The sequence below is a fragment of the Canis lupus genome, chromosome 28 (genome assembly GCF_011100685.1).
Source record: "Canis lupus familiaris isolate Mischka breed German Shepherd chromosome 28, alternate assembly UU_Cfam_GSD_1.0, whole genome shotgun sequence".
In the NCBI taxonomy this organism is placed as follows: domain Eukaryota; kingdom Metazoa; phylum Chordata; class Mammalia; order Carnivora; family Canidae; genus Canis; species Canis lupus.
The window spans coordinates 28,926,721-29,215,078 of NC_049249.1; the positions used below are offsets into that span (position 1 = coordinate 28,926,721).

Genomic DNA, 288,358 nt, shown 5'->3' on the forward strand with positions numbered 1-288,358 from the left:
GCGGGAGAGGAAGAACCAGGCTCCCTCCCCACTGAGCAGGGAGACTGACATGGGGCTCAGTCTCAGGACCCTGGGATTATGACCTGAGCTAAGGCAGATGCTTAACACCTGAGCCACCCAGGAGCCCCTCAGCCGGCCTTTCTATGCCCAATGTGCCACGCAGGTGCACGAGCCCTGCAGAGCAGCTGCCGACCTTGCCGCAAGGACGTTGCACAGGTGCAAGGGACCTCCGCCCTCTTCCGAAGGGTGGCTCCCAAGCAAGTGCTTCATACGGATTTGCCGGCTATGACTGCCCTTCCCGGGGTCGTATTGTGGGCCAGCTCTATTCTTCCCCGTACTTGGGGTGAACACGGCTCTTACTTCCCAGGAGATGGGGAGCCCGAAATGGCATGATGCTCACCAAGGGCTTGGAACGGCACCTCGATTGTGGTAAGCCTCCAGATGTTAGCCTCCACTACTGCTGTGATGGTGAAGATGGTGATGGGGGGAGGAGGACAAGGATGAGGACGACCGCTCAACTGAGTTGTTCGAGGGCAAAACCCGAAGTGCTCACGTGGACGGAGCCAGAGCCTCGGATCAGGGCTTGGGGTCCTCCCAATCCGGCTGCAGAGGTGCTGTCATCCTTTGCTCCTGGAGGACCTTGGAGAGCCCCGTGCACACAGAGGGACGAAGCAGCTCATGTCGCATCTGTCCCCACCAGGAGTACAGCTCTCCCCATACTTGTCCCCACATTGGTCGGTTCCATCTCATTTCCTCACTTAAGCTGGCGACCAGATCCTCACCGCCCGCCCCCCGCCCCCCGTCCCAGCTTTGGGGGGGGGGGCCCTAACCCTCCACTGACCAGGAGCTAATAAAGGTAAAAGGTGTTAATCTCCTCAAGAATGTTATTTTCTCATAGAGGAATGGGAACAATGTCCAAGTTCCACAGAGTGCATCTCTATAGGTAGAATTTCAGTAGATACTTCTTAACTATTTTTATAGAGAAATTTTAACTTTCTACATTTACGGTCCATTCCTTGCCAAGGACTGGATGAGGCTTACTATAGGACACATTCAACAGAACTTTTAAAACTTTTCTCTAGCGCCATCCCCAGAGAAAAGGGTAAGAACTTACTGTGGCTGGGGGTGGTGGCAGGGGGTAGGGGGAAGGGCGTCGCTTCTCCCTAACCAGGTCAACGGGGTTGGTGGGGCTAGGCACCCCACTGAACCCCAACCTTCCCAGTAAATGGGACAAACTCTTTGGGGAGCAGACCTACTCCCTCAATTCCTGAACACATAGCCATTGTCTCCCGGCAGAGGTGGCGCAGAGAGTTTTAATAAGGCATGAGGCAGAGTGAAATCGATAGCTTGCACCTCCAACTTTAGGCTCTAGCAGTGCTCAGTGTCAGCAGATGGTGCTGGAGAAACAAGATTCCCCTATAATCGTCGGTTTGCTGAGCACACAAGAGCGGTGGACCCACACGGGCAGCTGGTGTCGATGGGAGGCCCGGGGTCCTACCTGGAGCAGAGTGAGCACAGCAAATTCCTCCCTGGAGAGAGAGAGAGAGAGAGAGAGAGAGAGAGAGAGAGTGTGTGTGTGTGTGTGTGCCCCACACTCCTCTTCAAGGGTGTTCTTTCTGCGATTCAAGCAAGAACGGATTTCAGTTCTGAAAGTGCCCTGTGCCCTCACTCTGAGCTGGGCCGCGGCCCCGGGTGCAAGCCACGGTGGCCACAGCAGTGCTGTCCTCTCCCCCGCAGACATCCAGGACAAAGAAGAGACACAACTTAGGAAGGTGAGATGCCTTTTAAAAATTCGACAAAATCTTAGAGGGTTTATTTCCTTTATCTCTAGACCTACATCCATTAACCCACAGTCGAAGACAATCAGTGCCACTGTTTGGGAAGGCAGCTCAAATGGGTCGAAACTGCCATTGTATAGCCAGGAAAGATAGAGACACAACACAGATTTTCCTTTTTTTTTTTTTTTTTTTTTTTTTTAATGCCCGTTTCCAGGGAACCAGTTCCTGCTGAATGCAGCCTGATAGAAATTCAAGATAAAACTCTCATGGATTCGGCTGAACCATAAAGTGCCACTTAACAGACACAATTTGCACAGTCTATGAACAGCTCCGATTCGCTGAACTTCTTTTTTTAGCTGTTCTAAACTCCATCTCATCAAACCAGTATCTTTTAACTATACAGAGCAGCATTTAAAATGATAAATTTCAGGGAGGAGGGAAGAGAGAAGGCGTTTCAGGAATAACTGGGACCAGACCACAGCCGGGCTGATGTCTGACTCTCTCGTGAAGAATCCAAACCCTGAGCCGTGACTTATTCTGGGCCTGTCTGATCCTCTGCGTTTTCCTAGGACCTCTCGCTACTTTGATACACTTGAGGATTTCCCAGTTTCTCTTCCAGGCCTCACTGTGAATACCCACCTTCCTCCAACAGTGGCCATCTCTTTGAACACTTATAACACACATGCACTTTACTTTCTGGCTCTTCTTGTGTGTTGTTGTCTATCACAAAAAAAAAAAAAAAAAGAGAGAGAGAGAGAGATTTGTCTTTCAGGCGTTGTGTTCTTATCTTCTGTTGCTTAAACAATCCTCTTCTGTATTGTGGAGAAAAACCCAAAGCTGTCAGCTTTACTGGTCTCAGCTCTCTAGTAAACTCACCTCCCCCCGCCCTACTCCCATCTGCTTATAATTTAATGCTCTGTATGTTTTAATCATTTCATTAGGCATGTCTTTATTTTGAAATGCAACTAATTCTTCAGTTCAAACAAACAGCCTGTAACTCTAAAATGAGACCGTTCTTTTCTTTTGGTTACAGGCTGGCTAAGAAGCAATATCACACCTAGTTTGAGGGGGTTTGAAAGAATTCAGATGCTCATTTTTTTTTTTTAAATCATTGCTTCTTAAAAGTGGAAGGGATCTTAGAGATTCCTGGATTACCTCCACAGGTGTGGAGCTAACTTTTAAAGGGGTCTTCTCACGTCCTCCCAAACACTTTGCGATAAAGCCAGTGTTATTATTAAAGCCCATCAGCAAACAGACTAAAAAAAAAGAAAGGAAAAAAAAAACTGCCGTGAAGTATCTTGTTCCTATACTTGGTGACTACGGAAGCAAAAGAGAAAACGGACCCCGCTGCACAGCTTGTCTATTTTATTACTTTATTTTCTTTACAGGAGTTTACGGCTTATTAGGGCAAGGGGGATTGTGTTTTTGCTGTAAGGGGAAAGAGAATTTACAAAGTGCCTCGGATGGTTTCCTGATACTTATAATCGATTTCTGGTAATAAAACGTTCTCTCGGTATTTTTTTTTTAGAAGCACAAGTAACATCTTGCATACAACAGACATTTAATAAATGCACGTGGAAGCATTGGTAGATAAACAGGTAGGCTACACGCTGACATTTCACATTTGTGTCTTAATTCAGCGGGAAGTGCCAGCCTTTATTAAGGTTGATGCATAGCAAATGCAACAGAACACTTCCCAGTATGTTCTCTTCCAGTGAGGATTTCTTCTACTTGCAAAGCATAAATCAGAACCATTTAAATTTCTCTGTAAAGGGCGAAGTGGTCGTAATAATCTCCTAGTGAAGTTGTCTTGGAGGAATGGTTTTCGGACAGGTTTGCTAAGTTATTGACAGATGGGCAGCCCGAGTGTGGCTGATACAAACGGGTGTCATCCGCCATCTAGTGGCGACACATGAAACTGTGCTCGTTCCATTGGCACAGGACTTGGGAGCAAGCCTGTCGGCTCTAAATTGCACCGCCTGTCGCGCCGCCAGTGTACATCTGTCCATCCTCAAGGCTTTCAACTGAGAGGGAACACCGAAGAGGGCATGCCACATTATGTCCCCAAACCTCTGTGTCCTGAGGAACAGCTAAGAAGTACCTGGTCGGGGAAACTGCTTCTTTCTGGATCCTGATAAGCCAAACTGGAAAGCAACTGGAGAAAACTTTGCCTGCGACACATGTGGTTTCTAAAGCAAGGTAAGGAGCAGGAGATTCCCGGCTACATTTTCCCCACAGGAACTTTCCCTGTGTACAGAGATCCAGGATCCGACCGTGACCTCCACGACTTGCTTAGCGCTTCGGATTTGCACAGGGGGGAGATTCTGTGGCAGGTGTCTGACGGCATCCAGCCTTTGGTGCTCATTCATAAGACAGCCTAATTCTTACACGTGTGCATAATGGTGAGGCTTTGCCCCAGGTTGCAATGTCGCATTTCACAATTACCAACAATCTGATAGTCAACTTTCTAATTGAGGGCTACTGTAGTGAAAGAATCAAGAAATCCAAAATTAGTGATGGAAAGGAAGTGTCTCCAGGTTTGCAGCGTCAAGCAGTCCAAAACGGAGTGAACACTTTGAGTCCTTCTTCCAGGGTATCCACTTTAAAGGTCCCCAAGACAAGTCAGAATGAGGCAGTAAGTCATTGAAGTGTAAATTCCACCCCCCCAAAAAAAAATCATTAAATAAGCAGTGTATAGATACAATGGAATGTCTGGAAGAACATTTGCTATTTGAGAGTAAACAACTCAAATTAAGATGGATTGTTTAGGAATCTCCCAGACCAAGGAATTTTGCTTCGTTCTAGTTTTCTACAGTAGTGCGTTTACACTGCTTGGAAAATGCGGCTTTCAAAGTAATGTGAACTGCTTTTTAAGACCATCAAATAAGAAATGATTTTAGCATATTAGTTCCAAAATTGAAAATCCTACAAGCTCATTTCCCCTTCGCGTTAAAATCCATTTCCATTATAAATACATGCTTTTGGAATACGGTGCTCAGCCTAGAAGGTATTTTTGCATTTGCCTTTTGAACCATCATCCTGATCCCTACATTGTGATAAAGCTTAAGCTACATCTCAAACGTTTATTTTTCCCCTTCTTTGTTAAAGGGCTATTTATTCTAAGGGAAACAGTGATCAATTTAAGGTATCTATCATCTATTTTTAGAAAAGGCTGTGAACAAGTAGCAACATGAAGGACCTGATTATTATACAGATGAAGTCACCAATCAAAAAATTCTGCAATTTTTCATCAATTCAGTGCACTATCCTTAATTTAAAAAAAAAATCCATTGTCTGGAAGCTAGATGTACTAGAAAAAATACTGATATGTAAACACAAATCATATCTTTGGGCTTAGGTCTCTCTCGTTGCCTACATATTTAGATATCTACAAAGAATTTTCCCCCCGAAACCTGTTTTCCTTAATCTTAAATGTTCAAAGTCATTGCATTTTCTGGAATATCTACCCATTAACCAACATTATCACTTAAAAGCAAATCAGACGGATTTTTGGCTGTGTTGTGCCTCCCTAAAATCCTAACTGTATCACGAGGGAGCAGAAAAATAAAATTTGCAAAATTCCAGCCTTTGGTGTGTTGCCGGCTTCCCTGTTTTCCATCGAGACTCCTGTGTTTGTGCCACAGCTCAGCCAAGGGCTGATGCACACAATTTTCCTCACCCGCCAACAGTACACCTCTAAGTATACCTGAGAATAAAAATAAATAAGAATTTGAAAATTCTCTACCCGTGGCGAGGTAGGAGCCGGCGGGTAAAGCATCTGGCATTGCCATGATGTCCTGAGCAGTCCAGTGAGAATCATACTGTTCTTTAAAATACCTGACTCTCAAAACAAACAAACAAACAAACAAACAAACAAACAAACAAAAAACTCTCCCATCCACTTTATGGAGCTGTTGCTGGGATAGACGGAGACGATTTCAGGAAGGTGCAGGGCTCAGTGCGATGCATCATTTTGCACGGTCTGGCTGGAGGGTGTAGCACAAAGTAAAATTAAGACCTCCTCTTCCATTGTGAAGCGCAGTTGGGCTCTTTGATCTCGAAGTCCTCGGGTAATTGGAAGACTCTGCACAGCGTGTGCAACCGGGGCCTGAGCAGCCCGTGTGCCCAAAGCCAGGGGCACCGTTTACCCCCGGCCACATGCAGCTCGTAGTCAGGGTTCGGCCTGGACGCGGGCATTGATTCAGAGCCCAGAACACCAACAAGGTGGAGATTTTAAACAGGAGAACTGCTGTTTGTCAGCAGGTACACAGAAGTAAACAGAAACCATCGAGGTCTGGGCACATGCCACATTCCAGAAGCCTCTCCCCCGAGAGTGGTACTTTCCTGACCCAACTTCACCACCACAGGCTTGGTTTTCACGCTGTATTTCCATGAAATCCACCTGCCCATCCTAGGTCACCACGCGCTCTTCCTCCTCCAGCCCGTCGGGCCCGATGGGTGGTTGCCACACCTTGTCCTCAGCAAATAATTACCGGGAACCTGCCTGGCGCCAGACATGCAGCTGCCCGGAAGCTCTGTGGCGAATGTCAGCGATATGCTTCTGTGCTCAACAAGCAACCTGACCAACCGTCCCGATGTGCCCAGCCCCAAGGGGGCTTCTGGGACTTGGTGCTAAATTTAGGCATGAAAACTGGTACAGTCCCTGGCAAAGGGAGTCGAGTTGGTCCCTTTATAACGAGCCTAGCATCTACCATCCTCTACAGCCTCCTGTCTTCGTAGAAAGAAATTTATGTCCCTGTCCACAAAGGAGGGTCCTCCACGCATATTTTCATGGGCAAGACCTAGACGCTTCACATTTTGGGGCTAGGCAGGACTGTAGCTGCTTTCCAAACCAAACGCTTCCTTTCTTAGATAACCACAGAGTGGATCTAGTCTGGGACCCTCTTTAAGAAAAATAGACATAATGATGAATACAAAATATAGTGCCGTGTGGGAGAAAACGTGCAAGACAAGGAGGCCAAAGCTTCAGATTCCTTAGCTCCACGGTCAGTCTGCCTTTTCATGGGATAATAGTCATCAGTGATTAACATCTGTCAACTCATTTAATCCCCACAGTCAGGCTATGGGGAAGGTGGGATCATTATTCTCATTTTACAGATCAGAAAACTGAGGTCCAAGGAGGTTGGGTAACCCGCCTGAGGTCACCCAGCAAGATCCTCCGCTCAACTTCCTTCTGAATGGCAGTTGGGTGGCACCGGGTGGGGGCAAACGACTCCACCCCCCACTGGAGCAAAACTTGCCAAACAGAATCACCTGGCTTAATCCAACAAACTCAACTGACTTAAAAACTAAATCCTTAAGATAACAAGCTAGTCAAATTTGTGGACTCCAAGAGGTTCTGGGTGGCAGGAAGCCCGGGAGAAGCCTGAGTGCATCTGTGGCTCCCAGAGAAGGGCTGTATCCTGCAACCGTCACACGTTTCTCTAGCTCATGATGGGAAGTGTGCTCCGTGCCTTGCCGCACACGACCATTGTACCTGGAAGTCTACCGTCCCCTGCTAACGGAAGCCGGTGACCCAAGTCTGTTGGCAAGTCTGTGAGAAGCTGCTTTCTTGCCTTGGCATTTGGCAGGACCCTTCTCCCACTTTTTCCCCTCTCTCCGCCAGACATGCTGGTGGGCATCCCTTGGTCCATAGCCCTGTAAGGGATCCTCTGAGCAAGAGCACTGGACAGAGGATTGGGAGTGTGTACTTTGGGGCGCCTGGGTGGCTCAGTCAGTTAAGCATCTGCCTTCAGCTCAGGTCATGATCCCAGGGTGCTGGGATCGAGCCCTGCGTTGGGCTCCCTGCTCAGCGGGGAGCCTGCTTCCTCCTCTCCCTCTGCCTCTGCCCCTGCTCATGTTCTCGCTCTCAAATAAATAAATAAATAAAATCTTTAAAAAAAAAAAAAAAAAGGAAGAGTGTGTACTTTGCCACCAAACTCTCCGGCTTGGAGTCTTGGTTCTGTGACCTTGGGTGAGTCTCTCCAATGTCCTTGTGCCTCAGTTTCCCCATCTGTAAAAGAAGGGAGATAGATAACAGTATCTCTCTGGGTTGCTATGGGGACTAAGTAAATGAACATGTGGTCAATGCTTAGAAAGGACCTGGTGCGCATTAAGACTGTGTCAACTCTATCATCACCGAATTATTATTATTACTGGCAAGTGGGCACTTCTGTGCAGAAGTCCCAACCAGGATGGTCCAAGATGACAGGTGGAGCATTTGAACGGCCACTTCCATTTCGAGGCAGCAGCGAGCTGTCTGGAAAGTCTCCATCCCCCGGCTGTCTCACAAGCGGGTTGGGGTCTGTCTGTCTGCCCAGGACCCACGCTTAGCCCAGAAATGGTGCGCTAAATAGCACCTGGTAGGCGTCACATCAATGGCTCATTAAGGTGGCATTACCCCTAATGGGCTGGGAAGCAGGACTCTCGTTTCCCCACCGTGGGTTTGCACGAGCTGCACCCACGTCTCCCCAACCCTGGCTTCGCACCTTGGGGTGAGCGGTGGGCGGGGGGCCCTTGGGAGAGGCCAGCCGGGTGCGGGGCCAGAAGTGACGCAACCTCCAAATCTGCTTATTGTCCCTGACAAATAATAATATAATAAAGCCAGAAATGCGCGTGTACCAATCAGTCACAGGTGCTGATAATAGCTCACCTAATTACTTCATTATTTTTTGCCACTCCACCGAGCCGTTTGTATTTACAGTCCTGTATATGGTTCTATTACTACCACTTATTGTGACGATTCCAGCAATTCTGAGGAGTCTCGGAGGGCCTGGACAAGTAGGATCTTGTTTTTCTTGATTTCCCCGGAGGGGGTTGGGGGAGCTGAGGGGAGGGCGGGCGAGGGGAGGGCGGGAGGGGGTGGGAGGAACGCATCCAGCCCGCATCGACCTACAATTGCTCATCTAAGATGAGTGATAAACGATGGGTGATTTTTGAAACACTAGAATTTTAAAACAAAACAAACATCTCCTATCCTACGCGTTTCAGGGCCGGCGTGGTGAGGAAGGGAAGGAGACCAGATTGAACGACGCTGGGCCCACACCCACGTCGGCAAGATGCCTGGACCCCAGCCCCACATCATTAGGTCAGAAGTCGAGGGGAAGTGGTCCCCGTGGGGACCTGTTGTCCTAATGAATACCAGGCCACAAATGAAAGAAGTTGGTTTGGAAAAACATTGTGAATTTTAGTCCCTCAAGCATCAGTCAATCTGCTGGAAGTCCGGGCTGCTTGTTTATAGCTTGTTAAGATGTTGATTGTTTACAAATTGCATTTTGCCTTTGAAAAAGTGAGCACCTCTCAGCGGCTTCTTGTCACTCATCCGTTGCTGGGGTGCTTCCTGCCAGGGATAAAGGCGGCCTGCGGTGGATCTAATTGGGATAGCTCTCCACTCTGGGACCCCTCCGCTCCTCCAGGCCCTCTCTCCCTTCCTCCTACGTTTCCAAATCATTCTCTCTCTCTTTTTTTTTTTTTTTTTAATTCATGAGAGACACAGGGAGGGAGGCAGAGACACAGGCAGAGGGAGAAGCAGGTTCCCTGTGGGGAGCCTGATGCAGGGCTCCATCCCAGGACCCTGGGATCACGACCTGAGATGAAGGCAGATGCTCAACCACTGAGTCACCCAGGCGTCCCTACAAATCATTCTTAAGCCCAGGCCCCAGGCCCTGGGTTCTGTACAACCTTCTATTTTCTCTTTATTCGCAGATACCTGGAGGAGTGAATGCTGGGATGGCCTGGTCTCCCCCACAGGGCTGCACTTCCTTGCAAAGAGGCTTCAAGGGCCTAATGTACACATGTGGGCTCATCTGCAAGGTCAGAAGCCTACAGCAAGCAAGAGAAGAAAAGCATACCCCTGCTACCTTCACTGGGTAAAGAAAAGTGACCAAGCCCTAGACTAGGGCAGGGCCTGCATCCTAATTCCCTCCTTTCATGAGACTCAGAGGGGAGGCGACAGCTCCAAAGCCCCACAGTGGCTGGAGGCAGCCGGAGCAGAGTCCAGGGCTGCTGACGTCCTCTGTGCAAAATGCCTCACGGGAGCTGCCTTTCTGCACCTTCGCTCCCCGTCTAAGCACCTTCATTCACTTGTTCATTCAGCAGATGATGGGCAGCTGGTCCACGGCACACCAGCCCTGGTATTTTAGAAAACCAGAGGCCCGTGGGCACAGCCTTCAGCTCTTTGAAAGACCCACTGGAGAGACCGAAGCATCTGGGGATTGTCACCACACTCAGTGGTTAGCAGCTCAAGTTCTTTCTTTCTTTTTTTTTTTTTTAAGATTTTATTTATTTATTCATGAGAGACACAGAGAGAGAGAGAGAGGCAGAGACACAGGTAGAGAGAGAAGCAGGCTCCATGCAGGGAGCCCAGTGTGGGACTTGATCCCCGGTCTCCAGGATCACACCCTGGGCAGAAGGCGGCGCTAAACCGCTGAGCCACACGGGCTGCCCCCAAGTTTCTTCTTAAGACACTTTTCCCTGTGTGGTCTCTGTGAGCCCACGTCCCCTCCTCAGTGACTCGCATGGCTATGTCATCCGAAGCTGGTCAGTTGGATTCTGCTATAGGAGGTTGGGGCAGGGGTGGGGGAAGCACACTGATCTCCTGTAAACTACCCTGCTGGATAATGTGGGTGCACGTGCTGACCTGTCACTTTGCAGTCCTGCTGCAGCCTGGCCTGAGTGCTTTCTGTCTATACAGGGCCTTGGGGACAGTGGTCACTTCTCACACAGGAGCTTGGGTTGGGCTAGATGCTGGGAGGACAATAAAGACGCAACAGATCTTCATTACAGTGGCCCTAGGCCCAGGGTGAAGGCGGATCCCAGGCAGAGCTTGGGTGATTTGCAGCCAGGACTGTGTTCAGGGGACAACCCCTCAGGAAACAGTGAGAACTGATAAGAGGCATCGCTCCTCACCCTCCCCCCAGGTCCACACTGCACCTCTCCCACCTGTGCCTAGCCTTCCCCAGGCTCCGCTCTGGGAAGTGTGGAGAGTGTGGCAGTGACAGTGGCCCAGCAACAGGTGAGGAGTCCACCCCCAGGGCTCTCCTGGTGCCCTGAGCTGTGACCTACAGTGATAGCACAAGCTTACCTAGAGGGCACGACTTGTCACTGTGCCTAGACATTCAAATCATGTTACAGAAACTCAGAGAAAAAAGCATAAGACAAGCAGTCTATGTTTTGGGGGGCTGCTGTAACAAATCATCACAAACTGGGGCAGGGGGTATTGAAACAACAGAAATTTATTCTCTCCCAGTTCCAGAGACTGAAAGTCGAAAATCAACATGTCAGCAGGTCCATGCTCCCTTTGAATGCTCTACGTGAGGATCCTCCCTTGCCCATTCCCAGCTTCTGGTGGTTTGTGGCAATCCTTAGAGTTCCTTGCTTTCGAGACACATCACTCTAATCTCTGCCTCTGTTGTCACATGGAGTTATGGGCTGTGTTATGTCCCCACCAAAACTCACATGTTGAAGCCCTATCCCCTAGGACCTCAAAATGTGATTATACTTGGAGATAGGAGCCTGTCAAAAGGCAATCAGGTAAAAATGGGGCCATGATCCAATATGCCTGGAGAAAGGAGATTAGGACCCCAAGACACCAGGCAAAGACAACCATATGAGAGCATGGCAAGAAGGTAGCCAAGACAAGAGGCCTAAGAAGCTAAATCTGCCAACATCTTGACCTTGAACTTTCAGCTTCCAGAAATGTGAGAAAACAAATTTTTGTTGTTTCAGCCTGCAGGCCACGACATTTTGCTATGGCAGGCCTGGAGGGCTAATAGATGTGCTTTATCCCCATGCGTCTCTCAGCACCCCTTCTTATAAGGACACTTGTTACACTGGGTCCACCCTACTCCTATATGACCTCATCTTAACTAACGACCTTTGTATTAACACTACTTCCAAATAAGGTCAGAGTCTTAGGTTCCTGGAAGAATATGAACACTATTCAATATGGTACACTTTGCCTAAAAGAGTAGCTCACTTTAACCCACTTTCCATAGCGAGTGTTTTTTTCATGGGCCACCATCTTCTCTTCCTCCTGGACAGAAGTCAAGGGCAATGTACATACCATGAGAGTGGTTTTGCAAAAGACATGAGGCTAGTAAGAACAGCCCATGCTGGGGACCCCCCAGTCTGAGAAGTAAAGTCTGGTAGCTCTATATGTTCCATCAGCCCACACCTTACTCACCTGCTGGGATGGCCCATGCTGCTTTCTCCAGCTCTGTCCATCAGAAAGCCAAGGGGCAGCTTTAGGGACCCTAGAACTTATTGTTAGCTCTACCCATGATCTGTCACCAGATCCCAATTTTTCCTGAGCCATTTGCCAGGAAATGGAAAGTGAGACATGAAGTTGAGGGACTGGTTTGATCCCTTCTCAAAGATGGTGGAGTTGGGGAGGTGGGAGTTGCTTAGGGGTCTCTAGTTCCTATTTATTAGAAGGAATGTGATTTTGGTGGTTGGGTCTTAACCCCACAGTGGAATCCCCTGGAGATCTTTAACAAATACTGATTCCTGGATTACCCCAGAGATGTTGATTGAATTGGTCTGGGACAGGCCTGGGCATTGAGATATTTTAAAGGTCCCTAGGTAATTTTAATGTGCAGCCCTGGCTGGGAAGCATCTGCTTAATGTGTCCAGGATCCTGAGTTACCAAGTAAATGGCATCAAGGTGAACTTTATTTAGATCATGCCCTCCAACTCCCTGACAGAGGAGACCAGGAAACTGACCCCCGGTTGCCTAAGCAGAGGACGGACGCATGGAGCCATGATGAAAACCCAGGGTGGCTGGGGCTCCCATCAGCTACTGGCTTCTCCCAAAGTTTTCATTTCCTCGCTGCAAATTAACATATTTAATGATTTCGGTTCCTCCTGCTGATGTACCTTTTAATGAGATCTGCAGGCTTTTATTGACCTGGTATTCCTGACCCAGATACCTTTTCTCATCTACATTTGAATATGCGCATCAAACTCCTCATTGCTTTGGTGCCTAATCTAATTGGCTTCACGTGGAGAAAAGCCACACAACACTGCCCCAGCCAGCCTTCCTCATGGGCTGTCACCAGTCACCAGGAGGCCCAGGTGAGAACTCAGGCCTGATTTCCAGCGAACTGTCCTCCACTCCACGGCCATCCGTGAAAAGCCCACGTTCTCCCCGACGACCTCCAGTGGCGATCTGCCTACAAGTCATGGGCTCAGCTTGCTAACGTTGACAGCCATCAGATGCCTCATTGCTCCCATCAGCCTTTTCAACTTGGCTCATTCACCTTTACAGACTGAAGAGCCATCATTTGCGTTCATAATGCTCATAACCTGTTGCTTCACGTCCTTTGTGTTGGCTTAATACTGGAGAGCAGGAAAATGGGAAGAATGATTGAACAGATGGTTGTGCAGTTCACTGGGGATGAGGAAGGCAAGGGTCAGCTTTGTTGAAATTAGGAACTAAAAGAAGCCTTTGTGTTGCCTAAGGAAGACCTCGATAATAAAACAATTTTGCAAACTGTGTTTTTTCTTATATTTATTATGGCTTCCTTATTTTTTTTTTTTTTTGGAACCTTTCAGACTGTCTTCTTGTTGTTCCTTTTAAACCAGCATCTTCAGCTCTGTCTCTGACTCTTTGTCTCCTCTCTCCAGGAAGCACACGTATTCCTTGAAGAATCCTGACTTTTACAAGGTAAGTTTTCCTGTGAATGATTTTCATACAATTTATTGCCATGTCCTGAAGGATGAGAAAAGACGGTGCTTTTGCTTTAGTGCTCTAAGGAATTTCAGGGAGATCCTTAGTTGCAAATCACCCACTTAAAATAATGAAAGCACGACCTAAGTGTTTACTCGCTGGGGGTACAACACTCTTCTGCTTGCTGGAAAGCCTGGGGCACCCGGGGTGCTGGGACCTGCCTGCTGGGATAGGAGGAGTTAATTAAATTACCTTGTATTTAGTGTTAATTTTGTCCTGGGCTTGTTAGATAATAGACAACAAGCCTGGACTTGACTGGAAGCATGAGCCTGGGCCTGAACAGAGTCTCCTGGGCTGTCCTATTGTCAGATTAATTGAGTTGACATCTTGGTTGCGATTAGTTACAAATGTGGTTCCAATATTATTTCAACAGGTGTCAACTTGGGGGCTGTGGTCAAAGTCACACCACCTGCTGAAGGAGGACGTGGCAGTTTCGCCACAAGGGGGCTGGCGTGGCTGTGCCTCGTCCAGCTGGGGGAGAGGAAGGGAAACTTGAAGATGTTTCTGAAGAACCATCACTTGCAAGAGAATTTGAGACTTAACTAGATGAAAATGTCAATTTGGCGCTCACTGGCTCTGCATTCAGCTTGCGGCAGGGAAGTCTTTGGGTGATAGAGGAAAGTACTGACGATCTCCCTGTGGTAGGAGTGAACACTTTGGATTACTGATTACAGTTTGCATCAGGAAGTGGGTTGTGAAAAATCCTAATTAGCGTGAAATTATATTTCCCCATAGTGTTGCGGTTCCTGACCCATACAGACCTATAGGGCTGTAATTCTCGAGGTAAGGAAAGCGTTTGGATGGTCCAGGCCTTCCAATTGCCAACCCCCGGACTCGAATGGTATTTTGTACCCTCACTCCCAAGCTCAGAGAGGTACTTCTCATTCAAATGAGAAAGCATCATCTCTCCAATGTAAAAGACTCTCGAGGTTATTTCCCCTTGTTTGAGACAACTAAACACAAGGCGTGACCTAATGAAAGTACAGTTGACTCTTAGATAATGTGGTGTTTGGGGGCACTGACCCTGCCATCCACACAGTCGAAAATCCACGTATATAGCTTTAGCTTCCCCAAAGACGTAACTACCATGGCCAACTGTTGACTGAAGGCTTTACAAATAACATAAATAGTAACATGTATTTTGTGTCTGTATTTTATACTGTAGTCTTACAATAAAGTAAACCAAGGGAAAGAAAACATTATGAAGTCCTAAGGAACAGAAAATACATGGACAGGACTATACTGTATTTATACAAAAAAACCCAAATCCACACATACGTGGACCTGCCTGGTCCTCTGCCCACACACCTCTGCCTATGGAAGGGGGATCCCCAGGAATGACAGTGCACGGGCCACACCACATGGAGGCCACCGTGTTCTAGAAGAATGGGCCATTTGAAGCTGTTATGATGTTACAAACAATGCCAGCTCCTGTGAGAAAGAGAAGGGTGAGCCTCTGCCCTTTGGAAATTCAATGTGAACTTACCATTTTCACATACTGTTTGGTATAGTTTCCACATGGAAATTGTCCAGGAGGTAATGTGCTATGCAAAGGTCTCTGCATCACTGCAAATCAAAGCATGTTTTCGATTTCCTGATAAGCCTCGGACAAGATTAACACAACATATGAGGAGGTGGTTTAGCTCTTCCTGACAGATCAAACAGATCCATGGTGACAATAGGGCTGTCACAGAATGCCCTGGTAGAGATAAGTCTTGAATCGTCGACCAGAGATCCACAGACAGCTGTACGCCTAAGAGCCCGTGGGTCATGCAAGTGACCTCAAAGCCAAGTTGCATTCTCTGTCCAGCCTCAGAGGAAAAGCCTTGAGCACAAGTAGCCAGGCTGTCAGTACAAAAGATGAGGAGTGGGCATTCTGGCTGAGGCCCTAAGCAAGGCGCCAGAAGGCCCAGTGCCCTGACCACAGCCTCCCACCTGCCCTGAGTTTCTGCAACAGCCTGCTGCAGCCACCACAAGCCCAGAGCAGCTGGCAGCAGGTGACGGGGAGGGGTTACGGAAGGGGTGTGTGTGTGGCTGTGGTGAGTAAATCACCATCCAATACCCCCCCACCCCTACCCCCACACGGATGTCTCAGCAATCAGTCTGCCAATGAGCAAACAATGATGGTGGAACACCTGGCTTTGCTATAGCCTTACATACCTGCCATAAGCACTCTGGACACTCGGAATCACATGTTGGGTGGAGGGTGGATAACCAGCTGAAAATGTATCTATTCATCATAGTAAGACAAGGGGAGAGTCAGGACATGGTCCCTAACATTTGGAAGAGCTAAACTGGGGCCCAGGTCTTCAGAAACAAAATGCCATTATATACAAGACTGAAGGGTGACAGGTGGCCCCATTAGGAAAGAATTCACCAAGCTTCATTTTTGATAATTACCTGGAGACTGAAATATAATGATCCCATTTATTCCATCACCAAGAGTTGTCACAGTCTTGTAAGAATGAGCCTCCACCCTTTGGAAATTCAACATGAACTTAGCATTTTCACATACTGTTTGGTATAGTTTCCACATGTTAATTGTCCAGTAAGTAACTTCCTGAACAAAGATCCTTTCCCTCCCAAGCATTGAAGCTGGTGTCAGGTCTCTGAAAAAGTACAAATCAAAGCATGTTTTCTATTACCTGATAAGCCTAGGACAAAATTAACATAAAATACGATGAGGTTTTTAACTTTTCTTATCTCACAGATTGAATAAATCTAGAACAAAAATAGAATCATCACCAAATGGTCTGGTAGAGAAAAATCTTGAAGTAATAATATATGTTTGCTGGCTAATGAGTATAGACCTTTGGAGTTACTATCATCTCATACATAATATGTGTATTATTTATATATATGTAATTACATATTCAGGCTATAAATATGATATTCATATATACACTCTATACATATACAATAAAATATTAGAATTCTATTTTTAAATATCCTGAAGTCAGGTTTTTATAAATAAATTATTTTCTGGCTTTTTATCATTTATAAAATGTATTTGTTTGGGTAAGATTTTAACTCTTGTAATTTGATATTTCATTGTATGCCATCGAATCCCCAGCCCATTTGGAATTAATGGGAAGACAAATGAGCGAGTGAATGAACGAGCGAGCTTGGGTGCTTAGGTGCCACCCACTGCTGATTACTCTCCTGGGAGTGGACAGACTCAGTTTCGTGGAGCCTCTTGCAGAGAGTCGGGTTCACACATCACTTCCTTCCATCTCTGCATTCTAGATTGATATGTAGACATTTTCCAAGAACAAAATACGTCTTAGAGAAAGCAGTATTTGAAAAGTATTTAATGATATTCCCTGAAGTTACTTGGCCAAATACAACTGAATCTTTATAACGCAAAGAGAAAACAAAATTATTTACTCATTCAGTATTTATTAGCCTGGAAACAAGGACACGGTACCTACACACAACGAAGGGCTGATGTTTGTTCTGTCAAGGTACCTGCTCGTGCGTCTTCAGAAGATGAGAAGAGGAGGCTCACAGTTTCCCCGCTGCTGTTGGCTCTTCGCAGTGCAATTTCTTATGTTTTAGGGAGCAATTAATTCTAATAATTGATGTTGGTACAGCATGGATCTGAAATGATTTGTGAAAGAGTTTTCTGTCTCAGCACAGGCATCTCTAAGAGTATCCTCGCCCATTGCTGTCAAATCCTGTGGAATGCCAGACACAAAGGAGAACAAAGGGCAAGCAGAGATGGGGGCGGGAGTGCCATGTCTGAGCTCAGGCCTGGGGACAGTACATGCTAAGCCTGAGCCACACCAGCCTCACTCACAATCTAGAGCAAGTCACACAGGGGACAGCCCCAAGATGGAATTTTTAGGTACAGGCCATGAGACCACAGAGCCTGAAATGGGGCCTCTCGGGGTGAGAATCTATGGTCATGTGGTTCTACCCAAGCCAACAGAGTGTCCATGTACCCAGACACCAACCCCATTGGATATTGCTCCACTGCTCCTGGGGATTTTGAATGCTTTAGAATTTTCTTTTTTTTCTTTTAATATTTTATTTATTTATTCACAAGACACACACAGAGAGAGAGAGAGAGAGAGAGAGAGAGAGAGAAGCAGAGGGAGAAGCAGGATCCATGCAGGGAACCCGATGTAGGACTCAATCCCAAGACCCCAGGATCACACCCTGAGCTGAAGGCAGACGGTCAACTGCTGAGCCACCCAGGCGTCCCTAGAATTTTCTTTTCAAAAGGCAAAGACCTCTATATATGGATAGGCTTTGAGCTGCTACACTTTGTTTAGGAAGTAAGACCCAACTAAGATTAATTGATTAATTAGGATTAATAATGGGGCATGGGGCAAGGGAGCAGGGGGAGGAGGATGCAAAGGCAGCTGAGAGGGAAGGACACGGGAACCACTGTTTACTGAACACCTACTGTGTGCCAGGCACTGTACTAGACCCTTCATACATTTATTGTTCTAATTGCCCACAAGAACATTGTAAGATGGATACAGTTATCCCTGTTTATAAGTTTATAAGGAAATCCAGGCTTCAAGAGGGTAACTTGCTGTCATTCCTGTCTCTGGAAGTGGCAGCGCAGGCCTCCCCACCCGACAGTACCTGACACAGTGTAGTTTCTTCCACTCTGCCATGAGGATGCTCCCAAGACACACTTCACATTCCCACCTGTGATCCTACCTGGGCCCCCTTCCCCCTCCCAGGCTACCTTGAAGGAGCCAGGACTGGGAGCAGGGAGGTAGTTGACAGGCTCTAAGGAAGCTGACCCCAGGGGAAAACTAGGTGCCTCATTTCTTCCCCCACAGCTCTGTCCACCTTTCCCAAACAACTCCATGTTAGATACAATGTAAATACAAATAGTGCTAGGGTTTGCCAAGCAAGCACAAGCTCCAAGCAAGAGCTCTAGGATCACCTTCTAGCCCCATTGCCAACTCTAAACCCTCTCTTATGGAAAACTTGGAGACTTCCTCGATTTACAAAATTATGTGTTAATGTCTCTTAGGCTAAATGCACCCTGAGAATAAGACTTGGATCTGCTCAAGTCTGTGTTGCATGTGAGACGCCACGCTCCATGGCTGATGGATAATCATCTCCCAATAAATATTGAGGAAATGGGTAAAGGAAGACAAATCTGTCATTCTTCAGCTTTAAGCCAAAAAAAGCCTATGGATTTCCAGGACCCTCCCCGGTAGATCCCCCCCCCCCGCCCCCCAAGGAAAGAAAATCCTTGCCCATTTCTGATAACTTCTGATAACATTCTGATAACTTCTGGAACATTCTGTACTCACCTGAGCCAAGCAAGACCTCCTTAGGACACCAACTAACTGCCAGAGTACAGCAGGTTTAACGTCTTCCCCACTCCCACCCCCCATAAAAAAGGAGACAAGCACAGGCCCAAAGATATAATAGCAAAAGTGTGCCTGTTGACTGGGCTGCTGTTTCTAGGAGCATGGTGAGAGCATTTCCCTTGCTTTCAAGAAAGGTCTGGGTAAAGGAGCTGCAAGAAGCCCCAAAGGCCTAAGACTAAAAGGGGGCCGCCCATAATTCATGGCTTATCTGAGTAAGAACTGTCTCGGACAGACGGAAGTCATTAGCTGAGCAGGCCCGGCTGGGAGGAGTCGCTAAGGTACCTGGCACAGCAAGTCCGGAAGGGGCAGGCGGCAGCCCGGGCAGCCCCTAAATCTCTACAAGAAAATTACCAGGGCAGAAAAACCAGCACATTCAGGGCCGTGCTTCCCTCCCACCTCCCAGGAGCAACATGTGCCCTTTAAAAAAAAAAAGTGGCACAGATAAAAATCACATCCATTTACTGCACTGTCTTTTCCATAGTTGTAAAAGAAAGGCCTTTATCATCTCCTGAATTAGATCTGTGATTTTTTTGAATGACATGTATAATAATTAGACTGTGAAGATGTACCGTTAATCCATTTAAAGGTGTAAAGACGTCCATTTAATGAACATTATAGTCACATTAGACTTGGAAACATCCAACTCTTTTGTTGAATAAAAAGAAGTTCAATGAGATTAACTTCTCTTAGTTGGTTTTAAAGAATAATCAAACATGTCTCCCTCTGATAGTGTACTGTGCCTTTCGCATGGATTCTGCATACCAATGTCTGCCGGCCCAGAAGGGTAAGAATAGGGCCGCCGGACCTCACATTTCAGTTAAATAATTACAAATTAAAGAGGATCACTCCTACTTTCTATACTCCCTCTAAAGTGATAAGAGGCTGAACTCCTTGAACCCGTAATTATGGAACAGAAATGTTAATCTTCGGGTTTGGCATTCTCTCCTGCTGCATTAAATGTATTTCTTAACTATTATCAAGTTTACTACTTGACACGTAGATATTTCTACTGCGAGACCTGTGAGTACTTGATCCTATCAGGTTTTGACTGCGAATAGGGTAATGGATTCTGTTTTCAAATCTCATGCTGTTTCATATCTCCGGATGAGGCTGTCCATGATGCATGCTTAACTGGGGGGAGTGGATGGGAGTTCTCTGCTCTGATTCAGAGTGGATCCGAATCCAGACGTCCTAGCTAACTTTGAGGGGGCGGGTATTTAAGAGAGTCAGACTTTAAAAATAAATAAATAAATATAAATAAATGAATGAATGAATGAATGAATGAATAAATATAAAATAAATAAATAAATAAATAAATAAATAAATAAATAAATAAATAAATAAATAAGCGAGCCAGACTTTAAAGCAGAAAGGGACAAGTTGGGAATAATCCCAAGTTCGAAGAAAAAGAAGATGCTTTTTTAAAAAAAAAAAAAAAAAAAAAAAAGATGCTAAACCCCAGTTGGGAGCCTGGCTGTATCCTTTCTGCAGAGAGTTCTCATTGCGAGCCCAGGGTTTATCCAGAAGATGGGGTTGGTCAGATTGAATCTATGAATTAGCCTCTTCTCTCTCAGGCTCCTGACTTACTACCCTCTTTTTAGCTCAGGACTATTTTAACCTTATGCATTTGCTCTGTGTCTCGTCTACGGTTGTTAAGAATTTAAAAACAAGCAAACGCACGATGGAGCTGCGCAACGTTCTGCATTAGATTTCGGAAGGCCAAGGGTATAGATTTCCTCTTATGAAGGAACAAGAAAGCTTCGGTAGGAAGAAAGGGCAAGCGTGCGAAGAGCTGGTTTAAATGTGAAATTAGAGAGTTGGCTTGGGAAGAGCACGTCAGCTGCATCCTGTCCCCGAGCTTTGTGCCTAATGCCTCCTGCTAACCAGTGACAGTGATGGATGGCTGCGGAGATTGTCTAAGCCAAACTGCTAACCAGCACTGTGTCTGATCTTTTTGTAGTTTAGGAAACAAAGCTGATAAGATCAAGAGGCAACATAATCCTGGCTAATGTAGTGTGATCTGTCTTGTATGGCGTAATTGGGCATGATGCAGACATCATACCTTAAACCGGCCACGATATTTGTAGGGCTGAGAAAGCAAAGCTTACTGGAGTTTCAAAGAAGAGTGGCTTAAAATAATAATAATGCGATGGGCCTTCCAGAGGCCGTGGCTGTGTCTACTCCCGCCCAGCGGAGACTCACGCAGAAATCCAACCTGGAGACAGGAGGCCGGCATCTGCATTTGCACCTTTCCCTTCTGGTTTGCTTGGTACGTTGGTAGTCCTCAGCGATGAACGTCCAAGAGGGATGAAAGACGGAGAAGTTGTCTCGGAAGGTCACCATTGGATCGATGCCTGGCACCAGCCCTTCCAACAGGACCCAGGGGAATAATGCCTCAGGCCCTCCAACGCCCCTGGAAAGGACGGAGAAGAACATTACATTTTCTTAGGTGTTGCCATCACTTCTCTTTATCCTGAGGTTCCATCCTCAGTGGGTCTGACCCCTTCTGGGTAAGACCGGAGGGCAAGATGTTCAGCCTCCAAGTGAGCTCACCTGGCAAAGGCAGAGGACAACGTGGGGTATACAGTTCTGGAACCGATTGCCCGAGTGTAAACGATGACACGTTCCTTTGCGGGGCCCCATCTGGCTTTACCGTGTTGTTTTAACTGATTTTGAGGTCTAGGTAGCCCTAGGATATTCGTCAGCAATGAAGCTTGCTAATACCACCAAAGTTCAGAGCTATGCAGTAAGTGCTTTATTCAGTCTGAAGTTTAAAATTACACTTCAGTGAGGAATATCTGCAAGATCTTCCGAAGAAGAAGAAGAAGAAGACGACGACGACGAAGAAGAAGAAGCAGCAGCAGCATACAGGGTAGTATCTAATCATATGCAGAAAAATGTCAAAATAGTCTTACTGAAGACAGCTCCTAAGCAACGTGTCCCTTTCCCCCTTTCACGGAAAGGATCATTTAAATGTGAATACATTTTGGAGGGGTTAAGTTATTAGATCTTGTTCAGACTGCACAAATAATAAAACTCCTTGGGTCCGGTTCGGAGCTGCTCTGGACGGTCCCCGACAGGATAATAATGTTATGAAAATTAAGCAAATGCAGAGAGTAAAAATAGTTTGTCAATATGCTGCCCCAAGCTTGCCCAGAGGTAATTATCATTGCTTATAAATACATGTTGGAGGTTTGCTTGAATACGTTTTTGTGAAAAAGAGAAAAGTTATTATCTTGAAAGGAACTAAGTAGCGCCTAGAAATCGCGATCATGGTCTGGAGTGAACTAATCACTTTATCCTCATCCCTGAACACATTTATCCACCTCCTAATTCTTCACCTAATTAGAGGGAAATGCAGAGCTGTCCTGGTCAGGGAGGTAGGGATTAGGGTTAAGAAAACACTTGTATTTGGAACCCCCTACCTCCCCTGGTCAGTGTGAAAGATTCTCAAAGAATCTCCCAGCCTAGCTAATCCATGACCCTCAGCAGGGAGGAAGTGTTAACAATTTAGTTTAAAACTCACACTCTCAGACAAATGCATCAAAAACGGCTTTTCTCCTTTGATTTGTAGGTATTAGTTGTTTTTCCAGGCCCCATTAAGGACTCTTCATCCTGTAGGCAAGGGGCATTAAGCCCTAGCAAGTTAGAGTTGTTCCCAGCTCTGTGTTATTCAAAGGCAATTTACACTAATTATTCGAGTCCACAGAGCTACCCACATTAGCGGAATGAACCATCTCAGCAGGTAAAAGTACTTTTGAAATGTTAATTTATTACTAAGGTATAAAAATATCCTTGAATTAAAGTAAAAAAAAAATAATAGCCATTTTAAAGGATGAGACTGAGACATTCTATACCCCCACCTTTTTTCTTTTTTTTTTATTTTCACCAACTCCTTCGTAATTACTTGTCTTTTACAAACTGAAGTTGTCAAGGCAAATGGCAACGCATTCTCTGACATTATGGTTAATACAATGCTCTTGCCTCCTTCGGTGCATTTTTCTATACCGTTTTCCAAGGGAAGCCAAATGAATCCCTTGGCCCCGGCCGCATTCAGAAGCAGTGATGTGATTTTATGCCTCACAAAATCTGCTCATGGGTGTTGGTTGCTGTTTCTCAGTCATTGACGTTTTCAATAGTCCCTTTTATATTCCACTGCTTGTTCCAGAACAGCCTCTCTGGTCTGGAAGAAGAAGCAAGTCAGCATCAAACAATTCCTCCGGGAGCATTGTGAATCCACTCTACAAGGATGGACTCGTGAATGAGCCCAGGGCTCCCAGTCTTCATCTTCCAGGATATCCTAGGCACGAACACATCCTACCACAGTCAGAGGCTCTGGCTCGCCTTCTGGCTCAGTCTCTCTCCCCTTCCCATGTGAGTGGGTGAGAAAAGGGGTCGGTGGAAGGAGGCTCTGAGGTTACACTCTGCCTAATTCGGAGAGACCATGTGGGAGAAAAGATCTGGATGCGCGGCTCTCCCCATCACAGGAAGCGCCAACAGCGACCCCTCCTGGTGACCCAGAGGAGTCACAAGGTGCAGCGTTGTCCTGGAGGTTGACTTTTGCTTCATTCTTCCTTCATTCTGCAAGTATTCACACACAAAAGTCTGAGAAGCAATCTCTGCCCTCGGGCTACTGGGAGGACAAGAAGGGTGATGAACTTGAGAAGCTGTTAATAGAGATTTGAGGAGCCGATGGTAGGGCCCGAGGTCCCACAAACACAGGAAACAGCTTACAAAGTAAAATAAAGACTCACTAAGCAGAAGGAAAGAGAATCCAAAATTGAGAGCAGGCCTTGAGGGACACAAGGACACAGCACACTGAGACCCGAAAGGTAGATGGGAAAATGGATGGAAAGTAGTAGGCAAGGGCCCCACTTGGTTGTCCTGGCAAATGTGATGCATCTTCTCATAGACCAGAGGTCTCCAGACTTTTTTGGTCATGTATCTTCATCCCTAAAAAAGAATTTGATCATCCCCAAGATATGTATATTTATGATTATGCACATGTACTGATTTCAATCCATTATAATAAGTACTAGTAATGCTTATTTTATCTCTTTGATCAAAACATGTTAATCTAATATTTTCTTCCCTCATCCTGAGGGATCGTTGATGGTATAAAATGCCCCAAAGTTGATGGGCCCATGGAAACCCAAGGTCTGCCCCCCGCCCAGGGATCCTCTTGTCCAACTCAGTAAGGCATATGTGCATCCACTTCCTAATGCAACTGGAGGCCTGATCACTTGCCAAGAGTTCTGACCTAACTAGGTCAGAAGGAGGTGAAGTGCAATTATAGCTGGAGCCTGTACAACCAGTGGATGGACAAATGGGCCCTTAGCATCCCACAGGGGAAACCTAGCCCTGCCCCTCCTAGCATCTTCACCCTCCGGTCTTGGAGTCAATACATTTATGACCCATAAATCAGCACACCCAAGAGCATGTAGATCCTGGAGTCTAGAACACAGCCAGAAACACATGAGAGCCCCCATAGGTCAAATCTAACATAAAATCATAACAAAAATAAATTTCAGCATAAATTTAAAAATATATAGGCCACCATGTTGCTGGAAACTAATTTGTGGATTTGAATCATCTGTTAAGTGCAGTTTTGCATAGATTCTTGACAAATCTCTTCACTATGCACATGTATGCACACTTTACTACCCAAGCAGTTCTAGAGTGATTAGGAACCCATATTGGATGCCCTCAAGATACATGATAGAGCAGCTACTGCCAGAAGCCATGAATCGTGAAAACTCTGTTTGCAAAACTTTGCCCCATGACTAGGATTCATACTCAGGTCACTGAAAATAGCTTACTCCTTTAGATTCTAGAAATACCTAACAGAGTCAGGATGTTTCATGCTGTCACATCCATCCATCCATCCATCAATCCATCCATCCACCCAACAAATGTTTATTGGTATTGAACACCTATGCTGTGTCAGGCATTCACATACAGTATTTATAGTGATAATTGGAAGGGATGCACATCACCTAGTGTGTAAATATTACTAGCCAGACAGCAGTAGGAGACAGGAGCATCTAAAATGATTGTACAGAAGGACTGGACTTCAGATGGAAATCTCATTCCCAATGCTCATTCCCAGTGCTCTCTTCACATCAGGTATTCAAAAGTGACTTTTTAAATCCAATGATCACACTATGTCCATATCTATTTGGAGAATGTGTTTACAAATAATCTTATTTATTTGGAAATGATAATAACTCAGATGCTATCTGAACAAGCTCTACCTTTTTTTTTTTCCAAGAAATGTGTTCTATTTTATAGATAGTGTAACTGAAGAGCATATAAATAAGGAGGTAAGGTTTAAGGAGAATGTTGAAATGCTTAGAGAACAAATTGCTTCCAATAGTTTCATAACACACCTTTGCCTCCAAATAATGGATATGAAATCACAAACCAAATGATTTAATCGTGTGCCCTAAGGACCTTTGGAGACACAGCCCAGCTTTAATTACCGAACATCCATGGAAGTAAGAATAGTACATTCCCATAAAAAATTTCTATGGTTCAAAGTATTCGCTAGTTAATCTGGCTGCCCCTTCACCACCACCATCATTTAGTTTGAATTAATGAGGATAGATTCACTAATGAAAGCCAAGAATTTTCTTCATTCTGATGAGACAATACAGTCATGGGGAGTAGCTCTGTAAAATAATTTCCATGGCATATGCTGAGAAGCTGGAAGTTATAAGGGTGACAGTGCCTGGCTCAAGGCTTATGATCAGAAGGGGTGAAATGGAGTTAGAACTGGGAGGTTTTTACTTTAAAAAGCATAAAGAAGCAGCACTTTTTTTTTCCAGATTGAAAGACATATTGAAAAATGTACCATGAAATTAAAGCCCTGAAAATCTTTAAGCAATCTTTCGTTATCTTTGGACCAGTGCAAAAATCGAAGCCTTGCATATGCAACAATCAACATATATGTGTACAAAATACAATGCTTGTTGAGAAAGGTTGTATTTATAGCATGCATTTTATATATGTAATACATATATGGATATCTTTAAAATGGCTTCAAGAGGTAACCACATAGGATTTCTATGAAACTATATAAACTGGGTTTTCTGGCTGTTGTGTCTTGAAACTTCATTCATATAGAGAGGCAAAAAAAAAAAAAAAAGAGAGAGGCAGCACAATTCTGTCAAAAAACCACTAGGCTTGAAGTTTGGAGGCTCAGGCCCCCCAGACTCAGCTCCATCACTAACCACTAAGGCGACTACAGGCAAATCACTTAGCCTGGCTGGAAAATAAAGGTTTGATTGGCTTGGCCTCCAAGGGCTTTGTCAGCAGTAAAATTGTCAAACTCCATATAGGAAGCATTTGATACAGCCATCAGAGAGGAAAGCTGTGTAGGAAAGCAAGCATTTCCGAAAATAGACATACAAAGGGTTCTTTTTTAATTATTTAAAGACAGAAAAACATAGTTTTGTTACAAGTACATAGACCCACACATAAATACACACAGGCCTATAAAGTGTGCATTTCGTGGGACCCAGCAGTGTTTTCCCCAGTTGAATAAAATGTGGCTTTGCAGGCATTCAGATCACATTGCATTTGTGCATCCTGTACAAGGCTGTTGGCTCTAGACAGCCCTTAATTCTAATTAATCCAAGTCTAGCTGAAGCTGTGGGTGGAGGAAGAAAGACTAGAAATGAAGAAAGAAAATGAGACGTCAGCACGAATGCCTATCACATTGTGAATATCTATTCATCTGCATAGTATTAATGATAGCGAATATGCAAACAGATGTTTCTCTCATTAAATTGTATATGCAAATACTACTGGTAGGAGTGGTAATGTTGTCTCGGGGTTGAGAGATCGTTGAGGGTAATTAAAGGTTAATCCAGTTTTCAGTTCACAGACTATTCGACAAGAGTGGTTGTAAAGAAAAATTGTCACTTAACCTTCAATTCATTACCAATGGCACATGGATTTTCTACTAAAATAACATAAACATATGCGCTAATCATCACTCCCTCCCTCCACCACCTCTGCAGTGGCTGATCACCAGCAACCACGAGCAAAGACTTGTGAGTTGAGCAAAGTTGAGTGTTGCTACGTGAGGCATTAATAAGAAAAATTATAGTTCCTCTAAAAGTGTTTAGAACCCAACTAGAGTCATGATCTCTAATTTTTAACTAAAAAAAAATCTGAAGCACTTACATCATTACCTCTTGAATAGAATTAAAAACATTGTTTAAAGATACTGAATGTGAGGCATGTGGGCTGCAATGGGCTGACCAGTCTTGCCGTATCTCCCTCTTTTTCTTACTGGGTGAATTGAAAAGGACAAATGGTTTATAACTTTTTTTGGTCTTTGACAGAAATGCTTAACCTGCCAGCTGAGGTATTTTCACTTCCTGTTTTGAGGAGGGGGAGGGTGGAATTCAGTAATTAAGGTCAGAGAGTTCCAAATCGACAGATCTGTGAGAAGAAATGCAAGGTTAGTATAAACCTTGTATCTGCGGGCAGAGTTGTAGAAAAGCAGAGGGAGAAGAGGTTTCCCTGTGGAATAATAAAGAGGATTTATTTCCTGATCAATAGTTACAAAGGGCTTGCCTTTGGTTTAGTGAGAATCAGGGTTCTGGAAGGGTAATCTCCTCTCCCCTTTACTTTTTAGTCCTTAATTCTGCAAGAAGTGCCGAGCTATTCACTTATCGGCATAAAGACCCACGCAAAGCTAGCAAGCCGAGTACCTGAGGTCTCCATGCTCCTGAAAATTAAAAGGGTGCCTTCTGCCCTGAGTGGTTGAGATGCCAATCAAAATGAAATCAAAAGTTGCATGGGCAGACAGATCCCTAACATTTAATCCTTATTATGCATTGAGGATTTTTAGTTAAACCCAAATTTAATTTTAGTTCTTATGCCACCAGAAAAACCAAAGCTCCTTTCAAAGTTGCAGTCCTCCATTAAATCTAAATCAAATTTTGTATATAACACAAAAAGGTCTTTTTTGGGGTTCAACTTCCTCATAAGACACAGTGCTTGTTTAAGATAATAAAAATTACCCTGTAAAAGAGTGTATTTCTCAACAAAATAGGCAATGTTTAATTTGCTCAAAGCATCTTCTTAGTAAAGGTTTAACAACACTTGCTAATTGGCAAACCCAAAATAGAAGGTAGCCACCATGATTCCAAAGGGAGGAGGGGGAGACCTACAATCCAGTTTTGATTATTTGTTTGGGTCTGCACAACACCAAACAATTTAAATTCTTTCCCCTCACTACTTCATTTTTTTAAGATTTTATTTTTAAGGAATCTCTACACCCAATGTGGGGTTCAAACTCACAATACTGAGATCAAGAGTCACAGGCTCTACTGACTGAGCCAGCCAGGTGCTCTGCTCTTTAATTTATGGATTTTTTTTTCTTCTCACTTTTTTTTCCCCATCTTTGCAAAACTCTGGTAGATCTGCTAGGTTGAGAGCAGCAGAAGGGACCTGACTGAAATCTCTTCTGGGCTGACTGGATCTTAGTAGGAAGTCAGAGCTTAAGGTGAAAGGGCAAACAGCCATGGCTCCCCTTGAGTGATTAGTACACAATGCATGCATTTCCCCCTGGGTGAGTACTAAAAGGGCTGCCCTCTCTCAGCTAATTCTGGGTAACATTTGGAGATATCCAGCCGTACTCTCAGGAGACTCTTTTGAAATAGCATAGCCCCATGCTTCGCTATTTGTTAAGTAATTGAAAGATAATGGCAATTATTACATATTGAGAAGAAGCCAAATTCCCCTAGCACCAACCAGCCCCCACTAATAGTGATGTTAAGGTTGAATCTGGGGAGCTAGACTTTGGTTAGAAAACTGCCACCAGGGCCAGATGGTTTATTTTGCTAAGTACAATGGAAACACACATACCCTAATATGGAGGCTTTTGACTCTGAGTGAATCCTGGCCCCTCTCCCCCAATGCCCTGAAATACAAGGGCTGCCTTGGGTTGATTTAGGTCATGTCAATGACCTGAACCTCCTTCTGACTCATTCTCACTGACCATCTCAGCTTAGCTTTGGCCCTGGCTTGATAGGGTACGGTAAGTCTACTACGTCTGGAGCTCAGTTGGACAGAATCATGAGGACAAGCAAGGGTGCTAGAACAGCCCAAAAGGGGAGGTGAGCTGGGCTATCTTGTATGGCAAGGGACAGTATGAACAGTGGCCACTCTGCCTTCAGGAAAGCCACTCGACTGCTCTGAACTTCAATACCTTCTTTTGCAAGATAGGAAAATAATAGTACTGACCCACAAAACAGTTGAGATGATTCAGTATCATAAATGCATGATGTGCTAAGCACCCAATACCGAGCAAGCTAATGTGATGGTGATAACTGAGATTAACAATATCAACCCGAAACAGTGGTATTCTAGGCCCCCTGGGAATATATCCACTCAGAGAATGTCTCCAGGTGCCCCTAATGTGGTCACTGCTTTATCTCTGTGGAATAGGGTTGGGTTTCCATCCACTCAGAGAAATTAGCTGAATACTTCATCAGGTTTTAGGGGCACCCCAAACATCTCTTTTAACAGCTTCCTACAGTGCTTAACCCAGTCTCCCTTGGGTCACTGAGTTGCATGAAGAAATTAGCCTCTGCAAGTAAGTCAGATCCGTAGATGGAATCATGGGATGTCACCTTCAAGCCAATATTGAGGTGGGCTCTGGGCAGTTCGTAATAATGCAGCAAGTGTTGTGTATACCCCAAACCCAACTAACTTTGTAACTCTTGAGTATAATGCCGAAGTCCTGGGTGCCCAAATCTACATCCAAATGTTCCTCATGAGCTTTGAGTTGGCGTACCACTACTACACTTCTCTAAATCCTCAAAGTCCTCATATATAAAATGGCAATTTTAGTTCCTTGCGTCAAGGATTGACATATGGGTTGACAACAAAAAGGAAACACTTTGTCAAGTGTCAAATAGTATCAGAAATAGAGGAGATTGAGTGTTTGCATACACGTCTCATCCTGGTGTCCAGCGCCATAATTGGAACACTGTGCCCACATCACACCACTATTCTTAACCCTAATGGTTTGTTAATTTAACTCATTAGGGGCTCTTAGCACTTGAAAGGTGTTTAAAAACACAAACCAACAATTAGTCTTTGGGGACCAAAGAATAATGCAAGCATAATGTATCACTTTTCCTGGCTCAACAAACACCATTTTGATGTGCTAATGGCCCCTAGTGAAGGCAGTAATTTTCAGTTAAATAAAAGCAAGCCACCAGTCCAAATGCAAACTCACCACAAAGACGCAATCTGCCCTTCTCTGTGAGTCAGCCAAGAATAAACATTAACCCAGTACCATTTATAAATGAATAACATAAAAATAAATGTGTAATATAAAATGTACTGTCAACAACTATGTATAATGCAAAGTGGAGAGGTTAAAAAGCCCAGATCCAAGAACTAGAAGAAAAGGATTGGAGTCCAGCCTCTGACACCTGTTCGCTCTGAGAACTCAGAAAATGTCACTGTTATGCGTGTAACAACTACAACAAATCCTACTCTCATTGATCCTCCAGTTTGTTATCCATAAAATGGGAACAATATTTCTTGCTGCCAACCTCACAGTATGGTGAGAAATAGAGTTTCATATGAGTAAATTATAAAGCATTACTTAAAATTTGAAGGCTTTTGGGTGGCTGGGTTGGTTGAGCGTCCAACCCTTGATTTCGGCTCAGGTCACAATCTCAGGGTAGAGAGAAGGAGTCCTCTCCACACCTCCCCCATGTCAGGCTCCATGCTCAGTGGGGAATTGCTTGTCCCTCTCCTTCCCTGTCTCCCTCCCCCACTCTCCCTCTGTCCCTCCCCCACTCCCACTCGCTGGCATGCACTCTCTTTCTCTCTCTCTCAAAAATAAATAAAATAGGGCAACCCAGGTGGCTCAGCGGTTTAGCGCCGCCTTCAGCCCAGGGCATGATCCTGGAGACCTGGGATCAAGTCCCATGTCAGGCTTCCTGCATGGAGCCTGCTTCTCCCTCTGCCTGTGTCTCTGCCTCTCTCTGTGTGTGTCTCTCATGAATAAATAAAATCTTAAATAAATAAATAAAATAAAATAAAATATCTTTTAAAAAAAATTGAAGGTCTTTGATTCCTATATGAGAGTGATTACACAGATTGACCCTCCCTCTATGACTGTCAAGGTGGATATGTGATCTCAAAGAATAGTGAATTGAATCCAGAGATGTGTGAAGTGGGCCCTGTATACATTTTTTTAAATATTTTATTTATTTATTCATAGAGACCGAGAGAGAGAGAGAGAGAGAGAGAGAGAGAGAGGCAGAGACACAGCGTGGAGCTCATCCCAGGGCTCCAGGATCATGACCTGAGCCAAAGGCAGACACTTAACCGACTGAGCCACCCAGGTGCCCCTACACAATTTTTTCAACTGTGGGAAAATATACGTAACAATTACCATGTTGGCCATTTTAAAGTATAGAATTGAGTGGCACTCAATACATTCACAATGTAGCGCAACTATTGCCACTGTCTAATTCCAGAACATTTTCATCCATCCAAAAGGAAAGCCCCTACCCACTAAGTAGTCACTTCCCACTCACTTCTCTAGCCTCTGGAAACCTCTAATCTCCTTTCTGTCTCTATAGTTTCACCTATTCTGTACATCTTATATTCATGGAATCATACAATGTGTGACCTTTTGTGTCTGATGTCTTTCACTTAACATAATGTTTTCAAGTTTCATCCCTATTCTAGTGTGTGTCTGTACTCTTTATATATAATATTAAGCCTAATATTCTCTAAGCTGTATAATCAAAATGCACAGCTAATAAAAATAATAATCTACCACTTATTGAGCACTTACTACGTGCCAAGCACTGAGTACTTTAGATACTTGATCTCACATATTCCTTTTCTGATTGGCAGTATTAACTCCATTTTACAGATGAGAAAGCTAAGATGCAGAAAGGTTAAGTAACTTGTCCAAGGTCACACAGCAACAGAGTGGCTAGGAATCAAACCTGGGTTCCAGAGCTCCTTTCAACCATCATATTTGGTATTTGCACAGCCCAAGAGGGCCAGACCACAAAGAATGTGTGTATGCCCAGGCAGCCAGCCAGTTGTGGGGACCCCCGTGAGCTCTGAGAAAGCCCACAAAGGGAGGCTTCAAACAGAAGCTTGGATCACCTCTCGGTCTTGCAAACTCCATCCTGCTGACACCAACAACCAGCTGAGAGCCCAAATGGGGCACAAACACCCCCAGGGATGGTCCCTGGCACTGTCAGGCCCCATCCCATCAACCCATATTTGTCCTCTCCCTGAACTAGGCATGGCAGAGAGTAGCCATTGGGCAACTGAAGTGCTCTGGTCCTATTGCCAGTGGTCCCTGGAGGTCCAGGCTAGGCAGAGTTTCTAGCATCTTAGTCCTGGAAAAGTGTCCTGTCTTTGGCTAAACATCTCATCAGCTTCCTCTCACAGGCTGTCCAAACACAAACACTAAAAACCTAAAGACTAGAGAACTGGGCCTAACAATGTACTTGAAGAAATCCGTAATGCCCAACAGTCAGGGGAGCCCTGCAGACAAGTGGGGACTCAGCCAACGTTCATCAGACTCACAGAACAAGAAAAAATTAACATGGAGCATTTAGCAGCAGGTGAAGATCTGCAGATATCTCCCTTTTCAGAGTCCAGTACTAGATGCAGAGGACAGAGAGCTCATCTTCAGCCATCAGCTCACTATTCTTTGAGCTACCCAACTTAAGCTGGTTTAAATGAAATTGACAGAAATACAGTATCAAGTGTATACGATTAGCAAGAACAGAACCTCAATTTGAATCCAGGCCCCACTGCTAAGTAAATGCAGTGAGACCAGGGGTAGAGCATTTCCATTCTTGATGTCCCACCTTCAGAACGCTCTTGACAAAGGGACTGGTGACTATACATAGTGCCAATCTTCCACAACTGGAAGAGCCAAGCTTCCAGAAGGATATTCTGTTCAGGCGCCTCGCAGGTGAATTTCTCAATTTGCTGTTGGGGCGAGGAGGGATGCAAGGGCACAGCAGTCCTCCATCACTTGCTGATGAGGTTCTCAATCTCTGGGAGACCCAGTTGGTTTATCCATGAAAAAGAATCAGAATCATAACTCCTCCCACCCAGCATGGCAGGGAAGATTGGGTGCCAGAAAGTAGCACCCAGTGTGGGGTGTGAGGCAGGAAAATATCAGTTTTCCTTCCATCTTGTAGATTGAAAAAGAAAAAAAAATCCTGGTGTTATTTTATTCAGTCTGGTCAAGTGATTTAAAGAACTGACCATCCCCCTCCCCCCCAAAAAACCAAGACAAAGCAAATTATATACCATGAGCACCAATTTCTGTACTAGGAGCAGAGGGAGGGTGATTGGCTCAAAGTATAGTCAAAAAGAAGGGAGAAAGGTGTTCTAGTTTCAGTGACATTTCAATAAGTAAATCATCTGCTTTAAGTGGGGGGAAAAAAAACAAAAGACCTCAGTGGATAGTGGTTAGCCAATGTGATTATAGCTTACCTCCAAGGCTTCTTTGTGACTAAGAGCATAGTTGATTTAAGGGGATTAGTTTATGAGAAACTAATGTCCTAATTCTGTGGGCATTCAGCGAAAATGAAATACTAAACTTTAAATCATGACCTGTAATTATCTTCCACCTCATAGATTGATCTGTGAGTTGCAAGAGAGACACAGACTTCATTTCATTAGGGTTGCAGTAAAGCTGGGAGTCCTACACACATTAGATCCCATTCTCCTTTCCATGAAGACTTCAGGAAGTCAGGAGAAGCTGGAGGGAAGAAGATTTGTAGTAAAACCATCTGGGTTTGAAACTCAGCCCCAGTACTGACTTAATGTCTGGGTGACCCGAGTAAATCATTTACTGCTCTGTTTCTTCATTTGTAAAATGAGGGTAAGAGTAATACCTCCCACAGTTCTTTTAGGGCTCCAATGAGGGAAGGGATGTCCAAGTTCTGAGCTTCAAGTGGTGACCACCCTGAGGAATTTCGAGCCCACTCTCTGTCTTGGGGCCCAGAGCACTCTGGTAGGTGCTGCTGGGGGGTGAGAGGGGCGGTTAGGGGGAGAGCTGGCAAAAAAATGGAACTTTGCACAGTTTTTCAATTGTCCAAAAAATATATATATTCCCTGAGGCATTGTTCTCTGGAAACAGGTACGTGTGTGCTTGTGTGTGTGTGTGTTCTAAAGTGGATGAAATTTGTCAACAAAAATCTTTACTAAAAATGGAACTTTTGCACATCTAATTGCAGAATTTTGCAAAACAAAACAGAAGATATCTTGCCTGCCTCCAGGCATATCCGAGGGGATTAATTTGTCACTCTTCAAAAACAACTCTTTGGAGGGATACCCTCTTTGATTCTCTATTCTCACATTAATTAGTGGGAGAAGGAACACGGAAGGAGCACACTCGGTAGAGGAGAACTGATGAGAAATAAATCTGCCACCCCTCTCCAGAGGGAGCCCCGGGGAGGGGAGGGCTCACAGTGCCCACTGGGAGCACCACTCAGGCCTACAGTTACCAGCCTCCCAACCTCCAGGAGGACCATAGGGAAGATTGGTTAATAAGAATGTTTCTTTAAAGCCTAAACCCCAATAACAAATGCTTTTGAGAGTAAAACAGAGACATACTTGATTTGTTCCTTGTACAAAGGAAGAAGTTGACTGTATTTGGGAACCAGATGCCAAATCAGACACACCGGAATTTAAGATCATCGCAGAGATGCTCCATGGAATACTATTTGTGCTTTGGTAATTGCCTGATGGGTTTGTCCTGATCAAAACCTTGATCCCAAGGTGTTTGTTTCAGATACGTAGGAGTTTACGTGATGGCTTTTAAATGGAATTTCTTTTAAGTAAAGTTTAGGTTTACTCCTGTCATTGTGTTGCTCAAAAACAATGATTTTCTTTTAAAACATTTAAACATGTTCATCGATTTTCATCTTACAAAAAAAAAAAAAGTAATATCCAATTAATAGTATGCGTTTTGCTGGCTGGAGAGCGCATTTCTGTCCCTAAATTGGGTATAATTTTGCAAGCGGACTTGGGGAAGGCTGAGTGTAGATGGTGGACATCCCAGCGTCCCCCACTTTTTCCGGGGGCCCCTACCACGTAGCTCCAGAAGCAGTGTCCATTGCCTGCTTATTTAAGATAATTACAACATGTGTTTCTTCCCTGCTGGCTCTGTTGAGGCAGAAAATACTTCATCATTTACTTCAGTCATGAGAATAAAGCAAAAAATCTGGAACATAAACACCATTTTTTCTTCGCATTCAAAGGCCGGGCTCAGGGTGAGTTTGTGAATAATAAACCAAAGTTGGCAATCAAGCTAATAAGTATGAAGTTGCCGGGGAGAGAAGTCCTGCAGGGGCCTGGAGCTGAGGGGGTGCCCGGGGCTTTTGTCCTCTTGTTGGTAAATAACAGCCCTTTATTTACATACAGTTGTTTCGGTTTCAAAAGATATTCAAAGCCCGGGTAGTTTCTGCAGTTGATTTGCATGGAGAGGGATATATCTGTGAATTTTTAAAGAGATTTTGCCCTGGAGAGTTGTAGGCCAGCGGGCAGGCCGAGGTTGCCAGGGGGGAAGGAGGCGCGCATGATTAGCAGGCGGGCCAGGCTGTGAACAGGCACTTGCTTGCTGAACGCAGAATTACCCCAGTGGGTGTGCAAGGAGGTCCCAGGGCCAGGCGCCTTTTGGGTCAAGAAGAGAACTTGGACTTGTATTTCCTCTCAACTAGGGAAAGCATCTGATGCAGAGAATCTCCACTGAAACTCTCCAGACTTGCAACATTTTTCCATTTGAAGCTTGTAGCCATAAAAACCTCTGGTAATGAGTTCCCTGCCCCCTACAGAAGTCCTGCATCCAATTTGTACGCCATCATGGTGAAATGGTTTACAAGACTGAGAGCAAAAACTCTAAAGGAATGCCCCGGAGAAGGAATGAAGTGCTATCGTTGAGATCTTTATTTATGGGAAGAGAAAGAGCTAAAACATTACCTCAGAACACAAGATTACAGCATCAGGCGGATGGAAGGTAAATCTATTCTAGCGGTGAAACATCAGAAACCCATAATCCTTTCTCAAAGCCCTTTTGTTATTTTAATGTCCTACAAATTATGCCTCTTTTTTTTTTTTTAAGAAGAGAAACACTTAGATTTGAGAGGTTTCTTTTGCTCCAGTACAAGTAATTTCACTGGTTAAAAAAGTTTTAATTTTCTGAACCCAGTCTTTACTGTGCTGGCCAAGCCTATGCACAAGGCTAAGATAATTTTTAGCTTCAATAGAATTGGGTACAGTGACCACCAAGATCGGCTTCAAGTTGCTATAGCAACGATAGTCCTAAAAAGGACTTTAGTTACGCCAGGCATTTGGGGTTGCTAATCTGAAACTTTTGCCATTATAGTTTTTTTTTTTTTAAGTGGATGAGTGTGGACGAGTAAATTGCCATACTTACTATATTGTCTTTGCTCCTGATGTCAGTAATACTGTAGGGAGCCTACTTACATATCTTCTAAAGGACTTCTAAAGAATAGGAAGAAATAGGGAAATCCAGAAGAAAATTGGGCACCTGGCAGAAAGAAAGAAAAGAAAGAAAGGAAATAGAAAGAAAGGAAATAGAAAGAAAGAGAGAAAGAAAGAAAGAAAGAAAGAAAGAAAGAAAGAAAGAAAGAAAGAAAGAAAGAAAGAAGAAAGAAAGAAGAAAAGCTGTTTCTAAAAAAAAAAAAAAAAAAAAAAAAAGCTGTTTCTCTGCAGAAGCTCTTCCATGGGAGGTCCTCAGGGGAAGTCCAGGAGAGAGGAGGCTGAGTAGAAGACTGTGGTTTCTGTGCGCCCACCCCGGCTTGCTGTGTGATGTGAGGACCAGCGAGCGGGTCAGGTCCTGTAACCAGGACCGGAAGTGATGCATCCACTGACACCTTACAAGGTAGCAGGTGACGAGGGTGAAAGCGTGCAACAAGGGCCCTATTTTCAAAATATATGAACTACAGTTTGACTTTTCCTTGATAACTCAGAGTTGGAGGTCAACCAGCAGACATATATTGGGTGCCTACTACTGCTCAGGTCACGAGCTCTGTCTGGGAAGAAAGCAAACACCCTTGCACCCATGCAAGTTATATTCCAGAGATGGAGTCAAACAAAAGACATAATAAATGAAAGACAGATGGCATATAGGTGATAGGTAGATGGATGATAGAGATAGATAGATAGATAGATAGATAGATAGATAGATAGATATAAAGAGATGACAAATATTATGTCCAAAGGTGGTTAAGTGCTACAAAAAAAAAAAAAAAAAAAAAGGAGGAAACATTCCAAGAGCTGGGATGGGACATAATTGAGGACAGGTGGCTAGGGTGGGCCTCACTGAAGTTCAGAACATTTGAGCAAAGGCCTGAAGCAGATGAGGAATCAGGCCAGCAGAGGTCTGGGGAAGAGCATTCCAGGCAGAGGGGACAAGCAAATAAATACAAAGCCCCCAACTCAGGAGGTCATTATGAATATTGGTTATTCATTACTATATTCTACAAAACAACAAACTGAAGGGTCCGTGAAGTTTGTAGGATTTACACTCCTCTACTAAGTGACCTCACACTTCTACACACAGATGCTTTATTTTCTTCTCTTCCCTCCAAGTCAGCCCCTTTTCTTCATCAAGGCAGTCTTGTTCCAGAAATCGCCCTGCTCCCTTCTCATCTGTTAGCTCTGGAGTTGTGTCTTTTGAGAAAACAGTTTACCCAACCCACTGGACTTGGGTCTAAAGAAGGCTGAGGGTCTGGACCATGAGGAATCCCAATCCTTTCATACACTGTGTTACTTGCCTTTTCTCAGCTGTGAATCTCTTCACATCAGGTCCACGTGGTATCCCATCCCAGGTCTTTCGTACCCAGCTAGGCCCTGGCACATTGTGCAGCAGGATCGGTAGATGTCCTACAAATGCATGAGTCAACTATGATATCTATGATATCTCTTTTGTCCCAACACACGTCCCCTTCTTCATGGTTCTCATGGCTTGCAGAAGCCAGATAAGTGAGGGTTGAGGGGTGAAGGCTAGTGTGCACATTCAGGGCTGTGTTTTCCACCAGGGCGTTTCTAAATCCATGACCTCATTTGCATCCTAACAACAACCCTCTGAGGTCCATAGAGAAAATGCTGTTAGCCTCAATGTATAGAGGGATTGGCAGATAGAAGGAGGCGAAATGACTCACAGTACAGCAGACCCCTAGATCTCGCAGTCCTGATTCCAAATTCCCATGTGGCCTGGGGCTCCCTCCAGAACAGATGATGACAGCTGAATCAGCCAAGGTTTGAAAATAACTTGAGAAGCATTTGAAGCAGAGGACAAGCTTTGGTGGCAGAGTCACTGTCAACATATAAATTACATGAATTAGCTCCGGAATTAACCTGGTAGGTGCGGGGTGTGTGAAAATGTGCCTAGAAATGAGTGTAGAGGGCCAGCTGAGTCCTGAGGAGGGGGTCCTGAGTGCTGGTCTCAGTCACAGCCGTTCCCTGAGCCTCCATCTCCTCCTTCTTGGTAGTGAGAAGGAGCATTGTCCTAAACCCACTTTCTCCAAGTGCAAAACGCAAGCAAGGCGGCATCTGCACCCAGAAGGAACACAGCATGCTCCTGGGCCAAGTCCACTGAGTATGACTCCCCTTTCTCTTCTCTTGTCATCCCCCAACTCTGGCACTGGGGGCTCAGGACTTAGAGGCAGCAGTATCTGGCTAACATTTAGTAACACTGTTTTTACGGAATTTATTTTTATATTTCCTTTCTATTTTTATGGTATAGAATGCTGATTTTTCATCTCTCGTTGAGTATCAAGATTTTATTCAAGATACACGTATTAAAAAAAAAAAGATACACGTATTTAAGTAAACCCAGTGAATTATTAGAAGAAAAAAGTTAAGTCACTAGTGTTAGAGGTGGGACACACATATTGCAAAGATCCCAAAGGTGGTTGAGGAGTAAATTAGGGACAGCCTGAGCCAGGTGGCCTCAAGGAGCCTCCCCACCCCACCCGGCTTTGAAAATCAGTGGAGAATTGTAGTTACGAACACAGGCTGTAGAGGCAGACTGCTTGGGATTGCAGGCCTGGTTTTCCACTTACACCTGGATAAATCTGGGCTGTCCCTTAATCTCTATGACTCACTTTCCTCATCTGTAAAATAGGAATAATAGCACACCTACCTCAAAAGATTGCTACATATTGCACTTAGAAGAGTGCCTGGCTCCATGTAGATGTTGTGTTTCCCGTTATCACCACTTGATCAGACCTCACACACCAAAAGCTTTTGGAAGAGAGAGGTGGGCTCCTGTGACCATGCTCATACTGAGTGGTTTACCGGAGCCCACTTGCTCATACATACCATTTCCTCCCCCTGAACACATAATCCCAGTGCCCCTCCTTCTCTCTCCCTCTCTCTTCTGGTTGGAAAGTGAGTGAGGCCTTCCATAAATAAAGAAGGTGGAGGAAAGTTCATCTGGCTCCACCCTCTCCCCCACACAGAATGGTATAAAGGTGCCCAGGTGGTATTTGTCTTCTCATCGTTTATCTGAGCCCCTACAAGAGTCATCTGTGAGCCACATGTTAAATCATCTCCTGAGCCAAAGAGAAAAAAAGGAAAGAGGAAATATGAAGTTAGAGCAGCAAAAATAGCAGTGCGTCCATTCACTGTCATCTCCAGGTTGTCTCTGTAGCTACCTCCCTCCTGCAAGTCACACTGGACCCTCTCTGTGACAAACCCTGTTGGTTTCCCCTGCAAAGATTGGCAGCACAGCATCTTTTGAGACACCAAAACCTGATAGGGGGCTCCAGGGGTGAGAGATGGCCTGACTTTGCAGGTGGCCTCTTGCAGAACTTCAGCTGTCAACAAATGGTGTACCCCAGCCCAGGTCTGCTTTGAGGGCCACAAGCACAGTTGTTGGGACATCCAGTTGCTTTCTTGTGGTGTAAGTTAACATTCGCCAAGGGTCAAATGTACAAGCAGGGCCGTTCTGAGCAGGTTGCATTTTCACTTATCATTTATGGACCAGCACTCATCAAACAGAGGTATTTGAGATGCCCCCCACCTGCTTGCACTCCCTGGGAGCGAAGAGTGGAGAGCAGATAATTGGATAACTGTTAATAGATCAACTTAGAAAGTCTGCCTAAAGGGAAATGGTTATTGTATTCTTTTTCCAAAGATGTCCTGGTAGCTTGATTGCTGTAGATGCACACCATCAGAAGGCATCCTGAGCTGTTGCTGTGCATAATGAGAAGCAGGTGCCCCTCTCACTGACACCACGCGTAGAGACGGTCACAGTGCAGACCATTGTCGTTCCACCGGAGCAGGAACTTCTGGATTCTTGAGTTGCTATTCTTAGCACAGCTGCAAACAAGCAACCCCAATTTCCCTGGCTCCCTCTTATCCTTGATGTTTCCTTTTCAACTCCCACAAAACAATAGCAAACCAAGCCGTAGTGGCTGAATTTAGTATGACCAAGGGATAGGACAGTGAAGTGCTTCTGAGCGTGGCTTCTGAAGCCAGACTGTGTGAGTTTCAAGCCTGGGTTTTCTACATACTGAGAAATTGACATTTCAAACATGACTTAAACTCTTAGTTGAAGAGTTTCCTCATCTATAAAATGAGGATAATAGTACCTACCTCAAGGGTTGTTGGGAAGATTATGAACTAATTCATGAAAAGCACAGTTCAACAGTGTCCACAACCTAACAAGTTCAAGAATAAATGTTAGCTACTATTGTTTACTGGAAGAAGTCTTTCAGTGGGCAAGAATCTCATTCTAAGATGGCCCCCAATGATTTTAGTCTCTGGCAATCACATTCTTGAAAGTTCCTTCCGCATTGAATAGGGCTGACAGTGTGACCAACATGACATTGAGGAAATGGGAGAGCATGACCTCTGAGGGTAGGTCATAAAAGTCACTGCACCTTGCACCTTGTCCAAAAGCCACCATCTAAAGGCTGGAGGATCACTTCCAAGGGGGCTTATTCACATGGTTGGCAAACCAGTGCTGACTATTTAGAGGAGGTCTCAGGTCCACTCCCCACATAGGCTTCTCCATAGGGCTGCGTGAGTGTCCTCACAACAAGGCAACTGACAAGTGAACCAGAGTAAGTGACTCAAGAGACTGCATATTGTTAATAATGTTGTCTCATCTTACATTTAATTTCTTATTCTCAGAAGTTCATATTTTCTTAAGGGGTTTTTTTTGAGATTTTATTTATTTATTTGGCAGAGAGACAGCACAAGCAGGTGGAGCAGCAGACAGAGGGAGAGGGAGAAGCAGACTCCCCACTGAGCAGGGAGCCTCATGCAGGGCTCCATCCCAGGACCCCCAGGATCATAACCTGAGCTGAGAGCAGATGCCCAACCAACTGAGCCACATAGGTGTCCCTCCTTGCTTTCTGATAAAAACTTTCTTACATAGCTTGTGGGAGGTTGGTATCAATTAGCTCCACTGCATAACAAACTACCCAAATCTCAGTGGCTTAAAATATCAAAGATTTATTATTGCTCACATCTGTGCTTCTGCCAGGATTTAGCAGACCTAGGGTGGGCTCAGCCAAGGGCTCTGCTTCAGACATCTTGGCAGCTCTCACTGCTGGTCTTTTTTGTTGGTTGGGGCATCTCCCCTCCATATGTCTCTCATTCTCCTTTGACCTCCTCCTTTGGCCTCTTATGCCTAATGTGGGCATATTTTTCTTACGGTGATAGTAGATGTATCAAATTGACAAGTGGAAACATGAGCTTAGGATCAGAGTTGGCATGCTGTCATTTCACCTATATATTGTTAACCAAAAAATAATGTGGCCAAGCCCAAATTCAAAGAACATGAAATGATATTCTTCCATTCTGCATGGAGATTGAGGAAGAACTACAAACTCACTGGGAAAGGATGAATACAGGAGGCATAAAGAATTGAGGCCAGGAATGCCCCACAGTGGTTCAAAAACAAACAAGAAATCCCTTGACTTGGAGTCTACCTTTAAAGATTCAAGGGAAAGGACTGCAAAGAGATGGTCTGAGAGGAGGAAGGGCATGGAGAAGGAAAGGTGCACAACCTGAATGTAAAGCAGCCCAGCCCAGCTCCACCCATCTCTCTACTTGCTCAAGGCTGTCTCCAACTGGCCCAGAAATGGCTCAAGTCTTCAATTATCAGAGGATCTCATGGAGCCAGCCCAGCTTCAAGGTCCTGATTCTTGCTCTCTCTTGCAGTCTTGCAAGGAAAACCCAAACGGGGTTGATGACTTCCAAGCTAGTCCAACGAGGCCAGTTAGACCCTTCAGTGCGCAAGCAGATCACCTCTTACACAAATGAGCCTGGAAGCTTCATTGTTTTTCATTGCAAGTACATGCTCGCCAACTGGTACGCATGAGCAGTTCCCCAATGGGCTTCATTATGACAATGAGCAGAACTTTCTGTACAGAATAAAAAATAGTTTCCCCAAAGGACAGAGCCCAGACTACATTTAGTATTCCAAGGAATTGGTCTTCACTCCCCATTGTCCCAGAGAATGACATTTGCCGTCTGCAATGCACACTTGATGCAACTTTGTGTTCTACTCGCTCAGGGAAGCATGGAGGTTTCCTGATAGAAGGAATATTAGAGTTTATCTAGTCTGAGGTCGGCGAACCTTTCAGTAAAGGGCCAGATAGTACATATTTTAGGTCTTGTGAGCCATACAGTCTCTGTGGCAACTGCTTCACTCTGCTGTTGTAGTATGAATGCAGATACAGACAACACATGAGCATATGAGCATGGCGTGCTCCAACAAGACTTTCTTTACAGAAGCAGCTGGTGGGTCCAATTTGGTTCACAGGCCACTCATCATTGGCTGACCTCTGATCTAATCTAATCCCACCTTTTGCATAAGTGGAAACTGAGACCTTGGGCTCCTTTTCCTGCCATCACTAAATCTTACATCTGACTGTGGCAATGTCTTTTGGTACTGTGCTTCTTTGGAGGGCTGTCCTCGGCTGGGATGCACCAGTGTGAATGTGCTGAGTGGTTAGCACCCATGTCTCTCTGCATGTTAAACGTTAAATATAATCTTTGCTTTTTCTTTGTTTTAAATTCAAGACTTCTACAAGACTTAGAGCTCCTTGAGGTTAGAGCTCTTGAGTCAACCATCTTGTAACCCAAGTGACTTTCAAGCTCAGCCTCTGATGCATCAAAAGAGCATGACTTGAATGAATGAGACTGAGAAATTAGAAGGGACTTGATTAAGGTCACATAGTCTAATAAACAGCTGCACAGGGACCAGATCCAGGTCATGACATTGTAATCTCTCCATGTCAATATAGTGTTAACTGCGGGGTTAAATAGAAGGCTAAGGGGTTGGAGAATCATAGGAATGCTGGTTAAGCCAGCAAATACCTACCAAAAGCCCTGAAAGTTGGAAGGCCTATGCATAATGCTGCAAGGGCCTGCCTTTAAGGAGGTTGTAGTCCACAGGGAGATAACACATGAAAGTAGCTCTAAGCCACGTGCTTATCTCCACCCACTGGGTAGATTCAGGAAGAATATGGTCTTTTTTTTCTACCTCTCCCTGGCTTTACTCTCCACTCCATGTATAATTATACACACACACACATGCACAGTTAGATTGTCACTGAAGAGTCTAGTGTCTTGACCAGGTTTCTTGACCCCTTCCCAATTCTGGGGTTTCTGCGTCTTCCTTAAATTGTATACATATGTGTGCTTTTTTTTTTTTTTTTTAAAGAGGTTCTATAGTTATTTTTCAGATTATTACAAGAATCCATCATGCACAAAACCTTAACCATAGGTAAGGTGACTTATGATACATGTCCTAGATTTATTGTACTGGTGTAGCTGAGGTCTGTTTTAACCCCATTGTGATAAGCAAAAAACTGCATATATCTTATAAGGTGGGGGTTGGGAAGAAGCCCTTCCTCTTACAGTGTTTTCCATTCACTGCCAGCTGACTGCACTTATTTTTCATCACTCTTGGGTGTTCAGACTCAGATTTGCAAACCCCTAGTCAACTTCAGTCATAAGGGTTGCAGATTCCTGCAAAGTGGTAGAGAAAGCATGAACATGGAATCCAAGTAGCCTGTGGTCTGATCCTGGCTCTCTGCTCCCAGTGGGTCCCCTTCTTAACATCTCAGCATCTCAGTTCACCTCTCTAAAATGGGAATGAAAATACCTACCTTGGGGATCCTGGGTGGCTCGGCGGTTGGACCCAGGGCATGATTCTGGAGTCCCGGGATCGAGTCCCACAGCAGGCTACCTGCATGGAGCCTGCTTCTCCCTCTGCCTGTGTCTCTGTGCACCTCTCTCCCCCTGCACCGTGTCTCTCATGAATAAATAAAATCTTAAGAAAAAAACCTACCTTGCAGACTTGTTGTGAACATTAAATAAATTATATATTTCAAGCATCTAGAACAGTACATGGTAGGTGCTTAGCCACCTGGAACATAGTAGCCACTTAGCAAATATTCCTATTCTCTCTCTCTCCCCTCTGTTCCTTTTTCTATATGTGGCATCTGGAATGAACAGTTTGTAATATGTTCCCAAGGTTTTCTTTTCTTTCTTTCTTTTTTTTTTTAAACTCAAGATTAATAAAAGGAAAGAGTTGGTTGACAGCACGTCCGTCCACATCTCCTTCCTTTTCTGGCCTTTGGAGAAAGCAAGAAGCAACTGCAGAAAAAAATTGCAGAATAAATTGCAGGGGAAAGAACTAATGTTTTATCAGTTAACTTTATAAGAGGTTTGGCAATTTCAACAAGACTTCTTTTGTTTTGTTTTGTTTTGTTTTGTTTTAAACTAATGTGTTAAAACATATTCAAAGGCACAAAATTTGTCTCAGGCAATTAGCTTGGAAGATTTCTTTAATTCATTGCTCAAACCATCTCAGAAATTTCTCTTTTGGAAGTGTCTTCAATGTCAGCCCAGGAGTTAGGCATGACCATTAACAGGCATGCTTCACACTCACCTGTGCAGGCTTGGATGGCACAGTAATTTCTGCAGTCTTTTAACACACACCTACTGAGCACTATCACCTTGCCCAGAACCAGGAGCTGGAGCTATAGTCATGAACAGCACAGAGGTGCAGTGTCATCCCCACAAAGTTTGTAGTCTGGGGAGGAGACAGACAAAGGTAAGGAATCACAGCAGAATATGCTCAGGCTTACGATGGGGACTCTACAGGACTGTGTGGGTCACAGGACAGGGGAACCCAGTCAGGACATACAGTCAGGAAGCCTTCTGGAGGGAGGGACATCTAATGAGTCCTGGAGGATGAGTAGGGAGCTAAGTCCCCTATGATTCCTTAGGCCTTCTCACTGAGGAGAGTAAAGAGACATTCAGCTGGCAACTGGATTATTATCTGAGCTCAGAAGAGTGAGGTCTGGGTGGAAGGTAGTGAGATGAGCATCAGAAGCATGTAATAAATTAGGAAATTTTCCCCATGTAAGAAGACTTTCCTAAAGGAGACTCACACCCTGGCCCTCCCCTAACCCGGATCAGATGCCTTTGTATGTCTGGAAGCCAGGCTTGCTCTCTCAAAGGTTGGTGGTCAGGCTCATGGCCCAGAAAGCTGCAGCTGGTCCCCAGGGGACCTGAACGGGCTCTCTCTCCCCAGGTCCACCAGTGTCCAGGAGGTGTACCACAGATCTTCGTGACTAGGGGACAGAACCAATCTGCAGGGCACATGCCCCTGCCACTCTGGAGGCCCCATAGCCTAAAAACCCAGGGAGCTCCAGTAAAAGGATTATCATTTCTGTGTCAGGCTATACTTCCCAAAGCAGCAGGGCCTTGACACTGTGTTGTCTCCTGGATCATGCACTAGCAAACCCCGCGATGGTGCAAGTACAAATAGTTCAAGAAACCTGAGTGGAGGAAGTACATTCTCTGACTATAATCATAGGCACAGAGCACAGCCAGATCTGACCATGTTCTAGAAGCCCTTTCAATCCTCAGATCCTTTTCTTGTTCCTCCACCTGAAACATCCTTTGAAGAACTTTCATCTCGGTGGGGGGTGAGGGGTGGAAGTGGGGGGAGCAGTGGAGGTGCGGAGGGTTCTGGACCACTCCTGGCCTTCGGAAACAGAAATATTAACCTCCACCAGCCGCTGTACCAGGAAGCAGGACGCCCACACCCACATGGAAACAATCAAAGGCTGTCGGTGTCTCTTTCCTGCGGGTCAGTCCTAAGAGACACAGAACCCAAATGAGGACCTAGGAAAAATGACTGCCCTGGCACAGAAGGGAGAGGGAATGCTTTGCTGGACCGTTTCTAGAAAATAGACGGGAAATCTAAGAAGTATAGATTTTTAAAAATCCGTCTAAAACCAAAATAGGACTCTTCCTGCAGTTTATTTTTTAACAAGAGGAGTTGGAGTTCCGCCGTTGACCATACTTTTGGAATCTTGCTTTTTTTTTTTTTTTTTCCCCAAGTTAGACATCAGCCCATGTTGGTGAAAACACTGGGATACCCTGGGACAGGGAGAGGGAGGGGCACAAAGTCATTTGGAGTGCCACCCTGATAGGAAAGCCCTAATTCCAGGTCAGTCTTTGATAGGATCCCAGCTTCGCTTTTGCATTCCACTTTGTCCTTCACAAAAGTGACCCCTGTGCCCTTAGGAATGACCCCTCGGCTACCTGACTAAAGCTGCTTCTCCAAAAGGAGGAATCGGGCAATCTCTGACCCCACAGCCTGCCAAGTGCAGCGGCTGCCCACCTAGGGGCTCAGGCCCTCCCTCAAAGTCCATGTAATGAGAACAAGGGCCATAGGCTCTGGACCTCAGAAGAGAAATGTCAACAGAGGCACTGCAAACAGCACTCATGAGAGAAAGCACTGTGGGCCCGTCTCTCTCCACCAAGCACTCTCTGAAACTTCAAGTATTTTTTTTCTAGAGTATCCAGGTGCATCCATTAGAAAACCCAGCCTGCAGAGTCCCAAACATGCGAGGATTCCAGGCTGGAAGGAAATCATTGGAATAACTGTGCAAGGAATTCATCAAGGACCCGCCTCCTTTGTCTTCCTGCTCTTAGGTCCTGTGGGCCTCAGACCCACCATCGCTGTCACAAGATGGCCATGGCCCTTCCTGCATTTGGTCAAGGATAAAGGAGGCTAAGGATGAAGGGCTAAGGGCCAACACCTTCTCCACAGGACATTTGCTTCCCAACATTCTACTTTGAAAATAAATTTAAAAAAAAAAAAAAAAAGAAAATAAATTTTTAACATATGGCAAAGTTGAAAGTATATTACAGGAGGAGTTTGTCTACCCAATGCCTAGATTCTATCATTAACTTTTTCCCATATTTGCCTTATCATGTAGCTAGCCAGCTAGCCAGCTCTCTGTCCGCCCATCAATTCAGTGTTGATTTTTGAGGCATTTCAAAGTAAATTGCAGACATTGGTACACTTCCTCCCAAATACTTTAGCATCTTCATGAGGTTTTGTCATGCCTATTCATTGGCCAGAAATGTATCAAATGGTCACACTGCTGCAAGGCAGGCTGGGAGATTATATATTTTAAATTGTCTCTGCATCCTGAATAAAATTAGGATTACATAAGTAAGAAAGACATGACAGCAGATTTGGGATAGGCAGCCAGCAGTGTCTGCACATAAGGAACAGCTCTTTATAAAGTTTGGCTTCCCAGGAATCTTTACCACTCTTGCCTGAAAATATGCCCAGAGCCAAGCGCTGATGTGGAAGATCATGACGGGGAGCTTTTAGGGCAGATCCCATAACGATCCAATCAATGGCTTAACCTCTGGCACATTTCATAGCTGATCCCTTTGGAGACACATAGAGACCAAGAAATTACCCCTTTCTCCTTTTGCTGGCTGTTGACATGTTTCTCAATCTTACTCTCAAAAAGTTCACTGGAAGACCAGGAGGTCCATATTCATGAATATTTACAGTCATCACATTTATCTGATGGCCATACTTCCAGAAACTCAGCCACCCAAGAGGTAGGATAAATCAGAGTAGAATCACGTATTTCTATTTTCTGAAAATACATTGTGAGGGAAGAGTAAGTCCTTTGGTGAGCACTGGGGCTTGGGTTTTGGTATCTATTCTGCAGCTAACCAGCAAGCCATCATCAATTCATGTCTTCCGGAACCTTCTTTCCTTCACATGCGACATAATGTACGTGCGCTGACAAACAGCTCTCGTAGATGAGCCGTTCTCTATATTGTGCCTGGGATGATTTTATTGCAACCACATGATCTCGATCTTTAAGAATTTGATGTCTATGCAGCTGAACAAAACCCATTTCTTTACTCTGCAGGCCATACATTGGTAATTATGAGTAACATAAGGCAGTAACTAGGCACAGCACTGTAAGAAATGACAGCCTAATGGTGAAAGGAAATAAAAGTACAAAAGTATCGCCGTATGGGCTCATTTAGCAAAGGGGTGAAAACTCCACACACGGCTGCCCCATGGACATCCCTGCACTACAACACAAATCTATAAATGATGATTATAGTGATTACCCTGACCCATTACAATGTCTCAATTATGTTCAGTTAAATCTGGTTAAGAAGGTAGAGGCATTTGTAACTCATTCTGGAAATATTGTCATAAAATGTGTAATGTTTTCAATGCTAACTGCACTTAAGTTACCTGGATACTTCACTTACATGTTTTGTTTCACTTCCCAATGATGTAAGATAAACCACATTCTGCTGACACCTACACATACGTTACAAATGCACTCACATGTTGACTCAACAGGTAGGGTGGCACTTCTGTGGGAAGAATCGTGAGTTCATGAGAAGTACAAAAGAGTGGTGGAAAATCAAAGGAAGGACAGACAGCCAATTTGAATTTCAGGGAAGCAACAGCCCTTCTTCCACACCTGTAATGGCTGCAGAGCATCAGATGGACAGTGATAGGGAAGACTTTCCTAGAAGAATAAGGGGAAGGTCCAAGGGTCCAGGAACATGAAAGATCCTTCCAGAGGGCAGTAGGTTTTGGTGTGGCTAGAGGAAAGTGCCAAGCAGTGGGTTATCAGTGATATTGAAAGATATTTGGATGTTATTGGCAATAAAGAGTTTTGGATTACCTGTAGACTGAGACATCATTGAAGGTATATTATCAGAACAGTGCCTTTGGAAGAATGTTCTGGGCACAATATGTGGGCTGTATGGGCATAAAGAAAGACTAGAGATGGTGGCTCAGTAGGAGATTGAATCAGTTCAGTGATAAATTCACAGAAAGAGTCCATGCAAGGGTTCAAGACATGTCCATGAATTCTCATTGTAGCTTTTATCACAATTGCCCTAAACTGGAAACAACCAAACATCCTTAGGCAGAATGGATTAACAAGGTGTGGTATATCCACACAATGGAATACTACTTGGTAATATAAAGGAACGAACTATTGCTAAAGGCAAGTATGAATGTCAAAAGCATTATGCCGAGTGAAAGAAGCCAGAGCCCTCCACCAAAAGAGTATGATTCCATTTATATAATATTATAGTAAATGCAAACTAATCTACAGTATGAAAAGCAAATTAGTGGTTCTCTGGGATGCTAGGGTGGGGTGGCAAATAGGGCTCAAAAAGTATTTTAGGGGTGATGGAAATGTTTCATATCTTAATTGTTGTAGAGATTTTATAGGTATATGCTTCTGTTAAAACCAATGAATTGCACATTTTTCTTCTTTTTCTAATTCGATTTAATTTAATTTTTTAGAGAGAGAGCATGAGCATCATGGTGGGGGGAAGAGGAAGAGGAGGAGAGAGAGAATCTTAAGCAGATGCCATGCTTAGTGCAGAGCTCGATCTCACTACCCTGAGATCATGACCTGAGGCAAAATCAAGAGTCCAACACTTAACCAACTGAGCTACCCAGGTGCCCCAAATCACACATTTTAAATAGGAACAGTTTACTATGCATATATCACATTGTAGTAAGGTTAATTTTAAAAACCAAGAAGGATTTCTGGGGTGCCTTCCTTTGGCTCAGGTCATGATTTTCAGGTCCTGGGATCAGGTCCCGCATCAGGCTTTCTGCTTAGCAGGGAGGCTGCTTCTCCCTCCGCCTCTGTGCTCTCTTGCGCGCTCTCTCTCTCAAATAATACATTTTTTTTTAAATCTTTAAAAACTAAGAAGGACTTCTAGACAAAGATGCAGATGGAACTAATCTACTTTTATCCTTTTGACCAAATAATAGTAAAATCACTTTGAAAAAAAGGCATATTTACAAGAACAGCAAAATGAAAAAGGAGTCATTAGCAACAAAATTAATAACAACTGAAAAGGATGGAGTAAACCATAAACCTGAGATGACTGAATCCTAAGGGGCCAGTGGGGAAAGCCAAGACAAACTCACTGCACAAAGGGTAAGGAATTATGATGGTCCCAGTTACCTCTCCGGATGTGAAAGTGAAGGAAGTTTTAATAAATGAGGACCAACTGAAAATATGCTTATAGGCATTCAGCTTTTACACTGATAGCCTTCCCACCCTCTCTCTGAAGAAGACTGAATGTCTTGGCACTGAGAGATATTAGACATGGTTGAGGGAGGGGGAAAACATAGCAAAACCAGGGCTATAAGAGGATGTAGACATGCTGGAAGTCGAGATCCCTGCCCATTTGCTCATTTACGTCCCAGAATGCTTATAGCCTAGACTTCAACTTCCAAGGAGAGAACAGAGTCTTTGGAAAATCTGAAAGGAAAGACCTAAAATATTGTCATCAAATTGCAGCTCAGTGAGGCCATCTTACCACAGATAAGGCCATGGTGTTTGAACCCTCCTCATACTCTCAGTGCTTTAAGTAAGCATATCATCCCTCCACTCTGAAATATAACTAGACAACCAAGGAAACAATGCAAAGCACAGAAAGCAAAACAAACATAAAAAAGTAACAGACATATACCATTAGAAGCTGGCCTCTGGGAGATAAAATATTGTAACCATCAAACAAGAACAGAGTAGTAAAAAGGGGAAAATTCTGGGGATTATAAAAAAGGCTCTAAAAATTTAAAAATAGCAAAAATGAAAACTTGGGAAGATGAAATTGAAAATATTACCTGAAAAAAAGATTTTTAAAAAAACTACAGGGATTCTAGAAAGATGAGTGAATTTTCTTGTAAAAAAAAAAAAAGTGGGGGGAGTAAAGCAATACAATATTTCAAGAACATTTCCATAATTGACAAATATTAGTTTATGTATTAAAAGGGTCCATTAAGTACTCAGGACCATAAATGACAAAGACCTTGCAAAGGCACATCAATATGAGCTTCCAGAACACAGGAGACAGATAGAAGAGATTATAAACATCCAGAGAGAATTTTTTATTTTTTTTATTTTATTTTTTTAAAGATTTATTTATTTATTCGTGATAGACAGAGAGAGAGAGAGAGAGAGAGAGGCAGAGACACAAGCAGAGGGAGAAGCAGGCTCCATGCCAGGAGCCTGACGCGAGACTTGATCCCAGGACTCCAGGATCACGCCCTGGGCCAAAGGCAGGTGCCAAACCGCTGAGCCACCCAGGGATCCCCAGAGAGAATTTTTTAAAAAGAAAGAAAAAAAGATCACATGCATAAAAATCAGAACTCATGACATCTTCAGATTTTTCAATGGCAACATGGGAAGTTAGAAAATAATGAGACAAGACCTTCAAACCTCAGAAGGAATATTATTAATTCCAACCTAGAATTCCAAATCCAGCCTATTTATCAATGACAGGATAGAATAAGGCATTTTCAATCAGGCAAGCTCTCTAAAAATCATTATCTCCTCTGTACTCTTTCTCAAGAATGTCTGGAAGTTGTGTTCCAACATAACAAGAGATTAAGAAAGAAGATCTGGGATACAGGTAATAGCAGTTCAGCACAGGAGGAAGGAAAAAAATGCTAGAATGATGATGTAGGGAGATCCCAGAATGATATCTTTGGTCTGCAATTAATAGTTGCTTTTCCTATTAGGGGCTAATAACCCAAGTAGCATCTCTTGTGCATTAAAAGATTTAAACACACCGACACACACACCGAAAAAGACCAAAAACCCTAACCATAAGGCAGAGTTTTCAAACATTCTTTTTGTGTGTGAAAGAATTACCCAAGGGCTTATTAAAAAGGCAAATTGTGTTGCCCCCATTCTAAGAGATTCTGTTTGGGCTCTAGAATGGGACCCCATGGAAAATGCATTTTGATCAGTTATTTCAGGTGATTCCCTACAGGTGGCTCATGGACCACATCTGCAAAACATTAGTCTAAACAAGAGTACTAATAGCTGAGTAAATATAATCTCAGCTGTCATATTTATGACCTGCCAGCATTTACTTTTTTTCAAATTGATATACCTCACATAAGTAAAAAGCACCACTTAAAAGTGTACAGTTTAGTGGATTTTAATAAATTCACAGTGTTGTATGACCATCATCACTACCTAATTCCATAACATTATCATCATCCCCAAAAGAAACCCTGTTACTCCACAACCTCCATCCCACCCTCCTCTCCACTTCACAAGTGCTAATCCACTTTTTGTCTTTATGAATTTACCTGTTCTGGGCATTTCATACCAATGGAATCACACAGTATGTGGTCTTTTGTATCTAGTCTTTTTCATTTAACATAATCTTTTCAAGGTTCATGCATGTTGTGTGTATTACTATTTTGTTCCCTTTTATGAATGAATAATATTTCATTGTATGGTTGTATCACATTTTGATGATCAATTCATTTGTTGATGGGACATTTGGGTTGTTTCCAACTTTTAGCCATTATGAATAATGTTGTGATGAACATTCATGTACAAATTATTGTGTGAACACCTGTCTTCAGTTCTCTTGGGTATATACCTAGGGATAGAGTCGCAGGGTCATATGCCAGCTTCCTATTTAACTTTTTGGTGAAGCTACAAAACTGTCTTCTATGGTGGCTATACCACTTATGTTCCCCTCAGAAATGTATAAGGGTTCCAATATCTTCACATATTCACCAACACCTATTTTCTTTCTTACTTACTTTTTTTTTTATTACAGTTATCCTAGTGGGTATGAATTTGGGATTAGAGATTTGATTTTCCCTAATCCCTTGCTGGGATTTGCTCTTGCTCACACAATTCTCATTCCTTTCCTCTCAATTTTTGTCTGTCTCATATGTGAATTGTCAGATCATATAGCTATTACACATTATGAACTTCCTAGATGCCCTTTATTTCCAATTCTACAAATTGCTAGTATAAGAATACTCACCACCAGTCCTTATGTCAATGTCTCTCCAGTCTGAAGTTTCTTCTTTCCTAGATTCCTTAGGAAGAGCTCATAGGAACAATATTCCCTGAGTTTCTGCATGACCACTTAGTTCATTCATGACCTTTATACTTGAAGATCAGTTTTGGTGGATTAAAATCCTTGGCTCACATTTTCTTAAGTATCTTAAATATGTTCCTCTGTTATCTCATTTGCTTATGACCTAAAGCGTTGCCTGAAAAAGTCTGATGATACCGAATTTTCCTTCCCTTTAAGTCACAGACTCTTTTGCTAAAGAGTCCCAAAGTAGTTTTGTTTTTCTTTTCTTTTTTTTTTTTTTTTAGTTTTGTTTTTCTTTAAAGAGATTTTACAGCAATTTGTAAATTGGAAGAGGTACAACAGAACATCAGTGAATACTCACCTCACCACCAAGAACCTGAAAATAGGTTAGTTTCAGAGGATTAAATTACAACTCTGTACTTAAAAGATTGGAACAAAGTCACTTCAGAAAGACCTTGACCACAGAAACCTGGTGGAAGCTATTGACATAGCAAAAGGAAGATAGTGCCCATCAGAAGAGTGGTGGGTGGATAGTAGAGGCCAGCTGTAGAAGGATGTCATCATGGCTAAAGATGGCAGGTTGTGATTTTGGCTTCCTGTGTCATTTTCTTACAAGAGACTCTGTTAACTGATGAATGCAAGAGCCCAGTTCCCTGGATAGTTTTGTTTCTCGATCTGAATTAGTAAATTCACATCTGGTTTATATAAAGCAGACTCATAACTTTAAGCAACATGAATCAACTTCCCTACCTAGGAATACTTCTAAGACTTTGGCAAGGCCAGATAACTGGATCTGCACAGTGACAGCCAGACCAGGACCCTGGAGACTTACCCACAGTCTGGCCTTGCAGGAAAACTCTTGGTGGCCTGAGCAGTCTTGGGGTAGCCTCAGCCTGCAGCATCATGCACTGCAGACCTTGCCTGGGCAGCAGCACAAGTCTGTACAATCAGAGGAGTGTAGGCTCCTTCTGGGTATGATTCTGTGCCAAACAGTTGCTGAGAGCTTTGACTCTCCAGGCAAACAGCAGAGATGCTCTGTGAAATGGGCTGGCTGCTGGCAGCTTCCATCATTTACCATTTCCAGGAACCCCTTAAATATTGATCTTCAATGCCAAATTCTCAGGCTTCAAGATGTACTTTTTGCAATTTAAAATCTGGGTGGCAATTCTTTTAAAATTGATCAAAAAACGCTTTATCCTTTCCTAACAAAACACTATTTAATGAGACACTTATGACAATGGGCCAATTTCAAAGTTCTAATAAACAAAAAAATGAAGGGGATTTGTGTTTAGACATTTTCAATAGCAATGACTTTTTGATTAAAAACTGAAATTGGAAAAAAAAATTGAAACTGGAGAAAAAGCCCTGCTCTACTGAAACGGCTCTATATCCATAAGCTGGGTGGTTTACAGAGGTGACCAAATTGATAGTTACTACATTTGCTATTAAGAATTTGCTAATTTTGCTAATGAACAGTCAGCTGAAGTATGCTTATAAAATAACCACCTCGGAGTTTCTTCAAGTAAATACTTTTAAATAATTGATGATACAGTGTATGATAACTAAATTGAAATAAACAAATAAATAAATGGTGATAAAGAAAAAAAAACATATAAATGATGGTGATGGGGTGGTTTTCCAGCATGGGGTCTCACTGAGTTCTCTTTTATGTTTTCGTGCAGTATCACATGCCTTCTTGACACCAAAGGTTTGTGAACTATCATCCTCCTGGAGTGCAAGGGGGAGGCGATGGGAAGCTTACTCATTCTGAGATTTGAAGGGCAAGTTCTTTGGATGGCCAGTGATCAAGTTGTTACATGATCATTTTCTTACCCAGTGCAGTCACTTCCAGAACCATTAATTCATTCATTCATTAATTTATTGTTCCAGAATCCCTGCAGTAGGGGGTCATAAAATAAGAACCCCAAATAAAACCTCTTCAGCCACAGAGGAAAACGCAGGCTATAATTAAATGACGCAGCTAAGAGTAGGTGGCAGGTGTGCAGAACGGCAGGCCACCAGCAATGTCCCCAGAGGCTGAGAACATGGTGGAGTGCACTGCTGCAGGGAGCAGGGGCAGGGAGGTCCAGATGTCAGCCCACTGCAGCCAGCAGTCCCTGTGACCTCAGAGCCCAGACACTGAGTAGGCCTGACAGGTGTTCGTGATTACAGAAGTCCTTATGTCTCTATCCCACTGCACAGTTGGGCCTGACTTACTCTATTCCTGTCCCTCTAGGATCATCTCAGACTTCACCCCTCCTGACTTTCTCTCCTCCACCCACAACCCTCTCTCAGTAAATGAGCATAGCAGAACTGTTCCCTCTGGGGAGTGTATGCTTCCATGCTCTCTTATGATTATAATATTTATGTCTCTTTTTCTGGCCCCCTCTCCCTTTAGAGCGTAGCTCTACTCTCATGTCCTCAGGGAAGCCTACCTGGTCCTCCTTGATCAGGTCATATTCCCTTATCAGATTTCTTCTAGAATTTCAAACTCCTTTATACCACTTACCCATTTATACTTTTTATCTAGTTAGATGACTCTACCCTAGGTCACCTAGGTTTTCTCCTGTACTATCTTCTAGGAATTTTATAGTTTTGAATTTTACATTTAAATCAAGATCCACTTTGAGATAATTTTTGTGAAGGTATAAGATCTGTGCCTAGATTCACTTTTCTTTTCTTGTGGAAATCCAGTTATTCCAGCACCACTTGTTGAAGAAACTACCCTTGCTCCATTGTATTGCTTTTGGTTCCTGTGTCAAAGATCAGTTGACTATATTTATATGGGTCTATTTCTGGGCTCTCTATTCTGTTTCATTGATCTATTTCTTCTTTCACCAGTCCCACACAGTCTTGATGACTGTAGCTTTATAGTTAAGTCTTGAAGTCAAGTAGTGTAAGTTCTCTTTGTTCTTCTCCTTCAATATCATGTTGGCTATTCTGGGTTTTTTGCTTCTCTACATAAGCTTTAAAGTCAGTGTGTCAATATCCATAAATAAGTTGCTAGGATTATACAATGTCTGGCATATACTGGCACATAATAGTGAATTCATGTTGAGTGAAGAAATGAATGAATGAGTTTATTTTCATTTTGTTGAGTCTAGACACCAAATTCCTCTGATTCATTTTCCTCCTTCTCCTAATCACTACTCGTATCTACCTACTTTCTATCCCCACCCAACCACAGAGCTTAAATACACATCTCATGTAAATGTCTCCTGTCAGTTGTTATTTTTGAGCTAATAACCTGAACATGGATGTGCCTGTTGGTTGTATGGGAATTCAAGTTATATTTATGATTCTGCTGTCAGCCGCCCTTATTTGCACTGGTTGGGCCCTCTTCAGTACTGTACCTCCTAGACCTATCAGAAGATGGGGAAGCTTAAAAATTCCATGAGGCTGCAGGACTTGCACAGATCTTTTCTCTTGTCACCAGATGTCACATCTCATCAAGACCATGGCCATTGTGTCAATACAGCACTAGCCAAGCTTTGGGCTTTGGCTTTACCATTTACCATGGCTTGGTCTTGGCAAGTTCTAGAATGTCTCTGCATTTAAACTTCCATATGTGTAAGATAAGGATAGTAGTTTCTATTTCACAGAGTTATACAATTAAATGATAATGCATATGCAGTGCTTAGCACCATGTCAAGATATGGTGGCTATATCTCAGCACATGTGAACATATGCACCGACAGCTGTCAAGTCGGGGCCCCACAGTTTGCAGGCATCACATTACTGGGCCATCTTTGTCTAAAGGTATCAATTAATCCACAGGCCAGGTATGGATATGGAGTTCCTTCCTCTTAAAGGATCCTGAGCTATATTGTGTGTGTGTGTGTGTGTGTGTGTGTGTATTCATTTATTCATATATTTATACATTCTTGCTATTCAGGTGACATTGCCTTTGGAACACCAGTGGCAGCCTGGAGGAAGAGAAGATGTCTGAAAGGGGCAACCTGAAACAGTGTTTCTCTACTCCAGAGGAACAATATTAGTAGCAGAGGTGATGGTAATAGCAACAGTTAAATAATAATCATAACGGAAACTGCCATTTACCAATATGCACCATATTGTTTGGTTCTCATAGCAGCTCTGATGAAGTGGATGTATTACTACCTTCACTTATAAAGAACACAGGAAAGTTGCCCAGGGACAACTGGTGAACAGAACCAGGCTTGGAACCTACTTGTTCACATATTTCATCCTCCTAGGCCATACACCTCCTCCCATCTACTTTTTCTTGGATATTGGTGGGAGTAAGAGAGCTAACTTTATATGTGTGGCTGTAAGTGTTTGAGGTCAGTCCATGGAATCAACCCATCTTCTTTTCCTGAATCCTTTCCCAGACCCATCCTTTGAGGCAGACAGTCAACCCATTGGCACTTAAAAACACGTTTGTGCATGGTGCGTGACAGGCTAGCAGTAACTCTTTCCTAATCCTTATTTTACACTTTTTTGCTGGGTACCTCCTCATCCTCTTGTGAAAGTCATAAATGTAGCTCTAAAACTTGAATGCAAATGGGTTTTGAGTGAAGACTCTTGTTTTTTCTTCCAGGTACTTTTCATTTTATGTCCTAGAAAGTGTCCCTTACATAAACAGGTGTTATTTCCATGTGTCTATGCTTAGGGACTGGGAATAATAGGATTTTAGCTCTCTGCAAAGCTGATCAGAGGCAGAACTTCATTTCATCCTCTCTGATAATCATTCTTTGCTGATAGACTTGCTTTAGGATAGGAACTAGCTTGGGGTAGGTCATAGCAGAGCACTAAGATTGTTCAAACTGGATCAATATAAAAATTTCTGGGCTTATGTTTTCATTATGTCTCCAGTGTTATTATTTCTGGCATCAGGAAACATGAGGTCAAATGGTGAAATTTTGTGGGGGGAAGAGGTTTCAGTCAACTCACTATCTTTAACATCCCACCCAAGAGTGATATAACCTTTGCAAAGCCTTCACCTCAAATGCATTTTTATTGTTAGGTCACACTGGTAATTCCCTGTTGCATTACCTTTCCTGTTTAAAAAATAAATTAAAACAATCTAAGAAGGCAGATAATGTTTAATGGAAAAGGGCAGCAATGGGCTAATGGTTGCCTAGCAACCACTAGACATTGTTTTGCTGCTTCACTCTAGAGAAGCCAAAATGGCGGCTATAATCCTTCAATAGCCCCCTGGACAGTGTATATGTGTGTGACAGTTCCCTCTGGGCCCAAATCATTTTCTTGTCTTGGGCAGCAGATCATTCCATTTTAGCTTCCAAAAGGGGAAAACTCAGTGCCTAATTCTTAAATACACTAATGCCTACACTTTCATCTTCTCAGAAAATCTATGGCTGAACTTTTCAGGTTCTTCCTTTGGGCAGTTCTACTTAAGTGTCTTCATATATTCCCCATTTCCCCTTTTGAGTTCCCCTGTCAATCAATTATCAACCCTGGTTAAGTATTTTTCTGAGGTCAAGCAAGGCGCTTGATATGATTTAGTTTTAGAAAGTCTTCTCTTGCCTTATCCTCCTTTCTGCTTCCACAAGGGTCTTGACTGCTCAGTTCCCTAGAGCCATGAGAAGCTTGATAAATCTTTGACCATTGAGTTTTCTCACAACTAGAAAATGGATGGGGAGGAGAACTATGACTATAGAAAGTATGTTTAGAATTTTCAGGATTATAAGTATGATCAGTGAGACTGAATTACTTATTTTTATAAATAACATTTCCAATTAGCTTATCTCAAAAAACCACAAGTCTATTGTAAGGAACCCAAAATACCCAATCTGCTTTAACTCTTTGCTACCCCTAAATCTTAAGTAGATTGGAAATAGGTCTTGTGTGGCCTTGGAGAGAGAGAGGAAAAGCTACCGTGTTGTAGACTGTCCATGAAAGCTTGCTGATTTGATAGACAGGATGTGATTTTGTACCCAGCTTAGTGGGCTGGATACCCTAGAACAGGAGTGTTTAAGCAGGATCCTTTAGGTGGAAAGAGTTTAAGAGGGCTGTGAACCACTAGAATCAGGTCAAAATGCAGTGTGTATGTTTATACATGTATCCTTTCAGATATGATGTCTGTAGCCTCCAGAAGGTTAAAAACCAGTGGTAGAGAAGATGAGGAAATGAGGCTTTGTCAAAGATTTTTTGGTTTCAAATACAGTAATGACACATTAAAGCAGAAATGTTTCCAAAAAAGAGACAAGAGAAAGTAAAAATTTGTTAACTGGTTGGTAGGGACTTTTCTCATGAATTCAATCAACAAATATTTATTGAGTACCTACTATGTACCTGACAGTGTGAAAGGTCCTAGGGATATAGTCATGAAAAGGGCACTTAAATCATGGTGTTGAGGCCTAGGGGACTGAATAACATTAGTGGAACATATATATTTTATGAACATTAATATAGTTTTCACAAATCATCATATAAACTTTAAATTATTATGATACTAAACCTCAAATTAGGTCTTAACTGAGAGCCTTTTGACTCTAAGGCCAGTTCTTTATCCAGCTCACCTATTGGAACTCAGCTGTGGGGAAGTCTTTGGACAGAATCCAGGGATATACTGAGTTGACATTTAGGTAGTTCCACATAAAACAGCTTCTACCTGCATTATAGTACAGGATTGGGTCTTATTTCCCTAAAGATCCAGGGAGAGAATAGAAAATGCTCTGACTATATTCTATCTACAAAATTAATACAGTAATAACAGCTAACGGTAACTGAGTGTTTACTGCATGCCAGGTCTTCTGCTAAATTCTTTGCATGCAGGGATGTTAATGTTCACAACTTGACAGGGTAAGCATTATTATTAATACCACTTTCCAAATAAGACACTGAGACTTAGTTCCCAATGCTACTCAGAGTCTGGAGCCTAGATTCAAACCCAACCTTGACTGTCTTTCATGTCAACTTTAAGTAAATACTTAACCTCTTCGGGTCACTGGGAGACTATCTGGGTCACTGGGAAACCAGTTACATTTGTTTCTTCCAGAATAATCAGCACACCACGGGGAGTAATAACAGTGATACTAACACACACTTATATAAACACTTAACACTGTATCATCAAGAACTGAGAAGGAGCTGAGACTTCACCAGACTTCAAGTTAGCAAGTGAGCCTGCCTCTGTTTCCTGACTGCTGGTGGAAGACATCAGATTCAGAGACAAAGGGAGTTTTTTTCTGAGGAGCAGCAAGCCATTGTCCTGACATTGTTTGTGCCAATTCCTACAGTGTAATACTGAGAGAGGGCCAGAAGCCACCTGCTTACTGCATGGCTCTCATTAAAGGAGAGGAACTCGGAGCTTAGGGAACTGAATCTTTTGTAATGGGAGTTAAGCATGGCTGCCTGAGCTCCAGAGGGAGACATTGCTTTATTATACTGGACAGTAAACATGGCGGCTCTTCGCCCCAGAGGGAGGCACTATCTCAGCCTTCCAAGGTTGTTTATATACAAGCATTCTTGCAAAAATAGGTTGGAATAAAGGGTAGTTACTGCTTGCTTGCTTGCAAGATGCGCAGAAATGTGAGAGACCCCGGAGAACTGTCTCCCCATAAGGATATGATGTGCTGCGTGTCAGATCTCAGCACTTTCATTATTTGTTAATCTTTAATCCCCACAGCCCGATCAGATAGGTACTATTATGATCTCCCATTTTACAGGAGAAACCAAGAAGCAGAGAGATTAAGTAATGAGGTTCTACGATTCTTAGTGGCAGAGCCAGAATTTGAATCTGGGTTTCTCCAGAGTCCAGTGTGTAACCACTTCACTGTGAACATTTGTGGGTCTGAGCAACACCCTCACTGGACCCTCTTTTCTCCATAGCTTCTCATCATTACAGAGTTCAGTGGTTTTCAAACTTGAGTGTGCACCAGTTAGTTATCTGGAGGGTTTGTTATAACAGTTTCTGGCTTGGTTCTGGCCTGGAACTTGACAACTTGCAATTTCTGTATTTCCCAGGTGGTCCTGGTCCAGCACCCCACTCTGGGGACCACTGTGATGCAATAGAATTAACTTATTATCTGTCTTCCCCACTAGGAGATCCAGGAAGTTCAGGATTTGTCTCCCCTGCCCTCCTCCCAATGCCATATCCTCAGAGCTTACAATAGTGGTTGGCATATCCCAAGCCCTCAATACATATTTACTGAATCAGCAAAGAAAATTAGGGAAAATCCATTTCTTCCAGGTTGTTACATGTCCTTAACTTTGGAGAATGCTCTAGTGCCACCAGCCCTGAGTGGTCCTTCCTGCTACGAGGCTAGAGATAAAGGAACCAGGACACTGAATCCTGACGGAAGGCAGCTTGTTCCTGATGGAGATGCCCAATTTACACAGCTTCTGACCTCAAGAATTGCTGGAGCCACTTCTGGTAATTTGTGGATTTCATAAAAATGCCTTCCAAGGTGCAGAGAAACATCTGAGGACTTTAATTAAGCCCTCCACCATGGGGAATGGAACTTTTATGTACAGGGACTTTGGATTTTCTTTTTCTTTTTTATTTTTGAGCACTGTTGGCAAGGACACAAGTACCAAACAAGGATTCCAATTGAGTTCTTTGACACAGAACCTTTTTTTCCAGTATTTTTTTTTTTTTTCAAATTAAAGTGGTGAGCCAGCCAGTTGGGGGATATGACCATTTATATTAATGGAATTAGACTCAGTATTTATACTACATGGTAACCTCCCTCCCTTTGGTTTGTGATTAGACATATGCAAGTTTCAATGGGTTGTTTTCCTTTCTCATTCCAGCCTGGAGCAAAGAGGTGCTCCTACTCCAAGACAAAGATTCTTCAGTGTTAGTATGCATTAATCGCAGAGAACTTGCAGAATCCCAGGCCCTGCCCCCGCAAGGGGGGGGGGGACTGTAATTTACTGTTTAACAAGTGATTTTTCTGCTTGCAGGTGATGCATGGCTCACACTGTGACAATCACTGGAATGGGGAGAAAAAGCAAAGGCCTGGCCTGGGTCTAATCCTGACCCTTAATGCTAAATGTATGGCTTTAGAGTTCTCTCTTAGAGCTCCTGGCAGCCCAGTTTCCTTGTCTATAAAACAGGTATAATGTGTGTTTGGCTTCCACGAACATCATATGGAAAGAGAGATGAGAACATGTTAGCTTCTCAACCTGCTAGACTTTTCTAATATATGAAGAATTAAGGTATTTGTTTAAGGCAGGAGCATAGACAATACTGAATTCTCAGAGTTTTAAAAAATATTCAGTAGAACAGTTCCTTGGAACAGTAGTTCCAAGGTTTCTCTTCTCAGTCAGTCATGAATATTTAATAAGAACATCAAGACAAGATTTCAAATGGCTTAACTGGAAGGGCCAGGTATGTATATATTCACCCATCCACCCACCTACTCATCCATCTATCCACCCATTCAACCATCCTTTCATCCGCATAAAATGTTGGCCTGAAATCCTATGCCCAGCTAGCTGCATGAGGATCACCTGAGAGCTTTAAAACAAAACAAAAGTTCCAAACGATGTAATCATTTGGTAGGTCTTTCTTGGACTCAGAAACTTACATAATACAGGGGTTCTAATAATGTGATTTCCAAGCCTTGGAGGGAGATGTCAAGGAAAAATTGGGAATATGAGAATTTAAGGTGAGCCTCAAATAAAGGATGGGTTCTGCTAGATGGGGATAGGAAAAGTTCAGCATGAATACAAGATGGGGAATGCACACAGGCTCTTCCCAAATTTTCCAGAGCAAGAGAGCTGTTAGTCTAAAATGTTACCATTTCACAGATACTGTACAGTTAGATTTGTATTTCTCGGGATGTTGCAACTAAATATGTGGATTGTTAATAAATGGTTAGGTGACCAAAAAAACATATTTTTAATAAAAGAAAATTGGTAAGTGTTCTGATAAATACCAGCAAAAGTTTACTGACTTCAAGCCCTCGGTGTGCTAATGATGTGTAGAGGGGCAAGAGCATGCAATATTTCTATATTTGACCACAGAAATGTTTTCCTGAATGGGTCAAGGTTCCATGAAAATAAGTTCCAGGTATATATATATTCACCCATCCTTGCACCTACCCATCCATCCATCCACCCACCCATCCATCCTTTCATCCACAAAAAAATGTTGGCCTGGTTTTAATTTCTACTCCTTTTCCACTGTCCAAATCCTTGTACAGCACTTGCTATAAGCACAGTTGTAGGTTGACCATGAGTTTTTTAAATCTTTAAACAGCTCACTAGTTTTCAAACTATCTCAGAGACGGATTATTAAAGTTAAAGGGTTTATTAATTTATTCTTGGAATCAATACTGCCAACACTTAGGATTCCAAATCCAGCAGGCTTCCACGTAGCACCGTAGTCGGTCATATCAATTCACATTTACTCATGACACCAGGCAAGGTGTAGATTATTTACATTCTTCTAGCTTCGAGTCCATCACCTCACACTGTTTGGATAGACCTGGGCCCAAGAACCATGACCAGGATTGTCTGTGCCTGTACTTGCACATGTATTCATACTCCCATGATCTCCCCTTTCCTGGGTTAGTGTACCTATCTCCAGCTGCTATTTAGGCTACTACCAGGTCCCCCTTTTCAGAGGGTGAGGACTGCTCACCAGAGCTAGACCACCTTGCCCAGGGAAGTAATGCCCCTCTGCCCCAGGGGCAGCCCATAGCCCCTGACTGACCCAGATGAGGGCAGATTTGCTCTTTTGTTGCAAGGGGTGGGGTGGGGGGTCACAGATTCAAGGCTCTACTGACTGTTTCCCTTCCACATCAGCTTCACTCCCTCTCTTACAGGTTTTTCCAGAAGCACACACTTTTAAAAATAAATTCCACAAGGCACAGGAGATAACCTTTCTAGGAAACTGGAGCAAAGTCACCATCCATTGTGATCATGCTTTGATCCTCAATTTGGCCAAGATCCTCAGGGCCCTCTGATGCGGTCTCTAAGGGCTGTCCACCCAGTTATCTTGCCTAGTGGGTCAGCAGCATCCACAGGTAGCTTGACACAGTGAGATTCCACGACCTACATCACTAAAAATGACTTAGTACAAAATGTCAGATTTGGCATGACTAAATGGGACTAAGTTGCTAAATACAACCTGTATTTGCGGCTCTCTGACTCCCTTCCACACTCCACATCACCATCCAGAGGCACGCAGCCCTCCCTGCGCCCCTCCTACCCCATGCTGTCACCGCATCTTGTTACATCTGCTGCCTGAACACCTCCAGGATTACTGCTCTCAATTCCCAAGCCCTGGTTTAGGTTCTTTTCATTTCTTTCCCTTTGTTTCTTCCTACTGAAACAACCTAACCAGCCTCTCGTTTTGCCTTCCAACCCACCATTCCTAATATGTGAGTTTGCACATTTCTTAATATGTGTCAATGTCCCCTCAACTCCCTACAGTCAGTCTAAACTTCCTAGAGTCTCACCAGCTGTGCAACTGGGTTCCAGGCACCCTCTCCAGTGTCGTCACTCAGCTGTTTGATCTCCCAACTCCCATACTACCTTGTTGCTAAACTCCTTGCTGGGCCCTCAGTGTTCCTCCCACTTGGGATCCTTGTGCTTCAACTGCACCTCCCGGCTAAAGTCCCAATTACCCTTTATGACTTATACTAAACATCATCTCTGCCATGAAGCCTTGACTGACTTTCCACAGGTGGCAACGACATTTTCATTCGAGCCCTCACTGAGCATATAATTCTATGTCAGCACTTACACATTGCACTAGATCCTAGGGAGCTCTACCAACATTACCTGGTAATTGAGTGGCTATTTTGATCAGCTCTGTCAACACATCCAAGTAAAAATGCCTACATCACATCACAAAGAGCAGTTGGTGCTATTCAACATTGTACTTCAGCAGAACTTAGCTACTTCTCCAAGTCAAGGTCATATATGACTGAGGCAAAGTGGCAGACACTGCTAGGTATTAACTAAAATTTATTTCCTCTTCTTCTTCTTGGGAAACAGCCAGTCTACACTTCACAGCCTCCCTTGTGGTTAGGTGTGTTCTAGCCAGGACAAAGTGAGAAGTAACGTGTTTCACTTCCAGGCGGGGCCCCAAACTTCCCATAAATGGCCTCCTATGCTCTTTTCCCTTCCAGTTCACCTCGGGGTGACACCAGGGTTACTAGGGAAAGAAGGTGAGAGAGTGGTCATCGGCCTGGGTCTCTGAGTGACTATATGGAGCAGAGGCCCTGCAGACAAAACTTCCTCCTTTGCCCTATGAACAAGAAACAATCTTTATTGTGCTGAGTCATCATATTTTGGGGGCCTATTTGTTGCAGTGGTTAATGTTGCCCTAACAGGAGCAGACACTATGACACAGCCATTCCAACAGAGGACACGTTGAGATGGTCTGACAAAAACATAACGCTTAAAATGACCAAATATTGTGCAAAAACAGTTGCATTCATTTCTGAATGGGACCCCATCAGTGACCCTCCCTCACCTCTGTAGCAAGTCTGGAAAATAAAGAGGAAGTCAGAGTGCCAACCCCACCAACTGTGAGTTGCACACGTGTGGATCAGTCACTAAAGCTAGTGAGACTGTAGCTAGCTGCCCAGCTAGGAAATTCCATCCTAGAAAGAAGTTATACCCACCCATGTGGGTATAAGCATAAGTTAACAAAAGTATACTTTAAGTAAAAGTTATTTATTGCATGTATATGATTCCTTTGTATTTGGCAAAGAAAAAGTCACCGATTTTCTAGTATCCCACCTAAAAATCAAGTCGTCCAAAAGATGGGTTACGTAATTTCCCATCAGACGGTGCTTACTCATCTGTGCAACCACAAGAGTTAGCATACTATCTGATATACGGTAGGTGCTCAGTAAATGTTTCTCAGATGTTAGGTAGGGAGGAATTCACAGCAATCCAAGGCTTCATTGTTTCACTACTCCTTGTGACATTCTTAATTACTTCTTCTAGTATCACCACATTACAAATGAAAACTTTTGATTCTGGGCAGTCATAATTATATACTATCCATCAAACAATAAAATGTTTATAGCTGAGGCACATTCAGCCTGAAGATGAAGTGATATATTAACTTCTTGATCAAATGCCAGAACTTAGAGATGAATATGAAACAGACATCAATAATTACAGCTTGTACTGTAGCCACTGGTTTCTAAACCTTTAAGTTCAATGAACAAGTAATAACTGGACAGACACACCCTTCAGAAATTAGAGGTGGGAAAAGATTACCTCATTCCATACCTGTCACACAGCAGGCCCCCTGCAGCAATTCAACAAGAGGCAGTCCAACGGCCCCAGAGGAAGTAAAGGCCGGGGCTTCTAGAACAATGCCAGGGAGTAGGCACAACTGGAAACCTGGCACAGGGGCCAAGGCTTCTCTTGGGTACTACCCAATTCTCTCCTTCCATTCCCTTTTATTCTGTGCCTCCTAAAGAAACCTGTCTGGATATAAAAGGCAGGTACCCAAATTCAATGTTTTAAAAATGCCATCTCACTAGGAACATTTTTATGCCTTTTCTACTTAAATCTAAAAAGAGGTTACTAATACTAATAAAAATATAAGTACCTTCAGCTAATTCTTGATTTTACAAGCACATCTAAAAACACAGCATACTAAAAAAAATAAAAAAATAAAAAGACAGCATACTGCATGATATTTAACATAGTCACCCCCCCCCCCCAAAAAAAAAAAAAAACCCACAGAGTCACCCCACTCCCAAGAGCCTGTAGTTGTATTCCGGGGATCAAGATCACAAAAGCCAGTGTGGCGGGAAGCTACTCTGATGGCACCAGTCTGAAGAAATTCTAGGAAAATGAACACTTATCTCTGTAATACTCACAAGTGGGCAGAAGGAGATACTGCTGAAGAAGCAACACACTTCATTTTAACACAACAGCACAATGGTTTAGAGGTTTCTTCATGGCCATCTTGATCGGCTACATGCCACCATGTTCTTAGCCAGTCATAAATCCCTTCACCATTACGTCCCAGGCTGATGACAGCTCCAACATTGAAGAGTGTGTAAGTGTGTGTGTGTGTGTGTGTGTGTGTTTCTTTCAAGGTGAGCAGTGTTCAAAGGGGATGAAATAAAGACTACAGAAGGCAGTTCTGCTCATTTTATCAAAATCTATAGAGAACATCCCAACCTCAAAATGGAAAATGGGGTCTTATTGTCTCAGTATGCTATAGAGATCATGAATAGATATACGCTGATAAAATAATCTTTTGATAGTTCACTGAAATTTACTCTAACATATATTCCACTTGCTAGCAGAAAGTCTCTCACTAATTTAAATCTGAAAACCTAGAAAGATGCTCTGATTATTTCATAATAAAAACTAATTCCTTGAAATTCATTGCCCTGGGTTTCTAATGCCTTAGACTTTCAAAATACTTGTAGATCCATTACCATGTTAAAAGGCACTGATGCCACAAATAGCAATCTACATTTGGTTTTGGAAAAAGATTTCCGTGTACATATTTTGTCCAAATATTACTATTTGTTTCATGAAAGTCAGGACTAAGACTTTAGTAGAGTGTAAATTTTAAGCCAATGAATAAACAGTTGGCTTGAAAAAATATTAAATTGACATGCAAAGCATTTGTTGCTCTGCCAGATACTAAAAATAAAAGCAACTTCTGCCAACATGGAAAAACTTGAATTGTTTTACTTGGTTCTGAATTTGACTACTGGGTTTCACACTAAGTTAATTTTCCAAAATGAGGTCTGACATAACATTACCTTGTCTCCCCAAAACCTTATCTCATAAAAAAACACACCCAACTGGCATCTTACAAAATATCAACCTCATAATTGTTTTAGTGTCGCAGGACATAACGTTTCTAAAAAAGTGGTATCTTGTCCTAACAAATAGAAATTTGGACATTTTGGGGGCACCTGTGTGGCTTGATGGTTGAGCATCTGTCTTAGGCTCAGGTCGTGATCCTGGAGTCCTGGGATGGAGTCCTGACTCAGGCTCCCCACAGAGAGCCTGTTTCTGCCTTTGCCTATGTCTCTGTTTCTCTCTCTGTGTCTCTCATGAATAAATAAAATCTTTAAAAAAAAAAAAAAAAAGAAATTTGGACATTTTGAAAATTAACCTTCAAATGTAAGAATTAAATTCAAACTTGTCATAGAGTAAACAATAAATGAGGTTATTAAAATACCTGAAAAGAGAATATTTTAGACCAAAGGTATCAGGGAAATCAGTAGATTTTAAATACAAGGTTCTAGGCTGCTACTCAAAGTTCAGATAACATTTTATTCCCATTGTTGGCCTACCCCTCCTTTAGCTGTGTCTCTAAAAAAAAATAAGTGTGCTTAAAATATGGAGTTTGAGATTTATGATCAGTTGCAGAAACCTGTTTAACTACTGATTTACAGTTTTGGCCAAGGTATTTAACTCTGTCATCAGAACTAATTATAGCAAACCTGAGATTATATATTCAAACTCTCCTTTTGGTGAAAGAAATAGAATGTTCTGCTGAAAATGAGAAACATCCTGAGGGCTCCCAACAAGAACGCTACCAACCTTACTTCTCAGAACCAGCACAATAAAGCTCAAAATTACTGTTCCTTAGTAAGTTGTTTTAGCCTGAAGTACTGAAACAGTAAATCACAGTTACATTAATGCCACACCGATGGCCTGAAACGTATTAATCTCAGTTAACAATAACTGACATTATATCCCTTGTCTAATTCAGGCATTCAAGCAGTAGTAAATGCACACGCTGAAGCTTCAGGAACTGAAGTTATTACTGATCCAAAAAGAATCCGCATTTTGCTGTGAACAGATGGAGAAGACAAATGACTACACTTTTTGGGCAACATGGGTGCTCTAAGAATAATGTTCCCATTTTATTGCTTTACTGAGCAAAATGTCTACTTCAAATTAAAGCTGGTAAAATAAAACTGGTCCCGACGACATGCCAGCAGGGTTCATCATAGACAACCAGTCCTCTCCTCTCCTCCAATCCCTCCCTTCCCCCTCCCCGCCCACTATACCATATTTTAGGACTTTTCACAACCCAGGCTCCCCAAAAATGAAGACTTATGAGATGCAGCCCACTCATCAAATGAGGCCGCTGCTACATTCGGTTCTACTGTAATGCCTTCTACTGGGTTAAAATGCTCCTGTCTGCAGGAGAGCCCCAAGGACAGCAGCCTTACCACCAGCACTGGCCAGGCTGTAGAAGGGCTTCTATGGCTGGGGCTGGACTTTGGCTCATAGGCTCTTAAGTCAGCCTTTCAAGAGGCCACTCTGGCAAGGCCTCAGCATGAGCAGAGAGGGGAAACATGCCTGCAGGGGTCACTAAGTGCTCTAAGGAAGCGGATATAGGAAAAGAAAAATGAGACAGAGCTTGCAGGGAAATGCCCGCCCATGGGCCCAGTGCGTAAGAACATCTACACTATTCACCTGTGCCATAATAACATATTTAATGTCTCAGGCAGAAGCACTGAACTGCACAGTGGATATTTCCCCCATGATGGATTTTTTTTTTTAGGGAAAAGATTCCTATATTGTACATCTGTATTCCCCTATTAAGAGTCTGAAATGTAATGTTGTAGGTAAACTCGACAGGGGATATTAAATAATAAAATACAAGATTTTCCAGTATTTGGTCTGGACACTTTTTCAGGATGAATTCTATAAGAAGATACATAATCTCTTAAAATCTTGCTTTTTCTATATTAGCTCTTCTCACCTAAGTAGAAGCAAGATATGATTTTTGTCCTCTTAAATCATAACTAGTTATTTCCTTACTCCAGAACACAGGAAAAACATTAAATAGGCTACCACAAATTCGTAAAATTTTGTTACTATTTTAAATCTAAAAATAAAATAATAATAAAACAATAATCATAACTAATTTTCTAATGATCCTGAATTTATGTTATCAACACAGAGAAAGTTAATACCAGCCAGCAAGAAAACCTCTGACGAAGACTGAGGAAGGGAGGTGAACTGATGAAAGCAGGGATAAGCAGCTCTTTACCTTTACTAAGTACTTGGCAGGGAGCTGTCAAAATAAACACCCAGTCTTTTTTGCCAGTTTCTTATATGATTGCTCAAAGCTCCTTCTAGTTAGGACTATGAAACACATATCTAGTGAAAACTATTTCCCATGGCACCAATCTACCTCATCTTCATTAATTCATTCCATCTTTAAAGAAGCAATAGGGAGGAGTGCCTGGGTGGCTCAGTCAGTTAAGCATCAGACTCCTGATTTCCACTCAGGTCATGATCTCAGGGTCCTGGGATCAAGCTCCATATCAGGCTCCGTGCTCAGCACCCAGAGTGCTTGGGATCTCTCTCCCTCTGCCCTTCTCCCAGCTCGTGCTCTCTCTCTCAAATAAAGAAAATCTTAAAAAAAAAAAAAAAAAGTAATGGGAAAGAGGAGTAAAAACAAACTGTGTTCTTGGAAGGTTCTAAGTTGTATCTTCTGGAGTTGTAACTGTCTAGTACAATTATACCATCTTCTCTTCTAAGAACCATCTCATAATTTAAGAAATGACATGGCTGAGAGAGTTTTTTAGGAAGACATTTCCAGGCAGAGCTGAATTTAAATCATCATCCAAATACTACATTCTGACCTTTTTAAAATTTTAACATTTTATCTGAAGGTATACAAAATTTAGTCAATTGCTGTCATTATTTGACTGTGAAATATCAACTCTATTGCCTCCAATAAAGAATAATTACTTTTATAACATTAAGATAATTAAAGTCATTTGTAAAGACAGTATCAATTGAGACTTCATTGCACTACTAATCTATTATAAACAAATGCCAATCTTAAAACATAATTCCAGAGTGAGTGCAGTTCCACTGGGTACAGAGAAGAACGAACAAGGAACTCCCTGGCTATGCTACACCAAATGGATGAAAAGTAAAACTGATTTTATACTAGAGGGCTAAATAAATAAATAAATAATTTTCCCCCAGTACGTATGCTTAGATTTCTCATACAAATAACAGATCACTCCATCTTATTCACTTCAATAGAAGGAACTCTTTAGAAAAAGACTGACAAGATTTAATAACCAACTCCCAAATTTTATACTTATTTTTCCAGCTTCTATTAGTTTCCTGATATAGTTAACATTATCAGCAAATTGAGCAGTTGAAGACTCAGGTAAAAACCCAAGTCAAGACTCAAATGTCTTGAGGAATTCTGGCAAGTTACATATATCCCATGTTGCTCTTGGTTTCCCATCTCTTCTTTGCTTCAAACCTAAAATAAAGAACATAAAAAGCTCAATTTATTTCTAAATACTTTCCTAGACATGCTAACTAAGTGACACAGTAAAATAAACTTCAAACATTTTCACATACTCCATCGATGACAAAATAAGTATCAAAAAGGTTGAAGAGGGACACCTGGGTGGCTCAGCAGTTTAGCGCCTGCCTTTGGCCCAGGGCATCGCGGGATCGAGCCCCATATCAGGCTCTCTGCATGGAATCTGCTTTTCTCTGCCTATGTCTCTGTTTCTTTCTCTCTGCATCTCTCGTGAATAAATAAAATCTTAAAAAAAAAAAAAAGGATGAAGAAATGCCTCCATATTTATAATCTGATAAACACGCAGCAGAGATACAAAAAATAAAATCAGTAACAATCAGACACCAACTGGATTCATATGATGTATCCCAGGATTTCTGTAATTCCTATCAAGTTACTAGAATTATTAGTAAAAATCTTAAACAAACTTACCCCCATGCAAGTTTTTTCTTTTTTCGAGCAACCTGCGAATTTTCAGCATCCTTTTTGGCTTTTACAAAGTTGTGGCAGGCAACTGCTTTGGCAATTTTAACACCAAGCTAAGAGTTACAAAGGAGAAAAACAAACAGTGAAAAAGAAATATTCTAGCTCATACAAGAATTATAGTAATATAAATACTTGAGAACTTGTGGATAAGAAAGCCATATCTACAAATTAGGAATTCTTATGCTCAGGCCCCCTTGAAGAAGCAAAGTGAACAAAAGTACCGATGTGGCCCATATTTCCCTCTATACCCTGGCTGTCCCAGTCTCCTGGATGGAAATCCTTCCCAAACCGAGGGCCCTCGAGGGTCCACAAGGATATGATGCAGATCTTCAAGCTATTCCAGCATTTCAGTAGGCCAAACAGGAATTCAGCCCTGATAAGGCTGCGCACACTGACAGAGACATCAAGTTTCCTTGCTCTGGGCTAGAATTACAGCAAGTCAGTATGGTCACATCAGTTATCTCGTGCTGATCAGAGGCTCTGATTGACAGTCATAGATGTGATTAATAAAACATGGGAAAGCTAATTACTGCTTCATAAACGCACTTTGTGTGATGGGCAATAGCTTTTAGTTCATGGATAGGACACAGATATAGGGGTGCTAAGAGGTGAGAAGGCTGGGTACAAGGACTACAGTACCTGTGCTGCCTCTGTGGGCCCCTCGTTCTTGCTCAGTTTGACACCCATCTGCCCCAGTCCTGTAAGATTCAATTCAAACAAGCCTTCTTCTTATCCCACTGCCCACTGAAGTCTTCTCTAAGTCAACCTAAACAGTTTTTGTTCTGTCCTCCAGCCCTTCAGTCTCTATGCCATAACTACAGTTACCATACCCCGCTCTGCATAGGTCTGGCTGCTCAGCAAACATCTCCAGGACAAGTGTGGTGATCTTCTAGTTTTAGTGGCTCTGATTTTAAAAATGTCTGCCCACATGGATAGCTCAAAAATATCTGTTAAGAACCCAAGTTCAGCAACAAAGGCTAAAAATCTCCTTCTGGTGTTTCTTTCCTTTTCTATCCCTGAACTCACCCTAATGCATGTTAGGGGACAACAGACGTGGAAGAGAAGAAAGAACCTGGAAGCCACTGTCAAGTCAATGTGTTAGAGCCCGAGTGTTTTAGGGATCTGCTGGCCAACAGCAAGGCATCGTGGGCAGGTTAAGAGCACATGCATGAGAAGCCAACTTAGGAAAGTGAGGTTTGATATGCTTGACATTTCTTTCAGCTTATTTTGGAGAACAGTTTCCTCTAGGATAAAACAAACCAGTAGGAATCAAGCACTGCTTGGGGTTCATGAACAACAGGACACACTGATTTCATTTTCCAGTTCAAATGAGAATAGACATCAAGAATGGAAGTAACTCGGGCAGCCCCGGTGGCCCAGTGGTTTAGCACCGCCTTTGGCCCGGGGTGTGATCCTGGAGACCCAGGATCAAGTTCCGCATCAGGCTCCTTGCACGGAGCCTGCTTCTTCTCCCTCTGCCTCTCTCTTTCTCTCTGTCATGAATAAATAAAATCTTTAAAAAAAAAAAAAAAAAAAAAAAAGAATGGAAGTAGCTCAACAATCAAACCAGAGTGCTGAACTGGTCAACACCAATTGAAAAGCCACAGATGAAAGGATCAGTTGTGACTTAGGAGCCCACCTGAGAAAGCAGACTAACCTCAGAGTCTCAAAATTCAAACCAATACAACCAGCACCACTGCCACCTTCATTATCTTTTTTCATAGGACAATATTCACTCAACAAATATCATGAGGGCATAAAGGTATTGTCTGGCGAGGTATTGTTCTAGAAGCTAGAAGTACAGCACTGACCAAACTGAGTTTCACAGTGGGGGCTAGGCAAAAGGAGTTGCTAGTTACACTGGCTGTCTATCCATTTCAATACTGGCTTCCTTCCCTTGGTCATCCTTTTGTTTCCAGTTCTTCATCATAGAAAAGTTCAGATACGGCGACTAAGAAAAGGCTAAGAATCAAAGAGCTAGAGCATCACACCATCTAAGGAGAAAATGCAACTGCAAAGATGCTGTGGCTAATTTATTATTAAGATGGATTCCACTGAGGGATGCCTGGGTAGCTCAGTGGTTGAGCTTCTGCCTTTGGCTCAGGTTGTGATCCCAGGGTCCTGGGATCAAGTCCCACATTGGGCTCCCTGCAGGAAGTCTGCTTCTCTCTCTGTCTACATCTCTGCCTCTGTCTCTGTGTCTTTCATGAATAAATAAATAAAATCTTAAAAAAAATGGATTCCACTGAAAAATTATCCATTTGTCATAAACATCAAAATCAGGTTGGGCACCTGTCAGGTTAGGCTAGCCAAAACTGTACCTCTCATACAAATCCCCAAATCCCACTGGCTGAACTTTTATATTTTGTTTCACTTCTAGTCAGCTATGGGCTCTCCTCCATCTTGTGGCACCAGCATTTCAACGTCTGACTTTAAAGTTTGCTGCGGCAGAGGAAAAGAAGGTTGGAGGGTCTCACACGGGCTCTTAAATGCTTTCGTCCAGAGGTGACACATATTGTTTCTGCCCATAGTTCTCTGTCACAACTATTCACACAATTCTGCCTAAAGCAAGGTGGCTGGGATCATGGGGTGTTGTGGGCTCCCAGAGGAGCAATGAATACACCTAAGAAACTGTCTACTGTCATAAAACACAGCTTGCTACCTGAGTTAGGATGTATGCCATGTCTCTCCACATTCATGTAGAATATTTAGTATCCTCTCTGCCCCTCACCCCCCACAAGGTAAAATGTAGAACTCTGTGTTTTTCTGTTTAACTATATTCCTATGTATTATGTATCAAATGCAAATTTGATATATGATATAGTTTTGCCAAGTCTACCTCCCGACAAAAGTCCCATTTGGCTAGTTTATCTTATATTTAAATTGAGCCTATACTTGGAGGATAAAACAAAAATGGTCTAAACCATATCTGCCATGTACCATTAAGCATGTGAAAAAATTATTTTCTAAAACTGTTGTAAATCAAGATGTAGCTTATATTTTTAACTTATTGAAATTTCCCAACATGGGTTTTCTGGATTGGGGGATGAGTAAACCAAAGAGTATCTCAATGTGCTTGATTTAAATGTGGAGCTCATCAACATGGTCACAGACCCTAAGAAAGTAAAAGCTTTTTGTTTTCTGGCAACATCAAGGCCAAGCTAGCACAGTCAGCATCACAGTAAGGATTCAGAGCATACATTCCATAAGACATAGTATAAATTTGTTAAAAATAATTCATTAAAACATGTAAAACACATATTTACACAAGAGGGCTCTACCATTTCTGTGGACTAAGTAAATATAACAAATGGCTGGGTATATAGGTAATACTTTCAAACAGACCTGTTCATGTAAAAGGTATATTTTCCAACTGTATTTTTCTTGGGTTAGGTTAAATGGAATGTTCTTCAACTGATAAACATTCAACAAGCCTGGTCTATGTATTTTATAGAAAGAATCTTTTGGCTTGTAATGATGATGAAAAGTCATATCAATTTTGTGTCCTTCACATGCTTAAAATGTGTTTCACTTATTCCTGTGGAGAAAGAAAAAAAGAACAGAAATATTTGGCAATATGAAAGGATAATAAGATCTTCTATGGAAGAGACAGTTGAGAAGAAACTCATTTTCCCAGGCAAAGATGACTAACCCGAGTTCCCAAAGATAAAAGAATATCGTGCTATGTTTCAGTATTATAAGTAATATAGGCCAACAAGAATCCCCCTTTTACTTCTGTAAAAAAGAAAAATGTATCTTCATGCCCAAAGTAAACATCACAAAAGCTTGGTCAACGGTTTTCATATTAAAAAAAAAAAATGTTTCAGGTCATCAGATAACTATAGCAACACAATGTGGAGAGAAAATTTTTAAAATGAATAAAAATATATACAGAATTTCTTGTATGTGTAGCCAAAGTATCAGCATTTTCCATATAGAACATCCAATATTTTGCTGCATTTTAATTAAGGTGTCTAAACATTATCACAAAGAACTGCAAATTGGTCAGAGCAAGCGGTAAGGAAAATTAAGCTCTAAAGGCTTTTTATCACCATATTTCAGGAACCAAGGGTGTAAAATGTTCTAATTTGGGATATATTAAAAGCCATAAAAGGTCTTTCAAAAAGATTAATGGTACTTTGCTTGGATTTAAGATAAGGGCTTTAGCTGGTTGGAAAAGCAGGGCCCTGGCTGGACCCTTGGGGCATTCATCTTTACAGCCACTTGGAAGATTTGTAAAAGCGTCTGCATAACCTCAAGCAAATGCACGGCGACATTTTTTAAATTCCTTTCAATTTTACAGGTTTAGCATGTGTAAATCATATTGGGCTGTAAAATAGATATAATGGCACATCTTGTAACATAGTAGAGATTTTTAAAAGACAAACTTTCAAAATAAAGTTGGTTTTTTTTCTTGCTAAACCTGTGCCAATTCTAAAGTTTGCTGATAATCATTTGAAGCATCTGATTCAAACAGCTTAATCTAGCATAACTGTAAACTTCTTATCCATTTCATAAAATATTTTACTCATCTCAAAATTACTAGCTTGTAACAGATTTATGAAGTTTTCTTCCCTTTTGAACACTTTCAAGGCACTTATTTAAAAATACCAATTATCATACTTTAACTTTTTATGGAATAATAGGTCTCTATGAAAAATATTTATGCCATTCTCTTTTGTTCTTTAATTAAATGAAAACAGATGTTTTCTGAAGTAAAGCGGAACCATTACTGGAGTACTTAAAGTGTTAAGGTCTTTAATTTTTATATCAGTTTGGTCGACAATTCCTGATTGTCTTTACTCAAGCTCAACATTAATGTCAAGCAAGTTACCTAGGAGACGAAAGAGATCAAAGAGACAAAAACCCCTCCAATGTCTGATTAATCAAGCCTGCAAACAGCTTATTTCTTTTAGCCTGCATGCAAGTATGAAAATGAGATTCTGGGAGCCGAACATTGTGCAGATTTGTTCATTCTTATCAGAACAAAGCCAGCGGCAGCTTATTTCATGGATCATTGGCACTGTCATCACTGCTACACAGAACGGGTGACAGCTCCTCATTTTGAGGCTTGAACAAAATTAGCAAAAAGTCGGCACAAATTAGCCTCTCATCTTTTTGGTAATATGACATTATTCATTTACTTTTTATCCAATTTTTAATTTTTTCCTTGTCAGCTATCCCTTTCTAGTGTCTCTTGCATAGCATCATAAAATGCCTTCGTAAAAACAAGCAAAGAAATAGCCAAAGTTGAAATAACATGGAAAGTTCAAAAAGCAAATAAGAAAAAGCTCTTCCAATGACTGATGATGCTTTGTGTTTTTTGTAACTTTCAAAACTCTGCACTAATATTAATAGCTCAGAATATCTCGCAGTTAAGGAGTTTTATGAAATTAGTTGTGTATTTCAATAAAGAATATGATGTGGCTAATCTGTTTTACTCGATCTAGAATGTAATGTGGTAATATGCTATAGTGAATTTGGGGTGTCTGCACCTGAGACTGGTACCCCTCCTTGGTCATACCTGAGATGCCAAAGCTATGAGGACTACAAACAAGCTATACTCCATCCAGTCATTTAAACTCTGAGCTTACATCGTCATTTTCTGTTATAGGAAATAGCCTAATTTCATTGTCATCTTAAAATGTGCACAAACGTTTACACATTTGTGTGCTATATATATCTATGTGCGTGCAAAATTGTAGAAACACCTATTATTTATTTTTGTACCTCAACTGCCTATCAGTTAAAGCCAAGTAGTTTTTACTTCAAAATATAACCCAACAAATCTCGTTTTAGAAACCTGTCATGATATATTTATATACCCATATCATATATATCATGTGTATATACACATATATATACTTACATATGATTTCACCCTGTAATTTATAAAAATAATATGTATTTGGTCCATGAGGTGTAAGAAGATATACTTTGATTCCTATACTCAACTTTGATTTCACAGTGAAATAGTTTATATAACACCTGTTTTAATGATGACTATTAAGGCTTCAAATTATATGTAGATTATAGTAATCCAGAGGAGGGCGAAAAGATGTTATACTGTTGAAATTACTCCTGGATATAGACATTTATATTCAAGCAACTTATCCCATTCATAAGGGAAAAAAAGCATTAAAAAATTAACCATAAGCTGTTAGATGCTTTACACAGTCCCCATAAGAAAGACAGTTTTTTTTTAAAGAACTGTAGTACTGTTTTCAGCAATTTCTTTATCTCTGTTCTTCTAAGTAAGAAAGCTTATTAACAAGCTTTGAACTTAAAATCACATTTACAATAATGTGCCATCAACAGTTTTATAAGCTAATTAGAAAAAGATTAATTAATGACTGGCTGCTAATAAAATGGCAATCATGAAGAAAGAAACCAAGGGTGCTAAGCTTCAACTACCACCAATTAAGAGCTAATTACAAACAAATTATATATGTGTTTTGCTGTGGGCTTTAATTTACTAAAATGGTTTTAATTAAAAGAGAAAACATGCTGATTAATTGAACTGCAGAAAAAATCTACAGTATAAACTGTGCTTTGTCTGTCTCTTTAATTAGACTTGTAACATCTGAAATCTTTTCTTAAGGTTTGTTAAAAGCACAGATAAACATAATTAAAAGAGAGTATAAGGAACACCATTCTAGGTGATCATCCAATCATACCACAAAGGTTAAAAGAAGACATCCTCAATGCAAGGAGATCTAAGTAGGCACACCTAAAAACCTGAGAAAGAAACCCATCATTCAGCCCCATTTTTAGTTTTCTCATATTAACATGGTCCAACTTCAAGGCTATACACAATTTTGTATGGGATCCACTCCACGTAAAGGAATTCACATAGCTAAACCTTCCCTTACCTGGATAGGCACAGCTTCTTTCCCACACACTCTGATCACTGTTCATCTACATGAAATTACTGAAATTACCTCTAACAACTCAGAAGAACAAGGCTTCAAAGAGTTAAAATCACCATTTAAAAGCCCCCCGGGACTACGCTCAGACTACACAATGATACACAGAAGAACATTTAAATTAAAAAACCACTGAGAAATGACCAAAGTTAATGAAAGTAAGTCAGTTCTAGATGATCCTTAGCAGATACACACAGCTCCCCACAGCAGAGAAGGCCCAACTTCCCCAGGTGGCTGAGCACACTGCTGCCAGCAGAAGGCTGCGCAGTGACGGCTTCTCTCTCTCCCCAGTGTCCTAGATTCCTTTCTGCTGCCAATCAGTGAAATATACCACAAAGAAAATGGTTCTAAACTCTCCTGTCTTAACTGGAAAGAGAAAAAACAACAACGACGACAATAACAACGAAACCACAAAGAAAAAATAAGGGACAGCAGGCAGAGCAGTAACATTTCAAGGAGAAACATAAAATATATTTTGTGGGCATTAGATGACTTTGTATGAAATAATGTATTCTTTACCTACACCTCCTGGTACTAGCAACAAAAATAATATCCTTTCTGTAAAAATGAAATGCTGAAATGGATATTTAAAGTCTCTCTCTCTAATATATATATATATATAATATTCCATGCATTTTACTTTGTTTACCCAATCTTCAGTGGCAAGAGATCACGATAATTAAGAAAACAGAAAGAATCTGCCATCCTTAGAGTCACACATTCCAATGATAAATTCTTACAATAGGTAATTGGAATATACATTCAGCTTCATATCTGAATGAACTGTTTTACCTTTGGAAACATAGTTGTTAAAATATTTCTACTGAAAAAAAAGCAAACACGAAAATGAAAAAATAATTTTGCTCTCTGGATTAAAGACCCAAAGAGCTCAGAATGACAAAATTTGCTTCATTGTAATATGTCTTTAAATTCAGTTTTCTTTTTGGGGGGGGGCGGGAAGACACGAAATGCAAACAGATTAGAGCTTTTGAAAATAGCACTAACAAAAAGTAACTTCAAACTTACCAAGTTTGACAGAATCTGTATTTCAAAAATTTAAACAAATATATCAAGTCTGAACCCTACACATGATAACATTCCAGGTACTTTGACAGGTACATCTGCCAAAATTGTATTATCTGGGGGGAAGAGGAGGGTGATTCAAACTCTTACCCCATTACGACAACACTGCATGTACATCAACATAAAACTAAAACTGAGAATGAAAAGAGCAAATTGTAGTCGGTGTCCTCTCAGAGAAACTAAAGCCTAACAACGAAGTGCACTGGAGAAATTCTGAATGCTAGAGAGAGTGTGGGAGTACTCGCGGCATCTTTGAGAAAGGACCCTGTCTTAAATATGCACATAGAATGCAGCAACTACCTCCTCCAACATATATATATGCCCCTCTTCAATGACGACGCCTTCAGACTTTTTAGAAAATCACTCTAGAACTAGAGCTTAGTCTACAAATTAATCATCTCTCCAAATTAGAGAGCATTTTATTTAACTAGGAAAGAACACCATCAATTCAACCATTAGTTTTTTAAAAAGGCCATTCTCACCTTTGTTATTTAAGTATTAACAAACTATATATTTCAACAATATTAACTTCACCCGTTTTGGAATCCAAAAATTTAAATCGTCTTACTTAATTCATAAAATTCAAATTTAACTCTCAGTTTAATTCATACTGCCAATGTCATGAATGCTCTTTCTAGGTTACACAAAATAATTATCATGTTACAACATGAAGTACTGCTGTTTACAAAGAATTAAGTTTAGCTGGTGCTGCCAAAGACAGCACAAAGTTCAAACAAAATGCACAGGCAGCCTCTCTTCATTTCTACTCTGACACTGTTCAGTTATAACTGAAATCAACTGGAGCAATGTATCGAGTTAATGTGACTAGATGTGACTCACTCCATGGCAAGAAACTCACTGCTGCCAAACCAAGAGGGTTTTATTTATCTACAGGAGGCTAATGTGAAGATGCCTAGAGAAAAATTCTTTCCAAAATGTGACATTAAGCCTACGTGCTGCCTACTTATTAATTAAATCTAGGCTTTAGCACTTAATTTTAAAACGCTTCTACTGATTTCTATGAATCGGTATAACCTGGATTGTAAAAAAAAATAATGTGTCAGAAAAGACCAGTACCAAAGGATGGAATTTTTAAGGATCACTATCAATGAACAGAATATACTTCCAATTTAGGTCTAAGGTTAACAAGCCACAAATATGCTCAAATACTTTGTGTATGGGAAAATGGTATTTTTTTAAAAACAACTTTTTAAAAAATTAGAACAGTTTCATCAATATGACACAAACCCAAATATATTTTTCCCCTGCATCTCTCCTCCAAGACTGTTAATGACAAAGAAGTATTTAATCAACAGGAGGGACAGTCCCAAGGCAACTACGTTACTACACAGCAAAACCAAAGATGTTAGCACAATCAAGGTTTCAAACCTGTGAATTTGAGCCGTCCCCTAAAACCAGAAAATACATATCCTTGATGTGATCGTTAATTTAAGTGAATGTGATTCTGGAAAAATATGCATTTGTTATGCTACAATGATAGTGCATGAACAAACAGTATACTGTTGTTTTTGTTTCTGTTTTTTGAGAAACTGTTTTCATGGCCCATTCGCAGGCATGGTTCTACTTTTGGCTTCATTTTTTTCAATACTGATGCTGCCCTATTGGTTTCACAGGCTTATAAATGTTAAACATCAAAAATTAGTTTCACTTATTATGGTTGGAAAAGGCTTTAAGAACTCTGGGATCTGTGCCTCTGAGCAAAGGCTTTATCAGCAGGTCCCAGTCTCTGCTTCTTGAAAAAAGAAAACGGAACTGATTAAAAACCAATATACCTGACTTCCAAAAGGACACCTACCATGCACGTATACAGTTAATTCATAAAGGGTTTCTGCCCCAAACTCACAATCACTTACTTTTCAAAATCCCATCTCTCATATCTGTGGTAACTGGTACCAAGGGAATAAATATGAAAAATTAAATCTCAAACTGAACTATTTATTCAAGAATTCTATCTAGATTACTTTATTCTTCATGGATGTTTAATGACCATCAGTATCTTTCCAAAGTCTGTGTCTGAACTGCAAACACTGTCCAGATGTTTTGCCATTTATGCAAGGAAAAGAATAGAATTTTATTTTTTCTTTTAATCAGTATTCTTTAACCTCACACTAAATAAATTTAACTTGTTTTACTAGAAGCAGGCATTATATTTGTATGGAAGTAAAAAAGAAAAAAAAAACTTGAGAAAAATGCTTACTATCCTTACAAATGATGAAAATATCCTATATTTCTGAAGCAATCTCATTTATCATAAATGTAACAGGAAATAACAAGCTTAAAATGGAAAATACCTAGTCAGTGCTATGTGATTCACATTTCTACCAAAGCAGTGTAACAAAACAAAACGCAAAAAAAGAAACCTAATATCCTCAAAGATAACACACATCTCGGAGGCTGGTAAGGCATACAGTCCTGTACATTCTGACACGCAGCTTCAAATGGCAGAGGAAGGAAGGCTCACCAGTGATCCCTGACAAAGCAGGTAAGGTGGGAGTTAACATGCAACTGCTGGTGAGCACAGGGCCACGGTGACCCCATCTCCTCCCAGTGCATCATTTAAAAAAACTATATCCAATTTTTCAATTGTCCAGGTTTTACAGAGAGATTTAACAGATACATAAAAGATTATATATAACTCAATATCTCACTTAAGACAAATTTTAGGTCTGGTTTGCCAGGTAAAGATGAAAAATACAATTAAGTAACATTTTAAAAATCCAGTTTGGCAACCACCATGATTAATAACTGTCCTAAACAGGAAAAGAATTAGCAGTGGATGCTAAAACCAATGGGTAAAGTATAATGACAGACAGAATATTTACACAGTCTCAAATTATCACCCATCTTGCCACGAGATACTTATTAATTACATATGGGGAAAGAGTAATGTAATAATAATGTGGAGAAACCCAGGGACACTGCCTTACCAAAACTTCAAAGCAGTATCATCAATAAATGGGACAAGCAGATACCAAGTGCCTCCTAGTATCTTGCGTTGAGACAGACACAGCATCATTTATGTGATATTCCTGCCAAAAGTGCATGAGGAAACAATAGATAAACCAAAACTGAAGGATATCCTACAAAATAATTGGACTCCTCAAAAATGCTAATGTCCTAATAAATAAAGACAGACTGAGGAACTTTCCAGAATGAAGAAGAATAAAGAGACATAACAACAAAATGCAATGTCCTAGACCAGGAAGAAGAAACCATTTTTTCTGCTATAAAAGAAATCAGTGAGACATTTGGCAAATCTAAATGAAGTATATAAATCAGGATGAATGGTAAAGCAAATGTTAAATGTTAACAGCTTGGGTATCTAGGTGAAAGTGAACAGAAAATCTTTTCACAAGCTTTGCAACTTTCTGAAAGTCAAATTATTACAAAATTAAACTTTTTTTTAAACTCAAATACATTCAACTTTTAATATTTCAGCACTATTAACTTTACCTAGAAAAAACACAGAGCCTGCAATAAAGTAAATGCTTCTCTCTGAATTCCCCCTTAAGATGGGGGTGCTAATCAACAGAAAAAGACAAAAAGAAAAACAACCAGCCATGGTTGGGTCATGTGGAGCCCACATTCTAAAGCTGCAGACTAGGCCTTGCATTATTTTTTCTTCTGGTAATAAGCCAAGATCCGAAAAAAGTAACTGACCTGGGGCCGCTCGCTGAGTCACACTCACCTTGTTATTTGGTAGACATCACAAAATACCTAACTCTCAGGTCTTCCAAGAGGAAGACTGGACAAGCAATGACACGGGGACACCAGTTTGTTGAATCCTATGATCCCTGAGAGAGAGGTAATGACAAGTCTACAGTGTTTCTAAGAACAATCAGGAAGCCATACCCTAAGGCCTCACTGGATTTTATTATGTTTCTTTCCTTAGCTTTAGTATAACTATACAGGCATTTCAGAGATCAGCCACATGCTGATGGTACAGCATTTGCTGGAGAGCAAACAGTCCTAAATACCCACAATTTTTAAAGAGATTCAAGAGACACCATCTCAAACATGTGGCACAACATGGACCAAAGTGGTGTATTTAAGGACCAGTTCTCCAAAAGGGTTGCTTCTGACCCAAATGAGGTGGATATTCAGAGAAAGCTGCCAAAGGCTTCCATACCTGCCTATTTAGATGTGACCAAGACTTAGCGATTGATTGGTGTTGCTGCCCTGCGAGCCTTTGAGTCTCTGAAAGCCCACTTATGCCTTCAGCCACTACCTCCATCATACATCCTACTGTGCCTACCCCTCATCATCCTTGCAGCCAGATCCACTTTTATCCATGGGACTCTCTTCCAGCCCTGAAGCATATCCCTCCCCACCCTTCTCTGACATTTCAAGGTCAACTCTCCAAAATTTGGAGAGGAGATATACTACTGATATAATCCACTATTTTGTATATACTTGCAGGCTACCCAAGAATCTTAACCACTACGTCTAACAACAATTCTACGGAAAAGTAAGTTCCAGATGCCAAAATAGTAACAACAAACATTAAGTGCTCTATTATGGGACAGAATCTTAGAGATGGTCTTTAACACAAAGCTGATTTGCAGAGATAAGTGCCAGGTACACACACCAAGCTGAAGAAGCCACTATAATAACTGCCAACTGACACTTAAATCTTATCAAGGTTGTGGTACCATTCAACACACTATCAAATTCATCTTATTAAAATATAATAGGGGTGCTTGGGTGGTGCAGTCTATTGCAGTCGGTTAAGCATCCAACTTGGTTTCAGCTCAGGGCCATAAGATCAAGCCCTGCATTGGGCTCTGCACTTAGAGCAGAGTCTGCTTGAGATTCTCTTTCCCTCTCCATCTCCCTCTGCCTCTGCCCTTCCTCACCCTGTGCCTGTGTGTGCTCATGCTCTCTAAAATAAATCTTTAAAAGAAATGTAATACTTAAAAAAATAAAATAAAATAAAATAAAAATAAAAGAAATGTAATACTTGAATCTTTGTTTGAAAACAGAGTGATAAAATGCTATTGTATCTAATAAATGTTATAATCAATAAAATCAAAACATGACTACCAAAAAAGAGAGCAAATGTCAAAGCACAAGAAATAAAAGCTGGGAAGGGAAGAATGAATCTTATGAGAAAAAAAGTAAACAATTTTTTTAAAATGTCACTTTTTGAAAGGCCCCCTAACTGCCATTTATACTGCTGCTTGCTTGTGTCTCAAACTCAAGCTCCAAGCTTCATAATTTCCTATATAGTAGCCATTTAATAAATAAGCACACATATGTAGACATGTCACAAACATAAATATTAACTACGACAATTGATCTTAATGGTTTACGGGGAAAAAGAGAACTTCTGAATCCCAAAGCCTCACTTCTGGATTTGTTTATTTCCCTACATAAAAACATATACCTTACAAGATACTTATGGCCAGCATCCAAAAATGGGAAACAGACCAACAAACAGCAATAAATAGTGGATTTTTTGCCATTGGCAGCAGAAGAGTGAAATGGTGCTTCCAGAGAAGGATTTACTGAAATAGTTAAGTTCATCACTAGCCTCATTTGTTTAGAACAAATGCTCACCTGTAGGTGAGTTAAGAAAGAACAGGGTACATGGACAGCAACTTGCACAGACAACCAATGATGCTCTCCATGCAATTAAACCTCTGGGAGTCTAGTTTAAGAGTAAGGTGAAAAAGGTAGGGATACAGTAAAAGGAAAGCTATGGTAGAACTTTTTCCCTAAAAAAGACAAAAAAGAATCACAAAACCCATTAACAACACCACAACATATGCCCATTTGAGGTCTTTACTCAATGTGCAACTTTGCCTACTGACACCCAGCAGCAATTGGAGAAAAGGTGCAAGTCACAATCTTCTGGAAGCCTTGTGTACTTGAAAAAAGAATATTCAATGTCTCTACTGGTTTTATATTCTAGACTATAGGTTTTAAAAAGCTGAAAATTTTTTAGGACTGAAAGTTTAAAATATGCAGGAAAAAAGCATTTGGGGAGGTGAGGGCAAGGAAAACCTTGAGATATGACACTGGAACACACAGCTGCCCTCAGGGAGAGTTAAACAGAATTAAAGATGCAAATGGAAAAAGAAAGCTAGTCTTTTAATCATAACAGGCAAAAACCCCTCTGAACCAGGTGAAATCTAGGGTTGAATATCAATCATGAATTATTTCTACCATAAGTTTTAGACCAGAATAATTTAAAAACATTGAAGACAAAAATAGAACCCAGCCCTTCAAAATAAATGGCAGTATAAGACGAAAGAAAATGGACAGAAAGGAAAATCTAAGATTAAATATTTGAGGGGCGCCTGGGTGGCTCAGTCGGTTAAGCATCCGACTCTTGATCTCAGCTCAGGTCTTGATCTCAGGATGAGGTTCAAACCCCACACTGGGCTCCACAGTGGGCATGGAGCCTACTTAAAAAACAAACAAAAAAAGCTAAGATCAAGTATTTGCATACTAAACTTACTTGTGGTCACAAAAAGAATGTACATTCATTTTAGAAAATCTGGAAATACTACAGTTGACTCACCTCTCGAGTAGCTAGCTGGTTGCTGAGTTCCTCAGCCTTCTCGATGTTCCATTCTTCCACAGCCTGGTCTATGCTCTTTTCAAGGCCCGACTAGAAAGCAAAGAAACCTAAAACTTAAAGGCAGGAAAGAAAGGCAAACAATTGCTGGCAAAAACTATGTCACAGGGCTATACCGAGCATGTTACTTAGACCACTGAATTTTCATGGTGACCCCTGTGGTAGTTGGTACCATTCCTATTTACTGATGAGAAGGCCATGCAGAGATACCAAATGGCTTAATCAAGGTTAGGTAACTTCCTGAACTAAGAAAAAGGAGATGCCAATCCAGACTTCTGTGACTTCAAGGACTACACTTCCCCTTAATTACAATATAATGTTAATGATAACAATAGTTAAAATGATGGCAAGCTTATTATGTAGTGGATTCCAGCTTAGTATTATAACAAAGCTCATTTATCCTCCCAACAATTTCACAAAATACTACTATCCTGTTTTTGAACATGAGGAAACCGAGGCCTCAGACTCACTAACATGGCCAAGGTCCAGAGTCTGCAAGTGGTAAGGCTGTCACATGAATCTGGGTCTGCCCAGAGCCTGTACTCACACCACCCTCCCCTGCTCCTTCCTGTAGCTGAAGCCCTCCTTCAACAGCCCTCCAGCGTCTGACTATGGGTATTCAGGTAGATATTAAATATGGGAGGAATGTTACATAAGAGAATGATTTTATTTTCCTATGAAAATGTTTTTCTTTATTAGCTGAAGATGCTTCAGGAAATCATAATTAAAATTTTCATAAGGCTACCAAACAGATGAGGTAGGATTCATCATACATTTATGGAAAGATGCTTGGACTTATATAACTGAATTTAGCTTGTGGAAATAGTTTTAAAATGTTTAAATGGTCTAATATATATTGCTTCTCACAAGAAAATTTTGCCCTAACAATGGCTTAGCCAGTTTGTCCTCCACATTTTCAGTTCCCAATTTCTCCCTCACCTAGTAAAAGGGACCCCGGGAATGCCTCTGCCTGTCAGTGTACTGCTTAATTATACCCATCAACTAAGAGAAATTTTGTTCCTGTATAGCCTCTGTTGAAACAAGACTTAAAAATGTCTATACACATGGGTACCTGGGTGGCTCAGTGGGTTAAGTGTCTGCCTTTGGCTCAGGTCATGATCTTGGGGTCCTGGGATTGAGTCCCAAGACAGGCTCTCTGCTCAGTGGGGAGCCTGCTTCTCCCTCTGCCCCTCCTCCGTTTTTTTTTTCTCTATCCCCCGCACAATGGAATACTAGTCAGCCATCAAAAAGAATGAAATCTTGCCATTTGCAATGTTGTGGATGGAGTCAGAGTGCATTATGCTAAGCGAAATAAGTTGGAGAAAGAAGAATACCATATGATTTGACTCCTACGTGGAATTTAAGAAACAAAACACGTAAGAGGCACCTGGATGGCTCAGTCAGTTGAGGGTCTGACTTTTGATTTCGGCTCAGGTCATATCTTGGGGTCTTGGGGTTGTAAAACCGAACCCTATGTCAGGCTCCATGCTGGGTGCAAAGTCTACTTGGGATTCTCTCTCTCCTTCTCCCTGTCCCCTTTCCCCCCACATCACACACACACATGCTCTTTCTCTAAAGTAAATAAATCTTAAAAGAAACAAAACACGAATATATAAGGAGGGGGAATAAAAGAGAAGGAAACAAACCATAAACTCTTAATGATAGAGAAAAACTGAGGGTTCAGGGAGGCTGATGGGTGGGGGAGGGGCAAAATGGGTGATGGATCTGAAGGAGGGCACATGTTAATGATGAGCACTGGATGTTATATGTAAGTGATGAATCACCAAATTCTACTCCTGAAACCAATATTACCCTGTATGCTAACTAACTAGAATTTAAATAAAAATTTGAAAACAAAAAAAGTGGCCATACATAATCTGCCTAAAAACACGGAACACAGACAGGCAAGGTTATCACTAGTGTCCCTGTTGAATGAAGATCATCCCTTCTCACAATCTCTCACCCCATCTAAGGATTTGATAGGATGACATGCTTATCATCCTTGCTCCCAACTATAGCCTGAGACCATCATTCAATAGGCCTTAGTCTCTGATCCCAGGCCATGTGGCTCTCTGTCCTTTTCCCATTCTGGTCCTATGATTACCGATCAGTCTCCAGAAATTCTTTTCTGTATTTCTGAAGAACTCTTCTCCTCGTGATCCAACAAACACTCTGGACTCACTTTTCCAACATCCTTCATCCTCAGGGACCTCTAATGCCCATCCCAGGATCCATACTCAAGGTCTGTGACACACCAAGTGTGGTGTGTGCACCTGCTCAGGTCTGTGAATATTGCCAGTCCACGACCTGAGCGTGTGCCAGAATGCAAATCAACTACATGACTATACAGCTTGGACTTTTGGTTTTAGGGGAGAAGGGGGAGGGGAGGAAGAAAAGACTTTCTCAAACAAGGAAGTAGTACACTGAGTTATATTCAGACACAAGCTCTGTATGTCTTAGAAGACCAATACTTTGAAAAGGCTCACTCTGGGCCATGCAACAGACATCACCTGAAAGCTCCAGTTCCAAAGCTTTACAGTCTGGAATTCTTTCTGAACTCAATATTCTGTCCTTTCACTAGTCTCAAGTCTTCATAGCCAGTGAACCTGCCTTGTCTTCATTTGAAACCCTACCCTGGCACCACCATATTTATTCTCCCAGTCCTTCAGGCCCTTCTTGGATTCTCCTGCCCTCTCTCTCTCTGGCCTGCCATCCATGATTAACCTTTTCAAACTCTAAGCCAGGAGTTCTCAAAGTATATGTCTGGACCAGCAGCATCAGCACTACCTGGGAACTTGTTAGAAATCTAAATACTCTGAATCAGAAACTGGGATCAGGACCCAGGAATTCATTGATACTTATCAGGCCAAAGTTTAAGAACCAATGACCTGGGATGCCTGCATGGCTCAGTGGTTGAGTGTTTCCTTTCAGCTCAGGTGATGATCTCAGGGTCCTGGGATCAAGTTCTGGAGCAGGCTCCCCACAGGTTCCCTCTGCCTCTGTCTCTGCCCCTTCCTCTCTCTCTCTCTCTCTCTCATGCATAAAAAAAAGAAAAAAAAAAGAATCAATGACCTAAGCAATATGTACAATTTCCTCCCACATTTACCTTGTTTCGGCTCTTTCCAACCACCTATTTCTACTACTTGAACATCTAGGTGTCCCAGCTGTGTCAGAGAAAACCAAGTAACTCAATTCACTGGCTTGTAGTAAAAGACGATCTTCAAATTCAACTGAGTGGGCTCTAACTTCTACCCTTGAAAGTTCCCACATTCCTCTAAGAAGTTGTTACTTTTCTACTTTTTCAAATGCCCTCAACCCTACCTCCATCCTTTTCAGATTATAACTCTACCTTCTAATTCATGAGAGGCTGAGGCAGAGTCGGAGGGGAAGAGAAGAACCAAAGAAGGGACATTCTATGTCCCTTCTACAACCTTCCTCTCATCCAACCTCACAAGGTGTTATCTTCACTCACCCTGTCCCTCTGTCCCTACTGCCTCCAAGAAAGAATCATCTCTTTCCAAAACTAACCATACTACCTGTGCTCATCCTAATCCTATCTGCTTACATGTCACCCAGAAGCCTGCTCTTTAAATTTTCTCCTCTTGGGGTGTCTAGGTGGCTCAGTTGGTTTAGCATCTAACTCGGGATTTCAGTTCAGGTTGTGATCTCACAGTCATAAGATGGACCCCCAAGTCGCACTCCAAACTCAGTGAGGAGTCTGATGAATATTCTCTCTCCCTCTTCTCTGTACTCTCTCTCACTTTCTCTCAAATAAATAAGTAAATCTTTAAAAATAAATAAATAAAAATAATTTTCTCCTCCCCCTCTCTTTTTCATTCTTCTCACCCTACAAACATGTCTGTCTTTCCCATTCTGGACCAGGGACTGGATGAGATGACATAGCTTGCTTCTTAGGTTGGTACTTCGTTTCTCTCTTGTAGGTCAGTGTACTGAGAGGCCTGTGTCATCCCCCACTGCATTCTCTATTCCTTTTGTCTTCACCCTTCTCTGAAACTCAACAATCACAAATAACACCATTTGTCCTCCTCCTACCTGATCATCTATTATGTCAACTACATCCTCATTCTTAAAACTACCTCCCCAAATATAGAACTTAAATCTCCTTGGAGGTCCTTGATCTCCTTTTCTTGAATTATAACTCTAATGATGACAGTCCTCAAGGCTCTGTGATTAGACCCCTTTTCTTCTGACTTTTCCCTCTTCTCCAGTAATGTACTCAGTCCTAGGACTTCAATTACTTCTTATAAGCTGTTTCATATATCTTTAAAAATTTAAAACATCTGATCTCTCAGCTATACCAAGATCTATATCTCCAGCCACTTGCTAGTTATCTTTATATTGAAGCCTTGGAAAGGCAGGGTCTCCAACTTTTTGTTATGCCTACAAACAAGCTCATCCCTTGCTGCCCTGCTTCCCCTTCAGAGCTGCCCACCCACTCAGTCACCCTGGACGGGAATCCTCAGTGGTCTTCAATGCCTCCAATCCTGTGCTCTTATTTTTAACTTTTTGGTAGGGTATCTCATGTCTCTTTTCTGGGCTTCTTAGAGGCCTCATCAACTCCTGTTTGGAAGTTGACAACCTCCTCCAAACTAGTCTTCTACCTTTTTAAAGTAGAGACACCATGTCATTAGACACCTTGAATTGCAACTGAAATCCCTCTACAATAGGTTCCCACAATGCTTTCTCAGCCCCATCTTGGGCAATACTGTGCTTCCAATCTCTGGTCACATTTACCAATCTCTTAATGTCCTCGGTGCCTCTGATATATTTCTACCAGAAAAATCTTAGCCCCCCTTGTATGTCCCATGTCAATGTTACCTTCTCTACCTCTACAGGTTCACTCACCAATACATCCACTGACCCGGCTTCACTCTGCCCTGTGCCTAGTACCTAACTGCCTTCCACAATGCTTTCTCCAAGCTGTACTATCACTGCACTCCATGACTCTCTTGAGCACTTGTGGGTCTGTCTTCCCTGCTGGGTTCCAGGCTCACTAAGGGCAAACATGTATGGTCACTGGCTTGGTGTGTCCTACCCCCTAGCCTGTTCTTCTCACACAAGAGGCTCTCAGCCTACATTACTGAGTTAATGGTCACAGTGCAGTAATCCATGGGTGTATTAATACTGAAAAGATCCCACTCAAATGAGGAACACTTATTACAAAGCCATTGCTTTGACAAGTTCCCAAGAGAATTCCACAACAGTAATGTTGGATTAATAGCAGCCCTATGGTTAAACAAGAGTCATATTTTATTATGCTTACTGATGTATAAATCTTTCCCACTGCTAGAATATGCATTTCTTGAGGGCATGAAGAATATCTTCTCCCTCTTGGACTCCCAGTGCTTAGCACAGTCCCTGCCTCTGGACTTTGTATTTATTATTCACTTTTACAATAGAAATGAGGTATTTTATTTAAGAAAAGCTAATACAGTGGCCTAGTGGGCCCTCCTTCCAGCACAGGATATTAGGTATCTCCTCAAATATATATGAAAATAAAATACAGCAAACTTCAATTTTTCCTGCACCACAAATTCTGGGGAAGCAGTTACCCAAATCCAGACTTAATCTGTCCCAGCCTTTCATTTCAGTAGCCTGGTCACTAATGGCATCCGTTCTTGGGACAGTCTGTCTTACTCCACATAACAGCTCTGTATGTTTCCCTCCAATTATGTAGGCTTCCTAAGATTAGTTAGACCTGGGTGCTATACTTCTTTACTCCAGGACCTACAGTAATCGCAGATCAGTGCATAATCCATTCTGTTTTTTAGCACCAATACCCTGAATAAACCAGTGGTCTGCTTATCAAGTCATTTTGTTGTATCAACTTGCTAACTTTTCTTGGTTATCATGGAGTCAGCATTCACAGTTAATGTCACAAAGGTAGAAAACAAGAATATTCCCCTCTCCCAGAAACTTATATGAACTGCTGAGCTTCTAAGTATAATTTTCACTTAAAAATAAGTCAGCTAAAATTACAAGTCTCTCTCTTTATCATTAACTAATTCCTATTACCCCAGCCATTCAGAGCACTAGCATAATATAGCAGAAAAAGCACTGGAACAGAAGTCAAGAGAGGTGGTCACGGCTCTGGGTAAATGAGATTTCCTTAAAGAGAGAGCAAAGCCTCGGTTTCCTTCAAGAAAAGATGATGGGCTTGATAACCAAAATTCTCTCCTAGAAATAAAATTCCACTCCCATGTTCAACTATGTTTTTAGCTCTTTTAAAACTTTTTTTTTTAATTCAACAAAATTTCACTGGATACAACTGTTTCCTTTTTCTCTCTTTTCTTTTTCCTTCTTTTTTTTAATGATTTATTTATGTAAAATAAAACAGCTCCTTCTGACTCTGAAAAATTTCTGGTTCCACATGCACCCCCAAATTTTCTGCTTCTATAAGAAGATATTAACATTCTAAATACATTCAAAATGCTAACATTAGTTAAAAAAAAAAAAATCCTAAGGTAAAACATTCCCATCTTCTTAAGACCGTAAGTTAGTAACAATTTACAAAGAACATGGCTGGTAAGGTCAGACCCAGGGATTCAAATTCCACCTCCTCTACTTACTGAACAAGAAACTCTGGGTGATTCTTAGACCTCTACAGGTTATAATTACCTTACCTCCAAAAAGAAGGTAATACCACATCCTCTGCAAGCTTATGGTAAGGGTCAAAGAAAATATATGTATAATACTGAGCAAAACTCTAGAATATAAAGTCATTTGATAAATAAGCTGTTCATAATATATTATCTAAGTATTAGGATACCATTAAAACCAAAAGGCCTAGCTCCATATGGCTACAGACCTCATCATAACGTACCAAAGCCTCAGCCCCAAGTGTAAGACCCAAGAATTCAACTTTGAGTCAGTAAGTAGTCTCATGAAGATTTGAGTAGTAAGTCTTTTAAAAAAGTCTTAAGTTAGACCCAAGCATACCTCTGTTGGTATTATCTCTAATGTCTCTCATAGCACAGAAAAACTGATGATACTCTGCAGGGCCTCGGTGTGCTTCTAAGGTGCCTTTTGTCAGGAATCAGAATTTAGCTTAAGATAAATATACCTCAACAAATTAAGAGTCAAACAAATTTAGAGACGGCAATTTGGCCACAGGTGGAAAAACATCCAAGGCTGGTATCTAACAGGTTCCCACGAGGCCATAAGTAACCTCTAATTAAAGTTTTGCTGCAGACGTCAAGAAGACAACTATCAATGAAACGTATGGGTACTAAGGTTTAACAAGAAAAACCAATTAGCCACATGTGCATATGGAGGATCTCTTTTAACATGTGATTAAAGCTCCTTTAGTCAAACTGTAGAATATAGTTCTATAGAAATTTTGCTACTAGGGACACCTGGGTGGCTCAGTGGTTGAGCGTCTGCCTTTGGCTCAGGGCGTGATCCCAGTCCGGGGATTGAGTCCCACATCAGGCTGCTTCTCTCTCTGCCTATGTCTCTGCCTCTCTCTCTCTCTGTGTCTCTCATGAATAAATAAAATCTTTTAAAAAAAAATTTGCTACTAAATTCTTAGACAATTTGTCCAATTCTTAAAGCTTAATACAAATGAACTATTCACTAAAGTTTGCTGTGCTCTAATTAGACCTAAATATCAAAGGAAAAAAAAATTAGGTAATCTCTCCATGAATGAGAGAAAATAAACTACTAAGAATTAGGGATGTCAACTTTATGTATAAATCATACCTACTTAAATTATTTGAATCACCACCTGGGGATAAAAAGCTAATGCTTTGCAATTGTGTAACTGACACCAGGGGAATGGCTATGGTACCACTACAACTCTCCCCTCCACCACCACCATTTCTGCCCTGTCCAGACCACTACTCTACATCTCTCCCCACCACCCCCCCCACCCCCACCACCCCTTGCCCCAGCAGGCAACCTTTTATCTCATCTGCGTATTAGAGTTCCAAGTAAGATTCTGGTTGGAAAAAAGCATTCTGGTAAAAAAAAAATAAAATAAATTTGAAAAAAGCTACACTATACAATTAAAAGTTTCTTCTCAAAAACAACTAAAAAATTTATCAAAGACATTGTACACTTACTCTTAAAATTATTAAAATTTAACTCTAATTTTTCATGCCCAAAAGTATCCATTAAGTATATATAAAACTTCAGTAATGATTGTTGACTAATCAAAATGATTCAACTAATACTTGAGACATTTATAACAAAATTAATGAATAAAATTTGTTCTAAAGAAATTCCTACATAGATTGAAAATAATTATGTTACGATTACAGAATTATTAATAAGCCCTAAAACTACTGCCAGAGACACAATTATAGCTGTAATTAATACAAAGAACACTTTAAAACAGCTTTGGATACTAAGAAAATTACATTTAAAAAAAATCCTCTCTTCATTGTCAGGAAAGCAGGTGACAGCAGTGTTGTAAATGCACATAGTCAGCTGAGCAATAGTTTTAGCTTGACAGTGTTCAAAAAAAAAAAAAAAAAAAAGGAAGCAAGCAAGCAAAAAAAGAAAGAAAACACTGGGGGTGTGGGGACACCCCCACAATAGACACAAGATTAAGGAGTTTTGTTTTACCACTCTTAAGGACAGAGTGAATACAGAAGAAAAGGGCTCTCTCAGATATGGTAACGGATCAGCCTCTGCTCTAGAGAAATAATAGACTAGAAATCCATGTTAGTTTTGTCCAAACTGCATCACAGATTTTCATGATCCTCTCTAGATTTCTTGAGCAGTAGCTATTATCGGCTGGACTTACATCTATTCTTAGCTTTTATCTTGGTGCCTCCACTGTGGACATTCTTTAATGTCTATTTACTCTGTAGATTCATAGTAGATTTTAGCATGACAGCAAAAAGGGTGCATGTAAAACAGTGAAACAGCGATCCCAAACCAAAGGGAGAGTGCAAACCTGCTGGCATGCACTCATAGTGAACTACTAAGAGAATACGAGATAGTTTGGCCTCACTAAATCCTTCTTTTACTTTTATGCTTGCATTTATTTATAGAATATTAAGTGCCGGCAAAATCCTGGGCAGAGGCAAGCCTGGCCAGCACCAGTTTCCTTGTTTAGAAAAATGCCATAACTTTCTTAGTCAGATGTCATTCCCACAGAGGAATGTCTACTGTTAAGAAAATCCAAACTCATAAAATAGATTGAGTGATCACAAAAGGATTTATAGAGGACTTCCCTTAAACAGAAACCTTGTTTTTAAAATGACATTTGACTTAAATTTCTTTTCCTAGAGTACATCTAACGTATAATGTGAAACAGAATATTGATTCATAAAAATGAGTTGTTTAAAAGATTGTGCACAAGTAATCCTAACCTTTATTAAGGTTACTCTATACAAATCTCAAATTTTAGACAATGAATAACAGCAGTATCTGGCCAGTATCAAGAAGGTACAATTTCATATATGTAGGGTAACAATAAAATTCTAATATGGAGAGACTGTAAAATTTCAAATTTTTTACTGTTTAGAATGGTTAGCAACTTTACTTAGAAATCGTTTAGATACTCTGAAGTCAACAGTTCTGAGAAGACATAACAGAAACTATAAATAATGGAAGATCAAAGACCACCTAATTCATGAGTAAAACTTTTTCAAAAATTCATATAAGAACCAATATTTAACCATCCCTTCCCTCAAAAACAACCATGTAGTCAGCAGTGGGGACTAATAGCAGGTTGGCCAGAGATCGGCCCACTGCCATCAGCCACAACCCTCCACCTCATGCTTTTAGAGTAGGCTTATGTAGTCTAGAGCATCCTTCTCACAAGCGCCCTCTTCCCAGCACCAGAATCATAGGGGCCAAGAGCAGAGCATCTGCACGTTACAGTGCTGACCAGCCTTTGGGCAGTGAAGCAAAGGAACTGAGAATGGTGTCATAAAGCCTGGGTTTTAGTTTCAACTGAATGTAGGCATTTCTGCACCTGCTTCACACTTGTAAAAAAAGAGATTGCTCAGTAGTAGCAATGAGAGTGGCAGAAAGTGATCCTGGTTGGGGTGCCTGAGTGGTTCAGTCGGTTAGGTGTCTGACTCTGGATTTTGACTCAGGTCACAATTTCAGGGTCCTGGGATCAAGCCCGACATCAAGCTCCTCACTCAGTGGGGAATCTGCTTGAGATTCTCTCCCTCTCCCTCTGCCCCTACCCTCATGTGCACATGCTCTCTCTCTCTCAAATAAATAAATAAATCTTAAAAAAAAGAAAAAGTGATGCTGGTTCTAATTCCTCAGTGCTCTAGGAACTAAATGACAACAATTCTTGGCAAAACCGGAATCAAAAGGTTCACATGCAAAAATTCTACTCTGTCAATTCCATTTTTTTTTTTTAATTTTTATTTATTTATGATAGTCACAGAGAGAGAGAGGCAGAGACATAGGCAGAGGGAGAAGGAGGCTCCATGCACCGAGAGCCCGACGTGGGATTAGATCCCGGGTCTCCAGGATCGTGCCCTGGGCCAAAGGCAGGCGCCAAACCGCTGTGCCACCCAGGGATCCCTCTCTGTCAGTTCCTTAATGCACATGCAACACCACCCAATGATGGGTTTAATATCTGAGGTTTATTTCACAAGAAATATCGATTAGTCAGCTAATGGTCTCTATGTACATGCAGTAGTCTACAGAAATGATCTGTGAAGGAGGAATCTGTCTAAACAGGCAGGATACAATACACTTGGGCTTCAACCAGGGAGGCTCTGGAGCCTTGAGCCCTAACTCAGTGTTCAATTTTCATGCTCCTGGAGTTCACACTCCCTGACCTGAGTATGTAAGTTACTCATTCATTCAAGACTCTACTAAGTATTCACATCACCTATCGACCGATGACGTCCAAACATGAATCTCCAGCTCAGATTCTCCTCATTTTACCAACTGCCTCTCTGCTCCCACCCACTTAGATCACCCATGCCCCAAAATGAACTTTGGACAGGCCACATTCTAAATCTTCTCCCCCCACTACTCCCCCAGCCGTCCCACCTTTGTATTCACACCACAGCTACAGGTAAAGCCCCAAATGGCTCTTTCCCTCCTCACATCCCAAGTCCTCTCCATCACTTTACAAAGCATTAGAGGCAAATACCGTCCATCCTCCTTCTACAGTAGACCCCCAATCCATCCACTCTTCTTCATCTTCAGCAGCACCATTCTTGTCCAAGCCACCGTCCTCTCGTGCCTACAAGAGTCTCTTTACTGTTCTCTAACTTACTCTTGCTGCTCCACAGCCCATTCTCCACACAAGAACCATCATTTTAAACAGCACTTCGATCATATCACTCTCTTAACTTAAATTCTTGAATGACTCTCAACTACATGGTAACTCAAACCCAATTCCTTATTCTGCCCCTTCAGGTCCTTCACAGTTTGGGCCCTGACTGCCGGCCTCTCCAACTCTATCCTGAGCCACTCTCCTCCTCGTTAATTCCATTCCAGCCAAGCTGACATTCTCACAGTTACTCAAATGTCCCATTATGGCTCATTGCCCTGAGGACCTTTACCCAGGTCACTGCCTCTACAAGAGCATTCTGCATAGAGATGGTTCCTTCCCATCCTTCAGGTCTCACTGAAATGGTATCTCCCAGAAAAGGCCCCCCCTTGACCGCCTAAAGTGGGGCCTCCATTTTAATTTCTTCACAACATCCTGTTCATTTCCTTAACATGATTTTTTAAATGATTTCTAACTATATATTTACTTCTTTACCTAGCATCTTGTTAAGCATACAGTAGGCATTTTAACTTTTTCACTGAATTAATTAATGAGGAGAATACCTTAGGCAAGGCTAATTACAAACATTTCTAATGGCTAATATAAGATGCAATAAAAAAAGATCTTACCTTATCGATTTTTTTCTTCTTAACAGGGGGGTCAAACCTATCATTGATTCCAAAATACTGAGTAAGCTCCTTCCACTGGGTTTCACTTGGGGTCTGCTCACTGCAAGATAGACAATAACTTATTTTTAGTGTCTTTAATTGGTTACTACAATTACAAATCACAAAAACTAGTTCTTAGGTTGCAGACATAAGTAGTTCAAATACTGATACAAGTTTTACAGGATTTTCTAGAAGAAACAAATATTTTAAATTCCACCTACCTATGAGACTCTTCCTCATTCTTCAATTTACCTGAAAGGAATTCACAAAGTGTCAATACCTGAGTATTTGTTTGTTATTTCAAAATTCATGCTTATTAAAATTAGTCACAATTTAACATTAGCACTATTGACAATTAACTTGAATTAAAACAAAACACCTTTCCTGGAGCGTTTTCTTTTTTTCCTTCTGAATCCTGAAGTTGAGGTTTTCTGTTCAGAATGTTTTTTATGCAATTCTTGAAATTTCTATATAAATGTAAAAAAAAAAAAAAAAAGTAGTAAGTAAATTTTGAAGCAAAGCATATGTTCAAAAAATTACAAACTAATAAAAATATACTCTAGCATTTATAAACAAAAGTAGTTTTCTTCTGGAGATACTCTATTCTCTAAGACTCTCCCCCAACCTGAGTTTTTATCTTCATTTATCTTGACATAAGTCAATCTGATTATCTGACAGTAAAATTCAATGACTCATACGGATGACAAAGAGATCAAATTAATATAGGAACTTGTGTAACATGTTGGGCAAAGTAGCTAATCCTACTAAATGTTTTTCTTCCTTTTTATAAAAAACACAAAAATGAAAGTTAGTGTCTGAGTGCCCAATGGGTTGACCACACACCCAGAGTATTCTGAGTCAATATTCCCTACCTATTACCTCCCAAGAACACAGGCATTCTGACCATGGCAGAGAAACACACTGGAGCATGCACCGACACACATGCACAGGCTTTAATAAGACACACAAGAGAAAACTTACATGCCACATATTTAAGGCAATTCCAGAAGGGCACTCTTCATATGCATTGACATTAGCCTCTGCTCCAGGTTTTGGTCCATCTGTTGGGAAATCGGAGACCTCTGTTTTTGTAATGGCCCCATCTTCTTTATCTTCCTGTAGGTTAAGTCCAGAGTTCTCTAATGGGGTTTCATCTTCAGAATTCAATTCAATATCACTTTCGTTTAGGCCAGGAGGTAGCAACCCACTCCACATCCTTTCTTCTAAAAGGAAAAAAGATGAATTTAGACCTACAAAATGGACATGGAAAGAAATTTAAAACCCCAGGAGTCTAGCAATTATCCCAATAGTATGGGAAGAGCCCATGTAGACTTTTTTCTTTTAAGCTAAAATGAGATTTACCTTCCATATTAAAAGAATTAACATCTTTGCTTGTATACATTTTTTTTTTTAAGAGTACAAAGTAGTTTAAGCAAGTCTGCTACAAGAGGCACCTACAGATGAATGACTTAAAGAAAATAGGACCTGGATTCTCTAATAAATGGATAATTTTGTTTAAAAATAAATAAATTCAGTAAAAGCAGTCATTGTTCAAGAATGTTAAGGGCCTAACAATATATACTTCACACAATTTAAGATTTATAATACTGTATTTCAAGCTATCACAATCAAAAAAGAAAATAAATGAAGTCATGTTTCACTGGTATTTAATTGAACTTTCAGGGGACTTATTGTCAAAGGAGTAGAAAAACAATTATTCAACGGAAAATGTCTAGGCTGTGCAAGTGGTTTGAGGAAAGCTTGGTGGTAAAAAGAATGTCCTAGTTTAAAATTTTACACTGTTGGCTAAAATAATGGAGTATTAAATGTTAATCTTGACAATTTAACAAAAGAATACAGCCTTTTTGAGTAACAATACTGCGTTTAGGAAGCTAAGGTTGAAGTTCAGGATAATATTTATCATTAGCTATATGGCGCATTGGTAGAGAGAATATTAACTATTGTTAAGTTTATCAAAAAATGATTTTTAAAAACTGGAGTTATAATCATTTGCTAAAATGATAATAACTGAGTATACTTTCACTAGTAATCTCCTAGTATACATATTGAGGCAAAACCACTTCATTCAAAAGATGCCTAAAAAGAGAAGTTGATTGTACTGCTCATGATGTACTACCCAACCTGAAGGAATAAAAAACAAGGATGGACATCTTTTTTGCTGAGTTTTCTGCCTCCTATTGTGATTAACCTAATGAGGAAACTACCACCATTGTCTCTGAGACAAAGGCATCACGGGATTTTGCACTAATCTGAATAATGGATTCCTGATAACCTTTAAGGAAGGCTCCCAGGTCCACATAATCAGATCTTATTTCTGGTGGTTTGGGTCCAGCCTCCTCAGTTGTTAGAAGGCTGAGTTGTTTCCGCCTTCTGAAACAACCTCAACAAAATACTCTTTTGGCTTTTTGAGAAGGGCTCTGACATCTAACTGCTCCTGTAATCCTGACCCCACCATATATTAGCTCTATGAGGAAATCATTTTTACCACCTCTGACCCTCAGTGTTTCCCACTGTAATACAAGGATAATTATATTGCATACAGGGTTATTCTGAGAATTAAACAAGCTAAGCTATGAAAATGCCACAATATTTAGGAGGTTCTAGGGACTTGATCAATGCTGAGCTTTTTTGCTATTAGTATTTCTTTGGCAATGTATTATATTTTTATAATTTCTATTATGGGTGGCAGCATTCACAAGGTAGTTTTGAAGTTTCTAAGGTTGAGGTGCATTCACTTAGCAATTGATGCCAATCATTTACTTCTCTGATGTCCACAGTTTAACACAAGTTTATATAAAAAACATTGGTGTCTGGTTTTCTAAATGGAACAATAAACCCAGAAGCAGAAAGATAACGGAGTCTAAGTGTCAAGGCTCCTCTTTTGCACAGGTCTTTCCAAAGCATTATACCTAATTTTATATTTAGAATCTGCATTCCTTTTCTTAAAGAAGAGACCCAAAATTATATAAGCTCCAAGCCCCATAAAACATGGATCCATCCCTAAGCCTGGCCTGAGGATTTTAATAGTTGGAATGGATAATCTTTAGATACTCTGTTAGCACAAAAGATATGTGAAATATGTCAATACTGAAAACAGACACTATGCCATCAATAAAAATATTTCTACTGTTCTGAGGAGTAGATAGAGTGGGAATGATTATAAGCTCCAACATGACTTTGCCACTGGCATATAATATACCTTTAGGCTCATTTTCTATTTCAGAACTTAAGAACACCAACAGATTTCAGATTCAGCTTCCTTAGCAAAGTGGGGGTTCTGTTTTAAACCATGGTTTCTTTTCCCTGTCCATAACATCTTGCGCATGGCCACTGTGTGCCAGGCACTCTTTTAAGACATGGGGACAGGCAAAAATATCTAACTTCATAAAGCCAACATTCTACACACATGGCAAGCGTCTCTGTCCAGCAGCAGCCAAATAGCTCTCCACCCAGACTTCAATTGTGACTGCTAATGAAAAGCATGCACCTCTCTGATGGGCACAGTTCTCCTGCTAGAGCACTGCTTCAATACCCCTATAGAGTGTGTCTATGCTCTGGCCACTCAAATGTGCTTCACCCTGGGGAGCACTCTCGGTTGCCCTGGAGTTGCCTTTCTCCATCACCTCTCAAGCATCTTTTTATTTTTTTACTATTTTTTTCAAGCATCTTTTTAATCACATTCTAGACCTTCCCCAAATCATCTATTTTTAGCTCTCGTTGCTGTGACATTTAGCTGTTCAGTATGACATTGGCTGGTAGAATAATTTCTTGTGGGTGCACATGGGAAAAAGAAAAATTAAAATAAATTTTAGAAAGTAGATCCAAATCCATAAAATAAGGCAAAATTCAGACAACACATTTCTGAACTCAATTCCCGAACATCTTTAAAGTGATATGCCATTCTCCTGTGATTCTAAATACAAACACACACACACACAGGGACAACTCCATGGCCACTGATAAACAAAGATAACTCACTGGGGGAGCCTGCAAAGTGGAGCTGCCCACGTGAGCAGCAACTCAACTGTAAATCAGCCAATATCAAGTGGCTGCTTTATGACTTGCTTTGGGCTCACGTTTGGAAACACTGTCTTTGAATTCACAGTATATATATGTCACGCATACATTTCCAGTCGTACCATGGTACCAACTATGGTACTAGGTTAGGCCTGGCGCTCACTCCTGTTTTGGCTGCTATTAAGGATGATTGTCTAATTCTCTGAAATGTCTCTCACCCCATGCCTTTATTCTAAAGCAAATCATCCCAAATTACCCTTTAAATCTGAAAATTACTCAGCCATTCTCAAGGGATGTGATATACCAGTCAGATGCAATACTGATTAAACCCCAATACCCCAGTGGATAAGGCTTCTCTCCTCAATCCTGCCACCACAGCCAAGATTTCTAGTTTTCAGTAAGACTACATGTCAGACCAAACACCTGAAAGATGCTCTAAAGAAAGCAAAGGAGACCCCTGTTATACAGAAAAAAAAAAAAGAACCAGAAAGAAAAACAAAGCAAGTCAATGCTATATATGGCATATAAACAATGTCACAAACCATGTAACAGAAATTCTTTTACCATGAATCCCCATAACTCTTCCACTAGAAATTACTATCTACAGCCCTTTTACAGGAGAGGGAACTGACTTGCCTAACGCACTGTGACTGTGATCTGCTTATTTTACAAAAACAGAACTCTATGGGCTTCGACTTAGAAACTTTTAGAGGATGCAATTTAAGTAGCAATATATTCTTGGAGACAAAGATTTGAGGGTGGATCTGAAATGACTCTAGCTTGTAATTTTGTTAAAATCTGCTTAATCTTTTTTTTTTTTTTTTTTTTACTTTCTAAAAAGCCGAAAGTCATGTTAAGATGCTATACGAAAACGTATACATAAAAACCACATTCAGAGGTTTGGGTAATAACGTCACCATTTTCTGGAAGATCAAGGCCACTGCTTATAACCAAACCCAACCTGAGTCATTTAGTCTCCTGTCTCTGATATTCCACAATTCCAATTCCACTTTCACTATACGAAGCGGTCTTATTTCCCATACTTTCGCCTTCGACTAGAATCATCACAGAAACCTGAGTTTGGTCTGATGTGAATTTAATTCTAACTTGCATAATAATCTTATAAACCACCGCCCGGCAATCCTGTGAAATGATTTACACAACAATCAGTCTCCGTGACTTGGAACTACTTCACTTTTGACGAAGCACGTTATCATCAACATTCGCGTCCATGTCCTGTTCATGAAGTGTGTTCTCTTTTTCTCAAAAAAAAAAAAAAGGTAAAAACTACGAGACTGAATCAGAGGCCTGACCTCCAGTTTAAGTTCCGCCGTCCGATTCTCCGGACCCGTTCGGCAGGATTTTGTACGTGTGCACAGGTTTCGATGCGATGCAAGTACGTGTTCGGTCAAGGCCTGGAAAGACCCTGCGCGGAGAGACTTACAGTTGACCGGGAACACCTCGAGGCTCATTTTAGGTCGGATGCCGCCGTGACAGTACTTCCTGCGGGGCTGCCCGTCCCGGAGCCCGGAGCCCGAGCGGGACACGCCCGGCCCGGCCCGGCCCCACCACCAAGCGCCGCACAGTCAGGGCGGGACGTCGGGCCCGCGGCCGGTCCCAGCGACCGCAGCCGTCCACACGAGCCTGCTTCCCCCCCGCCCTGGAGCCTCCTCGCCGTCTCACTCTGGCCAGGCCGGGACGGCGAGCCCCTCTCCCCGCAACAGGCTCGGGAAGACGCTGAGACGTCCCTTCCCAGCAAAGAGGGCGGGGGGGGGGGGGGGGGCAGCCTCACCGACGCTCCCGTGAGCCCAGCCGGGGGGGCTTCGCTGGCTCGCCCGTGAGGCTGCGAGGCCGCCCACACTTGCCCCCTCGCTCCCCGCACCCGGCCCTCCCGGACCCGTCAGGTCGGAGACTCGGAGCGACCGGGAAGCGGCCTCCCCATCAGCCGTACTCACCCGTCGGGAGCCGGCCGCCCGGCAGCCATCTTAAGACCCAGCCAACACCGCGCCTCCCCATTGGCTCCGGCTTCTCAGCCAATGGGCTGCGGCCGTTCTGGCCTCGGGTCGTCATGGCAACCGGCCGCGCTTCGCTCCGCTTTCGGATGTGTCTGCAGCGGCGGATTCGTTTCTTTCTGCTTCTTTTCCTTCACCGTTTCCTCCCTTTTCTTCTGGACCTTTTTTAAAGGCTTTGGTTTCCCCCCACCCACCCCACCCCCCATTCCCTGCTGCTCGCTGCTGTTGAGGATGAGGAAAGTGCTGGCTTAGCCCTTGACCTGAGTTCATTTCCCCCAAGGAGGGGAAGTTCGATGTAGATGCTCTCCAGGCTCTTCTGGGAACATTTCCATTCATTCATCCTTTTCCCTCCTCCCTCCCTTCCTTTTTCTTCCTCCTGTACATAATTATTGACCAGGCACCCTGCCAGAAACAGCCCGGACTCCTGCTCTCCTGGTGCTAACCAGCTGCTGCACTGACCAGATGTGGGGCCTTGTCTAAAAAGCTCATCGAACCCCTTTTCTGTGACTGCCACTGGTTCAGGCCCCCGGGCAGGACTTGGGGGAGCATAGAAAATAAGTAAGGAAAAAGAAACTAGAAAAAAAAAAGTGCTATGAAGAATATAAAGCAGGATAATGTGATAGTGATGAGAGAGCAGGCTATTTTTAGAAATGCTTCTATTTTCTGAAATCGTGCTCTGTAATAATGATAAGACTAAAAATACTTTCCTATTTTTTTAAGTATACTATTTTCCAGTTCGTGAGGATGATAAAATACACATAAAGTCCTTAACATAATGCCTAGACCACAGTGATTTTGTCTTAGCTATACTCTAAAAATGTGAAAGAGTTTTGCATTGCACTCTAATATATCATGATTTAGTGTAAACAGATGTTTAAGCTTACTAGGTAACTATTCATTACCTCACCCTCAGTGTGTCCCAGAAGGATATGCCAGGTTTATGGAGTAGTTTTCTGTAAGCCCAGAATCATAATAGAACCTGAATTGACAACCTTGGGTCACTCAAGTCCTTCATGCTGACCTTCTCAGGTTCTAGAATAGAAACAGGTCTGAGGGCACCTGGGTGGCTCAGTGGTTGAGCATCAGCCTTTGGCTCAGGTGATCCTGAAGTCCTGGGATCGAGTCCCACACCAGGCTCCCTGCATGGAGCCTGCTTCTCCTTCTGCCTGTGTTTCTGCCTCTCTCTCTGTGTGTCTCTCATGGATAAATAAATCTTGAAAAAAAAAAAAAAAAAGCAGGTCTGAGTGATTTCAGGATCTGTGTGAAACTCTCTTGGCCAATTGTGTCCAGCTTCTCAATAGGATTTTTCCCCAATCCAAATCTTTTTTTTTTTTTAAAGATTTTATTTATTCATGAGAGATACAGAGAGAGAGAGGCAGAGATACAGGCAGAGAGAGAAAAAGGCTCCATGCAGGCAGCCCAATGTGGGAATCTATCTTGGGACTCCAGGATCACACCCTGGGCGGAAGGCAGACGCCCAACCACCGAGCCACCCAGGGGTCCCCCAATCCAAATCTTTAACAAGTTAGGCAGTTAAAGAAAGGATGTGTATAAAAGTGCCGCTATGGCTGTTGCATTTGGGCCTCTTAGTTACTGTCTTAGTCTGCTCATGCTATCATAACAAAATACCACGCACTGGGTGGCTTAAACAACAGAAGTTAATTTCTTACCATCCTAAAGGTTGAGAAGTCTAATATCAAGATGCTGGCAGGTAGGTTTCATCCGGGAGTGTTTTCTCTTGGCTTGTAGACAGCAGCCTTCTTGCGGTGTGCTCACAGGATCTCTTCCTTTTGTGTTTGTAGAGAAAGAACCTGTGTGCATGGGAGAAAGCTATCTGGGGCTTCTTCTTATAAGGACACTAATCCTAGAGGATCAGGACCCCATCTTTATGACCTCACTTAACCTTCATTAATTCCCTAGAGGCCCCATGTCCAAATGTGGCCACAGTGGGGGTTGTTAGAGTTTAAACACAGCAGTCTGTGGGTACCTAAACATTTGGTTCATAACAAATACTGTTGGTGGAAGTATGACCAGAATAGAGAGAGAGAACACAGGTAAGACACAGGGTCGGTGGGAAGTGATGCTGACCTGTTTAAGAACTGTTTCTGCATATATTCCATCAGAGTACTCATTACTCAGTACATATAAATGTACGAAGGATACAGGAGAAATATAATTACAACGACTTCAAAGACCTACCAACACTAAATTTCATATTAAAGGTTTTGGAAAGTCCTACTCCCAAAATAAGTAAAGTTTAATATTTGAGTATTCTCAAATGTCTGATACGCTTATCATATTATTGGATTCCTATAATAAATGTAAATAGCTCAGACTTTTCTTCTGGGTCCGGTTGTAAGACTTCCAGTCTCTGAATATCATTGTTTTGCCAGTTTTCTGGGGGGAAATGTCAGTCATTTGATTTATTTTAATCAATAAATTTACCTCTCTTCCAGCAAATTCCTGCCCTGGAAACCTGCCAAACCATGCATTTTGTGAATGAAATACTTGTATTTGTGAGATTTCTATGAAACATAGAATTATTGAATACCTTTTACTAAATCACAGTGAATGTGATGCAGCTAGTGAATTGGGTTTGAATTGTGTTGCATCTGCAACTAATTTCAAACATGTAAGTTTCATTTAAATTCTCAAACATATCTTAAAAATCATAAAGCAGTTTTTCTTTGCCAAGAAATATTACCGTTTATGAAGAGTTTTCCCCTATATTTAGTGATTTTTTTCCTTAGTGTGGAGATTACAAGTCACACTCATGTTATAAAAGATTAATTGTGGAGGGTTTTTTTTTGGTAGCTGTAAAATCTCTGATTGATGAAAATTTCCCCAAATATAATGAAGTCCCTTAAATATTTCTCAGTTTGGAAAACTGAATGTGACTTTGTTGAATATATAATAAACGTCCTTCTTGCTGAGACTGAGAAAGAGAATAGTTAATTTCCGTCTGTACAAAGTGCTTAATGTTCTGCACTGAAAGAAAAGTAGTCTAGTGACTTATACAAAAGAATAGAAACAAGGGAGTTCTGAATTTTAGGAAATATGTGACCATTTCTCCACCTGGATTTGCTTTCTAAATTTGCAAACTGAAGCATCTATAAATAGTGCTAGCATTCCAAGAATACATTGAACAGCTAACACTATGACATCAGCAAGAATTGACATTCGAGGAAACAAAATTTCTGTAATAAAGGATGTTGACAAAGAAATACACTCTTTATTTATTGGTCATGTCTGGTATTTTCAACTTCTTCAGTTCCAATAGGTTGTACATAAGAAGAATGGGAGGGCAGAAAAGGAAGGCTTTTAGAGCATTTCTGTATGCTAAGTATTTTGCAACTGATAACATACGATTTCACGAGATATGTACTGTTGTATCCATTTTACAGGCAAGGAAACTAAGGTCTTAGGGTTTAAGAAACTTGCCTAAGGTGACACAGCTAGTAACACGGAACACTGGGGTGGGAAGTTTCACTGGACTCTGAAGATCATGCTCTTTTCATTAACACACACTGCCCCTTTTAAGGTTCCTAATGAAACCCAGCTTGGTATAGTCAACAAAGTATAGACATCACTGCTACTGGGTGGGATGTGTACTTGGTGGGAGCTGATGAAAAGAGAGGCTTCAGCAGCAAAATGTGTCTTCTCTTTCCATCCCCTTTAGTACACAGTGAATGATCAAATTCCATTAGAGGCATCCCCTTCTATCATTCCTGGTTTGCTACATTGAAGTCTATATTAGGCTCCCTTTTCCCAATACCTTCATCTCCTAAAACAGCCCACTGCCTGATTAATATCTCTAAATAAAGGAACATGTGTGAAGCTTTTAACACAGAACCTAGCATGTAGTCAGTAGTCAATAAATATTAGTTTCCTTGCCTTACACATAAAAACTAAGAATTGTATGTGTGTGTGTGTGTGTGTGTGTGTGTGTGTGTTGGAGGTTAGGAAGACTGAACAGGCAGCAGAAGGATTTTTAGGGCAATGAAAATATGCTACATGATGCCAAAACAATAGATAAATGTCACTATACATTTGTTTAAACTCACGGAATATACAACACCAAGAGTGAACTGTAATGTAAGGTATGGACTTTGGGTGATGATGATACATCAACACAGGCTTATCACTGGCAACAAATGTACCACTCAGTGGGGGATATAAATCATGGGGGAGGCTATGCATATGTGTGGGGACAATGAATATGGGGAAGAATCTCTGTACCTTCCCTCAATTTTGCTGTGAACCTAAAACCGCTCTAAAAAAATAAGTCTTTTAAAAATCAAAAGAACAATGGTTCATTACTGGTGAAAACTACACGAAGTCCAAACGTTAGTGTCCTAAATAAAGTTCTCTGACACACACACACACACACACACTCACAAAAAAAATATAAGGAGTACATAAATGTTGACACATTACCAGATTAATCTGTCAACATCTTTGTGGTCCTTACTATGTGCCCAATGATAGCACTTTGCTAAGGTTCAAGGAGAATACAAATGAAGTATATGAACTGGCTTGTCAAGAAGTTTGTAGCCTGAGACATCTCATGTGAATATAAATTATACATTGTACACCATGAGTACTAAAATTGTGAGGTGCATAGTGTAAGCAGAAACTATAGAAGTCCTGTAGAATGGAAACGTAAGCTAGATGGGATTCAGCATATGCTATTTCCTCTCAGTGGGATAGCTTACTCTTTTAAAGATCTACATATTTGTTTGAGAAAGAGAGAGAGAGACACCATGGTGGGGAGGGACAGAGGGAGAGGGAGAGAGTCTTAAGCAGGCTCTCTGCTTAGCACAGAGCCTGATGTGAGGCTCCATCTCATGACCCTTAGATCATGCCCTGAACCCAAACCACGTGTTGGACACTTAACAAATTGCACTACCCAGGTGCCACCCTTTCTCTTTTATACGTGTGGAACATCTTTTCAACCTTCAAAACCAAGATCAAATATTACCTCCTAAGTAAACCTTTCCTGACTTGTGCAGTTCATGCTTTTCTTCTCTATGTCTTCATACCTGATACATAGCACAACAAGGGCTTTATTCCATTAAGATACAATTAGTTGTCTTAGGTCACTTGGATAGATTGTGAGCCCCTTTGAAGGCTCGGTCCTTTTCAAGTAGTAAGTGCTCAGTAAATGCTTGTGGAGAGGGAGGATGGATGACAGAAGCGAAGATGTCAGTGCACGGAATAAAGAGAAACGGGGAAGATGACATAGGAGAATTATGTGAATCAATGCAGAGATACAAGAATGCTGTGGTTTGGGGATCCCTGGGTGGCGCAGCAGTTTAGCGCCTGCCTTTGGCCCAGGGCACAATCCTGGAGACCCGGGATCAAATCCCACATCGGGCTCCCGGTGCATGGAGCCTGCTTCTCCCTCTGCCTGTGTCTCTGCCTCTCTCTCTCTCTCTCTCTGTGACTATCATAAATAAATAAATAAAAATTAAAAAAAAAGAATGCTGTGGTTTAAGTAAGACATAAAACCAGGTTGAGTCAGACTATGGGAGCCTGTCAGGCAAACAGACAAGTTATGCTTTAAAACAGTGAAGGAAATAGAGAATTCTAACCAAGGATATGATGATGCAGATTCTCCAGGGAAATTAAAGTAACACTCCTGTGAATAGGAAGGATGAATTTGGAGGTAGTTGAGCCAACATGAAAGGCACACAGCTCAGAGGCCATAATAGAATAAGTGATCAGCATCTGGACAAAGACAATGGTCATACAGGATGGGGGCAAACTGAGCATCGAGCCTAATATTTTTCTCATTCATTCATTTGTTCTTGCTTGTATTCCTTTGACCTCATTTTTGTCCCCTGCTTTCCACCAATTCATATTCTGCACACAATTTTATAAATTCAACCCACCCTTCAGACATATCTCCTTTGCTATGAACTATGAACTATCATAAAACATTTTTAATTTGTCTTTCAAGTACCCCCCACAAACAACCTATTGTATGCCACTTCACCTCCTTCCCACCTTCAGCACCACATCCTCAATTTACTCTAAAGAATAACTCTAAAAATAATAAATTAAAAAAAGAAAAAGAATAACAAAGCTGTTACAGGAGAGTACTGGTCATGTAGAGGGCTTCCTAGTGGTCTGCTTCCAGAGTGACCTGACACATTTTCCTTTTGGTACAGAGAGAATGTAGAAAGTGATCTCTGCTTCTCCTTTGATTCTTACAGGTCAGAGTATGGAAATTCCATGTCAACTAATCTCCTCCTTGCAGATACAGGTGTGCCACCTAGAAACCTCTTTCTAGTTTCAGTGTAGTAACTTTGGTGTCTTGTTCTCCATCTACTTTTCTGTGACCTATTAAACACCTCTACCCACCATACTAATCCCAACTGCCAAGCGCAAGATGACGTTGTGCTTGCAAAGAAAAAGAAAGCTGTAAGTTTAAAGTGAAATAACTAAAGAATTTGCATCTCACCTGAACGTGTCCAAAAGAACTCTTTAGGATGTCTTCCAAAGTTTCCACCAATCAGAGTAAGGGAGAGCCATTTGGATTATTTGATATTATTATTTAATTATTTTGTTTGATTTTATTGCAATGTGGTCTTATCTTCTAAGACCTGGGAATATAATTAGCATTTAGGGTAGTGTCTCCAATGAAATAATGATTCTGAGTTTCCTATAATTCTTTGGAAATAAATACTCAAAACTATGTATTTGCTAAACTGAGGACATCCTTAGTGATCTGCCTCCATACAATCTTACCCTTGCAAGGTCCTATCTTGGAAATTGTTTTGAACAGCTTTTCTTTTCTTTTTTTTTTTCTTTTCTTTTCTTTTCTTTTCTTTTCTTTTCTTTCTTTTCTTTTCTTTTTCTTTCTTCCTTTCTTTTTAAAGAAAGATATACATTCTTTTTTTAAAGATTTGAAAAAACTTATTTGTCAGAGAGAGAAAGCACAAACAGGGGAGTGGCAGGCAGATGGAGAAGCAGGCTCCCCACTGAGCAATGAGTCTGATGCAGGACTCGGTACTTGGCTCCCGAGATCATGACCCAAGCCAAAGGCAGATGCTTAACCAACTGAGCCACCCAGGTGACCCAAAGTGCTTTCTATTTTTAAACTTTGGCTAAGTTTACCTATTTCATTCCAGTTAAGAAAAGCACATTCCATTCTGTGGTCTCAAGGATATGATGATATCCTTGAATGTGTTGAGAATCAACACATTCTTAGTTGATTCTGTGGTCTCAAGGATATGATGATATCCTAAGAATGTGTTGAGAATCAACACATTCTTAGTTGATTAAACCAAATCTGGTACTCAGCCACAGGCCTTGTCCTACTACCTCTCAGGCTTGCCCATCCCTAGAGCAATGTCTTCCCTTTCCCCAGCTCACTTCCTACACCCTTTCTAGAATATCACTTTCATTTATATACTGGCTTTTTATGTTTATTTTTTTGTCTTATATTTTAGTGGTCACTATACGAATTACAGTATCCATCCTTAACATTTCACAGATTACCTAAGGCTAATATTTTAACAGTTCGTGTAAAATGGAGAAACCTTGAAACTGTACAGGCCATTTACTGTTCTTGATACATCTTCAATGCTGTCACATACATTAAATCTACACATATTGTAAATCTCACAAGACAGTGTTTTGTTTTGCTTTAAACCATATATATTTTTTAAAAGAATAAAGAGCAGGGGTGCCTGGGTGGCTCACTGGTTAGGTGTCTGTCTTTGGCTCAAGTCATGATACCAGGGTCCTGGGATTAAGTCTTGCATTGGGCTCCCTGCTTCTCCTTCTCCCTCTGCTGCTCTCCGTGCTCATGCTTGCTCTCTCTCTGTCAAATAATAAAATCTTTAAAAAATAAAATAAAAAAGTAAAAGAATGAAGAGCAAAAAAATAATCTTTTGCATTCACCCACATATTTATTATTTCCAATGTTCTTTATCTCATCCTATGGTCCTGAATTTAATCTGCTTTCATTTACCTTTATTCTAAAGAATTTCCTTTAATATGTCTTACAAAGTGTACTTTTGCTGGCGCTGGATTTCCTTAGTATTCTTGTATCTGAAAATATCTTTATTTCACCTCCATTCTTTTTTTTTTTTTTAGATTTATTTATTTGAGAGAGAGGAGAGAGAGAGAGAGAGTACACTCAGGGCGAGGGACTGTGGGAGAGGGCAGGGGGAATCTCAAGCAGACTCCCCACTGAATGTGGAGCCCTACTTGGGGTTCTATCTCATGACTCTGAGATCAAAGTTGAGCTGAAACCAAGAGCTGGACCCTTAATTGACTGGACCACCCAGGAGCCCCATCCATTATTTTTATTTTTTTTAAGTCAGGTTCATTGAGGTAGAATTCACATACAGAAATAATCACTTCTTATAATGCACAATCTGTGAGATTATATAAAATGCATATAATCACATAACCACTGCCACAATCGATATACAGAATATTGCAATCACTTCAAGTTCCCTTATGCTTCTTTGCAGGAAACCACCTTCAGTCCTGGAAACCATTGAGATGTTTTCTGTCCTCATAGTTTTGCCTTTTCCAGAATGAGGTCATGTAAGTAAGTAAATAAAATAGTATATAGTCTTTTGAGTCTAGCCTATTTCATGTACCATTATGAATGTGAACATTTTGAATATATCAGCACTTTGTTCCTTCTTATTGTTGAGTAGTGTTCCACTGTATAGCTATAACATAGTTTGTTTATTCATTGAGCAGATGAAGGATATTTGGATTCTTTTCCAGCCTTAGCAATTACGAATTATAAACAAAGATGCTAAAAACTCTCACATATAGGTTCTTGTGTGAACAAAGGATTTCATTTTTCATAAGTCAATACCAAGGAGTGGGATTGCTGAGTTGTAGGGTAAGATTAAGTTTAATTATATAAGAAGTTGCCAGTTGTTTACCCAAGTGGTTTGTACCACTGTTCATTGCCATCAGCAATGTATGGAACAAAAGTTTTCTTCTAAAGAACAAAAGTTTTCAGGTTTAATATAGTGCATTTTATTGATATTTTCTTTCATGGTGTGTGCTTTTTGTGTTATGTCTAAGAAATACTTGCCTTCCCCAAAGTAATAAAGATATTTTTCCTCTGTTTTATTCTAAACACTTTTACAGTTTTAGATTTTAGATCTGTGATCCATTTTAAGTTAACTATGTATATGGTCCAAAATATAAATGGAGATTGATTTGGGGGTAATTTGTTGAAAGTACTTCATCCACTGAATTGCCTTTTGCACCTTTTCTGAAAATCAAATTGACCACATTTATGTACATCTGTGTTCTGGACTCTCAATTCTGTCCCATTTGTCTATGTGTATATACTTTCTCTAATAACACACTCTCTTAATAACTGGCTTTATAGTGCATTTTGAGATTGGGTAATGTGAGTCTTCCTACCATATTCTTTTTTTCCCCAAAAATTATTTTGGCTATTCTAGTTGTTTGCTTTTTCATAGAACTTTTGGAACTTTTCAACTTTTATTAAAAATTTATATACTGCTGAGGTTTGGGTCAGGAATGCATTGAATCTATAGATCAATTTGGAGAAAGCTGACATGACATCCTAACATTACCAAGTCTTCGAATCCATGAGTAATTTAACTCCTGATTGATTTGTTTTAATTTCTCTCATGAATATTTTGTGATTTTCAACCTATAAGTTATGCACATATTTCTGATTTTGCCCAAATATTTCATGTTTTTTTATATTGTACATGGTACTGTTTCTTAAAAAAAAAGAAAGAAAGAAAGAAAGAAAGAAAGAAAGAAAGAAAGAAAGATTTTATTTGTTTATTCTAGAGACACAGAGAGCGAGGCAGAGCCCTGAGCTGAAGGCAGACACTCAACCACTGAGCCACCCAGGCATCTTGAGCTCTTTGTCATTATATATAACAGCTCTCTTTGTTCTTGGCAAAATTCTTCATTATGAAGTCTACTTTGTTTGATATTTATATAGTCACTCTAGGTTTTTGTTAGTCATATCTTCATGGCATCATTACCATTATTTTATCCTTAAACACATTGATACAGTCACATTTAAAGTATGTTTCTTGTAGACAATATATATGTGGGTCTTTCTTTATCCTATCAATCTCTGTCTTTTCATTGTAATTGGAGTATTTACATTTAATGTAATTATTCACATGGTCAGATTTAAATCTACTATCATTGTAATTATGTTCTATTTGTTCCACATTTCCTTTGTTTCTTACTTCTGTGCTTTTCTCTGTTCCTTATTCAAGTGTGCCAGCGCTTACCTCTCCCAAATGGGCTCTGTCATTTCTTGGATCTCCAGCTACTTGTTTGCTTTGAAAACTTAGTCTCCTGAGCACTTTTCATTTTTATAGTATAAGCAATGCTCTTTCTAGCTTCCTACATGCTAGGTGGAAGTAGAATTCATTTTCATTTTTAAAGGATATTTTTTCTAGATTTTTTCTTTCATTATTTTAAAAAATATTGTTCCCCTGCTTTTAGCTTCTGTTGTTTCTGATGAGAGGTTAGAGGTCTATCAAACTACTGTTCTCCAGTATGAAATGTGTCACTTTTCTCAGCTGCCTGAAAGATTGTCTCTTTAAGAAAAAAAAAAAAAGATTTTATTTATTTATTCATGAGAGACACAGAGAGAAAGGCAGAGACATAGGCAGAGGAAGATGCAGGCTCCCTGCGGGGAACCTGATGTGCAACTGGATCCCAGGATCCTGGGATCACAACCTGAGCCAAAGGCAGACGCTCAAGCACTGAGCCACCCAGGTGCCCCAAGATTGTCTCTTTATCTGGTTTGCAACAGTTTGGCTGTAATGTTTCTAGATGTGCAGTTTATATTTGCATATTTTGCTTGGAGCTGAATGAACTTCTTAAACTAGAAAATCTGCATCTTTAACCAAATTTGGAGAGTTTACAGCCATTATTTCTTCAAATAGTCTTTTCTCATACATTCTCTCATTCTACTCCTCATTTTGTTATTGGTCTATAGGAACCTGAGGCTTTGAACATTTATTACAATCTTTGTCTCTGTTTTTCAGATTATATCATTTATAATGGTATATCTTCAGGTTGTCTGGTTCTCTTTTAAGACATATCCATGATGTTGATAAGCCATATAACAAATTTTTTATTTTATGTATTTTATTTTTCTCTTCCAAAATTTTTATTTAGTTCTTTTTTATAGTTTAGATCTCTTGACTGATGCTTCCCATGTTTTTATTCACTATATTTTCCTTTTAATCCTTCAGCATAACTATTTTAAAATCCTTATTCCTTTATTCAAACATGGGTCATTTCAAGATTGATTTCCACTGATTTTCTTTTCTCTTTAAATGGCTCATGTTTTCCTATTTATTTATATAAGAATTTTGGATTGCATCCTGGAAATTGTGTATGATATATTGTGGAAACTCTAGGCTATATTATGTGCCTCCAAAGAACCCCTTCAAAACAAACTAACAAACAAAAAAAAACAAATAAGCAGTTCAATGGCTGAGCCCAGAGTACAAGCTCCATCTCCCCATGGTAGGCGGAAGCCCAAATATAAGCTCACTGATTTTAGGTTAGCTGGGCTGCTTGGAGTCTGCCCTTCACTTGCAGAGTTCAAGGGTCATCCAGAGACTACAGCATAGTTTATGTGTAGAATTTAGGCTTACCCTCTATATTTCACTTCTTTTCAAGATTCCCTTTTACTTCCTAGTAACTGTGATTGACCCAGTAAGACCAGACTTCTGTTCAATATCTAAACTTCCTACACAGATCTGACTATGGCCTTCTCTCAGGATAACAGCTGTAAAACAAACTTAAACTTCTCCTGAAATCTTTTTCTTCCAGGTAACCAACCTCACTAGTATCTGACTGCTTTCATTCACTCTCTAGTGAATTAACTTCAAGAAATTATCTTACCTCTTCCAGAGTCTCAAGTTATTATCAGTGGAAAGATTAGTCAGACAGAGCTTACTTGGCCATGGCTGGAATTGGAAGCATTTCTAATTCCTATAGGTGCATATGTTCTTAAACATCCTTGTGTTTCTCATAGAATTTTACTATTGTTGTTGTTAGAGTTTATTCATTTTAGGTCATAGTCTTTAAGATCAAGGACTGACGCTTTTTGCTTGGCACCACCTCAAAATGTTGCGTGCCCTCCAGTACCATATACTGAACTCCTGGTAAATATTTAAATGATGAATAATGAGTAAACATAGCATAGATTTTTCCTTACCTATATGGAGTACATTCAGAATGTATACAAAATATGTTTTTATTGAGAAAAATTCTTATATATAGGAATGTTTAGTTAATAATTGCTATCTTTTCATAAAAATTGTCATTGGGACTGAAAGAAAACACTGAAATTTCTTTCAAAAACACAGAAACCCACTTTATTCTATTTTAAAATGGAGTTTTAATTTAATTCATCCAATACTGATTTAATATCTATTAGATGCAAAGCACTGTGAGAAATCCTGTTTTAGGATGAAAGGGAAAGATACTTACATAAGACAGATAAGACATGCTCCCTGCTATCCAAGAACCCAAAAGCTAGTGGGGAGATAGATGTAAATAACCTCAATATGAAGCAGACAATGGTAAGTGCTACCTTGAGATTAGAACAAAGTGTTATGATTGCAATTAGTAGGAGATAATACAATCAGATAGGTATGGCAGGAGACTTTCTTGGTAAAGGAAGGCTATATGCTGGTCTTAGGAGGGTATAAGGAATTTAATAAGTGTATCTGATAGAGAAATTCACATTAGGGAAATTTAGGTTAGCTTAGGGAAGAGTAACTTGGTTTAAAAGTAAGACATTAGACTTTGCACAAAGATACACGCAACTATGTTCAATGTTTTAAACTTCTTAATCTTAAATGTCTTAAAATTCTTAAACCTGAACCTGTTTCATCATCAGAAAAAAAAACACAGAAAAGTTGACTAAAGATCAAACCATGGTGGGCTTTAAAGGCGGCTGATGGAGGTATGTAGGCTGTCACCGGGAAGCCGGTGACCAGGCTGAACAATGACCTGGGTGACAAGTGCTTGCAGTAGCACTGAACCTGAAAACAAAAACCATGCTTTCTCTTTCAAGAAAAATATGAAAAAGAGGTTACAAACATCCAGGATTTGGCAACAGATTTTACACAAGAAAGAAGTAAAACTCAGGGAGTGTAAGGAAAGCATCCAGAACTAGGTTGTAGATGACCATCATTACTTCAGTATGGTATATGCTTTGGGTTCTTTGTTGCTGATATAAAGGCAATTATCTGATATATTATAATATAATCATAAATGGCAATGGAGCTTTAAAGATGCCAAGAGAAAAAATATTTTTTAAAGTTTTCTAATTCTCCTCCCAATAGGATTTTTAAAAATTATTTATTTATTTATTTATTTATTTATTTATTTATTTATTTATTGTCCCAATATTATTCTTATGTATGTGGAAATTGGTAGAGTGAAAAGACTTGGAGTTTTTTAGATTTTTTATGTGAAAGCAAGCAGTCATAAACTGGTCCGTTTCATCCTAGAATTTTTTCTTCTTTTCACTTAGACTAGATGCTCAAGAGGGGAGCCCTCTCTGTGTTCCTTTTAATTGTTTTGTCTTGATTCTGTCGCTACTTTTATATTCTTATCCTTGTACTGCTATTATCTATAGTTTTGTGAAAATTAGTCATATAAAATTAAAATTGATTTTCCTTTGAGCAAAGCAGTTTTGGTATCCCTTTGATTGAGGAATGCAATCTGAGAGGCAGGGAACAACTTGCATACTAAGTTACAAAAGGCAGGAATTCCCTTCCAGAAAAAGTAGCAAGCCTTTGCTGGGTAGTAGCTTTAGCAAGCCATGTCAGCTACTTAGAAGCGACCATTGGACTCCAAAGTGTTCTAATTTTTTAAATAAAAAGAAACTCAAGGAACTTTGTCCACAATTTTGCTTCAAACAGATTTTCTATATTTTCTTTTTTCTACTTTTCTGTTCATTGAAGTCTTACTAACATATACCTCATACTTTCCCACATATTCAAGCTTTCTTTATGGTAACCACCTACTCACTAGCACCTCCCTAGCACTTCATTGGAATGTTTTCCCCAAATAATACTATTGTGGGTTTGTTGCTGTTGTTTGTTTTGGATAGTGGGAAAATATTCATATAAAGGAGATGGTATTTATGGTTCATAAACCTAGAAACTCTTACTACTTAAGTGCAAACAAGCTGCCATCATATTTAGTTAAGAGACTATAAGAGGCAGTATTTAGAAAACTGTGCTGTTGACTTCAAATGGTATGTATGCCTTTATTAGCATCAACAGCAATAACTCATTAATACATCCCTGAAAAACACCTTGTTAAACACCACATATGTATTTTCTTACTTAATAGAACAGGATGAGATACTTGTATAATCCCTATTTTATACTGAAGGAAATTAAAGTTCAGAAAGGTTATGTGCCCACTATCACATAGCAGAAACTAGATCTAAGCCCAAGATCACTTGATTTCCAACCTCTTCTCTGTGTTGTCTTCTCTGCCGTGTCTCTTCTTCTATGAAGAAGAGGAAGAGGTTGAAAAAGGCGAGAATACCGAAAAAACGAAGAGTACCTCCTAAATGCCAGTATCTACTTTTACACATAGTACGTAATTAAATCATCACAGCAATTATGAGAGATTTCTTCATTACCTTTATTTTGTATATGAGTGAACTATTCCTCCCAAAAAGAGAATAAGTTGTCACATGGACCAGTGAAGGAAGCAGATCTTCCACATAACAGTCAACAATTCTACAAGTGAACTATCACTCATCACCAAGAACTTTGAACTAAGTCGCATTATTTGGTGGTCCCTGGAAATGTTTACCTGGTCTCTAAATATTTTTGCCAGGATTTGCCCCACTCAAGATGAAGATAACCTTGGAAATGAAAAGTCAGGAAGTTTTATTAGTTACCTGCACTGCTTTGTGATGGAAGGACCAGCTGGTGTCAGGACAGCGGGTATTTAACAGGGGAAGGAGCACTAGCAGACCACAGGGCACCCAGGAAGAAGGAGCGGGGTCAGAGGGAGGAAGATGGGAGGAGACACTCCTGGAAAAAAGTTTGAGGCACAGAATACCAACCCTTTCTACCTAACATTTTCTGGGCTTAGTCTTGCTAAAGCCAAACTCACACATTTGTGATTCATAAGTTAGATGAGACAATTAGGTGAACACACTGTGTTGCAGAGAAGATGCTGAATTAAAGTGCATTTGGTTTTTATCAGCTAAAGAACCTATCACACTTTGTGTGAGATTAGATGTTAGGAGATGTACATCTGGCTCTGCCAAATATTAACTCAGGTTAACAGCAGGCTGTGCAATCTAGCATTCATGTGATGGTTTCAAAGTTTTAAATGACACATTAAATTGTTGCTCTAGGTTGATGCTCCTCCCATACTGAATGTCGCATGTAATATGCCATCCTAACTGCTTGGTGGGTATTGCTGTGAGCGGTGACCCCGTGGCAAAAACAGAAGAGCAAACGGAGTGAGGAAGGGTTCAGACTGAGCCCTAGTCATGCTACATCCAGGTGTGATATTGAATTAAGTTAATCTGTGAGTATTTTCTTAATCATGGATGAAAAAATCTCATTTCCAAGGAGCTGTTTTGACTTTTAAACAGAGGATACTAGAAAAGGGAGACCCTTATAAACTCTCCTGAAGCAAAACACTGTATTTGCTCTATGTAAATAGTCTTCTCAGGGTAATAAATAATTAAGGAACTTCAAAATAAAATCATGTATGAAGCTCTGAATTTCTAACCAAAAAGACTCCCAAAAGGTTGGCCTTTGTAAATGATCTGTCTTTAGGAAGAAATCCTGAAAACACACCAGGCACCCTAAGTCCCAATGCCACTGGGAAAATTAAGAGCAAGAATGGAATAGAAGCACACTTTGTTCTGGACTCACATAGACCTGGGCACTAATTACCTTCTCACAGGCAAGTTGCTTTACCTCTTGGACCTCAGATATTCTCATCTGTGAGACAGGAATGACAGCACCTGCCCTGCCCACTTCCTCAACAGTAGAAGCAGCAGTGTAATGCGGGGCACCACCCATACCCATAGGACGCTCACGCATACAAAATATGGTGCTGTCTGGCACAAAAACCTGCCTTCAGATTGTGCCTTGCTGTACTGTTTGTGGAAGGCTATTTTGGGAGTTGGTAATCACCAAGAGCATCTTAGAGCTAAAGCTGGGTGAGAACTTGCTTGAATGTTCTGCTGAGGAAAAGTGGGTGGCAGAGGCACAGGGCTCAGCACCTGAAACTCTAGGAACCACTCAATTTTACAAGAAGACAACAAATAACATTCTTAAAATGAGTTACGTCAGAGACAGGGGCAAATAGGGTAGGCTCCTGTCCTGTCCTAGAGCCTCTCATTGGAATGGGTTGAAGAGGAACATGAGGAAATTAGTGATTTTGTTGCCATTGTGAGGGTATGTAGGTACTGAACTTGTCTGTAAAAATAGACACTGTACGCTAGTGAACTTGTCACTGGGTGGTGAGACTATGGGTGGGAACATGTGTGATTTTTATTCTTTTGGTTTACGCTAATTCTCCCATAATGAAAATGTGTTGTTTCTGCAGTAAAAATGTTATTTATGTAAAAAGGAAATAGAGATTTTCAATTTCATATGATATGTTTTAAAAAACTAGATTTTCCTCCCCAATTACCGGGTGCATCATTTTATAGGTATCATCTGTGAAGACAGAAAATGTGCTTCTTGATCATCAGCAATTGTTTATGGTAGGTAACTAGTCTCTCAACTCTCTTTTGGTAGTTACACTGCCCTACTACTTCACTTGGGGCATGTTCTGCGAAGAAGGGATTGGTTGTGTGAAGGGGTGTGCCACAAAGAACCCTCAGGAATATAGGACACAGAGCTAATGAAGTGCCCGGAGGAAAGAAAGTCTTACCTATCAGCTATGAATTCTCTCCCCCAACCCACGTCAGAGACCTGAGGGCACGTGACCTAGGAATGTGCATCCCAAGATAATACTACCTTCAGAGAACTCTACTTAGAGGTAAGTAACTCTCCTTTATAGGAGGTATCTTTGTGTGGCAGACTGTTTATGGGAGCAATTTGAATTGAACTTTAAATGAAAAAGGCATATCTCTGTAAGTGGTAATAATTTTAGTCATCTCGCTGTGGCTAGGGGTTGTGGAATTCATTAGCACAGATTAACATATAAAGTGGGTGAGATATCTAATAGCAAACGGAGAGGTTTAGGGGCCTTAATTCATCACTGAATGAACAGCGTGTACAGTATTAGGGACTATGAAATTTTTAATTTACACAAAGTGTCCAAGAATATAGGGAATAAATTTAAACCCAAAACAGATAATGGAGCTCTGCCCTGCCTGGCTGGCAAGTTGAATTGTTTTTACACTGAGTGAAGAAAGCTAATTATCCCAAGCACAAGGAGACTGCTAAAAATAATAAGATTATAAGGAATAATTTGCTGATATAATTACAACAAAATTGGGTACACACAATCATCAGATGCATGTATTGCTTGACCTGGGTGAGAAAGTGAAATAAATCCTTCTTCTATAGCCTTCGTAAATTTGTTTTTATCATCTCCAAGTGCTGTTTGCACAGGCAGCACAATTTGCATGTGTAATGTGGCTGTACAAATTGACAACAAGTAAATTATTCAAGGAAATAGGCTGGTCGCGGGTCTGAACTCTCTCGCAAAGCCTATTCATTTTGAAGAATCACTGAGACGTGAAGCTCATACATCAACCGTTTTCTGACAATCCTCAGACTTATTGTCTCCTAAAATGTCATTATGGCTATTATTTATGAAGCTAATTCATTTATTAATATATATTTAACTCTGACTTGTCATGCACCTTAGCAGACATTCTGTGCACTGCATATTTTTGAATAGATGAAAGACTTTTGCATGCTTTAATGATTACTGTAAGCTGCTATAGATTTATAGAATGCAGCTTTATTATCTACTTGCATTAATACCTTTTTATAACTTTTTTCTTTTTTTTTGCTTAAGGCCATCAAATATAAATGGCAAATGACATATTCAAAAGATTGTCTGGAATAAGATTTTCCAAGAGTTTGTTGAATTTTAGAACAAAATGGGTTATCTGTCAGTTAAGGCCTAATTCACCTAAAAAGATGGGTATACACCAATTATGCTGAATTTTCCTGAAAAATATAGGCGGTGGTTTTTCAAGAAAAAAAAGGAAAAGATGCATGATTCTTTGAGCTCCTTCCTTCTGAGAAGACAGCCCTCCCTTTGATGTGTTGTGGTTGGGCAACATTCCCAAGAAAGCCAAATTTAGGTGTCCCTTATTACTTGGGGCCTTGTGCTTTACATCATCTTTAATCAATAAATAGGTAGTGCAAGAATGAGTGACTAGATGAATGACCTCCAGGTTTTCTGATAATGCCTTGAATAAAATTAGTAGAAACAAGCATCGACCTAGAATACTGTTTTATACGTTTCTGTTTTCTGTGTTTGCACTTCTAACCTCTGGAGAATGCTCTGTGACTCCCACTATGATTTGGAAATAAACCATATGTATATGCAATCAAAATATACAACACATGTTATTTTTATAGCATGCAGAAGAATATATCAATACTGGACATGTATTACTACTTCTGGTTGTCACTTAATAAAGTCACTAGCATCTTCCACCATATGTGACCATGACTACTCACTGTGTGTGTGTGTTGGGGGGGGGGGGGCGGGTGTTGGGGAGGAACTGGAGAATGAAAAGGAAGGAAAATACAGTAGTTTGAGATATTCTTTTCCAAATGTGCTTTATGCTCACCATTTAAGGATTTGCCATTTTTCTAACTTAGCATTTCTACATTGGTGTAGGTAGAGATATAGAACTCTTACAAGTACCAACCAAGAGGAAGGGCAGCACAGGTAAACTGAACTACCAATGGATCTGAAATTATTGCAAACCAGACAGATGTTTCATTTTAAAGATAAAAATGATAGGAAGATAAAGAAAAAATGTCATTAGCTGGAGATTGTATTGACTGTATTAGCTTTATTTTTTTTAAAGATTATTTATTTATTCATGAGAGACACAGAGAGAGAGAGAGAGACACACAGGCAGAGAGAGAAGCAGGCTGCATGCTGGGAGCCCGATGCAGGACTCGATCCCGGGACTCCAGGATCACACCCTGGGCCAAAGGCAGGCACTAAACGGCTGAGCCACCCAGGGATCCCCTGTATGAGCTTTAAATAATGTCTCAAAATCACCAAAATTTTTAGATAATTAAAAGTTGTTCTAAAAAATACTACATCATCTATGGAGACAGAAAATAGGTTAGTGGTTGCCTAGGGCTCAGGTGAAGTGTAGATGAGAAGTGGCTGCCAATGAACACAGGATTTCTTTCTAGGGTGAGGAAAATGTTTGAAAATTAGACCATGGTGATGATTGCGCACATCTGTGAACTGACTAAAAAACCACTGGTTGTGCACTTCAGATGGGCAAACTATGTGGCATGTAAACCAAATCTTGCTATAAGTGTTTAAAAACTGCCATTTGACATATGCCCAAATTAAATATTTTACTGTATATAACCAATATCATGAACTCTAAGTAAGAGGAAATGACTACTTAGGAGAGTGGTTCGTGAATGAAATTGAATGAAGATATAAAATCAGTAATCTATCTACTAAAGTGTGGGAAGGAGGTCTGCCTTTCAGGACTGTATCCTGCAAAAAAGAATAGTATTTGTGTCAAGTCATCTGACAAGAGGGAAAGATTCTCTGCATCTCAAATGCTGACATAAGCCGCCAAATGTAGTCAAGAAAAGTATTTAGTAAATGCGTAGGGAGGTGCTACATTCCATTTAGAATTATTGTATAAGACCAACAAAGAATCAAGCATCTGCTTTTTTAAAAGTATTTCTTATCTTAAGCATTCTCTTAAAATATCCTGTTAGATCTGGAAGGCAAACCACACGCGCATATACAAAATGTCTTTCTAACTGCATGACCCTGGCAGGGAAGGTTGATGACATTTTTATTAGTCATATTAATCACATGTTTAAAAGAAAAAAGTCTCACTTTTCCAGGAACCATAATATTTACCTATTTATACCTTTTAAAATTTCAGTAACTCCAACTTAGAACCTACAGCCTTCATAACCTTCGAAAAACAAGGAAAATGAAAATTAATAAATGTTCCCTAGTGTGCTATGAACCATTAATTGTACAGGCTGAAAAGCTTTAGCCTAATAAGAAACATGCCTTCAGCAGAAATGTGAAAGTCATCTGTGATGCTCATGATTTAATGATAAAAATGTGCAGTCAATTTTCAATGAAGTTAAGACCTATAACCCAAGAATATTTTCACTCACAAATTCTCACAGATATCTGAGGAACTTTGAAAGGTGAACATCCTGAGTACTGAAATGTTCTCAGGATGAATTAAATAATTCATCTCTAAAGTGGTCTGAAGATAGAGGCAGTAGAATTTCTAGCAATAACAGATGATCAGAGATGGATTTGGCCCATGCTCCAAGAAAGCACAGACGTTTCACTAATCTAGCAACAAAATGATTTTGTTAGTAAATTTTTAAAAAGATTTTATTTATTTATTCATGAGAGGCACAGAGAAAGAGGCAGAGATATAGGCAGAAGAAGAAGTGGGTTCCCTGTGGGGAACCCAATGTGGGACTTGATCCCAGGACCCTGGGATCATCATGAGCCCAAGGCAGATGCTCAAACACTGAGCCACCCAGGTGCCCCATTAGTAAATTCTTGAAGAAGAAGTATTATAATATTAAGAATATAGACATGTTAGTGACATCACTGACCATAAATCTCACCTAAGTTTTGAAAATCAGCTCTCAGTTTAGCTATAAAAGTCCTAGGTATAGGAGTAATCATTCACATATACGTTTACTTTGTTTTTACTATGACTCAAGCCTGAGGTAGGCATTCTGAAAGATTCTGGAGGGATATAAAGATAACTAAAACACAGTCCTTGTCCCTAAGGAACTTAAAATAGTAAGAGGATTGTAACATGTTTGCAAAAATTGCCTTTATTGTTTGAATTATTTACAATGAGCAATGTCTTATTTTTGTAACCAGAACTAAGAGCATTAAGACCAGGTATTTTTTTAAGGCAGTTTAAACGCTATTGAATGAGATACAAAGTTTTGTTGGTGTTCATAAGAGAGATTCTCCCCATGGAAAATTTTCAAGGAAGGGTTAATATGCAAGGTAGGCCCAGAAGGATGGCCAGCATTATGATAGGCTGAATTGGAAAAGGCAATTCAAGTGGAAAAGATTGTGTCATATGAAGCTGGAAATAAAAGCGATGTACAGTAATGCACTATGGCTTCAGATAAGGGTACATGTAGAGGAGAGAAAAATAGAACCCTATATTGGGGCTGCATTATGGGAACCTTACACCATCACACTCGGAAATTCGGATTCAGTTGTAAGGTCATGTGTGTAAGGTACTTAGGACACAATACTGGCTGCATTGTGAGTGTTCAGTATATATGAGCTGTTATTATTGTCCGAACTCTCCAAAGAAGCTGGGGCCAAGCAAGGACTGATGGGCTCCTGGGTAGCCAGTTTAATATCCTTCTTTCTATCCTATAGGTAGATTCTAGATGAGTGCTCTTCAAAGAGTAGGTCCATACTGGGGTGCAATCCACTTTCAAATGGCCCCTGATCCATCTCTACCCCACACTCCTCACATCCTTGAGAGGCATACAGTGACCAAGTCAGAAGGTTCACATAGGCAAAGTCCATGTCCTCTTTCCTATCTCTGTTCTGGAGGCCTTAGCACATGTTGGGTGTTCAAGAAATGCTTGTTGAACCAACTTTCCTACCTTATTGGATGTGAATACTCCCAGATAAGTGAAGAAATTGATATTCCAGCCTATGCATTAGAGCAAATGGCCTATTAATTTAGTAGCTGATTTTGACATCACTGGACATACTAATGATACCTTGTTTCTAGACCTGCCAGGTTCCCAGGCAAGGTATTGACCTGAGAGACCCTTGCCTATAACCATCTGGGTACTGACAGCCAGTGGTTCTCCTCCTCCACCCCAGAGTACTGCACCTACCCACACAAGGGTATTGTGAGTGAAATAAGCCTTGTCAAGTATCTAGCATTGCATCTGATGCATACTAACATTTAGAATTCCCCAAATGTCAGATCTGGCTTACCCACCCATTGACTCTGGGTGGCTCTGTCCACTCCTTATAGCTGAGCTTAGTTCGTAAAAACCCAGAATTATAGATTTCAGAGCCACAGGGTCAGTCAAACTTCTCTGTTCTCACAAAGAACTAAGGGATTGAGGCCCAGAATAGTCAAGTGACATGCCTTTGTGAAGCAGGAGAGAGGAAGAACTTCCAGTTTTCATCTGAATCTTTGTATCACAAAGGCAATGGAGCCTGGTGGTTGAGAGTAGAGACAGGTCAACTATGGCCTGTAGGCCAAATCCTTTCCAAATTGTCCTTTCATAAGTTTTATCAGAAGAGAGCCATACCCATTTGTTTATATGTTGTCTCTAACTGCTTTGACACTACAACAGCACAGTTAAGTAGTTGCAACACAGACTGTATAGCCCACAAAGCCTATAATATTTATTACGTGGCCCTTTCCAGAAAAAGTTTGCTGACTCTGGTTAAAAAAGAATGGCTTTGTCAGTCAAAACTGACAAAAATCCTAGTTTCATGAGGCGCCTGAATGGCTCAGTCAGTTAAGTGTCCGGCTCTTGGTTTCAGCTCAGGTCATGATCACCCGCTCAAGAGATTGAGCCTCACATTGGGATGCATGATCAGTGGGGAATCTGCTTGAAATTCTCTCTCTCCGTCTGTCTTTGCCCCTCTCCCAGCTTGTGTGAGCACATGCAGGCATACTCTTTCTCAAATAAATAAATTGATGCCTGCGTGGCTCAGCAGTTGGGCATCTGTCTTTGGCGCGGGGCATGGTCCTGGAGTCCCAGGATCAAGTCCCACGTGGGGCTCCCTGCATGGAGGCTGCTTCTCTCTCTGCCTGTGTCTCTGTCTCTCTCTCTGTGTCTCTCATGAATAAATAAAATTATTTTAAAAAATCCTAGTTCCAACTTGAGTGAGTTAACCTCTTTACACTTCAGCTTCCTTATCTGTAAAATAGGAATAATGATAGTATCTACTTCGATAGGGTTACTGTGAGTACTACATACCCCAAAACACTAGCACACGAAATGTAACATGGTAAGCTTATTAAATGTGAGCAGTGATGATGATGATAGCAAATATATGAGGAAAATCACCATTCATGGAGACCATACCACAAAAAGATTTTTAAAATGGCTTATTAAAGGCCTATGATATAATATAATGTAATATATATATTGTATACTATATATATTATTATATGTAACATGTATATTTTATATATAATATACACACACAATAAATATGAAAAAGCTGTATATAGGTATTAATGCAAGTAGGATATACATGCACATATATACATATATATTACATACAATATATGTAAAAATGAAAAAATAGTTATTAGTGAAAATAAAGTACATATACAAAACACACATACTTAAAATCAAGTGCCAAAAAAAACGCAATTCTTTCTCAATTTCTAGGCACCAAACAACCACCCTGTGATGAAATTGTCCCACCTGATTGTGTGACTTTGCACTAAAAGTAAAAGAGATCTCATGGAAAGTGAGATTAGGTTGAATTTAGTAATCATTGAATAATAGTTTTTCCTTTGCCATCTGTCCTTTTGCAATCACTCTCTAGCTTCTTTCATTCTTTTTCCCACTCAGTGGTGAAAAGGAATCACTGCAACAGCTGCCACCAAGTGCTCACTGCCTAATTCTTAGTTCTGGGCAAACAACTCAAACAGCTTAGTAAAGTTAAGAGAAATGAAGATGTTGACATGATTGTGATTCCCCAGAGCCCAAACTGCTTGAGGATGAGAACCTGGGTGGCCACTTACCACCTGCTAACATACTATCCTGTTTATCAATGACAGCTATTGCTTGTTGTCTGTGTTCCTGTTCATAATGTTACTCCCCCAAATAAGTAAAGATATTCAACTGTTCTGTCTAGCAATGTATCCAAAAGGCCAAAAGCTGAGCCCTGCACTTTATAGACACTCAGTAAATATTTGTTGAGTTGAATAAACAACTCCAGGTCTACAAACTATGCTGCTCTGAAAAAAATGCTAAAGTGTGGTCTAAGACAAGGTCATTGATAGCTTATCCTCATCTCCTGTCTGGCTCCTTGGATTGGATTTGAGCCTCTGGAACTAGAAAGATGAGGTCTGTTGGAACTGCTTCAGAAAGGACGGTGAGACTTTGGGCACCAGAAGAGCTGTGCTGGGGCCCAGGAGGAAAGAGTGATAAATAATAAAGCAGAAGAAGAAACAACCCATGAGATACAAGCAAACTCAAAGAAATGGAATAGGCTTCTGGCTTCTGGTAATCCTCCTGCACATAACAGCTATAAATCTGGACAAAATATAAAAAGCAGCTGTCCAAAGGCACTAGCAGGGAAATACAGGAGGAGTCTGCATTTGGAGAAGGCAATGACAATGGGCAAGTTTCCCATTGTTACTGTTTTTTCACCAGAAAGGAAGACTCAGTCTGTGCCAAATAGGAGTGACTAGAATTTGGATAAAAATCCTGTAGTCTCCCTGGCATAAAGAGCCAGGAGATAGAGTTCAAGGTGATTACAGTAACTGGAAAGTGTGGGAGAATCGTGCAAAGAAGAGAGCCAAAGAAGGGAGGCAATGGGTTCTGTGTATAAACTCTATACAAATCATTACTGACAACCCAAGCATGTGTGCAAGCAGCCCTGCTAAGGCTAAAAGAACTGAACGGAGATTTCTGTTGCTACCAACTACAAGAAAAACAGTTTGAATGTGAGGTCATTAAGATAGCTGACTCCTTTAAAAAAAAATCAGTGCCCTTCAGAGGAACACAACAGAATCCAGAGGCTCTGCAATATATCATTCACAATTTATTGGATGTCATCTAAAACACTAAGCACCTGAAGGAAAAAAGAAAATGTGAGACCAAAGGCAATCAGTAGAGACTGGCATTGAGATAACCTGGTGGTTGGAATTAACAGAAGGATTTTATTTTATTTCATTTTATTTTACTTATTTATTTATTTTTAAATATTTTATTTATTTATTCATGAGAGACACACAGAGAGAGGCAGAGACATAGGCAGGAGAAGCAGACACACTGCAAGGAGCGTGATGAGGAACTTGATCCCGGATCCCGGGATCAGGATCTGAGCCAAAGGCACTCAACCACTGAGCCATCCAGGCATCCCGAGAGAAGGATTTTAAATCAGCTATTATAACCGTGCTTATGAATGTAAAGGAAAATACACTTATAAAGAATTAACAAATATGAATCTCAATGGATAACTAGAAACTATAATAAAGAACCAAATGGACATTCAAAACCGAAAGATAATAATTTCATCATATCAGCCGGACAAAAATGGAGATGGCCAAACAGAGAACTCAAAGAAAAATCAGTAGAAATAATTCTATGTGAAAGACATTTAGGAAAAAATATTGGGGAGAAAATGAACAGAGCCTCAAGAACATATGAAATTATATCAAAAGATCTAATGTGCATATAATTAGAGTCTTAGAAGGAGAGGGAATGGGATAGAAAAACTTTGAAGGTACCTGGGTGGCTCAGTCAGTTAAGGTCTAACTTTGGATTTCAGCTTGAGGTCATGATCCCAGAGTTGTGAGATCAAGTCCTACATCAGGCTCTGTGCTCAGCAGGGAGTCAGCCTGAGATTCTCTCTCACACCCTCCCCTCCCTGCTCTCTCTCAGTCTCTCTCTCTCTCAAATAAAGAAACAAAACTTTAAAAACAAAGAAAGAAAAACTTTAAGTAAATTTGGTATATGTAGATGTAATATATATGAAAAATGCCATAGGGAAATAGGTATATTCTAAAATACAATTTTAGATTTCATATACGTTACATATGAATGTATGCATTCAAATGTAGATTACATATATATTAAATCAGAAAGACATAATCATAGTCAATATATGTGTGTCTTACAACAGAATTTCAAAATAAATTTTTTAGCAAGTTAAAGGGGAACATAGACAAATCCATGATCATAGTTGGAAATTTTAACTCTCTTTTCTCAATAATTGATTTTTTAAAACTGACTAAAAAAATTAAGATATAGGTGATTGAAACAACATTATCAACCATCTTGACCTAATTGATGGTTACAGAATACTATCAGCAGAATACACAATTTTTCAAGTGCATGTAGAAAATTCAGCAAGCAAACCATATGTGGATCATACAAGTCCAAATAGATATTAAAAAATTGAAGGAAGTATATGTGTTCTGACCACAATGAAATTAAATTAGAAATCAATAGCAAAAACACATCTAGATCCCTTCCGATATTTTAAAATTAGACAACACATTCTATGTAACTCATAGATTAATGAAAAAATATAAAGGGAATATAAGGAACATATGGGGAATTAGAAAATATTTTAAACTGAATGATAGTGAAAATATATCAAAATCTGTGGGATGTAAGTAAAGCACTGCTTGCAAGGAAAATATAACTTGAAATGCTTTTATTAGAAAAAAAGAATAAAATAAAATTAATGACCTATGCTTTGGCCTATAAAAATAAGAGCAAAGCCAGCCCAAATTAACTAGAAAAAAAATTGAGGGAAGAGCAGAAATTAGTGAAATTTTTAAAAACCACATATAAACAATATAGGAAATTAATAAGACCAAAAATTGGTTCTTTGAAAGGATTAACATTCTTGAATACTTTACTGATACCTTGTCTTTGCTATGCTGCCTTTTTAACTTTAAAGCACTTTATTTTATTTTATTTTAAATTTTTATTTATGATAGTCATCACACAGAGAGAGAGAGGCAGAGACATAGGCAGAGGGAGAAGCAGGCCCCATGCACCGGGAGCCTGACGTGGGATTCGATCCCGGGCCTCCAGGATCGTGCCCTGGGCCAAAGGCAGGCGCCAAACCGCTGCGCCACCCAGGGATCCCAAAGCACTTTTTTAAAAAACCTAAAGCACTTTTTTCTCCTATCCCCACCCATCTACAGGCTCAGGGCAAATATTGGTTTCTCCAACACATTTTCCAAAATTCTGCCAACTGGAAATAACCTCTTTCTTTCAAACAAATATTTCTATATTTACTTTAATGTCATTTTGTATTATAAGAATACAGAACATTTGATATCATGCAGCCTGATTCACAGAACGAGCAGTAACTATAATCAGGAATTAAAATTTTAGCCTTTATTTTTTCCAGTGGAACAAAAAATATCTGGATATTAATCAAAATCTAAACCAAGAAACTAACGAGATTCCTATCAACAAGAAAAATTCAGGGCAGCCCAGGTGGCTCAGCGGTTTAGGGCCACCTTTGGCCCAGGGTGTGATCCTGGAGACCCGGGATTAAGTCCCACATCCGGCTCCCTGCGTGGAGCCTGCTTCTCCCTCTGCCTGTGTCTCTGCATCTCTCTCTCCCCCTCTCTGTGTCTCTCATGAATAAATAAATAAAATCTTTAAAAAAAAGTTTAAAAAAAACAAGGAAAATTTAAAAATATAAAGAAGGAAAATTTGAGGGAGTAGAAATTAATGAAATAACTTGAGGCAAATTTTCTTTGACATAAAAAGAGCAGAGTAGTTCTTAGAATCAAATATTTTTCAGTGCCAGTCCACTTTAAGAAATCTGACAAAATTATGATTTTTCTCCCCAGATTAAAAAAAGAAAATCGCAAACAAATTTTCTGTATGGTTTCAGATGTTTCGTGGGTCTTAGTTAAGAATCCCTAGCTTAGAGGGGCACCTGAGTGGCTCAGTGGTTGAGCGCCTGCCTTTGACTCAGGTCATGATCCTAGAGTCCTGGGATCGAGTCCCACATGGGTTTCCCTGCAAGGAGCGTGCTTCTCCCTCTGCCTATGTCTCTGCCTCTCTCTGTGTCTCTCATGAATAAGTAAAATATTTTTTAGAAAGTGCAATACAGTTGTTATTTCAAATTTATTTTGAAAAATTTCATATATCAAGAAAAACTTCAAAATAATGCGGCAAAAATATATATACTCTTAGTTTAAGAAATAAAGCCTTACCAAGATGCTAGAGTGGCTCAGTAGTTGAGTGTCTGCCTTTGGCTCAGGATGTGATCCCAGAGTCCTGGGATCGAGTCCCACATCAGGCTCCCTGCAGGCTGCTTCTTCTCCCTCTGCCTAGGTTTCTGCCTCTCTGTGTCTCTAATGAATAATTTAATAACGCCTTAAAAAAAAAAGAAAGAAAGAAAACCTTACCAAATGCTGTTAAACTCTCCCATCCTCCCTTCTTTGAATGTATTTCTCTATACACGTTGCTATTAATAATGACTATATTGAGTTTTATCAATACCTTGACTTTCCAATATAAGTGCACTCACTGTTAAGAAATATATAGCTTAATTTTGCATGCTTTTGAACTCTAATAAATTGTATTATACTATATACTTTCTTCTGCAACTTACATTTTTTACTTAATGATGTGTTTTCTGATATTCACTCAAGTGGATGTACCTCCCTGCTGTTCATTCACTCTCCCTGCATCAGAGTATTCTAGGAACATATTTTGGTTCACTTTTTTATTCTGTCTTCCATAACTATTTAGACTTTACAGCTTTTTGCTGTTACCAAAAAATGCTTCTGTGAACATTCTTGTAAGTAAATTTGTATTCATGTGCTTAAGAGTTGCTCTAGAGCAGTGGTTCTCAGAGTGTTGTCCTGAATCACAACGTGTGCATCAGAATTTCCTCGAGAACTCATTAAGGGTTGATTGCCATCCCCACCCCCAGAGTTTCTGATTCAGTACATCTGTGATGGGGTCCAAATATTTGCATTGCTAACAAGATCTCAGGGGACACTGAGACTGCTAGTACAGGACCTCTGTAACTGTAAGTGTAACAAAAAACTTTAATGAAGTTTCAGATAACTTTCGGTCAATTTATTCCTAGATATCTTATACATTTAGTTGCTTTGTCAGTAGTGTCTTTTAAAAATAAGATTATATTTTTTCAAATGTTTGCTGCTAACATATAAAAACACAAGTGATTTTTGTATGACAGTCTTCTAAACTTTGCTCAATTTCAAAGTGGTAAAACCAGACTGTCTCCATATTTCGATATGGTAAGTATTGCAAGATGCTTGAGTAACATCTACAGAACTTTTAGAAAAAGATTTGGGTCACTTTGGTCAAGTCATCACTTAGATATAAAAGGAAAAGGAAGGATATCCTCAGATCACAAAGTTTCAAACTCTCTTTTCTGCAGCTTGCTAGAGGCCATACTCCATAATATTAGGTATGAGTTAGAATAAAAAACATATTGAATGGAGATACTACTGTAAGATGAATTTGAGGCTACCACTACATAAAAAGAAATGAGTAAATATGAGCTCAAGCAAGAAGGCTACTTCTGCTATCAGGTTCAAGTGACTAATATATATGTGTGTGTATATATATACATACTAGTGCACAAAATAGATACTCTGGAACCTTAGAGTTAAGAAACAAAGATGAGGATGGGGTACTTGGGATGCTCAGTTAGTTAAGTGTCTGACTCTTGATTTCAGCTCAGGTCATGATTTCAGGGTCTTGAGATCCTGAGGCTCGCCTGGGTCTGGCTTGCGCTCAGTGGGGAGCCTGCTTGAGAGTCTCTCTCTCCCTTTTCTTCTCCCTCTGCCCCTCCCACCTCCACCTCCTCCTGCTTTTGCTCTCTCGCCGAAAAGAAGAAGAAAAAGAAGAAGAAGAAGAAGAAGAAGAAGAAGAAGAAGAAGAAGAAGAAGAAGAAGAAAGTGGAATCCAGCATGCAAAACCTTGTGTCTTTCATGCAAGAAGTAAGGAGCCTATTGTTTGTAAGAGATACGCTTATAATTCTAGAAACTAGGAAATACAATTACCTTTAGCCAATTGAGTAGAAACGTAGGTTTACATTCAGCATGTTTTAAAGCATCAAAGGAGACAATATTGTACATGCAATAAAAGGTGTATAGAGAAGAGACAATAAAGAAGTATTAAAAAAGGGAGGGAACATCTATAGGTAATGATTACAATGAGTAGAGTTACAAAAATTGCCCATAGGCTCATATTGAATTTAAAACTTTAATAATATTTTACTTAGAATTTTTTAAACCAAAGCACTACAAACATGATTAGAAATAAAATGATGGTTACTTCATGCACAGAAAATCTACTGAAGAGAACAGTTTTACTTGGGAAAATGTTTCTGAAGATTTTGCTTTGTATGGCAGGCCACAGAAAGATATGTTTAAATCGACTGCAAAAAAAAAAAAAGTTTCTAAATCTCATTTATTTTATTTATCTATCAAATACTTATATCGTGCTTTTCATGGGCTAGCTATTATTCCAAGTGCTTTACAAAGAGGAACTCATTCTATTAGTCAGGATTCTGGCAGGAAACAGATGGCGCACTCAAATTGGATAAATCGAAGTGAATTGAACAAAAGGAATATTTACAAAGGTGTGAGAGGGATTTAGACAATGCAGTACAGGACTGTGCAACCCGCTGCACTGGCTCACAGCCGCAGGAAGCCTTTCCACCACGGGCCGGCCTGAAGGCACAAGCAGAGAGCCTGGTTAGAGGGACCCGAGAGTGCCCGTGGGTGGGTTGGACAACCATGGTGACTTGGCAGGGAGGAACAAGAACAAACACCCCGACCTCACTTTTGTCCTGCCTCCCATCATCCAAACAGGACAGAAAGCCAGAGGGGAAAGAGCTCAATGTTTCCACCTTTATGGGCCAGCCTCCCAAGGTACAGAAGCAGAATGAAGAAGGGTCCGAGGAGGATTGGGGAGGCAAAGAAAAGATACTCAGGATGTTCATAATAACCCTATGTAGTAGCTACTATTTTTTTTAAGATTTTATTTATTTATTTATTTGAGAGAGAGGGAGAGAGCAGAGTAAGAGAAAGAGAGAACACGAGCAGGGGGACACGCAGGGGGAGAAGCAGACTCCCCATTGAGGAGGGAACTCCAAGTGGGGCTCCATCCCAGGACACTGGGATCATGACCTGAGCCTCCTGGGATTGTGACCTGAGTTGAAGGCAGGTGCTTAACCCACTAAGCCACCTAGGTGCCCCTGTAGTAGCTACTATTGGTGCTTTTTTTTTTTTTTTTTTTTAATAGCAACTGATGCACAGAAAGGTTAAATAACTTGCTCAAGATTGCACAGCTGATAAAGGATAGATTCAGGATTGTAATCCAGGCAGTCTGGCTCCATGGCATGAGGCCCATCTCTCTTATCATGATTATACTATAAGCTTATATATCTTATTATAGTCTTGCTCTATTTTTTTTATTTACCCTAATGCTGTCTGATATACTGGGATTTAAATGCATGAAAGAAAGACCATTGTAAGAGTCACTTCTGACTTCTTTCTACCACCTGTTAAAAGGCTGGGAGGCATTTTTACGTTATTGTAGACACTTAACTACCAAGACTCCCATTATGATTCATAGATCATTTTGAAAATTGAGCAATTTTCATGATAGGCATACTTCCCAGCAGCCTTTTAGTATACTTGGGAAGATTATAGCCAGAGGAAACACAGGAGGTGAAAATTTGGTCTCATTTATAAGTATTCAGTTGTAAATGTGGATTGTGGTTTCATTAAATTCGTATACTTGAAGTCTTTTTAATTTTCCAATAGAATTGTAAGAATCTGACAATTCTTAATAATCAAGATGTAAATCCTTTCTAGATTTTTTTGCCAAATAATTTCAAATATTAAAATAACAATCATGAGTTCAATATAAAATAAGCCTATTACAGCAAATAAACTAGAGAGAAAAACATGTTTTCATGCTGATTTCTGTCTTCAGCTTAATATTCTCTTGAATAAACTACCTACTAGAAGGTTCAGAATTGGGAGTAAGCACAAGGCTAAAATGACTGCCAAATCCAATACTGTTTTCCTAGAGGTTTTTGTGCCATTGATGCTTTTTTTTTAAATCCTCCCCCTCAACCTTTAACCCTCCATTATCTACCCTCCTGTTATCTTGTACAGCTTCCTTTTCTTCCACTTGTCTACCACACATCCACACCCCAGGTGCTCTAGCCATCTCCCTCCTCCCTGGAGCACCACCTTTTCATACCCCGTTTCTTTTCATTTTGCTCTTCCTTCTGTCTTGAATGACCTTCTCTGATACGTGGTAATTCCTGCTTTCCATTTGGGAGTTCAGATGCTACGGTCTGTGAGAGGGCTTTCCCAGCTCCCCTACAAAGAAATCCTCACTCCCTTCTATGAGCTTCTAGGATCTTGGGTTCCTATCTCTTCTGAAGCCCTCACTAAATCTTGTTAACTTTACTTGCTTGTATTCTCTTTGTGTCCACTGAACTGTGACTTTTAGAAGGCCAAGACTATAGATTGCTAAGAGTTTTCAAGAAGTTTTGAATGCTCAACTGCTACCGAACCAACTAAGAAGAATCAGTTCTATGACTCTTCCATTTCCCAAGGACCAGAAATCCCTTCAAAGTTTATTTAGGCTTTTTTCTGTGCCTGCCACCTACAAGAAGAGATTCAGAGGATACCCTGATAGCATGAAAAATCATATCTATCCTGCTCTGCATTTTAATAATACTAGGATCTAGGAGTTAAATATATGTGTGGTATAGTTCTTCAGGAGGTAGATTTAACACTTCTCATGAGAACCGAGATTCCCAAATTATTAATAGTTTCCTTAGTGCTCAGCTTCCTTATAATGATGCCCTCAGCGAATTCATTGAATTTTAAATATACTAAAAATTATATTCATGCTCAAAACATTAAAAATGTCCAAGTATTATTTCTAATTACCTTCCTCTGAATAAGTCTTTAAATTAGAATATGAGAAGAGCCCATATCATCACAAACCGGGAGGAAATTTTGGTTGAAAAAATACTCTTCCACACTCTGAGTGTTAGAACAAGCACATCTTTGTTTTAAATTTGTGTGAGAGAGTTGATCTTTTTAAAAAGAGTGAGTGAGCCTCTTCCTGGATTTCTTTTCGGGTCTCAGATGCCTTCATCCATAGGTGTTATTTCAAACTGCTCCAGTCTGAGCTTTCCATGGGGTCCACCCACCAACCCACTCCATTTCTCCAAATTATCGTTACCCACAATGCTTCCTTCAGTTTATACTGAAGCAATCATTTCTTTCCTTTTATCCCCTCTATCACTGACTCCTGACCGTTCCTCCTTCTGCTTTATCTGGGAGTGGAATAGAGTGAGGCCAAGTCCACAGGTCGCTTAGTTTCTGCATATGATAGAGCTGAAGGTGTAATAGAATGTAACAGCCATCCCTTTTCTCACCTCTCCCAAATGCACCATATTGGATATGAACTCTCAGGAATGTGTAACTTTAGTCCACCTGTGATGTAATTTGGTGAAGATCTTTCATTCAGACAGCCTTTTCATTTTTTCTCCCTGTGGCCAGACGAGTCCCCAGCATTACTTAGCAGCTGAGATATGATATATGAAAGTGTATTATAAACTATGAAGCATAGGACTAAGACATTGTCCTTACCAAAACTATGAGGAAGCAAGGACATGTGTAAATGTCTTTGAAACTAGAATTAGCTCATTGTAAAGAAAAGTGTTTCATCAAGAGAGCTCAATGTGCAATTTGAGGACTTAAAACACAGTAATATTTTTTCATGGTTTCCAGAACTACATTCTTCTTTCCTGAGAATCTGTGGCTTAAAAAGTGTTATCTAAATCCTCACTTATGTTGGCTAATGAGTTGGAATGTATTGCTGAGTTATGAATTTGACTTTCTTTTTCCTCATCTGCCATATGGTATACATTTATTTTTAATATTAATGTGAATTAAAATTAATTTTGCTTAAGGAACTTGGAAGAATTTTATACCATCCCTTGAGGTAGCTGGAAATGCCCTGAAGTGGAACACGCTAGGACTAGGAGACACTAATCTAGATTGTTAATAGATCCTAGGTCAGGGGGCACCTGGGTGGTGCAGTTGAGTTAGCATCCGACTCTTGGTTTTGGCTCAGGTAGTGATCTCAGGGTCCTGAGATTGAACCCCACAAAGGGCTCCATGCTCAGTGGGGAGTCTACTTGAGGTTCTCTCTCCCTCTCCCTACCCCAATGCTAGCTCCCTTGCTCACTCTCTCTCTCTCAAATAAATAAATAAATAAATCCTTTAAAAAGAGAGAGAGAGAGAGAGATATCAGGTCAGGATTAATTGTGTGTTTTTGTGCTTTCTATTAGAAAATAGAGTGCTACCGGTGGTTGGGTTGCAGATAATAGTTAATCCCAATGTACTGAAACGAATGTTTTGTTCTTTAATACATCTCTGAAGTTAATTCTTTTGATGCAACCATGACTCATTTTCTTCTTATGGCTCATAGTCTTTATATGGATGTTAATAGTAAATGAATTATAGCTCTTTTGGTAGTTTTTTAAATTACAGGAAAAATCTACCTCGTGGTTTACTCAAATGAACAGTTCTAATATTTTAAAGAAGTAATTTACAACTAATAATTTACAACAAGATAGGTTCTGCTGTTAAAGAAAAAAGCATAAGATGAATGATAAGTGCTTGAAGCTTTCCTTTGTTCTTAGCATGTTGGCAATTCCTGTCATTAATAACAATATTTGGCTTTAATGTGGCAAATTTCATTTGAGGTGTTTAAAGGACTTTAGAAACTTTTTTGTTGTTGTTGTTATTCTGCACAGTATTCCAGAGCCATGGGTGCTCCACCTCAGAAGAAGAAACGGAGTTTTATTAGGAGTTAAAAGAAGTTTTAGGACCTAACATCAGTCAGCAAGCCTTTTGGACGGGAAATAAAGATTGTATCAAATTCCAATGGATTCTTCTTTACCAGCTCTCAGGAACATACTTCTCTTTGAGCCTAGAGGTGAAAAAAGCAAAGATGACCCTTTCTTTACTGCTCAGGAATGAGATGAATTATTCTACCATATGCAAACCCTCAAAATCCTTCTGTCTATGAGTCTAGGGTAGGTCAACCTATGAACTATGAATTGGAAATTGTTGCTCAATGAGTCATATTCTCAAGGTGATCTTTCTCCCCCCCCACCCCCCCCCCCCACTGATAACTTGTGTTCTCTAAGCTACAATTTTCTTCAGAAAACTGTGAGCCATCACTTCTGCTTGAATGAGAGCCTCTTGAAGGCTGGAATTTTATTTTTTCATCTTTATATTCTCAAGACCTAGAACCTGGCATAGAGTAATTCTCTTTCTCTCTCTCTGATACACCTGCACACACATGCGCGCGTACACACACACACACACACACACTGGTTACCAACTGAACCAAATGAATCAATGTCAGTAAGTCATAGAGAAACATAACCCCTTCAGCCCTATAAATAACATTTAGTATGCAAAGTGCAGCAATAGACTGAATCAGGGCTAGTTACTTCTGTTTCTTCCTAATGGCTAATGAATGATCCTGCTGATCATCTCAGACAGCCTAATTCTTTCTCTTACTTTGGAACTCATTCCAATTTTCTTGTACATCTACCTGTTTGAACCTTAGCATAAAAGTGGTCCCTGTGATTTATTTTTTTTTAAATTTTTTTAATTTATTTATTTATGATAGGCACACAGTGAGAGAGAGAGAGGCAGAGACACAGGCAGAGGGAGAAGCAGGCTCCATGCACCGGGAGCCCGATGTGGGATTCGATCCCGGGTCTCCAGGATCGCGCCCTGGGCCAAAGGCAGGCGCCAAACCGCTGCGCCACCCAGGGATCCCGGTCCCTGTGATTTAAGGTGCAGTCCCAGTGAGCATGTACTCTAGAGTCTTTACATTGGATTTGACAAAGATGACTGATACGTTTCTCAGTTTCCTTAAATAGTCAACAGATCCAGCAGTTCTGTGGCTTTCCTACAGCCTTGGCAGGCACTGACAAAATGCTCTAGGACAGGACCTAGTCTTCTTTCTTCCTTTGTAGCTAGAGTTGATCTTGTTGTTAGTAACAGCTTTGGAAAACATCCGGAATATTGAAGGCAAAGGGTACATGTGGTAATGAAATGGAGAGTAGGTTGCTAAAGTCAGATGTTCCCAGATTATACTGTACTTTGAAGGCGTTGAGCTGGCCAAACAAAACAAAAAGAATCCTGCCTCTGCTCTTGCCTGTGTAATTTATTCCTGTTTAGTTAACAGAAACATTGCTCTTCCAAATTTCCAGGTTAATCTTCAATTTTGTAATTACATTAGTAATTAGTATAAATTACCATAATTAATGGAGAATTAATTAACAAAGCTGAGAATTCTTTATTCAAGAATTTTAAATATTGGGGCACCTGGATGGCTTAGTCGGCTAAGTGTCCAACTCTTGATTTTTGGCTCAAGTCATGATCTTAGGATCATGAGATGGAGTCTATTTAAGATTGTCTCTCTCCTTCTCTCTATAAAAAAAAGAATTTTAAGTACTATAGTGTTCTACATAAATAAGCTAACGATGATGATCAGACCTGAAGTATTGCAAATCATAGAAACCATTTATCCTTGGATACCAAGGATATAATTTTATCTTTTATTCCTACAAGGAGAAACAAAAAAGAGGTTAATCCCAAACATTATTTTGTCATTCTAATCTATACTGTTTTCTTAGATGACAGGACGATTACCAGTGATTAGAATCATAGTTAAAAATATTCCTATTAAAAATACATAGAAATCATAACTATTGTCTTATGTGCCTCAAGAAAATGAGATTAAAGGTGGCTCTTCTTTACTAGGATATAATTCCGTGTCATAACTCTATATCCGGGACATAACTCACGTGATTAGATTCAGGGTGTAATAGGAATGCAAGATATGAATCCCATTAATGACAACACAGTGAACAATTTGATCTCACTTATTTAGGCTCCGAGTATGCCCCAAATAGAACATAATTTGTTTAGTATTTCTAAATTTTCTTCAGTTTGGCTATAAAAAACCATAGTTTATTAATGGGATTCCTATCTAAAGAGATACCCTCATATGTATTAGCACAGTCTAAAATTGCATCAAGCTACCTTGAAACCTATGCTAAAGATCCACTAGTGCTCTCTCTCTCTCTCTCTCTCTCCACTTGGAAAAGTGGAAGGGATAGTGGAGGTGCTGAATGCTGAAACTGGCTAGAGAAATGAGGAGTCCCTTCCTCATTCATCCAAGAAAGATATGTTACATCCCAGAGAACAATGTTAAGACAGAAATGACTCAGAGAGGATTATAGGGAAAAAAAACGAGACCAATGAGAGCCTTGTCATCCATCACAAAAGACCCCTCAGCTATGCTAAGAGAACAAGGATGTGAGGGGAAGTTCTAATTGGTCCTCCTCCAGCCTCCCCTACTCATTCTTTAAATATATGAATAAGTTGGAGGCCTTAAAATCTGGGTAAGTTGGAGATCCCTGGGTGGCTCAGCGGTTTAGCACCTGCATTCAGCCCAGGGAGTGATCCTGGAGTCCTAGGAACGAGTCCCGCATTGGGCTCCCTGCATGGAGCCTGCTTTTCCCTCTGCCTGTGTCTCTGCCTCTTTTTTCCTCTCTGTGTCTCTCATGAATAAACAAATAAAATCTTTAAAGAAAAATCTGGATAAGTTAAATCGAGCAATACCAGAATACACCAGGCTCCTAGGTCCTCTAGATCCACACAAAAGCCACACAAGTGCCAAGTCCTAGGAACCAGAAGCTTTAGATCTTGTTTTCCAGTATGTCGACCAGAATGGAGGGTGATAGGGGAGAGTCAAGACAGGATGACAATTCAGGGTTGTTACAGTTGTTTCTGATGAGGCTGGTAGCTTGGGCTTGGAAATGGGCTTTAGACCCTAGCTTTACCCCATACTAAGTAACTTAACCTCTGTTTCAGTTTTATCATCAATAAAGTGAGGTAATAACAGTACCTCACTCAGAGTTATTCTCAGAATACAAATAACAATAGCCAACATTAACCAAACATTTACTGTGTGTCTGGCATTGTGCTAATCTCCTGACGTTTGTTATCTGTCTTCTTCCTGTTATTACTCTCATAGACGAGGAAACTAAAGCTTGGAAAGATTGATTACCTCACCCAGACATTCACCTAAAAGATGGCAAGTCCTCAAGGGAAAAATAATCCATGTAGTATGTGACACAGTGCAGGCATTGCTAACTAGTCAAGAAATGACAACCATTATTATGCCCATGCATCTATCTAAAAGTGTTAGGACATCAAATACTCTGGAGAGTAGAGGGAAGTGTGAACCTGCCATTGTCTTTGGGGCTGGATAGCTAGCAACCCCAGCTGTGGGTAAGACAACACTAGCATTTTGCCCTGGGCTGTGAGATCAGTCCACATGCCTTCTTTAGCACAGATCTCAGGTTTCTGCCTTTTGTTCTAATAAATAAAGAACCAGACTGAGATGGAGGAACATTGTGTTCTAGCCCCATGGTTGAGTGCACCTTGATGGCAAACCCAAGCCTAGGTACGTTAGCCATATGACATACTGGAAGATCAGTGCATGTTGCTACCGGATTCACTTTTTTTCAGGGTTGGCTATCACCCTTTGCTTCAGGACACCCAGGTGGGTACAGGACCTGACAGAGCTGTTCCAGTTCTCCCCCACCACCCCAGCTAGTACAGACACAAAAGGAAAAACCAAGAATATCGACCTCCTTTTGAAATTCTCTTGATTTCTTAGATGGAGATGAACAAGCCATTCAGCAGAAACAGCCGGTGGAAAAAAAGAGATCACTTTCATAAATTGAAATTATTTTAAACAAATATAGTATAGAAGGCTACATTTCCCAGGATGTTATTTTTGCCATCATTTCTTGCTCAGTGGCCGGCCCCCAGAAATGCAAACAGACAAGGCATTCTTGTGAAGATGGGTTGTCTCATATCTTCAACAAAATTACTAAAACCCTTCTCTGAATGATTCCATAGGTGAGCCTTTCATCAATGACAAAGGAAATTTAGGACACCAAGAGGATGATATTTTCTTATAGAATCTAGCAAGACGATGTGTAAGGATTTCAGATGCGTAGCTCCTATTAAAGTTAACAAGAGTTGTACTGTTAAAACCTCCTCATGACACTTTGCATTATATCCTGAGAAGTCTGAAGAAGGTGCCAAAGGATCATCAAAATACCAGCCTCGCTTTGATAAACTTGTCACCAGGTAAAATAAAATACATGTATGTTTGCTTCTTTTTCTCTGAAATATAAAGTAATTATGACTATATAAAAACCTTTTACCATAACTAATTAACTAGAAGCTCCTCATAAACTATGTGTCGACAGCACCGTATGTCTAATTATCTTTTTTCGCTTCAGAATTGTGATGTTGAATAATGAAGAAAACATTACCTGATGAAGTCTTTTATTTTATGATGATATCTCTGGAGACAGAGGAGACACAAAGGCTTAAATGCCAGCTTCAATTACATCTTGGCCTTGGCAAGCTTTCAGCTGGTTTTGATTTGCATGGAAACCACATTATTTTAAAAATCTTATAGAAAGGGGGTGGAGGGGAGAGGAAGAAGGAAAAGGAAGGAAGGAAGGAAGGAAGGAAGGAAGGAAGGAAGGAAGGAAGGAAAGAAGGAAAGGGAAGGGAAAGGAAAGGGAAGGGAGGGGAGGGGAGGGAGAAAGGGGAGGGGAGGAGGGGGATGTGGAAAGGGAGGGGGTAAGGGAGGGAAGAGTAGGGATGAGAAAAGGAAGAGGAGGGCAGGGTGGGGATGAGGAAGGGAGGGAGGGAGAGGGGAGAGGACTATAATAATTATAAAATGGTCTCTATAGTTATTCAAGCACTCTCAATCCTAAGCCTGAGAAACCTTCTTCATACATAGACAGTCAGGCCATAGCTGTTTACTTCCAGCCTATTCTGTTGGGCATTGGGTTTTGCCAATTCCATTAAAATGTCTCTTCTCTCCCTTCTCCATAATGAACCACTCTAATTCAAACCAGACAGGCATGAACGTAAATGACAGAAACAGGAAGGTGGGCATTTTTTTTTGGCATGTGTATAATTTTTCTTTTAACTTTTGAAAGCGATGGCTCAAATCCATCCCTGCAGGCACTTATGTGTAGGACCAGACATGCTAGAGAGGGCATTTGCGCTCCTTGCATAGTCCCAAGCCTGTGCTCACCTTCCAAATATTTCTACATTTCTGTCAGAGCTCAGGAGTATGTTTCAAGCCAAGGGTTGGCTATGAAGCAGAGCTTTCCTTGCACATGAGGCCAACCCTGTCTTTGGATACTCCATGCACAGACTCCATGCAAAGTCCATTAACCTCTAGGAGATCTGCCAGAGGGGAATTTGAGGAGCATTGAGCTACCATTGGGGTTCCCCACAGGCCTGATCTCTTGTCCCAGCGGTCCATTTGTCTGCTATTTCCATGCTTGCATAGTTTGGTTGGAGTCTTCTAATACAATGTTTCCTAAACCGTGATATAAATATGAATCACCTGGAGTCCTGTTAAAAATGCATATTCTGCTTCAGGATCTCTAAGATGAGACCTGAAGTTCTGCACTTTCATCAAGCATCCAAGTGATGCTGGTACTGCTGGTCTATGGACCACTCTTCAAGTATGGAGGGTTCCACTCCTGCAAGCAAGCTCCAGGATTTTCTCCCCCAAAACAAATCCCTTCTCTTTCTCCTTAGTTCTTCTCTGAAACCTGGGAGCACAGAGCAACAGTATTTGGTATTGATCTTGGTACTTAGGCAGCCTCATTCTTGTCTGATAGATAAATGCTTCCCATGCGTAAGGCTCATCTTCCCACGTAGATTCCAAGCTCTGCTTCCTCCTTCCTTCAAGGATGACACCAAAAGCACAGACACTGTGTTCCTACTTGTTGAGGAGAATCGAGGTTGATTGGATTGCTTTGGCTATGATTTCTTGCACTGTCTCCAGAGTACATTTCTTTCCAAACAGTATTGATAGACTATGTCAGAGCTTTACGGGAGATTTTGCATTTTAAAATGTTTAGAGCAGTAATTCTTAAATTAGCTATCAAGTCCTAGCATTGGATAGTAGACCTTACCTACCACCCCAATCCCACCACTTGGCCTTCAAACAAACCAAAACAGGAACGAAAATACAACGAAGCAACTGATGTGGTTTTTTTTGAAGTAGTATTTTTTTTAAAGATTTTATTTATTTATTTATTTATTTGAGAGAGAGTATGTGTGTATGTGTGTTTGTGCACACAGGGGGTGGGGTAGGGGGAGAGGGAGAGAACACAAGCAGACTCTACACTCAGCACAAAGGCTGATGCAAGGCTTGATCTCATGTCCCTGAGATCATGAACTGAGCTGAAACCACCAGCTGGACAATTAAGTGACTGAGCCACCCAGGCGCCCCCAGCAACTGATGTTTTATTTTCTCCTTCCCTGAGGAACTCTACCAACTTCCCCATTATTACCTACCTTATCTCTCTGACCCCAGCCAAGCATCTCAAGACCCTAAAAAAATTAAAAAGTATCTTTTCCTTGTTAAAAGAAAACAGAAAATCTTATTTTGATAAATGTGCAGTGCATCCCTACTTATTCTTATTATCCTCTTCCAACCAAATGGGTTGAATTTAGATGCCCCTCATCCAACTTCAAAGAAAAATAACAGTCACCTGGTTTTTTTTTCCTGCTATCGTTCCCTCTTTATGTAATACTCTCCAATCTCTCCACCTCTTCTTTGCCTACCCATTTCCACACACACACACACACACACACACACACGGGTCCAGTATAAACCCACTTCTCAGTCAGATACCCTTCCTCACTACCACAGCCTGAGGAGTGTCACTTTCCTCATGGATAGATCATAAAGCTGGGATTATATGAGAAATATATTTGGCCATTCATTGTGTAGTTTCCTGTGCCATATTTTTCTTCTTTTCTTGGCCTGCTATTTAAATATTTTATTGTTAGCTAACTTTAAACATATTTATACCTTATCAAAAGATGTTAGATTAACATTTGCTAAAGAAACCCCATGTGACCTATACCTCTGCCCTTCTTTGGGTCTAGCATTCATCCATCCATTCGACAATTAATTTTGGAGCACCATAACAGTGGAGTGATTGATTACTAACCAAAATAAGGTGAAGTAGATGTACATAATTGACTATAATACCCAATATTTCACAATCCAAGTACTTTCACATATAACATCGCATTGCCCTTGTGACACCCATCTAAAGCAGATGGAAAAAGGTAATATGTCATGCAAAGCATTTAATTAGTAAATTCACTTTGACAGTGTTTAAAGTTAAGATGTGGGGGAAAAAAGATATTAAGTGCAATAATATAAAATTTAACTCTGACATGTCAGACAAACTCTTGGAGCAGATACATAAAAATACCAAAGAACAATGATTCAAAAACTAAACAACAGTGTATCAATTTATGGCTTATTTAACCAAATCAGCAAACTGGAAAGAGTACCTCTTAAATTTCAACTGAGAGCTTGACAGAGAGTAAGACAGCCTGGCCTCCATGGTTAATAAATTCCATAAGTAGAGAGCAAACATTAAAAATGCCCCGTAGCTCAATGTCTTCAGCCAAAAAGAACTAATCCAATTGACTGAGACCAAAGAAGACGACAGGGATGTATGGTTCCAGAATGTCTCTGAGGTATTCAAAACCAAGTCAATTTAAGGACTTGTAAGTTAATAACTAGGACTTTACACATAATCCTGTACTTTACAGGTAGCCAGTGAAGGTTTTTTACAACCAGGGTAATGTGATTTTCATGCTTGGTGTCAGTCAGAATGTCAGTCACTGAGTTCCAGACCAGGAGAAGTTCCTTGATCAGTCCATTAGGAGGGCCCCCCAGAATATTGGCTTGTGGGCATAGCACAGGGCCCTAGGACGGGAGGTTGTGAACACATGTCAAGAGGTGAGAGCAGTGGACAGGAGCCACAGGAAAGGCTGATTTCTAGGGCCTTTAAACATGCATTTAGTAAATAATTAAATAGGAAGCCTAAAAGATATGTCAGAATCAAAGATTAAGTGCAAATTCATAATAGAAAACTTGGGAGCTAACAACCTTCAAAGCTACAGTTCTGGGCAATTTAGGGATTTGCAGTAATGGTGAGAACCCAGAAGCAATAAGAATTTCTTCTTGGTGTGATTCATCATCGGCTTTAATAGTTAGGCAGAGAATATCCGGAGGTTAGGTGGTTGGAGAATGAATTTAAGTTTCAAGGGGGTGAAGGTGACTACTTTTTTTTTTAATACTAACATAATGTTAGAAGAATGTTTTAAATTCATTGATTGGATTCCTTTTAAAAAAAAAAGTGGCCCAAGGGCTCTGTGTGTGTGTGTATTTTAATTTCCAGGGGAAGTACTGTAATGTAATATAAGATCTTTACAGATTTGATATTGACATGTTTCAAAAAATAAACTAGAAAAAGCAAGAAAACCATTAGCCAGACACTTAACCTGTTCCAATAACATGTGCTTAACACACATTCTTTTATTCCTATTTAATATTACAATTTAATATTTTAATATTTAATGGTATTAGCTGCAAGCACAAACTAGGAAAGGGAAGGTCAGGGATTAGAGTATGTTGCATTAGCACCCGACTCCTCAAACCTTATCTACAAACCAGCAATGCCAACATCACTTGGGAAGTGATTGGAAATGTAGAATCTGCAGCCCCACCCCAGACATACTGAATCAAAATCTGTCTTTATCAGTAGCTGTAGAGTTCCAAAAGTTGCCTTCTATGTGTCACCTGGATATGTTCACCTAGAAAACCTGGGGGAGGAGGGAGAGCAGTGATGTGACCAAGCTCAGGGCTTGTCAAATGAACACCAGGCAAATGACCCCAGGAGGTGTGTCCATACCTCTGTGTAGCCTTAAGAAGGGCCATATGGTGAAAAATGAAGAAATGAGATGTTTTTGGCTGGCTCTGCCAAGGAGCACAGGAGCTCATAGGCTCTCAGGAAGAGTCACTCCACAAAAATTTACTGAGCAACAATCATGTATTAGAAAAAGAAATGAGGACAGTAGGTTCTGGAGCTAGACTGCCTGGATTTAACTCCAGCCCTGCTTCATAACCTTGAGTAACTTAATCTCTTTATCCCTTAGTTTCCCCATTTACAAAATGGAAATGCTAATAGATCCCTGGGGAGGCATACAGAAAGAGCTCATTGGATGCTAATGGTCATCATTACTCACATTTGTGCTGGGGGCTTTGTACAGTGCGGAACAAGACTAATGCGCCTTTGCCCTCCCACAAAGGAGCTTTGCTCGTAGAGGAGGTGGACTTTGTCAGGCACACTTGTAAGGAGTGCTATGCAGGAAAAGTTTGGAGAAATTGTGGAAACATAGGTAAGAGAAGAGCTCAACTTTCTCAAAGGAACCAGGACATATTGCTGTGTAATTGACCTTCCATCGTGGTCTAAAGTTTCGGTAGGGAGGGTCTTCTCTGTGGAAAGAACAGTGTTAAAACCCCTAGCAAGGAAGTAAATGCTGGAGACCTGAGAGTGGCCTGGAGGGAGAGTTTGGAGAGCAAGGTGCTTCTGGAGCCAGGAAGAGTAGGCACCCTAACAATACTCCTGCTAAAGCACCAGGAAGTGCTGGAGATGAAATAAAAATATTCTCTTTACTGTAGAGCAGAACTCATGAGAGTGGGAAACCCTCTGTGGCTGGAATTAAAGGTGAAACTGGGAAAAGCAGTGAGCTGGCAAGCTGTTGCCCCTAAAGAGGTTTCTGATCTCAGTAACCCCAAGGTTTGGCTAACAGAAGATGAGATCTTGGGCCACAGGAGGTGAGCTGCTGGAGCTGGGACATGCAAAGATTAAGTAAGAAAACTCACTCACCAGCACAGGGACATGATAAGGAAGAGTCTGCCTTTTGGAGTAGAGAAAAAAAATGAGAGACCAATGGATTTATACTCCAAAAATATCATTCTAGCTGCAGATTGGAGGAGGGCAAAAGTGGTTTGAACACATGAGTTAAGAAGCTCAATGTCCAGGTAAGACATTTTGGTGGCTTGGACTGGGCCAGTGGAAGCAGACCCAGTTCACATGACTGGTAGCATGAGTCATTCCAGGTTCAAAATTGTCACCATCAGTGAAGAATGGAACTCAACAAGCAGCTTATAAAATGACTCAGGAAAACAAAACAGGTCAATGACAAGGGTTGGGTTCCCAGAGACTGAAACAGTAGAGGCCAGTAGGATCCAAGTTGTGGAAAATTTGGCAAAGTCGGTGCATGATAACCCAGGCCAGGAGAAGAGTCACTGGGGCTAGAGAGGAAGGGTGCTTCCCACTTCGGAGGACAGAGATTGTGGCCAACCATACAGGGGAAAGAGCTTGAGTAGCCCAGGATTATGTGGGTAGTCTTTGGGCTCTCCTCTGGAACTGAAACTTAGAAGAAAATTTTGGAAGGGACTGAGAATGCCACCAAAAGTGCAATGTCACGGACTCAAAATTGTTTCAGGTGGGTGGGGGGATGGGGTAATTGGGTAATGGGCATTAGAGAGGGTACATGATGAGCACTGGGGTTATATGCAACTGATGAATTATTGAACTCTACATCTGAAACTGATGATGTATTATGTGTTGGCTAATTGAATTTAAATTTTAAAAAAATTGTTTCAGGCTTGGAGACCAAGTAGTTTAGCTGAGCCTCTCATATATCCATAGAGCCAAAAGAAATGAGAAGCATAAGACCCAGTTTGATCCTCAATATGTGGTCTGAGGACCAGGAGCACCAGCCTCACCTGGATGTCCCACTCAGACCTCTTTAGTGAGAATCTGCGTGGTCACAGGTTCCCAGGGATTCCTACACACATTACAGTTGAAGATGTGCTGCTTTGGAAGACTGTCATTTGAGCCATCTGTGATTGAGGATATGGGATACATGGTCCCAAATGGAGTATGTGAGGGTAGCTTGGCAATAGTCCAATTCATCTCAGGTCAACCAAAAACAGAAGAGGTGTGGCCTCATCTAGGCCAAGATAGTCTGGGGTATTGGAATCCTTCAAGTAAAGCTGGCTAGGGGCACCCGGGTGGCTCAATCGCTTAAGTGTCCGACTCTTGGTTTCAGCTCAGGTCATGATCTCAAGGTTGTGAGATGGAGCCCTGCATTAGGCTCTGTGCTGGGTGTAGAGCCTGCTTAAGATTCTCTCTCTCCCTCTGCCCCTGCCTCCCCCCCCCCAAAACAAAGAGTGAGGGAGAGAGAGAGAGAGAGAGAGAGACTGGCCAAATACAACAAAACAGATCCCCAGAAAACTCAAGGGGAATCAGTGGAGAGAGGTGCAACCTTGAGATGTAGGTAGGGTTGTAATTTCTGATTTCTTCCGCTCCCAGTTAGGTAAGGAGCCAATGACATCACCTTGCAATTTATGATGTAACCTTAAAATATTTATAAATATTTTTTATTTAAATTTTCATCACTACAATATTTTTGCCCTGAAGCAACATGAAAATTCTCCTATATCACTTTGATGCCACCATTTAGGGTATCTTTTACGCATAATACAGTTAGAGAGATTACATGACATCACTAAAGTCAATTAGTGTTATTACCACCCCTCCACTCAGTGAATATATATTAAGCACCAGGGCTAGACATCGAGATACAACGGTGGACATAACTGATGTGGTCACTGCTCCAATGTACTTCAAGACTATAAGGTGAAATATAATCATCACATTTCCAGACACTTTCCTAAGTATATTAATACGAGAACTCTGCTTTATTTTTGTAATAACACCATATGTGGTAGACCAATAAACATTTATATTCGCATGTCTCTTGTTGTTTTGCTATATAAGAACATGACAAATGGATCAGAAACCTCTTTTATGCTACATTTTTAGGAATATTTCCCTTCTGCTTCAATACACTCCTCCCTGTAGTGAAAAGCCTTGAGAGTCCTAAGGGATGGCAATTGAGCACATAAATATGTAAAATTCTCATTGAATTAATAGACCTGCTTTGTTGTGTTTTTTTTTTTCTTTTTGGCTTGTTAGAATATAAAAATCTGGCAAGTTATCTAAAACTCTATCACTTGGGTCTCTTGGGGAAAAATGTGAGAACCAAGGAGTACAGCATAAGCTTCAGCCGTCTTTGTGTCTCTAGATAGCTCTGCTCTGTCTCCAAGGGCTACAAAGATGATTTGTCAACTTAACATCAGCTGCAGGAGCTATGGAAGAAGACTGGCTTCTCTTCTAGCCATAGATGTGCAGAAATAGCATGTGAAGCCAGAGAACAGAGGTGGGTGGAAATTTAACACCCTCCCCACCCCCACAGCAACACCACACACAACCATCCCCTACTTCCTGCTCCACCACTACCCTGTCCTGGCCTTATGTTTCTTCCTTCTCCATCACTAATCACATGTGCTGATAGGTGCTTAGCTATTTTTATGTTATAGTCCACATGGGAAAGCAACAACAACAAAACCTAGCTCCCTAGCCAAAAGGCAGGTAGAACTTTGAACTTTGTGCCTAGGAAGGTAAGATAAAACTAGGTGTTAATTATCACTGGATTAACTCAGGTGGAAAATAGAAAGAATGCATCTTGTATCTCACCTTTGTCTTCTCCCTTTCCCAGTTCCCATTGTAGATTAATCATTGTCTCTGTGGAAGGGAGCTAGTCCACAGAAGGGTTTGTGTTTCCACCTGCTGGTGCCCAGAAACCAGTATAGATGAGCTCAGTTTTGTTAGGGACCCCAGGGTTCATGTGATTGGGAGATGAGGACACATTCTGGAGCATATGAAGATGATGAGAGGCTTTTCCTTTTTTTGAAGATTTTATTTATTTATTATGAGACACACACAGAGAGAAAGAGAGAGGCAGAGACATAGGCAGAGGGAGAAGCAGGCTTCCCACGGGGAGCCTGATGTGAGACTTGATCCCAGGACCCCAGGATCACAACCCAAGCTAAAGGCAGATGCTCAAACACTGAGCTACCCAGGTGCCCCGAGATGCTTTTTCAGATACCTCATTTCTGCTAACAGCTGCACTCCACTCTTGTCTTTCCAGGGTTGGCCTTTTGTGTTCTTCGTTATCTATTTCCAGGCATCGTCAAATACTCTCTGTCCTTTCCTTGAACTTTATTATCCAAATCCCCACCTTCCTTTCCATTCTCATAACCACGCCCCTGGTCCAGACTAGTTCTATCTCCACTGGATTACAGCACTAGCCTTCTAGCCCCTCCTAGGGGTCTATTCTTATCCACAACAATCCATCCCATGAGAGTGATCTTCTGCAAAGGCCACCTTATTCTATCAGTTATTGGCTCAAAAATTCTATGTGAAAGATAGTTCTGCACAGTTTAATCTAGCACAAATAGGTTGTAATGTGTAAGAACATGTAAGAGCACAGAATAAGAGAGACCTGGATTTGAATTCCATCTGTACCAATTATTTGATTACAAGTTCTCCAACTTCCCTAATCTTGAGTTTAAAAAAATTGTTTTTCCATTTTTAATATGGTAAAATATATATAGCAGAAAAGTAGCCATTTTCATTATTTTGAAGTATACAATCAATTGGCTTTTACTGCATTCACCATCACTACAACTCCCCAAATTTTTTATCACCTAAACAGAAACTCTGTAGCCATTAAGCAATAACTCCACATTCCTTCTCCAGGTGTGCCGTCCTCCTTCAATGTGTCGGCTAACTCAGAAGGTCTCTGAATTTCATTGCTCAAGAGTTTCTATAAAGCTATAAAGCTCAATCTCTAGCCTCTCCCCTCCCCATAGATGAGAGCATGGGGGTGGGAGGAGGCCTGGGGAGTAGGGTTGCAAGTTCCAATCTTCTAATCATAACTTAGCCCTTCTGCCACCAGCCCCCACCCAGAAACCTCTCTACTAGGAGCCTCACCCTAAGTCATTTCATTATAAACTCAGGTGTGATCAAAAGGGGCTTATTACAAATAAGAAAAGACACTCCTAGCACTCTGGAAACAAAGGTTCTGGTTGCCCTGTGTCAGGAACTAGGACAAAACCCAAATATTTCTAATTACGCCACAACAACCATCACCATTATCTTTCCCCAAGACGTTTTCATTATCTCAAACAGAAACTCTCTACTCATTAACCAATAATCCTTCATTCCCCATCCCACAATCTCTAATCTGCTCTCTGTCTCTATAAGTTTATCATTCTAGAAATTTCATATAATTGGAATTATAGTATAATTATATTTTTATTTCATTATATTTTATTTTTATTACTATATTTTATATTTATTATATATTTTTTATTTATTATATTACAATATTTGTCCTTTTGTGTCTGGCTTAATTCACTTGGTATAATGTTTTCAAGATTCATCCATGTTGAATATTACTCAGCCATTAGAAACAACGAATACCCACCATTTGCTTCAATGTGAATGGAACTGGAGGGTATTATGCTGAGTGAAGTAAGTCAATCAGAGAAGGACAAACATTATATGATTTCACTCATATGGGGAATATAAAAAATAGTGAAAGGGATTATAGGGGAAAGGAGAGAAAAGGAGTGGGAAAAATCTGAGAAGGAGACATACCATGAGAGACTCCTAACTCTGGGAAATGAACAAGAGGCAGTGGAAGGGGAGGTGGGTGAGGGGACGGGGTGACTGGGTGATGGGCACTGAGGGGGGCACTTGACGGGATGAGCACTGGGTATTATGCTATATGTTGGCAAATCGAACTCCAATAAAAAAATATACATACATACATATAAATAAATAAATAAATAAATAAATAAAATAAATTTTAAAAACCGGGAGGTGAGAGATTCATCAATGTTGAGGGGTGCCTCTGTGGCTCAGTTGGTTGAGCATCCAATTCTTTTTTTTTTTTTATTTTTTTATTTATGATAGTCACACAGAGAGAGAGAGAGAGAGAGAGAGAGAGAGAGAGGCAGAGACACAGGCAGAGGGAGAAGCAGGCTCCATGCACCGGGAGCCCGATGTGGGATTCGATCCCGGGTCTCCAGGATCGCGCCCTGGGCCAAAGGCAGGCGCCAAACCGCTGCGCCACCCAGGGAATCCCCGAGCATCCAATTCTTGATTTTGGCTCTCAGGTCATGACTTCAGGGTCATAAAATTGAGCCCCACATCAGGTTCCATGTTCAGCAGAGTCTGCTTCTCTCCCTCCCCCTCTCCCTCGGTCCCTCCCCCTGCTTGCACGTGCTCTCTTTCTCCCTCTCAAATAAATAAATCTTTAAAAAACAAAAAAGATTCATCCATGTTGAACCTTGTACCAGAACTTCATTCATTTTTATGGCTGAATAATATTTCATTGTATGTATATACCATATTTTATTTATTCCTTAGACTGTTTCCATTTTTGGCTATTATGCTGCAGTGAATATTGTAATACAAGTATCTATTTGAGTCCCTGTTTTCAATTTTTTTGGATATATACCTATGAGCAGAATTTCTGGGTCATGTGGTAATGGTATTTTTAGCTTTTTGAGGAATCACTCAACTGTTTTCCACAGCAGGGGCACCATTTTGCATTTCCCTTAAGCAATATACAAAATTGCTTTGGCTTTTGGAGTCTTTTATGGTTCCATACAAATTTTAGGATTATATGTTCTATTTCTGTTAAAAATGCCACTGGAATTTTGATAGGGATATCAGTGGATCTGTAGATTATATTATGAATATTAAATCTTTATTGTGTTTATGATTTGCAAGGACTTTCTCCCATTCTGTAGGTTGCTTTTCACTTTCTTGATGCACCAAAGTTTTAAATTTTGATGAATTCCATTTAACTTTTTTTTTTTTCTGTTGTTGTGTGTGCTCTTAGGTCATATCCAAGAATCTAATGCTAAATTCAAGGTCATGAAGATTTACCTCTGTTTTTTTCTAAGTGTTTATGACCTCAATTCTTTTATTTAAGTTGTTGGTCCTTTTTGGGTTAATTTTTGGATATGGTTTGAGGTCGAGGTTCAACTTGACTCTATTGCATGTGGAAATCCAGTTGCCCATTACCATTTGTTGAAGAAAGTGCTCTTTCACTATTGAATGGATTTGGCAAAGTCAATTGGATGTATATGTTTGGGTTTATTCCTTGACTTTTAATTCTATTCCCTTGGTTTATCTATCCTTATGCCAGCAGCGCATTATTTTGATTACTGTAGCTTTGTAGTAAATTTTGAAATTGGGAAATGAGAATATCCTGACTTTGTTCCTTCTCAAGATTGTTTTAGCTACCTGGGGCACCTTACAATTCCTTATGGATTTGAGGACCTGCCAAAAAAAAATTAAAAGGCACTAGAAATTTGATAGAGAGTGCATTGAATCTGTAAATCACCTTAGGGAATATTGTTCTCTTAACAATGTTAAGCCTTCCAATCAATGGACATGAATGTCTTTCCATTTATTTAGGTCTTCTTTAATTTCTTTCAAGAATATTTTTGGGGTTTTTATTGTACAAGTCTTTCACCAACTTGATTAAATTTAGTCCCAGATATTTCATTCTTTTAGATGAAAATGGAATTGCCTTTCTAATTTCCTTTTCATTGGGGATATACAGAAACACACATGATTTTTGTGGGTTGATCTTATATCCTGAAACTTTGATAAATTTGTTTATTACCTCTAGCAGTATTCATGTGGACTCTGAGGTTTTCTTTATATAGGATCATGTCATCTATGAATCTTCTTTCTTTCCAATTTAGATGCCTTTTATTTCTTTTTCTTTTCTACTTTTTTCTGGCTAGAATTTCTAGTACAATATGAATAGCTATGGTAAAAGTGGACATCATTGTCTTGTTCCTGATCATTTACTTTTAAAATACCTACTAAGTTCATGATATTAGTACCCTCATAAAAAGAGACAGGAGAGACCTTGCTTCCTCTCTTGTCTTCTCTTTCCACCACATGAAGATGTGATAAGACGACTGTCCACAAATTAGGAAGAAGTCTTTCACCAGAACCCAACCAAGATGGCAAGTTCTTGGGAAGTCCTGGTCTTGGACTCTACAGCCTCCAGAATTGCGAGATATAAATTTCTGTGAAGTCATGTAGCCTTAGGTATATTTCTTAAATTCCTACCCAGATTACCATAAATCTTTATACTAAAGGCCTATTTACCTCAATTCCTATTATCCAATACAGCATGTTCAACTTCTAACAAAAAGGCATGCCAAAGGTAAGAACAGAAAAACAATCTGAGGAGACAAAGCAAGAATCAGAACTAGACTCAGATATGAAACAGATGTTAGAATTATCAGAGAAGGAATTTAAAATAACTATGATTAATATGTCAATGGTTCTAGTGGAAAAAAATAGACAACATATAAGAACAGATGAAGAATATAAGCAGAGAAGATTTTTTAAGGTGGTAAAGTTATATCATATGATACACTAACAGTGAATACACAGCTCTGTGCTTTTGTTAAAACTCGTAAAACTTGGGATGCCTGGGTGAAATGGTTGAGAGTCTGCCTTTGGCTTAGGGTGTGATCCTGGGATCCTGGGATTGAATCTCACATTGGGTTCCCCACAGGGAGGCTGCTTCTCCCTCTGTCTATGTCTCTGCCTCTGTCTCTGTCTCTGTGTCTCTCACGAAAAAATAAATAAAATCTTTTTAAAAACTCATAAAACTTTATAGCACAAAGAGTGAATTTTAATGCATACAAATTTTAAAAAATAATTTAGAAGGTCACAATGAAATATAAAACATGGCCAAACAAATTACAACTGTATGAGACAAACTCACTATCACAAGAGAAGGTTACAGATCATCAATGGGAAGAGCCTATGGTGAGCAATGTAGTAATGGCCTAGACTTGGATACAGAAGTATAAATTCATGTTTACCTTACTAAACATGCACAGATGATTACACACAGAAATATTTACAGATATATATATACGTATGTATATATATATATGGTTTAGTATACATATATATTTCGTTGCTCTGGCAACTGAGAGGTGCTAGAAGCAATGACACCCCAATAGCAATGAGCTCACCCAGTGTCCAGATTTTGGTTATATTCTCCAATAAAAGGAATTAGGGCTTCTTAGAAAAATGTCTAATTCTAAAACTGGGGCAGGAAACATACAAGACAACTCCAGAGCATCTCAACCTACTAGAAAGGTCATACAATTCCACTGCATAGTATATCTAGGGTCAGCTGTTTCCTCCAGGATAAAACCAATGGGAGCATTTGTTTCCTAGTCCCCAGTGAAAGAAGTAGATTCCACACTCAAACAATAGATGCACGGGTCCTTTCCCGCTTTCTGCTCTCTCTTTGGCAAGGATTTTCTCTTTTTTTCGCTCTGAGCAGTGTGACCTAACTTTCTATCCTTTCCCTGACTCCATTTAGAAGCTCTCACTAAGACATCCGCTGAGGAAGGCCCTCTGAATGTTTCAGATTTGGTAGTTGAGCACTTGGATACCAGACTCTCATTACTGGCTCTATCCACAAGGGGAGTGAAGAACAATCCTCTCTGTCCTAAATATGAGATGAAAATAACAGTATGTTGGGCAGAGCCTGTGGGAGACTATAATAATAAGTCCCCTTAATTGTAAATAAGTAAGTGCCTGGTAGTGTTCTGCATATTGACATCATGTCCACATACAGACTATACTTATAAGGGAGAGAAGATTTCAATTTGAAGGCTCAAAGTCTATTGTAAAGTGCATAAATACAAATTTACTTTTAGCCATTTTTCCTACGTGATAAGAATGATTTATAAACACATGATTTGAGAGTTATTAGGTAGGAAATTTTTAATTCCTCATTTTGCAGATGAAGAAACTGATGTAGAGAGCTACCTGGCCATTGCACTGACATTATACAAAGATTTCATAAAAATGTTATTTATGCAAGATAAGAAACCATATTGTAGCTGAGAAGAATTATGTAGTCTTTTAAAAGTTGTAATAAGCATTGGCTTGAATAAAACTTTACTATAATGTCTTTGGATTAGGAGAGATTTAAAGTGATCTATGGTTTCTCCATGGTTAAGCAAGGAACAAAGATATCTTTATCTTTTTCCCCATCTCTGTTCAACTGTTGATTATAAAGAGCAGAGGGTGGGATATTGAAGCTTTGTCTTATTTGGGTCATTCCAGGAAAAGATAATCCATGAAGGTCCATTCTTTCAAAACAGGTACATTAAGGAATGATTCTTTACATTCCAAATAAATCGTCTGCCTTACAAAATTAATCATTCCAAGGCTTATTCATATAACAATCTGTCTGGTGTATATAAAAATTATCTACATCAAAAAATTCCAGGTAACATTAGTTACCTGGTTATAAATGTAAACATTAAGAAATTCATTAACCTGATATGATGCAAATTCTCTTCTTATTTATTTATGTTTCCTTGAAGTTTAATTTTTTTTTAAAGAAATTCTTGAGATGTTTGCTCAGCAGGTCATACCTGTGATCTTATTTGGTCCGAGAATAGAAAACTGGAGTTTCAACAAGGTATATTCCTGAGCCACAGAAGAAGCTGAAATCTGTATTTTACTGTCAACAGAGGTAAGCAGATGCATGATTATTTTTACTGCACAGAAACTCTTTCCTAGGATCTTTGTCATCAAACTGTCATGAGACCTATTTCATTTCATTGTGGGTCAAGACAATTACTGTATGTTTTTCCTGTACTTTGAAGAACTAACCATATTATAGACCTATTAAATTACATGTATATTATCAGGGGCATTTCTCAAATATTTTGTACTTAAAAGAAGCTTCTAGAAGTCCAGAGGTTGGTAGCAGAAGTTCAGCACTCTATTAGACATCGCATTTCCCCGCCGTCTCTCAGAGACCACAAACGGAGGTCTACTCTCCCAGGATTCTGGATGGACAAGGTGATGAACAACAGGACCCGTCCCAGATGAGGCATTTCATTGAGACTTTAGTGTTAAGATGATAAATGGGTGTACCATCTGGCTTCAAACAAATGACAAAGAAACTTTACAACTCACGAAAGAGTATGTTCAGTTCGGTCATATGTGTTCACTCTTGACCCTGTAGATATATGGCTAAAGGAAATTTATATTATTTCTGACATTTCACGATGAAAGTTCTGAGGACACTTTCTGTACTGGACTTCCTGCTTTTGTAGCCAGAAAGGGTGTAGTTTTATAAAAATACAGAAAGCCTGCACGTATAACCAAAACTCTCTACTGCCCTCCTGTATTATAAACAGTACGTACTACCAATTTCCAATTAAGTCACTTCGCTTTGCCAGTGACTATTTCTCATGCCTTCTTATAGCAGATTATAAGTATTATTATTTTTGTTTTTGCTCTTCCTCAATTACATTTACATGTCTGGAGAGGGAAGGGGAACATTTTGAACACACATAGCCAGGTCTGGGGTTGGAGGTCAGAAATGTGCTACAACTCCTACCCCAGTTTGCAAACATCTGGTAGCCCAGATGGGAGTAATAGCAACTCTCTTCATATTTTCATAACTGCATTATGGAAGATGTTCACTGGTTTCCTCCTTGGTGAGTTTAATTCACACCAATACTTTAAGGAAGATTAGAAAGAAAAAAAAAAAGGAATGAAGGAAAACATTTATGACAGCCCAGAGCTGGGTTTTCATGCTCCCGTCGAACAAAGAATTCCAAGATAATTATAGCATATAACAGATCTTTAAGGCTTATTTTGTGAATCAAATCAACTATGTATTATTTTCTGTGCTGAAGCTCAACATGCACTGCAAAATGCTGTATTTTTAGTCCAGATATAGATTTTATGTTTTTGCTCTAAAATGATTTTCATCGGTGAAGAGGCTTTGTAAAGCCAGCTGAAAATGAAACAACATAGGGAAGCTGCTTTTTCCGTTCAGTGTTATCATCCAGCCTTGCTCGAGATTCTGATATTACGAGATGCCCTGTTATGTCACCAACCCTTTCTAACGGCTGCACTAAGGACTAATAGCCTTATTTTATTTCCTGCCTCTTCTCTGAGATGATTTTCTAGACTATTGTCCAGATTTGCACAAGTGAACAAGTCAGGGACCCCCATGCAGACTCCCAGCTCCTGACTGAGTATGGTCCTCAGGGGGTGAGCCACTGATCCAAAGCAAGACAAAGCCTAGAGTCACCAGGATAGTTATGTCCACTTGGAGAGGTTAAACAAGGGGCAGAGTCAGGTCTCACCTCAGGACTAACATTGTTGCATTTCTAAGGAATAGACCACCTATTCAAGTGCCCTGAGCCATAGGGTTTTTTTCCCTTTTGTTGCCTAGTGTGTCCCTAAGCATCTGGAATAGTGTCTCGCACATCGTGGGCACTCCGTAAACATTTACCGATGAATGACTAAGTATCACTCCCAGCTTCTTGATCAAGACCATAAGCCAACTAGGAATCATACTTGACTTCCTTGTGTGACTGGCATCACCAGGATTGGCAGCATAAGTCAGTAAGAAAAGCACTCAGGTCTAGGTCATAATGGTCATTTATCTCAGCCAAGGGTTTTAATGGCTCTATTTCCAAAACCAAATAACTCAGAGTCCTAGCTTTCTCATATGGAAACAAAGATAATATTGGACCTACCTATTTTGCAGGGTTTAATGCATATCAAAGTAGATGTGTACGGCAAAAGCTAAGTGCCATAGAAATATTGTTGCTATCAGCAATTGGACTGAGATGTAGCTATTTTATTAACAGAGATGTTGGCTGCAGGAGAGTTTAGGCAGGAACTCTGTGGCAAGAGTAACGACTCCAACGTGATGAAAGGCTCTAGCCAAGGGCATGCTGGGAGCCGGATTGCTTGGGCACTAGAACCAGAAGCCAGGGTAACTAAAGCAACTCAAAGCTTGCTGGGGAGCTGCCAGTTAGAAGTGGAAGAAAACAGCAACTTGGAGGAGGCGCCGTCCCAGGAGGCCCGCTGGGCCCAGACATGCCCACCCTCACGTTACCTGGAATGTTTGACTTTCATTTCTGATTTTCTTTTAAGAATCATCCCTTTGGGGGCACCTAGATGGCTCAGCAGCTAAGCATCTGGCTTCAGCTCAGGTCATGATCTCAGGGTCCTGGGACAGAGCCCCGCGTCGGGCTCCCTGCTCAGCAAGGAGTCTGCTTCCCCCTCTCCCTCCGCCTTACCCCTCCTCCTGCTTAGGTTCTCACTTGCTCTTTCTCTTTCAAATAAATAAATAAAATCATTTTTAAAAATTTAAATTATAAAGAAAGAATCATTCCTTTGAAATATACAAATAATTTGTGGAAAGTTAGAAAATGTTCCATCATTCGCATTCTACTGTAAAATAGTTTGATGCGGTTGTTTGCCTCTCAGTATCTAGCACAGAATGGTAGTAGGGGTGAGTCTGCAGTTTTGGGATAGGGTGGGGGTGGGGTAATATAATCCAGACTGTGGAGGCCAGGGGCAACTTTCTCCAAGTAGATGGGAGCCCAAGTGGGGAGGTAGAGAGGTTAAAGAAGCTGTAAGGACAGCCTGGGCCCCCGAATCAGGGACACCAGTGGACAGAAGAGAGGTCTAAGGAAGAGAAAAGCAATTTCTTGTTGTCACTGCTCCCTCACATTTTAGGACTGGTTGTTAATCTACTTACGGTAGGTAAGTCTTTTCCTTCTTCCTCTCATTTCACTTCGTAGTATTCCTGAGATCACAGCCCAGACAGATTTAATCATTATCATTTGTAAGTGGCCTTTCCTTTTCTTAACTAAAAATCGGAATAGATAACATTTCTTTTTTTTTTTTTTTTAAGATAACATTTCTAAGGGTTCAAAATTCAAAAGGCACAAAATAGTATCTCCAGGAAGCCACATCCAGTTGACTGGGGATCCTTCTGGAGCTGAATAATCCATCCACAAACAAGCACGCAGTCTCACACAGACTCTCTCTTTTCCTTAGGCTGCTATTTTTAATGTTCAGGAACATTAAATTAAATTGGCTTTGGGGCCTGCCTGGGACTCTGACAACCATTTATAACATTTTTTTTTTCCTGAGAGAAACTGTGTTCCCAGATCCACATAATCAACCTGAAGGTAAATTTCTAGAACTGAGCACATTGGTAAGTTGGAGACTTTCTGTTTAGATCTATATTAAGCAGTGCTGAATAAGCAGAGATATGAAAAGTGAAAACTGCCTGTCTATGCCAGATTAAAGTTTTCCATGATTTTTTTCCTCCCAAAAGTACCTTCAAGATCGGCTTTTGAGAAGCTGACGTTTGTTGGGCTAAGGGTTGACAAGAAGTGAGAGGAGGAAGAAACCTTCTTGTGTTATCAAAATTCTCCTTCCTTGAGCTAAAGAGATCTCCATGCAAGGGGTCCTAAGGTTGTCCTTAAAACCCCTTTCCAACTGGCTCACAGCAGTCAACAGTTTCTGCATCCACGGAGGGAAATCCATTAATTCCAGGCTCTCAGATGGGAAATACCTTAACAAAAGAAGCAGCCAAATGTACACATCTTGCTTGATATCACTAGCTGATATCTTCCGGCATGAAGTTTGTGCTGATTGTTTTTATGCGACAAAGTCAAGCAAATGTGGGTGTGCAGATAATCGTTTCCAGAAACATCAAGGACCACATTGTGTTTGCAAACAGTCCAGGTTGGTGCAGTCTATGCACCCAGGTTGAAAGCATCTCTCATCTTGGGGGACATTGCAGTACCTCACTACACTTCACCCACACAAATAACCACAGGTTATTCATAAAGCCTGTGTGTGGACTATAATGAACACACTTGAAAGGATAAACATTGAGACTTCTGGCCAATAAGACAAAGTAATTCAATAATAATGGGGAAGTCAGTAAACGCCCCCTTGGAATTTGTTTGGACCTAAAAAATTCAACTCTTCCTTTCTTGATCAGACCTATAGTTTCATTAATTTTTGCTGAAAAAAAAAAAGGAACATTGGTATCATGGATTGATAATTGTGTACATAATTTTCTATCTTAGCAACTTTCTTGAAGGCAGGACTGCTACATCTCTTAGAGAAACAGAATAGACATAGGAATTTTATATCATGTCATATCCATTATTTTACCCCACGCTGTTAGAAAATAGATTGCACATGATAATGTTCTCCAAAGTTGTTTGTTAAAATGAATTAAAAATCATGTCAACTTGCAAATTTATTATTGTTGTTATTATTAATTATTACTTTATTAGCACTAACTAGGTGCTAAGCTAAGCACTCTTCTAGGGGCTTTACAAATAACTTATTTAATAGGCAGCTGAATAATAAATATTTAAAAACTCAGTATTTTCTCTTTAGAATTTTAGATCTCCATGCTATCTTTTTTTTTTTCCATGCTATCTTTATTCACAGGGCCAACATGAACTGAATTAGATTGTTATCAGAGTAAAGTTCTGTTTATATAAACTTTCTTTGATTATGAAAATAGCACATATCAAGTAAAAAAATAGAAAAAACAGAAAAGTATAAAAAAGACAATAGTAAAAAGATAGCCCCCATTAGCATTTTCATTAGAGATATATTTTTGAGCATCCCAGAAATAACCAGCTGAAATTTCTGCTCATTCTACCAAAATAGCATCCTACTCCCCAGTCTTTCTCTGCCTCGTCATCCTATTTTTTTAATGGTTGTTATTGCATTGATCACTGTCTAAAATTATTTAGTTTTCATTTCTTCCCTGTCTCCTACTAATAGAATTGAACATCCCGTATATCCCAGGTGCTGAGTATACAGTTGATACTCAATAAATGTTGCTTAAATGAATTAATATTCCTATTCTGTTGTGTATAGGATCACTGTAATGAGTTCTGTATGGTATCTTACAGCATTGTGGTTTTGGTGTATGTAAAACGTCTGAAATTATTTTACTCAAGTTTCCTTAGCTCAACATTGAGATAAGTTAGAATTTTGGCTAAAATTTGATGACCACCATGTCCAAAAAAATTATGTACAGATTAAAGTAGTTACAGTAATGCTGCAAAAAAGTGCTTTCAGAAGTGTTGGTGAGGTCTTGTTCATTTAGGATTTTAATGGATTAATCCCTTCCCTCCTGAGAATATCATGGACAGAAACTTGACAATGCAAATCTTTAATAAGAATCTATTTAACAAGGTCAATAGAAAGTGTCATCTTCACGTGCCCTATAAAGCCAAAGTTTTGCTATTTCCCCTACATTTTTATTTAACCCAACACATTGTTAGGTACGAAAAATTCAATATACTGAAGAATTCAGAATACTAAGGGAATATGTAAGTAGGGGCATCCACTTAACAATAATTTGTTTATGGAAAAATTCCTTATCATGCCATATATTGGGACCCAAAAAAAGGGCCACGGTTAGCATATGGATTTTCTTTTTCTTTAAAGGAAATTCAACCTCTTTATAAGTATCACAACATATCCAGGAAGCAGATAAATAAGAGGCTAGTATTGCTCCCATACTACAGAGTTGGAAACCTACAACTCAGTGTTTCTTCAGCATCTATTGCTTGCCCAGTTCTGTGCTAAGTCAAATATGCCTAAGAGAGAGTTTGGTTTAAAAGAGCTTTAGATATACTTTGGGAGATAATTTGAAGTGTTTCAAGCAATTAGAAAAAGAGAGCAAAACCAAATGGCACTCATTATGGCTGTCAGAGTTTGGGGATGGTAGAGGGGATATGGGAACATGGAGAAGTGGCATTTACAAAGATGGAAGGGAATCAAGAAGGTAACAAGAGTATTACAATGACCATTACAATATCATATGGATTGCATGCTTGCTATGGGCAGGGACTATTCTAAATGCTCTGCATAAAATCACTTAAAATCCCTACAGCAACCCTATGAAGTTGATTCTATTATGCTCCTCAATTTGCAGATAAGGAAACTGAGCTTGGGGATAAAAGAGTTACCAAGTCATAAAGCTAGTAGGTTTAGGGAGAGAATGACATAAGCTAATCATGAACCTGGCCTGGAAATTGGGAATAGAGATTCCCTCGCCCAGATGGAAAAAATATTCCAGTTGAGAATTATGAGAACAAAGCCATCTGAGTTATGCAGAACTTTGAGTTTTAGTTTGCAGTTCTTAAAGTCGTTAGGTTCAGGACCTCTTTATAACTCGCAAAATTGAGAACCCCAAAGAGCTTTTGTTTGTGTGGGTTATGTTTATTGGTATTTAGCATATAAAAATTAAAACTGAGAATTTTTTAAACATTAAAATATTTAACATTAAAATATTAAATAACAATAATAAACCTATACCTACAACATAAGTAACATTTTTATGAAGAACATCTGTATTTTCCAAAACAACAAAAAAAATCTAATGAGAAGGGTGACACTATTTTACAGGTTTACAAATTTCCTTCATGTCTGTTAATAGAATAGAGGACAATGGATTCTCAAATCTGATTCTTCATAATCTGCCTTGATATGTTGTTTTGGTTTGAAGCATATGAAGTAAGTCTACTCCACATATCTGCATATGTAGTTGGAAAAGGGAAGAGTAACTTCTTTTTAAGTTTATTTATTTTTAAGTAATCTCCACACTCAACATGGGCTCAAACTCATTACCCCAAGATCAAGAGTTGTATCTCTTCCAACTGGGCCAGCCAGGTACTCCAAGGAAGGAATATCGTAATAGCCTTTTCAGATAATTGTGGGTAATCTTTGATATCACCCCAAAACTTGGAAATTTGTTTCTTTACTTCTTCTTTGTCACAGCATTATTTATATCCAAGAAAATTAATCAGATTTACATCTTCAGCAGCAATGAAATTTAGTACTGGTATCAAAATATAAAACATCTTACCCTAAAAAATTCCTTCATGCCCCTTTGCACTTCCCTCCCCTTATTCCTAGCTTCATGCAACCAGTGATCTGCTTTCCATCACTACGGTTTGTCATTTCTAGAATTTCATATAAACGGAATCATTCATAGTCTTCAATCTTTGCCCTTTTTCATTTAGCATAATATTTTTGAGATTAACATTAATCTTAATGTCATATCGTGTATATTACTATGTTGTTCCTTCTTATTGGCAAGTAGTATTCTATTGTATATGACGATTTGTTTATATATTCACCGGCTGCTAAATATTCCAGCTGCTTCCTGTTTGGGGCTATATACAACATGTGGATGTGTATTTTTATTTTATGCCTTTGTATTTTATGTGGATGTGTATTTTTATTGCTTCCAGGTAAATATCTGTGGGTGGAACTCTTGGATCATATTATCATAAATATATGTTTAGTTTGATAAGGCACTGACATACTGTTTCCAAAGTGGCTGCACCATGTAGAGTTCCAGCCACAATTCCATGAGAGTTCTAGTTGCTCCACATCCTTACCAATGCCAGTATGGACAATCGCTACTGCTTTACCCATGCTAGTGGATTTGTTGTGATTTCTTATTGCGGTTTTAGTTTGCATTTCCTGAATTACTAGTGATATTGAACATATTTACAGATGCTTATTGACTATCTTTTGCAAGGTGTCTATCCCATTCATTTGCTCATTTTTAAATTGGGTTATTTTATTATTGAATTCTTAGAGGTTTTTTTTAGATATTCTGAATACAAAGCATCTGTTGGGTGTATATGTCATGAACATTTTTTCCCCCAGTTTGTCACTTTCCTTTTAGTTTTATTAATTATGTCTTTCAAAGATGGGAAATTTTTAATCTTGATGAAATCATTTTATCAATTTTTTTCTTTGATAATATTTGGTTTTAGTGTCCAGTTTAAGAAAACCTGGTCCAACCCAGTATCACAAAGATTTTCTTATATTTTTTTCCTAGAAGTTTAATCACTTCAGATCTTACATTTAGATCCATGACCTGTTTTGAATTAAGTTTTCTATATGGTGTGAGGTGATAAGGTTTGTTTTGTTTTGATGCAGACATCACTTGTTCAGCACCATTTGTTTAAAAGACTATCTTCTCTCTACTGAATTATGTTGGTATCTTTGATGAAAATCAATTGACCATGTAACTGTGGGACTATTTCCAGATTCTTTAGTCTGTTCCTTGATCTATTTTTACATTAGTGCCTCATTGTCTTCATGACTGTAGCTTTGTGGTAAGTCATGAAATCAAGTAGTATGAGTCTTCCAATTCTGATCTTCTTTTTCTACATTGTTTTAGCTTTTAGGTCCTATGCTTTTTCATATAAATCTTAAAATAAACATATTAATTTGTTTTAAAAAGCCCATTTAGATTTGGTTGGGATTGCTTCAAAGCTATAGATCAATTTGGGGAAGATTGCCATCATAACAACATTGAAACTTCCAACCTAAGGGTCAGCACACTATGGTCTGCAGGCCAAATCTAGAATATTCTAATATGCCCTCAAGCTAAGAATGGTTTTTACATTTTGGAAGGGTTGTTTTTAAAAAAACAAAAACAAAAGGGAATATTCCACAGTGACCTATATGGTCTGAAAAGATACCAATATTTACTGTCTGGCCTTTTACAGAAAAAGTTTGTCTACCTCTGTTCTAACCTTTGAATATGGCACATCTGTCCATTTACTTACTTTTTTTTTTAAAGATTTTACTCATTTATTCATGAAAGACACACAGAGAGAGGCAGAGACATAGACAGAGGGAGAATCAACCTCCAGGGAGCCTGATGTTCAGAACTTGATCTCAGGACCCCAGGATTATGACCTGAGCCAAAAGCAGATGCTCAACCACTGAGCCACCCAGGTGCCCCCTGTCCATTTATTTAATCTGTTTAGTTCCCCTTCAAAATGTTTTGTAGCTTTCGGTGCATGGGTCTTACACGTCTTTCATAATTTCTTATTGTGAACCACACTTTAAGAACCGTTGCCATAAGCAGTGAGGGACAGAGGGCACTCACAGTTTGCCTTCTTTTTTTTTTTTTAGAAGTCAGATTACATGGTGAAAAATGCCAAAGTATTATTTTAAAAACACAGTGAAAGGACCTACAGAGGCAAGAAGCAGGGAAAACAAGAGGAATCTGCCATATTTAAAATGAGAGGGGCTGGAGACATCAGTTAGAGTAGTAGGAGAGAAAAGCGAGTAAATTCAAAAAACATTTCAAAGGGAGGAAAAGCAGGATTGGTAATGGATTGGATAAAGAGGATGAAAGGAGGGGAAGAGTCAAAGACAACTTCAAGGTTTCTAGCCTGTGATGTTAAATGGCTCGCCCATGGTGATTTTTATTTGCTTTACTTTTATCATCAGGATGCACAAATGGGATTTTCCCACATCTAGCTATTGTAGCTCCCTACATTCAGATTTACCATTGAAATTACCTGCTATCTCTTCACACCCTGTTAGTGAACAGGTAGTATTTTGATGGATGTTATATGATCAGAGAAATCCCGGGTCTTGGTGGAGTGTGGAACATAGCTCCCTCTAAATCCTTGTTTTAATTAATTATTCCTTAATATTCAAAATCTTTTCTAGCTATGCGGTAACCGAAGAGAACATCCTTTTTCCCACCTTATTTGTTCGGAAATCATCAGCCCTTGGAGATATTTATATTATTTATGACATTTAAATTTGTTTTTTTCTTTCATTTTCCATCCTTGGGCTTTCTTTTGAAGTCACACTATTAAACCTCCTTAAAAATATTTCTGTGTGTTTAGTTAACAAAAGCTCCTGTAAGTTGAATCCATGCTGGGAAAAGGTTCAGGTAAGCTCTCTATATAAGCTTACAGACAATTGTGTAAATCTTCAGCCATTAAAGAGAAAGGAGAAAAAAGCCACCCTCATTACACTGCTGTCACTTACTCTTCATCTCCTGTCCTCTTTAGCAGCATTAAGATGGGATGTAAATTTGCCAGTTAATGCTGTTAGAAAATGGATGGTTCAAGAAGGGCAGGAATTAGAGATCAGTATTAGGTGCAGATAAGCTCCTTTCCCTCTGCAGTGGCGGCTGTTTAACATTCATGGGAAAATCATCATCAAACAGCGTTATCACAGCTCTGTTGATGGCTGAGGAACTTCATCACTATGATAATTTTTTTTATAGCTGTGAGCCAAAAAGCTCCCTTTTATTTCTGCTGTCTAGAGCTGTGATCGAAGCTTGTTTGTATGGGTAGGATACAGCCAACCCTGGGCTCCCGGGTTGGGTTTGATTTCTTCTCCCCCCCTCCCCAGCTCTCTCCTTGTGCATGTTGCACTAAACAGTCCTACTGATAAAAATATATATATATAAAAATGGAAGTCCTCCAACAATCCTTCAAAGCAGAACAGATATTTTTATGATCAGTAATTCAAAGTTTGACAAGTGATGCTGTTCTGTAATGAAACTGTCATCCATTTTATTGTGAGCAAAATGCTAACTTGATAAATGGAACGTGGAGAGGAGGAGAGCAGAGGGCTGGGAGCAGGCCAGAGGCGGGAAAGAAATGCCTGCCTCTGAATACCTGGAAAGCAAACTATTCAAAACAGCCCAAGTATCCCTCAATAGCCTATTTCTCATCAATAGGCTGAGTCCTCAAAGCTCCTTGCCTGTAATTATTCCTTTCTGAGTCTCAAGCAAAGCCCACGAGATGGGGTCTTCCGTAGCCTTTTCTTGGCTCTGTTCTATTTTTATGTTTAGAGTGTTTGGGGGACAACATTGGTTGTGTTATTCTAAACTTGCCCAGTTTGCTCAAGAACACACGATCTTCACACGTGCTATTTCCCTGACATGTTTAGACATCTTCGAGTGTAGGAGAGATAAAAGTCGGGGTTGTCACTTGCAGCATAGACAGGGCAAAGACTCGAGGTATTCTTCTGAGGTCGATAAGGAAACTATTCAAAGAAAATTTAAATTTATTAAGGTGCTCAAGCTGATGCCTCTTTGCAGCTTTGACCTCATTTTCAGAGGCTTAACTGCTCTAAGTGACTTCCTCTGCCTTTGGAATGCCGCTCGAGAGTGTGCTGCTGAAAAGTAGTTTTGTAGTCCGGACAGAAAGGGACTATAACTTAAATTGTTGGGATTTGAATTCAGGATTGATTTAACTACTTAAGTCATTGCCTTTCAACTAACCCCCATCCCCTTTCTCTCCCCAAGAGCAGACTTCCAGGCCTGCCAGGATGGGCTGGATGATGCTTGAAGTTTGGAGATAAGGACTTTTTGTCCACTGGGTTCAGCTTAGACGACCAAACTCATTTCCCACAAGACTAGAGTTTGAATCCAGTTAGGATCCCGGAGGTGAAAGGCTGGTGCTTTATCATTTAAGTATAGCTATTTAAACATAAGTTTAAAAAAGATACTGCAGGATGGAGGGAAAGCATTGTTCCTACAAGGATAATCTTGGGGAAAGCTGCCTGACTGTTCCCTAAAGATCAGATAACCTTCTCCATCCCCAAATAGCTTTGGCCACCTCTGACTTCTCAAGATCAAGAGCCAAAGGATACTTCCTCACTCCAAGATTTTCTCTTCCACATTTTTTTTAGGATTTTGTTTATTTATATTGTGGGGGAGGGGCAGAGGGAGAAGGAGAAGCAAACTCCCTGCTAATCTCAGAGCCCAACATGGGACTTGATCCAAGGACCCTGACATCATGACCTGAGCCAAAGTCAAATGCTTAACCAAATGAGCCTCCCAGGAACCCCTGTTACATGTTTTCTAAAAAGAAAGAAAGAAAGAATGAAAGATCTGAGGAGGTGTTTAATTTCCATAAGCACTCCACTTCTTGAGCTGACTATATAGGTTTAAGTCTTAACTCTGTGAGCTTCTCTTTGTTGGTGAAAAATAGTCATAAGGCCCCAGATAAGGGAGCTATTGAGCTTGTCTGATATGCATTCTCTCAGCAGACACCTGAAGTGCACAGGCACAGATGGCCCCTGCCCTTCCTTCTAGAACACCTCCTCAGTGAGGCATTGTGAATACCCTCCCTCCACAGAGCCTACCACATCCAAAAGGAATTCCCAGTCTTTCTTCTCTCAGTTAATGGAAGCTCCACTGCACTTGACATTGCTCTTTGCTTATTCATTACCTCTATCTCCACCATACCAGAAGCCCCGTGAGGACAGATATGCGTCCTCTTGGCTTCTTTTTGTTTTTTGGGGTTTTTTTCTGCTGTATTTCCAGTGCCTAGACCAGCTTGACATGTGGTGGGTGCCCAAGAGGTAGTTGATGAATGAATACACTCCTGTCCAGAGCTGAAGCTGAAGAGCATTGTAGCATGGTAGCTCAAATTCAAGGGGAGAGACCTGGCTGGTTGAGAAATGCCAAGGGCAGCAGAAGTGGTCAAGAAAGCCCTTTGCTTCCCAGGTACATGAGAGAAAGATGGACATTTGTTCAATTCTGAAGATAGACCTAAAGAAACAGATCTGGAGAGAAATATGTTTTGCCATCCCCTATTATGGTAGAAATGGGGAAGTAATGGGGGAGTTTCTTGTGACCAAGATTTTCAGGAAATAATGTTTATTGCCAATGACCCTTTCTAGCCTTTTCTTTCTGTGCAAACACAGGTAATCAACTCTCCATATTAGTTATAGAGGCTGTATGACTATAAGTCATGAGTCATAAGGGACCTTCACCCAGAGTAGATGAAGGAAGGGCTCCTAGGGAGACCAGCAAGAGGGAACAGTGGCAGTGGTGCCAGAAGTCCCCAGGAGGGGTCGGGGCCGTCATCCTGTCAACCTACAAAAGCTTGAGCACAAAACCTATGACCCACATAAAGAGGGCTGGCTACACCCAGCAACCACTGCAATCACACATTCTCTAATTTAGTTCCTTTTACACTAACAACTACATGAAACAGCTTTAAGTTCACAAGAACAAAAGACAATGATGGTAATTTCATCTTGTTTGCCAAGACAGCAGCAAGTTTCTAGTCTCCACCCCCCACCCCCGCCCCTCCCATCTATCTCATTATCTTGAATTACCCTTATTTTTTCTTGGTAATACAAAAAAGAATTAATTAACCTTTTAAGAACCAGAACCCATTACAGGGATATCTTGTATTCACAGTATATAGGATATGACTCAGTTATTAATTAAAGTATTTTTTACCTAATTTTGACTTTGGAGCTAAGAATAGTTAATCTCATAAGAATTTCATTTCAACTTTACTAAACATATCTGTGTGTGTGTGTGTGTGTGTGTGTGTGTGCGTGCACGTGCAATGCACATGCGTTTGGCAGAACTATAGCATGGGTCAGTTTTGATGCCAACCCGAGTTTATATAAATTTTTATATTTTCAGATTTCTTGTGGCTATTGGGACTTGCTCTGGAAGGTGTAAAATTAATCTGATTCCATCAGAGTGTGTGCCAATTAATAAATAAGAATAATAGCCTTGTTGTTTTCACTGATACTATCTAATAGGGTGTGAGGGAGTCCCATCTAAATCTATTTATCAACCTTTTGAATCAGATCAAAATCAGAAAATACCTTGTAACACAGAAACCATCTTTTGTCTCAGGGGCATGTGGAGGGAAGCAGTTGATTCCGATAGGAATGGCTGGTAACATTTTAGGCCAAGAACTGCTTTCCAGAATGCAGTGCTACGTGAACTATCTCTTCACCTGCTTCCTTGATGATGCTTTTTTTTAGGAAGAGTATTGGCATTAAGAAATCATAGGAATCCATGCTTGGTTCTTCACCACAGGGGCTTGAGCCAACCATTTGTTTTGTTAGCCAGTCTAATGGGTATAATAAACAAAACGAGCTCTGCAGCTCCCCTGATGTTATATGAGCGTTGCGTATCCCCACCTTCCCACCAACACACACACACACACACACACACACACACACAGACACACAGTGATACTGCTGCTGAATGAATGCCTTGTAGGCATCTATTTTCTTAGCAGAAGCGATGAATTTATTCCGGTCCATTTACACTCTCTCACTTCCATTGACCCAACCCACAGCTGTGAGCTAGGTGACCAACCCACAGAGGCAGCTAGTCGACCCATTTAGAGTCAGGCCTTGAGTGCTGGTGCCAAGTCAACCAGCCACCAACCGCAGGGGCCACACAGCATCACCAGAAAGCACACAGGTCCTGCTGCCTCGCAGGGCTGCTGGCTCCCCCACCTGTTACCCACTGGAGCCAGTGTAAGGCTCTGCCCTTCACACTGCACCTCATTAGTCATAGACCAGCCGGGGCCATGAGAAAACAGCAGACCAGATCTGTCGCCTCTAACAATTCACCGAACAGATTCTCCATTTCCTTTGTTGTGCTATGAATATTCTGCAGCTTCTCCGGTTTTATTAAGAAGCCTTTCCTTCGGTTTCTCTTTGTTCTTCTCATCTAATCTCTTAATGGAAGTTGCTAATTAAATTCCTATAGCCATTTTTTTTACAGTGTTTTGAATAGCAAAGTCTGTCAACTGCAGAAAGTGTATATTCTTATCAACACGCCTGTTGCCTGGAGGAGTGAAGGCCTCGCTGACAGATGGCTGCCGAGGAAGGCCCAGCAGGGCTCACATCTGCAGCACCTGTCAGCAGGAGCACACACGAGAGCAGGGCTGCAGACGAGGGCCCGTTTGGGCTCAACAAACAGAATCCAGGTTGCTAGAGTGTTTCCGTGCACCTCACGTGGAACTTGGCAAATTTAAGCCAAGTGTTCTGGGCATGTACTTATTTTTAAGCATTCTTTGATGCTGCCCCATTAACGGTCACATATCCCCTTAAATTTCAGTGGGATTAACTCTCTAAAGGAAAAATGGAAAAGCAGCTGAGTGCAGGACATGTCTGCCAACCGTCTTTTATCAGACACAAGTCATCAGATGGAGCCCCATTAAAATTACTTGTGGCTGTCTGGTAGGAGGTTTCTAGGCCTTTATGAACAACATGGCACAGCCTTTTATGCTAAATTTACATGGAAGTTAAAGATGCAAAAGCTTTCCCTAAAAGTAACCCCACTTTCACTTGCATATAGGTAGTCTGCTGCACATTAACTTATCATTGTGAGTGGTTAATTGAAGGGTAATCCACCAACACAGAAATCAGAGCCAAATCAGTCCCTTTGAGGAGACGTTTGTCCTTGATCAAATGTTGATACTTGCCTAAAGCAAAAATCCATTTGTTCTCTCAACACGGACTTTGTCCATGCACAGCAGTTGTCAAGTACTGGGCGTGGGAAATAAGGTATTGTCATAACCTGGCTTAAAACAGCAGGCTAAGCACATGTGTCTATGCTTTCCCATCCCAAATGCCACAAATCAGAAGAGGGGTGTGTGTGTGTGTGTGTGTGTGTGTGTGTGTGTGTGTGTTTGTCTTCATAAACAGTGCTGAAAATAAGGAAAGTTAATGAGAGATCTTGAGGAATTTCTAAAAAATAGAAAGAAGGGATCAAATAAAAGGAGAAATAAACATAGGGCCTAGCAAAAACTACAACCCACAAAGGGAAAAACTGCTGCTGACATAGGAGCAATTCTGGAAGAGAGCACAGAGGCAAGGGTCGGGGGAGGAGGAGTCACCAGGATGCTTGGAACTTAACCTGGGGATTTTATCTGAGAGAAATACTTACATATATACATTGATGTGTGAATGAGGATGGGCCCTGCTGCCTGACTCATGGCAGTGAAAAAAACCTGATGGTCCATCTACAGGTGGATGGACTACTATGACATTGTGTAGATTGCTATGTATGGACAAGAAAAGATCTCCAAGACGTGTGTTCAAGGAAAAAGCAAGTTGTAGAAAAACATAGAGTAAAACTAAAGATTAGGTAGGTAGGTAGATGATGGGTGGATGGATGGATGGATGGATGGATGGGTGATGGATGGATACAGTGCATATACACATGCCAAGATAAAGGTCTGGAAAGAGACTTGACAAATGGTTATCAGAATGTACTCTTGGGACAGAGAGTGAGGGTACAATTAGGGTGAGGGGGGATATTCACTTTTGATCACGTTCATGTAGTACCTGAAAAACTCTTATGAGGCCATATTAATGTGTCATGTATATAATGATAGACACAAGCAAAACAAAACAATATGACAAAAGCACATGTCCTGCCCCTCCTTGAGAAGTTTATCTGGGAGATAAAGGCAGGTAAGAAAAGTATGATTGGCATTTAAATGGAACAGGTGCTTTAATAGAGAAATTTCAAGATGGCTTAGCAACCTCCCAAAAAAGGCACATAACCCAGTCTAAATCACAGAGGGCTTCCCCAAAGCAGTGGTACCTAAGTTGAATTCTGAAGGGAGGGTAGCCCTGGTCAGATGGACGAGATCCCTATGAGCTATGGGGGTCCATGTGAAGGTGCCTCACTTTCCTCCTGGGTCTGCTGGGCAATGAGGCAGCCCAGCCTCTCACTTGAAGAAGTGGGGTGTCAGAACTCCAGACCTGAGGGTGAAGAGCCATGGTGAGGAAGCAGCACCTCCAACTAGTTCATCCATTCCGGTTTCCCTCTTCCAGTGAGACCCTGGGAGTTAGGAGAATTGGTAAATTGTGTGGAAGTGACTATGAAAAACCTCTCTAAAGGTTGGGTCACCAGTCAGTACTCTTCCCTTACAGTCTGGGATCACCCCCATGACACCCTCATTCTTTCCCATCTGACCAGTACCCAGATGCCCCTGCAGGTGCCAAGAAGACACAGGTAACAACAACAGAGCAGACATTCCTTTCATCACCCTTTATCTCTGCCTTCCACAGAGATCAGCGAATATTAGCCCCTGCCCAGAAACCTTCACCTCCTGAGGTCTAAAACCTTTCTGAAAATTTCTAAGTGGGGGTACCTGTCTGGCTCAGTAGGTAGGGCATGTGACTCTTAATCTCTCACTGGGTGTAGAGCTTACTTAAAAAAAAAAAAATTACAAGTGGACCAGTTATTCCTTCAAGTAACATGGACTTGAAGCCAAGTGCATGGAATTGCCATGCTGGAGTGGGAAGGAAAACACTCAGGGAAGACAGGAGACGTGAGTTGCCTTCTCTGGAAGAGGTAGTTCATACATGCCCAGAAGCACTATGACTTTCCTATATGTTTCTCTTTCTGGAGTCAAATACTGGCATCCAAGAAGAAAAGATGTAGCACTCTGTGCTTGCCATGGCCCTATGGAATGCAGATGGCCTGTGCCTGTGACCTCTTGAGAGAAAATGTGGGACAGCCACGCTGGCAGTATATTAGTTTCCCAGGGATGCCATCACAAGTTATCACAAACAACAGCTTAAAATGACAGTGAGTTATTCCATCCCTGTTCTGGAGGCCACGAGTCCTAAGTCCAGGTGTCTACTTCATACTTAGCACTCTTTTGATGGTGTCCCAGCTTGTCCTAATTCTAGGGAAGAATTCTTCCCTCTGTCTTTCAGCTTCTGGTGGCTCTGTTTGTGTCTTCTCCTTTTCTGTCTCTTATAAAGACATTTGCCATTGGATTTGGGGCCTACTTAGGTAATCCAGAATGATCTCATCTCAAGATCCTTAGCTTAATTATATCTGCAAAGATTTTTTTTCTCAACAAAGTCACAGTCATAGGTTCCGGAGTTTGGATGTGGACATATCTTTTGGGGGGACACAGTTCAACCCACTACAGATGCTCAGTCAGCTTCCTTGGTTTTCCCAAGTTCTTCATTCTCCACTGTTTCCACCAGGTTTAGGGTCAATCTTAGACCTCATACTTGGCTTGCCATCGACCTAGAATGTTGTTTTGGGTAGAAAGAGAACAGTGGAGATAATAAAATGGTGTGTTTTTAGAGATGAGATTCAGGGACGCCTGGGTGGTTCAGAAGTTAAGCGTCTGCCTTCGACTCAGGGTGTGATCCTGGAGACCCGGGATTGAGTCCTGCGTCGGGCTCCCTGCATGGAGCCTGCTTCTCCCTCTGCCTATGTCTCTGCCTCTCTCTCTTTCTCTAAGTGTCTCTCCTGAATAAATAAGTAAAATCTTAAAAAAAAAAAAGAAAAAAGAAAAAAGAAATGAGATTCAGTATCCTCATTATTTTGATGGAAAACTTGGTCAGAAAAATTCAGTTGCTTGTCCAAGGTCACAGTTAGTGACAATGCTCGGACTAACCTCTGAGGGGCTCTTTCCACTACTCCATGCTCTGCACATGAGATTCTAGGCAATTGTGTTTGACCTTGCTTATAGATTGGGCATCAGGCTGGTACCGGGTGCTGTGAGGAGGAAATGTTAAAAGTAGGTATCATTCATCTTATAATTCCTTATCCAGTAGCAGAAATCCACTCCTGGTAGACAGACCATAGCCAGAATTCTTCTTTTCTTCCTCTCATCTTTCCTTCCTTCCAGGGTTACTCAAAGGACTTAGTACTTTCTGCTTAGGTCTTAGCTTGTCCCAAAAAATGAATCCGTCTCCTTATTTCAGTTTAGTTGCAGCATACTAAACTGTGCTTTGCTCCAAAGAGAGACAAAACTACCCCAAATGCCATGAAAACAAAACATTTTAGTACAGTTAGTTCACTTGAAGAAGTGTTACTGAGGCCTTTAGTTCAGTCTGGTAAGCCAAAGGAGTAGGATAGCACACTTCAAAGGCTGGGCAGGATTTTTCTTGGGACCTGAATTAGGAAAGAATGGAGGTGGGCGGGGAGAGGGGGGTGCTCCCTTTGGACTCACTTACAAGGTTTGGCTTGATAGGAGCACTGGGTGCCTGTGAATATCTGTTATGTAATACATACCCCAAGCAGTTGTAAAGTCATTCAGACAATTGTCAAACTTGAGAAGTTCCCAACTCATGAATATTGCAGATAGCCCATTTTCTTCACCTTCAGTTGAATCTGATACCTTTGAATAGGCTGTGAGGTGTTTAGGACTTTATCTGAGCCAGTGCCACTAAGCTGAAAGGAGGTTTGAATGGGTAAGGGAGTCATTCAAAAAATGCTTTTATTTGGTTTCAGAAACACTTTCTTTGTTTTGATGTGCTCAGAACATCATCTATTTGAAGTCTGGCTCCACGAGAGTTTTTATCTCCAAAGCAAGAAAACTATGGTAATTTTAAATAAATAAGCCACCACAACAAAATGCATTTTCTTAAAAAAAAAAAAAAAAGAAAGAAAAGAAAGAAAGAAAGAAAAGAAAACCATTTCCAAGAGATTTGTGCATTTCGAACACAGGTAATACCTACCTAAAAATCTAAACGAATGAATCTAAGCCATCGTCCATCTTTCTCTTTGTTCTTTAAGAAAATATTCACATCTATCCAACCAAATTAACATATATTATCACAAACGTGTCATTCTCAAATTTCCTGAGCTCGGCTTATCACTCGCCTTTTTTTTTTTTTTCTCATGACTGTCTTTCTGAAAACAAAACAACATTATTCACACCAATAAGTGTAACAGGCACAATGCAAGAAAGCACTGGAAGCAACTTCTTTGTACTTATCAGGGTTGACCTCTTACTCTTGGCTTTTCCTTTCTTCACCTCCCTAGGGTCACCTCTCTGAGAAGGAACTGTAGGACTCTATGTTCCATTAGTTAACCCCGCACTCCTTTATCCTCTGCGGGCCCCTTTGGGCTCCAGCATTTGGCGTCCAGGAAAAATCTAAACTCCTGCCTTTATTCTGCAGTTGAAAACAGTATATCTTGTTTAAAGAGAAATACTCAATTCTCTCTGCTATCTGAATTCATATATGGTTAAAATGGCTAGGGGGAAAAAAAGCCTCAGGAGATGGTCTCCTGATACTTAAATAGAAAAATAAAAATAAACTATTTACTTCAAGCTCCATTTGAAGCCAAGCCCCTTCGGAGAATCTGGCCAGACCAAAGAATCGTGTGTAAGATTGAAGATCATTGGATTTGCATTGCGTTCCCATATATGAGAGTGAATGTGTGTAATAAACACCCTGATGTATACCAGCAAGAAACACAAGGTGGGGGTGTCTGGAGAGATATGAGGAAGATATCTCAGCCCACTCTGAATTCTAATTCAGGCCAGGAAGACAGTCTCCTGGAAAGATTCCTGTCATGTCCAAATTTAGGACTTAGCAAAGAGATCTGCTTCAGACTATTCTAATGACAGTGCCATACTAAGAGTACAGACCTTCCTCAACTTACAGGGGGGTTACATCCCAATAAGCCCATGGTCAGTTAAAAATATCATAAGTCAAAAATGCATTTAATATGCCTAACCTCATAGTTTAGCCTAGCCTACCTTAAACGTGCTCAGAACACTTACATTAGCCTATAGTTGGGCAAAATCACCTAACACAAAGTCCATCTTATAATCAAGTGTTGAACACCTCACATAATTTATTAACTACTCTACTGAAAGTGAAATAGAGAATGGCTGTATGGGTGCAGGATGGTTCTAAAGGGCCGGTCGTTTACCCTGGAGATCGCATGACTGACTGGGAGCTGTGGTTGCTGCCACTAACCAGCTACACAAGAGAGTATTGTTCAGCATATTGCTGGATCCCAGAAAAAAATCAAAATTCGAAATCTGAAGTATGGTTTCTACTGAATGCGTATCATTTTTGTACCATTGTAAAGTTGAAAAATCGTTAACTCGAACCATCATAAGTTGGCAACTGTCTATTACTTTTAGACTCACTATTTAAGGCAATTCACTGCTAAATATATCTTCTGGTTTATTTTTTTTTTATTTATTTATTTTTATCCTTTTTTTTTTATTGGTGTTCAATTTACTAACATACAGAATAACACCCAGTGCCCGTCACCCATTCACTCCCACCCCCCCGCCCTCCTCCCCTTCTACCACCCCTAGTTCGTTTCCCAGAGTTAGCAGTCTTTACGTTCTGTCTCCCTTTCTGATATTTCCCACACATTTCTTCTCCCTTCCCTTATTTTCCCTTTCACTATTATTTATATTCCCCAAATGAATGAGAACATATAATGTTTGTCCTTCTCCGACTGACTTACTTCACTCAGCATAATACCCTCCAGTTCCATCCACGTTGAAGCAAATGGTGGGTATTTGTCATTTCTAATAGCTGAGTAATATTCCATTGTATACATAAACCACATCTTCTTTATCCATTCATCTTTCGTTGGACACCGAGGCTCCTTCCACAGTTTGGCTATCGTGGCCATTGCTGCTAGAAACATCGGGGTGCAGGTGTCCCGGCGTTTCATTGCATTTGTATCTTTGGGGTAAATCCCCAACAGTGCAATTGCTGGGTCGTAGGGCAGGTATATTTTTAACTGTTTGAGGAACCTCCACACAGTTTTCCAGAGTGGCTGCACCAGTTCACATTCCCACCAACAGTGTAAGAGGGTTCCCTTTTCTCCGCATCCTCTCCAACATTTGTTGTTTCCTGCCTTGTTAATTTTCCCCATTCTCACTGGTGTGAGGTGGTATCTCATTGTGGTTTTGATTTGTATTTCCCTGATGGCAAGTGATGCAGAGCATTTTCTCATGTGCATGTTGGCCATGTCTATGTCTTCCTCTGTGAGATTTCTGTTCATGTCTTTTGCCCATTTCATGATTGGATTGTTTGTTTCTTTGGTGTTGAGTTTAATAAGTTCTTTATAGATCTTGGAAACTAGCCCTTTATCTGATATGTCATTTGCAAATATCTTCTCCCATTCTGTAGGTTGTCTTTGAGTTTTGTTGACTGTATCCTTTGCTGTGCAAAAGCTTCTTATCTTGATGAAGTCCCAATAGTTCATTTTTGCTTTTGTTTCTTTTGCCTTCGTGGATGTATCTTGCAAGAAGTTACTATGGCCGAGTTCAAAAAGGGTGTTGCCTGTGTTCTTCTCTAGGATTTTGATGGAATCTTGTCTCACATTTAGATCTTTCATCCATTTTGAGTTTATCTTTGTGTATGGTGAAAGAGAGTGGTCTAGTTTCATTCTTCTGCATGTGGATGTCCAATTTTCCCAGCACCATTTATTGAAGAGACTGTCTTTCTTCCAATGCATAGTCTTTCCTCCTTTATCGAATATTAGTTGCCCAAAAAGTTCAGGGTCCACTTCTGGATTCTCTCTTCTGTTCCACTGATCTATGTGTCTGTTTTTGTGCCAGTACCACACTGTCTTGATGACCACAGCTTTGTAGTACAACCTGAAATCTGGCATTGTGATGCCCCCAGATATGGTTTTCTTTTTTAAAATTCCCCTGGCTATTCGGGGTCTTTTCTGATTCCACACAGATCTTAAAATAATTTGTTCTAACTCTCTGAAGAAAGTCCATGGTATTTTGATAGGGATTGCATTAAACGTGTATATTGCCCTGGGTAACATTGACATTTTCACAATATTAATTCTGCCAATCCATGAGCATGGAATATTTTTCCATCTCTTTGTGTCTTCCTCAATTTCTTTCAGAAGTGTTCTATAGTTTTGAGGGTATAGATCCTTTACATCTTTGGTGAGGTTTATTCCTAGGTATCTTATGCTTTTGGGTGCAATTGTAAATGGGATTGACTCCTTAATTTCTCTTTCTTCAGTCTCTATCAGGTCTATTAAGAATGATATAGGAACAGGTTACAGCTCTCTGCCTTACTATGACGTATTTCTTTGTGTCACTCAAGTGGCAAATACCATTTACATAGGTTGCCAAATAGTAAGGGATTACGACAGTGACATGGAATGGCTTGACCCTTGCCATTTTTGCAATATAAAAACTTAGGTCTAAGACAACTTACTCGTCTTTGCCTGCTGCTTATATTTCTTACAATTTTTTCAGTAAGTTCATTTTTTAAGTCAATATATTACCAAGACTTAGAGGCTGTCCAGGTCAAAAATACATTTTAACCATGACTATCATAGACACACCAGAGACAAAAATCCATTTTAACAATGGCTGTCAGAAACCTGAGCTTTGTCAAGTATGACTGAAATAGACAGGACCTTTGATGTGCACTGGATTTGTATTTTCGTTTTGGTTTCAACAAACTCCCTCTTTCTCCAGCATCTTAAAAATATGCGCAGATTACTTACCATGAGCCTTACATATTCATTTTTATTTCTAAGAGAAATTCAAGATTCCATCATCCATTTTGGCTAGGATATTCTGGTCCATTCCTATCTTTGCCAGAGGTTGGCTTATAAATCATCTATGATGAAGAGAAGGTGTGTGCAAACTCCCTCAAGAGCAAGCAGGTAAATTATCTCTTAATTCTGCTCAGTCACCACGGATCAACATCTATTACTCTTGCTCAAAATTACAAAGTTGGTTCATGCCTGGATGCTTGTTAAACCCGTGGTGACTCAAGAACCCTAAACCCCACCAGGCATTGACAGGCAAAATGTCTGTAAAATTCTCTGGGAACATTAAATCTTCATGGCTTGGAGATTAAGACTCACCTCTTAGTGGAGGCATTTTCTAGTACAGAGTGTTAAAATCGACTTGCCTTTGTTAAAGCATCAATGTTCCTACATTTTCCATGTAAGCTATCAAGGAGACAAACAGACATGGGGATATATTTTTGGTGCTAGAACACTGTACAGACTGTACCCATATCGGGCAAACAGAACTTTTTTTGAAAAAGACTTTCCGTGTAAGCCTTCTGAATTAAGGCTTTGGGGAAAACAAGAGAAGGAAGAAAAAAAAAAAGCTACCTACTCCGATTAAGCTCACAAAGAGACTACAGTATTTCACATTATCTTAAGAAAAACAAAAGCCCAAAAGCACAGCCCACAGCCTTTCCAGTCAAGTAGACAGACATTAAAGTACATTAGCACTATCATTTGTATGTCTATAAATATCAATAAAGTATGTGATTTGGCTTCACTTTCACACAAAGAAGGAGGACTATCCTTTTCAGGAAATTTCACAGAGACACTCACCAACAAAAGTTCGGTAATTTAATCTTTGGAAAGCTCAATAATGCTAAGTTCAAAATTGCAGGTTTTAAACTAATGTACCTGATAAGTGACCCATTACTGGGTAACCCAACCTTCCCAGTCCCGGTTATCTGTAACAGAGAAGAGTCTCCCTAAAACAGAACTAATGTGTTCGCATCTACATTAATCTCTGAAGTCAAAAAGAGGCATTCTTCATAGGCTTTATCTGTTTCCAAATGTCTGCCTCCACCAGAAGTGATTTCACACTCTCGAGGCAGCTATGCAAATGATTCCAATATCTTTGTCCGATAGGTGCTATTTCTTACGGATCCATGGGATCCTATCCCACCGACTACACTTTCCCAGCTGACTCACTTTGGCATGTAATAGGTATTACAGACCCTGAGCCAAATGGGGGCTGTGCCTCTGTTGCTCCTAGACTGTGAACGACCTGAAGGCTTGACCTGGTGTGTGTATGGGGTGGGTGTGCGTCTGTGGATGGGGCTGGAGGACTCTGGCTGTCTGTCTGTCTGTCAGGGGTGGGGGCAGTCCGTTAGAGATTTCCCTCTTCTGTGTCACACAACTTCCAACTTTCTCTCAAGCACAAGTTTCTTCTTGCAAGTGTCATGATGCTAATAGAGAGGATTTGTGGAACCTCCCTTCTGTCAAATTTATTCGCGCAGGGCCACTTATCACTGCTAGTGGTTGGAAACCTCTATCTTTTTTCTCCTTCTGAGTTGCAGACCTTATTTCCAGAGCTGAAATAAACATGTTCCACAAACCGTTCATTATTCAGTAACACGTTAGGAGATAACGTTGAAAAGGTAAAACGTATTTAAGATGATGCACTTTTCCCACCTCCCTCCTATGGCAACATGAAGAGCAACTCTGGTAAATACATTCTTACTCTGCACAGCTTTGTATGTTCCAATTCGGGCTTAAATAATCTTCCTTTTGGAATTGTATTTTTTAAAGCCTGCAATAAGATGATCTCCGTGGGATCCAGCAGGTAGGATGGCGAGTGGTGAGGAACTTGGACCAGGGCTACTACTTCTTTCCATGGCCATCTTGACTGGTTCTTGCCTAGAAATACACATTTCCATGAAGGAGTCTATTGACACACATGAATTTGCATGTTGGATCTTTACAAGTCCAACAGAATTAAGTTAATAAGTACAAGCTTTGACAAATACATTCAAGGCAAGTCTTCAATGTCCCTGCAGAGGGAATGACAATAGCCTCCCTCGTAGAACGTTGGTTTTCTTTCACCAACCTCTCAACCTGGGATAGTTCCCAAGAGACATCATAGGAGGAAAGAAAGGAATAAAAAAGGGCTCTCTCTCAAAAACAGGGGCTATGATTTTTTTATGAGACACTTTTAGTCCTATACCCTCTTGAAAACAGAATAAGAATTCTCCAAGATTCAGCAAGTTTTTCCTTTCTATAATGGCCATCCAAAGGAGGTACTTTGTTATTAAAAGTTTGGCTAGATCCAGAGTAAAACACAAAAAAAGTAAATAGCAATCTCCCGCTTACCTAGAATGGTTTAAGAATATTAAACTATTCCAAATTAGGAGTCATCCTATGTGTCAAAAATGGATTACTAAATTTTAAAATCTAATATAAACCCCAATCAATTGTTGTGAGGGTTATAAATGGAAAGCCCTTACTTAATGCACGTAGCACAGTTGGAATATAGTATTATCTACTTGTTTCAAAAGATTCAATTCAGTAAAATTCTACCAACTATGGGACATTGAAGATAACTCAGAGCCCTATAGCTCTCTCAGAGAAAGCCATGGAGCTTGCCATAAAGATTCAACTCCTCAGTATAAAATATTATAACATTCTGTAAAGTATTGATTAATTAAAATATGAAGGCTGACTTAATTTTCTGATTAGCAGAAGTTTTTTGAAACTCTTTCTTGCTTCTAACCTGGCTGAAATTCCCTTTAACTCCCTTGCCTTAAGAAGTAATACGTTATCTCCAAATAGTCTTTTACAGTTGAGTTAGGTCCATACACTGCTTCAGAATCATCACTGACATCAACTTGTCATTGTAGGCAAAGAAGGTGGTGGGAAGTATATTGAGTGAGTTGTGATTCTAGAATATGACTTGGATCTTAAATAGGTATACATAATTCCTATTATAAATTAGACTTCTTATGGTGCTCTTTTCACCATACACACAAAAAAGAATCTAGAGCACAGGAAAAAGTTCTAGTAAGTAAGCTATAGGGCTTCATAAACTGATAATGTAGTGATATTTCGCAAAGCACTGGAGGAGTTCGAGAAGTACAGTTCAACTGACATCTGTGAGTTGCTCAAGCAATGAATGGTTGTGCTGATCATGTAGGAAGTGGTGATTTGGTAACTCTTCCTCCAGATTCATGGACTTAATGTGCTTCAAAGACTGACACTCTTTGATGTACCTCTTTATGCTGAAGCTCAGATTCTACTGATCTCTTCATAGTTGGGATTGTTTGGTATGATCCAAATGTCAAGGAAACAAGCCCCAACTGTCTGTCTGCAACATGGAGGCTGACCAAGAATAAGGCTTGCCTTTAAAAAGTCTTTCTCTACAGAGGTTCTGTTAACATTTGGGGCCAGATAATTCTTTGTTGGCAGGGACTATCCTGTGTACTAATGGGTGTTTAGCACCTCCCTGGTTTCTACCCACAAGATGCCAGTAACAACTTCCTTCCTAAGTTAAACAAATCAAAAATGTCTCCAGAAATTGCCAAATGCTCTCAAAGGGGCAGACTTGGCCTCTCCTCCCACCAGTTGAGAACCCCAGCCTTAAGAGGCAATCCTAAATTTGAATAACAATGGAACATCTCTTCCTGCTCTTCCTTCTGCTATTAATTGGTGTGGAAATGACTGGAGACTCTTCTGGGAGTCTGGCTCTTCCTCTCTTCCTATGAATTCTTGTGATTAGGCAAGCAATGCAGAGAGATTTCTTCATCCCAAGTCTTATGGAGTAGGCTTATGTCTGTATGTTAGATACAAACATATTTATTCATAGTAGAACTTTTGAAGCTAGTCACTTAGATAATGGATGGATAGATAGATAATCTTTAGTATTCTTTTTGACAGCAACTTTCTAGAGGGCTCACATTTCTACCATGCACAGTCTAGGCAAACTTCACTTCCCTGCATGTTCAGAGAATGACTATACCAGTTCCTAAAAGTCCTTCATTAACTGGAAGTCAACAAGAGAGTCTTACTAAGCACTCAGATATGAAACATCTTCATAAAACACTTTTTATATGGAGAATAATGAAAAAATTATTTATGGGTTGTGCAATTGAAGTGACTCAAGGTATTAATTCTGATTATGAATTTTCATTGTCATTAGGTGGCACAAGAAATAGAGCTGGCAATGATTGCTCTTTATTTTTTTAACACGTGTGAGTATATATGGTAAAGCAAAATTCTTGTTATGGGCATTTTTTATGATTGTTTCATCTTTTTTTACCAAGTATAATTCAAAAAATATGAAGAATTATACACCACCTGATGGTATTGTATCGTTTGTCAGAGAAGTGTGAGAGGGACCGCTACCCTCAGAGGGCTTACTCACAATTGGTTTGAGCAGATGACAGACATTGACACCCACAAAAGAACAAGAAAACTACTGTGAAATAGACGAGCATGAACTCAGTGTGTGATAGAGGGTAAGGGATTTGGAGGCCAGAGTCCTCAGGAAGGGTTTTACAAGGGGCATTGCACCTGCACCCACATGGGTGACTACACAGGGGCTGCTTCTTACCGTGGAGAAGCCGGGACTTACAGGTGGGAGTGGCAAAGGTAGCTGGACACAGAGTTCAGCACATTTATGACCATGACTGAAGGGGTATTTGTAAACAGCCAACTACTACAGAGTAGTAAAGGTATTAAAATATTCTATGTTCTCGTTAACTATCATTTTCCTTACAGTAGTAAAATCAGAAAGGAGTCTATGAACCGAAATAATGACATAAATCAGAAATAACCAGTAGTAACCAGCAAATACCATTGCTGTAATGTAAATCAGACATGCTGAAGGAACCATGAGCATTTCCACCCCTTTGATAGGTTACAGATCTTGTCTCTTCAGTTTGGTGGTAAGATCTAGATTCACTCACTAGTCACCAAACATCAAATGAGTTCCTACCACCACTAGGTGTATTTCTGCTATTCCAAGAGCGGGGATGCAGAGGCAACCCCAACAAATAAGGCCTCTATTCTCATGGACCTGCTTTTCTCATGTAGGTAGACTGATAATCAAGCAGCAAGCAATCAGAAGGTGATTCTAGAGAGTAATGTGGCCAGTGGAGAAAATTAGGTGGAATGATGTGCTGGAACAGAAGCCCACAGACTGGTCTATGACCAAATCCAGCCCCCTGCCTGTTTTTTTCAGCACCATAAATGAAGAGTGTTTTTTGTCCTGAACTCCAACCAAGTGAAGTGCTATGCTCCCCAAAAAGAATTATATTCTTCTCATTAGTAGGCCTACATTACAAAATATTATACTCCATTGTTTTATTCTATTTTGAATTTCATCAATAAAAAACTATGCAAATTTGTTCTCCTTCCTGTCATTCCCGTACCTATATAACATCATCAGTTTGGCCTCTTGGCCTCCTTCACGTCTCTTTACATAAAAGGTTCAACCTTAAATAAAAAACAAATTCTAAAAAAAAAAAAAAAAAAAATTTCTACCATTTGCTACAACATAGCTGAACTTTGAAAACGTTATGCTAAATGAAATAAGGCAGACACTGGACAAAAGCTACACGATTTCATATACATGAGGCATCTAAAACAGTCAGACCCACAGAAGCAGAGCATAGAAGGTGGTTGCCTTGGCTGGGAGAGGGGGAAATAGGTAGTTGTTGCTCAATGGGTATAAAGTTTTATCCATGCAAAATGAATAAGTTCTAGAGATCTGCTGTACAATGCAGTGTGTGTACAATGCAGTGTGTGTATATATATATACACACACTTAACAACGTGATATTGTTCACTTTAAAATAGGATGGGTCTCACGTTAGGCGTCCTCACAAAATACACACACACAAAAGAACACAAGGGAATTCCAGAGGTGAAACACGTTCAGTACCTTGATGATGGTGGTGGTCTCACAGAGATATGCATGTGTTTCAACTCATCAAAATGTATACATGACACGTTTGAAGTTTTTTGTCTATTAATTATATCACCATGAAGCTGAAAAAGTAGTTTGCTCACCCATGAGTCACAGACCAACAGCAGTGGTAGGGAGGAAGGACAAGGCGGGGGAAGGCTCAAGCAGTGAGGGGAGGCCTCTGCCTGGTGTTGACATTGAGGCTGAGACCTGAATGGCTACTCCTGCCACCCATCAGTCCTGTGATCTCAAGATCTCCCCTTTCTTACTTACAAGACATACTGTCTTCCTTCCCTAATGCCCAACAGCGCTGTTTCTCCGTTGACCAACATGGTGCACACCCCTCCACTGTTGGCCTTCCATCGCCCACCTCCACACTCTTCAGGAGTATGGGAAAGAAGCAGTCCCAACAGAAGAGACGTTTTCAGTTCTCTTCTTTTGCACACATTATACCATTTGGCAAAACTCACAAAGAAACCCCATAAATCTGAGTTCTACAGTTAACCTGCAGTACCTTGACAAGACATTCAGGAAGCAGGTGGAAGTTTCTCAGAGAACAAGACAAATGCCTTACCATCTTCAAAACACTACTGAAAAACAGCCCACACTTGCTCTGAATTATTGTGGTCTTTCAAAGTCTATACAAAGTAATGTGCAAGGAGACAAAGCTATTTTACCAGGCAGACAGATATTCCAAATTACTGGTTCTTAACAAGCATGGTAATACATCAGTCAAAAGCAATAAATTTAAACTTAATGAAATCTCAATTTGCCTACAGTGCATTTCACTTTGACATTTTCTATATTGCCACGGTGCTTTGATAAAGTTTTTTAAAATGCAAAGAAAGTGTCTGTAAGGCTAAAGACCAGACTTGGTGCCATTGTGGCCAAGGCAACATTACAGTACTTAGGTTCCATCACTCCATGCCCCCTGGCAGGCAAAGCCCCAGCGCTAACACAGGTTCAGTTTTCATTATCATCATATGATTATGCATTTTACTGCATTTAACTGATAATACAACTACCAGCTCACCTTAAAAGAATTAGCTTGGAGGTTTCATTGCTTCCCAAATGGAATTCATTTGACAAACAAATGACAATTAGCCTGGTCTCCCTGTTCTGCGTCAGGATGCTTTTTGATTGAACCTAGACCAATTTACAATTTTTAAATGAGTTTAGACATTTACATTTAAAATGTCTAGAGGAAATTAGCCCTGGGACATCCAACAGCCAAAATGCTTTTTGAAGTTGATTATTATTTGATCTAGTACCCTCTACCTGTACATTTTGTTCCAACTTCAAAGTTTGGGAATGTAAATGCCACCTCACCTCAAAGCACAGGGAGAAACTTAAAAGCGGTTTTGCTCATTATGTTATGCAAAGGAGCCCATATTTTAATATTCGTTTAATATGGTTAGTTAGCTTTAATGACACCAGTGTGACAGTGTCATAGTTTTGGAATCTGAAAGCACTGATTGAAGTTTCTGGCTGCTGCTTCTATTTTTCCACACAGAAAGGAAGCGTGCCCTTTGAAGGACAGACCGGCTCCTGGGTGAGTCTGTTCAGGTAAAGACTAAACATGATAACTTCTAGATGAAGAGTTCACCTGTCTCGATGAAGAAAGACAAAAAAAAAAAAAAAAAATCATGATATCAGGGACCCCAGAGACACTCAACTATCATGTTTCAATTCTGTGTGTTTTGTGAGGGCATGCCCTTACAACTACGGCTGCTGAAGAAACTGCTGGAAATTCCATTATAAATATGCCGTGCTGATAACCCGGCCATGGAAACCAGCAGTGCTCTGAAACAAAGCCCACTGATTTCTGGTTGAGAGCAGATTCTATTTATTATTTATTATCGTTAATATGCTCACATTGTTTTCAAAATGACACAACAGCCCTTGGCCCACTCCACGTTGTTGAATGGCAAAAATAAAATAGAGTGAGGGGAAAGGCCACAAATGTGTATTATGGTATCATCACCCTGCTCGGGCTATTTGCTCCAAAGGCCTGAAAGTCGGTATTAGCCACAACACATTCAAAGAGACACTCTAGAAAAAAGGGCAAGTGACCCAGCATGGAGGAGCCAGCCAGTCCATATCCGTGTGGACTCATGGTGGCACTGAGGAATCCGTATCTGTGTGGACTCATCCTGGCTTCCCCTCGTCAGCCTTGGAAGTTCAACAGCTTCAATCTCTAGCTTTGTCTCAGGCTACATGACGCACACCACATGTTTTCAAAATAACTTTGAGTTCAAAAGAATCCCCAAATGATAACACTCTTACTCCCTGCACAGAATTCATGGTTTTGAAGCCCGTTTTCTGTGGAAACATTAGGTCTGAATTCAGTGACCCAGCCTCTCAGGAGACTTCCCAACAGTGTCGTGAGGCAAGAATGTCAGGGAAGAGCGAACCAGCCCAGGTGGCCAACGTACAAAATGGCACCAGAGGGCACCAAACCTGCTCTCCTGACTCAATCCCCTGACCTGACCATCACCTGGGGTGAAAAAGGGGTATCAACAGATAAAAAAACATAAGTCATTTATTTTTCACGTAGGGTGGCTTCAGGGGGGCAGCAGAACAGAGGAAACTTCCTCCAGGTGGCTGCACTGCTAAACTCTGGGATTTCCTGTCAGCTCCCCTCCCCTGCCCACCCTCCTTTTCCCTCATGAAAACAAGAGTCAGAGTGTGTCCTTGGAGTAAACTCTGTTTTCATTCCAAATGTAACACCCCAGCAGCACATTTTCTCCCATGCACAAGGTCAGGACCAGGCTAGAGACAGGCCAAGCCCTTCTCTCAAAGGTTTCTCATTTTCCATTTCTTCCTGTACACATAGGAAGGTTTATTCCCGCACCAAGGGCCTGGCAGCAGGCCCCCACCCTGCACAGGCCCCAGAGCTGCCTCCAGGCCAGGCCACACCACTGCAGACCTGGGGACTTTTGTTACCTCGTGTGCCCTCTGCTGGCCAGGCTGCCGCCAGCGCGCACAGGAGCCTGGAAACCCGAGGAAGGCTGCGCTTTTAGGGTGGGGGGGTTCTCAGCAAGCCACAGTGAAGCCTTGTGGTGTGTTAAGAAACAAAACAGGCTCTTCTGCAGCTTCTGAGATATGCCCTTTTCTCTAGCAGGTTGTCCTGGCGCACCAGCTTATTTGGCCTCCCGTTTTTAAGCACAGCTACCTGGGTTTTATTTTTTATTTATTTATATATATTTTTTTTTAATTTTCAATTACTTATCTATTTATTTTTTAAAAATTTTTTGCTTCCTGTTTTAAAAAAAAAAAAAAACATGGAGATCATTTGTCAGAGTGAAAACCTTGAAGGACCCTAACAGCCCCCTCTGATGTTCAAGTGCCATGGGAGCCCTCGCCCCGGCGCCAATGAACTGGCGACGAGGGGAAAAGTGATACCAAGATGGGGCCATTCTCATAATATGCTCACAGCATCAAACAGCAGAGTGCCACGGGGGTTAAGACCATGGGAGAGACTGCAAAGCCTCCTCTGACACTTAATAACTGTGTGACATCGGCAACTTAAATAACCTCTTCAAGTGTCCATTTCCTCCCCTGTAACATGAAGTTATAATAATATTTGCCTCCTATGGTTGTTGTAAGGATGTAATGCATATAAATAACTTAGACCAGTCCCTGGCACATAGAAAGCACTGCAAAAATGTTGGATGGTATCATATGCATGGCACAACATAGGAGTTCTAAGTTAAGTGCCCATACTAGAATAGACAGGAGTAGAGGTTTTCCAGATCTTTGTCTTAACGATTTTTTTTTTTTTTTACAATTACTCAGAGGGGTTGAGTGTTACAGCTTCTAAATTGAAAGAAAAGAAATAGAACTTGCAGTGAAAGCTTACTTAGAAAGTGTCTTCTCTGCTTTCTCTGCCAACAAAATATTGAAGTATGCAGTCGATGATGCTCATTATGTTATAATTCTTGCGGGGGGCGGGGAGGATAGCCTGTCAGGAATTACTGATCTCTTTTTTACAGGACTTCATAAAAAAAGGTTAAAAGGCGAAATGACTTTTATGTATTAAGCATATGTTAAGGAATAGATTATATCCATCTACTCACTTATTTTACAAATACTTATTGGGTGTCGCCCATGACCCTACAGGGCCTGGGCTAAGTAGAGGGGATATAGATGTAAATAAGACAGACATGGACCCTCCAGTATAGAGTTTACAGACTAATGAAAAATATAGACAGTAAACAAGTAACTAGATGTGAAGAACGGTCTAAAAGGAGAAGGAATAGGAGCCACACAAAGGACCAGAGCACACAAAACCTCATCTGGAGGTCCCACTTTCTAATTTTATAAGAGATTCCTTTGCATGGAGAGATCTCTTTGAAACACCATCATGTTTCTCAAAAGCAATAGAAGAGACATTAAGTCCTTGTTGTCAGCTTGGGGGAGATTTTATATTTAGGAAAACTAACAATTTGCCCACAAAAAAAAAAAAAAAAAAAAAAAAAGAACATGGGATTTGCAACACCAATTCAGGAACACACTGGAGCAAAACATTGTACCCTCATGCTCAAGGTCTCATCTATATGAAGTAGAATTGCATTTTCAGTGCTTGATAAAACCACATGCCACTGCAGTGTGGGATATTCTTGAAGTGTTCTCAGAATTAAAGTGGGCTGGTAGGCTCACGCAGGTGCTAACTCGAACCCTCCCAAGGATTGCTGAAGAGTAACTAGGGGTATTGCAGATTTGCCAGACAGATATTTTTTTCTCTGCTAAGAAGTGGAACATCTGTAGGTGTAAGATACAGATGTGCACAATGTATACTATATGAGTGAATCCCCTCTCTTATCAAATTTTCCAAATAACTGAAGTGATATAAGAAGGAAATAATTGCCTATGGTTCATCGGGCCAAGAGAAATCATAGCTGTATGAAACCTCAAGTTACATTATATTAGAATATAATATATATATATATATATATATATGTATTGGATTGTGTTTTTTTCTTTATTTAATGAGTTTCCATGAAAGGCAACATCTTGCAGTTAAGGTTCCTGTGTCACAGAAGAAGCCCACGGTGGCCTATTTTTCATCAATCTGTGTGAAACCCCTATATTTAGTAGCCCACCTTCTGATCTAACTGATTTTTCACACTTCCTTCTTCTTCTTCCTTAATCACTAATCATATTCAGGTCAAAGCGACAAATACACAGTCAAGTAGGGATGAGATATGTACAAGAATATTATTGCTCAAGCATCTAAATCATTGGATTAAATGATGTAGAAATAATACCCTGCTTGGATATAGAAAGACAGAGACTCTCAAACAGGTCGATGAAAAACTGCTTGGCCTGATCATTGGCGTGCAGAGACAAGAAGGAAAAAGTTGAGTCAAACTCAAAGACATTGTATTTCAGAGACCTTTCTTCCCTGCCAAATTTTACAGAACCAGAAAGCCCTTTTTAATTAGGCAAAACTGTTACCCTGCTAATACTGACCAAGAACCTAGGATATACAGGTCATTTGATAGCTTTAATCTAATGTAATTTAATGAGGAGAAAAATATAAGTTCTTATCAGGTTAGCACATCACCCATTTTGGTAAGTATTTTTGTTTAATTTCCCCCAGAAAATGCTTTCATTAGAACCAGAAGGAAATACTTTTTTATGTAAAAGTTGTTATGTATACATAGTGTACACACACACACACACACACATCCCTAGACACACATGCATGCCCACTCACACACATCCCGTAGAAAGCCAACTGCCCATGTACCAAATGGACTCATAGAAAATGGCTCAAGGCTATTGCCTTTGATGTAAACATAAAAAAATAAATGAACTTCCCTTAAACAACAAAAAAGCTGGGACATCTGAGTGGCTCAGCGGTTAAGCATCTGACTTCAGCTCAGGTCATGATCCTGGAGTCCCAGGATCGAGTCCCGCATCAGGCTCCCTGCTTCTCCCTCTGCCTATGTCTCTGCCTCTCTCTCTCTCTCTCTCTGTCTCTCATGAATAAATAAAATAAAATCTTAAAAACAACAACAACAAAGCTCCCTTTCCTCATCTTTAAAAGCCACATTCTGAACAATTTTACCTAAAATCTCACAATTAGGAACGCTCATTACTAGCGCAACTTGACATTTACAGTAAAATATTAAACCTCTTTTGAGGTGTATTAATTTTTTGATTGTATTGAATACTCTTTAATGATTCCCCGAATTAGACAGTTTGTTGATTGGTGCCCTTCCCTGGAAACAAGTAGATTTCTTCATCCACATGCATAAGTTACACCTGGTGATGTTATAGTAGAGATTAGCAGAGCTACAGTTTGGTAAAACGAATTCTTAAGCGTAGATAAAAAGCCATTCCATTCTCTTGGGAAAGATTCACAATGAAAGTAGTCATTCATGGGCCTGGAGCAGACATCGGCCACCTCCTTCTCAGGGTGGCTGCATACCCCCACTCTCAAGATGGAGTGTAAGTGAGACCTGGGATCTCTCATTTGACAAATGCTTTTTTCATGTGAAAATACATGAACTCTTCCCCCTAGACTAAGTTGTTTCAGATCATTGTCTCCTCTGTAGTACAGGAAGAGAAGCTAATCTGTAAACAATGAGACTTCATTCTGGATGCCAAAATCTGCAATTATGTTGTACAGAGGGGCTTCATGAATAATTCCTGGGGTATGATCTGACATTAATCTGGAGAGTTAATACCGAGGTGGGTCAGTGCTAGCAGAAAGCTGACTGATTTCTTTATAACGGTGCTTGCAAAGTGAGGCTCCAGCCTTTTCTCTAAGTTATAGTCTCTACCCAAACTGAGCACTAAGCTATCATCTTTATGTCTTATGTTTCTTCCTGAGTTGGATGTCTAGGTATTGGCAACAGGGTACCATCTTGGAAAGAAGACACTTTGGTTAGGCAAGACAGTTCCAAGATTTTAGGTATTGCTCACATACTGGTTCGTTTTAAATGCCCTTATTGTAAGAAAATCACCTAATGTACCATAACTATATAATTATATTTGTCACTGCTTCTGTCCAGGGCAGAAATAAGGCACCAGTTTGCTCTCAGAACTGGTCACTAATGGAAGTGGTGCAGGGAAAATAATCTCAGAAATTCTCCTTTGGGAGTTCTTGGTGGAGCAATTTTGATACCTCTTCTTGAAATAACCTGGAACTGTGACAGTTAAATGGTCTTCTCTTAGTTAAAATGTTCCACTGATTCAAATACTCTTTAGAGGGTGCCTATCTTATATCTATGTTCCGATTGTGACAGATATTGTGAGAATTTTTTTTATGATTTTACTTATTTATTTGAGAGAGAGAGAGAAAGAGAGAAAGCATAAGCAGGGGGAGGGACAGAGGGAAAAGTAGGCTCTTCGATGTGCAGGGAGCTGGATGTGGGGCTGGATTCCAGGGTCCTGGGATCATGACCTCAGCCTAAGGCAGATGCTTAACCATCTGAGCCACCCAGGTGCCCCTGTGAGAAATTCTTATGAACAAACAAACAACCACCCATCAACCAATTGACAACAGAAGCATGTTTTCTGTTCTGAGGCTCTTCCTGCCACGTTAGAGAAATATGAGTAGGGACACCTGGGTGGGTCAGTGGCTGGGCATCTGCCTTCGGCCCAGGGCATGATCCTGGAGTCCTGGGATTGACTTCCACATCAGGCTCCCTGCAGGGAGCCTGCTTCTCCCTCTACCTGTGTCTCTGCCTCTCCCTCTCTTTGTCTCTCACAAATAAATAAATAAAATCTTAAAAAAAGAGAGAGAAATATGAGTAGAAACAGATGATATCAGAGAGAGGAGAAATGATCAGGATAGACTGCTGGAGGAGGTATCCCACAGAGGATTGAGTTTAAGTTGAGCCTGGAAGGATGGTAAGGTTTGGGATTGGTGCAGAGGTCCAGGGAAATGTTTTTAACATGAGCCATAACCAAACAAAAGTGTGGACATGGCACTACTTTTAAGTTTTAAATATTTGAAATATTTAACAGCAGATGTGATGTTGAAACTATTTAACACCAGGTATGGCACAAGTACTGACCAATCAGAGCTGACTTCACCTGCCATAACAACCCCCACCACCATAATAGTAGAACAACAGAATATCTGCCTGGCTTGGAACTTAGACATTTTCTTGTTCTTCCATTTGTTCACTTGTCTGTCAACTGTCTCCATCCTCTAGAATGTAAATGTACCTGCAGGCCCCTGAAGTAGTGCCTGAGCAGGACTTTTCTGAGTATTTGTTTTGCGGCTACATGTTTAGGTAACCGTACATTAAAAATCTTGGATGAAAAAAAAAAAATCTTGGATGAGAGCAGAAAGCTTATTTTATGGTGTTGAAGATGAAATGAGGTTGACAAGATGGACAGAATGATGGTGACCTTTAATTGTGAAGATTGAAGTTTGAGCAATTTTGTGAGAATAGTGGAGAAACTACTGGAAATACACAGGCAGGGGTACAGCAATGCCACCAGCCCCTACATCATCATTTCCAAAGTCAGTTACTTTCCACCCCAGTGAGCCCTAGGACTTCATGTGCCACACGCATTACATCATTGAACTCTTATAACAACTCTGTGAAGTAGATCCTGTTATTATCTCCTCTTTACAAATGGCAAACTGAAGCTTCAAAATCTCTAGTAAACTGTTCATATGTAATTACTAACCACTGTACTCATGCCTCCACACCACACATCCATACTGATTAAAATGGGTTTCTTAACAAAATTAAATAACACTTTAATAAGGAAAAATGATCCATAATTTCAGCATAATACTACTCTTAAAATTTCTTTCTTTTGAGGGGGGTGCTGCTGTCCTCATTTTATTGTAGCTGCAACTGCAACTGTTATACAGTTTTATGGTATGCTTTTTAAATTTAGCATTATCAAGTAAAGCTTTTCTCTGCTGTTGCATAATTTTTACCATAATTTGTAATGGTTGTTGTTTTAGCTCCTTTTTATTTCCCTTTGCAGGTTTTCTGTATGTGTGTGTATTATTTTAAGTGATGCTTTAGTAAATACATTTCTCCCTATACCATATTTTGCTTCCTAATTTTTCCTTTGAATGAATTCACAAGAATGGTCGCACTGTATCAGAGAGTACGGATATTTTATCAGTGCTGAGTTGTATTACCAAATTGGTTTCCAAGCAGGTTTACTAATAACTTATACTAATTCCAACAATTATCATTTATCAAATGTACTGAAAATCTTATAGTCATGTGCTCTTAGATTATTTAATTCTTACCTAATAAAAATAAATGGTACTTTCTATTTGCATTTTTGTCACTAGCTAATTTAAATGTTTTTGAAACAAGTGATGTGTATTTACTCCTACTTGAATTGTAGGAGTAAGGCTTTGGTCCATATAGTTATTGAAATCTTAATATTACTCTTACAAAGCTGATTGAGATCTTTAATACTATAAATAGCACTACAGTTTGTCATTTTTGACATAAATACATTTTATAACAGGCTGCTTTATTTTTAATTTCTATATTTTCACTGTAGAGGGATTTTGAAAAATTATTTTTTGCAATCTATTACTTTGTATTTTCTTCAGTTGCTTCAATTTTTATAAAGTTCTTATCCTTCCAGGGGTGCCCAGGTGGCTCAGTTGGTTAAGCATCTGCCTTCAAGTCAGGTCATGATCCCAAGGTCGTGGGATTGGTACGCCGCATTGGGTTCCCTGCTCAGCAGAGTCTGCTTCTCTCTCTGCCTCTGCCCCTCCCCCTGCTCATGTTCTCTCTCTCTCTCTCTCTCATAAATAAATAAATAAATAAATAAATAAATAAATAAATAAATAAACAAAATCTTTTAAAAATAAAAAGAAAGTTCTCATCCTTCCAAATATCTGAAATCCTATTTTATTTCAGCTAATTTTCATTGATTTTTCAGCTTAATTTTTTGCCATATGGAGATTAGTTTTAGTCTATAGGAAAGAAGGAATAAGGAAAACAATTCTCCTCCCCCTCAATATTTATTAAATAATTCATTTCCTTTTTGCTTATGATACTTTGTTACATACTAAATTTTTCTGTAATTTATAGGCTTCTATTCTCTTCCACTGAGCTTTTTATTTGTTAGTATTCCAGTTTTATCTTTTGTACTGCTGTTGTTTTATAGTGTGATTTCATATTTGATAGGACTGGCATCTTTTATTTTAAGTGACAGTTTTAAGAGCCACACCCATTTATTTTTCAAAATGAAGTTATGAATTATTTTTGTTTTTTTCTAAAATAAACTAGAATTTCAAGTGAGATTGCTTTAGCCTGACTTTAGAACAAATCAACACTACTGTATGTCTCATTAACATCACCTTTTCTAGGCCATTTATTCATGTTTTACATTTCCCATTAAAGATTTCTTAACACAAGTCACTCATACCTTTCATTATGCTATTTATTTAGTTTTTATATTTTTTTAATGCTATTGTCAATAAGATCCTTGTGTAACTTCAGATTACTTTTTTGGTTGGTACAAAGTAATACAACTTATTTTGTATGTTTAATTTGTATTTAGCTAAATATACATCTAATACAACATATAGTACATTTATGATATTTCATATTTATATCTTATATTTATATATTAATACATTAATATATTTTAATATAATTTTATAAATGTATTTTTATATATAAATACATAATATAATATATGTGTCATATATTTATATATTTTATACGTTTATATACAGCTATTGCTAGGAAGAAAGATTGTGTATTAACTATCATGAAACCTAAGTCTCAGCCATCGCATCAGTGGACATTCCTTAACTTGAACTTGCTTATAGCCATAAGTTTCCCAAAGCTTATCTTATTGTGGTATCTGATTTTGAAAATATTTGTTTTGAAAAAGATTAAGAGGATTAGTTTTTAGTTAGCCAATATGGGTGTTAAGCTTCTACTCCCTTAAAAATTAACTAAGCTAGAAGTATAATGGTCTAGGCTTTAAGACCTCAATCATTTATTTACTTATATATTAAAGTCAATTCAATATTATTTCTCGAGAATTTTATCATTTAGAATAAGATTCCAGCAGGAGCACTAGAGACCCAGAAAACCATGGCTAAAACAAGATAGTCTCACAGATTCATAGGCCAGGCTTCTCCAAGCTGAGAGTCCCTGATGGAACTGGTTTCTGCTTCACCCTACTTGGGTATATGACTCTATCTGCATGCTCCAAAATGGTCATTGGAGCACCAGCCATCATGACCTCAATCCAAGCTACCACAGGAAGGAAGAAGGGGGGAAAGAACGGTATACCTCCTCTGATTTAATGAGATTACCCGGAAGTTTCACAGCTCACTGACGACCACTCAGGTGCATGATCATATCTAGCTGCTATAGTGGAGACTGGAAGATGTAATCTTTTTACTCAGCAGAGATGTGTCCACCTAAAAATTGGGTTTTGTTCCTTTGAGAAAGAAGGTGAAAGGACTCTGGCAGGTAACTGTCTCTGCCACAGAATCCTGTCACTGACCAAATGAAATTCTTTGGCCCAAAGTGAACAGCCTTCCCTCCCTTCATGTACTCTTCACAGGCTTATCAGATGTCAATCCTACCATCCACAGAGCTTTTTGTATTTGTTGAAAGTAGTTAACCAACACCACAGACTAATCTGACCCTGGGTACCTTTTATATCTTATTATTTTGAGCTCACTTCTGGACAATGCCTATCGATATTCATCATTTATATTTTAAATTGGTTCTCTTAATCCTATTAAGAAACTACACTATCCAATTAAATTTTTTTAGTGCAATGATAAATTTTGTCAAATTCCTTTTTTGCTATATTTAAAAAGAATGATGTGGGTTTTTTTTTTCTTCTTTAGCCTACAGGTGCGAAATATTTCATTACTAATTTTTCAGTAATTATATTCTTAGTTCTTAGTTTGAACTTTCTTTGTATTCCAGGGATAAACTTGTGGACTGCAGATTGTTACTGGTTTAGAGTAATGCTGATTTATCCATACTGCTCTTTATTTCAAAATTTTACATCTATAAGTTTTCTGTTATCTTTATCCTGTTTGGGCTGACAAATATATTGAGATTAAACTATATTTGTCATGTAGATTAAATTAGGTAATTTACCATATTTTACTGTGTTCAAAACTAGCTTTATATAACAAGCATTTTCCAGATGCCTGGGTGGCTCAGTCTGTTAGGCATCAGACTCTTGATTTTGCCTCAGGTCATGATCTCAAGATCATGAGATGGAGCCCCACATCAGGCTCTGTGCTGAGCATGGATTCTGCTTAAGATTCTCTCTCCCCCTCTCTGTCCCCCACCTCAAGTGCATGCTCTCTCTCTCTAATAAAAAATTATATAACAAGAATTTTCTATTGCTTAATCTGTTGGTTCTCTTTGCCTTCTGGTGTTGGTGGAGAGGAATAACATCATTTAATAGTTTTTCAATCTCTTCACGTATTGCTCTGTTCAAGACTTCCTCTGCTCATTTTCAGCATTTGAGTTTTTTATTTTTTTTTTTAGATTTTATTTATTTATTTGAAAGACAGAGAGAACCTGAGCTGGAGGGAGAGGGAAAAAGAATCTGAAGCAGACTCCAAACTGAGCACAGAGCACTTCTTGGGGCCTGATCTCATCACCCTGAAATCATGATCTGAGTGAAACCAATAGTTGGCTGCTTAACTGCCTGAGCCACCCAAGCACCCCAGCATTTGAGTTTTTAGAATATCATTCATCTCAAAAGTATTCAGAACTGTCCACACAGCTTACATCTCTTTTGTGATATCACCCTTATTTTTATTGTTTTATTTGCCTCATTTATAATTTTCTTTCTTGGTTTTTCTTTCCAGTTACATGTTCCATGGGGTTTTCTAACACATTCATTTTTTGAAAGAACCAGTGCTTGAATTTGCTTATCAATTATTCCACTTTTTTGTAAGATTTTATGTATTTATTCATGAGACACACACAGAGAGAGGCAGAGACATAGGCAGAGGGAGAAGCAGGCTCCATGCAGGGAGCCTGATGCAGGACTCATCCCAGGACCCCGGGTCACACTCTGAGCCAAAGGCAGATGCTCAACCACTGAGCCACCCAAGTGGCCCAATTATTCCATTTTATATTCATAATCTACTCATAGCAGCTTGTGTCTTTATTATTTCCTTCTACTTACCTATTTGGGTTTATTGTTTTCTCTCTTTTCTAAGATCTTAAAAGTAGATATGATGTCTACCTTCTGTAAGAATAAGAAAATGTAATGGAAAAAAGTCTAAATTCTGCTTTGTTAGAACTTGTATCTGTTTATTTATCTTTTTATGTATTTACTTATTTCTATATAGATTGTTAAACTCTAGTTTTCTTACATGCTCTGAAGCTGATTGCATAATTCATATATACATATTTAGAATACATATAAATTCTGAAATATTGAGTAGTTTGTTGGAGTCCATTTCATATAGTTTTAAAGAATTGTACTTTGAGGGTTTAAAGTTTATGGAGATTTTCCTTGTGAAATTATTTTGTGATCAGTTTTTAAGTATTCTGAGGATCTATAAAGAGGAATGTAGTAATTCCACCATCATTTCTCTTTTCAACCTTCTCTTTTGTTTTTTTTTTTCTTCCAACCTTCTCAATGTCTGTATTTTGTTCACTTGATATTTGATGTTTAGGAAGAGAATATGAAGACTAAATCTTCTCTAGTGGTATTCTGTGCTTTCCATTTACAATTTCAGATTTTTTTCTTAAAAGTATTTTATATTTTTAGAATTCTTGTACCTTTAGTCTGTCTTTTGTCATTATACAATAGCCTATCCTTTTTTTTTTAAGTTTTATTTATTTAAGTACGTCTACACCCAACATGGTGCTTGAACTTATGATCCTGAGATCTAGAATCCCATACTCTTCAGACTAAGTCAGCCAGGTGCCCCACACAATGTCCTATCTTATGTCACTTTACACTTTCTTACATAGTATCTTATTTACTGTGATTAATCATTTACATTCTCCTTTCTTTCCTTTCTGTTTCAATGTCACTTTCTCCATGCCTTTGTTAACATGTTTTATACGCATATACAATATACAAATATATATACATATATTATGTACAATATATACATATGTATACTATATATATATATATATATATATATATATATATATATATTCCTTTCAAGTATGTCTCCTTTATTGGATTAAGGATGTGATTTTGATGTGCTTTTTTTTTTAGTAGGCTTCATTCCAGCATGGATCCGAATGAGAGGTTTGAATTCACAACTTAAGATCAAGACCTGAGCTGAGACCAAGAGTTGTATGTTTAACTAACTGAGCCACTCAGGCACCTGATATTTTGGCATTTATTTTAATGAGAGCAATTTTAAGCACTTATATTTATTGTTTTAAATAATTGGCTAATCAATCAATTAATCAAGTCATATGGAAAGTGTTCATTTGAAGGCCTACTATGTGCAGACAGCATCAAAATGCTTAGGACAGTCATAATTGCACAAGAGTATAATAATTACTAATACACTTGATCTGTCTTTTGTTATATTGTTTGGTTCTTATAAAAATAATAAACCATGGGAAGGTCATTGGGCTTAAAATCTCATTGCCTCACTGAGTCTCAGTCTCCAATCTGTAAAATGAAGATATCAGTAACACCTACCATAAAACAAGTCCCTGCTCTGGCTTGTGTATATTTAATATGAATTAGAATTACACTGTAATTGAAGATTTCTCTTTCCCTCTTTGGCCTGTAGGTTAAGATGACACCTCGTGGATGTCTACAGTTATTACAGTAAAACATTTGATAATCATTCTTAATACAATATTTCACTATATTTGTCATAAACAACTTTGGATTACTTCTTAGAGCAGGCAAAAACCATTATCATTCTGGGATTCCCTCTTTTCCCTTGATCCATTCATTTTGACCTAAAATTCTGAAACATTTCTATTTTTTCCCTTTTAATTTTTTTTTAAGTAAACTCTTTTTTTTTTTTTTTTTTAAGTAAACTCTACAGCCAATGTGGGGCTCAAATTCCTGACCCTGAGATTAAGAGTCACGTGCTCAACTGACTGCACTAGCCAGGTGCCCCACGATTTCAGGTTTTTTAATTTAAAATTATTTTAGTCTAATAGTAGCTCCAATTAGATCTGTCAATAACAGCACTTTCCTTAATGTTTATTACTTATTTGTTTTTCACTGGCTATTAATTCACAGTCATTGCATCCTTCAACATTCTTTGTTGAAAAAAGATACCTAGTTTATAAATGTTCTAAAATTTCAGCTATTCTGGGCAACCCAGGTGGCTCAGCGGTTTGGTGCCGCCTTCAACCCAGGGCGTGATCCTGGAGACCCGGGATCAAGTCCCACGTTGGGCTCCCTGCATGGAACCTACTTCTCCCTCTCCCTCTGCCTGTGTCTCTGCCTCTCTTTCTCTCTGGTCTCTCATGAATAAATAAATAAAATCTTAAAAAAATAATAATAAAATAAAATTTTAGCTATTCTGAAAATACTTTGTGGTTTCAATTCATTCTATATATACACACTGGTCACCTGCATCTACTCCTAGAACATAATCACCTTCATCATACCAAAGTCACTCAAATCAGTATCTCCAGCCCAAACCCACAGATCCTGACCCCTACCTACATGTGTGGCCCCTAATTTCCCCCCAAACCTGCTCCTTCCTCTGAATTCCCCCATCCATTTGCTCCATCAAAAACATCAATGTCATATCCAACTCCACCCTCTTCCATTCCTTGCTTGCCTCTCACCTGCGTTGTAATTATCTATCAAATCCATCTGCTCCTGTCTACACCCATTGCCACCACCAACGTGGCCTTCATTTCTTGTCTGAACAACTAAAACATTGTCCTTACTCATCACTCCCCCATCAATCTTTACTCATCTTTGATTTATTCCACCCCCCCTTCATCCAGAGGAGTTTTGAAAATGCAAAATTGTTGTATTATTCTCTTGACTGAAACATTTCAGTTCTCCAGGGCCTTCAGGGTAGATTCATAAGGCCCTTAACACGGTCTGTCCACCAGGTGCACCTGCAGCCTTCCCCCATCATCCCTTTCCACACACCTACCTCACTTCTTCCCTTGGCTTGTTCCTTCTCATCCTGCAGACCTCTGGGGAGCTGTCTCTCACTGCTCAACCAGAAACCTTCCATGTTTCCTTACAACTCTATAAGTACTGAGAGAGAGAAAGACAGAGACAGAGAAAAAAGAGACAGAGAGAGAGAAAGAGGGAGGGAATTTGTCTTTTATCCATTGAATAAGTGAACTACTGACTCGGTTACCTTTTTTTTTTTTTTCCGGTTGCCCTTATGAATGATAAGCATTCTTTAGTCTCATGATTTCTCCTTGAAATGTTGTTTCATTGTTTCTGGCTTTGGTCATTTAAGTGGGAAGGGATAAAAAGACTCTCCATTCTATTCTCTCTAGTGGATAAGCTCAGTTTTTGACTTATAAACTAGCAATGTTCCTTTTCACGAGGCTGGGGTTGGGTGTTCGTCTTCACCTCTCTTACATTAGCTCCGTGAGCCTTCTCAACTTCCAACCTCCCGTGTATATACATAGTCTGTCTTCTTCAAGAATTTACTACTTACCTGTTAGATCTATTCTTTGTCCTTCCATTTGGTCAATTTTTTTTATTATATATTCAGCTCATATGATTCAAGTTCATCTTTACTATCTTATCTAATTTTCATATTTTCATATTTTCATTCTGAATTTTGCTACTGCTAATGATGAACTGGTGCTATGCTTCCTCCTTTAGTCGTTTCTTTCTTGTCTTTCCTCATCCTTCCTCCTTACCCTCTTCCTCTCTCTCTCCTCATATCAGGCTGCACATGCTTCATGGTTCTGCATCCTCTGTTATCTCTTTCAATATAAATTCCAGCCATTCTCAGAAATATTTTGCATCTTTTGACCAACACTCATTTCAGATGTATTTTTTTCAAATTTCAGACCTTTAAAAAAGCTATATTTTTTTTTAAAAGCTATATTTAAAAGCTATATTTTAAAAGCTATATTTTTTTAAAGCTATATTTAATTCTGTTTATTCATTCATTCTTAAATTCCACCCACCAAACATTGTTAAAACTTCCAAAAGTGACTATGATTCAGGAAAGGTTGAAGATTTGTTGATGGAACTTAAGTGGAGAAGACTCCTGTTGTACCCATTTGATCATGGTTCCAACGAGGCCCTCTAAAGGAGATGTGTTCAAGACATTGGTTAGGAGTCAATACACAAGGTGGATAAGGGAAAGTGACTGGAGGTGCCAGAACAGTGAGGAGGCTTTGCAGCAAACCATGTCTATAGCAATAAGACCTTAGATTTGATAACAGTGGAAGGGGAAACAAACAGAAAAGCTGGCCAAGAGGTACATTCTAACTGACTTCATCCAAACCAGAGGTTCTGCAGCATAAACTGAATACATGGATCATTCTGTCATTTAACCCATTCGACATTGTACAAATCCAAAATGCTGAACAACACCTATCACTTTTCTTGGGCAGTAATAATAAGCAGTACTATTTTTTAGCACAAGTAAGGAAAACACATTTCCCCCAAAGAAAAATCTAGAAGAGCTGCCTTTTCATCAACTTTCTCTGTGCAAGCACCCTTGTCATCTAGGTAGCTCCAATCAACATGACAATCTGATTGGGACTTTGAGCTGCAGGAGGGTAAGGCAGTCACACTCTCCAGCCCTGGTCGACTGCAAGCCCACTGTTCGCCTCTCATCCCTACGCAACTGTTAAAAGTGAGCTACACTAATAAAGCTAATTCTTCCTTTCACTTTGCCCCAACATTACTGACATCATTATTGGAGTAGTTGGGTCTCCTGAGATGTGTTCTGGAAAGATCTAGCAGAGAGGAGTTAAAATCCTGCTTGTACTGAAGAGTGACGAAAATGTAAATTTTGGTAATCTTACTAGTGAAGCAGACATATTTCACCAAGGCCAGATTAATTTAACAGCTACATTTCCATTCCTGCGTGCTCTTAAGTAAAAACAGACCTACAAAAAAGTCAAACACGCAGAAGTGATTCTCTAAACACACAGAGCGTGCAGAGGCCCCGACCCATGAAAAGGATCCCAAAAGGGACCCTAAAGTATATGTGATGACACATTACAGAAGAGAAGAAGACTTTCCATGTTGCAATTATTTATATAAATATTGTATAGGAATGCTTGAACATAATACATCAGACCTGTTTGGGGGTAACTAGAAGGAATGGCCCCCAGGAGAGTGTAATTTAGACAAAATTGAGAATTATATGTAAACCACTTTTGCCTGACTCTATCAATTTGACGAGTGACCATAAATTCCAAAGCTATGATCTCTAATTGTTGGTCAACAACCGACTTGTGCTCTAGCCCTATAAAAGACACATGAGCCCTACTAAAAAGCACATCAATGTCTCACTCTGCAAATACTTTTGAGGACCTTTCACTGTGCCAGAGATGCTGAGGTAGACAAATACAAAAGACCCTGTACCTGCTCTCAGGGAATTTACAGAGTACATGGCAGGCAGGTACCATGCATCCAGAAGGCAACTGATGGTCCAGTGGGAAATTGTATAAAACTGAGTCAATGGGAAACAATAGATTTGGACAGGGGATGAGAAGAGCAGCCATACAAGATAAGTGACATTTGTGCCCATGGTAAATCCAGAGGGCCCCTTCTCTCCCACAATGGGTTGCTCATTGTCTATTAGTATTGATAGCTCTGCAATCATTTGCTTTTAGGTCATCTCTGCAACTCTTCAAAGGCAGGTATCATGTCTTACTCATTGTTCCCCCACAGCGCCTATCATATAGTATGTGCTCAATCACTGCTTGCCCAATAAATAAATTAGAGAACAACATTTCATCATTGGAGTCGGAATAAACCAGCCATGTCCATTAGCATAGGAGAAATTGTTCTCCATCCCCCATGCCAGAGGGCATGAGCATCTGTGAGGGCAAGATTTGCCAGGGAATGACTATAAGGGAGGGGTGTGTGTGTGTGTGTGTGTGTGTGTGTGTGTGTGTGTAGGGAGAGTTTCTGGTAGATCTCTGTCCTTAAGAAAGAGCCAAAGTTTAAAAGATGGAAGTCATCAATTAGGCACAGGAACTGGAGGAGCTAAGCAAATGTGGGAACAAAAGAAAACAATAAAAGATGATGAAGATGGGAAAATAAAGCAAAGCAGGCAGATTACTTGGGATCCAGTACCTGAATTACAAAGGGCTTTATGGAGTGGTCTGCTGGAAAATCTTTGGGCTAAGGACCGAGTCTTAAAGTTGCCGGATAAAATATGTCTCAAATATTCCATGGGACACTGTACGTCAAATATCCCATGTGATATACTTACACTAGAAAAAAAAAACACTGTTCTTTTTCTAAAATTCAAATTTAACTGGGAATCTTATATTTTCATTTGCTAAATATGGCAACTGATTTTAATGGAACAGTCAAGATGGACAAAAGGCTGGACAGATCTAGTGGGAAGAGGTTCTGGAAAGTTAAATCCCATGAGGCTTCACTGGCAATTTTATTCAAGCCTTATTATTAGGTGATCAAGAAGCCCCCCCCCAAAAAAAAGAATGGATTTAGTAAGATAATAAGGTGATTCTCGAGTGATAGCAAGTGTTGTTGGGTTCCCCCCACTTTCTGAGTCTTTCACTAGTGTGCCTAGGGTACCCGACCTTATAAACATCCCACCTGTGGCTTCTCTCCAGAACCCAGTCACCAGATTCTGCTCTCCAGAGGTTCAGGGGAAAGAAAATCTTTCCTCTGTCTTTCCTGTGAGAAAAAAAAGGACTGAATGAGTTTTCCACATGATGGGGTGGGTTTACCTTGGAGGAAATTTGGCTGTAAAAACTTTACTTAAAACATCTTAAACAGGCATTTGTTTTTCTTATATAACAAGTAATTTGGAGATAGGACATTGTGGGCATTAGTTTAGTTGCTTAGCAATGTCAAGACAACATGCCTGAAGTGCTCTCAGTTTCTGCTTCATGGTTACAAGATGCCTACCGCAGCACCAGCCACCACAGTCCTGGTTAAGGAAGAAAGGAGAAGAGGGTAAGATCATTCAATGCTTCTGATCCTATTCTTCTTTCCTTACAAAAACAAATGGCTTCCTGAACCCTGCCCACCTCAGCAGACTTTTGGTTCTATCTTACAAAAGACTGAGTTTCTTTAGTGAAAGATAGCTAGGAAGAAAAATGTGGAGAGGCTTTAGAGTGGTCGAGAAACAGTTGAAAGGAGCCCTAACCTGGCCAGACTTCTAGAATGAAGAGCTCCAGGAAACACTGAAAAGAATCCAGGCTCTGGAATCCAACAAGCCTTGGTTTGAACATGGGCTCTACCCCTCCCTGCTCATGAGCCCTTAAGCAAGGCACTTAACACTTTCAAACAGCCATTTCCTCATTTGAAGTATGAGCCTAGTAATGGTGACCTCAAAGCAGAGCAGGAAGCGAGGCCAGAGATGACTTATGGATGTAGGCACCTTGGTATGGTGTGTGGCAGGAGGTACAAATGAAGAATAGCCATTTTTATTTGGAGACACCAGCCATTGAAACATGAGTATTTTTCCTCTTTGGATAAAATATGCCTTCTATTAAGTACCTATTTTCATTAAGTTCCAGATTATGTACATTTTAACTCTACCACATATTTGCAATTCAACGAAGCACAATTAAAACAGTGACTTTGGGTTGTCCTGATTAACTGTGGCCATTTACACACTCATGTCACTAGCAGAAATCAAAAGGTATTACAAAAAGATACTCTGTAGACTTTCCAGTTTGGGGCATCGCTCTAATATTTGCAAGTTGTTGTTTCTTTTTTAAATTATATGAAAAGAATTTTTGATTCAAGATATGTTTAGTGTTTACATGACACGGGTAAGGGCCATCTTGAAAGCCCTTCCTTTTAAAATATATTTTATATTCAGATTCCCATCGGAAGAAGACTATAGAACTCAAGGTAATCAAAATGGCTTCAAGAGCCAAACAACAGGACTTATGGACTCACCGTGATGATTATCTATGAAAGGTCCTTGAAGGCTATCAATATTTACTCTACTTGACCACTGAAGCTCAATGAACCCCTCCTAAGGATAAAAGAGAATCATATATGCTATTGCACTATTTGGATATTAAAAAGTTTAAATATGGGCTAGAGAAATTAGGATAAACTATTATTACACCCACAGATGTTTAAAATTTACCAGTAATGAACTCACATGCCAGAACTTGAGAAAAATGAAAGAAGGGATGGCATCAAAATTTCTTATTATTTGTAAAAACGTCTTCTAGACAAGCCAATTTAATACAGACAGTGCAAATAGCAATGACTTGTCCAAGGAAATATTGAAACCCATTAGGAATGCACGTGCGCAAGCTGATTCAACAAGGCAGTGTATTTTTCTCAAAAACATAATATCTTTTCTGCATTGTGTGAGATGAAGGTTAGATTACATTTCTTGCCTGTGCAGTAATTCCCACATCATAAATTCTGATGAAATTATATCAATCTATAAAGCAAATGGATGTCTGACCTACCATCGCTTCCTACTTCTCAGCAAGAGAGGCTGCCATACGAGCAAATCCCCAGCTGCTCGGAGCGATGCTATTGCAGCATGCCTTTGCCTGGGAACTGTTATTAACTATCCTGACCAGGAGCGGCTGCTCGAGTTTGTGGTTTCTGCTCTGAATATTAAACTTGGGCATACAAGAGTCCTTATTGTGGGGAGCACTTGGAAATGGTAATACAAAATTGCTTTATATTTGCGGGATTTGATTGCTTTGGATGATACAGCCCTAGCTGGTGGGCCTCTCTCGCTGCTTGTATTCCCAGATTATAAATCATTCCTTTGACAGGGTATCTGCCACAACCAGGTCTCAGTTTCCGTGGTATCATTTTTTATATTACAACTGGCAACTGCTCTTCTGGGCTGTTCATATAAGTGACACATTTTGCATAATATATGAGAAGGGGGTCAAAATCAAAGCTAATAAAAGCCTCCCCAACTTTTTCTTGTACATGTCAAGGCATCTCAGGCTTTGAGTCTTGAGAGGACTGGCTCGTGGATAGAAGATGTTTTTGTACGGTGTTGGTCAGCACTGTGTTTACCAGTCCTGAAATTCAGTGTCACAAAAGTCAACATGAAACAAAGCTGCATCCACAATTAGCCAGTGAGTTACTTATAATCAACCTCCAAGAACAATATAAGCTCTCCTTAAAATTTATGGAAAGAAGCAAAAGCACTTAATGCATCTTTCCTAAGAAAAGGTAGCTACAAGCGGGTGCCCTGTTTTGCTCTTCTGAGAACAAGAGTTTTTAACATGATGGTGTGCAGGTCTTCCTTCCAGTTCTGACATTTTGGTGAGGTTACAAAGTGTCCTGGTGGAATTCAAGCACCATGAATGCAGATGATAGTCAAAAACGTATACTGCTGCTTTGTTGCAAACAAGTTTGACTTCAGGACTAAGACTTAGTCCTTAGAAGCTCTCTCGCATTCCTGGAACCCATGTACCAGCTATATAGGAGAACCCATGTTCCTAAAGTTACACATTTTAACTCCTAGAACATAGCTGCCTGGTGGTTGTGCCTGAGATGCCCTGCTTTTCCTCCATGAGAATTTGGGGAGATATTAATTTGAAAGATGATACCAAATAAGCCTAATGAGATCCAAGCAGCAGTGCAAAACTGTCCTCCAAATTATGCTCTTATGAATTTATGAACGAAGGAATCAATAGTTTAAAAGACTGTTTGGAAAGCACCGCAGAAAAAAAAAAAAAAAAAAAAAGGAAAGCACCGCAGCCCAGAAATAAGAAGCTCTCAGTCACTCCCCACAAGAGGCCTGCTTACTCTGGGTCTCCTTGGTTGCTCTTATGAGATCAATGGTTCGTTGACATTCCATTAGTCATAATACAAAGCAGGAACTGTGAGTGGCCCAAGGCTCAACATTAGCTGGAAGTGGTTTCTAAATTAACCAAGTTCAGCATTTCCTGAGCAATTACTTGCCCTTCCCCACCCGCCTTCCTCCCCCATCCAAAAGAGGATTTGTATATATTTTCAAATATAGCCAAAACATAATTGTAGGGTAACCAGAGAGATCTCGTACAAAACTGCTGTTGGAAACCCACAGATTCTGTCCCTGAGCTCAGTTAATGTGCCGAAGTGGACTGTGTTCATATATGTGGTCTGCACGTTTCAGAGCTCTTTGGGAAATCATCTCTTTCCAAAATGCAGGAAAAAGAAGTTAACTATGCAGAAGAATTTTTTATTGATAACTGTTGAAGGCTGAAATGGATTCCTTTGAGAATTTTACTTTGATTATTGGATGTTAGAACTGAGAAGACTTCATAGACAATTTCATTTTTCAGTTGAGAAATGGCGACCCAGAAGAGTAAAAGGTCTTGCCCAAGTTCATGGAGGCAGCAGCAGAATTAGGACTAGAACCTAGAGACTCCTGGCTCCTGGACACGAACAGTGATTTTCAAGCTTTCTTGCCTATGAACTGCTGTATGCAACATGTTTTCCATTATAATCCAGTCAAATTTATATCCAAGCAACTGAAACAAAATTTTGAGAAATGATTCTTACCTTTATTATGTGTGATGTGCTCTGATGCATTCTGTTTTGTTCTTTTTTTCACTTTTTTCTTAACACAGGTCAGGAGCTACTTTGGCTATAACCTACAGTTTTTAAAACAACGTTCTAGGTTATGTTTGCTCAAAAATGGCTTATTAGATTTCCTTTAATAAAGACTTCCTACATCCAAGCTCCGATTTTACCTCCCCATCCCAGAGACAGAGTGGAATGGCATTCCTCATCCAAGCCCAGGATTCTGCAGACTTGCTACATTTGATAGAAACAAAACTGACTCCTACAATAAGTCATGTTTTTCCTTAATATTAGTGGCCAGAAAAGCTTAAACGTCTGGAAAAAGACAACCCAAACAATAGAAGATCCAGAAGTGATGAAAACCAACAATTCTACTGAAATATGACTTGTTCAGCCAATAGGAGGCCACTGTTCTGCAGAGATGCTTATTTGGGCTCTTGGCTGAATTTTGGGGGCTCTTTGGCTTGGAATAAATGGTTTTGTTAATAACTGCTCCATAAAACTCAGTGTGGTGTTTGGCTTCTTAGGGTGACAGTAAACACCCCAATTCATCCGTCCAGTGGCACTAGCAGAGGAAAGGGTGGGTTTTGCTAAGACGCTAAGCCAGGCTGCTAATCTACCAAAGAGTAAGGATGGGAGATCTCCTCTGGAGTGGTTTGTAGGGGTTTGCTTGTGGGTTTCCCAGCAGAACTCTCAGGTGGTCCGTACCTCCAATCCTCTCTGTAGCAAAACACATGAAATCCTAGTATCGATACATCCACCGTTCAACATGTGGCGAGTGTTCCTTCCTCGCCAGGGGAAAGCACAGAGCCAGTGAATCTGAATGGCAGTAGAAAACTGCGAGTCCCCCAGATGCCAGCAACAGGAAACATGGAAGCAGTTCTCAGAAGACAGACACTCAACGTGGGCCAACTCCTGGCCCGTGATGATATGCACACTCCCCGTCTGAAGTGGCTGCGAGCCAGGTGCGTGACCGCAGCAAGCAGGAACTCCTTTTGTCCACTTCCTCCACGGGACAAGGCATGGACCTGCATCTCATCAGTTCGCAGAATGCTTGATTCCAACCCCGGGCTCATCCTTACAGACTGGGGATGGAACAACTTAGCTTCTTTTACTGGAAATTCCCATGCCGCCATCCTAGGGTAATATGGAGCCAGCCAAACCTTGTTTTTCACTCAGGGCTGATTTCTGGCACAATTCCCATTGCAGGACTCCAGCACTGACAGAGGTTAATGGGTACCATTTAGCCACTCTCGGCAGCAGTGGTTTGATCTTCTTGGCTCTGATACTCTTCCTCCTCTTGGCACGAGAAAATTCAGCTTTTGCCCTTTATCTTGTTATCCAAGAGCCTGAATGCCCATGACAGCCGTGGATGCAGATGCTGCCCCTTCTAAGTCCTTGGCAGAGCAGTAAAATTCAGACCAACGCAGGCAGTGTGCATTGAGCTCTTTCTTTTTCCCTACACAGCCAGCTGGCCTGTTGCTGAAACCAAGACCAATCAGAAAAGACACACACGCATATGTGGCTGGTGCTGCCTTGTTTTCTCCTCCACCGCGAGACACAGAGGAACAGGGCCTGGAGGAAGCAGTTTCTCACTTGCAGTAAGCAAAGGCGATTAAATCTGCCCTGAATCCAAAGAACCCTCGACTACCTTGAGTTCCTAAATCCCGAGAGTGGCATCGGCCCACGCAGTTACACACAAACATGACTTTGGAAGAAAAATGCCGACGTAAACTTGACTGCCTCTTGGCAAACAAGTGCACATCGGTTCCAATTACAAACAATGGATCACTCTCTTCTGGAGCACCTACTACTTTTTTAAAACCCACTCAGAAGGCTCCTGACTCAGCCTCTGATCCCACAGCAGAGAAGTAGGGATGAGAGGAGCACACAGAGGTGGGGGCCTGCAGTCAGCATGGACCATACACAGTGTGAAGTCCTATAACTCCTGAGGATGCCTCAAGTCACTATAGAGTCCAGCACCATTCCACGCCTCTACTGAGTGCACATGGGCTTATGGGGGCACTTAGTACGGGCAATTTCTCCTCCAGCACTGGGATAAATTGCTGTGACTTTGGCTGAGCACCACCAAAAAAAAAAGTAGTTGGTTTGCATTTAGGAACACAAAATGTATTTCTTTTAACCCAAGATTCATACTCGAAGAAGCAAGAACTTCACCAGGACCCACTGAGAGCATGTGTCACTCTGGCAGATGCCATGGGGGGAGTGGCACACAGAATTGCTAAAGCAGGCAAACACATTCATGACTCAATTTCTCTAGGAGCACCCTCCTGCCACCCACCTCTCTTCAGCCTTTTCTCTCCGAGCACAGAGCAGAATTTCCCCATCTTTGGGAATAAATCTTTAGTCCCCAAGATAGCTGGGAAGGTGGCTCAACTTCCTGTTTAGAATCCCTGCCCCTTTCCCCACCATGAAGATCCCAGAATTATTCCGGAATAATTCCCATTTTGACCTATATGTTTGTTCCAGAAGTTCAAAAAGTTTTGGATGAGGATATTCAGAAATCAAAATTGGACTCCTGGAACTCGCAGGGCTGGACTGAGAGCTAAGGGGCTTCGTGGGGAGCTCAGGGCCTCAGTTTAACACCTCTGAAATGGGCCTAGTAGCACCCTTTGCTGTGGAAAGGGTGGAATCAGCTTAATTAATTGGCTTCCTCAGAGCAAAAAATGTGTCATCCTCTTCAAAACCTTAAGATGAAAGGTGCAAAATGGTGCCATTGTTTCATAAATTGCTACATCAAACATGGGACGCCCTATAAACCTACAACAGGTAATTATTATAAAAATAGCACACTGTTAAAACTCCCAGAAGAGCAGGGCATATTTGATGGAAGAGGAACACACATGGTCCTGAGCAAGGAGCCCTGCCTCCAATCCACCTCCCAGGACCCAGCCACTACTACCTCTCCTTGAATTTCTGTAACAGCCTCCCAGACGCTCTCCCTGACTCCACTTTGCCCTCCGTGGTATTGTGATTTATAATATGAAATGTATATTTGGCCTTCACCTCCATTTGTGGCACAGAGCTCCTAAACCCTTGGAATTTCCTAAGTAAGGAGAGTAACAGAGAGGTCTTTTGCTGCGCTAATGAGGTGACTTTGGGACAGTGCCTTAAGGTGGGGGCTGGTTGCTGGGGAATGAACCATGAGATGAGAGGGTGGGAACTCTCAGCCCCACACCCCAACCTCTGGAGGTTAAATCAATCACCAATGGCCAATGATTTAATCAATCATGCCCACGTAATGAGGCCTCTGTAAAAACCCAGATGAACAGGTTGGAGAGCTTCCAGGGTGCTGAGCACCTGGAGACTAGGATGAATGGCATGCTGAGAGAAGACATAGAAACTCCATCCCCTTTCGCCATACCTTGCCTTGGGCATGTCTTCCATCTGGCCATTCCTGAGTTATATCCTCTCATAAGAAATAGGTAGTCTTGTGGCACCTAGGTGGCTCAGGTCATGATCCCAGGGTCCTGGATAGACCCAACATAGGGCTCCCTGCTCAGCAGGAGGCTACTTCTTCCTCTCCCTCTGCTGTTCCTCCTGCCTGTGCTCTTTCTCTCTGTCAAATAAATAAATAAAATCTTTTAAAAAAGAAAAAAATAGGGGATCCCTGGGTGGCTCAGCGGTTTAGCTCCTGCCTTTGGCCCAGGGCGTGATCCTGGAGACCCGGGATCAGGTCCAACATCAGGCTCCCTGCATGGAGCCTGCTCTTCCCTCTACCTGGTGTCTCTGCTTCTCTCTCTGTATCTCTCATGAATAAATAAATTTTTTTAAAGTAATCTAGTAGGACAAATGTTTCTCTGAGTTCTGTGAGCTGCTGTAGCAAATTAATCAAAGAGGAGGTCCTGGGAACCTCAGATCTATAGCAGGTTGGTAGGCCAGGGGCCCAGGTGACAACGTGGACTTGTGATTGGTGTCTACAGAGGGAGGACAGTCTTGTGGGACTGAGCCCTTAACCTGTGGGTTCTGACACTGTCTCCAGGTAGATCGTGTCCAAATTGAGTTGAATGTAGGACACCCAACTGATGTTGGAGAATTGCTTAGTGGCGGGGGGAACCCTACACCCAGATATTTGCATGGCTTGCTCTCTCTCCTCCTCTAGGCCTTTGCTCAAGTGTATTTTCTTGGTGATGCCTTCCCTGACTGCCTTATTTAAAACTGTAGCCCTCACTCCACATATAATCTCCCTGCCGCTTTCCCGCTTATTGCTTTCCATAATTCTCAACCATCTAACCTACAATACTTGTTTCTTTTCTGCTTCCCACAGGACAATGCCACCTTTACAAAGGCCAGGATTTTGTCCTGGTTTGCTCACTGCTGCCTCCCCAGCACCTAGATCAGTGCCTGACACATGAAGGTGTCCAATAAATACTTGTTGGATGAATAAATGAATGACAAGTTCTTCCACATGTAAGGACTTTTTGTACTTTCCATTTTCCATAAGATTATCCCTCGTCAGACCCTCTTATCATTTCTGCAGCTGCCCTTTTGACTATTTTTAGATGTTCAAGCTGCCTGAGAGGGAATTATCTGGTAGAGACGGGAAGAGACAAAAAGACAATACCATGGATTAAATTTAACTTGTTTCCCAAAAGTGAAGACTATGCCTTCTCTTCTTTTACATCCCTTTTCTTTTTAATCTGATACAGCCCTAGGCTGGAACTTCTCTGATAAATCAATGAGTCAACAAGTCAGAGGTTAGATGCTGGCTTTCCACCACTTTGTGTTGAGATCCAGTGGACCCTTTTTGTGAAGATGGCATTGGGAGAGAACACCCATATGGGTGGCTTATTAAAGGCCTTTCAGTTGCAAGTAGCAAAAATCCATTCCAGCTGGCTAAAGCAATTGAGTGGGCTTTACTGGAAAAACACAGGGATAGCTCAATGAACCTTAAAAAAGGAAGGACTCATGAGTGATTGAAATCATAAACTGGAACGCCGACATAAGCAGTGTTTATTTTCTGGTTCCAGTCCATGGTCTCTCCTCACAGCTGGCCTTTTTGTACCTGTTTCATGTACCTCTCTGTCCCTCCATGCATGGGAGTGGGACACTCCTGCCCCAGGTAGCTTTATGGTCACATGCCACACAAGCCCACCAGTGGCCACAGCCCTATTCCTAACTGCAGGAAAAGTAAGATCAGCTGGCTTAGGACAGAAATTCACCTGCTGTAATTTGTCATTGCAATGGGGGGTGAAGTCTCTTACATATCTGCAATTCCTTATCTGGACTTTGTAGATCCAAAAGTATTTTAGATTTTACAGTTTTTCATATTTTAAAATGGGGATGTCCACTGTGCATTACGACATCATCATCACTGGGTCTGAGGCCATATTCTAAAATTAAAGACATGAATACTTCTGAAGGAAAATGAATGAATACTCATAGTAAATGGAAAAAATAAAAAGTATTCACAGCTCCAAGTCAAACCAGGTCAGCCTCTGCTATCAAGTGAGTTCAGATAGGGTTTGGAATTGACCCAAATGAATTGCAAAATCTTTCAGCTTCCAGAATCATTTGGATTTCTGATTCAGGATAAGTAGGGCAACCATGCAATTTATTGTGCAAACTTCCCTTCTGAGAGTAAGGGGGTTGCTATTAAGGATTGCACTGGGAGGGAATGCTGACAATATGCATGTGGCAATGTCATTTCCTAATCTCTCCAATCTGCCCATAATTACAGACAGCGCCACCAAGACAACAAAACCAAAACCCATGAACAACATCTACTGAAGAAAACTAAGTAAAGGTAGCCCCATAAACTCCAAACCATTAAATATTTAAGAGCTACCAAATCTATGCAGCATCTGTGTAGGAAAAAGCACAAGGAAACTCTGGGTTATTGAATGGATTGACTTGAGGACAGAAGAATCCCTAAATCCTGACTCTGACCAGGAAACGGGGCAGGTCAACTTGAAACAATTGAATATGCAACAGACTTTTTTACTAATTCTTGGGTGAGTACAAAGGTTTATGAAAATATCTTTTGTTTTGTTTTGAAGAATTTTTTTAATAATAAATTTATTTTTTATTGGTGTTCAATTTGCCAACATATAGAATAACACCCAGTGCTCATCCCGTCAAGTGCCCCCCTCAGTGCCCATCACCCATTCACCCCCACCCCCCTCCCTCCTCCCCTTCCACCAACCCTAGTTCGTTTCCCAGAGTTAGGAGTCTTCATGTCCAGAGTTAGGAGTCTTCATGTTATGAAAATATCTTAAGGGACTGCATAACCTGGGTCCTAGAATGCCCAAAAAAATAAAGCAAAATTTCCTTTCCTTCCTTCTTCTTTGGAAGTATAACACAGAGTAGCATAGGGACAGGAAAAAAAAAAAATGATCCCAATAAAACTGTGGGTAAGCAGCACTGGGGGCAGTTCTCTGAATTATAAAAATGTATTTGTTACTGCTCTGTAAAAAAGGAAGAGGAAGAGGAGGAGGAAGAAGGAGGAGGAGGAGAGAGCTCTAAAACCATGAAACTAGAAAAAGATATTCTAACTTCTCCACTCCCACCTAAAAGGGAAAACTCCTTTTACATGATAATAACCAGCAAAACATAATCACAGTTGAATCCTACACAAAGTGAATATTTTTTAAAAAGAGATTAAGGAAGAGAATAAGTGGCATGTCAGACACACCCACAAAGTACATAGGAAATGCAACCTATATTTCAAAATGAGCTAAAGAGCTAAAGATGCTATAAAATTATGGAAAATATGGGGTGCCTGGATGGCTCAGTCAGTTGGGTGTCTGACTCTTGATTTCAACTCCAGTCATGCTCTCAGAGTCCTGAGATTGAGCCCCACTGTGGGCTCCACACTCAACCAGGAGTCTGTTTCTCTCCCTTTCCCCCCCTCTGCCCCTCCCCCTGCACACATACTCTCTTTCTCTTTCTCTCTCTCTCTCAAATGGGATAAATCTTTTTAAAAAATTAAAATTGGGGGATGCCTGGGTGGCTCACTGGTTGAGCATTTGCCTTTGACTCAGTGCATGATCCCGGGGTCCTGGGATCAAGTCCCACATCGGGCTTCCCACGGGGAGCCTGCTTCTCCCTCTCCCTATGTCTTTGCCACTCTCTCTCTCTGTGTCTCTCATGAATAAATAAATAATATGCTTAAAAAAATTAAAATTGGTCACCCGGGTGGTTCAGTCAGTTAAGCATCTGCCTTCGGCCCAGGTCATGATCCCAGGGTCCTGGGATGGAGTCCCATGTTGGGCTCTCTGCTCAGTGGAGAGTCTGCCTCTCCCTCTCCATCTGCCTCTCCCCAAGCTCATGCTCTCTCTCTCTCTTAAATAAATAAAATCTTTTTAAAACTTAAAAAGTTTAAAATTGAAATTATGGAAAATATGAAAGAAAATCATCTAAGTTGGAACTTTTTAAATTCAGACACAAAGTTCTAGAGCCCAGGAAAAATTTAGAAATAAAATAATAAATCATTTCATAAGTGAAGACTGAGTTATAAGAAATAAATAAGTCAGCAAGATATAACACCTTGCAAAAAAAAGGCCAAAAAATTTTCAACTAAAAAGAAATAGACAAAAAGGCATAAAAAAAGGATGGTAGATATGGGAGAGAGGTCAAAAAGAAAAAGAAACAACATATTATAATAGGAGGTTCCCCTCCACCTCAAAGAAGGAAACCAAAGTAGGAAAGCAGAACAAATACTGAAAACTAGAATTCCAGAAATTTTTCTGAAATAAAAATTTGCTTGAAATTACAGTTGGCCCTTAAACAGCATGAGTTAGAACCATTCAGGTCCACTTATACATGGATTTTTTTACAGTACAGTACCATAAATGTCTTTTCTCTTCCTTATGATTTTCTTAATGACATTTTCTTTTCTCTAGTTCACTTTATTGTGAGAATACAGCATATAATACACGTAACGTACAAAATATGTGTTGACTATTATGTTATCAATAAGGCTTCTGGTCAAGAGTAGGCTATTATTAGTTATATTTTTAGGGGAGTGAAATGCAAATTTCCAACTACGTATGTTGGTGCCCCAGCCTCCAAGGTATTCAAGGATTAGCTGTACATATTAAAGGAACATATCATGGAACTGAAAAAACAAAAACAGAATGACCAACATTGAAATGTCATCTTGAAAACCAACTGGACTTTATGAAAAAAAATCCTATGGGCACCCAAAAAAGATGAAGTCACTTAGAAAAACTACGATTATCATCAGATTGCTCAATAGCCATGCTTTATGCCAAGAGAAAATGGACTATCTTTGACATAATCAGGGGAAATTGTGATTTTATATTTTTTTAATCCAGTCAAATTGACATTAAAGTCTAAATACTACAGATAAACTATAATGAACATGAAAGTACCCCAAATATTTTTCTCAGGAGCTCTTCCTGAGAAATTTACTAGATAATAAGCTTTGCGGGATGAAAATGGCAGGAGACATTGCCACGAGGACTGGTGGTGATTCAGTATTCCTGGCAGGAGAAAATGGAGATATGAATGTAAGACAAAAGCTTTACGTAAAAACCCTGTAATCCTGAACTTGAATTTAAAGTATCAGCATACACTCATGACATGTTTCACCTTTAAATTTTTCTTAGCTGTATCCACTGAAAAGGCCTAGAAACATGACCAAATAGTAGGAATGAGCCCCCCAGTGCTCCAAATGTGGTCTCTAAGTACTATGTTCTGCTGAAAGGACACAGGGCTTCTTGGAAAAATAGCTCATTCCAGCACTGCAGGGGGTGTTCTACAGGATGGACCTGACACCTCCTGTTATATTAAAAGCAAGGGAGTTATCAAAAGCTATTGGGATCTTGTCAAAGAACTCAAGAGCCAAACTGAAGACATTGCCACTGACCAAACATGGGACAATTTGAGTACCAGTAAAGATAATGTGATGAATTAAAGTATATAAAATATACTTAAATCCATGAATTAATAATGACATCAAAATAATCAGTTGGAAAAAGGAGATAGAGAGGAAATCTTCCATGGAAGGAAACTCAAAAGATAGGTCAAAATATTGCAGTGCATGTCCTACGTGAATCTGAGTTCAAACAAACAAAAAGCTGAAAAAAAAAAAACACGCATTTATAATAACACTTATGGGAAAAGTAGAAATTTCAACACTGCCTTGGTATTTGATTATATTGGGGAATTACACTTCATTATTTCAGGTATGATAATGGCATCGTGGAGATGCTTTTTGTTAAGTTTCTATCTTTTGTAATTATGGAGGCTGAGGGGACGCCTGGATGGCTCAGCGGTTGAGCATCTGCCTTCAACTCAGGTCGTGATCCTGGGTCAGGGGATCAAGTCCCACATCAGGCTCCTTGTGAGGAGCCTGCTTCTCCCTCTGCCTGTGTCTCTGCCTCTCTCTGTGTGTTTCTCATGAATAGATAAATAAAAACTTAAAAAAAATTATGGTGACTGGGATTTGTTTAAAAATAGTACAAGAGTGAAAATGAGGATACTTGAAGCTTTATTATTCTATTCTGTACAATTTTGTATATTTTGGAAATTTCCCATAAGAAAAGTTGTTCTTTGGTTTTTTGGTGGGTTTTTTTTTTTTTTTTTTTTTTCCATTTTACTCCAGGATAGCAGACCTGAATTGGGACTGGTCCAGGCAGAACAGACTAAATAGTTCATCCTTTGGATAAGGGATTATGAATAGATGACCCCAATAGTCGCTACAGGGACCCAGAGATCTGATGACAGGCCTGTCCAACACCCCCAAAAGGTGTCCTGGGTGATTATATTCAGATCATTTAGCATTTTTTATGTCATTAGCTAATCTATTTTTGTTTCCATTTTTACCTGTGTTAATCCCATTTAATTTGTGTAATGACAATTCCTTATTTGTGTAATAACAGTTCTGCTATGTGCTTGCTTTTTGGTTTTTTTTTTTTTTTTTTTTGGTTTTTTTTTTTTTTTTCTCAGTCTGGCTCAGTTTCTCCAAAAAAGCCTCTAGCAAACAGGCTACTAAAATTTGGCAGCTTTATTGTCGAATGCATTCTATTATCATTTTTTTAAGGCTAGCACCACATTCCTTTAATGATTTAGGACCTTGCACGGTTTTAAATGTCTCCCAAAGCTTTCATTGTAAATTGTGCTAAACATCAAAGGAGGTAAGTGATGCCTAGATGCTGTTTACCTCCTGTGAAATTCTTCGCACTAAATAGGATGGGTAGCGCTCAGCAGATTCAGAATTAGGGGAGTGTAGGAAAGAGTAACCCTCATTTTTGGCTGCTAATCCAAGGCCTCACATAGAGTCTGAAAAACCATATTAGAAAATATTTTTTTTAAATCAACCTTCCACAAAGAGTCCTCTGCTTTTATCTCCAAACCCACCAAGAAGCACAGCGACAATTCCCATGTCCACAGGGGCAGAGAGGTCCCGTGAGGCCGCAGCTAACTTAGGGTTGGTATTACCAGTTTGTAATGGCATCTGTTTAAATAGAGCCCTTAAGTCAGAAGCCTAGGAAAGTCCTTTTTATTTCCTTGTGAACTGTTTGAAAAACAAAAGCAAAACAGCATCCAGACACATCCCTGCTCCCCTGTCTGCAATGTTCTGTGGGGTGGCAGGGGAGGGGGGGGGAAGGATTCCTGTTCCTGATGCTTCCACTTACATCATTTGATGCTTATGTTTGTGTCATTCTTATGAAGGTTATTCATAGGAGATAGGTTTTCTATCTCCCAAGGCCCTATTTTTTTAAGGAAAAACAAAAATGCAATTTCTGCTCATCCCCTGCCACCATGCCATCTTCGCAAACTTTTTTGACAGCTTTGTGTCTCCCTGGGTGACTGGTTGTTTTGTGACATGAAACCCTGATACTGGCCCATCCCCTGTCTGGAATTTGTAGGTGGGAAAATTTCAATCTCATGGTTGCAGAGAGAGGCCTGCTTTCCCCCTCTGGTGCTGACACATGTTCCCTTCCCAATGGATACCCTTCCTCATCGGCCTGTCTGTCCATCCCCAGATGTTTATTACGGACCTGCCATGGTCTAGCATAGCTGTAAGCACCGGGGATATAGTTGTGCCTCCAGAGCCTTCTTTCTTTCCGAAAGGGTTTTTCAGCGTGGACTGATCTGCAGTGTTGAGGTTGTCCCTGGGTCCTGCTCTCTGTGACCGCATGACAGGATCACACACGGTGAAACCTGGGCTCTGAGTTCTGGCTTTGTGACCTCAGACAAGTCACTTCAATCTGCTGTGCCTCAATTGACTCATCTGTATTATGGGGATGCTAAAGTTCCGAGTTCCAGGTTATTGTAAGAATTAAATAGATGATACACATCATGGGGCCTAGAACACTGATGAAAGCTCCATTTGTGCCAGCTATTTAGGCAGAATGCAGGAAGGCCAGCTCCCTTGAACCGTTCCCACTCTTCCTTTGCCCTAGGCCACACCCCACCCTCTCTCCTCCCCCTGGCTCCTCTTTTACCTTCTCCCCTAGCCCACTACTTCCCTATACTTCCAAATCATCCTCTTCTATCTCAAAAAAAAAAAAAGAAGAAGAAAGAAGAAAGAAAGAAAGAAAAAGAAGAAAGCACAAACTCTAATACCCTAACCTACTTCTCACAAACAACATCTATCAAGCATGGAGCTTGATAGTGCTTCACAGACAAAAACAAATATGAAAGCATGAGCACTGTCAACTCCCTCGCTCTTCCAACGAGGAGAGTGTCCTCTGCACTTGGCTCCTGGGGCTGGGTTTGCTGAGGGAAACTCAGATCAGAAGAAGCTGAGACCCCAGGAGCCTCCCTGCAGCAGGGAGGGCTCAGAGCTTCTCCTGGAGAAAAGAAAGCACCCAGGAGGTTAGGAAAGGGAGCCTAAGGGAGATGGGGGGGGGGGAGGGCAGTGAGGAATGGGATGGGCTGGAATTTTTGGAAAGGGAGACAAATGAATTGGGGTACTTTGGGGAGAAAGATAAATAAAGAAGATATTTAAGAAGTTTGGCTGTGTGCTATGTGTGCAGTCTTTCCTCTGCTGCCTTCTCAAGAAAGGGTCCTGCAGGGACACACAAATTATTGACAAGGGTTTTGGCATCTGATTGGAGCTTCTTTTGGATTCTGTGCATAGGAAGGCCTGAATTTATTTGGGTTTCAATTGCAACAGCAGCTAGCACTTACAATTGCAACAGCAGCTAGTACGTACTGCGCCCCAGGCACCGTGCGGGGGCTTCGTATGCAACATCTCTCCTTCTCACAGCCACTCTGCAAAGCAAGTGGGATTCTTCCTGTGTTACTGGCACTTAGTTCCAATGAAGTTAACTAACCTATATGAGAGGCAGAGCTGGGATTTGAACTCAAGTCTTGGCTTCCAAAGCCTGGGGTCTTTCCAGTACTCTGCTGAATCCAAACATAAGCTTTTCAATGCATGTTTCAAATTTTGTTATATTATTATTATCATTACTACTATTCTAAATCTCAGAGGTGTGCCTATTGTGATACTGTGTGCATGCTAAAACGTGTTGTCTTTAGCACCTCTGAATTAAGAAACCCTTTCAGAGTTAATAGGTGCTTCTGATTGTATAGTTACTAGAGCTTCATATCAAAACTTTCTATCCATGTATCAAAGATGACACTAAAGGAAACTCATCATTTTTTTTTTCAAATATTTTAGTGTGTGTACGTTCTGGCAGAGAAAGAAAGGCCCTAAGAAGGCTGTTTAAGATTTTAGTGCAGCTACTTAAAAATAAGTACATAATGTTGTTTGATTTCTGCGAGGCCTAAAAGAATAGTAAACAAATCGTGAAGCCAGTCCTTTACAGCGCACTACCTGGGAAAAGCATTGTTTGTTCACAGCAAATATGTAACTACAAAACACATTAAAATGCAGAAAAATCATCTGACCAAACAAAATAACGATAAATCAGCTTGAAACTTGTTGCCATTACAGGATATTAAATATGCTCATCTAGGGAAGAATGTGCCTTAGTCACCTATTTAATTGTGCACATAATTAAAGGGGTTGCCGCACTATGATTTATAGGTTGGATCTTCTAATTACTTAGCTGTAGCAATTAGGATTTTCTTTGTATTACACTTCTTCAGGCCAAAGATGCCTTCTATCACTCAGGCCAGATTTAGGAGGGCAAATTCTGGCTTCTGTCCCATTCCCCAGTGATGCCCCCCAGTTGAACTTGTTCCCCACTGGGGATCTTAAAGGCGAGTCTAATGCTAATAAAAGAGGAGCACTTTTATTATTTATCTAACGTATTCCATGGGCTAGGAACTCTGCTTTATGTGTGGGGGTTAAAAACACGGGCTCTAGCATCAAAACACCTGGGTTCAAATCTTGACTCAGACACTTAGTAGCTGTGTGGCGTTGGGAGACTTAACATCTCTGAGCTTCAGTTTTCTTGCCTGTAAAATGGAGCTAAGAGGAGTACTTACCTCAAAGAGTTTTGAAGAGGAAATGCGATAAAAATTTAAAGCAAGCATTTGACAGAGTTCCTGGCATGTAGTAAGTACTAATGCATGCATTATTTTTAGTGTATTTAACATTCTCAATTCTATGAATCATTTATTCACTCATTTTTTGCATTCATGCAGCCAATATTTGAGTACCTATTCACTGACCCAGAAAGCCATGTTCTTTTCATTACTCTTCCTTGTCCTTCCAGGACATAAACCTTACACTCCTGGGCACAGGAAAGCCATTTATTATGTTGAATGAGAAAAACTCAACTTTTTGAAGTGTCAAAAGCCTTGGATTTAAGCTCGTGTAAATCAGTTTTCGGATATCACAGAGCCCTGGAGAACACGCACAACCAGAATGTCTGCATGGAGCTGAGCCATGTGGCTGAAGCTCCTAGCATCCAAACAGCCTGTTGGGTTTCTCCAGGATGGTTAAGTGAAAGCTCAGAAGTGCCTTCCAAAGATTATGTATGAGGGCTGGGAGAAAGTATTGACCTTCTCTTCAATTCAAGAAATACTGGCTGAGTTGCGCTGTGTGAACAGCTCTGTGCTGGTGCTTGGGACCCAGAGATGAGCAGCAACCCATGGTCTCTGTTCTCGATGGCCTTGAGGCCCAACAGAGACATGAACATGCAAACCAGCATTAATCATACCAGTGATAAGAGCAAGGGAAATTGAGGGAAAGAGTTACTGATATTGCCTGATGAAGTCGCAGGAAGCATCCCAGGGGAGGAGATGTTTGAGCTGTGATTGTAGCTAGTGGTTTTGCTTTGAGGACAAATATGAAAGAATGTCATAGAGAATCAAAAGAAAGCCTCTAACAGGAAGTTTTAACCTAAATAAGATAATAATAATAATAAACATAGCTACCGTATATTTAGTCGAATCCAAGATCCATACTAAACATCTTTTTTTAACTGATTTTTAACACCTTTTTTTTTAGATGATCTTCTGTTTTAGCTCTATGAATGACTTCCCCCAATTTGAAGACATCTCTCCATAACGAGATTCAATCCATTAAAAGCAAGATAGTGTCCCCCCCAATGTCTCAAACAATGAAGAATGCCTAGCAGGCATTCAGCAAGACACACAACTGAAGGTACAGCCCCACAGAAGACTTGGCATCTCTTTCCCTCTACGTAGCCCAAATGGAAAAACTATATTAGCATCGTGGCTTGTTTCCTTTGGCAATGAGAATTATAAAGTGTGTAATCTTTCTATTTATGAAAAACCAGTATTCTAGAAAAGCACGCTATTTGTGTTGGCAATACAAAAAATGTGGACTGGGTGCCACCAAATAATGCCCAGGCCATGAAATATACACCCATCAACTTTCAATTAAATAAATAGGACCCTTTATCAGTAGAAACACAATAGTGTGGTCAGCTAGAAAATTGCCCCATTGGAAACATTACCCTATTTCATTTGGTGGGTCACTTGACTTTCCATTAGGATGTTTGAGATTCTGATAAGTGGCTGGAGGGGGTTTTTCCTTTCTAGCTTCATTAAACAGCATTTCCTTGTGACAAAAGTCAAAGGTTTGATCTCAAGAATTAGGAAGGAAGTTTCTTTTTCACTGTGCTGGGGAGGGGGGAGTACTTGAACTGATAAGACCAGCAGGAAATGCCATTTTGAACAGCAGCTGAAAAACAACTCTCCCAAAAACCGTTTATACCCGCTCAACACACTGAACACGCTATAGTCCTAGTGGGGACAGACTCTTACCTCCCTCCGCCCAGGGAAGCCAGTGGGACTCTCATGCTCATTCTGCCCTCTGGTGGCTGGATTTGTAAAATGCATCTAGAAGGCTACATTGTAAGCAGGCACGACTTTTCTTCGTTTCTCATATGATTTCATGTAATTCTTATCTACAATTACAGTGCCCCAAAGCTACTATCTTCGACCCGTAGACCTCATGTTCAGTTTCCTAATCAAATTGACTGAAACCCTGACTTTTATTTAATTAAACACAGAATGAGGGTTTAAAAATGTGTCTCAACATTCAGGTTTAAGCTAGTTCAAGTGAGTTGCAGATGAATCGTTTTAATGAATGAATTCACCTGGTGGGTGAAACCCACTACACTATTACAAGCAAACCCTTGAACATCGCAAAGATCAGTGAATTTAATTCATCAGACAAGTTCATTTTTCAGTAAGATTATTGGCATGCTGAGGCTAAAATCCGTATGCCTAAGAATAACAAGTGCCATTTGAAGAATAAATAAGCATGACTTGCTTATTATAAAGGTACATTAACTAAATCAGTATTGGCACAGGAAAAGACAAAGTTCAGAAACAAATCCACATATGCATGGAAATTTGATATAGGAGAGAAGGGTATTATAAATCAGAGTTAAAGGATGCACTCATAAGAAATGCTACTGGGAGAATTGGTTATTCTTCTGTGCAAAAATAAATTTAGGGCAGCCCTGGTGGCTTAGCGGTTTAGCGCCACCTTCAGCCCCGGGGCGTGATCCTGGAGACCCAGGATCGAGTCCCACATCGGGCTCCCTGCATGGAGCCTGCTTCTCCCTTTGCTTGTGTCTCTTCCTCTCTCTCTCTCTCTCTGTGTGTCTCTGATAAATAAATAAAATCTTTAAAAAAAAAAAAAAACAAAAATAAATTTAGACTGTACTTCAAACTATATAAAATGTAACAACATATTTCAGAGGTACTATATGCCCAAGCATAAAAACGAAAACTTAAAAGTTTAGAATAAAATATAGAAGACTATCTATAAACAATATGCAAAATTACCCACCACTGCCCCCCTCAAAAGCAAAGATAGTTGTACACAATTACATAGCATAAAACTTTTGTCAAAGTCACCTTGAAATTAACAGAGGAGGGATCCCTGGGTGGCGCAGCGGTTTGGCGCCTGCCTTTGGCCCAGGGCGCGATCCTGGAGACCCGGGATCGAATCCCACGTCGGGCTCCCGGTGCATGGAGCCTGCTTCTCCCTCCTCCTGTGTCTCTGCCTCTTTCTCTCTCTCTATGTCTATCATGAATAAATAAATAAATCTTTAAAAAAAAAAAAAAAGAAATTAACAGAGGAGATTAGGGGAAATATTTGCAGCATACATAACCAGTGAAATCTCAGTATCTGGCCTATATAAAGAATTCTTATAAATCTTAATAAATCCATTTTTAATAGGCAAATAACCCAACAGGGGGAAAAAAAGACAAAGAAAAATATATGAACAGGCAATTCACAGAAGAGAAAACCCAAAGGCAAATATAACACACAACCTAATAGCAATGAAGGAAATGAAGATCAAAACCTCAGTGAGATGGAATTCAGCTCCTGTCATATCAACCATAAAAAAAGCTGGCAATACCAGATCCAGATATAGACAATGTGAAGAAAGTGGAAATTCTCTACATTTCAAATGAAAGTTAAAATTTGCATGATCACTACCTAATATTTAATAAATAATTAATTATAAATAGCCAGTAGATATTTAATTGGCACTGGACAAGAATTGATGCATATTATAAATACATAACAAACATATATTAAACATCCAATTAATATCTAATCAAGCTGATGACACATATCCTTTACAGCCAAGCCCTTCTGGGTCCGGAGAATTTTTTGCACATATGCACCAGTTGGCGGTAATGAAATTGATGAGACATCAGTGCACAAACAACTCTTGTACCCCAGAGCTCCTGTCATGCTCGAACAGAGTTCAGCACAGTACATACAAGCATGGGCTTTGGGGTTGCACAGACCTGAAGACTCTCATACTTTGTAGTTGTATGACTTCCAACAATTGCATAATCTCTCTAGATGTCAGTTTTCTCATTCGGTGGGAAGAGCAATGTCTCTACCCTAAAAGTATTGGGGAAATTAAATGGCAAATCTATGAAGTAATTTGCACAGTGCCTAGCACATGGAAGATGCTCAATAAATGGCTGCAATTGCTTTCCTCATCATTATGACTATCTGCACTGAGGAGTACTAATAATTTATGAGTAAGAGGAAATTATCATTTATGATAATAAGTGAGGAAGACGAGTATCAAGAAAGAACATTCAGTGATATATTCTGAGGGTAGTAAGAATGGCAGGTAGAGCATTCCATTGGGGAAATAACCAAAGCGTCATGAACAGTTGTACCATCTATGAGATTACAAACCGAAGAATCTCATCAACTCCAAATCATTCATCTATCAGAGGCTTTGCAGTGCACTGATATTGGCAGTGGAGACCAGTGGGACATGGTGATTGCCATATTTTCTCACTCACTGACAGGCTGGGTTTCTAATCATCAATAAAACAGGTGCACTAAGTTTGTGAGGCCTCCTATTGTTCACTAAGAAGTAAGACCTGGTTCTGATGCTGAATTCCTGGCCCAGCCAAAGGGAAGACCCAGACGTCCAACGAGCCAGATGAAGTACTTGGACGGGCACATGCACACAAGGTTGAGATCTGAAGCCAGATTCAAAGAAGTAAGACTAAAATATTGTGTCTAAAATGGAAAACAGGGCTCTCTACCATCAAGTACATTTCAGCTAAGGAGCAGGCCAGTGCACGGGAAAGGCAGATAGGATTCTTTGGGTCTAATCATTTTCTGTGAGCTGAGGCTCTTTTAGAATCAATTTGCTAAATTCACACACACACACACACACACACACACACACACACACCCCTTATGCTTAGGTGTTGGTTTTGCTTGTCTGTAGCTATCCTCAGAGGTCATAGCTCAAAGGCCTCTCTGAATTTGCAAGCAACATAGAAATAGCATAATGGACTATACCCTACACTCTATGAAGAATTTTCCCTCCAGAGATCACATATATATTTACATAAGAAATCCAAATTAAGGGACTCTTTCACGTGTCTTTACCAGAAAGTTAATCTAGGGCATAAACTGAACCTAATAGTATTTCACATAATTCGCTCTCTCCAGGTCTCCAAAATGCTCACTTTCCTCCCTTTAAATTATATTTAAGGCAAATTAGAAATGGAAACATTGAGTAAAATTGCTCTAAGTTTAGCTTTCATGAGGAATTAATCATCAGCTGATTGCCTTGAGTGTGAAGACACACACATTCCAGAACTCTATGCTTGAGGTGAAGTCCTTTTTATTCCTCAAAACCTACATGCATTTTCCCCCCTTCCAGCAAGGTTCAGATACAAGGTTATCCCTGTGGGGGAAAGATGCTCGAGGTACCTATCCCTCTGCAAACAAAGGCACTTTCTATACCGTTGGTCATTGTTTCTGAAATTCATTTGCGGGACAGTTGGTGGAGTAGACTGTAAGAGCAGATTGACAAAAAGAATGTAAAATCGTACATGGCATGCCAACTGTAACAGGGGAAGGTTTGACAAGCAAAGAAATCAGTACCAAGTCAGATGACTTTACATATATGTAAATTGGCTGGAAACATGCCTGTCAGCCACCGCTTTCTGTAGCAGGGGCCTGAGCGCCTCTGAAAGGTACTCAGAGCCGTAGACAAGATTGGGTGCAGCAAAACAAACTCAGTTCTCCCACAGCAACAGGTACCCACAGTCCCCAAGAGCCTGGGCCGGGCCAACCTCCTCTGAACCCCCAGAGTCAGGCTACAGACATGCTTTAACGTTGATATGTTCGTGTAGGTGTTCCTCGGTAGTCCCTTAACCACCTGCTACATGCAAACGCAGAGATATGGGGCCTGGATGAGATGCTTTGGCTTAACAAGGGAGGGAGACTCACGCTATCACCGGGACTTACCTTCGGCACTTCCATCTCTTTGCTGGTCCTTCTTTCCAGCCAGGTGAGATTCGACACCTTGCCCTCTCACCTGTCGGCTCTAGGTTGTCCATACCCTAACATGACATCCTGCCCCAGGGAGCACATTAGGAGCACTAATGGTGTCGTCTCAAGGCTAATCACTCCATCTGGCTACCCTCACCTTGTCCTGTCTTCCAAACCCTCCAGGACACCATCTGCTCTCCTGCCCGTAGATGCCTGTGGGTTCCTTAATTCAGCTTCTGCCAAACTGGAAGCACCTGCTGTCTACAAAACTTCCTTATTCTCCCTCTTGGCATTCACGGTCCTTTCCTACTGGTGTGTAGGTTGGGTTTTCGGGACGGTGATGTGTGATGGGGTTTGGGCTGCCTAATGTTTGTGGGGGATCAAGCCCTGTGAAAAGAAGGGGAAGAACTGGGACCGGGAAGAAGGGTAAGGCACGCAGGCCTCACAAAACTATAAACACCCTAAGAGCTCTGGAACTGTCATTGCCTGTCAGAATTGTCCCTTGTTGAGGTGAAAAGGCCCAGTCTTTCGCCTCCTGCCTGGGGAGGTGAGGGGGCATCCCATCCCTGGACGTGGGCTTCGTGTGACCCTGGGCAGGGGCTGTCTATGGCTCAGAGGCCCTGTAGGAGCTCACAGTTGGAGGCTTTCCTCTGACCCCTTGATGGGAGGTCTCGATGGCACAACTCATGCCTGTTACACTTGTCCTCTTTGGTGCAGAACCCTGCCAGCCTTGACCTCACACATCTGCCTGCCCAGGGCCTGACCTGTTCTGGTCTTTGTCTACAGATTCTCTTGGCTTCTGGTGCAGAAGCATTGTCTTTGAGCTCAGTTCCTTAGAACTCATGACCATCGTGTGAACACCTGGGAAACTTGTTCAGGGATATACCCTTCATGGCCATGGACACAGAAAGCTCTGCTTGTCAATTCCACAATCACACACACACACACACACACACACACACACACACACACACACTGTGGGTCCTGGCTGTGTGGCCTTGCCATTCCCAAAGAACTCCCGGTGCTCATGTGCCAACTTAGACTCATGGGTACAAACGCAGAGCAGATGCATGTGCTGTAAACAGTATGAGAAAGGGAGTTGGGTTCTGTGCACCAGTGTCTGCAAGACAGTTTCAATGCCTTGCAAGTGATGCTCAAAAAAATCACTTGACCTGGAGATTCAGGGGCCTATGGTATAGTCGAAGCTTTAAGGCCCTGAGAAATCAGTGGGGGCGGGGGACCCAGTTTTCAGAGTGCTCTGCAAGTCCTGCTCCTCCTCCACCATCGTTCTGGTCCTTCCGCCCAAGACCTCACGCCCACGTGCTGGAGCCCTTGGTCTTTAATCCCGGCCAGGCTTTCTCCTTCCCCTACCTAGACAGCTGGCCTCTTTTTCTTCTGTGACTTTCATTTTTCCTGCCTTCGTGCAGACACCATGTTCCCAGTCTCAGTTTTCCCCTTCTCCAAAAAACAAAAAATAAAAACTGCCTCCACCTGAGAGCCTTCTCTGATTAACCTCTCCTAATTCTGATGATGAGTTTACTCTGCATGCTTCCAGGATTCAGTTTATATTAAAACCAAATGGCATTGTATAAAATTTCAAAGCATTACCCAAGCTCTTACTTTCATTGCATCAGTTCCTTTCTTAAATCAATTAACCAGCAAATAAGGCTTGGGAGCGTTTTAGTGCCATTAGGGACACTTTAGGTGGTTGTTCTTTGCTTTTTATAAACTGGGTTGGTTGTAATGAGATTTGACCTGGTACCTATTTACACGTGGTTATTTGCTGAACGTTTGCAATTGTTCCTAGCAAGGAATCTGTATGAAATTGGCCTGTTCCCATCACAATCAAAAGACCCCACCATGAGGTAACAGGATTTCCTGTAACCCTATAGGGGCTGTGTTAAAACACTATCCCTCATTAGGGACCTTAAGGATAAAGCAGAGCCAGTGTGTTCCAAATATTTGTCCCTCGTCTATGCATGGCCTACTCAACCAACTGGCAAATACCTCAAGGCAGTGGCCACTCCTCCAATAGACACTTAGTAGCATCAGGAAGCAGGAATTAGACATCCAGTCCATGTCAGGTGCGGCGTCAAGGGCTTGTGTGGACTGATTTCATCCTTCCCAGGAGAAAACAAAGATGAGTGAGGTTTGGAGGTGCTGTCTGAGGTCACACAGGTGATGAGACAGGACAGGAATCTAGATGGAGATTTTCTTCCTAAATCCCATTCCCTTCCCCCAGCTCTTTGTTAACTGCCCACCACAGAGTTTATAGGGGACTCCGAAGCTCAGCAACTCAAAGTTGGCCAGCTGCACAGCTCCACGGTAGCCCACTCCCCAAGAAGTCAGGATTTTTTTTAAAGATTTTACTTTTTCATGAGGGTCAGAGAAAGAGGCAGAGACATAGAGGGAGAAGCAGGCTCCTTGCAGGAAGCCCCATGCAGGACTCCATCCCCAGGCTGGGATCATGCCCTGAGCCAAAGGCAGACGCTTAACCGCTGAGCCACCCAGGGGTCCTAGAAGCCAGGATTTAAAGAAGTTTTGGGAAAGAAGCAGGATGGCACTTTCCTAGGGAACAGCAAGTAAGGGGATCCTACCCACCTCCCAAGTGAGTAAGGGTATTTGCAACATGAAGCTTTTCCGTGCATTGTTCATCAACATTTGCTTGACGTCTTCCTGCTGTACAAATGTCGGGTCGCTCCAAATAAAATGAAGGGTGGTATCAGAAACACCATGCAATCTGCCTGGGTCTTGGATCAGAGCTTTCTGGAAATCCACAGGGACTTGTCGCAGGGTGAACCCTGGCAAGTAATCAGCATGTCACCTTTCAAAACCCATTCAATTAGCAGATGGGCCTTTGCCTGAAGTGACCATTCCTAAGGAGGACAGGCATTATTTCACCAAATTCTCTCCCTGGGACCCGTCGTATTCAGCACCATGCAATAATCCTGGTCTTCTCTTACTAAAATATCCTACTCAGTAAAATAGGAGTAAAGGATGCCTCTGCTCTCTGCCACACCCCGCCCATCCGCCAACCAACATATGATGGAATGAAAACTTCGGTCATGAATAAAAATCCAGCCTCCTACCTAATGTATTTCCCTTGTGGAGGGGCTGTGTGGCTTAGCAGCACTGCCACTCCATAGGCAAAAATGCAGAGTTTGTCTCTTTTGTCAGTCTGGAGATAAAATCCTATTCTTTGTAATCCCTGAAGAAACAAATCAAATAAACTCGGGCTGAGCTAACCATTTTCAATCCATCAAAGCAATCAAATTCTGTTTACCTGAATCACAATGATTTCTAAAATGTTATTAAAAAGTAAAATGGAGTTTAACTATTCCAAAAAACCGAAAATGATGTGCAAACACAAAGAGGATAAGATTTCTGTAATTATGTAGACATAAAGTCGGTGCCATCATTTGAGCCACAATACATTGTAGCTATGGCATGTAAAGATAAAGAGCCCTTTGTCTAACACGGCTGCTCCAAGTGAAGCATAAACATAATTAATGTAAGAAGTCTTCAAAGAGGTGACTATTCATTTAGTTAGTTTTATTGCTCTTTCGGGCAAACAATGGTTTTATAATTTAATAAACCAATTAACTGATTATGTCTCACCCAAAATATTTGTATATCACCCATTCTATCATCTCAAAAGTCCTCATCCCATTTCTTAGCCAGAGAGTGTTGTTGTAAATGCGACTAATTAGTACATTTGGCAAACGTTTGGCTGGCAGGTTATTTTGAAGCAAGTTCTCCGGGATTTTGTCTCAATGTGCTTTTGCAAACATGTGTGACAACAGAAAGCCCTCTTTTTCAGTGTCATTAAAAGTTCAGATACCACATTATTAGGACTGTTTAGAGCCACTTGGAAAGAAATAATGATCATGGCCCCGCTTCTTTAACATGATTCTCTAACTATTCTGTCGAGGGAACGATGCAGTCCTTAAGCGTCGGGTGCTTTATCACCCCCTCAAAATTGCTTCTTCTGTTCGGTCAGGAGTCATTCTGTGGGCTTCAGGTACCCATCACCGGCTGTATTATAACGGTGATGTTCACCACATTGCAGCTGATGGACCTGGCGGCATTTCTATTATAACCCTCCATTATCAGGTAGAGAAAAGCCGACTGGGGGAAAAAAATGCATCCAGGAATAAAATTTGACATCCTGGCAAACAGCAGAAAGTTTCAACCTAGGCACATTCTTTCAGGACTTTGAAATGTGAAATTGTCATGACAGGTTTTCAGGAGCAAGAATATATGTCAATAAAGGCACAGAAATGGAGTCATTTAAGAGGATTTGCTGAAACTCTTGGTAAAAGATATTATTATAGGTACAAATGGCACTCCGAGCTGTGGTGCCCCAAAGCTACTGAAGATCTGCAGCAAGGACTTCACCTGCGAGAAAGTATGACACAAGCGAATTCTACGCTCACCTGCAAGGCCCTGGTTCCCACCTTTGCAGCCAAGTATTCATTTATATGTGAAATCAAACACTGAGAGCCCCCGGCCTACCCATCATGAACTGGAGATGGTCCCTGCCCTCAGGGAGCACATCGCCTAGGGAGAATATAGGACATAAAATAAAAGTAAAACAAGAGCAGTATGAGGGGTGGTCCGTGGAGCTCCTCCTAGACCACAGCGCAAGGCACTGAACTCAGACAAAGAGATTACCAGAAGCCCCTTCCTGCAAGAGGTGATGCTGAAGCTCCCTCATTATGAAACAGGGACTAGCCAAGTGACAGAGGAGACGACAGAAACTGATGGGTGAAAGTGCCGTGGTGAAAGGAAATGCCCACTTGAGGCCCCGGGAGCCCTGGAGTCTGCTAAGAGCCTGGCCCCCCAAGGCCAAGGTGGGGAAGAAGGTGGCCAGACCCAGACCGTGCACAGCTTGCAGCCATAATAAGGAGTTTGAACTTCATCAAGAAATACAGAGCCATGGAAGGTTTTAAGCAGAGGAGTCCTAGGATCAGATTTAGATCTGAAAATATACACCTGCACTTTCAACAAACCCCTCTCTCCTGTACCCCCTCAAAAAAAAGTCCGAGTGATCTATTGTTTATATGGTTAATGTAGGCCCATGATTTATGGCTTAGCTTCTCTGAGAGGAAGAAATCTGAGCCATGGGCATGATGCTTGTCAAAGCTGCAGTGGGTCACCAACCTCCCAGGGTTAACCAACCTTCCAGGTTACCACGTGCATGCTCATTGCTCATTCAGGGCACACATCTCCACTAGCGTCTTTCCTCAAGGTGGCGAGAGAAAACATGAGCCTCAGTAAGAACCAAATAAACATAAGATCCTGAGGGTCCATATACTTAAGTACCAGCAAGTTCTGGAAGTTCATGGGGTGACTTACTATGCACTGGGATGGCCAAAGAAGGTTCCTGGAGGTGGCATGTTCTGAGACCACAGGAGAGGGGAAGGTAGAGAGCAGAGGAATGGTCAATTTGTGATGAGCAGTGAGGCCAGCAGGAGAGCACTAAAGCAAATGACTGTGGCCTGAGTCCTGCAGGTGATGGTAGCACCTCCAGCAGCAACCCCAGCACCACAGGGATGACATCTACTGGGCACTTCTTCCCTTCGGGTCTCTGGCTCTGGACCCTGATACTTTCTACTACCCCTCACTGCTTTTCTGCGCGCCAAGAGTTCTGGGAGAGCTGGAGAGAAGGGAATGATCATGGCACACATACCACTGAATGCTCATTGAAAGACAGCTTAGGGGCACCTGGGTGGCTCAGCGAATGAGCATCTGCCTTTGACTCAGGTCATGATCCTGGGGTCCTGGGATCAAGTCCCACATCGGACTCCCCACAGGGAGTCTGCTTCTCCCTCTGCCTATGTCTCTGCCTCTCTCTGTGTCTCTCAGGAAGAAATAAATAAAATCTTTAAATAAAAAAAGAAATGTAGCTTAAACAGGATTCCAAGGAATAACAGGAACTTCGGATGTCAGAGGAGATGTTTCATGAACTGGCTGCATTGTCTCCAGCTTCATCTCACCCTCAGGCCCCCCGAACCCCAGAACATTCTGAAGCGCTGCACATCCTGGCTTCATGGCCCTGCATGCACCGCCCTAGCCTACCCGCCGAATCCTTACCTCTAAGACCCAAGCTTCCTCTTCTCTGCGAAGTCCTGCATAACCACCCCTGTACCCTTGCTGGCTGCCCTCCACTCCCTCTGCTGCAGGGAAATGCTCGGTCTAGAACTTTGTTTTATCGGCCATTTGTGTACTGGTCCTAGTCAACCTCTAGTCTGGGAACTTGAGCTCTGTCTGGCGGGGATCTCCCCAAGACCTCCTAGGACAGTACCAGAATATTGAAGAACTCAGTTAACAACTGACAAATGTCAGGCTGCACGAATAAACTCAGGGAGACAGGAGACCCCGTCACTTCCCTCTGCCAACTCCAGTGATCCCGCTATGTGCACATCGTAAGAGCTTGAATGTCAAGGGGGTTGCATTGTTCAAGTTCCAGAGACCTACAGTGACTCCCAAAAGAATCTTCACTGCAAGGGTGCTACTGTTTAAAACAAGACTTTTGGCTGTATCTATCTATCTATACCATCCCCTAAGCAGCCGTTCAACACAGATGCTGTGCAAAAAAATAAATAAATAAAGTTAATTCAGAGGGGAAAAATGTCAACTTGAGTGGTTGTTTGATTTCTTTGGCCTTCCAACTCAATCAAAAAGGTCACTCATGGAGCCCTGCGTAAATAGAGTCTGCTTCTGAGTGTCTTCAATCATGTGACAATGTTATCTCATGAATCCCGGCAAAACCCTATGAGTAAGATGATACGTATTACTCCGGGGAGACCTGTACCAGTGATTCTTAAATTTCAGGGAGCGTCAGAATCACCTGGAAGCCTTATTCAAACACTGGCTCCCCACCTCTGGAATCTCTGATTCAATGTGTCTAGATGGAGCTCACAAAATCACAAGTTCCCAGATGTTCCCAGACGCTACTGGCCAGAGACCACACTTTGAGAACCACTAGGCCCTAGACTATGGATTACAACCTTGCTTAAGAACTCCTTTATCAGCTGTCAGACCCTTGGTGCCAGACTGGCTGACTTTGGCTCAGTAAATGCCCAGGTAGCAAAATAAAGCGAAATCACTATGCTCACCTGGTACAGTGGCTGCTCCTGTAGTTGATGAAGGGAGTGTCCACTGCCAGCACCAATCAATTCACAGTGGCTGGAGAAGGCAAGGGCTGACGGTATGATTTTTTCAGACAAGAATCCCCGATATCAACTGCATGCAAATTACCCCAGTTCTCTCTTTGAGATTCTCGTGGTAGGGATTTGAAAAGAGAGTCAAAGTAAAATGGCGTTCTGACTCAGATTTCACAAAAATGGGTTTTCAAATCAAATCAGATGAAACCTCTAGGTGCATGGGACTGCTTTACCCCTACCCAAATGTGACCTCTCCGATTAAGAAGGGGGAAAATGCTTGAAAAACCTCTTAACATCAAATAGCAACCTAAGAGCATTTTCTGGTGATTTAAACTTAAACGAATCAGAAACATCTGGATTAAATTTTACTCAAATTCTACACAATCTAAACAATTAAGGTGGGGGAGGAAGCACTTGGCAAACTGTGCCTTGGGTTTAATCAAGCCTGGAGCATTCGAAAATTGGTCTGAGGTGTTGATGAGCTCTGAGTGAAGCCCTAAGGCTCAGCGTTACCACTCCAAGGGCTCAAGAGTAACACCAGCATCGCCTTCCCCCCTCCCAGGACTCCGTGAGGGGCCCCCCCTTGCATCCATTTTCATCCTGGACCCCCTTGGACAGCTGGTTCATGATTTGATGCTCTGGACAAATCTGGATGCCTGATGACCAGGGGCAAGTGGGAATCATGAAGAGCGCAGTGAGTGGTTAAGTCTGATGGTCCTTGTCAGAATAATAAACACTAGCTGCTACACCAGACGAGTCCAGAACTCTCCGGGCTTTGTACAACTAAGCGTTTTTCTTGCTCATACCATCTGAACTGGGTGACTCTGCGGGCTGCCTCTCCTCCAAACATCCACTCAGGAATGCATGGCTGCTGCCCTGGAGGGAAGAGAAGGATGGAGGGATGGAATGCCTGGTTTCCAGTCTCAGACCTGTCCTTTAAGAGCTGTGAGATATTCTGGAAGACATTTGACCTCTTAAAGTGTCCACGGCTTCCTCTGTAGAATAGGATTTTACAGTAGCACCCAGCTTATAGGGTTCGTGTGAGAATCAAATGGGATTTGGCATTGGACCCTTGCTACTCCAAGTGTGGTCTGCTGACCAGTAGCATTGGCACCACCGGGATCCTACTAGAAATGTGGACCCTTGGGCCCCACCCCACACCTACTGATTCAGAATCTGCATTTTTTTTTAAAGATTTTATTTATTTATTCATGAGAGAGGCAGGCTCCCTGCAGGGAGCCTGATGCGGGATTCGATCCCAGGATCCTGGGATCATAACCTGAGCCAAAGGCAGATGCTAAACCCATGAGCCACCCAGGTGCCCCAGAATCTGCATTTTTAACAAGCTCCCTGGATGATTCCTGTCTGCATCACAGTTTGGGAAGCGCTGCAGCTAGCACATAGTAAATGCTCAGCAAACTAGTTAGCTACCCTCATTATGACCTATACTCCAGCTGCCTTTCCAGGCCAAACAATCACGGGGCCCATTAACCCCGCACCCGCTCCCAATCAGCGGGGACATCGGCAGAGATTATCAGGCTTAGGGGACTGGCTTCTCCTCCTGTGAGCAGTGACACTTCCTACTGATGTCCTTTCATGAAAGGGCGGAGACGGGGCCTTTATTTTAACTGACAAATCAAAGCAAGTCAGGACTAAGACTGCAATCATTTTATCCTCATTATCCCAAGGAATTTCAGCCCATATGGCACACTGCCCTCATCATTACACGCTGATCACAGACCCTGTGTGTTACCTGGGATCAACCCAAAAACATAAAAGGTAGGGAACGGACCCAGATTTCTAGACAGGCTGTCACGGAAAATTTCCTTCCTGGGGGCGGGGGGTGGTGTGCGGGGAGGGGGGTTGAGGCTGGAGAGGGGAGGATTAGGACCAATGTCAAGGCAATCATTTCTCCCCCTCCTGGTAAAACACATTTCCACGGCTAGCCCGGCTCTCTCAAACGAGTCCTGTCCAGCTCACTTAGCTGATGGTGCTTGTGCTCCGGGATGTTGAGGGATTCTTTTGGCCGGCTGCCTGCATGCCTAATTTCCGTGATTACACCAAATCGTCATCCAGAAAGTGCCCTCTGCAAAATGACTAAACTCATATCAGGTGTCTCTCCTCCACTCCTTCTCCCTGCTTCTACCTCCCTCCACAAAGGCCCTGTCTGAAACACATGACACCTGAGTGCTTTCTCTTGGTAATGGATCACACAACTTCTGAATCTCAATTTCCTTCCCTCGGCCTGTGTCACCTCAACCACATTGATCAATATGAAGCCAAGTAATGCTCATAGCAGCTTGCGGGCTGCCTCTCCCTCCCTCCCGTCCTCCCTTCTCTTCTCTCCTTCTTCTCTCTCTCTCTCTCTCTCTCACACACACACACACACACACACACACACACATGCACATACACATACACACACACAGGAGCACACACACAAAATACTCGGAACATTAAAGAAAGCTGTTAAGCTAATCTGGTGCATCTAAATGGGCAATATATATTGAATCCATGCTCCATTGATCATAATTATTGCAGTGCCCTTTATCAAGTAGCCATCTTAAACCATTATTTAGAGATCATTTTGCTTTCCATTACTGTCACTATATTGCAAAATTCGCTGGGAATTGGATGCTGGGTGATAGAGGGGTGTGCGCAGTATTAGCTGGGAATCTGCCCATGCCATCCAGGAGTGTTTCCAAACGGAGAGACTTAGCGCCACAGTCAGTGAACTTTTGAAGAGCCCCCCGTCAGCTTTATGGAAGAAAAATAAATCCTCCACCCGGGTCTGATTTTCCTCCTTGGCTCTGCAAACAATATCACCATTATTCTTGCCTTACGATAATCCCCAGTAAGACCCTCGACATACAAAGCCCCCAACTCACACTGGGCGTTTTGCAGATGAAGTGCAGTTGCTGCAAAGTGCCTGGATAAAGGCATCTGGCCTGTGGGAAGGAAAACAAGGGTGCCTTATCTGGAATGCCCCAGCCTCCTCAATGGGAACTTTTATGCCAAAACCATGGCTCCTTTTCTTCCCATCGGATGGGATGGTCACCGTAGACAAGCTGTGTCATCTCCTCCCAAACCCTGGTCCTATATTAGTACCATCTCTTCTCCATCCACCCTTTGCTGAACACACTCTGCAGAGAACGAGGCACTGTGGGCTTCTCCATGTGATAGCAGAGAGTGGCTGAACACAGTGGTTAAGGCCATCAACTCTTTCTGGAGGGCCGGGTTCAAACCCAGATTCAACCATCTGCTCCCTGCAGAGCCTCAAGCAATCCATTCACCCTCTCTCAGGCTCCAATGCTGCCTCTGCACAAGTAGGAATTATTTGGATTATAAACCCCTACCTTGTAGGGACTCCCAGAGGACGGGCTCAGATCTGGTGCGGAGCAAGTTCTCAGTACAAGTTAACAGTCATTACTGTTACCCAGGGCAGTGGTTCTCAAATGTTAACATGCATCAGGATCATCTAGAGGGCTTCTTACAAAAGACTGCTGGTCCCACCCACTGGAGTTTCTAATTCAGTGTTTTGGGGTGGGGTGAGAATTGGCATTTCTAACAAGTTCCCAGGTGATGCTGCGGGTCTGCGGACCACATTTTGAGAGCCCCAGCTCTACAGAGTGGAGGCTATGAAATTCCGACAGTGCACACACCTCTCTCCAGTCAGGGATTGTTTGAAATGAGCACACTTTATTCCCCCTCTGGGTCAGTGTGCCACTAGTGAAAACCTGGAAATGAAGCAGACCTAGGACTGTCCTGTTGTCAAAGAAAAAGCATAAGATTTGGGGTCAGACTGACCTTGAATGTACCTCCTGGCTCTACCACTTACTAGCTGTGTGACTTTAAAGGACTTTCTTTTATTTTATTTTTTTCAATTAAAGAACTTTCTTAACTTCTCTGAGCTTGTTTTCTCAGCCGTAGATTGGGATGCTAGTTCTTACCTTACTGAGCTGTTATAAAAACAAAACTATGTGGCCTATAGGAATCACAACTGCAGATAGATAATAAACAGGCATTATTCACAATGTTAGGTCAGATCATAGAGTTGACCATTCTTTGCCTATATAAATGACAGTTTCATATGGATCAAACTAATAATTACAGTAACGATAATAACAGTAATATCACTGACGAACTTGAGCCACCCCAGTTTGGTAATAACTAACAGCACCCCCTGCAGGGAAGTTGCGGACATCTATTCAATTGCACCATCACATTACCTACCATGGTTATCAATCCAGATGCCTGATTTATATCCTCCCAGCCAACACACACACACACAGAAACTATTTTTTTTGTTTGTTTTTTTTTTTTTTTTTTTTTTTTTTTTTTATGATAGTCACACAGAGAGAGAGAGAGGCAGAGACACAGGCAGAGGGAAAAGCAGGCTCCATGCACCGGGAGCCCGACGTGGGACTCGATCCCGGGTCTCCAGGATCGCGCCCTGGGCCAAAGGCAGGCACCAAACCGCTGGCCACCCAGGGATCCCCAGAAACAGTTTCAGTAGCCCCAGGCGTGTTGTGCTGTGTTGTGCTTAAGAGATCCTTCAAAAGATCTCAATGAGTAACCAGGACATAAACAGCAGAGACACATGTTCTATGTGGATCCTTTGGCATTTCCTGACCATAGCTGAATAACCACACCTGCATCTGTCCAGCCAACCCTTCTTCCTCTTTGGCAGCTCCTATTTACTAAGAGCTGGGAAACCAAACAGCTTAGCCTTTCTGATTTGTCTCTGTGTATCTGGGTTTTTTAGCAAAATAACTAGTCACATAGTAGATGCTCAACAAATGTGGAATGGAAAATAATTCTGAAATAAGGCAATGAAAGAAAAACACATTATCATCTTGAGAGATCCTGAAGGGACATTTGATAAATGTAATGCCTATGTTTTTTTAAAAAAAATCTTAGTATACCAAGAATGTGGGCTACCAACAAACGTAATGGAGGGATGGATGGATGTGTGTATGTGTATGTGTGTGTATACAAATACAGATATGTAAAGCATGCTTTTTTAAACTAACAACTGGCATCATGATTGACTATAAAATGGAAGACATTACCATGAAAAGGCAGGATGAGAACAAAGATGCCTACTTGTGATGACTGTTTAACATTGTTCTGGAAATACCAACTAATATACTAGAAAAGAATATGAAGAAGCAAGAATAAATGCTGGAGACTGGAGACAAAAATCATCATCACAATCCTTCTTGGAAAGCCCATGAGAAAATATAAGAACTGATAAGAGGTTTCAATGAAATGGATGGTTATAAAATTAGTCTACAGAAATCAATAATGTGTCCATAACCACTTAGAAAATATGTGCTTCATAGCATTCATAAATATAAAATACCTAGAAATTATCTTCTCATAAAATGATGATGATCTATATGAAAAAATAATATATATTACTCAGGAATACAAAAGGATATTTGGGGCACTTGGCTGGCTCAGTGGGTGAAGCATGGGCTGGATCTCGAGATTGTGAGTTCGAGCCCCACGTTGGGTATAGAACTTACTTAAGTAAATAAATAAATTTGTAAATAATAAATAAAAGAATATATGAATAATTGTGGAAAACATAACATGTTCTACAATAGAACCACCTGATATTTAAAGATATTGACACTGAAAATTCATGCTATGAATTTAATGTAATCCAAATAAAAATTCCAATAATTCTTTCCAAACTTGACTAACGTGTATTTGAAGAGTATGTGATATGTGAAAATAACCAGGAAAAAAAAGTCTAGGGGAAGAAAAAAGACTGGAGAGTATCTCTTCCCGATTATTAAAATGTATTAAAATTCTGATAATCAAAACTGACTCCAGTAGAAACAGATTAATTGAATAGACCAAGAAATTCAAAAGCAGACCCAACTCACAAAAAAATGTATAAATAATAAAGTTACAATTTCAAATTAAGCAGGAAAATTCGGACTGGTCAATAAAAAAAGTCTAGGGGCAACCACCTGGAAACAAAAGACAATTTACAGCAACATAAATTCCATATGGATTAAACAATTTAATGTAAAGGTTCTAAGAAAAGATATGTAAATATTTATATAAAACCAGATGGGAAACCCCTTCAAAGAATGTCACCAAAACAAAATTTTATAACATTAAAATTTTAAGTTTATTCAAAACAGCAAAAAACTGCAGGAAAGTCAAAAGGCAAGTAAACCAGAAAACCTACTTTCAATATATGTGATATTCAAGGATTAGTATTCTTACTACTTGACAATGTATTAAATTCTACCAGAAATATATATATATGTAAAAAATATATACAGAATAATTCAAAATAAATTTGGGTAATGGGCTTAAACAAGATACAAATGAAGAAATATGGTCAATAATCACATACAAATGTTTACTATCACCAGTAATCAAAGAAATATAAGCTAAAACCCAATGGTCTATCCTTTTTACTTATTGCATTATTATGGGTTTAAAAAAAGAATGGCCAGGGTTATCAAAAATATAGGCATTCTCATATATTGTATTAGGAATGCAAATTAAGAAGGTCTTTTTGAGAGAAATTTGAAAATAAATATCTAAAGCCTTAAACTTTGACCCAGTACATACACTTCTGAGAATGCATGGGAGGAAATAAAGTTTGCAAGGCTAGCACAAGGATGATCTTTGCAGTGTTACTTATAGTAGCCAAAAATTGGAATATCAATCATTAGAAATTAGGACAGAAATCCATATGTATTTGCATGCACACACAGTTAAGGCAGAGCAGAGGTTCTAACACTCGATGGTGCATCAAAATCGCCTGGAGTTTTGCTAAAGCAAGACTGATGGCCCCACTCCCAGCGCTTCTCATTCAGGAAGCCTGGGCTGGGGCTCTAGGATTTGCATTTCAAAGTTCCCAGATGAGTTTGATGCCAATGGAACCAGCATCACATTTGGAGAGCCCCTACAACAGAGTGTTGTTTAGTGAGAAAAGCAAATTGCAATAGGGGTAGCACGATTCAGTGTCTCCCTGTACCTTACAAATGCATAGAAAAAATTCTCAAGGATAAACCCAAAAATGTTAACAATGATTATTTCTAAGTGTCAAGATTATGAGTGTTTTTAATTTTTTATGATCAACATAAATTATTTATATAAATTTAATTAATCGACCATTTCTTCCTCTAATAAGCAAATTTTATGAAATTCGCATGTGCCTGTGTCTTCTTGAGCCGCCTCTGCCTTGAGGCAGCTGGGGTCAGACTCAACACTTCGTGAATTTTCTATTATTAATAACTACTTATTATTAAGATATAATTCACATACCATACAATTCACCCATTTAAAGTGTATACTTCAATGGCTTTTAGTATATTTCTAGAGTTGAGCAACCATCACCACAATCAATTTTAGAGTATTTTCATCACCCCCAAAAGAAACTCCTACCCTCCAGCTGTCACTCCCATTTCCCCATCCGCTCCTCCCCCAAGGCCCTGGAAACGGCTAATGTATTTCCTGTCTCCATGGACTGCTTCTTCTGGACGTTTCATATAAATGGAATCATGCAACATGTGGTCTTTTATGAGTGGCTTCTTTCACTTACATGTCGTTTCCATACAAAATCCCTGCCTTTGCAGGGTAATCCTGCACTCCACCTTGTCTTGCATCTTCTACTCAAGCAAAGCACAAGCTTCCACTTTGAGAAGATTCTATGGACATAGAATAAAGTGCATGAAGTTTAACATATTCTATGGACCACCTTGCCTCTCATCCCAGGCAATTTTAGCGTACAGTTGGGTACTTGCCTCTGTTTTGGACTAGCTGAATTTTGAGACACAAGTCATCTCCTAACAGACACGATGAAGAGGCTGCATAATCTTGCAGCAAGAGGGCAGGCCCAGGGCTCTGCAACTGCTTGCTCTTGGCCTCTGTTCCTCTTCTGGGATCCGGATAACACTAGCACTTCAGTGTTGTTGGAGAACTCAATAAATTAATGCACATCTGATGCTCAGAGCAATGCCTGCCACCACATAAATGCTCAGCACATGTTAGCTATTAGCATTATTATAACAGTTAATTAGATTTTAATACCTGGCAAAGTTTCTTTGTCGTGAAGCTCTGATATGGTCACAGAAGCAGATGCATAGAATAGATTTAGCAAAATCTTCTTTTATGAGAATATCCTGCCTCCTTCTCCTTGGGTTGAGGAGAAAACTTGTGGCTGATTCTACCCCCAAGCAGTTAATGCTAAGAAATTAGCACTCTAGGCATGGTTTGGGAAGTTATTAGACCATATTCAAAGGAAAAACCATAATAATTAATCACAATACCAATACAATAAAAATGAATGTCAAAATCAATCCCATTATATCTGTGTGTTTCCCAAAGACGTGCCTGAAATCATTACTTGCAGTGCAAGACACTTTTAGAGACACCAGCAATGTCTGCAGGCTCCTGACATAGCAGGATGGGTTCTGAGGCCTGGGAAAAGCTAAGGACCATTATGTGAGACAGGAAGTAGTACATGGCCAAGCACCCCAGAGCAATGATCAAGCCTTAGCCGCTTGGCCTTGCTAACTAAATGTCGCAAGTGGAACACAGCAAGATTAGTTGCTCAGAATTTTTCTTAGGCTATTTTAGAGCACTTTACCATTTCTCTGTTGTTTTTGTTTCCTCTCTAGCTCAAAGGCATCGCTGCCTTCAACTTTTAAAATTCAGCCTGATGAATAAATAACTTTAGCGAGCAACCATCTTAGAATGGTTGGGAAAATTTGAATTTCCTGAGCCAGTCTATTCTTTTTGGTGAAAACATCTAAAATATTTTAAATAGGTGGGATCCTCCTCCTGGAGGGTGTCACCAGAGAAGGTCCTCCATATGCACCCACCAGCAACCAGAAAGTGTTCTCTGGAACTGGGTCTATGCTTCAACATATCCTCTGGCTCCAGTCTTTCCAGAACACTTCATTGTATCCATCAGACCTCTCAGCTCTTGGGTAGGCTTAGCCTCCATTTTACACAAGTCTCAGACAGGAAAGAAAAGTTCCTGGATTCTCTCTGCTTCTCTTCCTCCTACTGCTCCCCTCTGTACCCCCTCTCCCTTCCTTTTAATCTCTAACAACACCTGTTCTTATTCTCAAGTCAATGGTTATAGGTATACACCCTTATGATGACTGATGGATCTACTTTGTCTTTTCCTCAATCCCCAAAAACTAGTTCTAATCATTTTCAGTACCTGGTACCTCACAACTGAAACCCTACCCCCCCGCCATGGTGCTCTGTGAGCTAATAAAAGTATAAAACCCCAACATGATCATTGTAAGGCCATTCAGGTACAGGCCAAAAGTTCTTTCATGCCTCAAAATATCTGAACATGTTACTGTAATACTATTTAGCAAAGTGAACATTGACTCTTACTTCCCATACAAAAAACTTCACATGACGTTCAGCATTTTTTGTATTTTTTAGTATGGTCTGAATAATAGAAAATGAGTGATTATATATTTTTATAATATTTTTGAAAATTAAAATGACCCATTTTTGCGATAAAAAGACCAAGGTTTAGTTGTTGGGAAAATGTACACACATTAAATGCCCCATACTGAGCGACCAGCAGATAACTGAAGTATTATTGCATTTATTTTAACTAATAAAATGCAAATGTGTCATTGTTTCCCTTGAGTCATTATGGGTTCTTGTTATTAGCGCCTTTCAGAAAATTAAAAAATTTATGAAACTCAGTCATACATAATTAATATTTTAAGACATTTTCCAGTTCTGCTAAGCTTCTCCTTTGCCAGTGTGAAACTGACTTAGTCAGTTACAAAAAAAAAAAAAAAAAAGATGGTGTATCTTTTCACTCCTAGTGCTGGGAAAATGTTTCCTAGGGGCCCAAGAATGGATATAATTATATTTATTTATTCAAAACAAATAAAGTTGAGACTGCTAGGCTGTACAAATAATTGCCACCAAGGGTTCGAGAAGATTGCTTGATGATATCCTCTGTTTGTAAATCTAAGGATAGAAAACAAATGAATCAGCTGGTTTTTAACTATTTTTGCTGGAAGGGCTTTTGGAAACACCTGTCACAAAGCATTGCTGTGAGAATGAACTTTGTTTTGTTTGTATTTCTTCAACACATGTAGTGCTTCCCATGCATGAGTCATCAATCTAAGGCTATGTATTGCACATATTTCCCAATTCAATCCTCATAACAGCACTTGGATATTAGTTGTGTTATATTCATTTTATAGATGAGGAGATGCAATCAAAAAAGGGTTCTATGCTCACTGCCTCATTCGTGGGAGGTGAACACAATGTGTAACTCATGTCCAGAACTTAACAAATGCTAGGCATCCTTTCTTCCTAGGTCATGTTGACCTTCCAAGTTGAAAAGTGGATGGACTCGTCAGCAGTCATAGGCCTAGGAGAAAAACTGGATTTACTGTGATTTTAGAACCCAGGGACAATATGGCATACACACAGGTCAGCACTTCTATTTCTTATTCAAAGGGAATTGTGATATTTGGAAAGAATAGGTGAGTGCACAGAACACTGAATTTGCCATGTCCTCATTGCATATAAAGCATCGGCTGTCAAATCTCAGTAACCCTCCAAATATATACTTAATTGGAGAAATCTAGACAAAAATATTTACTATTGAAAATCTTTGAGCCTGTTGCATTGTTTTTTGTCAATCTATTGAAGGTATTTTAAAAGAAACAATTGCTGTAAGTGGTTATGCTTGTCCAAATGGGGTCCTATGAGGGGTGGCTCAGTGATAGTTAACCACCTACCTCCGAAAGTGCTGTGCATGCAGAACTTCAGCTCACAGTCCCAACTGCAGAGCAAATTCCATCACAAATGTTTGTAATTTTTTAATATATATTTATTTTTTATTGGTGTTCAATTTGCCAACATATAGAATAACACCCAATGCTCATCCCATCAAGTGCCCCCCTCAGTGCCCATCACCCAGTCACCCCCAACCCTCACCCACCTCCCTTTCTACCACCCCTAGTTCGTTTCCCAGAGTTAGGAGTCTCTCATGTTCTGTCTCTCTTTCTGGTATTTCCCACTCATTTTTTCTCCTTTCCCCTTTATTCCCTTTCACTATTTTTTATATTCCCCAAATGAATGAGACCATATAATGTTTGTCCTCCGATTGACAAGTGTTTGTAATCAATCAACCAACAAATATATGAGTATATCCACGTATATGAGTATATTGTGCACCTGCTACCCATAAGGATTTTAGCCTAGAGCACTGGAGACAGGTACAAAGACAAAAGGACCTTCAAGAGGCTTGCAGTCTGAGACAGAAGCTAAGACAAAGGCATGTTCAAACATAACCACCATTGGTTACGATGAGCAGATACCAGCAGGGGCAGAATGTGATGACTTAGAGCAGAGTAGCTGCACGACCACAGTGGATTGAGCAGGAGAACTGGACCATGACTGGCTCCTGGGACATCTGCTGGATCACACAGGAGGCATAGAATTTGACTCAGTGAGCAAAAGAGAGGGCAGTCCAGGCTGGTCTGTTCATATCACTCCAATGCACATTGCTGTGAGCCCTTGGTGTGATTTCTGTTTCTTCCATTTAAGTAGAATAATCCAGATGTAATTTTTCTGCCTATAATGCTCTGCTCTTTTGCTGTATTTTGTGGCTTAGTTTCTCTGTGTGTGCTCCATCCATCTCCTAAGTGGCTGTGTTTACTTTGCTCTCTCGCTCCCTTTATGTCTCATGAATAACAAAATTATAGAAACAGATCGAACACGCTTGAAACGGTTCATATTGTGGTGAACCTTTCAGGTTGACTGTCTCACAGACATTATCCCTTTATCTTTTCTCCTTTCTCCTTTTCCCACTGTGCCTCAAAACATTAACAGTTAATGGGCAGTTGCAAAATAGCTTTTCCTCTCCAAAGAAATGCCACAAGAAAGAGCTCAAGGAAAAGTGTTAAAATGTTTTATTGTCCGTTGTACTCTGGGTCTCACCGTGTTTGAAGACAGATCAGAGTTTCCTTTAGTAGTCTGTCTGATATGGGCACATCAGAGACACAGCAGGTGATGGGAGAGAATTGTTCCCACCCTGAGTGGAGAATATGCTGCAGGACTGGGGGTTCGTCAACGTGACCCAGTAGAGAGTGAGAGGAAGCTGGGACCAGTGGGTAGGTAAAGGGACCCACCAGTAGGGTTGCATGTCAGAGGTCCAGAAGTCCAATATATTGGTGTCAGGAGGACCTGTCAGCAATGAAGGTGGAGGAGGGTATGGGGATCAACCAGGCAGTGGACACAAGAGTGAGAAGCTCCAGGTAATGGGGGTTCTCCTGAGCAGGTCACACAGACATGGCGCAAGATCAGTCCATTGGATACCTTGTGACTATAGGTGTGGAAGATACAGTTCAGCCATCTGGGAAGAAGATGCTGGTAAAAGAAAGGTATGGCATCAATGGTCTCAGCTGTGGGCCTGGGCCCGGGTTCAAGCCCATTGGGAATTTGCTTTATGAGCAAAAATGACATGAGCAGGGTATTGAGGAGTCACTCACTGGGCATGAAGATATCAAGATTGAGCCACAGGCACCCCAGATACTGGATCCCCAGCAGTATGGCTGACTCCATTCATACCTAATGGATCAAGGTTGCCCTCTGGGTCTGAAGTGACAATGTAATGGGACAGCTCCCCAAAGGTAGCTTCACAGACCTCAGGTCAACAGGCAGGGGCCAACTCCCCACAACCCCATTCCCTTGTGTGTTTTGTTGTTGTTGTTGTTATTTTTTTAATCATGCACAGATCCCTTAGAACACCCGAGTGGCTCAGCGGTTAAGCGTCTGCCTTTGGCTTAAGGCGTGATCCTGGAGTTCCGGGATCGAGTCCCACATGGGGCTCTTTGCAGGGAGCCTGCTTCTGTGTGTGTGTGTCTCTCATGAATAAATAAATAAAATCTTTTTTAAAAAATCATGCACAGATCTCAAGTGATAGATTTTTACATATGCACACACCCAGGTAACCAGATCAAGATATAGATTGTTCCCAGCACCCAGCCTCATGCCTCAGCTCCAGTCAGTAACCAACAGCTTGGCTTCTTTCATCATACATCACTTTGACCTGTTTTTGAGCTTTATGTAAATAGAATCATACTGTACAGAGTCTTTAGCACCTGTTTTCTTCTGCTTAACAGTACGTCTGCAAGACATTTCCACATTGTTGCATGTAGCTGCAATTTGTTCATTTTCAGGGCTGGGTAGTATTCCACTTTGTAACTGAAGCACCATTTCTTTTTTTTGTGTGTTTAAAGATTTTATTTGTTTATTCATGAGAGACACAGAGAGAGAGAGACAGAGACACAGGCAGAGGGAGAAGCAGGCTCCATGCAGGGAGCCCGATGTGGGACTCGATCCCAGGACCCTGGTTTCATGACCTGAGCCAAAGGCAGACGCTCAACCACTGAGCCACCCAGGCGCCCCTCTAGCACCATTTCTTGTGTCAGTGGACATGTGGGTTCTTTCCACCTTTGGGTACTTATGAATAAAAGCTTTAGTGAACATTCTTACACCTGTTTCCAACAGTCATACACACTCATTTCTATTGTTAGATACCCAGGTATAGATGTCTGAGTCATCCTGTAGATGTCTTTGAGCTTTAGTCCCTTGAACATGTTTTTTTAAAGACTTTATTTTCTAGAGCAGTTTTAGGTTTACAGTAAAATTGAGGGGGATGTACAGAGATTTTCCACATACCCCTGCCCCACATGCAGTCTCCATCATTATCGACATCACTCACCAGAGTGGGACATTTATTACCAAGGATGAACCTGTATCGATGCATCCTACTCACCCAAATTCCAGAATTTACCTTGGGGTTCACTCTGGGTGTGGTAATTCTGTGGGTTTGGACGAATGTCTAATGACATGTCTCCATCATTATATCATACAGTATTTTCACTGCCCTAAAAATCCTCTGTGCTCTCCTTATTCACCCCTCACCCAGATCCCTCCCCTGGCAACCACTGATCTTTTGATTATCTCCATAGTTTCACCTTTTCCAGAATGTCATAGAGTTGGACCTGTACAGCGTGCAGTCTTCTGAGGTTGACTAATTTCACTTAGTAATATGCATTTAAGTTTCTTCCATCCATGTCTTTTCATGACTTGATAGCTCATATTTTTAGTGCTGACTACTGCCGTATTATCTGGATCTCCTTGAGCAATTTTAAGAATAATTCCCCACCTGCCATTTTAGAAAAGAGATGGGAAACTAGTAAGGCTATAGCCCACAAAGTACGTTTTGAAGCCAGCACAACCTTAGATACTGGTTTAGAGACTAAAGTAATCTATCCCTGCTACTACATCATGGTGTGCAAGACAATAAGCATTTTGTGAAGGCAATTCCTGTGCTCAGGGTAGCTCTGGTCACAAAAGACCTGTTAGAACAAGTGAAATGCAGCAACATCAGGTGGGGTTGAAAGTTTGTGTTTCTGCTCTGGGATGTGCTGCAGAGATGAGGAGGGAGACAGAGCATGGAGACAGACTCCGGCTCCCCTTCTGTCACTATCTGTTCCCAGGACCTGATCATGGTCAAGCCATTTCACGCTTCCAAGCCCATGAGAAAAATTATAATGAGGGGTGCCTGGGCGGCTCAGTCAGTTGAGCATCTGCCTTCGGCTCAGGTCATGATCCTGGGGTTCTGGGATCGAGCCCCACGTTGGGCTCCCTGCTCAGCAAGGAGTCTGCTTCTCCCTCTCCCTCTGCTTCTCTCTCAAATGGGTAAACAAAATCTTAAAAAAAAAAAATTACAATGAGGAATGAACTCTAGAACATTCTACATAACGCTGCCCTTAACAGAAGAAAAGACAGTGTCATGAAGACAGTAAAATATGGCAGCCTTTTTAAAGGAGTCCATGGATCTTGCCTTGCCACGAGGTGGACATGGACCAGGATAAAAACTCAAACCTGACATTTCTGTAATTTGGACCTGATCTGGCTACAAAAGTCAGAAGGAAGCAGGAAGAAAAGTCTCCTACATCAAGTACTAGTGAATGGTCCATGGACCTTAGTCCACTGGCCCTGTTAATAACGGATAACCTGGAAGCAGTGATTCTCTATCAATCCGAAAGAAAGACCCATCATGTTGGGTAGACACCAAACGTTCAAACACTTGATTAAAACCTGTGGAGGGAAATGTCTGAGAATGGGAAGAGCAGGGGACTCTGGGAAGATTCGCCTTTGGTTCCTCGCAAACATTCAGTGTGGGTGTCCTGCTTCAGCCAGCCCCTCCTGGGATGCCAGGCCTGACACAGGGAACCCACTTGGGTGACACTGTCTCAGGAATTGAGGATGAGGAGAGGGAACTTTCCCACACTTGAAGGAAAAGAGCTTCAAAGGGGTTTTTCAAATTATCTCAGGCATCCAACTGCTCCTGTGTCTAATTTCCTGGGAATGAATTATGGCTACAAGAATTAACCTTTCCTCGGGGAGAAAAACAAATTACAAGAGACTTCATACAGGTATTTTGCTAAGGTGAAGAGGAGGGAAGACAAAGGAAGAGGAAAGAAACAATGTTGGCAGGACCATGCTAGCGGAGACAGGGCCTTTGTGTCCACCCCTCCTCGAAGGGGACGTGGCTCCAGGCCAGAGCACACATTTGGATAAGTGGAGTGTGGTCTGAATTTCAGCTGAATTCCCCCTCATTGTGCTGCATGCCTTGTAAAGTGCGCAGTCTATACAGCTGTACACAGCAGCCCTGGATGTTACTTTGCCTTCCTTTCTTTCCCATTTGTGAGTCCAAGCACTTAAAAAAAAAAAAAAAAAGTACCTGGGGGCAGGGAACAAGACAGCATTTGTTTTGGTCAACTCTTGAGGGGAATGGGAAAAAAAGGAAAGAAATAGCCATCCAAAGGGCATCCTTCCTGGAGCCAGCCATGAATGATTAAACAGCCTTCTCCAGATAGGGCAGTTGGTTGGTTCTTTACTAATTCATGACTTAGAGTGGATCAAGGGATGTGATTTAGCTAAGGAAACACAGGGCAAAGGGAGGGTCTGGGTCTGGAGAAGCTAATAGAGAAAACTCAGCTCACCCCGCAAATGCCACATGCAGTTTGCATTCTTCAAAGGAAGTAAATGTCAATAAACTCCAGCAGGGCCATGGGGCCACACCTCCATTTTTTTTCCAGTCAAACAGATTCAGACCATGTGATGACACTGCAGTTGTCTTTTCAAAAATGTTTATGCCATTTGGACACCATCCAGTAATTCCAGGTGGCCTGTGCTATAAGTTGACCCATTTAGAAAAGAATTATTGTGGATCCATTTTATGTGGGTTAGCCTGTGCCATAAAACTTTATCTGGAGAAAAATGCTGGGGTGCAGGGAGGGAGACCCAAGTTAAAAGGAAATGCAAACAATTTGCCTAGAAAATGAGAAGTATGGCTACAAGGTAATAAGGTACAGTTTTGCACATGGGGTCTTAAATTATATTTTTAGTCAAAGTTTTGTATTATTTCCCTTGAAAATAAGCTCACGGACATTGCTGGCAGGAAGCCTAAGAGGAATATTCTTTGAAACCATATTATTTCCAAGGTGGCTCACTCACAGGGTCCTTGGCAGGGGCCCACAAGTCCTCACCATGAGGACCACTCCACGGGACTTCTTGAGCATCTTCATGACATGGCTGCTATCTTCCCCCAGAGTGAGTCATCAAAGGGAGAGCCTGCTGGAAGTCACCACGTCTTCTGTGACCTAGTTTCAAAAGTCACACTCTATCATTTCAGCAATACCTGATGCAGCTTTCTCTGTTGATGTGAAAATCGCACAGGACTTGTGTACTTGGAGGCGGGACCGTTGGAAGCCATCTTGGAGGCTGGTAGCCACACCTTCCTCTCCCAGAGCCAGTGAACATCTGTCGGTGCTTCTCTCATTTTCCATGAAGCTGGTTCTCCTCCTTTCCCTAGGCCCATTCTTCTCCTGCTTCCATGGCTCTCACTCTTCTGTCTGTGACTTCTATAATGGTATTTTCCAAAGTGCGGTTGTCCCATGAATATATCCACACGCAGGGATGACTCTCTAATCTCTCTATTTATCCTAGATGTCTCTCAGAAGCTCCAGTGCTGTGTTAACAACTCATTAACAACTCATTCCAGTCCTGTTAACAGACTGGAAGGGTTAGTGGAATGCATTTCACCCGGGTGATGGTGGAGGGGGTGGATTTGGGAGTAGGGAGAAAAGCCAAGCTCATGACCTTTGTCATCTCTGCACTGAGCCCAGAGCCCTAGGCTGTGTGTTATGTCATGGGTGCCATATGCCTTGCTTTTCTGCAAACAGTCCAGGTGTGTGTCCCTTGTCGCATTATAATTATTAATCTCATTCCATTTAATTCCCAAAAATTATATGGTCACCCTGTAGCCCTTTTACGACCCTGGGCCACTTATTGTTGTTTTGTAACAGGTAAATGTTAAAAAGTCATCTACAGACCGGGTATACATGGAAGCAGGGTATCAACTGCACCAGTGAAACTGGCCATTAGAAACAATTAGACGATGTGTTATGAGAAGTTATTCTCTGAACACGTTCACGGTATTTAACATTCTCTGGCATTTCAATGACCTTTTATGAAGCATAACACAAGGTGAAGGATTCATTTATTCTATGATCATCGTATTGTATCCAAGAGAAAATGAGACACCCAAAGCAGGTGTCCCGGGCTGAGGGCATATAGCATTTCAGAACCTATTGACTGGATGCTAATTTCTGCTATTTGCATGGGGGCCCCTCGTGCTATCATTCCTATCACAGTATCCATGTCAGCTCAATTTCAGAGCAGCTGTAGCTGGAACATTGACCCGCCACCGATTACAGTGGTGTAATGAAGTGCAATGGGCCGGTAATTATTCTACATTACTCTGATCAAGTAACATACGGCCTGGAGTTATCACAATGAGATCCCAGTGCTTGGTCAGAATAGAAACCAAAAAAAAAAAAAGAAAGAAAAGAAAAAAGAAACAGAAAAAAATGGCCATGCATGTTATTTAAAGGGTGTCATCAAAAATGGGTTTGCAAGGCTGGAAATGTAAGAGGCCGCCCATCCCAGGATGTTATCTTGGGCTCGGATCTCATAAATGCCTCACAGTTGGTGCAGAGAGGCCTCCTCTCATAAACTCATTTCGAACTTAATGAAAAGTTATGGTTAAAAGCCACCTGTAAATCAAGAATGCTATTTTGGTATTTGGTAGAAAAGAGTTCTGGGGGAAGCTGAAGGGAGGGGAGGAAAATCTATTAATGAAAGCTCAAACAATTCACATTGGAAGCGTTCTGGCCCACTCTCTTGAGGAAAGAGCCTTATTGCCCTGGTAAATGCCCCCCAAAGCTGAGGGTGCTGGTGGGATGGACTCTCAAAATTCCCCCGAGTGTGGCTCCCACATAGAACAAAGCCCCAGTGAAAACTTGCTTTCCTGTGGGCGTGATAACCACAAAGACTAAAGCAAACCTCAGTAGGCTGCTAAGCACCCACCCAGATGACAGGGCCGACTATTCCACAACGGGCGCCCCACTATTTAAAGACAGTCCACAGTTCCATTTTCTCTAGCACACTGGACTGGCTCCAGAGATTGCTGAAGTTTGGGTTTGCAACCAGCTGAGAAATGGGGACCCATAAAGTTGTAATTGCAAAGGAAAGGGAAGGCACCCTATTTCAACTGTTTCTGCCAAAGAAAGACGGGCAACACCCTCATATGCCACATGTGCACGTGTGGGTGCAGATGGAGGTGCACACACGCACACACACACACACATACACAGCTTATATCCTCACAAGAGCATGAGAATAAAAACTCAGGTATTATACAGAGTCAGCTTCGTGATGCCTGGAGTCCACCATCCTGTGGCTAAGAGTTACCTCTCCTCCCCTACCTGCCATGCCTCCCACCTTCTTCCCTGTCGTCTTCCTTCTCCCCCATTCCCAGTGCCCCAAAGGGCTGTGCCCTGGTGGACTACATCCCTGCCTCTCTTTGTAGGAAAGAGAGAGAATAGACAGCAGCTGACAGCATGGGCTCTGGCTAGGGCTATTCTAAGACTTTTATAGGCTTTAGATCCCACACCATATCACGTATTTTCCACTGTACCCACGCACTGTACTAAGTGCAAACTTTTTTTTGAAAATATTTTTCTAGTGTAACTGGTGAAATTGTTTGGCCAAAAGCAACCCATCTGACTTTTAATGGGCTCTCATTTTTCCACAATCACTCTGGGCGATCAAGAATTCTTGTAAAATGGGAAGCTTTCATTGTTCTGAATCCTAAACTTAACAATAAAGTGAATATGGTGCCCCATTCTATGGACATTTCATCCTACCTTGATCAAGCTGGAGTTTGAATTTGGACTGCAGGCATCGTTTTGGTTTGGTTTTGTTTAGGTTTCAAATTTTCCGCAAGTCATTGGAGAGCTTATAGGCTCTCCGTGCTTTGCCCATCATGCCTGAGTACAAATCCCTCCCTCCGGTTGAGCAAGTTATTTGACCTCTTGCAGCCTCAGTTGCCACATCGGCAAATTAAAGATAATAGCAGGGACCACCCCGCTGAAAGCATGAAAAGTATTTAGCACAGGGTCAAGTCAAATAACGTTAGCTATTATTCTTAGTCATTATTTCTTTTTTAATTTTTTTTAAAGATTTTATTTATTTATTTGAGAGAGAGGAAGAGTGCACAAGCAGGGAGAAGAACAGACTCCCTGCTGAGCAGAGAGCCCTAATGCAACGTGGGGCTTGATCCCAGGACCCCAAAATCATGACCCAAGTCAGAGACTTAACCAACTGAACCCAAGTCAGAGACTTAACCAACTGAGCCACCCAGATGCCCCAGGCATTATTTCTAAACTTTTTTTTTTTTTGCACAATAAGATTTATAATAACAATAAAGGATATTTAAAGAAAAAAAATGTGCACTCTTTAATGAATGCTTTTAATGCTTCATTCCATGCATATATAATTTTTCGAAATTGTATTCTTTTCATATTTGACTGTGTATTCTGAGGTTTTTCTCACAACTTTGGATCAAAAATACTTTTCTACCTTGTTTTAGTTTTCATATAATCATTCTTAAAAGCTGTACAACATTCAGTGATGTTAATTTACCATAATTTATTTAACTGTTCCCATATTGCTAATCATTCAGATTATTTTCATAGACATAATTTATGACTATGTCATTTATATTTTTTAATCCATTCATATTCCTAGCCCTCTTCCCTTTTGGAATGAAGCACTCCGTGAAGTGACTTTGTACTCTGTAAAGTAACATTTCCTTTCATTTGTCTGAAATGTAACTGGATACAGTTTCAAAGGGTCCCTTCTCCCTAGCTCCCCTCTTCTCTCTAGACTTCAGATAAAGGCTGTGAGCAAAGGAAGGAGAGTAAAGAAAAACCTCTTTGCCTCTTCCAGGCCCAGGGAGTACAATTTCCTGTGCCTTTTACGTGTGCAGGGCATGACCCGACCACAGACCCATGTTGCTGGGCATGGCCCCATTTGACTTTGTGTATAAGGCAGCCAGTCTTTGCCTGACCCAGCCATGCTCACTGGGTGACCTCCCCTCTAGACGAGGCTGATCAGTCCAGAGGTGGCCCACCCAACCTGCTGGGATGTGTGAGGTAGCCAGGTGCAAAGGAATAAGATGCTTTGACTCTTTATTTCTGGAACTTGAACACAGAAATACTAAGCAAATGAGGGGCTCCTGGGTGGCCCAGTCAGTTAAGCATCTGACTCTTGGTTTGGGCTCAGGTCATGATCTCGAGGTCATGAGATTGAGCCCTGCATAGGGTTCTGTGCTCAGTGCAGAGTCTGCTTGGAATTCTCTATCCCTCTCCCTCCAGCTCAGGCTCTCTCTCTTTCTCTCTCTCTCAAATAAATTAATAAAATCTTTGGAGAAAAAGAAGAAATACCAAGAAAATGAGCCAAATGCAGTAAGCACTTAGGCTGGAAATGTTAGTGTGGAAGACTGACTCAAGGATGGCCCCATGGCCCACCTCCCGGTGTTCATGACTTTGTGTTGCCCCTCCCCTCCCCCAGGGTGAGCAGGTTCTGTGACTTGCCTCTAATCCACCAAACACAGCAAAGGTGACGATGGGCGTGACTTCGTGTATGTGGTTACATGATTACATGCGAAAGACTGTACTACCCATCTTTGGAGGAGGTTTTTCTTGCTGGCTTTCAAGAATCCAGCAGCCCTCTGGGATGGCACACGTGGCACGAAGCTGAGGGCAACCTCCAGCCAACAGCCAGAAAGAAACCGAGGTTCTCAGTACACAAATCTGCAAAGGACTGAGTTTTCCCCCCAAAAGCATGCAAGTTTGAAAGCAGACCCTTGCCCTTTCAAACCTGAGAGGAGCCCGCAACTGTGGCCAAGACCTCGACTGCAAGCTCATGAGGCCCTAAAGCAGAGGACAGGCCTACACACTTGGCCCATGGACTCCTAGCCCTTGGAAATCATGACATGATCAATGCACGTTATTTCAAGCCCCTGCATTTTAGGAGGTATTGCGATACAGCAACAGAAAATGAATGCTGTTGGTACAGAGGGAAGATGATTCACAGAAGTCAGAATCACGAAGGTGCAGAAACTCAAGGTGGAAACATCAATCCCAGGGCAGAGGACAAAGACACCAGCTGGCAGAGAGAAAAGAAGAGGCGTGTGAGAAAGCAAGTTCCATTAGTGGTAGAGCACGTGAGCCAGCATCTAAGGATTTCCTCTGCGGCTCCTAACATGCCAGAGCCCCGCTGTCCAATGCGGCAACCACTCGCCACTTGTGGCAATTAAATTTAAATTTAAATTAATTAAAATTAAATACAGGGCAGCCCGGGTGGCTCAGGGGTTTAGCGCCGCCTTCAGCCCAGGGCCTGATCCTAGAGACCCGGGATCGAGTCCCACGTCGGGCTCCCTGCATGGAGCCGGCTTCTCCCTCTGCCTGTGTCTCTGCCTCTCTCTCTATCTCTGTCTCTCATGAATAAATAAAAATGGAATCTTTAAGAAACAAAATAAACAATAAAATTAAATTAAAGACCGTTAAAAACTCAGTTCCTCAGATACTAGTCATATTCTAGGTGCCCAATAACTGTATGTAGCTAATGGTTACCAAATGAATGTAGAAGAAGAGATGTCCATCATTCCAGAAAATTCTATTGGCTGGTGTTGCTCTAGGGCTTCCTAAGTCTATGGGGTCAGCTCCAGTTTCTGAGAGCCTCTGCTCTGCCACCATTGCTGCCTTCCCACACCTGACACTCCATCTTTCTCTGGGTTGCTAAGCATATGAACCTGAGGTAATGTCCAACGTTTTGAATCTATTCTTCCAGCCAGTTGACCTGCCATACACACAACACTGCTTCAGTGACAGCAACCACCATTCCATCACATCCAACACACCAACACTCATGAGCCTTCCTTACTCAAGCTACTTTTGCATCTCCCCACCTGGCCTCCCTCCCTTGGGGTAAGTCAAGAGACATTCTAGAAGTCAACTGATTTTTTCCTTTCTAACCACTGGGGAAGAAACTGTTGCACGGTCTGACAGGCACATTTCTTCCCTCATGTGGGTCCCCTCGCTCTGAGTTACTGGGTTGGCTTTCCCTGTCGACCTTTGCCCTAGCAAGCATGGTTAGCTCATTAACCATTTTGCTATTACTGTACCTTTAAATCAGTCACCAGAAAAACCTATTCCCTTGCCACTGTAGGTGTCTGGTGTAAAACTTTATCTCTCCCTTAGCTCAGGTAACAGGATATTAAAATATTTGTATCAAGCATGCTGAAAAGTTCAACTGTCAAAAACAGTAATTTTGTGTCAAGTTCAAAATGAAATAGACAGTCCCAGTAGGACAATTTTGAAGAATCTGCTTTTGTCAAACCTGGGGGTGGGGGTGGGGGGGGAATAAGGCATGAATGAGAGCAGCACAGTGACAGGGGTGCAGGGAAATGAGCAGGGAAAGAGGTCTGCGTTTGATAGGCTTGGATTTTCACATCCAGCTCGTATGTAATTCACACCTAGTAACTCATGGAAAGCAAAATAGCGGGTGATGGATCGAGTGGCACGTAGGCCAGGGGGATTTACTGTCTAATTGTCCACCACTAAAGGTTCCATTTCCAACTTAGCTCCAGTCAGAAAGAGAAATAAGATGTAAGAAAGAAGAAATAAGGGGTGATGAAGAGGAAGGAGAAGTAGAGGGGACCCCTGAATAAGGAGCAACGGGAAATTAAACTTATAGTCAGCCCAGGGTTGCATGTGTGTTCAATTGTTTGTGTTATCTCCAGATGGTGAGGGCTGAAGGCCCTGTGGGCCAGGCCCGAGCCTCATGCACTCTGTATCCCAGTGCCAGGCCTACGCCAGGAGTCGATAAATGCTTTGTGTCAACAGATGTATACTAAGATATTAAAGAACAGCATTGATAATAAGCCCCAGGACACTCCCAGATTTCCCCCTTTTATTCCTCTTATGGAAAGTTTCTGGATCGTACCTCCCATCTGGAACATGACTGTAGTCTTTGCTGGCAACCCACCCTAGACATTACAGGGCATGAGTTCTGGAACCAGTCTTTGGTTGAAGCCTGGCTGTGCAATTTTCCAACTATGGCCCTTGGGTGAGTTACTTCATTGTTCTTGTCCTCGTTTCCTTATCAGCAAAACACAGATATAATAATTCTTACCTCTTAGGATTTGTGGAAATTAAATGAGATAATTGAAGATAGCACTTAATATACAGCAAGTCAATAAATATTAGCTGTTGTAATGGCTGAGGTAGTTGTTGTGGTCAAGATCATCATCATTATTATTTCTAAGACTCAAAATCCAACAAACGTGGCACCTCCTCTACCAAATCATTCGCATCGTCCTGGGACCATGCTTAAAGTTGCCTCTTCTGGGATGCCTGGGTGGCTCAGTGGTTGAGCGTCTGCTTTCAGCACAGGGCGTGATCCCGGGGGTCCTGGGATCGAGTCCCGCATAGGGCTCCCTGCAGGGAGCCTTCTTCTCCCTCTGCCTATGTCTCTGTCTCTCTCTCTGTGTCTCTCATGAACAAATAAATAAAACCTTTTAAAAATAAATAATAAAGTTTCATCTTTCTGGCCCTAGCATTGTTGTGTAAGGAAAAGATTTTTTTTGCCTGTTTACCTTCATAACACATATTGTAGTTTGAAATCATACATAATACATATATATAATTTTATATTATCTTAGTTCTTTACTGACTCATTGCCTTGTCTCTATTTAGTAAAACAGAATAGTCCTCTCTTAGTCATCTCTTGAATCACTCCAATTACATTAAATTTAGAACAGGGTATTATTATCTCAGATGACTGAGAAGTCCGGGTGCCATTGCTGGATCCAGAGCTCAAATGAAGCCCTCAGGGCTCTTGCACTCTATATCTCTCAGCACTATTTGCTTTCTCTTCGCTTCCGCTTGATACCCCCGCCCAGCAAGGCAATGTAGTCCCTTGCAGTTCCAGAGAAAGAAGTAAATGCTTTTGCTAAAATTCTAAGACAAAGCCCTAGAGCAGACCCCGATTGAGCCATTTGAAGTCACATGCTCATGCCTGAACCAGTCCTGAGTGGCTATGGGTGCGTGGTGTGTTCTAATTGGCTAGTCAGGGACAGACGCTACCCTTAGTGGCAGGAGGGTGGGGTCACTTTTGACCAAATCAAGCAGAGGGAGCAGGAATATTATAGAATGGGATAGGGGTCCCATCCCAAAGAATGCTGAACAGACAAACAATAAGTAAGTACCACTCAGCTGTACACACCATGTCTACCAAGGGACAATCACAACATAGATGCTCAATAAATATTTGCTCAACACTTGTGGAATGAATAATTTACATGTCCATTTCTTGCTTCCCCAGTGCCTGGAGAGATAAACACAGGAAAATGGAGACCAGGCCCATCTCAGGATTCAAAGCTTGCTCTAGTAGATAGTAGTAAAGTGATTTCAAATAAGTTATTTTCTCCCTTCTGAATGTGTTTTTCCCTATAAAATGACATAGAAAATGCTCTATATCTTCCAGGCTTGTTGTGAGGAATAAATCAGAGAAGATGTGTCAAAGGCATCTACACAATAACAACAGTACCCAATAGGTGTTGGTAATGATGAGGCTGGAAGCCTGCTATGTCTAGGAGACACCTTCCAGGCTTGGCACATGACTGGGCACAAAGAATGTGGTAGCACTAGAACCCTCTGTGCCTCGTCTTTCTTTTAATATCTGTGTTGTATTTATACACTTTGGCTAAAGAAAGAGAGTAAGGTGTGAGTGTGTGCATGGGGTAGGGGGTTGTGCGCGCGCGTGTGTGTGTGCGTTTCAAACCAAGATTTAACAAAACCTCAGGAGTTTTCAATCTGTTTTCCTAATAAAGTTTACTCAGAAACATTGCATCGGCAGTGACTGTCGAGAGACCCCAGGGCTTTTTGTGTAAATTGAAAAGACTCCTGTGCTTGCTCCTGTTTTTATTATGGGAATCACACTAAATGTGATAATTTTTGTGAAGCGTGTTTGCTGTCAACTTCTAATTGTGCTTGTTCATAAGCAGCTGAATGGGAACGAATCGTCTCAATCCATCTGTGATTAGTCACCAAACATAGAAAATCTTCCCATCAGACCTGAAATAGAAAACCCTCGCCTCTAACAATTTCATGTCGAGCAAATGCTGAGTTCACAGACTCTCCAAGGGAAAGTGGTATCTGAACGCTCTCTCTCCCAGTTGCCTCTCAAAATTCAAAGTTGTATATGATCAGAGGCTTGATTTGGGGCTGCCTTCTCCGCAGCCCGAATCCAGAAAGCTCACCCCATGCAAGGTACTCAGATGTGTATTGTGACCCACCTCACTGACCAATGCTGAACAGCCACTATTTTGAACAGCCAATTGCGAGAACCACACACGTTCTTGGGTGATAACTTGTCTTATAGATATTTTCTCCCAGTGAAAGTAAAATGGCCCTCCCAGCAAAATTCTAAACTTGTTGCGGATTTCCTCTGAGTTTAGACCTAGGGGGCAGAAAAACCCTTAACAGACATTTAGGCCAATCTTGATTTAACAGACCAGTAAACTGAGGCATGGATAAATTAAGCTTCCCCCCGCCACCCTAGCCAAAGGCACAGTGTTAAGCATACAGTAGATGCTTAATAAATCTTCACTAGTGTGAATTGAGTGAATTCTAGCCTGTCATTACTTTTTAGCATGAGGGTGGTTTGCAACGAAAGGAACGCAGGGATTGAACATGGCATGGCGTCACTGGCGTCACAGTAATGCAGGACAACAGATGACAGTAGCACAGCCCAGCACAAAGCACACGAGGCCAGCAGCCCCTGGCTCACTGTCTAGGCCACACCTGGCTCTCAGCGTTCCAAGCCACCTGGACGCACCCAGGAGCTGAGCAGGAGCTGGGAAGTAAGAGGAGGATTCTGAAACTGGACCCCACCATGAGATCTAGAAAATTTCCAAGGAAATCTAGAAAAGGATCTCCTACAGGAATCTTACACTCAACACTTCATATTTATCCATGCCTTTGCTTTGCTGTTCCCTCTGTCAGAAATACTCTGGGGGTGCCTGGGTGGCTCAGTCGGTTAAGCATCTGCTTGGGCTCAGATCATGATCTCAGGTCCTGGGATCGAACCCCACATCGGGCTCTCTGCTCAGTGGAGAGTCTGCTTCTCCCTCTCCTTCTGTCCCACCCCTCCCCCTACTTGCATTCTCTCTCAAATAAATAAAATCTTAAAGGAAGGAAGGAGGGAAAGAAGGTAGAAATGAAGGAAAAAAATGCTCTGATTCCCTGTTCCTCCCCCCATCCTGTTTTCTATCTCATCCCATGCACACATCCAGACCCAGGGCCCAGCACACTTCTCCCTGAAAGGATAGACACAGCTCCCATTCCCGAGAGACTACTGGGTGCCAGGTAGCTTATAATTATCCACAAAACCCCATAAACACATATTATTTTACTTCCTTTATGGATGAGGAAACCGAGACAGAATAAGCAAGTTTCCCTGGGTCACATGGCTGGTAAGCTGCCGAGCAAGTGCCAACCCCACTTGGTCTGATCCAAAGCCTGTGCTCACAATCCTGCTCAAGGCCTGGCGTGGCCTGGATGGCATACCTTAAAAGACTCCCTTCACAGGGTATTCTTTATCTGAGTTTGGAAATTGAGGTTCATATGCAATTTCATAGAATATTTGCTTTGAGCCAGGGAGCCCATCCGGTCCTTCTGAGAGTGGCTGCAATGCCCGTATGTCATGGGAGCAGGGCCCAAAGCTAAATTAAAAGACTACAGAAATGAGTCTGTTGTCTGGGAGCATGCAGCGATGTGCTAAAAGCATGAGTCACTGAGGTTTTACCACCTTGATGCTCTGCAGACTTCTCCCACCATGTCAAGTGATTATTTTTGGAGTGTGGAGGGCCACTGTGCAGCAGGAGTCCCATTCTGGCAGCCTAAGCTGGGCTCTCTGTAGAATTCAGGCATGTCCAGGCATTTGGGAAGGGCTGTGAGGCAGGCCTGCCAACGGTCTGTTTGCATGAGGGACCAGGAGCCTGTTGGGAAAGGCCTCACCCTCAGGGAGACAGAGTGCAGGTACAGAAGCCTGGGTTGGAGGAGGAAAGAAGTCTGAGTGCTGGCCTGTGTGACACGGGGTCCTTCCGCTTTCCTCCTCACCCTCAGCCACCAGGCGCTCATGCTGAGTTCAAGGCAGAGGGAGCCTCAGTAAAGGAGCAAATGGAAGCAAGAAGAGCTCATTCACTGAAATGTCCATGAGTGGGTGAAGGCCCAAGATGGCACCCTGCTGTTCGGCTCCCCCGCGGGTGGCATTGCTACTTCACTGTCACGGAACATGACAGCCAGCTTGGCGAGCAAACCATGAGTCTCTGATCCAGTCACAAGCAGAATGTGCCTGCGTCTGAAAATGTGCCCCGATTGAATACCAAATTACCACCCTTTTTCATACATCTTTGTGTCAAGTTTGTTTTTCACATTAAATATATTTTTTTTTTCTCAAACCAGATTTTTGCAAAATTCTCGTTGGTTTTGCATGTGGAGCTTGCCCACTAACCAGCAGTCCCTTTTGGAGAGTGGTCACCCCAGTGGGGTGGGCACTCATCATTCAGTAAGGGACCCAGACCTGCCTGGGCTTGAGAGGGCCACTTGGCCTGTGGCTGCATAGGGTCCCGTGCTCTTTGGGTGGCGCAATGGCTTCCCTTTGCCAAGGGGCTTGAGACAAAAGGGACCTGTTCCCCTTTGAAAGGTTCCAACAAACTTGTTCAGAACAAATACGATTCCTGCTCTGTCTGGTTTCTAAACAAATCGCTGGTACATTACATCATCAAATGCAGTTGGCTTTAATGTCATTTTAAGACTTTAAAGATGTTGTCATGTCACTTAGTTTGTCACCCTTTCGGGGCCCTTCTGGTTACATCATTATGAGAAATTGCTAGTAGTACGTGTCCTAGGAAAAGCCACATGTGTGCCCATGTGTTCAGCCTTTGCTCACGCCTTCTCCTGTGCTCGGAATGCTAATAAGAGCTGACATTAGCTGAACACACGCACTATGTGCCAGGCACTGTGCCTGTGTCACAACACCCTTAGGACACAGGCACTGTTATTAGCCCATTCTTATACTTCAGGGAAACTGAGCCAGAGAGTGATAAAGGACTTGCCCAAGTTCACACAACTAGGGAGCAGTTAAAACTGAAATTCGAAACCTGTCTGCCTGACACCAAAATGGAGTTCTTGACCATTCCAATAAACCGCTTTCTCCCTGGTAGCCTTCATTCTCACTCCTTTACTCAATTGTCAAACTTCTATTCAGCCTTCAGAATCACCTTCCTTAGGAAACCCTTCCTGACTCCAACAAATGGAGGTTGGCGCTTCCATTTGGGCCACTGTGGCATGTTACACACACATTTTGTTGTTGTTGTTGTTGTGTCTGGCTTTCACATGGGACTATAAATTTCTTGAGGTCAGAGAGCACATCTCATGCCTCTTTGTATCCCTCATACACCTGGAACATAATAGATGCTCAGTACATGTTGATCAACCACCTACCTGACAAACAGATCACAAGTAAACAGCATACTGTTATTTTCGGGAAGTGGGATTCTTACATTTCCTCAACCTTTGAGACCTTCTGGAACGTGAAGCATGCAAGAGTACTATTTTAAAAGGCTGTAGGGGTGCCTGGGTGGTTCAGTCGGTTAAGCATCTCCCTTCGACTTGGGTCACGATCTCAGGATCCTAGGATCGAGTCTCGAATCCAGCTCCCTGCTCAGCAGGAGAGTCTGCTTCCCTCTTTCCCTCTGCCCCTCCTTCTGTGCTCTCCCTCCCTCTCTCTCAAATAAATAAATAAAATCTTTTAAAAATAAAGAAAATAAAGGGTTCCATAACTCACCTCTGAAAACAAGTTTTTCTTGACCCTCTTCTTAGAGCTACCATCTAGAAAAGGAGACAGGGTTCTAAGTTTGACGACCATGCTCATTGTCACTAGTTCCTCTTGTTCCATCACCAGTTGTACACTTTCCTTCTTGGTGCTCTCTGCAAGCAGCTTCAATTAAAAAAAAAAATTGAGCACGCCACAAAGACAACAGACTCTAATTGCTGTTTTTCATTCAAGCTTAATGATTCTCTCCTTACAACTAACCCATAATTGCTGTTCAGAGTTCAGCACATTCATTCACTAGTGATGAATGGTGCATCTCTCCCTCGAATATCTAATTTAAATGGTCGTTTCTAAATGGTAGCTACGACATGGTGACAAGATAGTACATAAGCTCGGATTTCTGTTGTTGTTAAGTACAAATATTTTGAAAAGTGCAGCTAATATGAGATATTTCCTCTTAGCTGGATATGATACACATTGAAATATGACATTGGTACCATCTGTTCTTCATCATAAATATAAATGAAGTGATAATGAGCAAAACGTGATAAGGACTATCAGGATGATTGCACTTCGATGGTTTAATTTGGATCTTCATTAATCTAAAAATAAAACAATCTACAAATGACAAATGAACACACTTTTACTGATGCTGTGCAAGTACCTTTCAGGCTATAGAGTATGTTGTTGCCGCTTACAATGAGAAGTGAATAATGCAAAAGAGGCTTTAAAAAAAAAAAAAAAAGCTCCCATTGAGTTTTCTGTTCAAATCATTAACGCACTGTTCCCAAGCGTCTGTAGCAAATCCCAGAATGGCTTGGTGGTAGTGAAATGGTAGCAAAAAAGACCTTGGTCCAGGTATTCTTCCTGTGCGACTCTGGCCAAGTTACTTCACCTCTCTGGGCCTCCGTCTCCTCCCCTCCCCAGGTTGCAACAAGAACTTTGAGCCAGCCCAAGTGTGGTGCCCAACATAATGCTTGACATTGCATAGTATTTGGCAAATAGATCATCAGCTGACATTTAGCAGGCATGTGCCAGGTGCTCAGAGGGATCTTACAGAAAATACTATTTGTTCATACCATTTTTCTCCATTGACCAAGGCACAGAGGTAGAGAGAGAGGTAAGAGACACGCCAGAGATCACACGACTTCAAGCATCAGCACTGGGATCCAAATCAGGCAATCTTGACCCTGAAGTTTTTAGTTATTATTTTTCTAATCTCCAATTATTAAGGGGAAAAATCTATTATTTTCCAGCCAAAGTTGACATAGCCAAAACAAAGTATGGGGTCGTTATGGCTGACCAGGAGCCTGCTTCTTATGGACAACTTTCTAGTATTACACAGATTTCACCCAGGGCATTGGACTTGGTCAGCAAATTACCTTTTCCAAGCACATTAGCTCACTTCACAGGGGATCCTTTATGTCCCTCTAGTTGGCTCTGCCTGCCAATCTCCTCTTTGAGGAAACAGGTGGAAACCTCCATGAGACCACTCAGGTTTTGCTAGATCGTGTGCCTCAAACCCCAAATAGCTGTGACAGCAGCTCTCCTAGGCTCTCACTCATCCCTGACTACAGTCCAGCCCCCAATCTCCCACTGCCTCCACACGCTGCTACTCCTCAGATACCTGTAATATCTGAGCCTTATACCTATTTACTTACTTCTTCTCTTCCTGGTTATCGGAGCTTCCAGTTGCTGAGGGCCTACGGAGTGCCAGATGCCATTTCAGGCAACTGACATGTTTTATGGCTATAATTCTCATGGCAACCCTGAAACTGCCCCCAATATTTTAAGAAGAAAAAGCTCTAGGGGTATCTGGGTGGCTCAGTTAAACATCTGACTCTTGATCTCAGCTCAGGTCTTGATCAGGATTGTGAGTTCAAACCCTAGTTGGGTTCCACGCTGGGCATGGAGCCTACTTTTAAAAAGAAGAAAAAGCTGTAGATTCAGGGGGTGGAAACAACTTCCTTATTTTTCATCTCGTGCCCTTCTTCCCCTCTGATCTAATCAATACTTAAGGATCTCTTACTCTGGAGGGTGTTCCCCGACACCCCTATCTTCTCCCCAGCACACGGTCTGCTCAGATGCCCTATTTCTGGGCTCACACAGCACAGGGTATGGCCATTCCTCTGCTCACATCTCCCTTAGAACCACTGAGATCCTTGCCTGGCTTTTCCAATGACGTTAAGCTACAGTGTACATGCCATGCCTAACAGGCCATCCATGAATGAATAAACAAGTGAATAAATTCATGCCCGAGATCACACTGAGGTCATACAGCTGGTGGTAAAGCATATGCTTGCAAGGAGATCACCTGGTCATATCCGGCTCTCCATTCTGTGCTAGCTGGGCATCCCTGCACAAGGAGCTTACCCCCTCTGGGCCCCCTTTCATTATCATGGAGATCACGGCAACTGCCTCACTGGTTACTATGAACTATATATATATTAGTTCTATATATAATATATTATATATAGAACTAATATATATATTAGTTATAATATATATATTAGTTAATATATATACACTTCTTAGAACAGTGTCTAGCATGTAGCGAGAGATCAATGAAGAGTCGAGATTATTACCGTGTCATTACCATTATCCTCATCAACAGAGCTGTACCAGGCAAAGCTCTCCAAATCCCGGGGTTCTCTGGCCTTGAAGTCCACACGCGTGCCTTGCTTAGGGAAAAAATCATCAAAAGCACAAATCTAGAGAAAAATCAAATGACTTAATTAAAACATTGTGCAAATACAAATTTAACAAAATGGAGCTTGGAAAAAAATTGAACTTGATTTCGATGGTACCAGGGAAGAGAAAGAAAGAGCCTATCACTGCTTCTCAGCTGGTCTGCCTGGAGGCGTTCTTTGGGAGGCCAAGGAGTGACAAGGCACAGGGCTGCAGAAAGGGCACAATCCTGGGTGGGGTCTGTTCCTCCAACCCTGGTTCTTCCCACTAAGAATCCTTCTCCTTCCCTGAGCCTAGGGATTCCAGTGGCTAGTGTGGAGATCATCCATGCTGAACCACGTGGACCACGTGGTTTGCTCTGAGCTGGGACCCTAGGGTGCCTTCCACCGTTGCTAGCCATCCTATAGGAATGCCATCCATCAGAGTACACAGGCCAAATCCACCAATGCTGTTTGAAAATCAACCCCAGAGGCATGTCTTCCAACAGTCTTCAATAATACCATTCTCATATCTGAGAAACCATGGCTTTTCTTTAGGACAAAAAGATGTCCTCTTCCCAGACATTCCTTGCTGATCCTTCCTCTGGCCCTTTGCTCATGCCTGGCCCTTGCCCTCGGGGCCTCTTCCATTCTGCAGGGCTCAGTTTAAGTCACACCTGAAGTCCCCCCTGGCACATCACCCGACCTGTGGCTTCTCTGAAGCCCCCAGCAGTGACCCTCACCCGTACCTCTCGTATCTGGCCAGCATGGGGATTTTTAACTTCTCCTGTCTGTCACCTGCATCCCCAGATAGAGCTTGAGCAACTCAGCACAATGTCTGTCAACCAGTTACTCCTCTAACCCTATGCTATGCATACTGCAGGCCCTTAAGAAGTGTGTGTAGAGTGGAAGATCTGATTCAGGGGCAATGAAATAACCCAGTGGTGCTCAAAGAAGATTTGGGGCTAAAATAAAGTCCATGTGATACTGAGTGTTTGGAAAATCGTTTTTCTAGTGGAAAAGGCTTATGGCATGCTTTTATCACTTAAACTCTGTGTTGTCTTTCTTCCCACAGTATTTTACCTCTGCTCACCATGTGTGAAAGAATAACTCTGTAGTCTGTGGGAGAGGTGTAAGCCAAAGTCCAAAATGATGAAGTCAAGCACAAGAAGATATTTTGAGCTCTAACGAGTAAAATACATGAACTGTTTGGGGTGGGTGTGGGGGGAGGCATGCATAATTCACCAGTGTTCCACATGGCTATTTATTCCACCCAGAGCCCTGCTTGCTTGGATGAAAACTACAGATAATACACGGGCACATGCCACAATTGACTAGATTCAAAGATGCTATCCTGTTTCCTAATGGAAAAAATACCAAGCAAATAGAGAGTGTGTAATAGGTTACCAAGTTTTAATCATTTTTTAAGGTTCTTTTTTCAGCTGGAGGGGGCAGGATCCTGCAAAAGGTTTCATATTCATTAAAAAGCAACCTAAAAATGCTGTGAACAAATTCAAAAAAGAGAATATTGGCTTAATGACCTCTTTAAAGTTTAGTGATTCAGCTGTACCTTGACTCCCAAGTGCACTTAACTCTTGTTAGGATAACACTTCTGTATAAATGCTCAAAACACTTACATCTTGGAAAGAGTGGCTTAATGAGGGTGGAGTGTGCTAATCACTAAACCTGTCTATCTAGTATAAGCTGTTTACATTTTTGTAATAAAACTGAATCCAGTAATCTTGAAAGAATGACAATAATTTTGCTTAATTGTCTCTCCTTTCCAAATGGGGACTTGTTTCATACCTTGCTCCCTGGTAGCTTTAGATATTTTAGGAGTTGTTAAAAAAAAACAAAACAAAAAAAAAAACAAATGAAGCCTTTGTTACTTCAACTTGATGCTGTAATTATTCCTCATACCTTATGAATAAATGTAAAGCAAACATCGAAAGCCAGAGAAAACTGCTGACCACAGACATGGCAGGTCTCCTGCTTGTGCAAGCCAGAAAGTTGGATTAAGAGCCACTCTTCTGATGCAATGCCGATTATTTATTTGAAGAAGGTAACATTCCTGTTTTCTGCAATTAACTATTTTCATGAAAAGCAACAGGCATAGAAGAATCACACATCTACGGTGATTTTTTTTTCAAAGAAAACAATTAGTACCCATATCACAAAAGCTAATTCAGATTAATTAAAGAACACTCACATCAGTTAAATATAATACTTCCTCTTTCACTTAACTCACTGTATACAAAGTGTTACTAAGACGTGTTAGGCTTCAAGATAATAAAAAATGACAGTTGAAGGGTCTGGAGCTTGCAAGAAAACTTTAGGATCTGTAACCATTTTAATTGTACATAATTACAGAGAAGGAAGTGGAACAATTAATTTCGGGGCCTTCATGCTATTAGAAGGACTAATAGAACAGTATCAAAATTGGTTATTTAAGTAAAATTGTAAGAAGCTGTTTTTCATTCCAGGATATAAATTGAAATTAAGTGGAATGTTGAATAACTTCTGCGCCATCGTTTCATTTATGTGATATAATGGCAATGCAAGATCTGCTGGAAATGGCTGGCAGGGATTTAGAACAAGTAAAGTGAAATGCACTTTTGAAATATTTGTTCTATTTTATTTTTTTGATTTGGGAAATATATAAAAGCATGATGAAGAAAATGTAAATGCACCATAACAGATATAGAATGTTTCTAGAAGGAAGCACAAGAAACTGGTAAGGGTTACATCCGGGGAGGGAAGCTGGCAGTGTGGGGTGTAGGGGTGGGAGGAGTCCTAGCTTTGACTAAATACCTTTTATTATGTAGAATGTTATTTTTTCAATTAAATTTAAATTATATCTTTAGGAAGTCACTTGTAATTTTACCAAAGAACAGACTGTTAACACTGGGGCATATTCCAACATTTTTCTATAGGCTTACATACCTTTCCTCTTTTACAAAATCGGGATTAGTGTGTATTTTATAACCTGTTATTTTCTGAGCTTTTCCCATGTTATAAAGTGTTCCTTGGAAGCTTGACTATTAATAAATTAACCATGTGCATTTGTGGATGGATCCTTTGTTTAACTAAATCCTCTGTTATTGAGCATTTAACCTATCTTCCATTTTCCATGGATGTAACTAGCTCTGCAGTAAACATTCTTAACTCTGTTCTTTCCTGATTATTTCCATAAGATATATATCTTACAGAAACAGTAAAAGTTGAATTATGGAATCAAAATAAATTACATTTTAGAACTTTTGACACACACTGCCAAAATCTCCAGGAAGAAATTATCAGTCTATGCTTTTGCCCCAGGGCATGGGCATGCCTTTTTCAGGGCACACTTCCCAGCCAGAAAGAGACATGTGAAATTTTAAATTTTTCTTCTAAAATTTTCTAATCAAAATAAGGACTTCCAAATAGCCATGAGTTCCATAAGTTTTTTTGTTCCATAAACTTGAATGTTGTAAGAAATCTGCCATAGTTTAATTCTACAAAATACATTTCTCCCTTTGGGGCCTGGAATGTAGTGGGATGGGTCCTACATTTCCCTCTCAAAAGTCAAAGACTTCCCCAATGCCAAAAAAGAACTAGTTCTCTGTCTTGAATCACTAAGTGTTCCAGAACAGTAGGTCTTATAAACCCATCACCCAAGTATCTGTCTCTGGCACCAAGAGAGAATTGAAGACTGAGGGGCATGTGTTCCCGCTAGGAATTCAATTTCCAAAGGTACAGCCAGTTCCTTTAATGCATCTGTCACCTCCTCAGATTGTCCCTTTGGAAAGGTGCAACAGACCAGCAGAATATCTTGTATGGACCCCTTTAGAGATTCACCAGAAATGACTCTAATTTACATTAGCGTAGAACGAAAATGTAACCTTTGTGATAAGACGGAAGGAATGCTTGTTCAATATAGATGAATTTTGAAATTACAGGAAAGTACAAAGAAAATAAATACTGCCCTTAATTCCACTATTCAGAGATAAACTTTGTTGCTATTTCAGTGTATTTTTAGTAAACTAATATCCAATCTCCCGTGCATACACATTTTCTTATCTTGCAAACATGGGATAATATTACACTTGTGTTATAACCTGCTTTTTCACTTAATGTATCATGAACTGTTTTCCAGGTCCTTAAATATGTTATAAAAATGCTTTTGATATCTTTATAGTATTCTGGTATTCTAGCACCTAGGTGTACCTTTTTCAAAGAAAATCAACTCCCAATACTTATTTTCAAATTTATCTATTAAACTAGAAGCTCTCTTACACATCTGTAGAACATATAGCAAATGCCCCAGGCATGTGGAATGCCTCCTGAGCTAAACCTAGCAGCCTCTGAAAAGGCTAGATAAGGGTGAGGCATCTTTTAAAATGTTCTATTAGTTATGGAAGAGAAAACTCTATAATATGGGCAAAAATTAAATCTAGAAAAATCTTGCCCTTAAATTACTTTACAATTACTTTGAAATTCTTACTCTAGTTTAAAGAAATTAACTCACGAAATGATAGGCCATGCCTTATTGATTTGTCAAATGTGAGAACACCAATATGGAATACAATCAACAAGCCCACAGTCTCAGAAAAGGTCTCATATGAAAATATTAGTAAATTAATGCACATAAATGTTTTAATTAAAAATAAAATATTTTGATTACAGTCCTCATATGTCACCTTTTTTAATTTCCTACTTTAGCCAACTTTTTCAATTAACTGACTGATAACCATTGTGTTAATTGCATTGGCTAAGAGGATTTCCAATCAATGGATAACCTCATGGAAAAGAATCTTTATAAACAGGATGGATGACTTCTTTAATTTGTTCTGAAACAATGAAAAGCCATGTTGGTTCAAATGCACCATGATAGCAAGCCAGACAAGTGAATAGTTTAAGCGATTCATGGGACATATGGGCATTTTCTATGTATCCTTCTACACGTGGTATATATAAATGGCCATGTTCCTTCTTATAAAATCTTTTTTCTGGGGAAGCCCTGTTTTAGAAGTCATAGTCTTTATCTGTCATTGAGAAAGCTGCTCCTCAGTTTTGGAGACACAGCTAATGTGCTAACACTCAAAAACATCTTCCCTTTGTGTACGTAATGGCTGGAACTGAAGGACATTTGAATGTAAACAGTACTAGGGAAATGTCACATCAAGAAGGATGTTATTCTTTCTTATTAGAAACAACCAAAACAACAACAACCAACCATGAAAATAAAAGATAGAGTATTTCCCAACTGCTTGTATCTCTAAAAGATACGGCAGTCCCAGGTCATCAAAGACGCCATGTTTTGCCAATAGAAGCTCATATAGAACTTGCTGCATATAGAGGGAATCAACGTCAATTTGGAAAATTACCAAGTGATTGTATGATGTGAGAAACATTTTCACAATTACAGCTTTCCAGACTGTAACAACGGAGTGTGCTTCTGTTAAAGTTGTCTGAGTTATTGTCCATCTTGAGCTTTTAGAAGCAAATCCCTGTTATCAATGGTTAATATTATTAGGATAAAATTTTTCCTTTTTATTATCAAGTTTGATTTTCTCTTCAGATTCTCTTTTTCTTGGTGGGTCATTTAATTATTTTCCATCTCCACAGTCAAACATCTGTTCTGATTCCCGTTCCACCCAGCATCTCCTTGCGTTCTTCCTCTTTCAGCTTCAATTAGAAGTTTGCTAATGCTAGTATCTCCGCTCAGATCTTGGACCTTGCAATTAATTTTAATCAGGCTTGTTAACACTTTTTTAATATGTAAGAAATAAGCAAATATGTAACTAAAAAGCCATTTATGTCTTTTATGAAGGTAACAAATATGCAATTAAAAACTCCTTCTCTCGGTGACTTTGCAATAAATTAACTTGTTTTGTCACTATTGTGCCTGTATAATGTCATTTTCTCTGGAGTTTTGACAGTCAGATTTTTTTTATCCTTGGCAAAATTAGCAAGTAATATTAAGATCTAAGAAATGACAATTAGTTTGTGAATTAGGTGGGATATACAATGTGTTAATTATTGAGGGACCAGGCTGCATGCAATTAAAATTTAACATCCAGATAATGATAATGTAGTAGGCTTCTGAGTATCTAATGAAGTTGAAAATGTTCATTACCAATAAATTAATTCTCAGTTGCTTAACCAGTATTTAAAATGTCTATACGGAGGAATGGATCATTATAATCATTATTGTTCACAAATAGAATAATAACATGAAATCTTGAAAGTCTATCAGGACTGTCATTTTATTGTTAGAGTTCCCTGCACACTGACAGGAAACCTTTCCAAAGACTCAGAAATATGGTAGCTCAGAGAGATCTTTTGCTTTTCTTTAAAGCAGTCTCTCAAGTCACCTAAAAGTCAAAGAATGAGGGAAGAAGAAAGACAGTCAAGATGGGAGATGGGGTTGAGATACCCAAAATTTGCCCAAGACCCTTCATATTTCAGAGTAGTGATTCAGAAGTAGTAGACTTAAATGTACTCCTCTTTGTAATTTGGAAACTCGGTTCCATGCAAATTTCCTACTTTAATGGGTAAACCCAGTGTTCTAGGAGCTGGCAAGTCAATGAAAAGTTGTGTCTCAAGGAGACCCCAATCTTGCAGGGGGTCAAACACAAAAACAAGTCATTATACCTACAGCATGATAACTACCATAACATAGAGACAGAAGTCTGACTTACATCCTACAAAGTCCTCCGGCTGCTGAATGGAGGGCAGACTGTTGAGGAAGGGGTGGAAACAGGCCAGCCAGGGTTTTGCCATCACCCATGACAAAGATGATGGCAGTCTGTACAGGAGTGGTAGCACTGAAGAGATGAAAATGGTAGGACTGTAGATATATTTTGGAGGTAGAATTGTATCCAGTATTTGGCTTGAGAAACTAGAGAGATGTTGCTATGGCTATATGATTTGGGGAAGACTGCGAGATGAACAGAGTTGGATAAAATTTCCAGAGTCCTTTTTGGGGTATAAGATTATAGTGTCTAAAGGAGATGTGAATGAGGGTATTGTGCAAGCACTGGAATTCAGAAGTGAGGCTTGATGGGAGGTAGAATTTGGGTAATCCTCAGCATCTACATGGTTTTGAAGCCCTGGAATTGATGAGCACACCTAGGGAGAAAGTGTAGAGAGAGAAGAGCGATCTCAGGAGCAAGCCTCCATTAACTCTGGGGACATTCAAGGGATAAGGGGAGTGGGCAACGGAGACTAAAAAGGTGCACCAGAGAAGTCTCAAGACAGACAAGAAAGCACAGTATCACAAAAAGCTACAGAGGAGAGAGTTTCAAGGGGAAAGGGGACAGGTAACCCCATACCTGTGCTAAGGTTATCCAATGGAGCCCTGTTATAATGGCAATATATTACCAGTAGCTTAGAAGCCCATCATGGGGGACAGAAAAAATAACTTGAGGTTCATCATACAAAGGAATACTCTGCAGTTGTATTGAAATGATTTTCAGGGGCACCTGGGTGGCTGTCGGGTAAGTGTCTGCCTTCAGCTCAGGTTGTGATCCTGAGGTCCTGGGATCCAGTGCTGCATCAGGTTCCCTGCTCAGTGGGGAGCCTGCTTCTCCCTCTTCCTCTGTCCCTCCCCCTGTTTATGTGCTCTCTCTCTCTCTCTCTTCCATATGAACAAATAAAATCTTTTAATAAAGAAAAGATATGAAATGATTTTCAAAATGTACTATTCAAAATTCACTAAGTGAGAAAAGCAAGGCTTTCTAGTGTCATTTGTCAAAAGAGGGTGGAACACATATGGAATTGCTGGGATATGTATTGAATATTTTTGAAAGATACAAAATAAACTAGTATTTATTTTGTTTATAGGATGGGGAACTGGATGACTCAGGACCAGAGGTAGAAGGGATAAGATTGCTTTTAACCTTAGTGGTATAGCTTTTAGACTTTAAAATTTCTATTTTATGTGATGTACCTTGACTAATCAACATCAAGAGACAATATTTCTTGGTTTTTATTATTATGTTGTTTTTCACTGTCTTTTATTTTCCAGAGCTGTAATATTTGCATTGCTTTAAGACCACATTTACTACAGAAGTTTGGATAATTCCATGCTTAATTGGTTTCTATGCTCTGTTGGTCCTTTTTAAATTTTCATCACACATTTCTTCATTCATGAGGTCTTACTCTGCTCATCTCTTATTGGCTGCAATATATGTTCACATAATTTTATTACCAAGAGTACTTAGCTGTATATTTTCTGAGTCGTTAAATATGTGAGAATTTCTTTTTCGCTTTCATACAAAAAGAAGAGCTTGGTAGGGGTTTTAGTGTAGACTTTTGCTTAAAAGAGAGCCTGAGATGAAGAATTGAGTGTAAGTGGTTTACTTAGGAGCTGTTTCCAGAAAACAGCAGTGAGGAAGCAAGGAGAGACAGAGAAGACAGAGAAACAATAATGGGGGTATGATTGAGCTGGTGACCACTGCAGGCAACTGAGGAGCCCTAAGGGAACATGGAGAATGTGCCTCAAAACCATTCTATAAAGGGTAAGAAGCTAGGGCATTGATCCACCAACTTTCATCTCTAGTTGGCCAGGCTGCCCCCAGGAACATTAACTCTCTTTCACTTCTGGCTTCTACACCTTTGGAAAAAAACCCAGAGGCAGAAAGGCCCTCAAAATTGCTGGAGGTGGGAAGCTGACAGCATGTCTGGGAACTGCCACCTCAGGTGCCACAACAGGTAGCTGAAATCATAGGCATTCAGAGAGAACATAGTACAGAGCATGGAAAGCATCTGCTTCAACTGACCACAGAATTCTTCACAGAAGTTCTTTTTACTCGTAAACCTCTAGAAATGTTGTTCCATTGCCTAATGGAATCTAACATGCCAGGAAGTTCTGAAGCCAGTTTGACTTTTTTTCCATTTAAGTAACAAGGAAAATTCAAGAAAATTAAAGATATGGGTATAAGTCTAGGTCTTGGCAATTTTTAATTAATTTCACCTACCCAGGGAGCACTCTTCCAATCTAGGACTTCAGATCTTTCTTCAGTTCAGGAAAGTTTTCTTCTATTATATCTTTGAATATTTTTTTCTCTTCTTCAGCAACTCTACTTAAACACATATAGCTATGCAATCTCATCTCTATATCAATTATTATCTCTGTGGTTAACATCTTCTCTTTTCTTCCTCTGCATCTGGGAGGGCTTTCTCAAGCCTAATTTTCACATCTGATAAAAAATTGTCAACAGTGTCAGTTCTGCTCTTAAATGATCACAATATTATTTTAAATTCTATCTTGGCATTATGTTTCCACAAATTTTTGTCTTACCTATACCAACATCTCTTTTATTTTGGCCTAATTATCATCTCTTCTTTCATATAAGTACTTTCACATTCTTAGAAGGATTCCATATCTAAACTTCATTTCTGCAATGATATATTCATCATCATTGCCTGCCATGTATCACATTTCATGAGTCCCCTGTTGCTGGTTTTCTGTTTTGAGGCAGGTCTCCCCAGGCCTGTGATTTTATCTCAAACAAGTAGGGATGGAGGTGATATATATTCCTTGGTTCCCTGAGTGCTGTTGGAATTATCTTCATATTGAAGGTAGAAGGGTGGCTGAGTATGATTGGTAGTGCCATTTCAGTGATTCATTAGTCTGTGACAAGGGGGAGGGGATCAGGAGCAGGCAGGAAGATAGGGCTGAAGCAGTCTCAGCAGGGAAATTTGTCCTCCAGCAGCTTTCCTTTCTGGCCCTGAATAGTCTATTGTAACCTCACACCAGGACCAGCTTTCCCAGCTTTCCCTCCACCCCAACCCCTGCTTCCAGAGCTTAATGTGGCACTCTCTGGAAAGCTGTCCCTTCCTGGAGCTTGGACCCACTGCATCAGGGCCATGCACTTTCCCACTGCAGGAAGGGTAGGAGGCTGTCCTTCAAATTCTGAGAGATACAATCCCCACCAGTTTCTCAGCAGAGCCAAGATTGAGACAGTAGTGACTTCTTTTACCCTACTCCCGTACTTGCTACTCTCAGAGGCAAGACCAGTTTCATGGGCATGCCACCTGAGCAGTCACATAGTCCTGTGCTCAGAAGTTCTGTGCTCTTATGTATGGCCCTGCTGTTACCATCTTTACCAATTCTTTTTTTTTTAAGATTTTATTTATTTACTCATGAGGGACCCAGAGAGAGAGGCAGAGACATGGGCAGAGGGAGAGCAGGCTCCCTGTGGTGAGCTTGATGCGGAACTCAATCCCAGGACACCAGGATCATGACCTGAGCCAAAGGCAGATGCTCAACCACTGAGCTACCCAGGCATCCCACCATCTTGAAACTCTTCATAATTTTTGAATTAGGGACCCAATTTTTCATTTTTCACTGGATCCTGCAAATTATGTAACTGGTCTTCCAAAGAAGTTATTCTCTAAGGTTTATGGCAAAAGAGTGTGTAACCCTCTACCAGACTGATCACAGACACCCCCCCCCCCAATCCTGGTCATGCCCTATTAGCTCCATTAAGTGGACAGGAAGGAAGAATAGGGATAATAGAACAAATGCCACCAAAAAATATGAGAAGCAGGGTGCTTTGACCATGTGAAACCACAAAGAGATGGTCAAGCAGAGATATGACCACAAAAATGCTGCTCAGGATCCCAACTTAATAGGCCTAGCTCTGTTCTGTTCTCATATTAACTCACCCAGCCAATTCTCTAAAACCCCACCAGTCAACTGTAACGTGCCATTCAAAGGAGGTGCTTACAATCATGATTTGGATTTGAATCCATCACTTGGGTACTTTATTCCATTTTCTATTACCTTCCTTGGGTATCGTCGTACCCCAAGCTTAACAAACTAAAGCCAAGGGAGAGATACAGCAAATTTGTGCATCAGATGATCTATGAGACCATGACCTTGATGTATTCTGAGAGGCCATAAACTGAGCAAGTTCAAATCCACTCTGAAAAGTCAGAATCTCCCTTTTCAATAAAAGCCTAGCACACAGAGGTCATGTCAGCCTGCTAGCCTAATAAGCTGATTTATATTTATTTGCTAACATAAATCATTTGGTCTAATAAAAAGAATATCTAACAAAGTAGATGCTATGATAGGAAGATGGCCTCTCACTTTGAAAATAAATGTCAAGTCTTCACCTCAACATTTATTTTTGGTAAATGCGGAGTCTCTGCCTTGGCGTTTAAATAGCAGCAGGAAAAGTTAATCAGACCACTGGAAGGTTCCAGGACTGGCTGGAGAGAACAATTGACTTTTGTAGACTAAGAAGGTCCAAGTGTAATGCTGACTACCGTATATTCCCTGGAGCATACCTGGGGGGAAGAGGAGGTGGGAACGATGATCCAGCCATTTGGACTTGTTTATGCAGTTGAACCGAAAGAACTGACCTTCTTGTATACCTCCCTTTGTAGGAGAAGGAGCGCTGTGAGGTCATCTAACTCGCTCTTTGTGTGTTCAGAACCCAGGACTCCAAATGCCACTTGCATGCACCAAGGCCAAATGCACCAGCATAAACTGCAGAGCTGGAAATGGGAATCGGAGACACAAGAATGTATTGTCTGAATAGATCCATTCTGATTTATTCATTTCTGAGGCTTCTTCATACTGTGCTATTAAAAAAAAAAAAAACAATAAAACCAAAACACCGCAGCTCCTAATTATTTACCACACTCCTAATCAACACTTTTCTCAGGTTGTTTTAAGCACTGTCTGTTCCAATTGGCGGAGGTGGTGCTCCTGTAGCTAAGTTCAAAAATAAGCATATGATGAAACCGTTTGCACGCCTATGTCCAGCAGGCAAGACCACTGATTATTGAATATGCCTTGTGCTGCTTCTCTATCTGGACGGTGGACGCCTGGCAGCCTCCAAGAGCTGTCTTCAGAACAATAGAAAGAACATGTTCCTTACTTATTTATATTTGTAGGTTTAATTTGCAGGATCCAGTGGAAAATGAAAAATTGGGGCCCTAATTCAAAAATTATGAAGAATTTCAACTAGGACAGAGAGCCACCATTTTCATTAAAAACAAAAACAAAGCAAAACCCTCCACATGACACCCCCTGATTTCTGGTTCCAGTATGGAGTTCACTAAGAGCCTGGAAATGTCTGCATTGCCCGTGCCCTCCCGTCCCGGTGCTCCCCTGGACCATAGGCCACCACTTCCCTCCAGGGAACTGGTGAGGCTTCTTTCTGAGCAGGCAGGTGTCACTTGCCAACCCGTTAACTCCAAATTACTGCCTGACAGATGCCCATTATATGAATCTCCCACGAGGTGCTGCCTGGAGCACCACCCCCCCTTCCCAGGAGCTCGGAGCTGCTTTCTTCAATCTGCTGCAGGATCCTGATGGTTTCATTACACTACTACCAAATGAATGTGGGACAAAACAATTTGAGAGATGGATTTTTACCTTCAATGGAGCATTTCTGGAAACTCCAAAGGCCTGGGGAGGTATGGAATTTGGCAAAGAGAAAGAAGCTTCTTTTTCCCTTCTGTCAACATGGGACTGTCCTGGAGGAAGTACTGTGGTATCTGCGTGGCTCCGTGGAAGTGACTGCACATTGAGAATCACATGCTTGGGATGCCTGAGTGGCTCAGTGTTTGAGCATCTGCCTTCGGCCCAGGGCGTGATCCTGAATCCTGGGATCAAGTCCCACATTAGGCTCCCCACAGGGAGCCTGCTTCTCCCTCTGCCTACATCTCTGCCTCTTTCTGTGTCTCTCATGAATAAATAAATAAAATCTTGAAAAAAAAGAGAGAGAGAGAGAGAAAATCACATGCTTGTCTGGCCCCAGCCTATAGGCTGTTATGTTCTCTGCAGTGCTCCAGATAGACACCGTATGTACAGTAAATATGTTAACACAGAAAGAATAAATCCATCAATGAGAAGAGACCTATCATTTACTAAGGGCAACTATATGCCACCCTCTGAGCTTAATACGATTGGTCCTTAATACTTTACAGAAGACTCCACCACTCAGAACATGTAATTGATGATCCCAGACACCTGGCAAGTGGCCATGTCAACACTGGAACCCAGATCTCACCACTCAAGGGCTCACACACCCTTTGCTCTTCCACTGTGTACCCTGAAGCTGATGGGGTCTCCTCTGGTGATTCTAGGCCTCAAGGCCATGTCACCTGAGTAGTCATACTGTGCCCCACGCTTAGAAGGGCCCAGAACTTGGCCTAACACTCTGCTAGCACCATCTTGAAATTCTTCATAATTTTTGAATAAGGAGCCCAGTGCTAGATCCTGTGAGGTCCTACTTCAAGAATCACTCAGAGGGAGCGGGCCTCTTGTGTCTCACATGCCTTATATTTAAACCAATTCTGAAATAACTTGACTGTTGGTTTCCATGGTCATAACATCCAGGATAATTTCTAGTGAGCTTAGGTGATGATGAACCACCTATAAGTCCTTTCTCTGGTTCCCAGGAATAATCTAGCTCAAAAGAAAGATTCTGGAATGATTATCCTCTAAACCTCCCTACCATTAAAAATTATGAATAAATGGAACATTAAGCATTAAGCACTAAAATAGGAGCTACCATATAATAAGAGCTTAATTCATTTAAAGATTTTATTATTATTATTATTATTATTACTATTAATGTTTTTATTAGAGAATGCATTTAGGCGAAACAAAAAATACCATCAATACAATTAATGGCCACCAATATCCATTCTTCCTTCTTCCTTTTAATAATAGAACCATTCTCTGTCCCCTTATATATTTACCAAGCTAGAGAGGATACTCACCAGCTTCCCTTGCAGTGAGGCAAGGCCATGTGACTAAGGTCTGGCCAATGGGATGTGAGCGGTAATGACTCCCACAATTCCTGGATTATACCCCTTGCAAAGGCAATTACTTGGCCTCCAGCCCCTTCCTAGGGTTTGAAATCCGAGCGTGGTTCTGTTGAGCCAATCTGGAATATGTCATAGATAGCAACACTCCAGAAAATGGTAAAGACTCAACCAAAAGAATGCCAAAACCTTGGGTGGATTCATGGAACAGAGCCTGCCCACCCTGTACCTATCACCTCTGAACTGTTACATCAGAGACAGAATGAAGTATCTGGTTGGAGCTACTAACTTTTAGTATGTCTTTGTTATAGGAGCATAGACTATACCCTGATATATGGCTTAAACATGTAAGAGGTTTCTTTTTTCTTTTTTTTCTCATACAAAAAGCACAGTAGACTTCTCATGGCATTGGTTCAACACATTCTAGGATGTCAGGATTGAAGTCTCTGTAATTCTCGTGAACTTTCCTCTATGAACTTAAAGTGGCCATTGTAGCTTGAGTTATCACATCTGCATATCTGAGGGAAAGGAGGAAGAAGGGAAGAGCAGGTGGAAACAAAAGTCTTCCTAGAAATTCCCAGTGCTTGACCACTTCCATTTGATGGAAGTGTCACTTGGCCATTCCTAGCTCAGAGCCAAGGAAGGTGAGTTTTTCATTTTCCTACCTTTCTAGCAGAACAAGGCTGGGATTGGTGTTGAGACGGCCCTAATTAATAATATGATTATTTTGGGCGGCCCGTGTGGCTCAGCAGTTTACCACCGCCTTCAGCCCAGGGCCTGATCCTGGAGACTTGGGATCGAGTCCCACATCAGGCTCCCTGCATGGAGCCTGCTTCTCCCTCTGCCTGTGTCTCTGCCTCTCTCTCTCTCTCTCTCTGTGTGTATCTCTCATTAATAAATAAATAAAATGTTTTTAAAAATTATTATTTTATAGCAGTTCTCAGAACTTTCTGGATTGTCTCATGGAAATTCCTGACTTTTCCCAACTATATGGCACCTTCCATGGAAGGCTTTTGGAAATAGCCATTGTCCTAAGAACCCCACATAGAAAGCAATAAGCAGAGGGTCCCCCTGGGCCTGCCCTTCTCCTGCTTATGTTCTGCAAACAACTTTCCTTTGGGGTGCTGACTGCACTCAGACTTACCCATAAAGGAGGCTATGTCACCTAAGGAAGTCAACAGCGAAATGGCTGGTGTTGAGTCCATGAGTGTATAGATGTGACGCCCTATCTACAAGTTTCATTCTTAGGCCCAAAAGAACTTTATGCGATACTGACGTTCTCACGTCACCCGGGATGAGGGCTTAATATGAGCCCGACCCCATGCTCGGCACTTTTAAGGTACTGTTGCAGCTGGGGCTCTCCACAACTCTGCAGAGTGGATAAAATTATTTTCCAGTTTTTTCAGATAAGAAAATGGAGACTCAGAGAGGTTTGGAAGAACGGAGAGATATTTAGGGCATTTTGCTATGAATTGTGCAGCATGTCTTTGTTTCTCTTGGAATGATCTTGGTAACAATTTAGATGACTTTTCAATGCTTTGTGCATGTCACACTGATGTGTCTTCTGGATGTGACCCTGTGCTGAGCATGGGCACCTGGCAGTTGTTCACTGCAGGTCACATGTGCTGCCTCATTACAGGAGGAGAGAGAGAGAGCAAGGACACATAAGGCAGACACATGTGGTTGATGCGGGGGCTGCCTCCCATTCTGACTTCCACGAGCCTGTGGGTTCCTGGCCACCTCAGAGTGCAGCTGGGAACCCTTTCCCAAGCGAATCCTCACAAGCTGTTCTGTGCGCACTCTCTCTCTGATTCTTCACCAAGGCCCCACTGCCAATTCAAAAGCATTATCACATGCATCTTGAGTTTCACAAAGATACAAATCTGCCTAACAAAATATTTACTCAGCCTTTGACCCTGTGAATGTAAACATATTATGACAAAGAACCCTAGAACTGAAAACCAGAGCCACAGAAGGAAGACACACGGCTCTGAGCAAACTGCTACACCAACCGAAGCACCTCCTACCAGGAATGGTGTGGCTTCTAGTCCTCAGCTCAGGTTGGCCCCCCGCCACCTACACTGCCCTGCCTGACGCACAGCCAAATCCATGCTTGCTGGCTCCAGTCAGCCCAACGATGGTCTCCCTCGGTGTTTAAATCTTGCTTTGTGCTAGGGCCACCCAAATGACAGGCTAATTCTCTCCCATCCACTACCCACCAAAAAGCGGATACAAAGAGCCAAGCAGAAAGAAAGGTAGGAAGTTTCTACCCATCTGGTTGGCTGGACTGTAGCCCTAGCATCCCACCTGAGTGACCCTGGAAGTGATCTAGAGCAAGAAGTGACTGGCCTTTCTAGAACTCTCACTGCACGAGTTCTAGGAAATGGGATCAGCACCACTTCACTGAGGTTTGAATGCTCGGTTTCTTCTCTTTTTTTTTTTTTTTTTTAATCTCTGCATGTTCTTCTCTTTTTTATTCCCACATCTTCCTTGTGATTTACTCTTAAGTAAACATTTACCTCTAATTTCTTTTCTGCCCACCTCCCCATAGACCTGTGGCTATTACATTTGTCCTCACTCTGCCAAATTGCTGCCAGGGAACTTTACAGTAAGAGAAGGATGTGTGGCATCCTTCTGGCATCCTTTCCTCCAGCAATGGCTCACTGATCTTCCTAAGGTCCCCCTGCATGAGATTGTGTGATCTGGATTGAGCTGACCCCTTTCCTACTCTAGAAATCTGCTTATTAGAGGGTCACATCTGCCCTGGCCATAAGGACAGGTGCAGAACCCAAGTCAGGCCAAAAGAATTGGTCCGATTCCAAGATATCCTTAGAAATGTTGAAAAGAGTCACGTAGACCACGCCTTGTGGATTTCATTTAAATGCAAAGAAAGGAGAAAAGAATCATAGAAAATTTAAACAAGAAAGTGACATGATTTGATTGAGGCTTTTAAGGGGTCAATCTGAGCATGTGTGAAGAATCAACAGGGGCACCCAGGTGGCATAGCCAACTGAGTGTCCAACTCATGGTTTCAGCTCAGGTCTGATCTCAGGGTGGTGAGATCAAGCCCCATGTAGGGTTCCACACGCAGCATGGAGTCTGCTTGTGTTCCTCTCTCTGTCTCCTACTGCCCCTCCCCACTGTGCGCTCTCTCTCTCTCTCTCTCTCTCTCTCTCAAATAAATAAAACAAATCTTAAAAAAAAAGAATGGACAAAGCTGAATGATGGCAGTTTGGCTGGTAGAATAAAGAAAAGTGAACAGTTTCAAGGTATATGTTGTAGTTCAAACCAGTAGCTCTCCTGCTCTCTCCAAGACAGATTCATGCGGGACAAAAAAGCCCTCAAATTACCTTTACACACTTTCCCCCCCTATGAAAACAGCAACGGGAGTTGCCTTGGCCTGATCCAGAAAGGATCTGCAAGCATATAGACCCAAACAGCATTTTGAAAAAATGATCTCAGTTGTGGTGTCTATCATCATGTGGTGAGAAACACTATTTGCCATCCTTGGGCCCAAGCTCTTTCTTGGGGTTCATTCAGAAGTAGGAGGGACAGGGATCCCTGGGTGGCACGCGGTTTAGCGCCTGCCTTTGGCCCAGGGCGTGATCCTGGAGACCCAGGATCGAATCCCACGTCGGGCTCCCAGTGCATGGAGCCTGCTTCTCCCTCTGCCTAGGTCTCTGCCTCTCTCTATCTCTCTCTCTCTCTCTATCATAAATAAATAAAAATTTAAAAAAAAAAAGATTTAAAAAAAAAAAGAAGTAGGAGGGACAGTGTTGGAGAGAGTGGTTTTACAGATCCCCAAAATTTTGATTATTACACTTACCTGAATACATAGGGAAGAAAGCCAAAGGGATGCATGTTGGGTTGCTTTTCTTCAGCTGGTTATCCTGAAACAATAAAATGTTAAGTAATTCTAGTCCTACAATCTAACACGAACCTTAGAGGTAAAAGGAGCATTCTTAACTGTTATGGGTTGAATTGTCTCTCCCACAAAGGTATATGCCTGTGTCCTCACCCGTGATACCTGTGAATGGGCCCTTATTTGGAAATAGGTCTTTGCAGCTATAATTAAGTTGTAAGTTGAGATGAGGTCATACTGGAGTAGGGTGGATTTTTTTTTTAAGATTTTATTTATTCATTTGAGAAAGAGAGAGAGAGAGCACATGTACAAGCAGAGGGAGGGAGAGAAGTATGATCCCCGCTGAGAAGGGAGCCCAACTCAGGGCTCCATCCCAGGACCCTGAGATCAGGACCTGAGCTGAAGTCAGACTCTTAACCGACTGAGCCACCCCGGCGCCAGTAGGGTGGATTTTAATCCAATATGACCAGTGGCCCCATAAGGAGGAGACACTAAGAGAGACACAAAGGGAGAGCACCATGTGCCAGAGAAGGCATGGACTAGGCTGAGTGCAAGGATTTTCAGCAAACACCAGAAGAAGCTCTGAAAGCGAGCACAGCCCTACTGACACCTTGCTTCTGGATTTTGGCTTCCAGAACTGTGAGAGTAAACTTAGCACTGGGTGTTGTGCTATATGTTGGCAAATCGAACTCCAGTAAAATAAAATATCCAAAGGAAAAAAAGAGAGAGTAAACTTCTGCAATCTTGTGCTTCTCCATGGTAGTT

At 41.0% G+C, this 288,358-nt stretch overlaps 1 protein-coding gene and 5 long non-coding RNA genes across 15 annotated transcripts; 3 read left to right on the plus strand and 3 right to left on the minus strand.

Moving 5' to 3' along the window:
- Positions 1–1,601: 1,601 nt before the first annotated feature.
- LOC111093034 lies at positions 1,602–14,634 on the plus strand. 3 transcript variants are annotated; one of them, XR_005380685.1, is made up of 4 exons: positions 1,602–1,772; positions 3,720–3,977; positions 13,404–13,443; positions 13,880–14,634. It is a non-coding gene; the product is annotated as an uncharacterized LOC111093034 (long non-coding RNA). The 3 variants fall into 3 exon arrangements; XR_005380687.1 differs by lacking the exons at positions 13,404–13,443; positions 13,880–14,634 and adding an exon at positions 9,483–10,042; XR_005380686.1 differs by lacking the exons at positions 13,404–13,443; positions 13,880–14,634 and adding an exon at positions 4,945–5,332.
- On the minus strand, positions 13,301–19,093 carry LOC111093033. 2 transcript variants are annotated; one of them, XR_005380683.1, is made up of 5 exons: positions 18,789–19,093; positions 16,975–17,106; positions 15,907–16,115; positions 14,993–15,072; positions 13,301–13,488 (listed from the first exon to the last, which is right to left on the minus strand). It is a non-coding gene; the product is annotated as an uncharacterized LOC111093033 (long non-coding RNA). The 2 variants fall into 2 exon arrangements; XR_005380684.1 differs by having other exon boundaries at positions 16,938–17,106.
- A 51,718-nt stretch (positions 19,094–70,811) lies between these two features.
- Positions 70,812–104,457, minus strand: FAM204A (family with sequence similarity 204 member A). Of its 3 annotated transcripts, XR_005380688.1 has the most exons (9): positions 104,316–104,457; positions 99,304–99,545; positions 98,702–98,789; positions 98,544–98,574; positions 98,284–98,383; positions 86,377–86,466; positions 75,166–75,358; positions 71,767–71,873; positions 70,812–71,289 (listed from the first exon to the last, which is right to left on the minus strand). XR_005380688.1 is itself a non-coding variant. In XM_038578929.1 (8 exons), the coding sequence occupies exons 1-8, from the start codon at positions 104,428–104,430 to the stop codon at positions 71,238–71,240; spliced, it is 825 nt and encodes a 274-aa protein (XP_038434857.1). In that variant the 5' UTR covers positions 104,431–104,456; the 3' UTR covers positions 70,812–71,237. The 3 variants fall into 3 exon arrangements, 2 of the variants coding, with proteins under 2 accessions (XP_038434857.1, XP_038434858.1); XM_038578929.1 differs by lacking the exon at positions 75,166–75,358 and having other exon boundaries at positions 104,316–104,456; XM_038578930.1 differs by lacking the exons at positions 75,166–75,358; positions 104,316–104,457 and adding an exon at positions 103,674–103,786.
- Positions 104,266–143,859, plus strand: LOC111092943. 2 transcript variants are annotated; one of them, XR_005380694.1, is made up of 7 exons: positions 104,266–106,426; positions 110,591–110,640; positions 112,862–112,937; positions 119,773–119,923; positions 121,175–121,418; positions 143,353–143,586; positions 143,742–143,859. It is a non-coding gene; the product is annotated as an uncharacterized LOC111092943 (long non-coding RNA). The 2 variants fall into 2 exon arrangements; XR_005380693.1 differs by lacking the exon at positions 110,591–110,640.
- LOC119866600 lies at positions 139,052–208,435 on the minus strand. 4 transcript variants are annotated; one of them, XR_005380690.1, is made up of 5 exons: positions 208,007–208,435; positions 207,692–207,772; positions 204,069–204,175; positions 183,785–183,960; positions 175,257–175,605 (listed from the first exon to the last, which is right to left on the minus strand). It is a non-coding gene; the product is annotated as an uncharacterized LOC119866600 (long non-coding RNA). The 4 variants fall into 4 exon arrangements; XR_005380692.1 differs by lacking the exons at positions 175,257–175,605; positions 183,785–183,960 and adding an exon at positions 139,052–139,327 and having other exon boundaries at positions 208,007–208,424; XR_005380689.1 differs by lacking the exon at positions 183,785–183,960 and having other exon boundaries at positions 175,273–175,605; positions 208,007–208,415.
- Positions 208,302–217,574, plus strand: LOC119866601. Its single transcript, XR_005380695.1, has 3 exons — positions 208,302–214,396; positions 215,895–216,037; positions 217,308–217,574. It is a non-coding gene; the product is annotated as an uncharacterized LOC119866601 (long non-coding RNA).
- Positions 217,575–288,358: the final 70,784 nt, after the last annotated feature.

Bases quoted from the DNA above. Each gene is read 5' to 3' on its own strand.
- FAM204A (XM_038578929.1), bottom strand. From the start codon at position 104,430: ATGACGACCCGAGGCCAGAACGGCCGCAGCCCATTGGCTGAGAAGCCG. The intron at 98,575-98,701 runs GTGTTTTGTTTT...AATTCCTTTCAG, and splicing joins AAGAAAACGCTCCAGGAAAG to GTAAATTGAAGAATGAGGAA. The intron at 98,384-98,543 runs GTAGGTGGAATT...TCTATCTTGCAG, and splicing joins AATGAGGAAGAGTCTCATAG to TGAGCAGACCCCAAGTGAAA.